At 40.6% G+C, this 288,358-nt stretch overlaps 5 protein-coding genes across 11 annotated transcripts in view; 3 read left to right on the top strand and 2 right to left on the bottom strand.

The window, feature by feature from the left end:
* Positions 1–89,212, bottom strand: part of DYRK1A (dual specificity tyrosine phosphorylation regulated kinase 1A) — a 97,877-nt gene extending 8,665 nt beyond the window's left edge. The window contains exons 1-7 of the mRNA XM_028727162.2: positions 88,317–89,212; positions 50,721–50,802; positions 11,550–11,749; positions 4,097–4,189; positions 3,510–3,698; positions 2,874–3,021; positions 1–108 (exon numbers count right to left, since the gene is read on the bottom strand). The exon at positions 1–108 is cut by the window's left edge and continues 179 nt beyond it. Coding sequence (XP_028582995.1) covers positions 1–108; positions 2,874–3,021; positions 3,510–3,698; positions 4,097–4,189; positions 11,550–11,749; positions 50,721–50,730 — 748 coding nt within the window. The 5' untranslated portion in view covers positions 50,731–50,802; positions 88,317–89,212. The remainder of the gene's footprint in view (positions 109–2,873; positions 3,022–3,509; positions 3,699–4,096; positions 4,190–11,549; positions 11,750–50,720; positions 50,803–88,316) is intronic.
* Positions 89,213–103,646: 14,434 nt separating this feature from the next.
* Positions 103,647–115,604, top strand: VPS26C (VPS26 endosomal protein sorting factor C). Its single transcript, XM_028727151.2, has 8 exons — positions 103,647–103,800; positions 107,585–107,728; positions 108,212–108,361; positions 110,229–110,309; positions 111,633–111,707; positions 112,961–113,111; positions 113,528–113,680; positions 114,255–115,604. The coding sequence occupies exons 1-8, from the start codon at positions 103,744–103,746 to the stop codon at positions 114,335–114,337; spliced, it is 894 nt and encodes a 297-aa protein (XP_028582984.1). The 5' UTR covers positions 103,647–103,743; the 3' UTR covers positions 114,338–115,604.
* Positions 115,605–117,193: 1,589 nt separating this feature from the next.
* Positions 117,194–180,556, bottom strand: TTC3 (tetratricopeptide repeat domain 3). Of its 3 annotated transcripts, none has more exons than XM_077927332.1 (46): positions 180,274–180,556; positions 174,262–174,353; positions 173,325–173,370; positions 172,978–173,113; positions 172,351–172,438; positions 171,373–171,426; positions 170,669–170,792; positions 167,915–168,000; positions 166,960–167,054; positions 165,689–165,751; positions 163,255–163,309; positions 161,867–162,029; positions 161,723–161,771; positions 160,086–160,188; positions 154,744–154,801; positions 154,163–154,220; positions 153,766–153,841; positions 152,564–152,692; positions 151,824–151,904; positions 150,830–150,942; positions 149,008–149,134; positions 147,986–148,105; positions 147,724–147,825; positions 147,549–147,641; positions 147,241–147,302; positions 146,614–146,750; positions 146,160–146,489; positions 144,172–144,423; positions 143,326–143,372; positions 142,333–142,386; positions 140,973–141,049; positions 139,580–139,732; positions 137,889–138,756; positions 136,372–136,437; positions 135,711–135,860; positions 134,321–134,460; positions 132,494–132,562; positions 131,607–131,703; positions 130,419–130,519; positions 126,806–126,893; positions 126,383–126,487; positions 124,819–125,255; positions 123,408–123,525; positions 122,483–122,719; positions 120,734–120,820; positions 117,194–118,921 (listed from the first exon to the last, which is right to left on the bottom strand). In XM_077927332.1, the coding sequence occupies exons 1-46, from the start codon at positions 180,539–180,541 to the stop codon at positions 118,814–118,816; spliced, it is 6,162 nt and encodes a 2,053-aa protein (XP_077783458.1). In that variant the 5' UTR covers positions 180,542–180,556; the 3' UTR covers positions 117,194–118,813. The 3 variants fall into 3 exon arrangements, with proteins under 3 accessions (XP_077783458.1, XP_028582983.2, XP_077783460.1); XM_028727150.2 differs by having other exon boundaries at positions 180,283–180,556; XM_077927334.1 differs by lacking the exon at positions 180,274–180,556 and adding an exon at positions 175,438–175,465.
* A 1,288-nt stretch (positions 180,557–181,844) lies between these two features.
* Positions 181,845–187,533, top strand: PIGP (phosphatidylinositol glycan anchor biosynthesis class P). 5 transcript variants are annotated; one of them, XM_028727157.2, is made up of 5 exons: positions 181,848–182,079; positions 183,345–183,445; positions 184,285–184,357; positions 185,255–185,373; positions 187,218–187,533. In XM_028727157.2, exons 2-5 carry the CDS (start codon positions 183,364–183,366, stop codon positions 187,346–187,348), a joined length of 405 nt encoding a protein of 134 aa, XP_028582990.1. In that variant the 5' UTR covers positions 181,848–182,079; positions 183,345–183,363; the 3' UTR covers positions 187,349–187,533. The 5 variants fall into 5 exon arrangements, with proteins under 5 accessions (XP_028582994.1, XP_028582990.1, XP_028582989.1 ...); XM_028727156.2 differs by having other exon boundaries at positions 181,849–182,237; XM_028727155.2 differs by having other exon boundaries at positions 181,851–182,188.
* Positions 187,534–192,101: 4,568 nt separating this feature from the next.
* On the top strand, positions 192,102–283,215 carry HLCS (holocarboxylase synthetase). Its single transcript, XM_028727146.2, has 11 exons — positions 192,102–192,438; positions 195,209–195,361; positions 195,722–195,884; positions 197,800–198,761; positions 199,280–199,462; positions 218,409–218,680; positions 272,864–272,931; positions 274,167–274,327; positions 276,986–277,100; positions 278,959–279,172; positions 280,068–283,215. Exons 1-11 carry the CDS (start codon positions 192,160–192,162, stop codon positions 280,237–280,239), a joined length of 2,742 nt encoding a protein of 913 aa, XP_028582979.2. The 5' UTR covers positions 192,102–192,159; the 3' UTR covers positions 280,240–283,215.
* The last annotated feature ends 5,143 nt before the right edge of the window (positions 283,216–288,358 follow it).

Raw genomic sequence — 288,358 nt, 5'->3', positions numbered from 1 at the left:
AAACCCCTCTGAAGTTCGTATTCCGCAACAGGTCATAAAGATTGTAGGAGAGCATTTCAAAAACTAGACAAAGATGGTTTCGGAACATAAAATGACGCTTCAAATGCACTAAAAGAAGAAAACAATGTAATTACAAATGTATTCTCATAAGTGAAAATCATAAATACAAAATTGTTAGTTGCTAAGGTAACCAATTCTATAAATTTTCATGCTTTAAAGCTTTATTTGAGCATCCTACATCATGTATGTCGAGATAGATACATATTATTCAATGATCCAGATGATAACAGTATTGATGACAAGTCAACAGAGCACAAAATTTCCTAAGGTGTCCACAAACGTCTGCCCCAACCTGTTTTACATTTCCCTATTCTGGAAGATTTACCAATTTGGCCAAAGGATCATGCTTCACACTTGCTGATAAATTAAAACTACCTGCATCAATGTGATCTAAGGAAAGTGTTAGAAACCCACTTTTCACAAGGAGGTATAAGCAGATATGATTTGTTGTAAGTAAAGACAGAAGGTGATTATTTGGGGAGGGTGGGATCAGTAACCGACATGTTCAACAAATGGAAAGAGGGTGGTTTGTTGTTGTTGTTGTTGTTGTTGTTTTAAAAAAGAATAAACCGACTAGAAGTTCCCCAGACCATTAATTCTACCCTAAAAAATAAAACGAAATTCTTTGCAAAAAACAAAACAAAACCCAATCCAAGGAGGTGGATTGACCCAACAGCTCATTCATAAATATTGTGTTTACTGAGCCACCATTAGCAACTGGTCTACAGAACTGAGGTGGTCATTTAGGACGTAAGTTGCTGAGAAAGCTCTATGCAAAAGGTGATTTGAAATTGTTTCCAGATACACAAGCAACATTGTCCCTTTTGGATTTGACTAGTGAGGAGTTTTAACTGCCAGCCAGCTGAGTTAACAAAGTAGCAATGTAAATGTGTCTGAATTTGGGCAACGTCAAGCTTTGGCTACTAATATCAAGCTGCTGCCAAAATATACCATATTTTTCGCTCTATAACACGCACCTGACCATAACATGCACATCGTTTATAGAGGAGGAAAACAAGGGGAAAAACATTCTGAATGAAACAGTGGATGTATCATTTTTGTGCTTCATGCTGTGGCCACAGACATGTGATCTGATGGTGAATTTGGGCTGGCCCAATGCAAAGATCCTGAGGATCCATGTGGATCCATGTTTTGTAACCACGTTTTTGCACCATTGCAGCCCCAGGCAACAGTGGGTGCGTGATTTGGGGGGGGGGCAGGCTGTAGCCATGGACATGCTATGTGATCTGATGGTGAATTTGGGGTGACCGAATGCAAAGATCCTGAGGATCCATGTAGATCCATGCTTTTTAATCACGTTTTTGCACCATTGTAGCCCCAGGCAACAGTGGGTGTGTGATTTTTGGGGGGCAGGCTGTAGCCATGGACATGCTATGTGATCTGATGGTGAATTTGGGGTGACCGAATGCAAAGATCCTGAGGATCCATGTAGATCCATGCTTTTTAACCACGTTTTTGCACCATTGCAGCCCCAGGCAACAGTGGGTGCATGATTTTGGGGGGGGGCAGGCTGTAGCCATGGACATGCTATGTGATCTGATGGTGAATTTGGGGTGACCCAATGCGAAGATCCTGAGGATCCATGTGGATCCATGCTTTTTAACCACATTTTAAGTGGGGAGGGAAGGAAAAACACAGAACGGACAAGGAGCACGAGAGGGGTGTGCAGAGAAGCAGCTGGCTAAGAATGCAGGAGAGGGATATAACGGGAGGGAGGAAAGGAAGGCAAAAGTTTTCCCTCACCTACCCACCCAAGCCAGCCACCTCGCGCGCGCTTTCTCGCTCTCTCTCTCTCTCCCTCCCTCCTGCATGTTTTCAGCAGCACCGGAGCACAGAGACGACACTCTGCTTTCCCCTCTGCTTGCCTGGAGGGGAGGGGCTTTCCCTGCTCTTTGTTCCGTTTGAGCAAACACAGCAAGGAAACAGAGAAGGGTGGGCAGTAAGACCCTGAGGCAGAATGCAGGAAAGCAGCCGCTTCCTCTTTTCAGGTTTCCCTTCTCCGAGACGCGCGATTTGATTTTTGCCTGATTTTTTTTGCCTCCCCTCGCGCCATTTGGCTCCAGGGACCACACATTCGCTCAATAACACGCACAGACATTTCCCCTTCCTTTTTAGGAGAAAAAATCTGCGTGTTATAGAGCGAAAAATACGGTAATTACTATTAGAGCAACCTAAAATGAGCAATCAACACATATGGACTTGTTTAAATAGCAACAGATTATATAGCTGTCAAAAGTTCCACACTTGGAGCAATAATGAGGAACTATTTGGCAACAACTTTGGATACCTTTTGCAATCTGTTTGCAATTAATTGAGGTGATGCTCTGAACAAGACAACTGCAGTCATCTGAAATGTGCATCTTTGAATGGATTTCTCTTACTATAGGTAATTAGAACTATTCAGAACTTATAGATCAACCATCCCCATCCTAATGCCCTCCACATGTTTTGGACTGTGTTGATGGGCATAGGTGTCAGTCAGTAGTCCAAAACATCTGGAGGGTACCACAACAGGGAAGGATGTTATAGATTGGCCTTCCAAGTGAGGAAACCACACATCTGGACAATGATAAAGATGGAAGGAAGCAAGAGACCAAGAAATTACAAGAAAGATTAAGTAAGAGATCTTCATATAGTTTGTTTCCCAAACATTAGGTACAAAGTGCATATTGGCAAAGATGAACTGATTTCTTCCTATTGAAAAATTTGACTGAACTACTTAAAAATGAAAAAGAAAATGCAATGCTTCATCATTGTGATAAAGATGCAAATATAAAGTTCTCAAATAATACCTATATAATATTTCATTTCCGTGTCATGTTTGTTCATAAGCTCAAGAAGTCGCACTTCAATCTGGGCTTGATTTAGGAAAGCCTTTTTGTTCTTTATAATTTTAATAGCCACAAACTCTTGTTCCACACGGTCATATGCCTTTACAACCTGTAAAATAAAAATACATATCATCTCACACATATATATATATATTAAGATGTCTAACACAAAAATCATTATCTATATAAAATATTTCTTCAAAGCAATAGAATCTCTCAAAGATGCAGTTTGAACAAAGAACCAATGATCCCTCATAGCTTTACTTTGGACAGGGCCTATCAAATGCTGAGTCAACCTGATAAAACTAATAATGGGTAGGATTCACCTAATGACCCCCATCGGTGTAAGCCGTGTGCAAGGACTTCTGCTTGCACAACAGAGCTTTCCCCCGTCATGCAGGGAAAGGAGAGATGGGATCATTCCATCTGGGAAGCATAAATGCTTGTGCAGACAGAGCATTCATCAAAGTGCAGTGCTGAATCCCACCCATATTTTTCCTATTGGTAGCCTGGATTATATATAAATGGTGAAGCAGCTTGTACACACAGTGGCTACAACTTGCCATATCCGAACAATGAGGTACTTAGGTTGCTTACCTGTCCAAATGAACCTTTGCCTATTAAAGAGTCAATTTCATAGCGATCCATCCACTTTTCCCCATTTTTCACAATGTAGTCATAGTTATCATCATCATATCCATCGTTGTAAACCTTTCGCTCCTTTTTGTGACTCGAATCATCACCTTGGCCCTGTTGGTGTCGCCGTTTCTTTTTTGCATAGTAAACCTGAAGTTACAAAACATAATTACAGGAACCAATCACCAGACAATGTTTGTTGTTTTAAAACACTACTGTATTTTCCAAAAAAAAACCCTCAATTCAGGGAAATTGTATTAATGAAGTACAACTTATGCCTTCTAGTGGCCCCATGCCAATCACTCTGAAAGCAAAACAAGGCCACCAAAATGACTACTGGAAAGAAAAGATTACCTTTTGCTGGTAATCTTTAATGCCAACAGGAACCCACCACCTTATTAGAGTAAGACTATACAACTCAATTAGCATCTTAGTATCAGGAAATGCATCATGTACAGAAAACACAAAACCTGTTAAGATGCTACTTATAATAAACAAAACCATTTGTGTGCAAATAAAAGGCAGCTGGGTGAATTATGAAAATTTACCTCATTAATATGTTTGTAAGTTTTGATCAAATCCACAGATAGTTTTCTCAGAGGAGCAGTTGCTGGATCACGGAAGGTTTGGGGCATCCGCCTCTGTAAAATGGCAATATCAAATATTACCTTAAGCAAATTGGAATAGACTAACACAGTATCTAAAATGAATTAATGGATTGCCTTATTCTATCCTCCTCAAAAGAAGAGTACAGTGGTTACAAACGCTTCGGGTTACAAACTCTGCTAACCTGGAAGTAGTACCTCGGGTTAAGAACTTTGCCCCAGGATGAGAACGGAAATCGCGCAGTGGCAGGAGGCCCCAATAGTGAAAGCTCATCTCAGGTTAAGAACAGTTTCGGGTTAAGAACAGACCTCCGGAAAGAATTAAGTTTGTAACCCGAGGTACAACTGTAGCTTTAAAAAAAAATCCAAAATCTAAACACTATTACAGTGTAAATACTAGTATCACATTTCCTTCAAAGATGAAATCACCACAATTAGATAGCTGGATCACTCCCAACAGGATTTGAAGGGGTTTTAAAGGCTATATTAATAGTGGCTGCAATCACACATCATACTACTAAACCACGTTTCAGTACAAGGTACAGCCACAGCGGGCCTTTGGTTTGACATTCTCCCATCAGCCGCATGACTGGGAGGAGGAGTTCGGGAGCTTTGGCTTTTACTTTCTGAGAACTGTGGTTTGTTGTGGTGTCTGGTTTTGTAAGCTGTGGGCAACACTATCAATCCAACTTTAAATTGTGTTTTTTGAAATTGTCATGTTGAAACTGTTTCAAAAAGGAGAGAGGGGCATGCAAAGGTTTGGAACAGGCTAAACCTTGGTCAGTATGTTTTGTTTTTCACATGTTACTTAAATTAGAAGACAGGGTTTGTTCTTTATTAAAGGCTGTGTAACACACACAACTAAGTTGTCCTGAAAATATTAGCCAGTTTATCCATTCAGGAGATCCAAAGGTAAACCATTTCCTGGGTTGCACCACTTCAGATGGGAGAAAGCATTCTGAATACTCCGACCACCCAACAATTAAAAAAAACACCTTAAAAATCTGACATTAAGACATTAAGATAGTGGTTTTCAACCAGTGTGGCATGGCCCCCTGGGGTGCCTTGAATGATGGTCAGGAGTGCCACAGGCAACACTGGCCCCTGTCCCTCTTTCTGTCCTCCCTTTTCTGATGCCCTCTCACGTCTCTGCCTCCCAAAGGCTTGCACAGCTGCTTGTTGCAGCAGCCCTGACTACAGCTCCTTAGGCAAATGCTGCCTCTGGGGCTGGCTAGGGGGTGCTGGTTGCCAGGAGCTGCCTCAGAGTAAGCAAGCAAGTAGGTGGTGGAGCCCAGCCAGTATGCCAGCCCTTGCTGTTGGTAATAGACAGACAAGTGGGAGGCCGGGCAGGCTGGCAGGCACTGCACTGGCCTTTCCTATGCTTGCTGTGTGTGAGGCCTGCCTAGGAGCCGAGAAGCCTTTTCGCCATGCTGGCCCGGCAACGCCCAGTGCTGCCGCTGCTACCTCCCAAGGTAAGGTACTGGCCTCATGTTCACCTTTGGCCAGTCTCCGTTGGGTCACTAAGGCTGGGGGCCTCCTCTTCCAAGGCCCCTGTAGGGCAGTATGACAAAGCACCTCTCTTTGGGCAGGGGGCACAGCTCAGAGACTAGGGGTGACAGCAGTGACTGCCCAGTCCCAAGGAGAGAGGAGAGGAGGCTGAGGGAACCCTCCACAAGGGAGGGTGTTCAAAAAAGTGTGAGAAGCTGCCAGCTCTGCAAGCTAGCGGTGGCATAACTGGCCTCCTGAGCCCCACAGGGGTGCCACAGAAAAAATGTAGTTGGTCAAGGGAGCCGTGGGCTCCAAAAGGTTGTAGACCTCTGCACTAAGAGAATAAGGTTCGATTTTCCTGACATTTTTGTCCCTGCGGTTTTTCTTTGTGCAATGTGGTGATGATAGGGTGCATTCAAACATTTAATGTTCAGAAATGTTGCGTTGAAACTATACCACAAGTATTATTATTATTATTATTATTATTATTATTATTAAAATAATTCTCCAATATACTTCTTAACCAATTAAACACATCACATTTTGGATCTTGCAGCAAACATATAACTCTTTCTTTACTAGACAGACTGACAGACTTCAACATGAGGTCGATCCGTTTTTTTCCTCTCTAATGATGATTGGCTACTCAGGTTATCAAGAACTACATTGTATCACTTCCCAAGCTTCTATTTTAGTTATGTCTATCTAACTTCACTGAGGACCTGGCTTGGATGTTAATAACTACCCACTTACACTATTACCTTACCCAAAAAAGGTAAAAATATTGCTTGGGTCCTCTTACTGACTTTTCACTGGATTTTCTAGTCTGAGTTTAACAACTGAATTTAACTATTTTACTTGAAACTTAAAGAGACTTTGTGAAGTCATATTACAGAGCATATATATTTCTGTATTCTGGTATTTTGAAAAATTCAAAGTATGTTTAGGCGGCTTGGGTTTGTTTTTTCCTTTGAAGGTTTGTGAACAAGGATTGACCAGGTATCTGAAGGAGTGTTGAGCCATTCCAAAAAGATGTACATGGATACCCATCACAAACAGAATACAAAATAGAAGTTGTCATCTGCTCTGGCTATTGCTCATGTTATCACTCATCCCAAATATATCAATGCAAGATTTTTCAATATACTGAATTCAAAATGCTTTGGAATTTCAGAGGTTCATTTTTTTCCAGCTCACATTTTAATAGTTCTATATTTATAGATGCCGATATAAACTGACGTGAGATAGGCAGAAAGACAAAAACTGGTTGCTGTCCACCTTTTTCTGTATCCCAGCCACTTATTGAGCTGTTGTGATGCTATGGGATATTCACAAGTGTTAAAGCTACTTAGGATAAAAGAAGTGGAAATAAAGTTTTGGACACAGAACACAGGCAAACAGGAAAGTGAAAACCTTCTGGCGGGAAAGTGAAAACTTAATTTGATTGAGTAAAATTAGAGGCAAATGGTTGTGGCAGAAACAAGGGATATTGGGTTGAGAGATTTTGTTATTTTAAGTGAATCTTCCCAAGTTTTTAAATCCCCTTTAACAGCAAAATAAATATATTGCTAGCAGTAGCTGTGAACCTGATCTATGTGTTACAATTTTCTCTGGCCAGCAGATGGAGCCTAAAGTCTGTAAAACAAGTTGTCAAATGGTTTTAACATATTCCTTGTGAGTGATAACACAGTTTTCCAACAAGAAATGAAAAAGGGAGAAATTTTCATAGTCTAGCTCACTAAGACACCTTAAAACCAAATGACTCCTGAAGAATCATCCTACAAGCTTTTCAGTTGTAATCATATTTGCAGCATCCACATAGGACTGGAATATAAGAGGAGTGCAACTCCTTTAAAAACAAAAGGCAACAATGCTGACAGAACTGTGATTGATGGTCTAGTGGATGTTGGACAACTAGATAATACAAAGATTGAAAGGATTATTGAAGGAAGATGGGGAGACTGAAGAGTTCAATGCATTCATTGTGTATTATTTTTAACAGCAAAAAATACTGGTCAGAAGATATCCATGCTTGAAGTGATGTGTTTTTGGTTTTTTTTAGCACTGTAGAAGACAAATCAAAGTGATGAAAGGTGAAGTTCCAGAGAAAATGAACTGAACATTAACAGGCCAGCAGATCCAGATGGTATATTGATTTCCTTACACAAATCTGCAATTTGTCACTAAAATTGGCTTCTGTACTGGAAGTTTGACTACCCATTAGTGTAACAACAGTGTTGTTGTTGTTTTTAAGGGGGGGTATTGGAGGGGAGCCAGGAAGTTGCAGGCCACTTAGTCTGTATTAGTTGGGAATATTAGGCACTATAGTCTCATACCTGGTGCTGCTCAGGAATTCTAATAAGCCAAAAAAATCAGTTCAGTTTTGAAAGGTTCAGTCCAATATATTGATTCAAAATGGTGTTTAACTCTATCCAAACACAATTAAGAACCTGGTCCTTGATCTCAGGAACCATCATGCAAAAGATGGTTGTGGTATCTTAAGAGGAGTCAAAATGCACAGCAAACAGGCCCACTTTCCAAAATATATAATGAATACAGAACTAGCCACATTGAAGAAGAATCATGATTTTTTCTGTGAAGGGAAGTTGTGCATCACCAAACGTTTCACATTATTTAAGAGAACTAATGTGTGGATGTAGCTGACATTCTACATATGGATTTCAAAAAAGTTTCTGACAAAGTTCACAACCAACATCTCCTGCACAATCTTAGCAATTAGTGACGGTTAAAAAACAGGAGCAGAACATAGAAGTAAACATAGTTTTTTACAATAGGAAGGTAAGCAATAGGGATAGGTTCCATTTAATTTATTCAAAAATGACATGAAATTGGGGTAAGAAATTGGTTAAACTTTTGATGACTTCAAATTACAGGTGGTGACCATTTTAAGTGCATCCAATTGATGTGTGATTGCCAGCATACAGGTCCTTATTGACTCAGAAGGGGGTGGGGCTCCACCAACATGGGGGGAGGGAGGGAACAGAAGCCCCGTGTGAAATGGTCATCACCTGTATTCAGAATAGCAGAAGCTCAAGAAGACAGTGAAGAGCAAACCAAAATAACTTTTCTAAATAGCAAATTAAGTTGGGCGTAAGGAAGTGGTGCACTTGGGAACAAAACATCCTAAAATCACATATGCAATGATGGGGGCCTGAAATGGTAGTGAATACCTAGGAAAGAGGTCTTACAGACACCGCAGACAGCTCAAGGAAAATGTCATCTCAGTGAGAAGCAACAATATAAAAGGCAAACTCACTGCTGGGAGTTATTAGGGAAGAGACTAAAGTAAAAAGAAAACTAAAATAATGCCCTTGTGGAAATATACAGTCTGGCCTCACCTGAAATACTATGTAATTTGGACAATCCCATCACAAAGAGATAATCATTGAGTTGGATTTGGTGCAGAAAAGGTCAACAAAATTATTAAAGGGTAGAAGGATAAAGAAAAGTGTTTGGAGTAATTTAACTTAGAAAAAAGACAATTGAGGAAGGGCATAATGTAGAACAAGATGGAAATTCTTCTCCCTTTCTAATACAACTAAAATTCTGGGACACCAACAAAACTGATCAGCAATTTTTACGGCTGCAGCAATATGAAGCAATTGCCATGTGCCAAGAAAGCTTTAAAATGAGACTGAACAGATCCACAAAGAACATGTTTATCAATGGGTTAGACATGACAGCCAAAAGAAACCTCCAGTTTCAGATATTGTGTTCCTGAAACAACCTGTCGGGAGGTGGAAGGAAACAGTTGAAGAAGGTTAATGCCTTCCTGTGTGCTTGCAGCCATGCAAAGCATACCAGAAGCATTCAATTCTAGATGGACACTTGGTCTGAATTAGGAGGACTTTCAATGGGGTTTTAAGTAAACTGTATGCTATGGATAAGATTAATTTAAATCCCAATGCAAAGAATTTAGAATTTTATAATGAAGATTTAAAACAGGAGACAAGTGACTAAAAGAATATAAAGAAAAGCCCCACTAAATCAGATTGAGATTTTAGCTAGTCTACAATCTCATTCCAACAGAGGCCAGCCAAATGTTCTAGGAAAACTATGAACAGGATGTGAAGGCCTTAAGAATGAAGACTATAGAAATGATAATAGATAGAAATACTGGGTGATATCTAACATTGTATGAATAGATGTCTAGTAGCACAATGGGTTTTCTTGGTCTCCCCTTCTATTTCCACCCCTCCCCACACACCTCAAATATTCTCCAGAGGGTTGGGAAAACCCACATAGCAGATCTAGGGATGGGTGGATTGGAGGAAAGAAAGTACAAATTCTATTTCACTACTGGAGTTCCTCTTGCACAAGTGGGAAGACATAACTGCATCTCATCCACTGAGACTATATGTTGGAAATCTTATGCAGCAAAGATGTCTAACAAATTATTACCATTTGAAGAGAATTTCTTTCTGAAGTAGTAACTTCAGAACTATGTATTTTAGGCTTGATTTTAAACAGTTAAACAATAAAATGTCAACTAGCATAGAATTAGGATGCATCTTAAATGCACTCTTACCAGTAGAGGCCAGTGGTAGGCTGTAAGACTGCACAATTTACTAGTAGGTGGACTTTCATTCCTGGTTCCTTTGCTTGAATACACCAATTATTAAATATTTTAAACTGCTTAATTCCATACCGTAAATGGGTTGAAAGTATCTTCTACTTTCTACTTTCAAGTATCATCTAGGTGGTGAAGAAAGTGTAATTTGCAGTTATAGATAGGCTAGTTTAACAAACACTTGGCTTTGGGTACCCAAATGAAGACTGAAGATGCAAGAACACCTTGTGGAATAGAGAGATGGAACCACAAAGGACTAGGCAAGGTAACTTTTGGGGTAGACTTGAGTTGATGAAGTAGCTCCTCGGGAATAATATCATGACATATTTTACAGACTACACTACACTTTTAAAAAACACCATGCTACTACTATAATCACAGTGGAGTAATGATTGTGGGAAGAAGAATCTGGTATTAGTTACGCAGAAAATCAGTGAATGCAAAGTCGGGCCTGGAGTTTCCATCCCATGTAAAATTTTAAAACTCTAATTATTGTAAATCTGAATGCAGAATGCAATACATATATCCAGTGGTGTGTTTTTTTATTATTTAAAAAAAGTTTGGGAGTACTCTAATTTTCCTACTCAATTTGAAATACTGCCCCTCAATGAGGCCAAACTTAGATTCACAAAATGTTTAGGGGTATGCATACCCCTGCTTCCCCCCAGAAAAAAGCAATGCATATATTGCTTACTATTAGCATCTTTCTCCCCCTCGATCCATCCCTATCTATATTACGGGTCTATCTATATAAGTTATAGATTATTATAATTATCTCTCTATTGCACATACATGTGGCTTGTCTAAGGCCACTCAGGTTTAGTACAAATGTAGCATTTGCCACATGACCATGGTTAAGAAATCAAGAGAGAGATGGAATCTTTTTTCCCCGCTCGCATACCTCCACCCTCCAAACCCCACAATCCTTCCTGGAATATGACTTGCTACAACCAGTCTAAGCCATGAGTTATTGTCAGCAACACGTTACATGATTAAAGCTAACCCAGCTCCTTGCCTTAACCCAAGAACTAAACAAAGTTCCAAGCACAATTAACAGAAATAGTTAAGCTATCAGCAACATTATGCATACTTTTAGTGAGTTAATGGCTGAGGTGAGATATGAAAAAAGGCATTTCCCCGCTCATATTTTTATACTAGAATCATGTGTTACCATCAAATGCCCAACTGCCACTCTGCAGTGAAGAAGCGGAGTCAGGTGGGAGTGACGTGAACTATTAGCGGGAGGGTCTGGAACTCCAGACTGATGTGCATGAGCACTATCTCAGCTTAAATATTTATTTCCTAAATGTCGCATACCTGGTTGGTGAGAGGCTGTTGAATCTGGTCAGCATATGATAAGGCAGAAACTTGTTGGTCATTTAAGTTTTGCTGCCGACGATCGCTGTACTGCTGATGCGAATGGGACATCTGTCCAGCCATCTGAAGGCCAGCAGCATGGAATGAAAATGACGGTGCAAGCCGAACAGATGAAGGTTTGCATGCTGAAGTCTCTCCTCCTAGAAAGGACAGCACAAGAATTTAGTATAGCTTTCTTAATTCCATTGAGCTTTACCTTCATGTCAAACATATAAAAAGGGGGAGGAATTTTTTAGTATGCATCAGTTTTCATTTAGGGTTTTTTTAATCACACACACACACACACACACACACACACACACACACTCCTGGATGTGGGTGAGTCAAAAAGTTTCTCATTTCTAAAAACTGTTGATGAACCTTGGTGAGGAAATTGCATATGTCTGTATAATATTTATTTTCTCGTTTGTGTGCATGTGTGTGCATTGACTGATTTTATTACAGTGGTGCCTCGCAAGACGAAATTAATTCGTTCCGCAAGTCTCTTCGTCTTGCGGTTTTTTCGTCTTGCGATGCACGGTTTCCCATAGGAATGCATTGAAAATCAATTAATGCGTTCCTAGGGAAACCGCCTTCAGACCAGGTCCGGGGACAGTCTGTCCCCCGACCTCTTCTGAAGGCTGGGGGGGGGGGGGGGAAAGGGCTTTTCTTCCCACTGCCAGCCTTCAGAAGGCTGTTCTGAAGGCTGGCGGTGGGAAGAAAAGCCCTTCTTCCCACCTCCCGCCCCGCAAGCTCCGGGGACAGGAGGGCTTTGCTGCCGACCGCCAGCATTTTAAAAGCCCCTGCTGTCCCGGGGCGATTTTAAAATGCTGGCGGGCGGGAGCGAAGTCTCCGCTGCCCCGAGGAGATTTTAAAATGCTGGGGGTCGGCAGCGAACGCTGTCCCGGGAAGGCAGGTGGGGGGAGCAAAGACTTTTGCCCCCGCCTGCCTTCAGAAGAGGTCCAGGACCTCTTTCCGATGCCCGGCGGCCGGGTGCGAGGTTCCCGCCCCACCGCCCGGCATCGGGGCATCGTTCCGATGCCCGGCGGCGGGGGGAGAGGTTCCCGCCCCACCGCCCGGCATCGGGGCATCGTTCCGATGCCCGGCGGCGGGGGGAGAGGTTCCTGCCCCACCGCCCGGCATCGGGGCATCGTTCCGAAGCGGGGCGGCTGGGGCAGGTGTTCCCGCCCCCCCGCCCTGCTTCGGAGCAGCGTTCCGAAGCGGGGCGGCTGGGGCAGGTGTTCCCGCCCCCCCGCCCCGCTTCGGGGCAGCGTTCCGAAGCGGGGTGGCTGGGGCAGGTGTTCCCGCCCCCCCCGCCCCGCTTCGGGGCAGCGTTCCGAAGCGGGGCGGCTGGGGCAGGTGTTCCCGCCCCCCCGCCCCGCTTCGGAGCAGCGTTCCGAAGCCGGGCGGTGGGGGCAGGTGTTCCCTCCCCCCCGCCCGGCTTCGGAGCACCGGGAGAAGCGATCTCCCCGCAGCCCCTTGCTTCAAAAGAGGTCCGGGGGCAGCGGGGAAGAAGCGCTGCGCTTCCCGCTGCCCCCGGACCTCTTTTGAAGCAAGGGGCTGCGGGGAGATCGCTTTTCCCCGCAAACCCTTGCTTCAAAAGAGGTCCGGGGGCAGCGCGAAGCGCTTCGCGCTGCCCCCGGACCTCTTTTGAAGCAAGGGTTTGCGGGGAAAAGCGATCTCCCCGCAGCCCCTTGCTTCAAAAGAGGTCCGGGGGTAGCGGGAAGCGCTTCCCGCTGTCCCCGGACCTGGGGCTGCGGGGAGAAGATCGCTTCTCCCCGCCGCCCCTTGCTTCAAAAGAGAAGACCCGCTGTCCCCTGGGCAAGCTTCGTTTTGCGAAGCAAGCCCATAGGGAAATTCGTCTTGCGAGGCAACTCGAAAACGAAAAAACCTTTCGTTTTGCGAGTTTTTCGTCTCGCGAGGCGTTCGTCTTGCGGGGTACCACTGTATATGGATACAGCTATATAATTTACAGATACACCTTTCTGCTTACTAGATTTTACATCAACATTTCCTTTCTTCAGCCTCTTCAATAACCGATATGGCCAGTCGAACCAGCGGTGCAGAGTCTACCTGTGGGGAGTTTCTAAGGGCCTCAACAGGGGCCCATTTTCCCTTCCTACCTTGGTCATGTTCAAAAGCTTGTGGGCCATAACAAGGAAAGGAAGACCTGGGGTATCTTGCACCTCCACCCTGGCTCCTGTAGTTACCAGTAGTTACCAGCCCTTGTTGCCTGAAAGTTAGTGTACTTTGCCAGTGCCCTTTTATATATAAAAACTCTGAAATAAAAACTGTTTGTTTGTTATATGTGGTTGACTTCTAATAAGCATTCCAATGTGGTGAGCAGAGAATGCACTATCATATATGCAATTTCCTAAAATAAAATAAATGTTAGTTTAACAGTGCAATACTAACTACAACTACTCCAAGGATGAGACTTTCTCCCTGACTGTGTTCAGAGCGTATTTAGCTGTAAATATTCATTAAACAATGAATATGTATGTTTGTTTAAGAATTGTGTGAAGTATAAAAGGGAAAGTTGATTTAAATTATTTATTAAATATTCTTTCCCACAAAACAAGCAGGGGATGAGGCAGACACCTTTAATGAACACTTAAAAAAATATTTATTTTATGACAATATTTTATGGCTTTGCTTCTGGTTGTTTATATATAGCATAGTTATAGGCTGTTTTTAACTGCTTTTAACTGTTTTTAACTGTTTTTTAGCAACTGATTTATGGAGTTTTGTTATCAGTTTTGACAATACAAAAATTATATAAAGCATCGTGAATTTTCAATGCCCTACTATGATGTGTACCAAAAAGACACTAAGATTAAATCTTTCTGACCTCAGAGTAAGTCCCCTGAACTCAATGATATATATTTGTGAGCAGACATACATAGGATTGCACCTTAATTGTTAATATAACTTTGAAACTCTTAGACAATAAAAGTTATTTGTAATGGTTCTACTTCTGTTTTATTTAGAAAGATGATATCATAGTGTAGATGAGGTCTAAACACTTCTAGAACGAATCTATTCAGATACTAATGTCCATTCCCAGACCAGTGAGATATTGCTATCTGACTGTAGCTCACTTGACACTAAGTATATACATATGAAAAACATCCTTGCTGCAATTTTTCAACAACAACATTATACTGCCACTATGGGAATGAAGATGCAAGATACCAGTACTGTAATCTCATGACCACCATTAAAACTGGAGATGTTTCTACATATGTAAAACTATATAATACAGAATGTTTCTATCTATCTATCTATCTATTGTTGCATGAAAATGGTTTTGGTATCTGATGTAATTCCTAAACCAATTTCTGTTTTTAGATAATAAATGTCCATATTGCAGCAGGCACCATCTTTTTGTAAGGAAGTTTTGTTTGTTTGTTTGTTTGTTTGTTTGTTTGTTTGTTTTACAGATTTATAAATCACTTCACAGCCTGAAGCCATCATACTGCTGTGCAAAAAAAGAGAGATAAACATAAGATACTGCAAGGGTTGTAAATAATAGGAGTATTTTTGACAAAATTGTTTTGTTTGTTTCTGATAAGTAACTTAATGTTTTCTATCAAGCAAAAGTTTGTATCTTACTAGAAGCAAGCTTAGTTGTTTTGCTTGATGGAAAATAGCAATGTAGTATACCCACCTTTACAAAACTCTACAAAATTTCATCTAGGAAACTGCTCTGTAAAATTAATGCACACACTGGAGTTCATTAAAATATTTAGAGAAAACTTACACTTACATGACTCATATATTAACACAAGTAGAAAAGCTAACATGCACATAGGAAAACAGATTTCTCTAGAAGCAGCATGTGGATTGGTATATGTTAACATATATGCTAAAGCAGTATTTCTGTTCGAAAAGATACCAAGAATTCAAAACTACCAATTGCAGTTTGAGTAACTACAATTGAGGGTGCAGCCAGTAGTAACACACAACTCTTCTTAAAATTTATTGATCATTCCTCGGCTGGAAAGATTTGGTACTAAACTCTCCATTCAAGCCTGGTTTCTCCAAGACCCTTTGATAGTAAAACTGGCAGGCACTGTCCAGTTCAGATCTTTGGAACAGCAAAAGATTGTTGGCAAAACGACTCCTATTATAACCCTTGCAGCATAAACCTATACATGCAGAAAAAAAGCTCTTCTGAGTCCAGTAAGAGTTACTCCCAAGTATGCATGCATAGAAATACAGTGCCTTGCTATTTGGAGGGTTTAAAATATTAATGTTCTCTCAATTCATAACTATAATTCCAGGAAAGGGGGTATTCCAGTCCCAATGCATTTTTCCATCTGGGTTGAGATCGAGTAAAAACCTAACACTGATGCAGGCTGGGTGGGACACAGTAACTCCAAGAATAGGACCAGAATTCTGAATTAACCATGCTAAATCTCTTATAGGTAATCAATGAGTGATAGATTAAATGCAGAACTATTACATCAAAACCCTCGGGAGATACAGTCACTAAATTGGAATCAGAACAAAAATGTGCCCCTTAAGAAATGATTAGCCAGGGATGGGGGCTTCTTCAAAGAAGAATCACATGTGAGTGACAACCAATGAAAGCTCCATGCAGGTATTTTAGGAGCACCCAAGCAGCAGCACCATCACCATCTGCTACTTCCTTCAGCATCCTGCTCCTAAAACAGCTGGTAGAATCACTGAATGCCACTTTAACCACTCAATTTGGGAGTTCTTGGACCAAGGGGGTTAAGAGGCAGCAACTATTCTCTGTGCCTGCTCCCGCAAAACCAGAGGGTAGACATAGAAACAGAGCCTTGATTGGTGTTGAACAGGAACAAGTGGCAGGGCACATGTTCCTTTCCAACCTGAGGCAGCAATGTTCAGTCAACAGTGCTGATCTGCATGGAGGCTTAGGAGGAAGAGTAAGCGAGCAGCAGCTGCCTACTCTTATGTTCCCAGCTTAGCCTACACGAACTCCTCCCTTCTTAACTGCATGAGGGTCCCAAAGCTAACATTTGTTTCAGGACCACAGTAGTAACTACCCAACAAAGGAGAAAATTATTTTTCCCATTAAAAGTGATCTGTAATTACTCAAGTTGCTTCTCTCCATATCCTGCAATCAAAAATAGGTGCATTTCCCAAAGTACAATGGTACCTCGGGTTACATACACTTCAGGTTACAGACTCTGCTAACCCAGAAATAGTGCTTCAGGTTAAGAACTTTGATTCAGGATAAGAACAGAAATCGTGCTCCGGCAGCGCGGCAGCAGCAGGAGGCCCCATTAGCCAAAGTGGTGCTTCAGGTTAAGAACAGTTTCAGGTTAAGAACAGACCTCCAGAACGAATTAAGTTCTTAACCCGAGGTACCACTGTAATCATACCAAATGAAGAATTCTAAAACTTGTGCATCCTACAGGCCTGTTTTTATCAGCACTCTAACCCACACTTCTGGGAGAAAAACTGAAAGTAATACTAAATTCAGTGCCAACACTTAAGTTGCAAAATTAAACAGGTTTGACTTTTATGAGTATTATGTTTCCTAGATGAAAGAAGTAAACAGTCACTCATCAACACTCTAGAAAATTTAGCTTCTACTTAGAAGCAATGTGCTACTTAAAAGGAGTGTACTAGCATTCCGCAGTAGGATGGGAAATTATGAGTAATGGAAAATTTCCCGCTACAGGTCAGTCATATCTTACACACGAGTTACGTTCCAGGGATAGCGTGTAAAGCCGAAATTGCATATAGTCAAAACAATCCATTGGAACTGACCCTATGTGAGCAATCTTACCTTCTGAAGCTGACACACTGAACAGATTTTACCCCACCCAAGCAAGGCACAAATCTTTGAAGCTCTTGCTTACCAGCTCTGGGAGGCTCTCACAAGATTTCACAGGGCCATCTAAGATCTTGCAAAAGCCTCCCAGAGCCCAGTAAGCCAACCTAGGAGCTTCAAAGCACCTTCCGCACTGGGAAAATTCTCTGCCTTCCATGTATCTTATTTCAACCAGCCAGCTTTCAACAGTGTAAAGTTGAACTTGAACATGTTAAACACACGTTAAATTGAGAATCAAGTGTACTAAATTTTCCAACAGAACAATTCCCATTTCTAAAACGGAATTATTTCATAAAATTAAAACATAATTAACATTACTAATAACAAATGAAATTGCCAAGTTTCAAAGTTGCAGGTAACTTTTTTTCCAGCATCTCTAAGAAGTCTATATAAGAGAGTCAGTCTGAGCGCAAGACAGAGACCCTAAGACTAAGCAGGTCTAATTGTAAAGGTGGCAAGAAATACACAATCCACATGTGCTACACTAGATCCTATTCTAACTTAGTGTAAAAAAAAAATCCTCCAAAATTTATGAGAAGACATACATGAATGGATTCTGTAAGGATTCCAACTACATGCATACTGAATATTCTTTATCTCTTTGAATGAATGTATAGGTAATAAAATAACCATAATTGCAGAATCAGAAAAAATCACCACCACCTCGTCATGCCCCCATGGGCACACAAACAACACAGCACATTGTCCATTACTTGAAATGCTAGGACTTCCTGCTCCTAGTAATCACCAGTATGCTGTGATGCATGTGCAACAGGGAATATGGAGAAAGGACAGCAGGCTCCATAAGGCCCCATGAGAAGAGCTCTCTATAAGCATATGTGGGGAGAGACTGTACTCAAAATTCGCCCCATATTTTTAGGCATACTTTACTTTTAATATTTGGGATGAATATGAAAGAGCTTTTAAGTCCTAGAATCCCCCTCTACAATAGGGAAGAGACTTCAGAGAACAGCTCTCTGAGAAACATTTTAAATAAAAATTGTACAAGTGTAAAACTATTGTCATACCATGTCAAAATCTAACTTTATTTTATTATTTTTGAGTTGTCACAGCACATTGGTGGTAGCAAATCTATCACAATCTCTCATTCAAATTCTATATCCAAAGGGGGGGGGAGTATAGGTTCCCCCCCCCCGAAAGAAGTCTTGCTCTAGAGCAGGGGCAGAGAACCTGTGACGCTCCAGGAGATGCTGGACGGTAACCTTCATAATCCCTGAACATTTGCTATGCTTGTTTGTGATGCTGGGAGTTGGGAGTCCACTAACAACTAGCGCAGTGGTTCTTGAAGGGTGTGGCATGTCACACTGATGTGACTAGAGAAGATAGCAAGTGTGGCTGGAAGATTCAAGAACTATCAAAGAAACTTGTTTATAATTATATTTTGGGAATTGTTAATGTTCTTATGTAGGTGCATTGTTTTATGCTATCTAGATGTCCCATGATCATATTATAAAGTAATTGTGTTCTATGTTATAAATCAAGTATTTCTAGGATTTGTTTATTTTTGTTTTCCAATCTATTTCTTATCAATAAGATAAGACGCTAGTAAATTTTTATTCTGAAAGTGTGGCCCAGGAAAAAATGTATAAGAACTACTGATCTAGACAGTCACCAGTTCACTCCCCTTACTCCATAGGTAGTCATGATTTAACACAATTCATTAATTAGATTGGAATACAATACAGATTGACCTAGATAAAGGTAAAGGTAAAGGTAAAGGGACCCCTGACCATTAGGTCCAGTCGTGACCGACTCTGGGGTTGCGGTGCTCATCTCGCTTTATTGGCCGAGGGAGCCGGCGTACAGCTTCCGGGTCATGTGGCCAGCATGACTAAGCCGCTTCTGGCGAACCAGAGCAGCACATGGAAACGCCGTTTACCTTCCCGCCAGAGCGGTACCTATTTATCTACTTGCATTTTGGCGTGCTTTCGAACTGCTAGGTTGGCAGGAGCAGGGACCAAGCAATGGGAGCTCACCCCATTGCGGGGATTTGAACCGCCGACCTTCTGATCGGCAAGTCCTAGGCTCTGTGGTTTAACCCACAGCGCCACCCGAATCCCTTAGATAAAGGTTAGGAAAGAAAAAAATGATTTTTAAAAATTCCTACATGTATGTAACTCAAACAAAATTCAAGCATCTGCCAAAGAAACTCAGCCATGTATTACTTGTTGTAGCTGGAATTGGAGATAAAAAAAAATGTGGCATCAGTAATGCATTCCTTTTTTGATATGACTGTACAAACTAAAACCAAATTGCAAGGGTGGGGAACAAAATCCAACCAACTAGCTGGATCCTTAGTTCCCCCAACCCCATGGGCCAAATTCAACAAGCGGCCAGGGTCAGTCACTTGTCATGCACCTTGTGTCAGCTTGACATTATGTGACCCATTTTTGTTTGCCTGCACAGCCTGACATCAAATTCTGCAGGCGGAGAAACAACTGATTGGCAGTGCTTACAAACGCTACTTTCAGAGTAAACAATTATCCTACACCTGGGGTCATACATTGGATAAAGTGGACTTGCGGGTCACATGGAGAGGCTAGGTGGACCTAATTATTTTATTCTATTTTTTATTAAATTTATATCTTGTCCCGACTCTCAAAAGAGCTTAGGGTGCTAAATAGGCCTGTGGGGAAGCAGTTCCCCACTGCAAGCATGTTGAAATTATCTGTAACCATTTCCTCTAAAGATATCATATGTTGCTATATACGAAACATTATCATCTGCATGTATATTCTAGTTTCCTTTCTAATCTGTTGAGTTTTTCATCAGAAAGAAACAATAGAAAAAATGAATAGTTCTGACTAGTACTTCTATTCCAGTTTATAACATGTTTGCCTTACAAAACACCTTGATCCCATTCTCAAAATTAGGACTTATATTATATCTTTCCATAACTGAAAAATACCATCACTCCATGTGTTGAAAGCTTTTTTTCCAAAAGCTAGTAGCTTAAAATTTAAAATGCACAATTATGCAAAAACTGTATAAAGCAATGCACATCAGCTTTTTTTATATAAAGAAAACGTAACTAATTTACTCATTTGTTACCAATTAATTTTGCAAGCAACACTACGTTTAAAGGAAGAGAGCATGGGTAATCACCTGACTTTCTATAATTCCTGAACAATCTAGAATTAGTAGTGAGTAATGAGGGGGCCAAGTTTGCTGTTGACACTAAACTGTTCAGGGTTGTTTTTGCTTTGTTTTTTTCAAAAAGGGAGATTGTGAAGAGCTCCAAAAGGACTTCTCCAGATTGACTGGATGAGTAGCAAAAATGGCAAACGGAATTCAACATAAATAAAAGAAAAGTGATGCATGTTGGAGTAAAATAATACTTCATATGTAAGCTCATGGAGTCTGAACTGGATGTGATTGACCAAGAATGAAACCTTGGGGTCATAATACAAAGCTTAATGAAAATACCAACCTAGTGCATGGCAGCTGAGAAAAATCTAACTTCCAAACTATAGGTCATTAGGAAAAGTACTGAAAGCAAAACTGCTGGTGTGATAATGCCACTATGCAAATCTATGGTGCAACCACACTTGGAATACTATATACAGTTCTGGTAACATCACCTCAAAAATGGTAGAGTTGGAAAAGGTTCAGAAAAGGACAACCAAAGTTATCAAGGGAATGGAGAAACTCCCCTACAAAGAAAGATTGCAGTGTTTGGTACTTTTTAGTTTAGAGAAAATGCACGTAAGAGGTGACATGACTGAAGTTCATAAAATTATGCATACAGAAAAGTTTTCTCTCTCATAACACTAGAACTTGTGGACATCCAGTGAAACTGACTGCTGGAAGATACAGGACACAGTTAAACTATGGAGTTTGCTCCCACAAGAGACAGTGATGGCTACTGACTTGGATGGCTTTAAAAGAGAACTGGACAAATTCATGGAGGAAAAGGCTACCAATGGCTACAAGCTATGATGGTTATGTTCTGCCTCCACAGTTGGAGGCAGTAATGCTCCTGAATATCAGTTGCTGGGAAGTGCCGGAGGGGAGAGAGATCTTGTGCTCAGGTTTTTCATGCAGAAGGTTTCCTACCTTCATCTAGTTGCACACTTTGAGAACAGAATGATGGACTAGATGAGCCATTGGCTGGACAGCAGGCTCTTCTTATGTATTTATCTTATTAAGAATTGTCCAAAAAGAAATGTGCAAAATAGTAATGCAAACTTTAGAAGACTGCACATGACTATAAGACACAGCAGACAGCTGAAGTCTGTTTTCTAGACACATAATTTTGTTTGCTTCTATATGAAGGAGATCAGGATATGTATGCTGACTCTTTGACACTGTGCACAGAGTACCATGCTATTCAATGGCCATTACTTATATATGCTGTTGGTATTTTTATGTTGCCATGTGATCTTCAGATGAAGGGTGTTAATCCAAATTTAATAAATAATTATAACAAAAAGAACTGCCTTGAGTACAAACTTTATTTTACCATAATTTATTACCAGTGACATATAATTTTCAGTATTTCCAGCTGTAAAATACAGGGGAAATGATTATGCACAGTACAAACACAGGCAATGGTGCCCATGAAGAATCCCCTGGTGCCCATGAAGCTTCTGCATATATATACCATGGCTCACTGTCTCATTCTTCTTGAGGTGGTTAGCTTTGTTTCCAATGTTAAATGTTCATAGAGCTTAAGAAGGAAGCTGAAGGAAGATGATGTTCTTTCCTGCTTCCTCTTTCAGCTCTATTTGCTTTCAACAGCTGAACAAAAGCAGTTTGACTGGGGTGGGAGAGAAAAACAGAGTGGACAGGAGAGAGGAAGTAGGGTTCCACAGGAGTCAGGAGACAGAATGTGCATGTTCACATAAGCTGAATCTAGTAAAAAGGGTTCCTCTTGAAATTGTTTCTTTTTTGTTTCTCACCACCACCACCACCACCACCACCGCCCAAAAACTGATATCAAATCACAGATCTGCCATGGATTTTGCATTTAGTCAATGCTACCATGATTTTTTAAAAGGATGTCTTCAGAACTATTATCAAATCATAGGTGTTCTCTGTGTCCATAGACGTGATATGTTGGTGGGCTTTCATCCTATCTAAAGGGGTGTGTTCCATGAGAATCAGTGCCTTCAGTCAATATTTTTGTGGTGCTGGAAACATTAGATTTGTGGATTTTACTGTGTGGTCTACTCTAAGTTTTAATTTGCAGGTGCTCTTAGAGGACCACATGCAGAATTATGTGAACTCAAGAGGTTATGTTTAAATTATACTGGATCCAACTAGCATCTATATACCTTTGAAAAGAGGTCTGTGTGTGTCAACACATTCTCTCTGCCTGTTTGAGAGGGGAAGGGGAAGAATGAAGAGGGAAAACAAGCAACCAGAGGGAATTATTGCACTCTCAAAAGTCTAATGCTCTCACAGGACCAAAATGGTTGGCAACCCATGTTTTAGAACTTGGGATAAAACTTGATGGTACTAAGTACAGTTCACATTGATGTAGACATGATTTTTACCACTGAATAGGTCTGAAACAATTACTAGCACACCTGCCCACATCCACCTATGGGTCAGACATTTGTGGCATATTTTGCCAGTCCAAAAGAAAAGAGCAATTCTCTTCCAACTGACAAAGTCTCCTTCAATGGCTGCCTGGAAGCAATTCATACTCACCATAGGCAACCACCAAGTTATCCTTCCAAGTGAGGATTATTGCATAAAGTATACTTTTGTCAGAGGGCAATATATAATTATCTCATTATGAATGTTCTTGAACCAATGGAATAATAATAATAATAATAATAATAATAATAATAATAATAATTTTAAAATCAAGTCATGAATTAACTTTTTTGTTGGCCTTGTTCCATTAAACACTATATTGTACAAGTGTGCTAAAAATAAATGTGTGATTCTACTCTATTTTACTTCTGTGTTCAAACACAATCAAACTTTAATTCCTTTCCTTCTACTGATATATCCAAATTATTTTTGTAGTGCATCCCTAAATCTATGCAACTCCAATACTACTAATAAGGGTAGAGATGCATAGTCATATTCTGCTTCTTAAATTGCGTGTATGTGTAGAAAATCATTGACACACATTATAGACTGCTCTGTCCTATCTAATCAAATAACTGCAAGCTCATTATGACACAAAGGTAATAAATTTAACATTCTTAGCACAAATTAAGAGCAAATATAAGATAACCACACGATTATTAGTATCATGCAAAAAAGATGACAGTCATTGATCAGCAGATGAGAAAAAAAGGCAGGACAAGTAAAATTTGATAGATGGCTGGATAGTACATATAAGTGGAGATGACAGGAAAGAACAGAGCTTAGGACTTGCATGGGGAAACAACCCATATTTTTCTTAAAGCACAGAACTATGTACAATATATTATGAACCCCTTTAAGAATATCCATGAAATCATATATATTTTTTAAAGAGCCATTTCCCCCAAACATAACCGTCCGTACACAAATATATAACAAATCACATCTATTTCAAACAGAATCCTCAAGCACTTGTTTCTGTCTTTTAAGTATCCCAGGTTTTAATACTGCATTAGAATTCTCAAATACAGTAAAGTCCTTAATCTCATATCCGTAAATAGTAGCAAAGATAAAACTGCAATACTCTTCTCCCTGGAAAGCACCAAACACTGTACTTCTAAACACAAAATCCTATAAAATGCACATTTAATGGTAAATATTTTGTCTGCATAAAAATCTTAGCATAAAGATTTTAAATATCTGTGTTTTTCAATGTAGGTAGGTAAGAGAAATTAAATCCTTATTTCTACTTCTGTTCTAAAATCTGTGTCTGCCTGCAGTGAGTGGAAACTGCTGCAGATCATTAAATACTCATTTATCAATGTCTCTCACCAGGCAACACAATGCAGCAGAACAGCACACAGAAACCACCCTGAACCCCAGCAACAGCAGCTAATTAGCATAGCCTACCACTAAAACGACACCGTATGATTGGAAGAGTTAGTCAGAGAGCTGGCCAATCAAAGCAGGTTATGCAAATAGCAAGCTTTAGTTGCCAGGGTAGAGCTGCTTCCCATTGTCCAATAGGAAAACAAGCAATAAACAAGAAATGAAATTGAGCTTTGTCACATTTTCAAGTTGTTGTTAACACTTTCAAGTTTACAGCAAAATTAGCCACAACCGCACAGGATTAGAATAGCGTTCTAAATTTCACCACCCCAAAGAAAGAGCAGTGCAATGCAATAATGCTACACAAGAATTTGAGCTAATTACTGCATTAGGAGTTAGATTTCTCTTTTCACAATACAGCTGTATTACAGCAGGTTTGCTGGATATTTTAGAGCATTTAATTAGTCTTAGAGGTGTCAAAATATTTCTCAATAATTATTAAGATAAATAAAACACTTAAGTCTAAGGAGAACAGAGGAGAAATAGAGACCATAGCTTGTTCTTGTGAAGAAAAAGAGCAATTAAAAACTCAGAAAATATACAAGACATTATGCTGCTGGCAATCCACTACATTAAGTTGTCTCTCTTCAATTTATATGTAATCCAGAATTACTAAGAAACAACAATATTGGGAATACTCATACATCAACTTCATATAAAAGGAAAACATTCAACATGATTAGGTTTTTATTATGAGGTAGCAAGCACAAATGCATTGCATTTCAAAGTGCAAATGGACAATAAAACATAAGTATAAATATAGGTGTGATACATATAGATGCACAATATGCATAAAACTAAAAAATATTGTGACCAGTATTTCTCATGGGAATTATGAAATATTGATATGTTTCCTAACAGAGTGCCCCAAAAGTCTTATCACAAGACACAAATACTAATTTCTACTTTCAAAGCATAACCTCTTACAAGAACAAGTGCAATGCAGCTGCAGAGCTCCACATCAGGCTGAAAACTAAAGTGATATTCAGGTGTTTTAATGTATTTAAAAGGAGGGAGGATCTGAGAGCAGTCAAACGTATTATTAAATCATTACAAGCAAACTCAACTCACTTCATCTGTGTTTGTTGTTTCATTACTCCCTCACCTAAATACCTGTGAAAAGCATCAGATAAGTCATAGAAAATGTTTAGAATGTTTGGCTATTTTATCTATGTATTTGAAATGCTGTTTGTTTGCTGCCCTTGGTTCCTTCAGGAGAAAGGGTGGGATATACCATATTTTTTGCTCTATAAGACTCACTTTTTCCGTCCTAAAAAGTAAGGGGAATTGTGTGTGCGTCTTATGGAGCGAATGCAGGCTGCGCAGCTATCCCAGAAGCCAGAACAGCAAGAGGGATTGCTGCTTTCACTGTGCAGCGATCCCTCTTGCTGTTCTGGCTTCTGAGATTCAGAATATTTTTTTTTTCTTGTTTTCCTCCTCCAAAAACTAGGTGCGTCTTGTGGTCTGGTGCGTCTTATAGAGTGAAAAATATGGTAAATTTGATTCAAACTATCCAAATGGATATAAACAGATGCTGCTGAATTGTAAGAGAAAGGTACAAATAACAGCTTAAAAGCCTTGATGAAACACCCTATCCACCTCAGAAGTTTGCACATGCTTACAGAAATATCGCTCCATTTCCCACAGAATCATGGAGTTGGAAGGGACCCTGAGGATCATCTGGTCCAACCCCCTGCAATACAGAAATATGCAGCACCACACTCTAACCAACCGAGAAGCATTTAATTCTGTAAGTGAGATGGGTAGGATCTGTACTATGTTACAACCCCAAACTCCTAAATTATGAAATTTGGGAGTATTTTAACTATCAACTACATATATTTATTTCCCAATTTCCTCCTAGGAACTTTGAAATAGTAACAAATTCAGTGGATTAGTGTCAAGAGCAACATAATTAGAACCGATAGCTTGTCACATATATAAAAAAACCCTCACAGAATTTAACATCATGTAACAGCTGACACAGAATCCAAAGACATCCAGCTTTAGTTTTAAAACAAGTTTCTAGCCCTCGCTATTGGAAAGACAAGTGTTTGAAATAATGCAGGCAGTGACTGAAAACAATGCAGTGATAACATCTATAACATCTGTGATCTATGTGGAAAGTTCTATAAAGTATCTTACTATTCAGAACTGGCAAGAAGCTTGAGTATCTGCAACAAGTCATTTGTAAGTCAACAAACTGTACCAGGGCAAGAGACACCATTCTTGTCTCAGCCTCATCACATTTCTGCTACATGCAAAGCACAGCATCTACCAGCTAGCAATAACAGAATGCCCATAGGAGGCTGCAAGTACAGAAGGGGTTGGGGAAAATGGAATGTAGCTGGAATGGTAGCTTCTGCCCTGGTCTATGGGTTCTATCTTCTCTGGTGGTGCTGCATTGTCCTACCCCACACACTATGAACAGGAGAGTGTTCCTATTGCGTGGAAATTAACACCGGGACAACAAAAATGGATTCTACATGCCCTAATGGTGGCCAAGAGCCTGATATTGATGGAAGAATAAAGATATGATACACTTTAATCAATGTACCGACAATATGATAACACTTGCGACTTATGGACAGACTGCTTACAGATGTAGACTTTGTTTGGATAAATATGACAACATTTGGAATGAGTTTATACAGAATATAGAAGGCTATTATCAAAATATGTATTAGGATAATAACACTATATCAATTTATATAAGAATGTATGGGAGTATATTGCCATGCATTTTTGTATATTGCTTTTTTCCCTCTTTCTTATACACATCTTTGTACTTTCCCCCCTCACTTTCCCCGTTTTTCCTTTGTTAAAAAAAGGAGTGTGTGAGCAGAAGAATGCAAATGGTGCTCCTTTCCATAACATGTTTCCCCTCATATTCGTAATACTGTACATCAACGTGAGCACACAAAATTTACACACAAACAAACTATCTAAATGATATAGAAAATCTAGCAACAAGTTCATTTTAAAAAAAGTTTTTTTGGGGGGCAGAGATAGTTGCAATGAGGAGAAAGAGATTGGGGGGGAATCATACCATGATTTTCCTTCATTTTGGTGCAGATATGCTTTTAACTCACCACCTCTTCCCAAAATATAACCTGATGCATGCCAAGAAAATCCTCATTCAAGTCAGAAAAATGCAAATTGTACAGTTTATCATTTAATTGGGAATGTGCACATATGGTCTCAAATGGTATGTTCTAGGGGCAGAGGCAGGGTAGGAAACTATCATTTCATTAGCTGACTCGCCTTACCTCAGCATCCAAGTGCACAACTTTTTTTGTTGTTGAAAATATAAGCTTATAAACTCTAGAGTTCTGTATAACTGTGCAATTAACATTAAACATCCTGATTTATTTTGTTTGGTTGGGTTTAAAGCAGCTCTGCACTTAGGTTTCCATGGGATGGTGAAAGCACATTACCCTTCTCTCCTTGCCACTACAGGACAGCAGCACTAAGTTTCCTTGTACTGGCAGGATAAAAAAACACAAAAGATTTTCAACTGCCACTGCACAGTGCTTTCTTTTCCCAAGTTGGAGAAAGAGTTACAGTTGCTCATTACAGAGTGAATACTCACCTCCCTCACTGGCCTAAACAGTGTGGATTGCGGAGCAGGCAGGAGACTAGCCATAGTGTTCTTATACTTCACTCATAGCAAAGCACTAAGGCAGCTGTTTTTTAAAAGTTGTTTTTTAAAAGTTGAAGGCCAGAGCATACCACAGCTACTGGCATTATAGTGCTGTGCTTCACTTCACTGTTACGTATAGTCATGGGAAAAAGAAAGTGCACCCTCTTTGAATTCTGTGGTTTTACATATGAAGTCATAATAACAATCATTTGTTCCTTAGGTGGTCTTAAAATTAGGTAAATGCAACCTCAGATAAACAACACATGACATATTACACCATGTCATGATTTATTTAACAGAAATAAAGCCAAAATGGAAAAGCCATGTGTGAAAAACTGTACATAGCACAGCACTATAATACCTGTGGCTGTGGTATGCTCTGGCCTTCACAGTGAACTATAACAGTGAACTGAAGCACAGCAATATGGCTGCCACAGGAGGGCAAGTATGTGAAATCTATGACCCAGTCACTTGTTTTGGACAACATCTTCCCAACTTAGGTAAATATCAGTGGCACATTCCCAATTAAAGGATAAGTAAATAGCTAAATCAGAACAGTATTATGTACCATATTATTTATTGTTCAGGATTTTGGGATTTGTTTTATAAAACATTCAAACTACAGATGTGCAGTGGAAAAATTTCCAATGCTATATATATATCTGTGTAGTGGTGGTGGTGGTGGTGATAATTCTATTGCTTGCTTGTTTGTTTGTAGCCCATGTGCATGCTGTTTGCCACTCTGGGTTGCTTTGAGAGGATGGGAAGGTTATAATTTTCAAGACAAATGCAGTAAAACAAATCAGATCCACTAGATTTCCATTTCATAAGTTCATAAGTAGAAGTGAATGGATGCCAATACAATATTAGACCAGTCCTGCAGTTTCAAAGTGTTTAGCTTTGTTTACTAAATACATGGAAAAATAAACATTGTAAATCAGATCGCTCTCTAGGGATCTGATGCAAACTGGAAGATAGGTAAATCTACAGGAAAAAAATTCATTGCAAAAATTTGAGTCCCTAGTTCTAATCAGAACCTACTCTGCCAGTTGTCCATACTTGTAGAAACAGAATGTGCAGATTACTCGTGTGTTTGCCACTCATTTAACATGCAAAGCATCTCAAGTGGTCCATAAGCTTAAAAAAGTTTGGGAACCATTTTTTTAATGTAATATAGCCACAATTCAGAATTCTCATCAATACAGTGGTACCTCGGGTTACATACGCTTCAGGTTACAGACGCTTCAGGTTACACACTCCACTAAGCCAGAAATATTACCTCAGGTTAAGAACTTTGCTTCAGGATAAGAACAGAAATCGGGCTCCAGCGGCGCGGCAGCAGCAGGAGGCCCCATTAGCTAAAGTGGTGCTTCAGGTTAAGAACAGTTTCAGGTTAAGTACGGACCTCCGGAACGAATTAAGTACTTAACCCAAGGTACCACTGTACTGTTTTATTGAAATAGCCTTTATTTATATTGCTTATTTAACTCACAGAAAACTGTCAGTACAAATCCTATGCAGGTCTATTCAGAAGTAAACGCCACTGAGTTCAATAAAACCTATTTCCAGGTGGGTTTGCAATTTCTGCTTATGTTTCTTTATTTTATTCATTTTTAATACCTTTTATTATTAAGACTTTAAAAAGACAACAGCACTAGTAAATCATAACACAATAATGCTAAAGTGGGGGAAACCAAGTCACCGGTCTGTCACAGTTATGTTTCTTTATTGAAGCATGAACTCCAGAAAAACACCCCTATTGTTTTAATAGTGAACAAGAAGCAGGTTAATAAATCTCCACTTTTCCAGAATAGCTAATTCTCAACTAGATGTTTTATTTAATATATTTATCTCAACATCTTTTTAAAAAGTTGTCAAGGCATCTTACAAATAAAAACCTAAACCAATGAAAGATTAAACAAGACTATAAACAGCTAGGCAGTAATTAAACAGTCTAGTTAAAAACAATAAATCAAAAAACAATGGCAATAAAACAATGATAAACCAAATTTAAATACCCAAATAAAACCACATTGTGCCTAGCATTACAAATTCGTGAGAATAAGCATGAAGTACAGAGACCTAGGGAGGGTATTCCACACGTTGGGTGCCACTACAAAAAATACTTGTCTACCAAGTCTGTTAACGTTAGTGACTGGGGAAAACCTCAGATTATTTTAAAGGAATGTTGAAGTTCATTACATCACTGGTTCAGAGCACAAATTTACCTAGGTTGTTACATTTGTCTGTATTACAAATCAAGCATAATTCAATTATTCCTGCACCACCCCAAGTTCTTCTGCAGCTTAGAATATAAAAAGAAAGCCTGCACATAAATGGTCCATGTTCAGCTTAACCAAGCTACTTCGCAGGCGTTAGCCATACTCTGAAGTGAAACTTCTGCTGTGAACTTTGTAACCAGACCACCCAACCAAGCAGCCTTTTATGTAGTAAGGTTGATCAATTTTCTTGAATATTTGCTTGCTAATGTTTTACATGGCTACGGTTCTGCCCCCAAGTCCAAAACCCTCTTGATCTTAGATATATTTGCTTGGAGGGAGGGCGCAGGGAGGCTCCAGAATTCCCAGGAATCTTCCTATCACAGTTGGCGCTATGAGTTGTATGCAGAGTACAGTGGTACCTTGGGCTACAGATGCTTCAGGTTACAGACTCCGCTAACCCCGAAATAGTACCTCGGGTTAAGAACTTTGCTTCAGGATGAGAACAGAAATTGCGTGGCGGCAGCAGGAGGCCCCATTAGCTAAAGTGGTACCTCAGGTTAAGAATAGTTTCAGGTTAAGAACAGACCTCCAGAACAAATTAAGTTCTTAACCCAAGGTATCACTGTATGTGAAACTAAGCTACAATCTCTAGGGAACAATACGGTAGTCTACATAAATATGACACCATTTACACGATTGCACAAATACTCAAGCGATGTGGTGATATCCCTAAATGTGTACCTAAAATAAGTGATGCAGTGGATCAATTGTCAGTAACCTTTTGTAGCCGTGGGCCAGTCCACTGTCCCTCAGACCATGTGGTGGGCCAGACTATTTGGGGGGGGGGGTGAACGAATTCCTATGCCCCACAAATAACCCAGAGATGCATTTTAAATAAAAGGACACATTCTACTCATGTAAAAACACGCTGATTCCCAGACCGTCCACAGGCCAAATTAAGAAGGTGATTGGGCTGCATCCGGCCCCTGGGCCTTAGGTTGCCTACCCCTGCACTGGATGAATAAACTCAAGCTCAATCCACAAAAAAATGTGGGGCTCGAACCCACAACCCTGAGATTTAGAGTCTCGTGCTGTACCAACTGAGACATCTCAGTCCATTATCATATACTGTGCATTCTGACATCTATGTCATCTGCCATTCATTATTGGGATTCTGTTTAAGGTAGTGGTCTGGAACTGTAAAGCCTTAAAAGGCCTTAGTGCTGATAATCTCAGGAAATGTTTCCACCTGCATAACCCTGGTGCTTATTCTCTGATACGACTGCTTCAGATTCTAACTTTCAGAGAGGATACATTTGCCTCTATGAGACACAGAGGTCTTCTCATTGGCAGCCCTGACACTGTGGTGTTCTCTCATGAAAGAGGAATGTATAGCCTCCTCCTTGCTGTCTTTTTTAAAGGCAGACTAAGCATTATCGAATTCAAAAATCCTTTTTTTGCTGACCGGCTGTTTCTGTGCTTGCTTTTTCATTATTATTCTCCTAGTTTTGAAGAAACATTTTATTTTGCTTTAGTATTGTTATTTAACATTTTTATTAAACTTTCTGTAAGCCACTGTGAAGTTTTATTAGTAGCATATTATTTTATTATTTTTAAATACACACACAAGCAAACTTGATAAACCCAAAGAAAACATAGTAGCTTTATCAAATAATTTCCCAACAAACATTTTAAATACCAAGCTGACTCCAAAGCAAGTTGAGGGGAGTTCACCAATCACTAATTTGAAACCACTAAAACTTACAGTTTACCCCTTAAAGCCTTTTTGGCAGCCCTCAGCAACATTTGACACTCCCGCTCCGGCAGTGTTAGAAACTGGGATAGAAAAGCTAGGAACCAAATGACTTCTTGGACATGGGTTGTGGGCACCAAAACAGAATGTGTAGGCCCCACTGGGGGGGGGGGGAGAGAGAGAGTCTTTATAACATACAGAATTAGTTTGTAAAGTAAACATTAGAGTAAAAATAAGTTTTACCTAGTAATTAAATGTAGTGAAACACCAATAAAGAAACACCATCCACATGCATTTTCTGGAGCTAGGAAAGATGCCATTGGGGGGGATCATTCTAAAATATGATCCTAGAGAATAGAAACCAAACTGGATAAACTAAACCTAAATTGATATCATTCACTGGTGGGCATTAGAAAGATCACTTGATAGTGGTAAATATAAAAATCTTTGAAGCTTCTCTTGATGGGCATATGAATGTTGGGAAATTCCATTCCACCTTTAGTTGCAGACATGGAACTGTTGAATGTCACATGTCTGTTTACATACCAGCACAGCTTGCTGGGAACTTCCGTTGTGTGTATAGCTTTTGCTTTTCACTCTCGAACTGAGGAGACGAAAGAGAGACGACATGTTTTCTTTGTCCTGATTTATGCTTAATAAATCTGTAGTTATTAGTACGCTTCCACAAGCCTCACGCCACTTCGGTTTGCGCAGTATGCTCTGCTAGTATAGTATGCTCAGGCTTTGAAGTTGCTGATTTACGTCGCACCAGAGATCGGGGGATCGTCACGGCTGGAAGGGCATGATCCAGCTGGCATCTTGACCCCCGAAGGATCCAACAATGAATACAGGTTACAAAACAACACAAAACTCCTTGTACAAGATTGTACTAAGATCAAAGAAATGGTCCTGTAAGCTTTCTTCTCACTTGTGTGCCTGGCTTTGGGAATTTTAAATGAATATATCTAGGCTTCATAGTAACTTGTTAGTCCACAAAGAGTAGAAATTCACTTACTGTAAAATCTATACTTCAGTAAGACTAGAGTACCACCTTTGTAAAGTGGAAGAATCTACTTTCAACACCACTCCTGAATCCAATGCAAAAGAGAAATGGGGAAATATTCAACTAAGTAACTGCATTAGCACAAGGAATAGCACTAGCACAATGGGCTTTCCCTTTCTCCTCCTCCGACAAGCAACCTGTACCATCCCCAATCTCCTCCTGAGGGTTGAAGGGAATCCCAGAACAGATGGGGGCATAGGAAAAGAGAGGGGGAGATTCCTCAATTGTGCAGGGTGATATCTTTATGCTGACACAACAATCTGCTTAATGCTACCCTGAATGCAACCCATAGTGTTGAGTGCATATTGCATATTGATGATGCCCAAGAGTGAAAGATTCAGGAGAAATTGTAGGGTTGCAGTTCCAAAGGAGCCAGGCCTAAAACATATTGAAACAGATCCAGATAATCAGCTTCATCCAAGACTATAAGATAGGTGGTAATTATCTTCAACATAATTATGTGTCCCTACTTTAATCCAAACTGTGCTGGAAGAAATTGGACCTGTCCCAATTTACTGGACATGAATATTTTTGTGGGGAGGGGGGGTACTCTATTCCTCAACAAAGTTAGAAGAGATCTGACATGCAGAAGATTTTAAGGTGTTTTTTTTTAATCTCAAAAGCTCTTTTTAGAGCTACCATGTTTTTCACCACCACAAATAAAAAATCTCATTCATGTACTCCATCGTTAATAAATCTGAAACAAACAGTGATTCACGTTCTCAGTTCCTTCATGAGCGTGTTAGACATTACCAGTCCTTAAAAATATTGACTATAAGTATCATAATGTGGCTAAAGATTGTTAAGTTATGGATATCCATTAATTGTCTGAAATATGAGCGCTTAATCGCACCTCTCCTGGATTTCACTTATGATTAATAGTCATCATGTATACATGATTTTTTTAAATCACTCCAGGTAATAGAATATGAAATATGCCTGTGACTGGATGAAACCCCATGTAGCAATCACGCTGACAAATCCATTATTTTCAAATTCAGGACAGCTTCCATGGAATTTCCTGACGCAATATAAATTCCACTGGAACTGAATGGCATACCAATGTCCCTAGGCTCTTTGATTAGCTGGGCTTCACTAGGCCTTGAAGAGGCTTCTAGGCAGCAGTGTGCACTGACTATATACAAACTGAAACTTCAGAGGCCTTGAACGCTCCAGTGCATGAGCAGTGTTGGGCAATGGGAATAGGTCTCATGAATCTATACTACCTTGAATTCACTTAACTACTACAGAAGGCGTTTATGGCTTCTGATCAACCATGGTAATCTTCTGGGTCACCTGTTGGAATCAGGCTTAGGAGACATTGTTAGTTAACAGTTCCATTCCTTCCAGGATGATAAAACTTGGAAGGTGACACTATGGGCATTTTGCTCTGCCTCAGAGCCTATGGCTTGCAGAGTCCCTCAAGTCTCTAATTTGCCCTTCATGCTTCTCAACATCTACATGAAACCACTGGGGTAAGTAAGCTGAAGCTCATCAGTATGTTAAGACTCAGCTTTACCTTCCTCTTCCTTTTCAGGTTCCAGGGAGGCTGTTGAAATCCTGAACTAGTGCCTGAAGTCAGTTTTAGAGTGGATGTGAACAAACTAGTTGAAGCAGAATCTGAGCAATACAGAGGTGCTGTGCATAGCCTCAGCTCCAGAAGGCAGTTTACAAGCTGGGCTGGTACTTCCCCCAAAAGTCTTAAATATGCAGTTAGGAATGCCCCTGGATCCAGTGAAGACATCAGTAGCAAGGTATTTTATTTTATTTTATATTTTACCAGTTTGGGCTATTATGCCAATTGGGACCCTATCTGGAGAGGGTTGATCTTGACTCAGTGATCTATGCTCTGGTCATGTCAAGAACAGACTATTGCAATGAGCTCTACATGGGGTTGCCTTTAAAGAAATTTCAGCTAGTCCAGTATGTGGCTGGACAATCAGCATCTGTAACATTTTTTATATATCGGCTGCACAGCATTTCCAGGCTAAAACATTATATTGGACAGTCTGCACCTTCCTACCCACAGTTTAAGATCTGCTTCAGAGCCTCTCTTGGGGTGTTTAACCCTATGTTGGCAAAGTAGGTGACCACAAGGAAGAGGTCCTTCTCTATAGTGGCCCTACAAATTTGGAATTCCTTTCCATCAGACTGATGCCAATTTTGACATTGCTGAGTTTCTGGAAAGCACTGAAGACCTTTCTTTTTCTATTGGTCTCCCGTGTGTGATGTCTTACAGGCTGTGGTTTGGCTTGGTTGAGTTGTTTTTTTATGGCTCTTAATATTTTCATGAGGAGCTTTACTGAGTCACTGTTTTTAAGCTAATGTATTATTGTTTGCCTCTTCTCTTATTGTTTTATGTTTATAAGCCACTTTGGATGAGTATTACCTAAAAAGTAGCCTTAAAGTATTTATATATAAATAAAACAGAGGCCTAGTACTGTCTCTAAAATCTGGAATGCATCACTCAGAACCAGGTACAGCTGTGACATATTTTGGAAACCCCTTCCTTTGCCACCCCACATTTAACCACACCTTCTACTCAGGTAAAGCTCCAATACACTACAACATTAAGTTTTAGGAGAACACTTGAACAACATTTTTTACATTCTTTATTCATCTGTGTTACCGGGTTGGTAAACAATGGGGACATAAGACCTTTTCAGGGGTGATCCTGCTCCATAGGAACTTCCTTCCTAGGGAAATATGTATGTCATTGTTGGTCTTCAAGAGAACTTCAAATGTTATTTTGTTCCAGTCTGTGTTTTGTTAATTATAATGTGATGTGCTTTTAAATTTGTATTGTTGTTACTTACAAATTATTAAGTTGATGGAATATTTCATTTTATGATGGGATTTAAACTCTCACAAACTGCCTTGTGAGGGCAGTGTACCTGTAAGTCAAGTTTAAAATTTTATGAAAAAGTAATTTATTTACTCATATTGCCATTGTCTTGACCAAAGTGGCTAAGCAGATGTTATACTACAAAACAAGCCTGATCCAGAAAAAAGACTGTAGATCAAATCAATGGAAAGCATTTAGACATTTCTTAGTAATTATTAATTTTTTATGACAGCAATGCCTTCTCACAACTCCTAAGTAGTTAAAATCAACTTAAAGAGAGCCAGAGATTTAGTGCGCAGTACACACAGACTTCAGTATTTTCACATGTCACATACTCCGTACAATATTATGGCACCATGCAACAACTTCATAACATATTGATGTAGCACCCTCCTCAATTGTGCACCAATAGCATCAGTTGCAACAGACAAAAAGATGTGAAAGGAAGTTGACAAGCTACAAGGAACTAATCAGGAACAATTAACAGCACATAGTTGGAAAGAAATTTCAAATTCCTAGGTATCACTAAACTATGAGAAGTTTGATGTGACGGGCATCTGGCATGACTCAGCCACAATAGGGGCCAAAGCTAGTCCAATGAACAAAGTCCAAATAAGACCTACATAAACTGGCATTCCCAAATGCATCCCATGCCTTCTGCTCAGTATCCATTGATATCACAGCATTGGAAGGCAAATAGCCTTGGCTTTTATCATCAATTTTCCCCACTGCTTTGCTTTCTATATTCAATCTGTCACCAAATCCTGCTGCTTCTCCCTATAGAGCATTGTCTTATAATACCATTTATGCTCCGATTCATGCTCTATTCTTGTTACCATTTACATTTTCCTTTCTGAGCTTCCATTGTCACACCCGTCTTCTCAAAGCTTATGCAGCCTCAGATTGTTTTAGTGGCTCTCTGTCTTCCACATCCAATGCAAACTCCTTGTCCTGATCACTTAAGAACTCAATCTACTTGTCCAGTTCTATCTTTCTGCTTTTGGTTTTTGATACAAATCTGCTCAAAACCTTCACTCTTCCAGACTGTCAACCATCCAAAGGTCTCTAGCTCTTCTATAAAGCTTTGCTTGTTCTCTCTTGCTGCCTGCTTAAACTTTAAATGATTTGAATTCCCTCTCAAAACTACATACTACCACCTCCCTCTTCCTTCAAGTCCCTCCTAAAATGCACCTTTTCCATAAAGCCTCTTTTGCAGTTCTCATCTACAAACAAAATAAAGTCTACATATGTATAGATACATTTGCTCTCATTCATCGCTCATTAAGTATTACCTCTATCTTGGCTACAGTATTCAAACCAGATAAAAGAAAGTACTTCTTCACGCAACACACAGTTAAACTATGGAACTCGCTTCCACAGGAAGCAATGATGGCCAAAACTTGGATGACTTTAAAAGAGGACTGGACAAATTCATGGAGGGCAAGGCTATCAACGGCTACTAGCCACAAAAAATATTTTCTGCCTCCACTGTCAGAGCCATATGCCTCTGAATACCAGTTGCCGGGAACTGTAGGTGGGCAGAGTGCTGTTGTGCTCCTGTCCAGTTTGCAGTCTTCCCATGGGCATTTGGCTGGGCACTGTGAGAACAAGATGCTGTTCTCATAGCAAACAAGATGCAGCACTCTGAGATTACAGAACAAATATCAGGACATCTTAAGAGAATGAAGTAACCTATATACTTGATGAAAAAATGGGGGGGGGGGGGTTTCAAACCCCAGTTACTAGTCAATGTGCCTGTCAAACATTAGCAAATGTCCTTATCTGGAGCCAAAACATTGATAATACATGCACTGAACTACAAGTCGCTTATTTAAAATATCTAATAGTAACGATATCCTCTTTAATGAAGACACAGAAGTTATTTTTCAAAACAGAGTGTAGTTTTAGAAGAGACACCAATAACTTAGTGATCAATAGATTTGCCTGTCAATTTTTAAATACAGTGGTACCTCGGATTACAGATGCTTCAGGTTACAGACGCTTCAGGTTACAGACTCCGCTAACCCAGAAATAGTACCTTGGGTTAAGAACTTTGCTTCAGGATGAGAACAGAAATCGTGTGGCGGTGGTACAGTGGCAGCAGGAGGCCCCATTAGCTAAAGTGGTACCTCAAGTTAAGAACAGTTTCAGGTTAAGCATGGACCTCCAGAACGAATTAAGTTCTTAACCCAAGGTACCACTGTACGTGTCTGTTTAATCTCTAATTGCCTACTGCTTTCAGTATTAAATACCATATTGGCCTGAATATAAGCTGCACTTTTTTTCCAAATTCCGACCATGTTAAAGTGTGGCTTAAATGTGCGACCTTACACAAATTGGCTTTTACGCTATATCTGCTGAAACAGACATACGGTAAAATGGAACAAAAAAATGTTTTATTGCTGATTTGCGAGCTTTAGACTGTTGTGCAATTAATTCTAATATCATTCATCACTTTCACTTGCAGGTCCTCTCTAGTACCCGTAGGATTTTCTTCTATATTTGCCATTTACGGGTATGAGCATGTGCGAAATTTTAAGGGAGCAACTTATATTCAAGTATTGTCTTTTTTTCTCCCCCCCCCCCCCATTAATTTTAAAAGTGTGACTTCTTTGCGGGTGCAGCTTATATTCAGGCCAATACGGTAATGACTATCCTGTGCTGAGTTGGCAGAAGGCGCTTGGCTGTCATTCCCTATCTTTCACCCTTCTTTTCTCACAGTGTTAGACCGATTAGTGTAGGATTTTATAGTGAGATCTTGAATTAGAAACTTTCAGCAGACATCCTACTACCCTATTTAAAGATATGCACTTATTAAGTCCATAGGAGTCCACCCACCAATAGAGTAAGTATACAAAGATACTGATTCTTGCATGTACTGATCTCTTAGTTTGCCTGCACAGGAGACCCCCAACTTTGCCTCAAGTGGTCCAATCTAGATCATCTGGGCCCTGATATACTCACACGTTTCCTTTCTTTTTCTATCTCATACCAGCTGCTCTTTTCATCACTTTCACTTTCTCAATTCAAATTCAGGAGAGCCTTTTATAACTGGCTCCCTATATCTTGTCTTCCCCTGGTGACAACTTCTTGCCCTGATGTTGCTTTTTCCCAGACAAGAACCCAGTGCATCATGCATTCCCAGTTCCTCCCAATACATATACAATTGCCAGACTGTTATGCTAAAAACCTGTGTTCATCAATTCTTTATTTTTACACTATAACCTAAGCACATTCACTTATAAATATGTGCCAAGCATCTTTTCTGCTAATTTTGTGGCGTTTAAACTGCTTTTAGTTGTGATTTTGTGTAAGCCCTCATATTACCTTCCGTCTATGTATACTTACTCAAAACATTATTTATCAGCCACATATTATATGAATATGCACATGTTATTCTAGTCCTCAGGATATAGTGGTGAAGGAATCCGTCTGGCTTCAGCCTCAGAAAGGGGCTTGTGTGTGCTTGGGGCACAGCTGGGATTTACACATGTAAAGGAAATTAAGGGATAGCTGGATGATTCCATAATATTTTACATTTGGACAAGCATAACAGATTTTGTAGAAGTAAGCAAATGGAATGCAAGATCTGTCTTAAAGCCAATAAAAATTAAAATCAAAAGTATATGTAACTGTGGTTTGTCTGTATTTTTCTAAAAAGGTAATTTGTGCTACACAAAGAACATAAGTTTTAACACCTCAGATATAAATGGAAGATGCTCCTCAATTATCTGACCATGAGCAAAGAGTCTTCTTCAAATATCTACTTCAGTAAGTTGGTGCACCTCAACTAAACCTTGAGATCTCCAACTAAATATAGCTTCCCACTTTGCTTGAATTAGGAAGCAGTGGTTACCAGTTTTACAAAAAGCCAAATCTTAAACCACAGCTTGATGTTAAAGATCCTAGTTTCTTCCAAATGTTGTAACCATAGATTCCTGATTTGGAGGGAAACAGGAAATTATGGTTAGTTGCCATCTCCTAGGTTTAACATTTTAACTAAGTAACAAAAGGGGGGGGGAAATGACCGACGTTGGATGTTAACACTAAACCATAATTTGTTTTAACATTCTTTGCTAAACAAGCCAGGACCAGGCTCATTCAAACAAGCCATGTTTTGTTTTGCTTAATGTTGGCTTGTTTTACTACCATTTCCTATGAACACCTAGTTGCTATACTGAGGACCTTTGCAAAGTCAAGCTATCACCGTATCATCAGTTCTATCACATTAACTAGCCACAGAAACGGGGTGAGAAACACAACATTCTCCTTCTAAGAGATTATCAACCACTATTGGCATGCCCCTAAGCAACATGCCATCCTAAGGGTTTCACCCACTACTAAATACTCCTCACAAAGGCTTGATAGCTCCCTTTGTGAACCCTTTTCTCCAAAACCCCTTGCCCAGAAAACAAATGTATTTTTCACTGAGGTCATTCTTGCAATAAGGACCCTGTTACTTTTCAGTTCTGTACTAAATTTCACTCATAAGTTGCAAAAAAAAGGGGGTGTTAGGTATAACTTGGGTCCTTAAGATATGAAGGTGGGTGGGTGGATTGTTAACAAAGACAGAGTATAACAGGAATAGAGTATGGCTGGTGGACTTTTACAAAAAAACTGTGCAACTGCATTTCCTAAGAACGTAAGAAGAACCTGCTGGATTCCCTTCCAGGTTCTTTTCTCTGCCCCATTGGATGACCCTCTGCCTCTATAGTAGTACCTTGGGTTACAAATGCTTCAGGTTACAGACTCAGCTAACCCAGAAACAGTACCTCGGGTTAAGAACCTTTCTTCAGGATGAGAACAAAAATCACACTGCAGTGGCATGGCGGCAGAGGGAGGCCCCATTAGCAAAGTGGTACCTCAGGTTAAGAACAGTTTCAGGTTAAGAACGGACCTCCAGAATGAATTAAGTTCTTAACACAAGGTACCACTGTAGTCTCCCCTCTCTAGCTCTATAATAGTAACTAGGTATATGAGCCAGGTAGCAGATGTATGGACCAAATGTATGATGCATTATTAGCTCTTTCTAGTCTGTATGTTTCTCTATTTATTATATTTCTTGACTGTCCTTTACCATAAGGTCCCAGGATAGGTTATAAAAATGAAAGATTCAATTATAAAATGCTTACAACCATAGAACAAGAAAATTGTAAAAACAAACAAATCCATATATACAGTGGTACCTTAGGTTAAGTACTTAATTCATCCCGGAGGTCCGTACTTAACCTGAAACTGTTCTTAACCTGAAGCACCACTTTAGCTAATGGGGCCTCCCGCTGCTGCCGCGCCGCTGGAATCTGATTTCTGTTCTCATCCTGAAGCAAAGTTCTTAACCTGAAGCACGATTTCTGGGTTAGCGGAGTCTTTAACCTGAAGCGTATGTAACCTGAAGCGTATGTAACCTGAGGTACCACTGTAAAACAATTAAATACAATTCTATACATAAAAGCAATTTAAAAAGATCCAATACAGATGCAGACTAGGATAAAGATATTCACATAAAAGACTTACTGAGCGTGGAAGTTATTTCATAGGCACCAAGAAGGCAACAGAAATGGTACCTGTCTAATATGTGGTGTTGTTGTTGTTGTTGTTGTTGTTGTTGTTGTTGTTGTTTAGTCATGTCCAACTCTTCATGAGGCAATTCCAAAGGGCAAGTGCCACTTAAGTCCCAATTCCTATAAAATGGTATCCTCTCATGCAGAATGCAGTGAACAATTGGGTATGTAAGGGGTGAGATGATCGTCTGGTTATCCTTGTCCCAAGCTGTACTGGGCTTTTACCCAAGTACTAGCACCTTGAAATTAGCTTGGTAGCTAACTGGCAGCCAGTGCAATCCTTTCAACAGCAGCATAATATGTCAAAGATAACCTGACCCAGTGTAGTCAAGACATCACATTTCACACTACGTGCAGCTTCTGGGCCAACCTCAACAGCAGCCCCACATAAGAGTGCATTGCGATAAACCGATCAGAGCATAGAATACAGTGGACAGGCTCTCCAGGTCTTGAAACAGCCATAGATAACTCTCTTACCAGCCAAAGTTGGTAAAATTCACTCATAGCCACAGAGGTCACCTGGGCCTCTAACAACACATGGATTCAAGAGCACCCCCAGATTATGAACCTGCTCTTTCAGGAAGAGTACAACCCCATTCAAAACAGGCAATTGACCAAATATCCAGACTTGTGAACAAGGGCTGCCATCTTGCCCAGATTCAGACTCTGGTTGTAGGCCCTCATCCAGTCCACTACCAAATCCAGGCACTGGTTGGCTAGCATGTGCATGGCCTCTACAAATTCAGATATTACAAAGAAATATGCTAATGACACTATGACCCAAAACTGCTAAAGACCACTCCCATGGCTGTCATACAGATGTTAAATAGCACTGGAAACAAAATGTTATCCTGCGGCACTCCTCAGCACAACAGCCAGGGGACCAAAATACAATCACTCAATTGCATTACCAAAACAGTTCCTGGAAATAGTGAGATTATTATCTTAGGGTGGTTGGAAAACTAAGTCAGCTCAGGAGGATGTCATGGTCAAGGGTATCAAAAGCCATCAAGAGATAAAGTAAGAATAACAGTCACAATTCTAGTTACAGATGGGTAGCCGTGTTGGTCTGCCATAGTCAAAACAAAAAAAATTCCTTCCAGTAGCACCTTAAAGACCAACTAAGTTAGTTCTTGGTATGAGCTTTCGTGTGCATGCACACTTCTTCAGATACACACAGTGTATCTGAAGAAGTGTGCATGCACACGAAAGCTCATACCAAGAACTAACTTAGTTGGTCTTTAAGGTGCTACTGGAAGGAATTTTTTTTGTAGTCACAATTCTGTCATCCTTCTCCCAATAAAGGTCAGAGTGACCAAGGAAAATTCAGTTCCATATGTAGGCCTGAATTCAAACTGGAATGGGTCAAAATAATCTGTTTCACCCAAGAGTATTTGCAGTTGTTGCACTACAACCCTCTTTACCACCTTACCCCACAAAAGTGGTACAGTAAGTCTGCAACTTATGCAGGGGTTACGTTCCAGGGATTGCACCTAAAGTCAAAATCGCATAAAGTCAAAACACATTGGGATTGCCAATGACTTTTTTCCTGGATGCCTGTCCCCTTTCAGTCCTTTTTTATTTATTTTTTAAAATTAAAATGCCAAGCATGTAAAGCTGAACATCTCTTTCAAGGCAGTTGGGATCCCTCACTTCTGTAAAGACACATTGACCACACCCTGGATCCACATAGCCTTACCAACTGGCAAGAGACGATGGCCTGCTTGTTTGGGCAGTTGTAGGAAGTAGAAAGAGAAAAGAAAGAGTGGGAGAACAACCCAAATGACAGCCAGAGTAACAAAGGAGAGACAAGACCAACCATACACCCACATGGGAGGTGCGGAAGGAGGCCATACCAGACCCCATTCACATACACAGACAGATTAGAGGGGGGCGAATGGAAAAACAAGCCTTAATAGAGGAAAAGCTTGAGAGAAAACAGCAAATCAAGCAGGAAAGACAGACCTGTCTATGTCAAAGCAAGAACATCACAGACTGAAGTGACATGGTGCATCCTGGGAGTCACCTGCTTCCTAAGACATTGTGCCTGCCTTCAATCACTTGGTAGGGCCCTAAAGCCCAACCCGACTGGCTCCCTCCCACTACATACTAGCTTTTCTGTGAGCACATGTGCATGCATATGTGCCTACAGAAACACTAGCAGACCTGGAATCAGTAGTTAGTTAGCCTGGTTGGGTTCAGATGTCTAAACAATCCAGTGTTGAGCTAAACCATTAGGTCTTCAATTTTTGGATCAGAACTCTTTTTCAGGTCCCAGCCTGTTTCAAGACCAAGCAGCACTACCATCACTGCAAATATATAGTGAAAAATTAAGAAATTGGTACCCAACTGGTTGTTTGGATAAAAATTGGGCCCTGGATCTGAAACGGTTGGAGACTATTGAGCTAACAAAGCATGGTTTGGTATTACATCTGAATGTGGGCAAGTGAAGTAGCTTGGTTGGTTTTCATGGAACGGGCACTTCAATGAAAGGCATTTTAAAGACAAGTAAAACATGTCTTGGTACTGTAGAATGCCCAGCACATTTTAATATACTGTCAGAAATAATGGCTGCTATAGCTTCTCTTTCTCATGTTGGCAATAATACTTTGGTCAACAATTTCAAAATAACGAACTATTATTATGCTGTCTGAGTTTTAAAATAGAAATAACTTTAAAAAGTCACACAGCTGCTCAGAAATTTCCAATCTCAACATTCCAGACATCTATCATTCCACAGTTTGTCATCTCCAGCTATAATCAAAATATTGTCACGCACATTGAATGAAGGGCAATTTTTAAATACTCATATACTTTGATTTCTTTGTTAGCCACATGCATCTCAGAAAGGAAAACTTCACTCCTGGAAGTACCCTAATGGAAACAAGTTTCACCTCAGTCCCACCTACACCTTCCACAAGAGCTAGCATAGTTTTTATTACTTGTTTTCCAATAGCTTTTTCACTTTCAGTAAAGCATACTTATACATAAGACCTCGACTTTCAGTATTTAAATAAAAATATTTTGAAGCTCATAATCCACCTTGGGCACCTAGAGCTATTTTATTTATTACATTTTGAGACTGCTTTTATATATACATGGCACTCAAATGTTTTACAAGGGGGGGGGGGAATGAAACAAAAAAGCTTTAAGTATAAAAAACAATCTATTACACAATTCAGTTAACATAGTTTTCAACCCACAGTTTTTTATCATAATTATTATAACTTGTTAAACACAGTAGAAAGTAAATACAATTAGACAATAAGGAGAAATATTTATCCATCAAAACCCTAAAAAACAATATAGGTTTAACTAGTTTTCTGAACAAAATAAGTGAGTGGGATGGCAAGCAACCCTAGAAAGCAAGCACTGTTTTTAAAATCCTTACTTCTACTAGGCTAGCCTCTATGGAATACAGTGGTACCTCAGGTTAAGTATTTAATTCGTTCCGGAGGTCCGTACTTAACCTGAAACTGTTCTTAACCTGAAGCACCACTTTAGCTAATGGGGCCTCCCGCTGCTGCCGCGCCGCTGGAATCCGATTTCTGTTCTCATCCTGAAGCAAAGTTCTTAACCTGAAGCACTATTTCTGGGTTAGTGGAGTCTGTAACCTGAAGCGTATGTAACCTGAAGCACATGTAACCCGAGGTACCACTGTATAGAGCTGGCTAATTAGAGGCATCATATTGTTAGTAGTGGGACATGGGTGGCGCTGTCGGTAAAAGCCTCAGCGCCTAGGGCTTGCCGATCAAAAGGTCGGCGGTTCGAATCCCTGCTGCAGGGTGCGCTCCCGCTTCTCGGTCCCAGCGCCTGCCAAGCTAGCAGTTCGAAAGCACTCCCGGGTGCAAGTAGATAAATAGGGACCGCTTACTAGCGGGAAGGTAAACAGCGTTTCCGTGTGCGGCTTGCCAGAGCAGCGATGTCACGCTGGCCACGTGACCCGGAAGTGTCTCCGGACAGCGCTGGCCCCCGGCCTCTTGAGTGAGATGGGCACACAACCCTAGAGTCTGTCAAGACTGGCCCCTCCGGGCAGGAGTACCTTTACCTTTACCTTTTTATTGTTAGTAGTTCAGATATGAAATGTCCAAGCTAAATGGTACGTGCTTGCTACACGGAATACCATGATGTGCAGTGGTTCCTGCATTTTGGTTGGTCTTTGCAACCAAATTTATGGTCTTTGGGATATCCCTGTAAGAACATAAGAAGACTCTGCTGGATCAGGCCAATGGCCCATCTCCTCCAACATCCTGGTTTCACAGTGGCCAAACAGATGCCTGTGGGAAACCTGCAAATAGGATTCGAGCACAAGAGCACTCTCTCTTCCTGTGGTTTCCAACAACTGTATTCAGAAGCACTGCTGTCTCCAACTATGGAAGCAGAGTACAGCTAATAGCCATTAATAACCGTCTTCTCCATGAATTTGTATAATCCTCTTTTAAAGCCATCTAGGTTGGTGGCCATCACTGACTCCCGTGAGAGCGGGTGCCATAGTTTAACTATGCACTACATGAAGAAGTGATTTCTTTTATCTGTTGTGAATCTTCCAACATTCAGCTGCATTGGGTATCCACGGGTTCTTTTCTCTAAACTAAAAAGTCCCAAATACTGTTATCTTTTCCCATCCCCTTGATCATTCTGGTTGTCCTTTTCTACAACCTTTTCCTCCTCTATCTGCAAAACCATTTTTGAGATGAGACGACCAAAGCTATACACAGTTTTCTGAATGTGGTTGCATCATAGATTTGTATAACAACAATATATCAGCAGTTTGATTTCACTGGTTGATGCTGGGAAATAAGCACGGATGAACAGTGTGCAATTCAATGGATGTGTGGTGACTTGTAATGTGTTGTCAAGAGGGTAAAGGATTCTCCACCTAGATTCATGAGCTGAGTGGATTTATTAACTCTTAATGATGAAGAGGCATTTTTTGCTGGCATTATATAGATGCCAAAATATTTCAACCATCTCTAAAGGTCTGCAACTAGCCTTCTGTAGAAACAGGAAGCTTGGCTAGCTAGAGACTTGTCTCACACAACAAGGCTTTGTTTTATTATCTAATATGTATAGATATTACAATTATTATTTGCAATATTTATTATCAGCATGTGGAAAGAGACAGTATTTTTCTTCTACATTTTCAGCTAGGTATTTTGAATTTGAGCTTTTACCAAATAAAGGATAAAGCATGATGCTTTAACAGTAGCCTATTCTCTTATTGCTGCAAGCATGGCCCTATATTCTATGGGAGTGCACTGATTTACAATAACCAATGAAAAATTCAGTCCTGAAAACGAAGCCTAAATGATAGTTCTGCCAATAAGCTAAGCGGCTAAGGGCTGCAATCCTATATATGTGTACCCATTAGGCCTTACTCTAAGGTTAAGTAGGTACAGGTTCACAGCCTAAATCATAATCTAGAGATAAATTTAGATTTTATAATTTAGATCAGGAATTGTCTAACTATATGTTTCTCAAACAGTCAAAATAAAACAAAAAGTATGTACTGGGGAGAAAAATAATAATTTCTTGTGTTGCTTGTTTCATTTAAATATAACCTGTAAAGCTGTTTCTGCATGAAGGACTAGTGCAACCAAGAATTGTCAATCAGGAGATCATTGGCATGCATGCATAAATCCCTCTATCTTCCTCTTTTCCCTCAATTAAATATGCATAGGTTTTAAACAGAAGCAAACAAATCTGAAGACCTGCCATGGGATGTGAGACACTGGTATTTACAGCTTTGACAGATTCATATTCTTCTGAATTTCATATTATATTTAAGTAAAGCCTTAATATAAAGTATCAAAATGAATTATATTAAGATAAAGCTTACTGTCAGTACAATCTGTCATAACTGAAGTCATAAATGCTCAGATTTAGGATTTTATATATTAAGTTTATTAGGTAACCAATGTCTTATTGTGCATTAGTCAAGACTTACACTTAATAAACTGTTAGTTTTCTTAACTCTCAATGAGCACAAATCCCAAACACCTCACAGTAGGAAGTTTCCTCTCCATTAAAGATAGCAAATGTATGAAGCCAAAACAATCAAGTACAGTCATTACTTTTGATACTTGACTTAAAGTACTACTGCCACTATTGCCAGCTGCTGAGTTTCTCTCACCAACAACACTTGGAAATAAATAAATTCTGAATAAAACAATATTTCTGAAGTGTCTAACAGCCAAAGCATTCTTATTTTTTTGAATTGAGTATATTTCACTCTAACCTGCTCTCTCCAAAGGAGTAATGATTACCCTTTCTCTAAGAGTCCACCCACTAGGTAAATGAACCTCTGGTCTTGGCGAGCCTCCTTACAGAAAAGAAGCAAACACAGAACATGCAGCCATATCTTTAGATGAGTAGTTTTGGTTTATAGGAGACTCTATTTTCATTAATTTCTTTCTTGGGACACACTAAGTTCTCCAAGGACACAGTGTTTGGAGCTGACTGTCCCAAACCTTAAACAGCAAAAGCAAGCTCTATACCTTTTTTTTAAATCACAAAATGCTTCACCTACCTGAGGATTATAAACACAGCAACAGACCTATAGCCTATAGCCCAAAAATATGTAGTGGAAAAATGGAACAAGGAAATTAGGTCTCCTGTGGAAGTAGTAGGGCTGCAAGCACTAATTAATGTATGATCAGCTAATTAAAGCATTAAACAAAGACTATTTTTCTATGTAAAAGGAAAAATGGTAGGAAATATCTGGCTTTTGAGGACGAGTATTTATAAATGTAAAATATGGATACACACACAAAATATGAAGGCAGAGATATGTAAAATATGAATAAAATATGTAGTGTTTATAGCTATCATACTGGCTTTCTACTGGACCCAGTCAATAAATCCCAAACTTTCTGTCCTGTATCTCATTAGGATTATCCAACAAATTCACCTGAGCAATTCTCTATTACCTGCCCTCTACTTGGGTTCTTAAAATAAGTTCAGTTTGAAAGTTCTGGCCAATCTTACACCTAACTCCATCCATGACTGACTTGAAAATATGCACTACTGAGTTAAATGGTTCATGTTTCCAAGTAAATGCACATAGGATTACAGCACTAGACTTCAAATGAGTGATCTTGCAAGTATACAGAAAAAGCGAAACAGAAATCCATTAATTTCATGATTGCCCTCACTTAGATACAATTCTGAAATCATGTGGAAAAGGGAGATGGACTGAGTGATAAAATATTTTCAATTATCAATCTAGTTAGAGCCTTTATTCCATTTATTTGAAAACCAATTTCAAAACGGGAAACATGATTTCTCTCTCTCTTAATGATAGCCTTTTAAAATTAAAATTACTTTAAAATTCATTCACCCTGTTTGCAAGGTACTCAAATTCTTCATTGCTGCTCTTCCTTTTTAGGGATGGCCTTTCCTTCCACCTTGAAAAATAGCCAGCAAGCAAACCTCTGTTATGACTAGTAGTTCTAGCCGACAGCTCCAAAGGCAAGAAGGATCTCCCCAAGAATCAGCTATAGTTTCAACAAGAGGTTAGACCAGGTGTGCCTAACAGGTGGCTGATAGGCCACATCTGGCCCCCAAGAGCTTTTTTGTGGCCAACAGCTCAATGAACTTGTCATTTTAAAAAATTAAAGGAAATACTTTTTTAAAAAAAATGTTGATTGCTCCACCGTGATGATGCCAATAGGCTTTGTGCCGCCCCTCAAAAAATGTGTGTCTGTGTATACATATGCACATACCACTCTACTTTAGATAAATACAAAAGAAAAAGCATTATAAAGAGAATATATTTACAATCATTCTGTGAAAGAGCTAAAAAGATACAATGTGACACGTTATTATGGAACTTTAGGATTCAGCACATGAAAAATGATACCCATCTTTCAAAAAATTTATCTGATTGTAAACAAAAGTCCTTCTATAGCAAATTAGCTGTGTCATGCGGGAAGGGGGTGGGGCAAGCTGCTGTGCTAAATTCTCCCAACACTGGAGGAAAAAATGTATCCATCAGGGTTCATGGCCACTGTTAGCCTGTAATCCTTTTTTAAAACCATTCAATTTGCTGGCCATCACTGCCTTGTGTGTTCAAGTTCACTTTTGTCCATCTGATGCGTCAAGAAGTGTGAACACTTTTTAAACACACTTTTAAGCAAAAGAAAAAGGTGGAGAAGAGGTAAGTGGAAAAGATGTGAGAAAAACCATCTTGCTAATTTAAAAAATATATATCCAATATTCCAGGTGATGGTTAAAGGTAAATCTTAGGACAGCAAAGACAGAAGACTCCACTGTAAACTACATATACAAAAACACAAGATAATCAATGAACCACAAACTTTTCCAGTTCTGCACTATTCACCAAAAACACACTTCATTTGTCTTCTCATTATGAATTGTTTTATAAAATAGAACTTTAGCCAAAGAAATAAAAGCTTTATAATATTCAGAACTCTTCGGGGGGGGGGGGGGTTGTGATGGTTGAAACCATTTTTTGTACAATATATAGTTTATACATAAACAGTAGAGGTAGGTAACCTTTTGCCTTCCACATGCAGTTGATCTACAGCTGCCATCATCCTTGACCAATGGCCATGCTGGTTGCAGTTGATGGGAATGCCCTTTACTTTCAGTATAAAAATGCAATACAAAACTATCTGAAAAGTAATAATCTTTGCCAACATTATTCTATAAGCCATGTTACTGGGGATAAAACTATTGTGGTTCACAAGCTGATTAAACTCTGAATAACTTGAAACCATTTTTCCATTCTTTTACAAGATGCCAAACTTGCTATTTTAATACATTTTTATCTAAGTTATGCCTCTCAAGCAAGAGTTTCTGATTTCCCTGCCCACAACATGTAGCAGAATGAAATGGTAGCACAAAGATACAATATAACAGAACATACCACTTCAGTCCAGACAATCAATCAATCAATCCCCTAATTAAAAATGTTTTATGTAAATGGAACAGAACAGCAAATGGTTGAGCTAGAACTTTTCAACCTCATGTGCTAGTTTACTGAAACATGTTTTCTGCAATGGCTTCCATGGTGGGTGGAAGATAAAGCTAACTAAATACATTAAAATATTCTACCACCTCATTATGCTTCGTGTACAACCAGCTGATGTTAACCGACAAGCTTTCTTGTTTGGTGACTTACTTGCCACAGGTTACCAAGATAGTGCCTATTTACACGTCTGACTTAATAAAATCAAAGTATACAGTGATTAATATAAATCAGGAAACTTATAGGTACTTTGAAACTTAAAGAGTTACCTGTATGCATCGTCTTCTTTCAAATATCATACCATCCTGTGGGGTGGGGGGTGGGGACGTGGGGAGAGGCCAGCAGCAAACACTGTGAACACAAAAAACATTAGTTACCTATGTGGATTCAGACACAATCTAATAGGGACACAGGAACCTGCCTTATCCCAGGTCAGAGTATCTAGACCAGTAATGATTAGAGCTGTTCAAAACCTTCAATTGCCTTTCTTTTAACAATTTGAGAAGGGGAGGACACAGAACATGCTTTCAAAAAGGGTAGAGTGGGAGCAAAATTCAGAGAAATTTATTCCTGTTTTCAAAGGAGGGGGCTGTGCTTACCTCATTTTACTGTTTTTTCTTCAAGCATTGTGTAAAGTAAAAGCAGAATGAAGCTCTTGTGCCAGCTACATTGCATAGTCAGGTGGGAAACTCAGGAAGTGCTGCCACACTGGAAGCCCTGCATGGCTGAGAGTGTGCATGATGATTTTAAAAAGCTTTAAGAGAACCTTAAGAGCTTAGCAGCACTTCCTGGGACACCCACATGACTACACGTCATGTTGTCGCCCCAAGAAGTGTTGCCAAGCTGAAAGGCCAGAATGAGAGTTTCATGCTGCCAGAATGGGCAAAGTGGTTTTACTTACACAACATTTAAAAAAAGGCTTCCTAGGCCACATTGTACAATAAAATAAGTTATGTATGCATCTCTAAAAATGTTATGAGAAATTTGCATTGCACCTATGAAAGGTGCAAAAAATAGCTCCCAAATTCTCCAGGAGTGAATGGCCATGTGAAATTGGGGAACAAGTTTTGGCCTAGCACTAGTGAAGGCTACTCTGACTGGTAATAGTTGTCCAGGATCTTTAACAAAAGTCTTTGACAATGCCTGGAATCACACCCTTACATCCCTATATAGGGGTTATATATGGCAGGTATACAGTGGGTAGGAGGCAAAACAGGATGACAAACTCCTCCTCACATTCTTAGGCAATGACAAAGAAAATTCAAAAGAGAGAGGAGATGAGACAGGGGCAGGTTTTAAGCCTCCCTGACAAGACTGGAGTAGCCCTAGGAAACTACACATCACCTGCTCTCTGATCCTATTTAATATGAGATGCCAGGGATTGAAGCTGGTGTCTTTGGCAGGCAAAGCATGTGCTCTACAACTGAAACATGGTCCCTACTTTAGAAATGTTCATCCAGACTGTGTCTGTGCTAACCATCCTTCCAGAATGGTCATTCTCTATTACAGTCAGCTGACTTAGTACAGTGTGGCCAATGACCAGCACATTGATATAGCTGGAAACAATTCTGTGTGCAATGGTTCCAAATCCTGGTCAGAGCATTTGAAATCCACACATCAAGAAAACTGTCTAAATCATATAGAGAGTTTCAATGCCAGCAACATGCATTCTTCTCCACAATAAGCGCAATACACATAGTGAGAGTGGCTTTCAGAAATTATGGTTTTCACATGGAGCTGCTGTCATATTGAAATACTTCAGCCATCTCCAAGTGGTAACAATGTTATAGTCACCCTATGCAGGATTCTTTCTATTATCAATATCTATATAATTTCCTGAATCAACTTACGTACCTTAATCCATAGTTTCAGATGGGTCATTTATGCTGCTCTGTACAATGTAACTTATTTTTCCACACTCTGCTTCTTTGTCTACTTCCTATGTCTGCTTACCAGACTGTAGACCAAGCACATTCCTTTGTCATGAGTAGGGCTGGGCAATATCTGGTTTTCAACATCATGATATACCACCAGCTAAATATCATTATATACCAATATATCACGGTGTCTGAAATAAGGATGGAGTTATGTAGAGGCACTGGCTGGCTTCCCACATTGTGATTTTTGCATAGGGCATGCACACACACACACACACACACACACACACACACACACCATGATTCGCAATATCTTGCCACATCAAAAATTATGATATTGATATCACCATATGGATTTCAAACAGGTTTTGGATGATACATCAATATATCACCCAGCCCTTGTCATGAGAAAGATCCTGGCTGAACTCTATCATCTTATGAATTCAAGCTCACCTTGATCACACTTCAGTTAATAAAGTCACTAGCTTACAGACTAGAAGAATGGAGCAAAAATATAAAGGCACAACACAATGAAACAAATTCTTCATTAGAAATGGACTAACAAATATCTATTATATTATACTCACTTTCTCCTGAAAGTGTTTGTCATACACTGAGATCTCAGTCACAGGGACTTTAAAAATAAATAAATTCAAGTATATATAGTGCCTACTAAAATGAAATCCTCATTGATCTGCTACAACTCTTATAGACTACTATCATAGTACTTAGGTATTTAACAAGAACTTAGGTAACTGCTTAGTTAAGCAAGTGAAGCTTCCTTCTTATTTATGGCATTTCTAAGAAAATTACATTTTATCACTCTCCTGTATCGGTCTCTACACTCACAGCACGCACCATAACCTTCCAACAGTTTGACCTCACCCCCCAAGGTGCATTCCTCCATTGTCTCCCAAGACAGACAGATGCCAACAACATTTTATCACACATGCATGCTAATATACTCTACTAAACTCTAGGGTTTGAATCTGATTTTCCTCTTAAGTTATAATTTATTGTCTAGAACTGTCACTTTTACTAGAATGAGGCTTGGGGACCTGTGGCCCTCCAGATTTTGTTCAGCTCCCATAAGCTCCACAATGGTATGTGGAGTAGTATGAGTTGCTTAAACACACTACAAAGCATTCCCGGTAAACTCCAAAATATTAGTTATCACTATGAATAGGAAAATTAATTGAGAAAAATGTGGATGCTAGATAAACAAACCAAATTAAGCTTATCTCATAGTTAATTACTCATTAGACCTATTTTGCATAGAAAGGGATGGATATCCACCTAACTTGTTCCATCAGTGCAAGAATCTACACTTGTGCAACAGAACTTCCCCCTCTCCTCTCTTCATACATGTCTTGTGTCCTCCCCACATCTGTTGCAGAGGTCTGGGGAGGGGGGAATCCAGGACAGATTTAGGAGGCACACAGGGGGATAAGAGAAGGAAGATCCATTGTGCAAGTGTAAACCTTTCCACTGATTAGACAAGTTAACTGGATACTGACCAAAATGCTTTAAGTCATTTCACACAGTCTACAGAAGACACCTTTTCTGTTGGATAAAATATTTAAAATAAATTACAAACCTACAAACATGATGGTACTGAGCAACAAAGGATATGTAGCATCTTATCACTATATTATAACAACAGTAGATTGGTGGTAGAAGAAGCTGAAGAGCTGAACATATCCAGTGGATTTCTTTTTTAACCTTTGGATGGCAAACCCTATGGCATGTAGTGAACATAGTGTATGTGTGTGTGTGTGTGTGTGTGTGTGTGTGTGTGTGTTAAAAACCCTTCAATTTTGAAATACATTCACAGTGTGGAATACAGGAGGGGAAAGTGGGGGCTGCTGTTCAAGAAAAACTAGTTGTATACTTCTTTGGATTCAGGGCAGTCTGGTCCCAGTCCTTCCTAACAAACTTACTTTTAGTAAGAAGTCCATGCAGCATGCTACAAACAACAGCATGCTTAATTCTTTTGACATTAAAAGCCAAGGTGTTTATAATTGCAAGATTTATTTTACTGGCATTTTCAGTAGTGTATGTTTTGCCAGAAAACAGCCTTTATATTATGATAAACTTTTCTAAGAGCTATAGATGAAAGATAATAGCATATGTAACATCAGTGAAATAGTACTACAACTTCTAAAAAGCTTTACCTACAAGCCAAGACAAAGAAATTTAGAAAAAGTTGAGAAACCTAGTGAATTTTTAAACAGATCCAATTCAAAGATACAGTCCATAACACTAAACCTTTTACACCAGGAATGGGGAGCCTTTGGGACTCCAGATGTTGCTGAACTACAGCTGCCATCAGCCCCACTAAATATGGCCAATGGCAAAAGATTATGGGAGCTGTAATTCAGCATTATCTGTAGTGCCAAAGGTTCCTCACAACTGTTTCACACTGTTGAAAACAATTATAAAAACAAACTCACAAATACGATATTGCCCAGAAAAAATACTTGTCCATCTTCCCACTCATACCTATCAATTTTTTTACTCAAAATGGAGAACTGAACAACTTGTACAAAGTTTCACTTCCTGGATACATGGAAAGCATTCTTACCACAGGTGATCAGAAAGATTGTTATTTAAATGTTTGTACAAAATAAGATATTAAACAGTTTTCTGCTTTTACTATACATTAAATCCTTGATTGAAAAGTGATTGAAAAGCAACACCAGCTCTGTAATGAAGGATGTTTCCTTTAAGGCAAGTGAAAATACTTCAACCAACCACAGCTTATCACAAGCCAGAAGGGTATCATGAATGCAGAATTAAATTCCCATGACAGAAAAATCACACATTCACAGGAACTAAAGTGGGAGAAAGTACTCAATAATAGTAACAAAAATGAGGAAATAAAAATTTAAAATAATGGTTGAAATCAAACACCAAGGCTACTACAACATAGACTTTCTTCAATATTAAACACAATTTAACTATGCATGGGATTAAGGTTTCTTGCAAAAAGTCTAATCCAAGTAAGGCTATTTGCACACTTACACAGAGGAAGTAGCAATTACTGAAACACAATGGATGTTGTTCTTCTGTCACTTTTTAAATTGTACAATGCAAGCACATGCAAGCGTAATAGCACCAATGCTATTTTTAGATTTTCAGCGCTATTGAGCTTGTATACACTGCTGTTTCAGCCCTCAAGTGCTGTGAGAATACTGTTCACAACTGTGAAAGTGTGTTGTTTCCACTCTGAGGCTCCTTAATTTAAGCAGCCAAGTTCCATGCAACCTGAAAGCCTCTTTGCGCTGCTCTCAACTTAAACAGGAAAACGGTGATAAGCAACAAGACCACAAAATGCCCCCAGTAAAGATCAGTAGATAAGAAATACCAAGGCTCCACTATTGTGGTCATGATCTGTACACATGCACTTCCCTCATGCCACTGGGAAATATATCTGGCAAGAGGACAGCATACATGCACTAACCCAGAAGGGGTGGGGGACTTGTGAGGGTTGAGAAAATTTGATTTCTATTATGCCACCACAAAGAGTCATCAGGATATTTTGTATTATCCCATCTACCAATTTCATGAAAAAGGGTTGACAGGAAGGAAAAGTGGGCTACTTCTAAACCCAAACTTCTCTCCTTCAGCACCAAAGGACAGCAGAGACCACCTTCACTACTGTAAAAATCAGAGGGTTTTGTGTCTGAGGACATATGCTACAGGGCTTCTCCAATCAAAGCATAACACACCCGTGCTCACCACCCAGATCCTTTTGGTAGCAAAGGCTGTCTCTCCTCACTGTATATTTGAACAGGGGGTAATATGCCTCTCAGCCTCCACCCCAGTCCTGCCCAGCAATGCTTTTAGGAGCAAGTGTGATATGAGGCCATCTTCACTATCAGAGGGGTCATTGTGAGGTGGGAGAAAGCTGGACTAGACTGAAATCTAAATCTGATTTACTCCTCAGGTATGCCTGATGCACCAAGTGTGATTCATGGGTCAAAGAACATCCATGTGCAAATCCAAAGGGCACAAACCATGCAAAAGTAAATGCTGTGAAAGTGAAAAATCCATATACAAAACCTAATGTTTCTGTGCTTGAGTTCATGGCACTTCAGATTTTTTTGTCACTGCTAAGTTTATCAAACTTATTAAATACTGAAGGGCCAAACAACTAGTAAAGTCAAAGGTGCAGTCTGGCATGATATTTAAAATCATATGTAGCATCCATTGCACTCCTCACCAGGATTGTGGCAGTAGGAAGAGTAATTCTTTCTACCCACACCATTGTCCCAAAATCCCCTATCCTGAGATTGCTATTTGACACAAGAGGAAAGTTACTAGGGCACAGATAAGTGTGATTAGACTACCCTGTCCAGGAGCAGATGCAGTAAGTGAACCAGCCATAGCTGGTGAAAGACACTCCATGGGGCAGAGATAACTGAGGATCTAGGGTAGCCTACAAATCTCAAACCTGCTCATTTAGAAGGAAAGCAACTAACTGAAAGTGGGATCCACCTGCTCACAGCAACTTAATTTTGTCATTATTCAGGTTGTGTTTACTGATGAGAACAACCAAAAATATCCTTGATCAAGTAACACAGAGACCTAGTTCAGAAACCATTGTTTCCTGTTCTGAGAATATGCCGAAATGAGCCTTGGCTCACATTCTACCCTCCTTCATACAGGAGGGGAGGATATTTGTAACACTTCCTTTTGCAGTTTGGAATAACCCAGTTTCCCACTGCTTTCAAAACAGGAAAGGGATTTGTTCAAACCACAGTTAGCTAGAAAGAATAATATTCAGATGGAGTCCATGGGGAGAATCAGCGGAGAACAAAAGTTCAGCAAGGAAACAGTACCACGGACAGCTCTGAGTGAAGCTGGGAGTGATTCAAGGTGGAGACTATCCAGCTACAGGCAGAATCTACAAGCCTGTATTTGCAAAGAAGGGCAAGAGTTCAGGCAGGGAAGCAGAGTCACAGATAGCTCCAAGTGAGACTGGGCAAAGCTCAAGCTGGATGCAAAGCATCCCAAAGCAACCAACTGGAAGTACAGTGGTACCTCGGGTTAAGAACTTAATTCATTCTGGAGGTCCGCTCTTAACCTGAAACTGTTCTTAACCTGAGCTACCACTTTAGCTAATGGGGCTTCCCGCTGCCGCAGAATTTCTGTTCTCATCCTGAAGCAAAGTTCTTAACCCGAGGTACTATTGTTGAGTTAGCTGAAGCATCTGTAACCTGAGGTGTCTGTAACCTGAGGTACCACTGTATTACTCAAGCAGAGATCTGGAATCAACTGAGTTTAGGCACCCTGTAAGGCTTGTTGCCCCTAACTCCACCATTCTCTGAGAAAATGGCTGGTGTTGAGGATGTACTCCTCAAATGCTAACTTCAGCTGGACTAGAAATAATCTTTGTAAAAGATCTGGAAGTAAAATACTGATAATCAAAATGGAGGCAGGACCAGCTCCTGGGGCTCTTCTCACATAGGACTGTCTGGCATAGTAATTTCTTCTGAGGCCTGTTGTGAAGATACATTGGCACTTAACCGCTGCCCTCCTCAGTCCCTTTAATTCAGGGGTCTCCAAACTTTTTGGGCCTGGGGCACATCTGAAAATCTAAAAAGCTGCTGTGGACACAACAAAATACCCATTTCACAGAAGAAAAACTGTTGCAAAACATCTACACCCCACCCCGAAATAAGCAGGCAACAAGCACGTGTCGCACTCATCACATAAAAGCAAAAGGCAGGAAGCAAAAAAATACCTCAATTTCTAAAAAACGGAGAAGGAAGCGTGACAAGGACCAAGTGGGATGTCTGAGAGCTTTGTGTTGTCGACGGGCATCATGTTACTCACTTAGGAATCTCAGAGGCCACCTTGGCATAATGGTCTTAACGCTGCCTATCCTTATGGACAAACATACTTCTTTGATTTAACATAATCATGGATATTGAAAAGTTACAAAATTCTTGAAGATTAACTTTATAATCAAGATTATTCAACATTAGGTTTTTGGTTTTTTGTTTACAAACTCCAAAGAGACTTGAACAGTGGTACCTTGGGTTACAGACACTTTGGGTTACGCATTTTCAGGTTGCAGACTGCAGGAAACCTGGAAGTACTGGAAAGGGTTACTTCCGGGTTTCACCGCTTGTGCATGCACAGAAGTGCCAAATCGTGTCATGTGCGTGCGCAGACGCGGCACTGCAGGTTACGAACGTTGCGGACGTGCCTCCGTCACGGATTATGTTCGCAACCCAAGCTTCCACTGTACTAGGCAAAACTAAGGACCCATCTAACTAATATTGTTGTATGCCCTCAGGTGATATATAAATACAATAAATAAATTCAGTACATTTACTTTTTTATCATTCATACTGTTAAACTGCCAGAATCTGGAAGTGACAAGCTGCCACTTAGGGACAACCACAGCCAAAGATCTGTCCTGGTCACTGAACTAAATGATTTCTGCATCTATCGTCTATGTGTCTAAATTAAACTTCTCAAACTGTCCACAAAAAGAACTATTTGGGTGGTCTGCAGAAAGATTGCAAAACAGTCAATATCTGTACTTGGCTGTGGATTTGGTTCATTTTTTTCTGACAACAGAAACAGAGGCCACATTTATCTTGGTTTATCAAGCAAGCTAAGAAGACCTTGGTGTAGGGCTCACAATTTTCATAGCACGGAGCTAGAGCAGTCTGCTTAATTTTCCCCTAAAGGTTTACAAAGTAAAGGTACCCTTCTCAGCAGCCTGACTAGGGCCTGCAATTTTCATAATGTGGTGTTGGCTTTGATAATGCAAGTGCTAAATGAAAAAAAGTAAATTTTAATACACACAATGTACAAAACATGTATGAATTTATGAGAAATACATAATATAACAGATAAGAATTTTGCTTAATAAAATGATATCATCAATGAGTACTACCCATTTAACCGTGTGTGAGACGGAGGGAGGGAGGGAGGGAGGGAGGGAGGGACAGAAAGACAGACAGGGAGAGAGAGAATGACTGATTAATATACTAATATGATCTAGTTGCTAGGGTAAGAAAAATGCTCTATATTCACTTTAAGATCCAGATTGTATTGCTATTTAATATAAAAAATAGTTCATTTATTTTGTCTAACTTCTTAGAAATGATTAAGTGTTAACTTAATCACTGAGGTTATATACCATTCCTTTAAAGCTGAAGTGTGATATAGTCTCTATTTAGAAGCTCTAACTAATTTTGCTGCTGTTAAAAGGCTACTATTAACTCCAAATGTTTCCATTACGACACCTAGTACTGTATTTTTCGCCCCATAGGACGCACCGCCCCATAGGACGCACCTAGTTTTTTAGGGGGGGAAATAAAGAAAAAAAATTATTCCCCCCCCCAGGTGTGGGGCAAGAACGGGGGAAGCCCAAGCTTCCCCCGACCCCAGCCCCCCAGAACAGGCTGCCGCCCCAAGCCTTGCGCGCCCAGCGGGACCTCCCGCCGGGCGTGCTAGGCTTGCGGACATCTGCCCGAAGCAGGGGGGGCTCCGCAGCTTGCCCCCTGCTTCAGGATTCAGGCTGCCACCCCAAGCCTTGCGGGCGAGGCTTGCCAACATCTGCCCGAAGCAGGGGGTGGGCTCCGCAGCTCGCCCCATGCTTCGGGCTGCAGGCTGCCGCCCCAAGCCTTGCGCGCAGGTGGGACCTCCCGCCGGGCACGCGAGGCTTGCCGACATCTGCCCGAAGCAAGGGGCAGGCTCCGCAGCTCACCCCCTGCTTCGGGATGCAGGCTGCCACCCCAAGCCTTGCGGGCGTGGCTTGCCGACATCTGCCCGAAGCAGGGGGCGGGCTCCGCAGCTCACCCCCTGCTTCGGGATGCAGGCTGCCGCCCCAAGCTTTGCGGGCGAGGCTTGCCGACATCTCCCCGAAGCAGGGGACGAACTCCGCAGCTCACCCCCTGCTTCGGGATGCAGGCTGCCCGCGCAAGGCTTGCCGACATCTGACCAAAGCAGACCTCCCGCCGGGTGCGCAAGGCTTGCCGACATCTGCCCAAAGCAGGGGGCGGGCTCCGCAGCTCGCCCCATGCTTCGGGCTGCGGGCTGCCGCCCGCAAGCCTAGCGCGCCCGGCAGGGCCTCCCGCCGGACGCGTGAGGCTTGCGGATAGCTTCCTGAAGCCTGGAGAGCGAGAGGGGTCGGTGCGCACCAACGCCTCTCGCTCTCCAGGCTTCAGCGAAAGCCTGCATTCACCCATAGGACGCACACACATTTCCCCTTCATTTTTGGAGGGGAAAAAGTGTGTCCTATAGGGCGAAAAATACGGTAGTTTTGTTTAGCTGAGTTATAACCTTTTCCCGGAAACTGTTTTGGGGTTTGTTATTTGTTTACAAGTCCATAATGGGTGAGTGAAATTGAGATCATTTCCTCAACATTTCCAACAAATATTGCTAACTACAAGGTATACAGTTGCTATTTTTGTGCTGCCATGTATATGCAATATAAAATATTTGGGAGAAATTATTTTAGATTAATACAAACGGAGTTGCTGGATCCATTACAAAAAAATCTATTTCCACTGATCATATGAAAAAGTTTATATAGCTCCCAAGGTCTCCAGCAATTTTCAAGTGGTGTACACCAGAAGTTTTCAACCTTTTTGAGTCCACAGCTCCCTTGATCAATTGCATTCTTTTTGTGGCACCCTTGTGGAGCACAGGAGCTCAGTTATGTCACCCCTTGCCTGCAGAGCTGGCTGCCTCTCACTCTTTTTTGAACACCCTCCCTTGCAGAGTGTTCCCCCAGCCTCCTCTCCTCTCACCTTGGGAGTCCCCTGGGCAGCTGCTGCTGCTGCCTCTGGTCTCTGAGCTGCCCCAAAGAGAGGTGCTTTGTCACACTGCCCCACAGGGGCTTGGGAAGGGGATGCCCCTAACCTTAGTGGCCCAACGGAGACTGGCCAAAGGTGAACGTGAGGTCAGAACCTTAACTTGGGAGGCAGCAGCAGGCACTGCCAGGCCTGCATAACAGAAAGGCTCCCCTTTGGCACCAGGCACTCAGCTCCCAGGCAGGCCTTGCACACAGCAAGCACAAGAAAGGCCAGAGCGGCACTTGCCTGCCTGCCCGGCCTCCAACTTGTCCATCCAGTCCCAACAGCAAGCGCTGGTGGACTGGCAGGCTGGGCTCCCTTGCCCACTTGCTTGCTTACTCTGAAGCCGCTTCAGCTCCTGGCAACCAGCATCCCTTGGCCAGCCCCTGAGGCAGCATTTGCCTGGGGAGCTTGTAGCCAGGGCTACTGCAACAAACAGCTGTGCAAGCCTTTGGGAAGCTGAGAGGGCATCAGAGGAGGGAGGAAAGGAAAGAGGTATGGAGGCCAGTGTTGCCCACAGCATGCCTGACCATTATTCAATGCACCCCAGGGTGCCATGGCACACTGAAAACCACTGGTGTGTGCATGCACACTGATTTAGATCACTTTCTTACATTGAAAGCACCCCTACATTAGAGAAGTTAGTTAAAACAGTTACTGTACTGTACTGCATAGAGGGTGAGGCACTTGTATTAAAAGACTACAGCCAGCAACCCACAATGATTCAGTCATCGTTTCCAGCAAATGAGCATTTTGCACCTTCCTCTTACTACCTTACAACTGAGTTAGAAGAATATTTTTTTCTAGTTCTAATTTTAAATAAGAAAATATATAATTCACCAATTGTTAAGCAATATATTTACACAGCTCCAAAATAAAAACTGCTTAGCAGTCATTTTAGATTTTAGGGATTTTAATGTTCTATTGTTCTCTTCCAAATAATATTTTCCAATCTCCCAATTATTTTATTATTGTCCTTCTCCATACTTTAAAATGTACTTTATGAAGAAGCATGATTGATTTTTATAGCTGCATTATATTTCTTTTGCCCACTTCCTAATCATGTGTAATGTCTTCCTTGCTTTGTACAGAGTCTGCAATAAAGTTTCTAGGGAGCTGTCCACAACAGTCTCTTGCCCAAGTTAGTAGAAGCAAAATGATAAGAGCACAGCAAGCTTCTTTATGCCAGGTAAGATAATCATTGGTCCATCTAGCTCCACATCTACAAGTGTGGCAACTCCACAGATTGTTAGACAGGGGTCTTCACAGGCCTGCTTGGAGATCACAGCAACTTGCTTGGAGATTTCCAGCAAGACTTTATGATGCAGCTTTCTCCATGCAACGATTGCAACATGCAACAACCAATCAACACATGAATTGCCTGGATTGCAGTGACAGTCCCTTCATGGCACTACGAACACTGTCACACAGATGTGAAGTGTACACACACCCAGCAGAATCTGTCTCCTACCTAACAGGTATTCATCTTTCCCTTCATCCCATGTTTCCATTCTTCTCACTTGAGTACATAAAACAACAGAAATTGAGAACCTCCAGCCAGCAGGGGTGCTGATTTGACCTTCAGGGAAGTTTTCCCCAAGCCATGCCTACATCACATATGATGTGTGGAACAGGTAACACAGCTGAAAAGGAAAAATTGGGAGCCTTGACATGAGCTCCTGATTGTTCCTTTGCAAGTGAGGCTTTCATCTGGCACCTTTGAAACTTGATGCTAAATGCAAGTCACACTGGGATTGGTTCCGCTTGGGAGTTCTAATTGGAAGCTCCAAAGTTGAACTGATCCCTGCCGAAAGTGAGGTTTGCAGTCAGCGCTATCAGCTGATCTGAGTGCATCCGATCTCAGCAGGGTTTGCAGTGAGAGCTGATTAGCACTGACTGCAAACCCCTTTTGGCACAGATCTTCCTTTTCAACTCAGCTGGAGTTCAAGTCAGGCTGCAAAGATTCAGAAGCACACTTAGACTGCCCTTCCAATTCCAAAACCATACAAGATACAACCACATCCAAAACACAACCTCATTCTATATTGTTTAGGCTGTATGTTCTGTTATGTTCCATCATATTATTGTTCTTTATTGTTTGTAAACCACTTTGGGATTCATTTGAATGAAAATGGCATAGAAATATAATAAATCAAATCAAATTCTTTCATTTAAAGTTGGGCCACAGTGATGTCAGGTGATTGACAGGTGGATATCCCCACCCACCTGTCAAAGTGATCCATTCAGGGTGGTGGAGAAGCCACTCATGCCATACAGCTATACTGGAGTTAAGAGTGGTGATTTTTAATCTAGAAGCGTTTCAAGTGGTAGTGGTCAAAAGTTAACAAACACACAGCATGCAAACCATAAATGTTGAGATTAATAGTGTAGGTTTCTATCAGAGATGGGAAACTGTCAGCAATCAATTCAGATCTGGCCTGTGGAACCTCTCAATCCACACTACAGCCTCCCCTCTATCAGCCCCACCCACTCCTCAGCCCCTGCCACAATTTGATCAGATTCACCAATGTTCTGGTGCCCATCAGAGGTTCCTTTTGACTGTTCTAACTCCACTCTCCTTTTTCATCATTGGAGCTACATAATCCTTCCTTCACCAGCACTACAATGACCACCATGGGACAATCAATACAATGCTAAAGAAAGAATGATAAACAGGAGTCTCCCTTTCCACATTCCCCTGTCTTTCACCCTGGTTCATATTCTTCAGAGGGAGAAGGGCTTCAGTTTCTCTCCAAAGCTGGTTAAAAAGGTTTCTCTCCTAGATTACGAGTCTCCTTCCTCCCTTGCCTGTGGCTGCATTTCTCACACTGTCTTTCCATTTTTGCTTCTCCAGCAAAAGTCCTCTGGAGTTGAGCTCTCAGATACCTTCCTTTCTAGAAACTGGGCTCACAACATATATGAGAGAGAGAAAGTTGATGCCAACTACATAGTGAGCCCCTATCATTTTTCAAAAACTGCTTTGCATTGTGCCAGAAAAAGAGAAACCCATTTGCACTGAGTCATCAATGGGGGGGGGGGTGAGAAAGGAGGTGAAGGGTGGATAAAGTAGAGTCAACAGAAGCAGAAGGGAAAGCAGAGAAAGCAGCCCAGAGTGGACAGATAGAAGGATAGTTAAATCAGAGGACGCAAACACTATGAACAGCTTACTTTAGTTTCAATATCTCTGAATGAAGCAGGGATTCACCAGCCATTATTCCCATCCTCCCGTTCCACCAGATGTCTCTCTTTCACTTGATCTTAGCCAAAAGGCCGAGAAGCGACCTTTTTCTGCTCCTTCTCCTGAGCTTGACTTGGCACTGAATGTGGAGTCCCTATTTCACCCACAAATTCTACAAAAGGAGTCAGCTCAGCTTTCTGCTGCTGATTCTCAGGCTCTGTAGCCACAATGAAAGTGAGTCTGTTGGTTTGGAGATTCTCTAGGTATGATATTGATTTGGGGAATAGTAACCAAAGGGAGTACGAAATATGGTCTAAGACGTGGGAAAGGAAGTAGTACAGAAGAATGGGATGAAGTCCAGAAGGAGGAGTTTGAGAAGAGTGGGAAATGGGCAGAGAAGCATTGCCCATTACCAAGAGGCTACACAGGTAGAGAAGATATTGATTTGAAGTTGTTAGCCAAATCTTATGCTGCAGGTCTTTCTCTGAAATGCCTAATATTCCATACAATGGGAAAATACAGCAGCCAATAGACACCAGAAACTTGAACTTGAAAACAGCCTGACCAAGGAAAAAGACATTCCCTGAGGGAGGAAAAACTGGGCATCATCAGAGACCCCTTTGAATAGCAGTATCAGATAAACTGATGTTACAGATTATTGTGGATTTTGTTTGTTCTCATCTAAGCCTTTGGCTCAAATTAAATTATACCCTGTAAAACAGCAGAGGCAATGAACCCAATATGAAGGCTGAACACAATACAATGCCTTCGTCCAGTCAGAGAAGTATGGTGAAATGATGTGAAAGGAGCACCTACCAGGAAAAAGTCATGAGAAGAACTAAAAACAAATGGAACTTTTACCTAGGAAATTAAGAGTGCTTATTCTGGGGGAAGCTGAAAATAAGTTGCTCTCAAAAATTATTTCACAGCAACCCAACTTCATTCCTTTTCACCCAAGCTCCTGCTTACCTATGCTATATGACCTGCTGTTTTCCTTAACTGTTAATGAGCTCCCTTTCCCTGCTTTATATTTCTGCTATTGATACTAATAAGAAAATGAACACAATGATACAGCAGCAGAGTCAGTTGCAATGGTCAACGTAACAAAAGCCAGTTGTGCACAGGAATTAAAGACAGAAAGAACTCCAGCTGGAAATTATGCCATTCCAAAAAAGGAAGAAAAGGCTTCCAGTTTTGTAGCTTTCAGACACCCAAAATCAAAATTAATATTCTATATAGAAATAAATCTAGTTTAAACTATATATGACTTAAAGCTTGCTTTCATGTGGAAATATAGACAAATATACAGAGGAATCCTAGAGCAGAGTTCTTCAAAACCACTGGCTATGAAGCATCCCAAATAAGGAACAATTTTATTTAGAATATTTATATTCTACCTTTTGAATATAAGATCCCTCAAGGCAGCTAGTCATGAGAACATTCAGAATACAATCCTATGCACATTTACATGGAAGCAGTTTACACTAAAAGCTTCTCTTCTGACTACATACTATTTGATATTGCTAGTAGGTAGGGATCTCAGAATGTGAATGAGTGCATGATGGAAAGGAAGTCAACGTAATAAAATACACAAGATTTTCTTAGTTTGCACATTTTATTTGCCTTGATATGAATTTGCAGGACTTTTCTAGGTATAGAACTTTGCATTTTCACTTGAAAAAGCACATGTACTATTGTCTGCAAGATTGAATGATTAAATTGCCATTACAAACTATGCCAGTACCAGCAGGGAAGTATCATATCAGAGCTAATGCAGCCTTTAACTGCTTTGACCATTTTTATCAATAACTGGAATCCCACAATTAACCATTCCTTGTAGTGCTACAGTAATTTACACTACATACTCTGTTCCACTACTATTTTTACAAGCACAGTATTTTACAAATTAGTTTTTAGTAAGTTGTAAATTACAAAACACACATTCTTCAGGGTGGATAAAAGTTGGGGCTATTTACAAAATAAAAATTGGATTAAAACAAAGTTTAAGTCAGAGTTTTAAAAGTTCTTAAATAACCATCTGTTGGCAGGTGAGGTGGATGACCATCTGTCATGTATAATCTAGTTGAGATCCCTGCATTGCAGGGGGTTGGACTTCCAACTCTACAATTCTAGGATTCTGTGAGGTCAAATGCAATCTGAGAGGAATGGGACAAATAATAAAACTTTTGTGCCAGTCCTCTACCATTCAGTCCTCCAAGTATCCCTCAACCATCACAAGGTGCAAATTTCCATATACATTTTTCATAAATCTAGTTAAAAATTGAGGTTTTTACTCTTTTAACTTTTGAAGCTATTTCTACCCCATAGGAAAACTGAGAAAACTGAAAAACAATGAACATAAAGTGCTAGGAATCAAAGTGACCTTGCAAAGCGCCCTTTAAATGCTTTAGTTACTCTTCATGTATATACATTCTTAGCATAAAACCTGTTTTTAATGCTTTTTCTCACAAGAAACAGACAAGGTGAAAAAGCAAAATAGACAAATTACTTACCATATACATTACCTGGTATTATGGGTCAATAGCACCCCGAGGGTTTACAAAATCCCTGTACAAACCTGAATTTATAAAATGTTTCTCTAGTGCGAATGCCTCCTTTGGCCCCACCCCCGATCCTAGCTATCTTTTTGCTTACTGCTTACTAATTCAGCTTTTGGGTTCAGTGCATTTGATTGCAAACATCCTGCATCCTCAGCCCTGCAGGTAACCAGACACAGAAAACTGCCTTATACAAGTCATACCAATTGGTCCACCTTGCGCAGTACTGTCTACAGCACACTGGATGGTATACAATTACGTGTTGTTGAGAGTAGACCCACTGAAATTAATGAACATAACTTGCTATCACGGACCAATGTGCAATGCACAAGGAAGATAACTGTGCAGAAGTGAAGGGGTACAGACCTATCTCCCTGGAATTCATTGAGTGGCCAAAGCACTTGAAAACAATTGGTTATTGCGGGGGGGGGGCCTTCCTTGTGGTGCTCACCCTGCACAGCAGCTCTTTCCAAATAATTTAATTATCTTTTAATTTGAGATAAAACCATATCTCATACATTTAGCAAAATTGTTTTGTGTATGTGAACTTTTCTTCTGCTACTTGTGTTACATACAAATGCAGGACAGGGTGAAGAAGAAGAAGAAGAAGAAGAGGAGGAGTTTGGATTTGATACCCTGCTTTATCATTACCCTAAGGAGTCTCAAAGCAGCTAACAATCCCCTTTCCCTTCCTCCCCCACAACAAACACTCTGTGAGGTGAGTGGGGCTGAAAGACTTCAGAGAAGTGTGACTAGCCCAAGATCACCCAGCAGCTGCAGGTGGAGGAGTGGAGACGCGAACCCGGTTCACCAGATTACAAGTCTACCGCTCTTAACCACAACACCACACTGGTGTGGATGAAATGAAACAAATTAGGTCAGCTACTTAAGAGAGTAATGATACCCCGCCTACCTTTAACTTTCAAAAATGCCTAACAAATCTATACACTTCAACAGCATACAAGGAAGAAGGGAGGAAAACAATATAATTGAATTAATATTAAAAGTAAACATATACACAAAACGCAAATTTGGGTCGTTTTGTTCACAATCCCTGGAAATTATTAGTAGTAGTATTGGAAGTGGGGGTAGTTAACATTCCCCCCCCCCCAGCTTATTTTATTACAAATAATAATACAAATCCCCTTTGAAATAACATTTATTATTTATTTATTTACTTAACAAATAATTTATACTGCTTGTAAACATCTAAATGGTTTACAAGAAATATTAAAATTAACACAAAAACAGTTAATAAAAATTAATAGTTAGAAATATTAAAAGATGTAAGTGTTTTATTATAATAATGGCAGTTAGCATTGCTAATAGAAGCAGTTGCATATCTGTATTCCTTTTTTATTCCTTTTGTCAATCAGGACATTTACAACTGCATTACCCTCAAATAGTGACGCTAACTTGGACAACTGAGGTTTTGTGTGCCCTGGCCTTGAGAAATAGGAACTGGAAAAAATAGGGAATAAGAAACAAAATATCACCTATCTCTGTGGTCCTTCCCTTGCCAGCATGTGATACAATTGTTGCACAATGTAGATTTGTTGCATCTGGAGGGCACCACATTTGATACCTCTGATATATAGCCAGTATTATAACTTGCCAAAACACCTCTCCAAAATGAATTTTGGGATACCAAGGGTTTAAAAGAATAGTTGTTATTTACATATAACAATAAGAATCATTTTGCTAACAATCAGCCCTACTGGGCAATTAAAAAAACTGATCTAATGAAACAGATTTAAGCGCCTGTAAGGGCACATGTACTGCCACAACTCTGCACTGTGCTCATGAGCCCCTTAACTAATTAATAACCAAAAGTCCATGAAATTAAAATGTCAATATGTTTCCAAGATTAGTACTTGAAAAACTACCAATAACTTCCAAGCCATAGTTCCAGGTTCTTATATAACAAATACCATTGCTTAATTGATTATGTCAACGTAATTTTTGAGGTTACTGGCTGGGATTGATTATTTATTATTTTTAAGGCCCACATTGGACAAAAGATTTCTGCATTGCAGGGAGTTGGACTATATGACCCACATGATCCCTTCCAACTCAAAATTCTATGAAAAAGACACTTTACACACTTATTTAGGCATCCACAAATCTATTCACCAACTCTCCAAGGATGAGTGCTCCTTGCCCTCTAGTGTGGACACTCAGAAGCCCCTAACAGACTCAAATTTGTGCTACAGTTTGGGAAAAGCTAAGACTCGTGCTGTTTCTTAGCTGTTTATAATCTAACACAAGAAAGAAATATGATTGGTTTTCTCTAAGGCCATCTGCACATGCCAGAGGACTTTGCATGTGTAGAGAGGAGATTAAGTAGTGAGGGCTGAAAGAGCCTGGCTAGTAACTGAAGCAAATACTTCTGGAACACAGAACCCGTTGTTAGGACATCAAAACTGGACCATATGAATCTGCCATTTGCATTGCACAAAAGTGAAATCCTATATGTCTACTGAGAAGTAAATACCATTAAGTTCAATATGGTATGCGACTGTAGTCTTAAAGATTAATTCATTAATTTTAAAACTAACTTAATTACCACTGAATTTAACTTGGGATTTCAATTTTACTATTAGAATACAATAAAGAGGGGTGATCAGTGTATCAGTTATTTTGCAGTGCTTATCAGCAGGTTTCACAAACTGTTTTTGTGGGAGAGCAGGTATCAGAGAAGGAGGAGCAAGGATTATCTAGTACATGTTTCTTTACCAAGACCTCTGTCAATCCCAAACTACTTTTGAAGCTTTGCACATGTTTAAGTATGAACCGACTTGGACCCTACAATCATCATCTGAGACCCTTCTTCATGTGTCTCCTCTGCAAGACGTCCGGAGGGCAACAACACAAGAATTGGCCTTTTCTACAGTGGCTCCCTGCTTAGGTGATGCTCTCCCCAGGAGGCTCACCTGACACCTTCATTGCATACCTTTAGGCACCAAACAAAAACATTCCTCTTCTACCAAGCCTCTGGCTAATTAAACAATCTTAAAGTCTTTTAAACTGCGTGTGGGGTGCTTTTGTTTCGTATTATTATAAGTGTTGTTACTGTTGTTATTTTTATATTGTAAACCACCCTGTGATCTTCAGATGAAGAGTGGTATAGAAATTTAATGAACAATAATAATAAGCAGTAGTAGTAGCTGGTTTTTTGTGATCTACCAATAGAAAAGGAAAATCACTAAATTAGGTAAGCAGTACCACACAAGTACTTTGATATTCTGCACATAGTCATTAACATACAATTAGAATATATATTTTAAAAGATAGTGTAATAGAGATCATCTCCTTATTCACTGGACTACTTTTTTCTAATGAATACCAATTAAAAATAACTGCTCCTTGTATTTAAAATGTCCAAATGTCTACTTCTGTTTCCATTTATGTGTTTATTTAATCTTAGAAAACTAAAGCTTGGCTAATACTGTCAAACTAACAGCAATAAATTTTGCTAAGGGTACTGAGCAGACATTCTTCAGAACCGAAATCATTTTTGCAGTTTTCTGAAACCAATCCACCCTTATCACTTCCACTGTTCTGGTCAAACACATTCTTTCACTTTCACTTTCTCTAGCACATATTGCAAAGACATTTAACAAGTTTTTTTAGTGTTGCAATCACCATTGAACCCGACCCTTTTAGTTTATGCTAGATTTCCAATGCCTGTTGTCTTTGTCCATGGAGTTTTCTAGGCAGGGATACTGGAGTGGCTTGCCAGTTCCTGCTCCAGGTGGATCACGTTTGGTCAAAACTCTCCACTATGACCTGTCCATCTTGGGTGGCCCTGCACGGCATAGCTCATAGCTTCTCTGAGTTATTCAAGCCCCTTTGCCATGGCAAGGCAGTGATCCATGAAGGAGACAGGAATGCCTGGCGTGCTCTGGTCCATGGGGTCACAAAGAGTCGGACACGATTAAATGACTAAACAGCAAACAGAGTTCCAATGGTATCTCTAAGCACTACACTGGCACCAGAATTTAAATGGTACCAAGAACTCCTTTCATGAGCCAAAATTACTTCTATGCCCCAACTACTGTATTTTTTGCTCCATAACACTCACTTTTTTCCTCCTAGAAAGTAAGGGGAAATGTCTGTGCGTGTTATGGAGCGAATGCCTACGGATGCAGGGGGATCTGCTACAGTCGTGAGCAGAGGATCCATGGTTCCCCTTCCTTCCCTCCTCCGTGGCTCGCTTTGCTCGCTTTGAAACAGCAAAGCGGGAGAAGAGCCGCTTAGTGGGGAGAAGAGAGGGACAGAGAGCCTGCTTACAAAGCACGGATCCACATGGATCCTCAGGATTTTTGCACTGGGTCACCCCAAACTCACCATCAGATCACATAGCATGTCCATGGCTACAGCTTGCACCAAAAAAATCACGCACCCACTGTTGCCTGGGGCCGCAGTGGTGCAAAAACATGGTTACAAAGCATGGATCCACATGGATCCTCAGGGTTTTTGCATTGGGCTACCCCAAACTCACCATCAGATCACATGTCTGTGGCCACAGCATGAACCACAAAAATCATACATCCACTGTTTCGTTTAGAATTTTTTTTCTCTTGTTTTCCTCCTCTAAAAACTATGTGCATGTTATGGTCGGGTGCGTGTTATACAGTGAAAAATACAGTAATTTCTCATTCTCCAGTGCTGCAATCTGCACACGTACTCAGTACATGCAGAAGGAAAGTGAAGACAGTACAGAAGAGGAATCATTACAAGACACAGAAGCAAAGTAAAAAAAACCACCTCATGAATAGAATCAGATGTCACTTCAAGGGAAAAACATGTGAATTCAATCATGACTAGAGTGAAGAATACAGCAGCAAAAAAGGAGGAACTTAACTATTCACATCATGAAAATCTATTATCAGAAATGAAGACAATTCATCAAAGGCTGCAATCCTACACACTTACTTGGAAGTAATCCCCCATGAAAATGGGATACTCCAAGTAAACCTAAATCATATCAGGCTTCAACACATGGTCAGCCGATAAGTGAAAGACAGTAGAACTAGACTTTTTGAAGCAGATTTTAATTTTTTTAAAATTCACCACTGAGGTACTTTTAAGCAATACATTCTCTTAGCCAGCACACTTCTGGATAGCATAATATACAGATCAGCCTTAATAGCTAGGCAAATAAGAGATTGCTTTTTGCTTGGCATGCACACTATGCAAAATATGTTATTTCAATATTTCACTGGAATGTGAAGAGAAATTATAACAATGAAGCAGTTTCCCACCATTATTAGTTTTTGGTTTTTTATGAGCAAAATATATATTATACTGTGCTGTTGCGACATGTTATCTTTAAAAGTGAATGCATGAGTTTGGACAGATACAAAAAGAAAATTTGCTCCTTCCTCTCTAAGCACTGACTTGACCTAAGTGGTGAGGTTATTGTAGAAAACTACTTCAGTGTTTTATAAAACAATTTTAAAATGCAGTATAATGGTACTTGGAATGTAGGAACAACTGAATATCATGATATTGATAGCAGTGCTATAACTCTACTCCTCTTGTGTCGAAAGCTGAAAAGGGCAGTAAAAAAAGTCTGTGAGGACAGTGGGTTGCCCCTCCCTAAATAATGGAACTTGCAAGGGTCAGAAGCAGCAATGGGATGGACTTCCAGGGGAGAAACATGGCAGACTCAATGTCTTCTGTCGGCAGGTTGCCGCTGAAATAATTACATGGTGATTGATTATATCCAAGACATAAATATATAGAATTCACTCTGGAGATAAGAGTGAACAGGGGATTAACATCTGATGCTCAGAAAAAAGCTGTTTTCTATGTCTGGAGCCCGAGAAGCTGTCTAGGATCTCGGATGGAGGTAAATGACTTAGAGAGGAGGAATCAACATGCTGCCCAAAAGCCACGTAAGAGCCCTGAAAAAAGGTATTTTTAAAAAATGTTTCTCTGTTTGCCAGTTGAAATTTACATCAGGTGTGTTGAGCTACTTGCCGGCTTTAAGAAGAGTCTATCATTAAAGAGCTGAAGGCAGAAAAAAGCATGGTCTAATTATTTGAACCAAGAAAGTTTTAAACAATCATGAGAGTTCTGAGGACTAAGAAACTTTATTTTTAATTCTGTTTTTCCAACAAAAGTGTTGCCTCAAAATTGAAAGTAATTTTGCTACTTCATATTTCCTCTGTGGGAAAGGAAGGTGTTTTGTTAAGAAAGAATGCTGTGAAGATCTTAAGGTGGAAACTAAATTGTTAAGATCAAGAACATTTAACATACATTGTTTGACATTCCATTGACTGTTGGCATCCTTCAGCAATTGTTTGATGAGCAAATAAAAGTGATTAGAGCTGAGATTGATGAAATGAATGAAAGTGGACAAAAGGATGAAACCAAAACTGGAATTAAAGATGACACAGGGATTTCAGAAAACAATATGGATGAAGGATTGCCAGAGCAGGAGGATATAGTGGTAGAACTAGAGGCAACATGGTGAAATGGAGAATTTTTTCACGCAGGTGTTTAGAAAAATGAAACAGCCAAGTGGCAGAGTTGTGGTGTTGCAGGAGTGGAATCAGGCCATGTATGGAAAAATGAAGAGACATCCTGAGCTGAGAGAGAAAGGACTCTGTGTACAACTGAAGAGTAAATTCAGAAGGGAAAAACCTATCAAACCTCTGGTGCTATTCTTGAAAAAAGAATGGAAGAATCCTTTACTAACTCCTTTGTCATGGACAGATTGCCCTGATTAAGGATTTCCAGTTCCTGCTAACCTCTGTAGGGTGGAATATCAGCCAATCCTGCTCTATATGTTCTGCCTCTTCCCTGCTCCACTGTATTAAGTACACCAAGGGAAGTGTTGATTTGGGTACCACCACTAACAGTGCTATGGAATTCCCTTCCAACAGAAATCCATTAGGCCAACTCTATTAAAATGTTTGGATGTCTGATTAAAACTTTTTTTTTTCTGCCAAGCATCTGTCACTGCAAAGGGTGTTGACATTAAAATTTTGCAGCTGTTTTAAATTTTGCTGCTGGCTTTAATTATTAGGATTTTGCTGTTTAGCTTTTGATATGATTTTATATTATTACTTTGTAAGTTGCTCTGAAGGCCTTAGCAGAGGTTATGAGAAAGAGTTGTTTAAAAAAGGTATGCTGGTTTCTATCAAACCATGGTTTCAGATATCAGCAAGGAAAACAGAAACATTAAGGTGTGCCACACCATAACTGCTTATTTCAGTCATTAATTGGCACAGATAAATTAGCCAATGTTTTTGATAGTGGGAAAGCAGACATGTAGAAGACACACCAAATAAATTCACTTTACCATAGAATACAATCTAGTTTATGACAAAAATTCAATTTCCTTCATATCAAAACCATTTCCTTTATATTAGTGTAAAACTGAAATGTACAAAGTAACTAATCTTTACTTGGCATATAAACCTATGTTATAGTATGTAACAACTGTGGCTGTTTGCTAACTGTTTCAGTTATATAGTCAGAATACCCTACCCTGCTTTCCTTGTAAGATGTTGCAATCCTGTTTAAAACAAAACTATAATAAAAGTCCTTGTGCAAACCGGAATCATGCCAAATCCATTTGGTGAATCGATATACTTCCCTGCAGTCTAGCCAGGCATAGAAATTAAACAGGAACATACATGGGGCACAGGTTTTTAACACAGTAACCTTATTTTACCCTATCTTACATGGATAAAAATAGTTACCACGAGGTATACATTTTATTAAATATTGATAATCCCAGATTAATGCTGTGGATGTCTGAAAACAGGTATATTTACACAACAGTGAATCTCAAAAGTTTTGGAAGATTCAAATGCACTGAGACTTACTCCAAAGTAAGCACACACAGGAATCCTAATACAGTGGTACCTTGGTTCTCGAACGTAATCTGTTCCGGAAGTCCATTCGACTTCCGAAACGTTCGAAAACCAATGCGTGGCTTCCAATTGGTGCAGGCGCCCTGGAAACAATAACCGACAGCTGCATCGGACGTTCAGCTTCCGAAAAATGTTCAAAAATCAGAACACTTACTTCCGGGTTTTCGCTGCTCAGGAGCCAATTTGTTCGTCAACTAAGCCGTTCGAGAACCAAGGTTCCACTGTACATGAGATCAGAATGTAGGAGAAGTTAATATTACAGCTGTTCACAAGGATATAGACCAGCTTCTATGAAAACGCAGTGCCACTGGAAGACTATATACCAGGGGTCTGCAACCCGCGGCTCCGGAGCCGCATGTGGCTCTTTTACACCTTTGCCGCGGCTCCGGGGTGGATACTAGCGAGGGGAGGAGGCGCATTGTGCGCCCCAACACTCCCCACTGTGGCGGGCGCTGTACTGGCTGTGACATCGCATGGGGCGGTGCATGGGTTAGTCACGCACCGTCCCGACGTCACCTTCCCGGTTTTGCGGCTCCCAGTTTTTTTTTCTTCGGAAACGGGTCCAAGTGGCTCTTTTTGTCTTAAAGGTTGCAGCCCCCTGCTATATACCATATTTTTCGCTCTATAGGCCGCACCCGACCATAGGACGCACCTAGTTTTAGAGGGGGAGAACAAGAAAGAAAAATTCTCTCCCTCTCTGCGCAGCGCCCCTTCAGCGAAGCGGCAGGAGAAACGGAGCCCCTTCCATTTCTCCTCCCGCTTCGCTGAAGGGGTGCTGCACAGAGAGGGAAAGTTGCACAGCGCCTCTCCAGCGAAGCGAAGCCAGGAGAGCAAGAGGGATCAGTGCGCACCGATCCCTCTCGCTCTCCTGGCTTCAGCGAAAGCAACGCGAAGCCTCCGGAGCGCAGCAGGAGCTCTGGAGGCTTTTGGCGGCTATCCCTGAAGCCATGGACCCTGCATTCGCTCCATAAGACGCACACACATTTCCCCTTAATTTTTGGAGGGGGAAAGTGTGTCTTATAGAGAGAAAAATACGGTATATAGCAATTATAAGAATATATTTCTTGTACCCTATCCATCTGACTAGGTTGCCCCAGCCATTCTGGCAGTTTCCAATGAAGTATAAAGGAAAACATTAAAGGATCAAACATTAAAAGCTTTCTGAAACACGGTTGCCTCTATATGAAAGGAGATCTGAAAATATTACATACAACTATTGTGTCAAGTAACATTATCTGATATTAATCACCAGTTCAGAACATCACCTAAAATCTAGATTAGATTTAGGTCCTATAGATTTAGGTTTAGGTGATAGGGAACAAGTTGCAGCAAAAACTTATGGGCTTCCCTTCCCTGCTTTTTTTATGTGCAAGAAGAGTGAAAGCTTCCACTTTTACTCTAGAACTAACCACAATTCCATGTCACATTCAAATCTAGGGAACTGTGGCTTGTTCTAACCAAAGTTACTGAACAAACCAGGATATGAAATCACAATGTGTTCTTAGTTTATTTAAACTTTGGTTTAAACAAGGCATAATAACCCAAGCCCATACATAATTTGGAACAGTGGTTTGATCTAAAATTGAAGCAGGAGCTTTCACTCTCTTTCTTGCATACAGACAAGGAGGAGTGGTGAATGTATAAGCCCAGAGCTCATTACAGCTTACTTTCAATCACCCAAACATTGATTGCAGAACATCTGAACCAGCATTAGAAACTCAGATATGTAAGCTATTCGCCAAATGGCACCTTAAATCTAGGTTTCAGTCGCCACAACAGAATGTCTAGACACCTGGGGCGGGGGGGGGGGCGTCAAGATTGCAAAGCAATACAGTAAATACACTGTCAACGTTGATATATTTAACAATTCAGTTGCACATTTTACAAATTATAGGTTCCACACCACCACATGAACTAATACTGCAACCGTCGGGGGGGGGGCGGAGGGAGGGAGAGAGAGATGCCTCTCGGGGAGGCCTGGCTGGTCCAGCGTGGCTGCTCCAAGGTGCCAAGCAACTGCCTCATGAAAGACAGGGCTGGGCAAGCTTGGCAGTGTAGGCACAAAGGCGAATGTGCTTCCCCTTCTTTCTCCTTAGGTGCATTTGCTTGGAAGTATGCCCCATACTTCAAGTCCAGAGGGACATTTTTACCCTCTAGAAAGTGTGCCTAGGATCGCAGCTTGTCCGGCAGCACAGAAGCAAAGTTTGCTGCCCGCACAGCAATGCAAAAGCACAAGACGTGTGTCTTTTGCTGCACGCGAGTCTCCTGGCTCATGTGGGAGCCTCACCCAGCCAGATTGAGATGTCAGTCACCAACCTGGCATCCAGAAATCTCCACTTTGTCGCAATTGGACCCATGCCAGTCACAAAACATGCCTGGGGAATTCTGAACACTTGTCTGAGCCAGACCATATATCGGTATCATCAGCCATAGAAAGATTCCCACAAAGAGCTTAAGTCTTGCTCTTTCCATGGGAAACTATAAGCCTCATAGAATCTTAAGAGTTGGAAGGGAACCAAGGGTCATCTACTCCAACCCCCTGCAATGCAGGAATCTCAGCTAAAGCATCCATGACAGATGGCCACCCAACCTCTGCTTAAAAACCTAGAAGGCGAGTCCACCACCTCTCATGGGAGTCTGTTGCAATGCCAAACAGCTCTTATTGTCAGAAAGTTTTTTCACATGATTAGTCAGAATATCCCTTCCTGTAACTTGAAGCTATTGCCTTGAGTCCTACCCTCAAGAGCAGAAGATAATAAGCATGCTCCCTCTTCCATGTGACAGTCCTTAAGATATTTGAACATGGCTATCATATCTCCTCTCAATCTCCTCTTTTCCAGGCTAAACATACCCAGCTCCTTCAATCGTTCCTCATAAAGCTTTGTTTCCAGACCCTTGATCATCTTGGTTGCCCTCCTTTGAACATGTTCCAGCTTGTCAAGATCCTTCTTAAATTGTGGTGTCCAGAATTGGACACATTATTCCAGGCGTCCTTATGCCAAAGTAGTTTTACTGGCTCTGCATCTTACTCCTATCCACTGTGCGTGACCGTGGCCCGATATAAACTTTATCCTCTGGTTAACAGACTCTGGCCTAATTCTCACCTAGGGAGTGTCCAGGGGTCAGCAAACTTTTTCAGCAGGGGGCCGGTCCACTGTCCCTCAGACCTTGTGGGGGGCAGGACTATATTTGGGGGGGGGGGGAATTGAACAAATTCCTATGCCCCACAAATAACCCAGCATTTTAAATAAAAGCACACATTCTACTCATGTAAAAACTCCAGGCAAGCCCCACAAATAACCCAGAGAGGCATTCTAAATAAAAGGGCACTTTCTATTTATGTAAAAACACACCGATTCCCAGACTGTCCGCGGGCCGGATTTAGAAGGCAATTGGGCCGGATCCGGCCCCCAGGCCTTAGTTTGCCTACCCATGATCTAGGCCATACTACTTCACTTAACGGAATGCTCCTCAATACTAAAGATTCCTTTCACAGAAAAACTGAACTCTCAACACGTTACTCATGTGAAGGGCTCTCATGTATCAATGGAGGAGGAGGGTCATGTTGGTAGCTGCACCCTTAATATTTCATGACCAATATCTCTCCACCCCAAGCAGTGTTTGAAATTAGTCAGGCACCAGACAAGTTTTGCGGCTGGCACAGGTCCAATTGTGACCACGTAAAAATCTCTGGGTGACAGGATGGCAACTAGGGAAAGCAAAATGTCACTTAGAGAAGGATCTGAAATATTTTCCTTGAAGCCTGGGCTTGTTTTATTCTACATTGTTTGATATTTTAATGTGTTGTAAACTGCTTTGAGATTTGTTCTTCAAAATATAAATCAGTGTAGAAATGAAATTAACAATACTGTAATGACAATAACAACACCCCACTGGGGAAAAATGGTGCCTAGATATTCTATTGTGGTGACCATAACCCAGGTTTGAGGTGCCATTTAGCAATCAGATTATATATCTGAATGTCTAACACTGACCCCAAGCGTCCATGCACTGAACACTTAAAGAGCAATACCTACACATGTGCTCACACTTAAAGATAAACAGATGCCACACATGGATGCTGGGAGGCAGAACTAGTTCAGCTGCAAAACAGCTACACTTTTCTAGTTCACAAGAGAATTATCCATAACAGTAATTGTGAACAAGAATTACACACCAGAGCAGAAGACTCTACTAGTCTTTTCTTGCATCTATATTCTGCAGTGTATAGTCCAGATACAGGTTCTATCTCAGAAAGAAAAAGCACTGTGTGCCACCTACAACCACCTACTGCAGACAGCTCATATATTTTCCAACTCATTCTACTCAGGCCCATTCCTGCTTTGCTTCTTGACTCTGCAAACATTTTCCCAGTACAATACCTACTCCTCCCGCCTTATGAGTTGGAACTGCCTTTTGAAAAGTGATTTCAGCTTTTCTCTATAGCCAGCAACTTTGTCCTAAAGATCAACCACTTCACCCCAATCAGCTAACTAAAACAGACGCAACTTTCAGAAGTTCCAGATACTCCTCCCCTCATGAACCTACAGGTAGTGCATGAAATCCCTGCATGCATGACCCTGTATATTTTTTTGTTCACTAAAGCAGTCAGTTCTAAATTTGAATATTCAATAATAAGCAAGAAAAGTCGCACAAGTCAAAGAGCAGTCAAGTTCATAAATAGAATTTAAAAACATTTTAGGAGCTATTTCTGCTCATAATGAAGTTGTAAATATATTTTCACAAAAATTATCAGTTACTGTTACTTTTGTCAAAATAAATTAAAACAATTCTTTAAAAAGACTCTTAAAAAACTAAAAACTCCCTTAAAAGAATCAAGTCTTCAAAAAAGTTATATGAGCCAAGAAAGTCTTTAAAAGAATCCTTCCAAAAGAATTTAAAAATTATAAGGTAGCACCTTAGAGACCAACTGAGTAGTTTTAGGTATAAGCTTTTGTGTGCATGCACACTTCTTCAGATACTTTTGTTACTTTTGTGTAGCTTACATAATATATAAAGCATGGTTGATCATAACTACATTCTATGTTTAGACAGAGCAACTACGGAAGTATTTAATTCTTGCATTTGCCTGCCAGGGAACAAAGTTTCATTCATACTAAAGGGATGGACTGTCCTATGTCACTGGCCTTTCTCCAATTAACTAACTACAACTTGACATTCCCCCTTTTTCATGTTGTCCCCAGGCAAAATGGGACTGAGAACTGGGATGGGGAGTCAGAAAAATAGCAACACAGTTTGCAAATGTGGAAGATAGGGGGTCCCTGATGGTTAGAGTGAAGGAGATTAAGAGAAGTGGAGCTGATGCAGGGATAGAAAAATTAATAATTGTGAAGGGACAGAAACCAGGTAAAGGGACTTTGAATGATTAGCGAGCATTTGTGTAAAGGAAAAGGAAAAGATAGACCACAAGTTGACTGGCAGGGTTTTAAAATGAACTGTTCTCTTCTAAAAATTAAAGTTTCAGTTTAATTCACTCATACTCAGATTTTAAACTTAATTCAAAGACAATTCCTTTAAAAAAACTGCTTACAGCCTGATCATAAGAGCAGTACTGCTAAATCAGATCAACAGTCCATATAAGACAGCATTCCTTTTCCACAGTGATCAGTCACATGCTTCCAGTAAGCTCATCAGCATAGAACAACTTGGAGGTTCCATTTTACTATCATGGCCAATTGCTACGGATAGTGTTTTGAATCTTCTTTTTAAACCAACTAAGGCAGTGGCCATAACTTAATACAGAGTCATAGAATTGTAGAGTTGGGAGGGACCAAATGGTCATCTAGTTCACCCCAGCAATGCAGAAATCACAGCTATATACAGAATCACATCCAAAAACACAATTCCAATTAAGTACACTTGGACCTTGGTTCTCAAACAGAATGCGTTCCGGGAGTCCGTTCGACTCTCAGAACTGCTCAAAAACCAAGACACGGCTTCCGATAGGCTGCAGGAGCATCCTGCAGCCAATCGGAATCCACAGAAGCCACACCAGATGTTTGGCTTCTGAATTTTTTTTCAAAACCGGAACACTCACTTCCAAGGCATTCAGCAACCAAGGTACGACTGTATACTTAAGGTCTTTAAGGCCTATCATATATATATTCAATCCCCTTTTCCAACCCATGCATTTTACTGAAGTTCTACAATGGCTAAGTTCACATGTCATGTTCAACAACAATTCAAAACAAAACATGGTTTAAAGCATGCTAGTAGTGCACGTTGCTCAAGAGTTTTTCATTCTGCTGCTGTTCCACTCTTGCTACTCTGCACTGTTGAGAACAAGCCAGAGTGTGGCTTTGTGATTATGTCTGAACTCAGGCTTTCGGTTTCTCCCCGAACAAGCCACAAGCAATAATCAAGGTCTATTCCTGACTTACTGATCACTGTTCATTTAGAGAAAGAAACTGAAAGCCTGGGTTCAGACATCACATATTTGTTTTCCAATGATGCAGTGTGATTGGGATAGGAGCAGAGCAAGAGCTTTATTGGAGCATATGCAAGTACACTGCCCATTAACTACACCATGGTTTGTTGTTAGCTACAGATTAATATGCCATGCATACTGGACCACTGTATATTAACAAAAAATACTCGTAAATAACTTGTGAACCTAAGTTGAACTCTACCATCTGAGATTAAAGGTCCACATAGTCCAGCTTCCCATGTCCCACAGTGCACTGAGATGCCTCTTGGAATTCCAGAGCCAGGCTTGAAGGCAACAGCACTATCCCATTGATGCTCCTCAGCAACGAATACTTAAACACATACTACCACTAATACTGGAAATTCCATATAGCCATCAATGATTAGTGGCCATTGACAGGCTTCTACTCTATGAATTTGTCTAATCCCCTTTTATAGCTATGTAAGATAGTGGCCAACCACATCTTGTGACAGCAAATTCTATAAATTAATTATGCGTTTTATGAAGTAAAATTCGTCTCATTCGTCTAGCTTGAATCTTTTGCAAACCCCTAGAATTAGGAGGGGAGAGAAGATTTCTCTCTATCCAGTACTCCAAAATATGCATGCTTTTATATAGATCCCTCTTGTCGCCCCTTGGCCACCTTTTTTTCCTCAACTGAGAAGTCTGAAACATTGTAGCCTTTTCTCATAGTCAGTTTTAGAAATTCAGATAAGTAAGCAAATCGCCAAATGGCACCTTCAACCTGGGTTATGACTGCCACAACAGAATGTCTAGACACCATCCCCCCTTAGTGACGTTTATTATGAATAATATCATTATTCATTTTATTTATATATTGCTTTATATTTTAAAGAAAAATGTCAAAGTGGTTTAGGTAAAGGTAAAGGGACCCCTGACCATTAGGTCCAGTCGTGACCGACTCTGGGGTTACGATGCTCATCTTGCTTTATTGCCCGAGGGAGCTGGCGTACAGCTTCCAAGTCATGTGGCCAGCATGACTAAGCCACTTCTGGCGAACCAGAGCAGCGCATGGAAATGCGGTTTACCTTCCCGCTGGAGCGGTACCTATTTATCTACTTGCAGTTTGACGTGCTTTCAAACTGCTAGGTTGGCAGGAGCAGGTACTGAGCAACGGGAGCTTACCCCATTGCGGGGATTTGAACCACCGACCTTCTGATCAGCAAGTCCTAGGCTCTGTGGTTTAACCCACAGTGCCACCCGCGTCAAAGTGGTTTACAACACATTAAAACATCAAATATAACAATCCAGAATAAAACAAAACCGAACTTCAAAAAAAAAATTCAGATCCTTCTCTAATTGACATTTTGCTTTCCCCATGTTTATTTACCTACTTGACTTATATAGCTGCCCATAACAGAAGTACCCTAGGAAGCCAGTGTGGTGTAGTGGTTAGAGTGTCAGATTAGGACTTTGGAGATCAGGATTCAAATCCCCACTCAGTCATGACGCTCACTGAGCGACCTTGGAGTCAATCACAGCCTCTTAACACAGGGTGACTGTAGGGATTAACTGAGGAGCAGGATGAACCATGTACTCCATGGAGGAAAAAGGTGGAATATAAATGTAATAAATAAGCTATTCTGCTTACCTGCTTAAGCAAGCTGGAGAGGCCAGCCAGGTGGAGATGTCTCTATGTGGTCGCAATTGGACCTGCACCAGTTGCAAAACATACCTGGCACCTGGCTAATTTCTAACACTGCTCATAGTAAATGAGTTCCAACCCTCTGATCATTCTGGATGGCCTTTTTTGTACCTTTTCCAGCTTTACAGTATAGGTTTTGAAATGTGGTGGCCAGAACTGTACACAGTAATCCAAGTTTGGCCATAGCATACATAGTATAACTGCATTACAATAGTAGTTATCTTATTTTCAATCCCTTTCCTAACAACGAATAGCATGTAATTCACCCTTTTCATAGCTGCCGCACACTGGGTTGACATTTTCATTGAGCTATCTACCAGGACCCCACATTCCCTTTCCTGTTTAGTCACTACTACCAGTTTGAACATCCATCAGCATACAACTGAGAGATAGCCAATTAAATCATAATCAGAGCAGACCCACTGAAAACAATGGAGTCAAGTAATTTTTCCACTGTATGTCTAACTTTGATTATCACTCATAATGTGAAGATTTTATGTGCTAACATGCATCATTTTACACTTAACTGAAAACTTTAGTTTGCTTCAAAATAGGGAAGGGTTGGGGCTCAGCGATAGAGCACCTGATTTCACACAGAAGGTCCTACTTTCAAACCCCGGATGTCTCCAGATAGGGTTGGGAGAGAACCCTGCTTAAAACCCTGGAGAGCCACTGCCAGTCAGAGTACATAATACTGAGCTAGATGACCAATGGCCAGACTTTGCCTTCCTTTGTATAATCCTATTAAACGTCCGTCTGCAGTGCAAGTAAGACTTTACGACCACTGACTTTAAAGACCAACGATAAATTCCAGAATTCTGACTACTTAAGTTTAGCATTAATAAGGTTGTTAAGCTCTTCTGAACACCTAGCTGACAGCTAGAACTAGACCGTGCTTCAAGAAACTTTGGTTCACTTTCCTAAACTACTGAACATAGCTCCTATTGAGACACATGTCTATGTGTTCCAGATTTAATAATACCAGACTTGACTTTTAAACCTCCATGAGCAATGTTTGTTCCCAAAGATCTGCAGGTAAATTTTTCCTGAAGCCAACATACACTGTCTTCAAAAGAAAATACTATTAGTTGTATACACTGAGGCTACAATACTATACTAACCCTACCAAGGAGTAAGTACTATTGAATGCAATGTAGCTGTCTTCTAAGTCAGTGTTTCCCAACCGGTGTTCCGCGGCACACTACTGTGCCGTGAGACATCGGGTGGTGTGCCGTGGGAGGGAGGCGGGCGAGAGGCGGCGGCGGCGAGTATCCGGCGGGGGTGGGGGGAGCGGGGGCCGTCGTGCGCAACCGAACTCACTTGGCGCGCTGCCGGCTTGTCCTCCTTCAACCCGGGTCGGGCCAGGCCTGCTCACGTCCCCGGATCCCCTAGCAGCAGCCGCACGCTCTCCAAAAGCGCAACGCTGCGCGCAACCGCTCGGCCAGCTGGTGCTCTGCGACTCCGCCCTTTCCCCTCCCAGCGCCGGAGGGTTCGCGCGACCGCAGCTGTTCCCTTTCGCAGCGCGCGGGAAACAATTCCAGGCCGATTGCCTTGTGCCGAAAAGCACCGCCTCTCCTTCCAGCTCAGGCCCGGGCCGCCGGCTCCCCGAATGACGTCACGGGGGCGGGGCTTTAATGGTGGTGTGCCGCGAGATTTTTTTCCGGTAAACAGGTGTGCCGTTGCCCAAAAACGTTTGGGAAACACTGTTCTAAGTAGACATGTACAGGACTGAGTTCAGTAGAATTCACTGATTTCAACAGAATTCTACTTTAACTTGTCAGTGAATACTGTATTTTTCCCCGTCTATAAGACACCCCCATATATAAGACGCCCCCTATTTTGGGGGACTTGGATTTAAGAAAATGGGGGGGGGCAGATGGCCCCATGTATAAGATGCCCCCTAATTTTTGACATTATTTTTTAGGAATAAACCTAGTCTTATACATGGAAAAATACAGTATACTGTGCACCTTCTACATAATTAGTAAGAGAAATATTAATTTTATTTATTACTCACCCTTTACCCTAAGGCCCCAGGGTGGGTCACAACAATTTAAAATGCAACATTAAAAAGTTTACAACCATTCAAAACTTTATAGCCACAGACGTATGGTGATTCCTAAATACAATCATTTCAGATATCAAATGTCAGGGTAAAAACGTGTTTTCAGCATTGTCTGAAAACTGTATAGTAAAGGTACCAGACATACCTCTGTGGGACAGGAGTTTCACAACTTAGGGGCTTCCACAGAGAATGCCCTCTCTTATATCACCTCCTGCCCCCTCCCCCAAGCTTCCGAGGGCAACCAAACTACCAAGATGGCCCCCACTGCTGAGCTTAACACCCAAGAAGGTCTGTAGGGAAGGAAATCATCTCTCAGATACTTACTTTCATTAAGTTTTTAGAAAACAAAAAACAGTAAGGCAAAATAAAACTGTTCAAAATTCTTGTATAAAACTATGATACCTGTACAATTAATCAATTTCATTCAATATCATATATCTCTTTTGTGTCACTATTACAAAAGTTAAAACTCATTTTCCCAAGTTTCAATACCAAAATTACCAATACATAATGCTATGTATTACGAATATCTACTAAGGATTAAGGCAAGGAAATTCCCAGTCATTAGAAAAACCATAGCCAGATTAAACCTGACAAAATCTCTTTGAAAGTAAACTAAGGACAAGAGTAGCAGCCAGTTATAAGAAATTTCAAACTTTACCTTGTGCAACTGTTCTTAAAAAGGATATTGAGGCTGCAATCCTAAACATGCTTACCAGGGAGTAAGCCCCTCTGATCTCAGTGGGGCTTATTTCTGAATAAACATGCACAGCATAGGACTGTAAATATAACTTTTCTTTATTCCATATTTTTATCAATTTCATAATACTTTGACTTTTTGAACAGAACTTACTTTGAAATAACTTAGTTTGAATACTACCACTCATGAAATGAAACTATCCCTTCCTCTCCTTCCGCCATAATAAACCCTCCCCCAGTCTTCTCTGTGGGTTCCAGAGAATTGCACTGAAAATGTATTTTAGAAGATGGGAGGTCTAAATTACTGTATGGCATCACAATGCCAATCTACTTTCTAACTTTCTTCTAACTGTCCTGTTCTGTGCAGTGAAACAACAACCATGACAATTTAACTCAGACTTAGAAGAGTTTAGAAGAGTTGTCTAAACAGACATGTTAACTTTGGTTCAAAAGTTTGCACACAGTAAAACTGGGTTATACCATACATTTTACTATGATATGCATTAGTTTTATAATTCTTGAAACAATACCATAGTCTGGCAAGTAGAATGGTATTCCTACCAAGACTCCAAAAGAAGACAGCTCCAAGTTAGGGTGCTATCCAACTAAGTTACACTCAGAGTCAACCCACTGAAATCAATGAAGTCCATTTACTTCAATGGGGCTACTTTGAATATGACTAACTGGAACTTTCACGTGCAATTTTAAACATACTTACTGGGAAATAAACCAATGAAACTAATGAAAACAGCTCAACTTGCTTCTAAGTAAATATGAACAAGAATGCACTGTAATTCATTGATTTTAGACTCCAGTTACTGAAGCATCTAAGGCTTGCAACCATGCTTTCACAAAATAAAAAAATTAAATGGAAATGAAAGAATTCAACTATAATTTAATATATGAATATATAAATTGAATGAGTTTATATGAACAGTCTATGTGCTGTTCTTTATCTACTCAGAAGCAAGTCTTTACTCCCAGTAAGCATGGTTAGAATTGAAGCATTAATACTTTATCTGGAATTTAAGGCTATGCAAAGTGAACTATTCTCCTAACTGATAGTACTGATACAGTACTGAAGGCTGTAGTTTTCAATACAGCTTCCTGGCTAAGAGTACACCCTTGACAACACAGTAAACATTCAAATACAAAATCTGCAATGCATTATGTTTTGTAGAATAAATTCTTCTCTATTTAAATACAAAAATGAAACATTTCTCTATCAGAATAGTTCAGAACAATTTCTTGACATGTATAGCCTTCATTACCTGTGAAAACCACCTAACAGATTTTTTAAACGTGCAAAGCAGACAGTGCACCCCATCTGAAAAGTTGCTTTGCCAGCAAAGATTACAGGATGGGGCAAACTGAGTGCTCACAGCAACATGTCCTTAGGTCAACACAACAAGCAAATGTACTAGAGCAAGTATTTAGGCTTAAGGTGCCAACCTTTCTGGCAAGGAATGAGCTCTCTCTCTCTCTTAATAGTTTCAGGCAAGTTCTATGAAGAATCAGGTTCATATTAAACTAATTTTCCCCAGTGAGGAGATTATCATCATAACATCTGTATGTCAGCAATACAATCCTATGCATATTTACTCAGAAGTTCCATTCAATTTAATGGGAGGTGTCCCACTTAATTCAATGGGACTTCCACCTTTGCATCCTGAGAGTTCAACTTCTTGTCTATGTGAAATCCAGAAATAGCATTCACTCAAAAATTGCTTTAGTACATGTACATACATAAGATTAAGATAACAAGTGAACTATATTAGTTAATCTGTTGGTTAACTTAATAGATTGTTTTTTGATAACTGAACAGTGACAGGACAGCTAATCAAAGAGTCTTGATGGGAAAACCCTTTACCCATTTAGTTGAGTATAGACTCAACTAAAATGTGCAGCATACTCATTTGGAAGCAAGTCCCTTTGCAATAAAATCTACTTCCTAGTGAAAGCAGTTTGGGATTGGCATAAAATGCAATTAAAGAATGAGAAACGAATCATTTGGGAGATGCTTATTCTAGTTGGGATAACTGATTTCACCCCACCACATGACAGAAGCATCCAATTCAGATGAATAATTTTTGCTTCTGGCGTCTTTGGCAAGGGAATGAAACCCTCCCTGAGTGACAGAGTACATGGGTACAAGTGACCCTGGCGTGACGGGAAACACCAGATTTCCCATGGCCAAACCCGACTTCCATACCAGTCAACCAGATACCTACTGAGGAGCACCTAAAAATCACCCGTATCCCTACAACAGGTGCTATCTGAGAGCTGCTGACTTTCCGCCACTTGCCCAGGGGGTTACGAAGGAAACTTCTTCCTTCCTCCCCTCTGCCATCCTGGCCCAGGTACGGGCGACGCCGGGCTCTCAGGACCAATCCCATAGCCAGGTGGGAAGGGTCTCCCAGGCCTCAGCCTTCACCTTCACGATTTAGAGCACGGACGGAGTTTGCCCTCGCCTTTCCAGGCCTAGCCGGAGAGTAACGGCGGGTGGAGGGACAGCCGGCACCTGCCTTTCCTCCCGCTGGGTCGGCCACCTCCTTCTCCTCCCCACCGGGGCGGCCAAGATTCCCTCTTCAAAATGGCAGCGGCCCCTCTCCCTGTGCCGTTGAGCCGGCGGCCCCGCTGCCAGAGGCCCTGCCGCTTACCCGTGTGTGGGGCGGTGGCCGCCTCTAGTCCGCGTCCGGGGGCCGCAGTCGTCGTCCTGCTCCTGGCCGAGGCCTCCTTTCTCGGGATGCAAGGAGGAAGGGGGTGGCCGGGGGCGGCGGCGGCGGCAGCAAGCAGGAGCGGCGGGTGGTGGTGGTGGGTTCACTTCATTCCCCGCCTCAGCCAGCGGCCCAGCCCAGCCAACGTCTCCGCAGTCCTCCTCCTCCTCCTCAGCCGGCTTGCCTCGCTTAGTCCGCCACGCTCGGGCCCTGTGCAGAAAGGGAGCAGAGCAGGGCCTCGGCCCCGGAGCGGAGCCCACAACCCACCTCCCTCTTGCGGGAGGAGGGCAGCCCGGCCCGGCGGGCGGATCCGCGGCGTTTCCTGGCCGGGCAGATTTTCTATCGCTCACAAAATGGCGCGCGTTCCAAACCTGCGCAGCGATCGGCAGCGGGGCCCGGACACGGCGCGGCGGCACCTCAGCTCCGGCTGCTGCCCGAGCCCAGGCCAAGCAGAGCGGAGAGCGCAAGAGCGGCGCGGGCGAGAAGGGGAGCGCAGCGCTGAACCGAGCCCCCGGGAACTCCTCGCTCTCCCTCTCTCTCTCTCTCGCTCGCTCGCTCCCTCTCCCTCGCGCCCCCTCCCTGCCTGCCAGCCAGTCAGTCAGTCAGCCCCCCGCTCTCCTCCCCCTCCCGAGCGCTGCTGCCGCTGCTGCTGATGCCGCCGAGCCGGCTTCTCTGGAACTGCGCTTCGGAGCACTCCTGTCTACACGCACGCTCACCCCGCTTCGCCTCGCTACCGCGGACCAAAGCGGGGTAATTCTTCCGCTTCCTCCCCGAAAAAAATCCGAAGGGAGATGAACCAATGTAAAGTTATAATTCGGGCGGGAAGGAATTTTTTTTTTCAAAAAAAAAAAAGTCCAACTGACAAAATGGCGACGAGAAGAGCCTGTTACTATGGCAACTGTCAATCACGCCGAAAGAGCCCCGCCTCTCCCAGGCGGGAATCCGCGCTGATGGAGAGGAGAGGAACGGCCGAAGGCGGGGCTTGGTCGCCTTGGCGACTGCTGCTTCATTCCCTTCCCCGCCGTCCGGTGATATTATAAATTCCGAGGCACGCACCGTTCTTGCTGTCATTAGCGCCTTCTCGGAGAGGGCTCTGGCTCGCTGCGGTCTTTCTGGGGGAGTCCATTCCGGAAAGGAGCCGGGGAGAGGCCCGATTCATTCTCGGAGACTGCTCCAAGGTTATAGGGAGGTCCGCGGGCCTCAGCGCTACCAAATCTGTGTTGCGAGGACCCAATACGGTTTGTGTTCGTCTGCTTTCGCATTTGGACCTGGCTCGGTGGGAAGCGGCCTCGGGAAGCATACACAGAACCACAAGGCAGGAGGGTGCAGCGTATTCGGGATGTACGAGTCAATTGGCGAAGCGACCTACAAGCTGGAGAGGAGGATGCCTAATTTCTATACACACACGACGCTCGGGGCGCTTAAACAGATCTGCATTGCTGTTCTGGGCCAAATTAATGTTTAGTATAAGTTTCCGTGAGTTTCCAGACCTAATTGCGGAAGCTAATCTGAGCCTAGTGAAATATTTTGGAGTGGCCTACCTATGGATTGGCAAAACAGGAATGCCATACCTTCTCACACATACACCTGCATTGTCAGATATTAGGGACAACCGGAAAGCATGTGGCCAACTAATTTAACTTTTGATCAGTCTTCTTTCTCCAAGTCCAAAAGGCTCCCTCCAATTTCTTAGATTTTTTTTAATTTTATTTTTTACAGAATGGCATTCATGGTATAAATCATTTGAATGATTCAGCCTTTGACTTTCTGCTCATAGGCCAATCTGCAATGCCTTCCTCCGATTAACTATTTTTTTATTTGCTTGCCAATTTTTGGTTGTGTAAATCTCTTATGAACACAGTTGATCCCTAATAAGACAGGCCATCAAATAAGTGCATGATGCATTAGACATCAGTTTCGCTCACGCAACCTGCAGCCAACCCATTTTAGACTGGATGTGAAGAAGTACTTATGAACTTTAACTACAGTGAAGCAGAGCAACATATTGCTTCATGGTGTTTTAGAATCACTACCCCTAAAAACTTAATAATTTAGTTGTTTAGTCTTAGCTAGATCTGCGATAACTAAGGTAATGTTTAAAGAAGAGAATGATAGTGCAAGTTGAAGAATACATCTATTTAGGACAAAAAGTATATATATTGGGGAGAGAAAATTAAACGGTGGAAATGAAAACAATCAAGGGCAGCCTTTGAAAAACTCAGCTTCATAAAGAAACAAAAATATCTTGTTAGATTTTAAGGCTAAAGAGTTAAATATGGGCATATTACCTGTAATGTTACAGTGTGGAGAACCGTGACACAAAGAAACATGAACAGCTTAAGAACAACACCTAAGTCAAAAGATAACATATATATAAGTGGAGTAGATAAGGCAGGAATGGGGAATCGGAGGTATTTCAAATGTTGCCATGTAACTCCTAGCTGGTATGACTAATTGTCAAGGATGATGAATATTTTGGTCCCACAATGTCTAGTAGCCTGTAGAGTTCCCAGTGTGGTGTAGTGGTTAAGAGCGGTAGTCTCGTAATCTGGGGAACCGGGTTCGTGTCTCCGCTCCTCCATATGCAGCTGCTGGGTGACCTTGGGCCAGTCACACTTCTCTGAAGTCTCTCAGCCCCACTCACCTCACAGAGTGTTTGTTGTGGGGGAGGAAGGGAAAGGAGAATGTTAGCCGCTTTGAGACTCCCTAAAGGGAGTGAAAGGCGGGATATCAAATCCAAACTCCTCTTCTTCCTCTTAAGGGCTTTTGGTCAGAACCCAACAGGACTCTACTTCTTAAATGCACAAGAATATGTTTGTCAAATATTTTAGTGGAATTCATACTTCTGGGAGAGCTTGGACTAGATGACCCACAAATCTCCTTTGAGTTCTCTGGCTATTCTTCCTTTTTATTTGCACACATGGCACAAATATTGCCTTATAAATGGACTACCAATATGTTCATCTGCTAAAGTTCTGAAGTATATTAAACCCTATTAAAATATATTATCAGATTAATCTGCTGCTAGTGCTAAGCAAGCCTACTGGTGTGTTCAAAATCTTTTGAAGACTCAAGTGCCATTAACAACACAGTATACCACTTTATACCCACCATGAAATTCATGAAAAGAACATTCCATATGCAAAATAAACTGCATGGGTACTCTTCGAAGTGTTCCAGTTCTTCAAGACTGGTACTCGAAATACTCAATGCTTTCTTTGGAAGAGTTGAATGGTATAACTTAAATGGATAAAAACCATATAAATTGCGCTTTGCTACTATTTAGCAAAGAAATTAGTAATGGTAGAACAAATAACTTGTTGTTTCATAAAGTTAATGGGGTTGAAGTGTAGCAGAAGTCTCCGATAAGTATTTTTAAAGTTAACATGTTAACTTTCAAGTGCATGCTTACTGGAAACAAGTCCCATTGGATTCAGTGGGACTTTTCCAAATCTGATTAAGATCTGACTGCTATTCTTACATCAAGACAATGGTCCAACCCAAAGATTTATAACACCAAAAGTTAAGTACCTACAACAAAGTTTACCAACAATGTGCAAAATCACTATCCTGGCATTGCTGTATTGTATGATTCGGATCAAACTTGTATTTACTCAGAAGTAAGTCCATTTGAATTTAATAAGGTTGCTAAATCATGTTTATGTTCAGTTAGATGTAAGTATCATTGAGTTTAATGACTTCACATAGATTGCAGCCTAACTCCAAAGTAGATGTCCATAGGACTGTAGCCATGCACTCAATCCTATTGATGTGTAGAAATATTCCACTAAGGTTCAAATTTACCCCTTATCCTAAATTACTAGGGTTCTAGATTAAATGTAATAATGATCAGCAGTGAGAAATAATGTAGGAATTTAATGTTACAGGGTTAACTTCAACATAGTTTGTAACATTTACATTCCCCCCCCCCTTAATTCTTAGATTAACATTGATACAACTGTATCAGGTGCAAAATGCTTTATTGCAATTGCTATCAAGCACACTCCACTGATTCGTAATAATGAAATTCATAATACTATAAAATGCTTTTAGCAACCTTATGTTAAATTATTGTACCCAACATGCAAAGGATTTGTTATTAAACGGCACTGAAAGATTCAAACATGAAACAACCAATAGTCTTCCATTTGAAAAATACTAAATATGGAAATTTATGAGTCTTCAACAGATGTTATTTCAAAACCTATGGGAATCCAAGTAGTTTTGCAGCAGATATGGCACTCCACTAATAAGCCTGTTAAATGAAAGTGATTCCCATTTTAAAACATGGTTTTGTCCCAAGCAAACCATTTTCAAATACAATTAATAATTCCTTCAATTTTGTTTGTGAAAGTATACAAAGAATCTCATGGCCTTAGTCGCATAATAGCTCACCTGAGTCAAGTCACTAAGATGACAAAATGTTCCAAGAGAAGAATGCTCCTTTCAGGGTGCAATCTGGCCATGCCCTCTTCCAGAATATTCCATTTCATCCTTCTTCACTGATTCTCCACCCCTCAACAAATACTCAGCATTCTGTGGGCACTGAATATGCTCAATCATTGGGATGGCTTATTTTAGTCTCTACCCCTTCAAATCTAGTTCTTTGGAACCTTATGAGTTTCCCTTACGCCTGCTGAATCCTCAATTACAGGCATCTCACCACTTACACAGGGGTTATGATCTGGGGCCCCACACGCATAAACAAAAATCGCATAAGTGAGGAGCACCCTATAAACACCCCTTAAATGCCCTCTCTGCTGCTCTCGCCCCAATCCAGACCAAAAATATTGTATCCAAAAATATCCACAACTAGAATTGAAGTGCTGGGGCCAGCTGGAGATGCACAGAAAAGAGGCTGTTGTGCTACTGTGTGCACCAGCTATTAGGCTGGGAAGCTGAGCAGCCTAAACAAAGCCTCCCTGTGCCTGTGGTCACATCAGGGCTTCCTCCGCCCTCACTTATGGGGAGGGTCTCCTTGAGTGCCACAATGGCCCTCCAGCTCTCTCCCACTGTTTGCAGGTTTGAATTGAATTATTTATTTATTTCCTAGCACTGCACATAGGTGGGGTCATGTCCATACTCCATGTGTTTGCCAAACAACATATCAGATAAGTCTGATATGAAAAAAGGAGGTTCTTAAAAGTTTCATTTACGAACACATTTTTCTCCTTTTACAATACAGTGGTACTTCGGGTTAAGTACTTAATTCGTTCCGGAGGTCTGTCCTTAACCTGAAACTGTTCTTAACCTGAAGCACCACTTTAGCTAATGGGGCCTCCCGCTGCTGCCGCACCGCCGGAGCACGATTTCTGTTCTCATCCTGAAAGTTCTTAACCCGAGGTACTATTTCTGGGTTAGCGAAGTCTGTAACTTGAAGTGTATGTAACTTGAAGCATATGTAACACGAGGTATCGCTGTATTAAACCGAGCTATTGTTTCAGTCAAGTATTTGTATCTTGATTAATATTGTTAATTTTGTTACAAAAACATCCTCCTGTGACCTTATTCAAAATCTTTATTGGAGAAGCCAGGATTTGAACCAAGAGCCTCATGCCATTGCCCGAGGGTTGGAATAGGTTTAGCCAAGTCATTGATCTTGGACCAGATCTCCAGATCACAGAGCCCTCTTCAGGTACAGAAAAGGATACACAACGTCCTCTGGTTGGGAATGAAGCCTTTGAACAGTGCACTAATTTCCAGACCTAGATCCAGCTCAGATCCTAGCCCCTGATTTAAGTGTCAGTCTTCAGCTTCAATTCCTAGGTTGGAGACAAGTATATAGTCCTGGTTTATCAACTTGCATAGCACCTAAGGCTCAAACACAGCCTTGTGGTTATCACTACAGCAATAGATATCATAATCTAGCTAAAGTTAGTTGTGTGACTTATTCCCAGTGCTTTTTTCAGAGGGTGCTCAATGGTACGCAGTGCCGGTACCTCTTTTTTGTTGTTAAAAACTGTGGCACTTACAACTTCATGTTGACTACCGATACCTATTTTTCTAGGGGGAAAAGCACTGAGTGTGACAAATTTCAAGAATGGTTGGTCACTGAATATTTTGGTTGGGGTTTGAACCAAATTACATATAACAACAGGACTTGAACTAATTTCAACTAATTTGTTCAACTGCTTTCAATGGGATAAAGCCATTGTTACCTTTTTAGCAAGAGGAAGGAGCCAGTATCTTTAGATCTGCTGTAGTTTATTAGTTCCCATGAGTGATATTTTGGTGGAGCTGTGTGCATTCCATATTTTGATATTCCACAAGAAAAATAGGTTCCCAGCTGCCACAATGTTTCCAGTCCAAAGCACTGAACAACTTGGTGCATAAAGGTGATTCCGGCTAAATATCTAGAAGAACTTTCTGACAGTATGAGCTGTTAGACAGTGGAATGGACTCCCTCAGAAAGTGATGGACTCTCCTTCCTTGGGGGGTTTTTAAGCAGAGGTTGGATGGCCATTTGTCATGGATGCTTTTTTTTTTTTTGCTTTTTTTTGAGATTCCTGCATTGCAGGGGATTGGACTAGATGACCTTTGGAGTCTCTGCCAATTCTACAATTCTATTATTCTAAATACTTTAAGAACACTTCTTTCTGTAGAGTCCTGCCCCGGAGTTAAGACTGCTGGAAAGGCTCTCCCTAGCATCCATTCAATAGGTGTTATACATCAGAAGACTACATGCCTTCTCCATTGCAGCACCCTGGCTTTGTAATCCTTGAAACTTGAAATTCATACAACATTCACACTGTTAATATTTAGACATGACTATTGATGTAAGTATTTTGAGGTTCCCACTGATGTTCAGTGGAACTTGGTTTGATATTTTCACTAAGTTTTTGTTATTTGATTATGTTAACATTGTTATTTTATTGTTACCTGTCTCAAGATCTTTGGATTCAATGCAGGATACAAATCATCAAATAAATAAATAAAATTTATGCAAACTTGCTAAATAAATAAGAGATTAAAATGTCAACCTTGCCCAGAAAATAAATAAATAAAATTCACCAGTATGGCAGTTAATAACCAGGAAGGAGATTTTGGGGTTGTGGTGAATAAATTCAGTGTGCCATCATGGGTGTGAAAAAGTAAAATTACATATTAGGAATGGAATTGAAAATAAGACCACAATATAAATAGCACATTTATATAAGGGTACAGATACTTCCATATATAAGTTTATTATGGATAATGTGTTATTTGTTTATGTAAGCTTTTGTTTTGGTTTGGGCAGCAACAATATCACCATCAAAATGCCAGCCCATACTTTATATTTATTTTAAAAAATACTTAAATACTGCAATTTCATTAAAAAGATCAAAACAACATACAGCAAATACACACACATATACATATACAATAAAACCTACATAAAAACTAAAGCACAGTTCACCGGCTGACTAAAACAGAAAAAACCCTTTAAATTTCAGTGTAAGCCTGACGTCATAGAAAGGTTTTTAACAGATGTTTAAAAGTTAATCCTGAAGATGCTTGTTGTTTTACTATGACAAATAACCCTATATACATTTGCACTCACTGCTGTTATGGAAGATTATCATCGTGTTCTATACGTAGCTTACTACATGTATAAGGAAATTTTGGTCCATTTATTTATTTAGAGCATCTGTGTACCCCACTCTTCAGCCAAAAAGGGTCCCAAAGTGACTTACGTACAACCAAAACAAGTCCCCATCCACAGGCTTACAATCGAAACACACACACACACACACACTCACACTCACACACAAACACACTGTCAAAGGGGAAAGGGACAGAGAGCAAACCTAGCTATTGTGCCTCTGGTGCTTCCAAACAATACACGTATTCCTATTTCCACCAACTGCCATATGCCAGGGGCACATTTGAATATCAACAACCTGGTTAGAAGGAACTGTTCTCTCAATATTTTCATACAGTGCACATAGGGGTCACCTTGGAGAGCATACTAACAGTACATACATCAGGCAATAATAATAATTAATAATACAGAAGTATTGCACAATAACTCTTTATCATGCTTCTGCGAGTCTTAGGTAAATGTAACTCTTCTACAAGACCTTAATATTATTTTTTATTTAAAAAACACAAATTGATTCCAAAGATACAAGCCCCGCTTTCACACATTGTGAAATATAGTTACTAAGGTTAGTAACATTTCCTCTGGCATGGATCTCAAGTATGGGACAGCAGAGTGTTTCTTATTATCTTTACTTATTAACTATCCCCTACAGGCCAAATTCTAACTTTATATTGTGCATGTGATTGCTATTCCCTTATACTATGTAGTATATATACTATATAGTATATTCCTTCCCTGCAATCTTTTCTAAGGACTATTCATGTTGACACAACCAAAATAAACTTGATGGGAAATGAGACAATGGCATCTATCTGGCTGAAGGTAACTCACCCAAATTCAAAAGTGGGAATAGAAAGAGCAACAAGGAGAACAGCAAATTGTTCTTTGTTTTTCAAAGCATGGTTAAATTTGCTCTTCTTTGACTAACACCGTTTCACACCAAATGTTGTCTTAAATACTGAATACAACTATTCACATTTTTCAAAAATAACATTCACAACACTTTTATCACTACTAGATCTAGCTGGGAACTCAAGTCTTACATTTGCTGAAGCAGCAAGAAAGTAACAATCTAATACATTAACCATCTCTAAAATATATACTATAATCACTCTAGGAATGAAAGCATTAATTTTGATGCAACTGTATCGGTCAAGAATGGTCTCAACACCTCCCCTCTGTTTTTAAATGTAACCATTCCAGCCTTAAGATGTTTGAGTTATTCAAATATTCATGTATCAATATATCTTTTTCTGGTGGTAGCTTACCTACCCGCTTCCATATTTGGATAACAAACTAAGTCAGAAAGTTATTTGAGGGGGTCAAGTTGTTTAGTTTTATTTTTGTCTATCACTAATAACGCTAAAAAAATGTGGTTGCTATTACTTCCATCTCTATAACCAGCCAATCAGAAAAGGAGGACTGTAAATAACTGGTCGGTCACATACCTTGAATTACAGAGACATTTATGTATGCTTAAACATAGCAGAACAGCACAACTGTGAATGAAGCCATGCAGCAAAATGTTAAAGTTGTTAAAATAATGATATATTATCGTCAACACTCATTTATTTCCCTGGATTATTATTTTTTGCCTATCACATTTGGACAAATTCCTTGTGCATTTTATTTCAATTTTACTGTCATATTTGAGATTCTTCTGTTGCTATCCACAAATCATGCTATTTATAGGGAATCAGTTTAAGACAAGCATATAACAGAATAATCAGTAACGTAATTCAGTAACGATTTATGCAGACTTTCAATGCAATGTTCCATAACATTTTGAGAATGTTTATGCAATGCTTAAGTCAGAAAGAACAACTGAAATTATAGAGTAAATTGGTATACTGCTCTCTTACATGTAAATAATACCTAATAAATAGTATTAGTCTGTAATACTAAACACTAATTTAGTATGTAAACAGTAATAATATTCTGTGCTGGGACCTTCAGCAAAAGTCTAGAAAAAGCCATGATATTATTTAAAGATATACCTGATGATATCCAATGTTAGAGTAAATCCATGGAAATAACTGAGCTGATATCACTCATTATTTCCCAGTTTTACAACACAAAGTAGGCATATATGAGCATATCACGGCCTAGGACCCTTCTACCTATGGGACCACCTCTCCTGGTATGCCCCACGGAGGACCTTAAGGTCCATAAATAGCAACACCCTAGAGGGCCTTAAGGAAGTTAGATTAGCCTCAACCAGAGCCAGGGCCTTTTCAACACTGGCTCCGGCCTGGAACACTCTGTCTCATGAGACCAGGGCTCTGCAGGATCTGATTTCTTTCCGCAGGGCCTGTAAGACAGAGTTGTTCCGCTGGCCTTTGGCTTAGAATCAGTTTGATTCCCTCCCCCTCTTTCTCTTTCTTTTTCCTTTCTCCTCCTGTGAAGAGGCTGCATCCTAATGTGTTAATGTTGTATTTTAATCTTGTTTTTTAAATTGTATTTTAATCAACTTGTTTTATTATTGGTTGTTAGTCGCCCTGAGCCAGGTCTTGGCTGGGGAGAGCGGGGTATAAATAAAATTTATTATTATTATTATTATATGCTTTGAAATCTCTTGACCTCAGAATCACAAGGTTGGATCCAGAGATACTTGAGTTATAGGGGAGTTCCCACGAGGCAAGACACAGAGATAACAGCAAGAACCTTTATTGAACTACATAACTAGGAAACGGGCAAAGCAACTGCTTACATACATTCCTGAAAGCCAGGGCCACTCCAACGTGATTGGTGATTGGCTGTCTAAACTTCCAAGCTGCGAATCACGACTCAGAGTTCAAGGGCCAATGGCAGAGGTCCAAATCCTGAAATGTTCTGTGATTGGACATCATGTATTGAATCAGAACACAGGAGCTCAGAATCCTTTGTCCACACTCAAGCTCAGGCAAACACAGACCACTGAATACAAAACAGTACTCATGCAATGGGATGCGGGTGGCACTGTGAGTTAAACCACAGAGCCTAGGGCTTGCCAATCAGAAGGTCGGCGGTTCAAATCCCCACGACAGGGTGAGCTCCCATTGCTTGGTCCCTGCTCCTGCCAACCTAGCAGTTCAAAAGCACCTCAAAGTCCAAGTAGAGAAATAGGTACCGCTCTGGCGGGAAAGTAAATGCCGTTTCCGTGCACTGCTCTGGTTTCGCCAGAAGCAGCTTAGTCATGCTGGCCACATGACCCGGAAGCTGTAATCCGGCTGCCTCGGCCAATAAAGCGAAATGAGCGCCACAACCCCAGAGTCGTCTGCGACTGGACCTAATGGTCAGGGGTCCCTTTACCTTTACTCATGCAACAGGTCTTTCCTGGCTCCTCCCACACGAGTCACCTGCATCCCAGTCAAAGCCACTCCTCAGGGTCAAGGACCCTCTGAAACTGTGTGGATGGGGCACGAGGGACTGTAGTGAGACAGGAAACTGGGAGAATTTGGTGGGACTGCCTTGCATAAGTGCATCCCTTTGTGGAAGGCATCTCTGGATCCAAGCCATACAGTCAGATCCTAGGCAATGCTACACAAAATAGATAAGGTGCTAAGCTCCCAGCTCCAAGACAAGGAAATGCTATTTAAACTTTAACCTAATGTGGTTTCTAAGAGTCAGAAGCCACATTATGTTAAAGAGAATGGTGGGGTTGACAGCAGTATTTTACACCACATTGTAAGGGTTGGTAGAGTAATCACATCCCTCTAACACTATTACAGCGATGAGGTGCTGATGGTGAGGAAATATCAGATACACATTGCTAGAAAGCTGTCTGTGGACAAATGCAGGCTTTCTTGGTCTGAAAAGCAAGATAAGCACTGCAACCCATAGTTGACTTTGACTGGACTTAACTGTCCAGGGGTCCTTTACCTTTTTATATTGCAAGAATTCAACAGCCTTCATCTTGCCCACTTAAACCCGAGGAAAAGTAGAATAAATTGTAATGGACTCACATTGCTTACGTGGCTGGCAACAATATGTAATCTTTCCCTTCATCACTATCTGTTTCCTGGTAGTGTGTAAGTCCACCTCTTCTTGTTACCTACCCACCCCTCCACCAATATTTATTCTACAATTACTTATTATATAAGCCCCCAAATCTGCCCATTTGTTGCATGCACTCTGCTTTGCGCATGCAGTGTTGGGGAGGTAAATTTTCCTTCCTGCCACAGAACATCAGCAGAAACAATGGCAACAGAAACTTTTATGTGGAACATGATGGAGGGATGAGTTCTCCCAATAATGTAGATACAAGCTTTTCTATATGGAAAGAGGGTGGTATTTCTCCAAAACAGAAAGAAATTATTATTATTAATGAAACACATACTGTGTATTCTTTAAATTTATATTCCATGCAGTATACTTCTGAAACAGAAAATTCTCTTTTACTAAAGCAGTAACAGAACTTGATGGGGAAGGGGGTGGGCAGGTGAGCAGCAGCAGCAACAGCAGAAAGTTGTTCATTGAAAGAGGACTAAATAGTGAATAACTGGCACTGAATAGAGTTAGCACTAGAATAGTGTTCACATAAAACTCTTTGTTGTAAAATTAACCTGGTTAATTTTTCCTAGTCATTTGATGGCACTTGACACAATAGGAAATTAGATTCTTCTGGATTAGCAGTAAGAATTGGCAACACTAGTTTGCAGTAGTTCTCCTGACAGGTTTGGGAAGGTGATGTTCATGGGACTATTGCCCCATTCTACCCCATGGGAATTCTCCTGTGGAGTGCCACTAGGGAGAATGTAGGTGTCACTCAATAAATCATCCAGAGCTTTGGGGTGAAGTGTGATGATTAATAGCCAGCTCTATCTTTCAATGTAAAGAAGTGTAAAGTGATGCATGTTGCCAAGTCAGCCAGGCACTCCATGACAGGAGAAAGAGGAGAGAGACTGAGGAGCATTTGTGGGGTCATCAACCTTGATAGACATTAAGAGGGCAGCTTGCAGCATTGGAAACTTTAACAATAGATTTAGGAGCTGAGGATTTAGCCCGCATCCTACATTGACATTGACACTTAGACAGTGCTTTTTCTATTAAAAAAAAAGTTTGGGGTAATCTCATTTTGACTCAAGAAAATCACCATTTTATAGTTCAAATCGGGGGAAATAAATACAGTCAATGGAGAAAAGTACAAAGATTCACAAAATGTTTAGGGGTATATGTACCCCTGTGTTCCCCCAGAACAAAGCACTGCACTTATCAACACGAATGGGTCTGAGCTAGCAGTGACTGAATGAGGACTTTGGGTCTTATATTCTTACCTTTAATAGTTGTGTAAAAGAGGGCATTTCAGCAAGGACAGTTTGGAAGATGGTTCAGAGGGGAGAGGAAATCATTCTCTTCTCTTCTTCCAGCAGGAGCCTCTGCTGGTTCTCTCCTTTCTGCAAACAGAGAATAGCCATTATGGCTAGTAACCACAGATAGCCCTCTCCTCTATGAATTTGTCTAATCCTCTACTATACAGCCCTCTACTAAGCCCTCTACTATACAGCTGAGGCAGTGGAAGACAGGAGTGCCTGGCGTGCTCTGGTCCGGACACGACTGAACAACTAAACAACAACAACTATACAGCTGCAAATAAAATGTTTAAAGTGTGTTTTAAGTGCAATATGACACTAGGTGGGCCTTATGGAAAATTCAATGTATTTTTAAAAACACTTTTTTAAAAAGCATTTTCAGAACGTTTTTTATACGTGTGTAGAGTCCACCTAGGTTGGTGGATATCACTGCCTCCTGAGCAAATTCCATAGTTTAACAATTTGCTGTGTGAGAAGTACTTTCTTATATCTGTCCTATATCCTCCAACATCTTAATTGGATGTCCCCAAGTTCTAGTTCTTTTTGGGACGCGGGAGGCGCTGTGGGTAAAAGCCTCAGCGCTGTGGGCTTGCCGATCGAAAGGTCGGCGGTTCGAATCCCCGTGGCGGGGTGCACTCCCGCTGCTCAGTCCCAGCGCCTGCCAACCTAGCAGTTCGAAAGCACCCCCGGGTGCAAGTAGATAAATAGGGACCGTTTACCAGCGGGAAGGTAAACGGCGTTCCGTGTGCTGCACTGGCTTGCCAGATGCAGCTTTGTCACGCTGGCCACGTGACCCGGAAGTGTCTCCGGACAGTGCTGGCCCCGGGCCTCTTGAGTGAGATGGGCGCCCAACCCCCGAGTCTGTCAAGACTGGCCCGTACGGGCAGGGGTACCTTTACCTTTACCTTTAAGTTCTAGTCTTATGAGACGATAAAAACTTTTCTCTATTCTCTATCCACTTTTTCCATGACATGCATACTTTTATACACATCTATCATGTCACTTTCCCCCCCCTTTTTTTTTTTTGCTTCTTCTCTGAACTAAAAAGCCTCAAATGCTGTGACCTATAAGGGAGTAACCATTTCATCTGGCTCCAGTGTGCTTTCTTTTCAATCTGTGTACACATGACATTACACACAATGCAGACTTTTCTGTAGTTTCTTGAGAAATACTGCTGTTAAACCAGCTTCAATCCGAAAGGAAAGCATTCACGTTGTAGTTGAGGTGTGCACAAGACACCAATAGTGCATGTGCAGATGACAACGCATGTGCAGATGACAGCTTCACAAATAAGGTTGGAAGGGATTGCATGGGCAGGGAAACCATAGACCAGGGGTGCCCAAACTTTTTTTCAAAGTGGGCCAGATTTGCTGAAGTGAACATGTGTGATGTGAGGGCTGACCAAAGTTGTCGAGCTTCTTTTTAGGATTGTCGAGCTTTTTTTACAAATTTACCCCAAAGTTGCTGAGCTTTTTAAAGGGTTTTACCCTAGGACATATACTGCCACGGGAGCCGGGTTAGACTCCGAAACGGACTTTGGACATGCCTGCCACAGACTGTGAACATTGGGTGACTACATCGCCTAAAACCAATCTCTAGTTCAGGGATGTGCAGATGGGACTTGAAACACAGCTTGGGAAGAAAGACATCACTGCCGCTAATTTTAAGCCGCTAATGTGTACATAGCCTTAATAACAAGCCCCGGGAAGTCATCAATTTCCACATATTTTTCCATAGACGGCAATGAAAGAGATCTCCCTCATCTGATTTCTGCCTAGCGCACTCTAAACAGTTTTTTAAACGGGGCTTCTTCCCGAGTCAAGGTGCATATGGTTGAAACCCCTATCATATAATCCTTACTGGAGCTTAATGGCGTTGCAAGGCCGGAGGAAAAGCCCTAATACAATCCCACTTTTCTTTTTTTTTCTTTTTTAAACATCTCCCGGCATACAGTGAGGCACAGACGTCATTTAGACGTCTTGCGTGATATAACGATATTTAATCTCTCTGGAACTGCAGCCTGGGAAATGTAGTTCGTTTCCAAAGCTGGCTTTCGGTGCCCCATTTGTTTCCCGTTTTCTCCCTGCCTGATCTTTTGCCCGCAATTCCCCGGTTTTTAGTTACGCTGAAATAGAAATAGGAACGGAGACGCGCAGCGTCCCCCCCTCTTCCCGCCTTGCACTGTTGCTAGGCAGCAGACGGGGGGGAAAAGGGCGGAGACTCGGAGGAGCGGCCATTGCAATGACGCAAGCGACGCGTCTAGTTTTAAAAATAAACGGCGCCTAAGGTGTAACGTTACTGGGCCGGATATGACCGTTACAGCCCCCCCCCGAGCGAAAGAGGGAGGGGCGGAAGTGGGAGCGAATCGAAAAGCGGAAATGAGGACTCAACTCTTCCCTCCTCCCGCTCAGAAAAAGAACGGGGGCGGAGTCACGTGGTCAGAGTCGCAGCTCAGGGAGGCGGAGTCACGTGATCCGGGGACCGGGGTGGGGTCGCCATGGGCACCGCGCTGGATATCAAGATCAAGCGGGCGAACAAGCTGTACCATTGTGGGGTGAGTAGCCTTTGGCAGCGGAGTTGGAGCGGAAGGAGACGGCAGGGTCTGCGTTGCTCGTTCTCCGCCCCCATTAATAGGTTTTTTTTCCTGGGGGAGAGGAAGGCTGCAATTCTGTGCCCCCTTCCCATTGGACTTGAATGGGCTTCCTCTGAGGGATCCCGCTGCACGCCGGGCTTCCCTCAACCGGGCTTGTTTCCGCCCTTAGCCTTCGTAGGATTGCAAGGGTGCCAGCTGGGATGAGTATTCGGCGAGCCTGGCTTCGTTTCCCAGGCAGCAGAAGAAGGGGGCCAGCCATTCCTGCCCTCGCTGCTCCAATTGAGGGAATAATAATAATAATAATAATAATAATAATAATAATAATAATAATAATAATTATTTATCTCCCGCAGATCTGGCTGGGTTTCCCCAGCACTCTGGGCGGCTTCCAACAAAGATTAAAAATACATTAAAACCCCAGTCATTAAAAACTTCCCTAAACAGGGCTGCCTTCAGATGTCTTCTAAATGTCAGATATTTATCTCTTTGACATCTGATGGGAGGGCGTTCCACAGGGCGGGAGCCGCTACCGAGAAAGCCCTCTACCTGGTTCCCACAGGTGGTGGAGAGGAAAGGAGGGTCCTCTCCGCACCAGCAGAGGAGAGAACATGGAGCCCTGAAGTTGCGCTGCTGAACTCCCAACAGCCCCAGATGGCAGGACAGGGCTCAGGAGTTATCTACAGGGAGTAAAGATCCCGTGGCAGCTGCTTAGTGTACTGTAGGCAGTGCTCACTGGGCATAAGACAATATCCCTGTATGTGCTTTCTCCTTAACCCAGCCTGTGTTGAGATGTGGTGGCATGAAGATCAAAATAAAGCAGATTAACAAGCAGAATACGAGACCAAGATGACCAGAAATTTCAAAAAAATTGGAGTAAATTTTGGAAATATATTGGAACGGATATATAGGAGGAACTGGCGGTATTAGAAAAACTCTATCAGCTAATAACTATAAACTTTAATAAACTAATTACGCTACCTGGGATTTATTTGATACTTACCAAAAGGGTGAAGGGAAGTCAAAGGCTAAGTAGAGCCCAAGGTTTATACTATTTGTTGGTATGATTGTACGTTTTTCTTTTTGTATAGCATGAAAATAGGATGAATAAGTCATGTTAAAATGTTTATTTTTGTATGTGTTTGTACTTTTTTCTTTTTTTTTCTCTACAAATTTTGAATAAAAATTTACTTGCAAAAAAAAAAAAAGAAGATCAAAATAAAGCAATTTCCCATTCACAAAGAAATGGAGACTATTGCAAAATTTAAGGCCAGAGATCAGGGTTGGAGATGTTGTAGGACTATCAACTCCAACTGGCATGGCCAGTAGTTGTTGGTGATGCCCCTTAGAGAGGGTCACAGATTATGCATCCCTGATCTACAGTTAGAATACTAGCAAGTCTGGAGGAAGGGAAATCTGCTATAAAATCAGTGCTTTTTAATCAGGGGTACTCAAGGGTACGCAGTACTGACACATATTTTTCTAGAAAAAAAGCACTGTATAGAATACTAACCTGTTGAGAAGATAGCATGTCTGTTGTCCTGTCCCCAACCTCCGGCTCCTGTGTATTATTATTATTATTATTATTATTATAGCTATAGTGTTGGTAGGGGTGTTTATTTTTTCATGTGACCCAAACCTACAGTTTGAATATAACCATCTGGGCATGGTTTTACTGGCTCATCCGCTGATAAACTGCAATCTGTAAAAAGTTTTCCTTTGCTATGGGTGTAGTCATTGGATAGGACCTATTCAACCTAGAGTGTCCCAAATAAAAAATTGAATTGATTATAAGAAATGGGTTGCTGTACTGTACATGCAACAAAACAGAGGACAAGTCTGCATGGCTGAACAGAGACAATTGAGTATTATAAGAGCATTTGAACTGGTGGTGCAGTTGGTGAAAACAAGTGAAAGAGCAGGCTTTTTCAATATTTTTACATTTTCTCTATCCCTATCTGTTAGGGAAACAAACCGTTAATCATCATAATTGAGTGATAGCAGTGTGATTAGAGTGGCAAGGTATGTGCGGAAATTCTAGAGGTTGAGACTTGTTTGGTCCAAAAGTGGAATTGGAGAGACTTAAGTACATGGGATCCAATTATTATTATAATTAAATTAATAGAGTCCAAAGATTGTGCTTCAGAGCATGGTTTATCGCCTCCAGGATTTTGTTTCTGACAGAGGCCTCTGGAAATGTATTCGGTGCATAAAGGGCCTTCTCTTCTTCTTTGGTTTCTGATATTCAGAAGTTTAGTGCCTGTGCTCAGAAAGTCCCCATTTAGCTGTTGCAACTTGCACTTACTCAAGCCCTGTGAAGTTTCTGTGCCCAGAGCTCAGAAACTGCTCACAGTAATGAAATTCCCCATCACAAAATGTGCCTAGAACAAGGGGAGTCTCAAACACTGTGCTTAAGATTTCAGATTAAAACTGCAGAGTGGAAGGGAAGGAGGACCTTTTTCTGCCTCCCCACTTTCAGCTACTCTCTGAAGACTGGAGAAGTGACCCTCTTAAGAATATCAGGGGTGTGGGCAGGGGAAGGACTAGACTATGTGAAAAATGAACATAATATTTTAGCTACAGTTCATTCATTTTCAGCTTTGAATTCTTGTTATAAAGTAGCACACCTGGACATTCCGTTGTTGCACCCATAACCTAGGTTTAAGGTGCCTTTTAGCTCCTAGCTTTCATATCGGTTTCTAACACTGCACATACAGTCAGTAAGTGATCCTGAGGAGAGGATGAGACGCAACACACTTCCTAGAGAAGTTCTGTTTTAGAGCTACTTTTAGATGAGCGATTTGGAAACAGAATGTCAAAAATAACTGTTTTGTTTACTCGGTGCCATTGTCAAAATGCTTTATAATTTTTTTTACTGGGAGTCCCTAAGCTCAGCTAAAGATGTTACAAACTCATCTCTTTAATTATGAATCACAATCTCACTAATACATGGGCTTGCCTTCCTTAGGAAGTCATCTGCCACTACTGTGACACAAACCAGAGCTAGTCATGTTTCATTTATAACCTCTTTCATTTTGGAGAATTCCACAGCGTGTTGCAACAAAGTGGCACACAGGAAAAAGCTCCTGAATGGAGTGGAGCTGCATTTGTCAATGACTCTGTTAACGGTATAGCAGTGATGTGAGTTTTCCATTTCATATGGTCATTAGTAACAACGAATGGGTATCAACTGCAGACCCCGCATTAGGCAAACTCAACAGTTTCAAAGTTTTTGGTTCTGTTTACTAAATACAAGTAAATTAAATAGGCTAAGTTAGATCACTCTAGAGCAGGGGTTGTCAACCTGGTTCTGCAGCACAAGCTGAATCCTCCTTCCATCAAGCACTGGTGGGCGGTAAGGACATTTTACCATCAAGAAAGATGCATTAGTGGGCAGTAGGTATAAAAAGGTTGACTACCCCTGCTCTAGAGCATCAGAAAACTTTCCAGTGCAAATTGCTCCAAGCTGCAGAAGAAAAATTTCTAGAAAAACTTCCAGTTAATTTTTCTTCTTATTAAAAATCCAAATCACTGCTATTTAGCAGTGTCACATAATAGTTGGAGCTAGAACAGAAGAGTTCCAGACAAATTATGTACTCTTCTCCCATGTCATCCTCCCCACCCCTGGTGAATCATGCTTTTTGATAATGACAGCACATTGCCACGGAAATATATATATATAAATAACATGAGCAATGGATTGGTGGTTCTTGATTTTTCTCTCTCCTCCCCATTTCCACCCACTTAGGAAGTTCTCACTGGAGTGGTGGTCATAACAAGTAAGGATGCAGTCCAGCACCAGGGTATCTCCTTAACAATGGAAGGATCTGTCAACCTGCAACTGAGTGCCAAAAGTGTTGGTGTGTTTGAAGCCTTCTGCAATTCTGTTAAGGTACAAATATGGTTATGGAAAGTTTTCCTAAAACTCTTCTTTATTTATGTGAAGCTGGCGTATCAAAGGTCATGGTTGGATAATCAACAAAATATGGAGTGTTAAAATACCCCAAAACTTAGCTTGGCTTTCATAGAGTCACCGTATGTGCATAGAGATAAGCAACTTCTTCAGTTTCTAATAGTGAATTTTGAGCTTAGAGCTCTCTGCAAAGAAAGCTTACATTGAATAAGCAATATCATTGTTCTATCTATATGCCTGCAGTAGTCATGCATTTTGAGGTATCCTGAGGGGCTGATCCCTGCATTGGAACTGGTAAGGGCTAAACTACACAGTGATATATGGCTTTTTATCTTTCCTTTTTCTGTAAATAAGATTTTTTTTATATACATTTCGAAAATAAACAGTTAAATAATAAAACTGATGATGGGCCACTTAAATTCTTAACCACACTTTCCATGTTTCTTTCCTCCCCTTTTGCAGCCTATTCAGCTTATTAACAGTACTGTAGAAATGGTAAAACCTGGAAAACTGCCCAGTGGTAAAACAGAAATTCCTTTTGAGTTTCCACTGCAAGTGAAGGGGAACAAAGTTCTCTATGAAACCTACCATGGAGTTTTTGTCAACATCCAGGTAAGAGAGGCTTTCGGTTTGGCAGACATAAGCTACTTGTGGGGAATGTGCAACCATAGCTATTAATATTTGTTATTTGCATTTGTATTTTTCTGCTAAGCCAGTTTAAAATACTGAAACACACAATAATTATGATACATATGGTAAAAAGAAGAGTTGTCTTAATTTTGGCTCCTTGGGAACAGATGGCATGAGCTCCTTGGCCAAAGTTTATCCTCTGCTACATATTGCAAAGCAGACTCCATAAATCTAATTTGTTTTCCTGATAGTTTAATCTGCTTCTTTTCAGAAATGCCTGTAATAGAGAGAGCACAATAAAGAGTACCTAGTACAAGATTGTTAGAGTGCTCTTCTGTAGATTCACCTTTTCATTTCCACTTAAATCACATGGGTGATAGTTCTATACATCTGCACGGTGTTTCCAAACTTCTCTCTTTGTGCCAGCTGTCTTTCTTATTTAATGAATTTCCTCTTACCTAGTTTTGGCTCAGGCTTCTTCCAGATAGAACATCTGCTGTGAGCAACAACATGACAGAAGCTGTGCCAATGCATATGCTGAGTTACTTCATACAAAGTTTTAACTGAGAACTGATACGTTCACTGATGCTTAAGCCATTTTTATTAAACTGGAGCAAAGGGAGCAATTTCACTGAGGTCAGCGGGAGCTTCGATGGAGGCCTCCGTAGGGCTACTCACTCTTTTTCCCTTGTGTAGGGGGGCCAATAAGATATCTAGCTTGTGAAAAGTTTTTTGTTCCTCACTCTTGCAGAACATTTTGTTATTTTGGATAAACTGGCTTTATCATTACTGCATAGGCATGTGAGTTCATGTAGCTTGGTTCAATGATATAAGAAAATATAGTTTAACAGTTGTTAAGATAGATATTATTTTAAAAAAATTAGTCTGTCACTTGTAAAAAAGAAAAACGACATTTAGGTGTGTTTCCAGTTGATCTTTAATTGAAACCTCCCCCCCACACAAATACATTAAATGCTTAAAAAGCACAAAGTTAAGCACTTAATAAGTCATACTTTATGAGTTTAACTCTCCCATTAAAATTAATGATATATATAGGTGTTTAAATTTGGAACACTTTCCCTGTTATAGTTGTTACAAATGAAGCAAAATAAACAGCAAGGGCCCTGTGATAAAAAATTTACCATTGGTAATCAAGAGTGCTCTCTGCAGAAATGCTTTCCCTCAAACTACAAGCAGTTCAGATATTTTTTCTTAGAACTTGCCCTATTCCTGTACTGTAGGGTTTTGATGATGTAAATGAACTTGCTCACCATGGAATTCTTTTTGAGATGAACCATAGAGTCACAGAATTGTAGAGTTGGTGGGGACCACAACTAGAGCTGCATTGTAGTACAGTGGTACCTCGGTTTTTGAGCGTCTCAGAAGCCAAATGTTTCAGTTTTCAAACGCCAAAAACCCGGAAGTAATTGCTTCCATTTCCGCTGCGTGTTTTTCCATTTTTCCAATTGAACTTGCAGCCACGGTTTTCCAACGTTTTGGAAGTTGAACAGTCTTCCGGAACGGATTACGTTTGAGAACCGAGGTACCACTGTAAGTGGGTATTGCAGCGCTTCCTGTGACAAGATAATTTTGCAGAAGATATAAACTGTTTTCAACACAGGTTGTGCATAAAAGTCTAATGGTGAGTTGGAACAAATGTGAAGTCCATTTTTCAGATATTGGGGGGGTTGGTTGTTTAAAAGAGGTATTAATTTGTTTTATTTAAACCTAGATTAATCATCAGAAAGACATGGCTCTCAAATTACTAATCAACAAAATAACTCGTTAGTAGGTTGCATTCTTTTTCCAGTTCCACAATGGAATAAATGACTGCTTTTCCTTTGCATAGTATACCCTTCGATGTGACATGCGGCGCTCTCTCCTGGCTAAGGATTTGACTAAGACTTGTGAATTTATTGTCCATTCGCCAGTAAGTACTTGCCAAAACATGCACTGGTGATTTATAGCAGGAAGAATGTGGACCTGAAGTTGGGGGAAATGACAGAAGACGTTGTGCGAATTCTGATTCCGAAAAGGCAGGGGTTTTGGTCTGTTACAGAACAGTTAGATCATGACGTGGTTTACACATCAGTGAGCCAAACTATGGCTTATTGGGGTCACATGACCATCCTGTCTCCTGGAGAGGAACTTGCACCTGCGTTGCTCTTCCTGATATTTATAGTGCAGTCTGAATGTTGTCCAAACTTAGGATCATGGTTCAGGTTTTTTCTCCTTAGCCATAACCAGTAGCAAAGGTTTGGCTTACCATGTGCACACCATGTCATTATCGTTTATGTTCCACTCTCCTTTTAATTCTGTACTGAAATGGCATCTTGTTGCTATGCCTGAGGGCAACACTATCTTAGACTGCCCCGTTACTATAATGAGACTTTTCTTCATAGCCACTAGAGATTATGGGAAGGAGACCTATTCCCTCTAGGCTGATGAGAGCATGTATCAAAGGACTGCCCCACAGATGGCTAGTTGGGATTGCTGGCACATCTTCCACCAAGCAAGAACGACCTTTCCTATAGTCATCCATTCTTGTTCTTGTAATAAAAAGGTAAAGGTACCCCTGCCCGTACGGGCCAGTCTTGCCAGACTCTAGGGTTGTGCGCCCATCTCACTCAAGAGGCCGGGGGCCAGCGCTGTCCAGAGACACTTCCGGGTCACGTGGCCAACGTGACATCGCTGCTCTGGCGAGCCAGAGCCGCACACGGAAACACCGTTTACCTTCCCACTAGAAAGCGTTCCCTATTTATCTACTTGCACCCGGGGGTGCTTTCGAACTGCTAGGTTGGCAGGCGCTGGGACCGAGCAACGGGAGCGCACCCCGCCGCGGGGATTCAAACCACCAACCTTTCGATCGGCAAGCCCTAGGCGCTGAGGCTTTTACCCACAGCGCTACCCGCGTCCCAGTTCTTGTAATACGTGACTTGAAAATACCTTGGTTCTCAAACAGCTTAGTTGTCAAACATATTGGCTTCCAAATACCGCAAACCTGGAAGTGTTCCGGTTTGTGATCGTTTTTCAGAAGCCGAAAGTCCAACGCTGCTTCTGCTTGAGTACAGGAAGCTCCTGCAGCCAATTGGAAGCTGCGCCGTGGTTTTCGAATGGTTTCGGGAGTCGAAAGGTCTCCCGGAATGGATTAAGTTTGAGAACTGAGGTACCACTGTAAATATAACGCCTCAGGCGTCATAAATTGACAAATAGTAGACTTACCACTTTGACCCTTCTTTTCATTCTGTTGCAGCCTCAGAAAGGTAAACCAACCCCAAGCCCAGTGGACTTTACTATTACTCCTGAAACTCTACAGAACGTGAAAGAGGTAAGACCCATATTCCTGTAAGGGATATAGTACTAGTGTGCTTACTGAAAATTTGGTTGTTTAGATGCTGTGTCAAACCGTGCATAGGAGCCCTGTTTTTGTGTGTTCCTGTCCACCCCCCACCCCCATATGTACACTCTGGTTTCTTCCTTCTCACTTCCAATCTAGTGGCAATCCATAGCTGGCCATCACACCTGGCTTGGGTAAACCATTGCACAACAGGCTGTGCAAACCAGCATTGCAATCCCAGTTCTTATTGTGGTTTATCATCTAATGACCATTTGGCCAGTTGAGATGTAACGGCCTGTGGAGAAATCACCATTTAAAATGTGTTTTTCCTAGAGCAGGGTTTGGTTTATTATTTTTAGATGCAGTGTATTTGTATGTGGGGTTATGAATGAGAGCATATGCTTGCTGGCTACATAATCCAGTTCCTGTCTTTCACAACAAAGCAAATTTGATCGGTCAAGGGTTTTAGAATGTGCACTGGTTCTGTAATTTTCCCTAAAATACCTTTTTTTCTGCACAACTACTCCAGTCCCATCTTCTGCCATCACACTTTCCCCCTTTTTAGATAAGAGCTTAAACTACAACATATAAAGGGTTTTCAGTTTAGATGGTAACAATCTCATAGAGCAGTTATTAACGGCAGTCCTTTTATCGAGGGTCCTTTTAATTTCTTGGTTGCTTGTATTTATTTTTATTTATTAGATTTGAATTCTGCCCTTCATCAAAAGAGATCAGGGTAGTTCACAAGATAAAAAAGGCAATATAAAAGCACAAATAAATATTTAAAACAGAGGCAACAAAACAATAATTGTATGGAATGAAACACTAGCTTTAATAAACTTAAGTTTCAATGGAAACAGAATTTTTTCTTTCAGTATTGTCTGTGTTTGATGGACACTGGTCACAGGAAAAAGCAGAATTGTGTGGTGTGGTTTAGGATTTTAATCCTTGTTTTGCTAAATTAGGAGACTTCTAGTATGAACTTGGATTAAAAGGCAATCATACAGATTTGGCTGGGCAAGTCTACCTTCCTTTGTAACAGACTTAGAGTGACCTAGAGAATATTTCCAGGTTATTTCTTATTTGTAATGTACCTAAAGTGTTGTACAGAGTTTTTGGAAACCGACACAGATCCTGCTTGCAGGCTTAGTTTAATACAAAGGGGAAATCGCAGAACAGAATGGGGGAAATGGCATTCTTGATTAGATTACCTGCCTTCTCCTTTAACTTCACTTTGCATTTAGAGGGCATTGCTCCCAAAGTTTCTCATAAGAGGCCATCTCAACTCTACAAACTGCATCATAACACAACCCCTCACAGGGGAGCTTGTGGTGGTCAACTCAGATGCTGCGGTTAAGAGTATTGAACTCCAGTTGGTACGAGTGGAAACCTGTGGTACGTCTTTATACGTCTATCTATAAATGTTCCAGAGAGTTTGGTTTTACATTTTAAAAGCACGACAAAGTGTTTTCAACTTAGCCATTAAATTGAAATGGCCCTAGAATATAACTGAAAGCTTTGCCAGTAAGCAAGATGAAATACCAGCCATAGTAAAGGTCACACCACATGCTGGAAAATTCCCAAAGTATTTGTAGTGCACATCTGTGTCGGTCATAACATGGGTGTGCATACAACAATTTACATGTGTATTCAAATCTCTGAATTTGTAGGACATTGGTTCTTAATTGGAAGCCCCCCATCCCTGGCCAACTGTAGGAATGTTCTAGTACTTGAAGCAGCAAGCATGGTAATATGTTATTTAGCAAAGTTTGGTTTCCTTTTAATGCCACTTTTGTCCCACTTTTGCAAAGGCTGTGCTGAAGGTTATGCTAGAGATGCCACTGAGATTCAGAATATTCAGATTGCTGACGGAGATGTCTGCAGAAATCTTCCTATTCCAATCTACATGGTATTCCCCAGACTCTTCACCTGCCCCACCTTGGAAACCACAAACTTCAAAGTTGGTAAGGAATAGATAGTTTGACTTATTCCTATTTATTGGTTGCATTATATAGATACAGGTCTATCAGCAACTTACAAAAATTAATTTTAGAAGCAAGTAGTCCCAATGGTTTTTGTGTAGGTCCATTCTGAGTGACTAAGGTTGGATATCACCATAAAAAATTACCTGAAATTGACACATATTATTTTCTGAGGTCAAGAATCTAGCAAGGCAACTTGCCACTAGCATTAAGTTGAAGCAATAGTTTGACTTGATTTTTCAGTGCTGGCTGTCTGGAACTCCCTGGAAAATGTTGTTTTGATTAAGATAGACATACACATAGAGAGACATACGCAGCACCTAGAAATGCTTGAATATTTTTATGCTGCCTTTCAAGGAACCCAGTTGGAGCTGAATTTTTGAGGTATTACTTGGCACCCAAGGATGTACTGATCTACTTGTCTCTAATGAGATGCTAATCCAATCTCTACCTAATCATTATTTCAAACCATTTTGCAAGCTACAAATGTACTACTAAGATTACAGGAGCCTGGGTGACAATGCTAATTCTAAGACTGTGTTGTTTGTTCCTCTAGAATTTGAAGTTAATGTCGTTGTCCTCTTGCATGACGATCACCTCATCACGGAGAACTTTCCACTGAAGCTCTGCAGGCTCTGATTAATTAGAACAGTTTCAGGAATACCATTGGGACCCCAGAAGCCTCCTATGAGTTTGGAATCCTGTGCGTTGGCACTGCGAGAACCAAGCAATGTGATTGCTGCTGTGTATTCTCAAATCCTATGGCAATAGAAGAATGACATTTAGGTGTTCTGATGAGCCGGAATTGCACACTTGCAGCTATAAAAGTGCTCTCTCCAGGTCGTTGCCCAACATGGACCAGCTGAGTTTTGCTGTGGAGTCAGATGTTGAAGAGTTGCCTCTGCTTATGGTGAAACTGTATCGCATACAAGACCACTCTCTAGCTGAACTTAGCCCTTCATCTGCTTGATCCTTCTTGGTATTGGTTCTGCTAGCAAGAGATCATAACACGAAGGAGTTTTGTTTGCCAATATGTCATTCCAGTTGAAGCCATTTCCCGTCCATGTCAGAGTATGCTCACTGTGCTTACATATAGTAATACTATACAAATTTTGAAGAAAATCTACTGAAATCTGAGTAAAAGCAGTGTGGTAGGAATTACATTTACCTAAGCAGTGGACTTGAAGTTTTCAAAAACTACTATATAGAAATTCCTGTTTTCACCATCGGCATTATAAATAAAAACTTTGAGTGAATGCTCCTGGCCATCAACTGCCTGTGAGGGATATTTTGGCTTGGGTGCAATGGTTTAACATAAATAGCATAGGATTCATCAGTATTGGAGCACCAACTATAACACTGGGCAACCATTTTTTACTTTTTGAATGTTGTCTAGATTTCTACAACTGCTTTAGGGTATTTTTGCACTGCTGAATCAGGAAATGGCATCCGTTTCTCTCCATCAGGTCAGGTTTTTGTGCTATGTTAATTTGAAAAAAGCTAGATCTTGTGACAAAATCGATTACATTTTTGTGGCATTATCAGCTGATTTTTGTCATTATAATGATTAGCTCTCGTTTGCCTGCAAGCAGAATGGTATTACCCTGCCATCTTCGGACAAGTTTGCCTTTAGAATGAGACGAAATCCACTTGAGTTGAACTAAGGGGAAATTGGGACATAGAAGAGATGGTAGAATAAATACCGTGCTACCTATCCTTGAGAGGTGTCAGCCTACAAGCTTACTAAAGGAACGGAGCCACCTGGTGATGTGCATTTTTGCCTAGACCTGATCCCATGTCTTTGCTGCATTGCCTTACCAGCTTCTAAATGTTGTACACCAACCAAATACAGCCCATTCCTGAGTTGTGTCTACTTGCATAAAGTAATGGAATCTGTAGTTCATTATCCAAAAGTGCCTGTTTGATTTCTTCCTCCGAATAGGTCTGTTGCTAAAATGGATGAAGTCCTCACACATATGCAATGTATGTTAGAAAGCTAACTAAAATTCTGTGGCTTGCTCAGTGTGTCGTCTTATGTAACAACTTGTGTCTCTACCCAAGTTAGGAGTGCACTGGTCTTCCTGGGAAGTGGTTTCTATAACCTTATTTTGGAATTGACAGGGAAAACATGCTACGAGGTGCTGATATGTGCCCATCTACTTTTACATACAATTAGCCTACGTTTTACAGACATACATTACATGTAGATCTTGTTAGCTCAGCCTTTACAGGAGGTGATATTATGGTCCTGTCTCACAACAACTTTTTTTCCCCTTTGAGCCTAATAAACGTGGCACTGGTGGTCTGTTTACAGTTGTACTGCTAGCAGCACACCTGCCAGAAGTGGTGATGATAGCCCTGCTCAGTCATTTTGCCCATTACTGCAGCTATTAGGCAGAGTAGGTGGAAATGAGCAATACATTGAAAAATAGGAAGGGCAAAAAACTGATACGGGCAACAATAAAAGGATCTTCCTTCCTTTTTTAGAAAAAGAACTGTAGAAAGGGACAGTAACGCTGTGTAGAGAATAGGGCAACTTAAACAGGGCCATGTACACACCAAGGAAAACATTACTCTGAAACCAACAGCTAAGCTAATGGGGGATTCAGAAGAAAAGCTATGTGATAGAACTCTGTCCAAGGGCAAAAAAGGCAGTCAAACTGCAGGCAGTGTAACAGAGCTGAGCATGAGACACAGGTCAAGTGTGTGACCCAATTCCTCGTAAGTGAAGGCAGGACTGAACCCAGGCTTCAGAAGTGGCAAGCAGGAGCTGTTGGTCTTACCTGAAATGCATTTCTGAGAGATGTTTCAATGGACTCAGGTGGGCTTAGCTCCCCCTAGTGCTCAAAGACAGGAATGCAGACACCACGCAAGAAAAGTTTCAACTCTCATTTCCTTGAAGCTACCTCAAGTTATTGGATAAGGAGCAAAGAAATGCAGGCCACACAAAAAACAGAACAATTATATGCAGTGCAGACAACAAATAGCTGCACATCTGAATGCAGCAAGGAACCACTGGCCTATGCACGTGAAACAAAGTGTAGGATTACAAAACAAGGTGACAAAACTAATTAAAGGTAAGGTAAAGGTACCCCTGCCCGTACGGGCCAGTCTTGACAGACTCTAGGGTTGTGCGCTCATCTCACTCTATAGGCCGGGAGCCAGCGCTGTCTGCAGACACTTCTGGGTCACGTGGCCAGCGTGACGAAGCTGCATCTGGTGAGCCAGTGCAACACACGGAACGCCGTTTACCTTCCTGCTGGTAAGCAGTCCCTATTTATCTACCTGCACCCGGGGGTGCTTTCAAACTGCTAGGTTGGCAGGAGCTGGGACCGAATGACGGGAGCGCACTCCGCCGCGGGGATTCGAACCGCCGACCATGCGATCGGCAAGTCCTAGGCACTGAGGTTTTACCCACAGCGCCACCCGCGTCCCACGACAAAACTTATGAGTTATGAAAATCCATTTTCTTAAAAGAGGTTTGTCAGACAACTACACAGTTGATATTGTTCATTTTTATTGGTTCAGAGGCTGTAATAAATGTGATTACAAAGTTTTGCTTTGAAAGTATGCGGCTATTTCAGTACTGTATTCTGAATGCAGGTAAAATGAGCAAATACTCAGCATCTAGACAATGTATAGAAGGTCTTCAATTATGAATCCAACATTTAAATGCAACATTTTGAATCAGAAGGAGTGACACAAAAGAGATCCATGGTTTAGGGTTGGAATTCCCAAACAGCCTTTTTGTTAAATTACAGGGCATTTTCAGCAATCAACTTACAAGCATCTTGTCAGTACAAATCCCTCTTAATATTTGATTATCAGTAAAGGCAGCCTATTATTCATCTAAATAACCCAAAACTATGGCCAAGGGCTTGCATTCCTTGACAAGAGTTGCTTTTCTGCAACAATTTGGTGTTTATTTGCCAAGAGGGGGGAGAGGAAAATGGTGCATTCCTGCTTCATGAGGAGCTTTCTCCACGGTTGAGTAGAGCAAAGTCATTGTTTTATATTTCGTACCCAGACATTCAATTTGGAAATGTGGGAAGACAGTTCCTGATGTAATTTAAAATAGTTACTACACAACTTTAATTTTAAAAGCGTTGATATTCACATGAATTTATTTGTGGCTAATTAAGAACAGTGAGGCTATACCAATATAAAATAAGTGTGGCTATTTATTTTTTTAAAAAAATTAAAGCTAATTCCTAACAACATAACAAGCTAGTTTATTTGCTCACTTTGAAGGAAACTATTATGGACTTTGTATGCAAATTTTAAGGAAACCTACTCACAGGTGGTTTGCAAATGCTAGAATGTAGTATGAGAAAATAAACTAAATTCAGAGCTGATCTTTCTTTTTCACAAGCAGGAAGATGAGGACTGTTACAGGGTCAGCCTCTCTCACAAAGCGTTACACAAGTTTGCTTTCTCTTCCACAAGCATGTCTAGGCATCTTTCAAACATGGTTCTCTGGATTCAGTATTCCAAATTTTAGTTTATCTTTGAAGCCAAATATTAGTCAAGAATTATTTTTGAAGGGCAGATTACTAACTTGTTTTTGAAAGCACTGAATACTAAAAAAAACCCCAAGGTGCTTATGAGTCTACACCTGGAATTTTCAGGCTGTTCTACTGCTCTCATCTGGAAATTAAAAAAACCTCTCTTAGAACCAGTACCAAGCTTTTAATTCGCTGAACAGTACTGCCCACTCTTAACCAGCCTCCTGAATTCACAAGCGTCACAACATTTGGAGCCACAGAAGCTAGAAACAGAAACAGATACTTCCTCCTTAAATATACATATTCATGTGTTAAGGGCATAAACATTTGTTAGGCAAATTTTGAAGGCTGCTAACTTTCCGTTTTGCTGCAATGCAACCAAGGTATTCATTGCTTATGTCTATGAACCAGATTACTAATGCCAATACAATAGAAACAATTGAATAAAATAGCAGAATTTCTCACTGCGTCATTGCTTAAAAGTATTTCAGAGGAATTGTTTATTGAATGTAACATACGATACTCTATAAACTGATGATGACTCCACACCTTTATCATCATGATTCTGTATGATGTGAATCACATATTCTTGCTAATCTGTATGCAGCATCTAAGTGGTTCTGTTTCGGCCAGGAAGCTCAGGATAATCTTCAGGTAACAAAACATGACGACGACAGGTTGGGCATGTGCTGTGCTCCTTAATCCATGGACCAATACACTGTATGTAAAAAAGCAAGAATTCAGAAACCTTTCATTTAAAAAGTAGGGCTATGGGAGGTGGGCAACATTTTCTTAAAATGACATTTTTCTACAGTTCTGAGCACTCTAGAATCATGCTATGAAAGGAAGACAAGTGGTAGCACCTTAAGCGTAACTTTGAAACATTATGGTGCATATAAAAAAGACCTGACTTCAGTTAAATCCAAACTTCTGCAACTAGGCTTTGAATTCAAACATTTTCTAATAATCGCTAGTGAACGACCTATGCTAAAAGGCTGACAATTTAATTAGAAGGGCTGTCAACTAATTAAAGAATTCAATACTGATCATTGGCTTTTCGGCAGATTACATCAATGTATGACATTTACATATTAGTCTTTCTGGAAATGTTGGAAGCGAAAGGCAACTCCCACTTATTGTCAGACAATATTAAAGACGGCTCTATTTTTCTAAACAAAAAAAATTCCTTCCAGTAGCACCTTAAAGACCAACTAAGTTAGTTCTTGGTATGAGCTTTCGTGTGCATGCACACTTCTTCAGATACGAAAGCTCATACCAAGAACTAACTTAGTTGGTCTTTAAGGTGCTACTGGAAGGAATTTTTTTTGTTTTGACTATGGCAGACCAACACGGCTACCCATCTGTAACTGGATCTATTTTTCTACTACAGGTATACACCAAAGCCCACCAACTGCAACAGCAAATTAAAAAAATTGGAACATGCAATTTCAACTAAAATGTTTACCTTCACTATTGCTGATATTTAAGAATGTTGCAATCAAACCACTCAAAGTGCTTGCAAATCAGCATAACAATTGCTATTAATACTAGTAATAATGTTACTAGTAGTTGTAGACAGTCTTAATGTACTGAATAGGCAACCTGGGCAATTCTTAATTTCTAAAGCATTTTGTCCTAAGCCATATTGTGGTGCTTCACGGACATGTTCACGTGATTGTAAGTTTCTGTATGTTGAGATACAGATACATAAAGTAGCAAAAAGTTACATGAGTGGCCCATTTCAGTCCCCTGAAAGTATGGTGTTTTGAACACATGCCACTACAACCACAAGTGTATGTTATAGAGGTGTTGCTTCTCTAGCATATCCAGGACTGAGGATGGCTTGAGCTTCACTGCCTCAATGTGAACTTGGTACTCCTATTTACATGCTCTAGGACTGGGATTTTCAGTCACTGAAAAGTAAATTCCAAAGTAAAACCTTATCTTTCTGTTTAGCCTTTTTGTTTTCTGAAATGTAATCCCAGAATTTTGGCCAACTAAGAGCCAATGCCCATAATACAATCCTTCCAATAGCAAGCAGCAGCCATAGACATCCATAAAAAGGTAAAGGACCCCTGACAGTCAAGTCCAGTCACAAATGACTCTGGGGTTGCGGTGCTCATCTCGCTTTATTGGCCGAGGGAGCCAGTGTACAGCTTCCAGGTCATGTGGCCAGCATGACTAAGCCGCTTCTGGCGAAACCAGAGCAGCGCACGGGAATGCCGTTTACCTTCCTGCTGGAGTGGTACCTATTTATCTACTTACACTTTGACGTGCTTTCGAACTGCTAGGTGGGCAGGAGCAGGGGCCAAGCAATGGGAGCTCACCCTGTTGCAAGGGAATCGAACCGCCGACCTTCTGATCGGCAAGCCCTAGGCTCAGTGGTTTACACCACAGCAAACACACTTATTTAGACAAAATGTTAGGAGTGCCTGCGTGCGCAACCTTTGGAGCGCAATCTACAAATTTACAAAGACACAAGCAACAGAACTAAAACAAGTTAACTTGCTGAATTTATGGTTCCACTTACCACTTTGTGAAATCTGTGTCCACAGTCTAGCACATGCAACATTTCGGTAGTTAGTTCATCGTGACATATTACACAGGGATCATTATCCTATAGAAACAAATGCATTTATAATAATTTCAAAACTAGTTACAAAGCTACTGTTTTCCTACTGCACAGAGAATGACTAATTCCCATAGCCGGAACATGTGCCTTGCAAGTCCCAAGGATCTCCTCTTAAAGGTGGAAGAATGAAGGTTTCTGTCCCAGACCCCAAAGAGCTGCTGTCAGAAAGAGCACCAAGTACTGGGGGATAGACAGAACAATTATCTGACTCAGCATATGATAGGTTCCAAACTGGCCAGTTTAGCAGCTTACATTTACTATTCAGATATAATCATTTTGAACCACTTTACAGACACAGGCTGTCTCCAACCTTAATTTGGGAAGAGAACACAAAAAAACCAGCCTGTTTTAGAGTCGAGAAGTTGGATGTATAACTAGATCCCAAGTTCTGTGAGCAAATTCCTGTTTAGCAACAGGGAGCACTTGACTCCCCAGCAACTACCTGAAAATCTGCTCCAGAGTTAGAAATTCTCTGGTGAGAAGCTTCTACTGGATCCAAGCGCCTTTCAATAAAAAAATTATCCTTTTGTTCACAGAAGGGCACCTTTGGATCCAATTCATGGGTAGGCAAACTAAGGCTCGGGGGCCGGATCCGGCCCAATTGCCTTCTAAATCCGGCCTGCAGATGGTCCAGGAATCAGCGTGTTTTTACACGAGTAGAATGTGTCCTTTTATTTAAAATGCATCTCTGGGTTATTTGTGGGGCAGAGGAATTCGTCCGTCCCCCCCAAAAAAAATAGTCCGGCCCCCCACAAGGTCTGAGGGACAGTGGACCGGCCCCCTGCTGAAAAGGTTTGCTGACCCCTGACAATTCATTGCTGACATTTCAAAATGAACTTCCATTTGTGAAGCAAGTCATTTGGGATAATGATAATCTTTGAGGGTTGATTCCAATGCTGTGTCAGTGGACTTAAGCTGGCACAATGAAACTTCCATTTCCTCTCCCTGAGTGCCCCCCCCAAAAAAAAATCTGCTCTTGTGGGTCCTCCCAACCCTCCAGAACTGCTTCTGAGGGCATGCAGGGTAAAGTCCCTTACACCAGCAGAACTGCAGCGTTGTATTCAGCCGCCAAACAGGAAATTTACAAAATAATTTAAGATTGACGAGGAGCTAACATGCCAAAAGTTTCCCCTGAGAGCTCAGGACAGGAGAAGATTTCTATGTACCTTTTGAGGAAGGTTTAATTTCAGTATTCTAAAAGCCAAGGGTACCATATTTGGGAGAGAAGAAAAGTTTTTGGATTTTCAAGAAAATAGATCTTTTTACCAACTCACTCTCTCTGGCACTTCTCAAGTGTCTTCTACAAAGTTAAAGGCTAAATGCTTGCTTTTAAACATATGCTATGCTAGAGATGGGGGGGACGGGACCAGAGGGTTCTATTCAATGCTACATGAACAGAGTTCCACTCCAGGCAGCAGAACTTCCCCTTCATCTCCTTTCCCATCTTGCTCCCAAAAACTGAATCCCCCAGATTTTGAAGATCTGTAGGTGGAAAGGAGAACATTCTGTTGCACAAGAAGAAGTCTGCTGCACAAGGAGAACAGCAGCAATGGATACAACCTAGTTAAAAGCAAATGTTGCCTAACTACGCATATAAAATTATTCATTGTTTTTACGGTTAACATTGACAATGATACAAAGACCTACAGTGGCATCACTTGATTTCTTCCACTTTGATTTTGATGTTTCTCCAACAGTTTTCCAAGGCGTGTGACTTGATGGAGGTGGGAGAGTCGTCTTCTTTGTTTTTTCATTAGCAAGTTTTGACTTGGAGAGGTTAGACACGCTTCGTCCTGGTGCCTTCAGCAATTTTTGAGTCTGATTTCTGCTCCCTCCAGAAGTGGTGGAAGATGCCGCTTCTATTTTCCCCGAAGAAGGGAGAACCTAAAGAGAGATAATGAAATCTCAGTTGGTTAGAATGCAGTGCTGATAACACCAAGGTTGCAGGTTTGATCCCCGTATGGGATAGCTACATATTCCTGCATTGCAGGGGGTTGGACTAGATGATCCTCAGGGTCCCTTTCAACTCTACAATTCTATGATTCTATGATTCTATGATTCTATGAAATCTGGTAATATCTTAAGAAAATACCAGGGTTGTAGCTCAGTGATTGAGCTCATGCTTCACATGCAAAAAGTCCCAGCATCTCCAGGTAGTTGGTGGAGAGGCCTTGGATGAAATCCTAGGCAGCAGCTGCCAATCAGTGTTTTCAATACTGAGCTAGACTGAGCAACTATATAAGGCAGCTTCCTATAGCCCTATACTCAGTTCTCCCATCCTAGCAGACCATTTGCAACTCACACCCCTGGTCTCCACCCTCGAACTGCTACTGATCCGATGTCTGGCTGTGGTCGCTTTGGCCAAAACTGGTTCTCCAATCTGACCTAGCTGTGGATCAGTCCAAGGCAAGGACTTCCATAGATGCAGCTCCTCTATTTCGTAACCTAGACAAAGAGCAGGAACCTGAACTTCCTTGTACCACAGAGATCCCATGCCCTGACACACACATTATATATATATATTTTACCATAATTTGTGTTTTCAGCATTTCAAACATTTCTGGCAACTTACCTTTTTCTTGCTTGGATGATCCAAAATAGATTCTGTTACCCTGTTTAGGAGTTCAGCTGTGCTCCATTTGTTTCTATTCTTGACTTGGACTTCTTCGATGAAATTTCCAATATCTGATCTGCAGCAGGAGGAAGAAAAGTTATACATTTGTTAGCAGTGTGAATACACAGCGATGTCACAAAGAGCCTTCCCCCCCCCCCCCGATATCTATAAAGGTAAAGGGACCCCTGACCATTAAGTCCAGTCGTGGCCGACTCTGGGGTTGTGGTGCTCATCTCGCTTTATTGGCCGAGGGAACCAGCGTAAGCTTCCGGGTCATGTGGCCAGCATGACTAAGCCGCTTCTGGCGAACCAGAGCAGCGCACGGAAACGCCGTTTACCTTCCCGCTGGAGCGGTACCTATTTATCTACTTGCACTTTGAGGTGCTTTCGAACTGCTACGTTGGCAGGAGCAGGGACCCAGCAACGGGAGCTCACCCCTTTACGGGGATTCAAACCGCCAACCTTCTGATCGGCAAGTCCTAGGCTCTGTGGTTTAACCCACAGCGCCACCCGCGTCCCTTCCTGATATCTATATTGGCAGCTAACAACATAGATCTCTGGATGGCTTGCAGAAAGCTTAGGTACATGTTAGCCCCCTGGAATATCTGACTCGAATATCTGTCTTTTACAAATATGGAGCCAATATCCAGCTATCAATTCATCTCTACCCAAAAGCAACCTGGCAATTTTGCTTCCGACAGTGTTTAGGAAATAGACGGTCAGGGTTCCACTACAAGTTCAAAAGGTTACTATACAGTCAAATGGCATTTTTGGAAGAACACTTAATTTCCTTAAAACTGCTTCAGGAAAATCTATGCAGGCGAAACACTCAACACAACAAATGGTCAGCATCAAGCCCTATAGGACTGAAAATATTTGAGCAATAGGGTCATTGAGAAACTGAATCTTATCAGTATCCTGAAGCAAGACTCTGCTCAACTTACACCAACCAGTGGAAAGCAAAGTAAAAATAACTGGGGACTACTCTTCTGTTGATGCCAATGCATAGCTATATGGATGATAAGGCACTGCTGCCAAGTCTGGAGTTTGCCTGTATCAAGACAAAGACCATGATGAAGGACCACAAAGAACAGGTGTGTCTGCTGTTGTCAGATAGTGCTCATGCTAATGGCAAGAAGGGCAGCTGCCATTTTTCTACAAGCTCTTGTTTAACCTAGAAAAAGTGCAGTCAGAAGCAAGCAAATGTGCATTGCTCTGCCACGTTATCTTTTTAGATGGTTATGTGCCAGGGTTACGACATTGAAAATCAGGGACAAGGTAGCAGCTTGAACTAGGAAGGGGAAAAACATACACCAAGAGGTAGTCTCCAGCAGAACTGTGAGGAATCAGTTTAACCAATGGGAAATACCTTGTAAGGTGAGGAAATATAATTATGAGTTGATCAATGACGTCTTCATATAGTTGTGGCGGCGCTGGCCTACTTATAGCATTAGCATGGTCCAGTCCTGCAGCTGCTGCTGCTGGTTCTTCTTGGCTGCTGTCTTGCAGCTGGGTGTCCTGGATAGATCTTCTAGAGTTTCCTGGTGACTGGGGTAGGCATATGTAATCAGAAAGTGACATATCTCTGCAATCAGGAGACACTTCTTCCAAGCCTTTATTTGCAAGGGAGTACTTAGAATCTTTCTTGGTTATTTTATTTCCCATATGCTTGTTAACTATGGAGTGCAGAGGATTACCATCGTCAGAACTTGAAAAGGTAGCAAACAAATTAGAGGGCAGGTGCGGAGCTGCAGCTGAATACATTACAATGGCTGGATCATTAATAGGAGGCCTCTCATGTGTTACCTGAGGAAAAAAAGAACAGCCCAAATAAGGCGAGGAATATTTTCAAGCATTCTAAAGAATTCAAGCTTCTGATACTTCCAGGGTGGCTTTATTATTATTATTATTATTATTATTATTATTATTATTATTATTACAGTGGTACTTTGGTTTTCGAATGTAATCCGTTCTGGAAGACCGTTCCGACTTCCAAAACGTTCGAAAACCAAGGCGCAAAGGGCAGTCTGCAATTTTAATTGAGAAAATTGAGACACTCAGCAGAAGCCGTTTGACTTCCGAGGTGCATTCGAAAATGGAAGCATTCACTTCCGGGTTTTTGGCGTTAGAAAACCAAAACGTTCGACTTCTGAGACGTTCAAAAACCAAGGTACCACTGTATTATTTTTGCCCCAGCCATTCTGGGCAGCTTCCAACAGATATAAAAACATAATAAAAAATCAAACGTTAAAAATTTCCCTATAAAGTCTTCACAATCAAATTGCCCACTAAAAATTAAGACAAAAAGATACAGTTTCAGCTTCATCTGCTTTACCCAGGTGGGCACTGAAACACCATTGGGTTTTTGGAAAAGTAAGATTTTAAAGGTGCAATCTGCTCTTGTCACGTTATCCCATAGGCACCAAAATTATAAGCAGAAGACTGCCTTGAGATTTTCTGTCAGAGTGCCTTTCACTCCCTTCAGAATGAATCACCACCATAACCCTTTTCCTACTTCAACATCCCCGGGCTCTTCAGTGAAGGTGCTGCTGAACTGTGGCAGGTGGGCTGAAGATCTGAAAGAAGGAAGATGGGAAGGGGCTTCTCGACTCTCTTCACCACCCTCTGCTCTTCCAAATAGTGTTGGGGTCTCAAGAAACCGGATCTTTGAGGCTGCACCTCACCCCAGGAAATGCAACTTCGGGAAGCCACTGGGATGTGGCACTGTGTCTCCTCCACCCCTCGCCACATGAATTGTTTTGGTACACATCAATGCACTGGAAAGCTCGCATGAGCAAGATGGAGGTGCTACAACGTATTTTTCAATATGTGAGTTAGATATAATGTTACTTCATATTTTAGATGCATCCAATCTATAATGTGAATTTCACGGTGCACTGGCTTTCGACACAAAACAGTTAACAAAGACTTACGGGTGAGAGGACACTCGGAGCTTGAAGTTCTGGAATTTCCACTTTGGAGATACTATCCAGAAAGGCACCATTTTTCACCATGTAAATTCTCTCGTCAAACTGCCTCTGCAAAAAGAACAGAGGGGAGATATTCGAAGTGAGCAGTAATGTTTCCCTAGCTAAGCAACTCTTCTTACCGTTCAGCTAAACTTCCAGTGGCTTCAGATAGGATTCTACAGAAACACTAGTTTGACCTCTTCTATATTCTTATGTAAATAGGACACATTTTTAAAAAGGAAAAAAAGTTATAAAGTCCTTCCTAGGGAGAAATCGATACATATTATTCTGTATACAGAAATCTGCAAAAGAAGTTAATTCACTTCTATTGAAAAGAGAAAGCTATTAAAACCTGTATCTTTACAATAGTTAATATAATAGACATACCTCTGCTTTCCTAATTTCGTCTTTGGTATTAGAAATAAAGGACTCCCAAGAATTAATTTGTAACTTCAACTGGGGTACTGAAGAGTGGCTGGGGGGAGACACAAAATTTTAGTTAGTTCTATGCCATGGTGATAGTTTGAGATTAAGAAGGACTTTCAAGAAAAATAATGCTACCCCAAAATGACATTCTAATATTTTAATCCAGAGAAACGATTTGATTTTTACTGTCTAGCCTGGACAGCAGTAGTCAATATTCCAGATATATATTCCAGCACCTGGAGTGAACACTGTAACCTAGACTCATCTGAAGTACTAGAGTTTGTAACATTTTAAAGTATGTGTCCTCCAGTTTTTCTCCAGTCTTTTAACCAGAGGCTTCAAAGAATGGCTTTCTCTAGACGATAGCAAAACACAGAGGGGGTCTTCAAATATAAGTACTGAAAGACAAAGTCACACGGTCCCAAGTGGGAATGAAATTATTATTATTTAAACATTAACTGTCCATAAAATTGTATAGTGTACACACACACACACCGTATTTTTCGCTCCATAACACGCGTTTTTTTCCTCCTAGAAAGTAAGGGGAAATGTCTGTGCGTGTTATGGAGCGAATGCTTCCCTCCTCCGTGGTTTCCAGCGGGAGAAGAGCCGCTGAATGGGGAGGAGAGAGGGACAGAGTGCCTGCTTCTTTAAAGGAGCAAAGCGAAAGGGGAGAGGGGAGAGGAGCTGCTTACACAAGTGTAAGCGGCTCCTGTCCGGTTGGCTCCTTTAAAGCAAGAAGGTTCTGCTTCTCTCCCTCCTCCCCACTCAGCGGCTCTTCTCCCGCTTTGCTGGAAATAGCAGGAAAGATTTTCAGCTTGCTAAGGGGGGGGGAGGGAGAGAAGCAGAACCTGCTTGCTTTAAAGGAGCAAAGCGGGAGAGGAGCCGCTTACATGAGTGTAAGCGGCTCCTGTCCAGTTGGCTCCTTTAAAGCAAGAAGGTTCTGCTTCTCTTCCTCCTCCCCACTCAGCGGCTCTTCTCCCGCTTTGCTGGAAATAGCAGGAAAGATTTTCAGCTTGCTAAGGGGGGGGGGGAGGGAGAGAAGCAGAGCCTGCTTGCTTTAAAGGAGCAAAGCGGGAGAGGAGCCGCTTACACGAGTGTAAGCGGCTCCTGTCCGGTTGGCTCCTTTAAAGCAAGCTGGCTCTCTGTATCTCTCTCCTCCCGCTTTGCTGGAAATAGCAGGAAAGATTTTCAGTCTCCTCCCGCTTTGCTTTTCAGCTCGCTAAGGGCGGGGGGGGGGGAGGGGAGGAGGGAGAGAAGCAGAACCTGCTTGCTTTAAAGGAGCCTACCGGACAGGAGCCGCTTACACGAGTGCTCTCTGTCCCTCCATCTGGAGGCTCTCTGTCCCTCCAGCAAAGTTTTTCAGCTCGCTAAGGAGGGAGAGAAGCAGAACCTGCTTGCTTTAAAGGAGCCTACCGGTAGGCTCCTTTAAAGCAAGCAGGCTCTCTGTCTCTCCAGCAAAGTTTTTCAGCTCGCTTAAGGGGGGGGGGGAGGGAGAGAAGCAGCACCTGCTCCACGCGTGCTCCTTGTCCCTTGAGTCCTTTTCCTTCCCTCCCCACTTAAAACGTGGTTACAAAGCACAGATCCACATGGATCCTCAGGATTTTTGCACTGGGTCACCCCAAATTCACCATCAGATCACATAGCATGTCCATGGCTACAGTTTGCACCAAAAAAATCACACACCCACTGTTACCTGGGGCTGCAGTGGTGCAAAAACATGGTTACAAACATGGATCCACATGGATCCTCAGGATTTTTGCATTGGGCTACTCCAAACTCACTGTCAGATCACATTTCTGTGGCCACAGCATGAACCACAAAAATCATACATCCACTGTTTCGTTTAGAATATTTTTTTTCTTGTTTTCCTCCTCTAAAAACTACATGCGTGTTATGGTCGGGTGCGTGTTATCGAGCGAAAAATACGGTGTATATATATATATATATATATATATGCTTTCGTAGATTTTCACGGGTATAGGAATGCAGGTTTTGGTGTCCTCGGGTGTCTTCCCGTGTAAAAGTTGGGGTGTCTAGGCGACGTTTCGACGAGGTCTCACTCGTCATCTTCAGGCTGGTGCTTTCGGCTTCTTGTTACTGGAACAGTAACAAGAGATCCTGAGATCCTGCTCTGTTCCAGTAACAAGAAGCCGAAAGCACCAGCCTGAAGATGACGAGTGAGACCTCGTCGAAACGTCGCCTAGACACCCCAACTTTTACACGGGAAGACACCCGAGGACACCAAAACCTGCATATATATATATATATATATATATATGCAGGTTTTGGTGTCCTCGGGTATCTTCCCGTGTAAAAGTTGGGGTGTCTAGGCGACGTTTCGACGAGGTCTCACTCATCATCTTCAGGCTGGTGCTTTCGGCTTCTTGTTGCTGGAACAGAGCAGGATCTCAGTGTTTGAGTTCCTATAAATACTGTTGAGGAGGTGTGGCCTCCAATGTTCTAGGCAGAGAGGAAGTTCCCAGGCTAGTGTGCCTTTTCTTCTTTTGTTCCTTAATTGCTTGAGGGATATAATTAAGGAACAAAAGAAGAAAAGGCACACTAGCCTGGGAACTTCCTCTCTGCCTAGAACATTGGAGGCCACACCTCCTCAACAGTATTTATAGGAACTCAAACACTGAGATCCTGCTCTGTTCCAGCAACAAGAAGCCGAAAGCACCAGCCTGAAGATGATGAGTGAGACCTCGTCGAAACGTCGCCTAGACACCCCAACTTTTACACGGGAAGATACCCGAGGACACCAAAACCTGCATTCCTGTACCCGTGAAAATCTACGAAAGCATATATATATATATATATATATATATATATATATATATATATATATATATGAATCCAATTTGATTCTGAAGAAGCACAAAGCAATATATAATCCTGGAGATCATATCAATTATTTTATCTCTATTGTTTGGAGAACTTAGTTATTTTTATTCAATGGCTGGTGCTTGGAGAATTTATTTGTAATTTTCCAAAAATACATAAGATTACATGTATAGCCTGTATTTAAAGAATCTTTATTTTTATATCATTTCCTTGTAACTTGGGTACTGCAACTTTGTCTTTCTTCTCCAGAAACTCCCATTATCATATGTAGGATTGGGTGAACTAATATAATATGTACCAATATAGTGGATCAAAGTCAAATATGGTCCCAACATAGAACCCAAAAAGTTCAATACGTTACTTTTTTACGCAATACATGGTACCTTGGGTTACAGGCGCTTCAGATTAACCGATTTCGGGTTGCGCACTGCGCCAAACCCAGAAGTACCGCAATGGGTTACTTTCAGGTTTCAGCGCTCGCGCATGCACAAAACGGCTAAATTGTGCTTTGCGCATGCACAGAAGCGCCAAATCGCGACCTGCGCATGCACAGACGTAGCGCTGTGGGTTGCAAACGTGCCTCCCACACAGATCATGTTCACAACCCGAGGTTTCACTGTACTCGTTTTAGTGAAAGAAAAGATGAAGTACTGATGGTACTTCTGAGAGAACTTTCAAGCAATCTTATTTAAATGCTTCATTTGTGGCATGCTCATATTCAAAGCCATACCTTGTCATGAACTTCAGATACTTAAGATAAGTTTCCGCATCTGTTGCTATTTTGCCTAATTTATATAATTCTGTGTCCTTCCAGTTTTCAAGCACAGAAACCTAAAAAATAAAATTAACTGAGTTTAGATTTAAAAAATCTAATGGGACATTACTTCTGGTATAACTAATTCTAAACATTTCCATTCATTCACCTGCCTGAAATACTGTCATGTTTAATGGGGTAGCTTCACTGTCCCAGCTACTGGCTGTGTCCTTCCTACTAGGTTATTGTTTTGTTCCTCAACATTAAAAACAATCTTATGCTCTGAGTTTAAAATTCATTTATTTGACTGCAAAGGCATCCTATTCATCTGGCAGCCTAATACGATTAGCAATGATACGAATGAATCCAGATAATATTGAGGTCATGGAATTTATTGCGGCAAGCCAATAAAACAGCAAAAAGGAGGAAATTAAAAATCATAAAAGGGACACGAAATATTTGAAGGCAATTATATCGTTATCCTTAAAAAAAACAAAAACCAGTCACTTCTAGGTACGTGGCAGAAACACTACAGTGGGGAATACAAAACACTATTGTCCACGTGCAAAATTCTGAGCACCACTGGTTATACAGCAAAACTGGAGTCTATCAGAACAGTCACAGTATTACCGTACTTTTACATCTATAAGACGCCTCCATGTATAAGACACCCCCCCTATTTTGGGGGACTGAATTTTAAGAAAATGAGGGGAGATGGCCCAAAGTTGTTGAGCCTGCCCCCCCTTCCCATGCAGCTGCAGCCAGGAAACACTGCCTAGATCGTTTCCTGTGCACAGAGGCATCAGGGGAAATTGTGCTCCCACAGCCAGCCAGTTGGCGGGAGGGCAACTTTCCCCAATGCCGCTGCACGCGGGAAACGATCCAGGGAGTGTTTCCCTTGCGCAGCAGCATCAGGAGAAGCTGCACTCCCGCCAACCACCAATGCCACTATCCGTGTATTGGACGACCCCAGTTTTTTTACATGTTATTTTAGTAAACAAAAAAAAAACCTCGTCCAATACACGGAATAATACGGTAGTTCTTTAAGTGGCAAATTTCTAGGCAAGGATGAAGCGTTACAGCAATCTTCTAATGGTAATTGAAAGTGGGCAGGAATTTGTGGGAAGTAGAAGAAAGCAAGGTTGCAACCCAGGACGTTTTTACCTCAGCTGCGATAGCTCGTGCAACACACTCCTGGTGGTCCTCCCGTCTTTTCTTTATAAGCTCCTCCCTTTTTACTTTTTCATTTTCAAATTTATTACTAGGGAGTAAATTCAGAAGGTTACTTATTTATTTTTATACAGAGATTTCAACTAAACACAATGCACTATATTCAACTAACTTTTAACTCACTGAACTGAAGTTAGTCATATGGCAGGTCCATTGAAATTGATGGACTTAAGTCTATCGATTTCAGTGGGTTGACTGATGGGTTAGTCAGACATCATCCATAAACCAGAAAACAAGGGCAATAAAAATTACAGCCATTATCAATCTGAAAACTACACAGAAGCACCTACAAAACTTCAAAGCTCAATATACACTTTAACCATTTCCAAATGTTTGGGTAAATAACAGAGTTTTAAGCTGGCACCAAAACAAAAAGAGAGTCAACACCAGCCATGCCTCAGAGGAGGGTGTTCCACAACCAGAGTGCCGCTATGGTGAAGGTTGTTAATACAGGCTTACATTTCAGTTCAATCAAACAAGCACATTTTCTTTAAAAATATTACTGCTACATATTTCAATGGTTTTTCTAAGTCCTAAAACTTCATTTTTCAACCCTCTAAGGCAGCCTTTCTCAACCTGTTTAATTGTGACTATTCAAACATAATAGCTTAATATGATTCTTATGCTTTATTATTTCCTTGTGCAATATTTAACAGGGACACACCTTGGGCCCACAGTCGTCCCACTTGGCTTGCCTTTCACAGCTTGAATAAATTCTGAGCATTCGGACAGAGCAACATACTCCTAAACCTACCATAGCCTTTTGAGAGAACTTCTAGTGTCCAATTAAAAACTGCTTAGCAAAGCAAATTTAAGCTTACCTGATCTCAAGGAATTCATCCAAATGTAGTTTGTACTGCTTATCCTTCTCATCAATGTTTCTCATGTACCTGTTTCGTTATACAGGCAGGTTATAGGAAAAAGAAGGCTCACGTCAAAATAAGTAAATAAATACTCATTCAAAACAAAATTAGCTAACTACATTAACCGTACTCAAACCTTCATTTTGTTAGAAGCCCGTTTTCCTTTTCACCCCAAACTCCTATTTAAAAGATGGAATATGGTTGTATCCAATGCTGTGCAAACAAACTTTCCCTCACACTGAAAGACTTTCCTTCCTCCACTGTCTCTGCAGCTGGCTGTGCACTCCCAAAAAACTACTCTGAAGTGTAGTAGTACTTCAAACCTTTTGGAGCTGGTTTTGATGGCATGCAGGAGGGAGGAGAGGAAGTGAAAGTCGCATTGTGCACGTGGAAGTCTGTTCTGCTCCTGCAATGGCAGAACTAGATACAACCCAATGTTTTCTGCATCAAGAGCTGTAATATAAATCTTATAATAGAAGGGAAGACAGAGACCAGGGCAGAGTCTCAAAGAGAAAGCAATTCATGGGTAGGCAGCCTGAATCACTGCTACGCTTTGCCAAGACAAGTCATAATATAAGGAGCAGGCCTTAAAATGTTCTGACTAGAAAATGAGTTAAAAGCAAGCACTCTAGAACTACAGTATGACAACTCTCACTCAGCTTTCCAAATAATGGCACTGAAATTAGCCAAATTAAAGGTAAAGGTACCCCTGCCCGTACGGGCCAGTCTTGACAGACTCTAGGATTGTGCGCCCATCTCACTCAAGAGGCCAAGGGCCAGCGCTGTCCGGAGACACTTCCGGCTCACGTGGCCAGCGTGACAAAGCTGCATCTGGCGAGCCAGCGCAGCACACGGAAACGCCATTTACCTTCTCGCCAGTAAGCGGTCCCTATTTATCTACTTGCACCCGGGAGTGCTTTCGAACTGCTAGGTTGGCAGGCGCAGGGACCGAGCAACGGGAGCGCACCACGCCGTGGGGATTCGAACCGCCGACCTTTCAATCGGCAAGCCCTAGGCGCTGAGGCTTTTACCCAAATTAATCAATGTCTAATTAAACTTCAGGTACTGATATAAAATACACCGATAGATGAATAGCAGAAAGACCAGACTGATGTAATGTCATGAATCAACAAGCAGCAAGTTCGAGTATTGTGGAGATAGCAGGGTTACACCACATCTTCACAAAGTATCCATATAGTCCCATAATGTTCCAACATCAGTATTCACATGCCTCACTAAACAAGGGTTTGCTGAAGAATACACTGTTTCTGTGCTTCCTCATTCTACTCATGCCAGAGAGAAGGCACTAGGAAGCATTTGCTTCTGCTTTTAGTTACCCACAGCTTCCAGTCTCATCTGAACCTGGATAAACTGTGGTTAACCTTAGTTTAAATCAAGGCAGCTCCAGAAACACGTTTGTAACTGGTCAGTTTTAAAATTGCCACAGCCAATGTTGGCCACAATTTGTCAGTCAAGCCATAGTTAGTCAAAGGCAGAAGGAAAAGCTTCCAAACTCCTTTGCTTTGCCATGCAAGAGTAGAGTTAGGAGTGTGCAAACCGGAGGCTCATTGCAGCTCACCCCTGCTTGTGTATGTTATGGTAAACTGTGGTTTAACACAACATGCAAATGTGGTTAGTTAAGTGCAAGCATTGTAATAAGCAGAATTAAGTGTGAGTAGTATTATTGATACAAGTTTAGATGTGCAAAAATGTAATCACTTGCATAACCTCTTCCCTTCATGACCCTCCCCCGCAAACCAGCTTTCACTTTTAGGAAAAACTTACCCTTCATTGGTTTCTGTTAGCTTCCTTATTTTATTCTTTCCCACTTTTAATCCTTCTTGATTTTCCTTCTTCTCCTGTTGCCATCTTTTCATTTCTGTTTCTGCATCTTGATGTAACCAATCCAGCTCTTTTCTAGCGAGCTATAAAATATGGGAGGTGGTAGTCAAAGACAGAAACTTAGCTCCCAAGTCCAACAATATATTTCTTTTGTCATCTGGTTGTACCATTGCTCCGTCTGTCTGATTAGTGCATTTTTATTATTGTTTCTGTTATGTGAAACTTGTTTAAATGTTAAAAAAAAAACACAAACATATTTTATAGTGAATATATGCAAAGGGAGAGAAGGATGTGGTTGTGAAGTCTAGCCATTATCCTGAACACAAAGGACTGAAGACCCCTCTCTTAAGTGTATTCAGCATTTTGTGTACCTGCAACTTTGACTTTTCCTTCCAAAGCATGTTATTCATTCTGTGTAGCAAAAAGCATTTAGTCACTCCATTTCGAATACAGGGGGAGATTCTACTTTGGGGGGCGGGGAGCAAATGCCACTAAGAATACTAACATAGTATACTGAGCAAGCCACGGGACTGTACAAAGCACAGCCATAACAGGGACACATATCCCATTGTTTTTAGTGGAAGGCACTTCCATGTGATACTTTTGATCCAAAGATAAGTAAGTGGAAGAAAAACAGCCACCAGCACTGTTCTGCAAATGTTTTTATGCGGCTACCATAAGTTGTTTCCTCTGAAATCTTATACTTGTGGATGTGCTGCAGTATACCTGAAGAAGCGTCTCCACCCCCCATCGTTATGCCAGGACACTGAGGTCCAGCTCCGAGGGCCTTCTGCCAGTTCCCTCACTGTGAGAAGGGAGGTTACAGGGAACCAGGCAGAGGGCCTTCTCGGTAGTGGCACCCACCCTGTGGAACACCCTCCCAACAGATGTCAAAGGAAAAAACAACTACCAGACTTTTAGAAGACATTTGAAGGCAGCCCTGTTTAGGGAAGCTTTTAATATCTGAAGGACTATTGTATTTTAATATTTTGTTGGAAGCCGCCCAGAGTGGCTGGGGAAACCCAGCCAGATGGGCGGGGTATAAATAATAATAATAATAATTATTATTAAGTGGGTCATCATCTGCCTTTGTTCAGTGCAGTCCGTATATGTCTATTCAGAAGTACATTCCCTTAAACTCAATGGGATTACTCCCAGGTACACAAGTACAAGATTTGCAGCTTTGCTGCTAGCTGTCCCCAAAATCCTTTAGGGCAGACCTTACATCCACAGAAGGGCGTCTTTGGAGCCAACACACTATGTTTAGGAGTTTAAGTTTCAACTGTACTGATGGTCATTTTTCTTTGATGCTATATTCATGAAGATTTATTACCTTGTTTACTTGAACAAGTTGTAAAATCTCAGCTTCTAATACATTGATTTCTTCAGAGCTTCGATATTTAAGCTGCTCATATTTTTCACCTGCTTCTTTAAGCTGCTCTTGTAGAACCTGGTGTTCTTTTTCCATACGTAACATATCTCCCTGAAAAAAGAAGTATGCAGATCAAATTTTAAATGCTACAACAGTGAAGTTATAGCCCGTATATATAAGGCACAGTATAATCACTGTTCTTGTCACCCAAAAATGTTATTGCCTACAAAGTTCTTCAATTTTTCAAAATGTGTGATATGAGAAAAATCATGCCAAGGGAATACGAAATTTCCAACAGAGCTAGCACAGTTTCTTGAGTTATTTCTACAAAGAAGTGCAGGTACATAACAGCCGCTAAACCAACAGAGATAAAAGTATTTCATGTAATCTTAGCCACGTTGCAGAAGTTAATACTTAACCAAATTGGAAAATCAACTAAAAGAAACAATAAACTAAGTAATTAAAAAGAGAGAGAAAGAGATGGTACTATCTGTGAGCAAGGCTCATGGATATTTCAGCTTAGAGGTTTACATAATAGCATTTTTCATTTGTTAAAACATACTCTGAAGTATGCTTTTGCTTCCTCACTGGGCCATCTGTGGACATCCACTCATGCACTTACTTGTTGGGTTTCATATGGATGAAAAGGCAAAGTATTGATTCCCCCGTCTGCTAGTTCTTGATCTACCTAAAATGCAAAGAGCCAGAAACTGTTTCAATAGAGGTTAGTTATATCCCAACATTTCACAGACAATGTGTTTCCCATAGATCGTTCCTTTGCCCGGTAAATATGTACGTAGTTGTGTTTCCTCAACACCACCACCCAGAAAGCTCAATAAATTGAGTTATTTGATTTTATAACTTCTGAGTGATGCCTAACTGCAAGCCCACCACCTGAAACTGAAGTGGCAAAGGTAATAAAGAAAAGCAGACTCAGCACGTGAAGAAGAGTTTCATAGTCCCTGAATACAAGCAGCTAATTGTCGGCGAGAACAATAATACTTTCCTAACAGTTCTTCAAAAGAAACTTGTGAACTTGTCTTCAACCATCCATTTGACAGGAGGGGAAGGACATTTGTCACGACAAGTCGGTGGAAATGAGCACCTCTCACACACTAGGTCTGTAGGAGTGCACCATAAAGGTAACATACAGTGCCAAGACTAAGGATTATAATGCTGTGTGGGAGAAGGGGGAAGCACAAAAAGCCTATCCTCCGGCCAGGTCTCCTTTGATAGCCTGAGAGTGGCCTAGAAAAGTCTTTCTCCTCTCTGATCAGTCCTTGGTCAGCAGGCCAGGAAAGGAGGGAGAACTAACAAGCCTTAAAGGTCATTAGAGCCAGGTGCCATTCCAGGCACAAAGGGTATCCCTACTGGAAACTGGGAAGCTGCCTTATAGAAACATTGCAGAAATCTGCTCCCTAAATTACATTTGTGTTCTTTAAGCAATATGAGGCTAATAGGGCCAAATGCAAAATGAAAACAAGCAAGTTTGATTCCAGGTCCACTTTTTTCTAGAAGTTCACTAATCTTAACACACTATTTAGCTCCAGTGAAAACCACCTTCCACACATTTTTCATACACAGAATACAGCTGTAGAAAGGGAGAGAGGGTGGACACATGAGTAATGCTATACATGGATATCATGTGCTGTTTTGTCCATTATCATGCAGGAAGCTGGCAACAGCTTTTCACATAGCAAAATAGTCATGTGTGTCATAGTCATAGTCAAAATAGTCATAGTCACAGATGATACAGATGCACAAAGGAAACTTGCGATAATGGCCTTGTATCCACCTAATGAACTTAGTTTTGGGTACCATGTTTGAAAGCTACATCCATGTTGACTCTCAAGTCTAACACAGATATTTAAAAAAATATTAGTAATAGTAATTTATATTGCTTTCCCAATCTCTTTTTAAAAGAAGAAACTTCTTTGCACACTGAGATGAACATAGCAAATGTAGCTAGCATATTACAGACAACATGTCTATAATTAAATTCTTTATCAAGCGAACAGGCACTGAAAGAAGCAAACTGATATTCCACACCAATGAAACTCACTCCAGAGTTTATACATGCAACACAGAAAAACAAAAACAGCTCCACAACGAATACTGTGCACAGCTTATTATTCTCACCTGAATAGCAATCATCCTAGAACGGGGTTTGTTTCTTGCTGCAGACTTATTAGTGGTTTCTATTTTAGTAACAGAGTCACATCCAGCTTCATTACTATTATTCTCAATGTTATCAGGATTATTTTCACAAGAGCAAATGTCAGACAATGCTGACAGTTGCACCTCATCTTTCGCCACAAGAATATCTTCACCATCCTCGCTTGATGTCACTTCTGGGTCACTATCAAGGAAAGCATCTGAATATATATAATTAGATTGCTCCAAAATATCTAGCATTTCAGGAATCGTTGGCAACGTTCTCTCATTCTGATATTCTGATTGAATCTCATTCAGAAATATTGGGTGGCTTTGGGGTAAAGCTGAAGGCAAAGAGGCATCTGGCATAGGCAGTGATGCTGCTATCATGTCAGTTACCGGAGTGGAAAGGGAGTATGTGGGAACGAATGGACTAAAAGTGGAATGGCTGGTAGTCATATATTCCAGAGTATCATGGGCTGGAGTATTAGTAGATACTGACACATAAGGATTGTTAATATATGAGGTGGGCTGGAACTCTTTAGCAGCTGGGTTTAAACGTGGTTTGCTGTTTTCTTGACTATGAAGGCTTGCCGAAGAAGTTTCTTCATTTTTAGTCCTTTCTGCAGCTCCGGTGACATCCGCATTTTCCTTCAGCATCACCGAATGCTTCATCAAGCCAATAAGGTTGCCAATCATAACAAAACGTAGAGATTCCAGAAGGAAAGATTTCAGACCACCAGCATCCTCCACTATTTTACGAGTGTCCGCAGGAAAGTGTTCATACTCTCCAACTAACAGTGGATTATCAATTTCCATGGGGCCATGTTCTTCCAAGATTTGAGAAAAATAGCTGTGAAAGCAATCAAAGTCATATCTAAGTTCGAGAGGAAGCTGTGCGATCACAACTCATTTAACGTTTGAGGTTTGAAAACACCTTCCGATCTCACGTCAACATTTTATTTTATGTAAGTTGATAGAATAATGTTGTCACCCTAAGCACCAAACCGTGACTTATGATGCCCAAGACCATCATGCCAACTTGTCTCCCCCTCACCAGGGACCAACAGGCATTTTTAAACACCTTTGCCAACTTGAACAAGCAGGAGTCAATGCTTTGGGTGGCAATGATTAAAACTGCATGAGTTTCAGGTGCAAATATGTCAAGGAAAAAGGAACTAGAGATGCACACAAAAGAGAGGAACGCCTCAGAGAAGAAACACATGGGAAAGGAAGTGCCCCATCGTATTTCCAATGCCTGTCCCCTAAAACGTTCACTTCCCACGTTTCTTGCTTTCTTTGGCAGCAAGAAGATAGAAGTAAATGTCAGGAAACAAGAGAATTCTGTTAGTGCTGAGTAATCAGTACCCAAGTATAACCATTAGTAATCATAGGAAGATTTCAACGTCAGGAAAGTCTGAAACACAAGCTCTTGTTCCTATGCCTTACTGCTAGCACCTATGTGCTCAATCCTTAAACTGCTTTTGAAACCCAGGGGAGTTAAAGATTCCATTTGGGAGCTCGGGTGGGAGCAGACTCGAGAGAAAACTCTAAATCCCAGTCCTCCTCCTCCTCTAGGAATGGGGATGATGCCTATATCCAAGGGACCCCAGCTCTACCTTCGTTATTTTTTTGTTTGTTGGAAAGTAAAGAAGGAAAAGGAAATGGAAACATACTCATATAAGCTTTCACACGTTGGGTCTGGGTAATTGTCCAAAATTCTCTGGTAACTGCTACCGGAGGAAAAATTATTATACAAAGCTTCAAATATTGCCACATGCTCATTAAGACCATCTGGGATTCTGAAAGGGTCACGTGGATTCATAAAACTGTTGGGAAGACAAAGAACAGACTTTAAGAAGAGCAAGCTCCTTCTGAATGGAAAGCTCCCAACCCACAGTGAACAATAAAAAGCTCAACAGCCGTTTTATTTGTTTTAGGCATAGGCCGTAACAATAACAAAGAGACATGCTTTCAAGCGTAAGATGAAGATTAGAATAAAAATAAACTAAGACAATAAAAAAACAACCTCAGCTGTACAATTTATAGTAAATAATAGGAGCACTGACATAGTCTGGATATTTTGCAGCTGTTAAGGGCAACAGTATGTACTTTCCGGGTTACCTCATTAATATCTGCAAATAAATGCTCTATTTGCTATCTGTCTGACCATTAAATTCAATTCATCCCACCAGGAATTACAATAGGAACATCCTTGTTATGTCATCAGAGATGGAACATTGAGATATATTAATGTGGGATATTCTCTGTAATGGCTTCTCAAAAATACAACGGCAGAGATTAACAGGAATATTATAACAATGCGTCTCTGGAACTGCCAGCAGCATTTGAATCTGGAGTAAAGGATTTCCTCGGGGGGGGGGGGGGGAGGACAGAGGTTCAATAAATAGAATTCGTCATGTTTAAATATTATCATGGCACATCTTAAACTTGGTTACAAGGCACATTGCACTTGCAAGTTGTCATGGATTCTGTTCTTAAACTATTTGCAGGGACATAAGGCTTAATTAATTAGTCCACAGAAAAACCCATATTGCACCTCTCTTATTCTCAGTCACTCATTTAATCAATAGATGAAGAAAGAATACAAGGGCTTCATTTCTCAAAAGTAACATTTTTCAGGTATCTCTGTCTCCCAAGACACTGGAAAAACATTAAGTTTTAACAATGAGGAATTAAGATGTTCACATCTAATACCCCCAAACTAAGAGGGTAAAATTCAAGCTGCCTGGTTAACAATTTTATTGTCTGATTAGTAAATTTTATTTTTCAGTTTTCTTTATTTAAATACACTGTGACAATTGCAGTTCAAAGGCTTAAATCTCCTTTCTATAAAACGTCACTGTGTGGTTCAGGTGCCATAAAAAAAAGAGGCACATGCGTAACACTCTCATTGGAGTCAAAGGAATTTAACAGTGCACTAGTGTTCTCAAAGGTAAGTCCCATTGAGTTCAACCAGACATACTTCCAGGTAGGTTAGTTTAGGATTGCAGCCTAAAGGTGTTTTGGCAAGAGCGTGCTCCATGCATTTTTTGTGCCAGAACTTACAAGGTGCTTTCTTCTGAAAATATATTGTCTTCCTCTCGAGTTACTGTACCAACTCCACCAGACAGGACTAAAATAGACTAAATCAACAAGGAAAGAATTGAAACTTGTTACATAATGACACGTAAAATTTTAAAACGAAGTAATCCATCTTCAGGATTCAACAGACTTGTTTATATAATCTTTTTTCTCTAGTTCACATTTATTCAATGCCCCCCCACCAAAAAAATGAGGTTTGGCAGTGTGATTGTAAGAAAAGTAGATTGCTCCACAATATTCAACTGTGCCCTCCACTCACAGAAGGTTCTTTGTTACAGTGAAGCTTCTCTTCAAGGAAGGAGGGAGGCCATTTTCACTGCTTCCCTCTTAAACCCCCTCCTCCCACCCACTCCAAATCTGTTCTACGGATAGGAAGACCACTTGGAACAACATGGGAGGTGGCACTGGCATTGGAGGTGCAGGAGAAAGGGGGAATTAGAGAAAACCAGCTCCTCCTCCTCCTTTCTATCCCCAGGAGCCACCTCTGGAGCAGAGAGCCTTTTAGCAGCAGTGGGATGCAGCTGGATACACACCCAATTCTATTATTCAAAACTAGAAATACAAAGCAGGAAAATACTACTCAATCCACAGTGACTCTTTAAACCTGCAGCATACATTTTCCTCCAAATCTACTGTTCTGCTTGTATGCAAAATTATGTTGATAATGGACAGGAACACAAGAAGCCGCCTTAAATCACAACAGACTATTAGGATGAACAAGATCACTACTATCCACATGGACCAGCAGCAGGTCTCCATGATTTTTGAGAGGCAACATGACCAGTCCCACCTCCTCCTACTGAGCTATGGCCTTTCCCCCAACTGATTAAAAACTAAGGAGCTGGTGCATGCTGCTCAGGAGTCTCACTCTACCCCCACTTCTGGCCATGCCAGGAGCAACATGCCACAATACCTGCCTTGTTGTTTCGCCTGAACCTGGGCCCAAGGTTTGCTTCCTTCACATCAAACCACAAGGGGTAAACCAAGCTCTGTTCTTGGCTTGCTGGTCATGGCCTGGTTGGAGAGAGGCAAATCACATGCCCAGCTTTAGAGGATGTGACGAAGCCAAGGCTTGTGGTTTGCTGCTCCTGGCATGGCCAGGGACATGGGAGGGGCAAAGTAGGGACATCTACGCAGCATGCACTACTAGCACACTGCTCATTCGCATTTCAGTTAGCTAAACATCAGCTATGGTCTAACTTGGCATGTGAACCAGGCCTGAGGAAGTCTAGAAAGAGAGAAGAAATTGAATAGGCATTTACTAGCTTTGCTTCTTTTGCTGCATTCTACCAGCATGGACTCCTTTAAAGAAATAAAGATATACCTTTGGTTCCTTTGCCTTCTTTCGGTTTCTGTTTTTAACTTTGATAGTATTATTCTAGGCAGAAAAAGAGATGGTTTAGTAGTGACTACCACCAGGAAAAAATATTACCATAACACTGCTTATTTTATTTGCACATTCTACTTCCATTCTTCACCTTCACTAGCAAGGAAACAAAATCCCTACGTCTGTTTCCTCATTTCTTTTCTATTTTTCCCCTTCAGAGCAACATGACGCCATGTATAACTATTTCAATAAGAGCTCATCATGATGACAAACACCAAAACTAAATGATCGCCGTGTGGTGGTACCTCCCCCTTTGAAATGCTCCTCCCTCAGACATGAGATTGGTGCTATCGCTTTACTTATTTTGGTGCTAAGTGGAAAAAGATATTGGTTTGCCCAGGTTTTTGCAGGAGTCTGTTGAGCCTACGACGACGTTGCATGCCCTGCTGTGTACGTACGAAGGGTCCCTTAACGGATGCAAGAAGAAGGGTCTGCAGGACAAGCCATGTCAGCAAAGACACAGTGTCTCTAACAAGCTAATAAGCAACATGATAAACACCAGAAATTTGGTGAATACTCAAGATTCCAATACCCCGTGACTGGGCTGAAAGAGGTTTGGAACAGGTTTAAGTCTTTCCATGCCATGTTATCATCCCCACTGCACCTCAGAACACCCCTTTTGGGGGTCTTTCACTAGCGTGAAGTCCCACTGGCTGAGCTGTGGTGAGGGGCACTCGGGCAAATCTCTGGCTCAGCTACGGTGAGACTTGTGCCCTGGCCCAGCTGGCAAAGCCAAAAATCTCCTGAATGAAAAGTTCTCTCATCCCAGTGGACCGTGGGCTTGGACTGCGCTATAACTCTGCAATAAATGTATGTTATAAAAGCAGCAGTGCAATATAAGGGGAATGCTCTACCTAAGTATATTAGAAAGGGTTCTGGTTGCAATGTATTTGCTTCAATTTCAAGAAAGGGATAAACATAAAAACTTACTGAGGCAGTTGCATTCTCTTCCTTCCTTATTACAGTATACCGATTATCTATTTTTAAAATAAATTTTATTTAAAAAACAAAACAAAAATCTAAGACAAAAGCACAAAGCTCTAAACAGTTTTGAACAATTTCGCCATAACTTTAGTAAATAGCCCTGTCCTCTCGTGGTTGTGCATATGCTTTAAATCATTATACTATATAGAGATATCTAACCATGTTGGCCAAATAATTACAGTACTTTGATAAGAGGCCTGAGTTCTTACAACACAGTATATTTTTAGCTGCTTAAAGCCAATGGTTCTGAATCAGAAGAAACTTGTCTATGTCCTGCTGAAATCAGTACAGTCGTACCTTGGTTTTCAAATGCCTTGTGACTCGAACATATTGGCTCCCAAAGGCCGCAAACCCCAAAGTGAGTGTTCCAGTTTGCAAACTTTTTTGGGAAGCTGAACGTCCAACGCGGCTTCTGACTGGCTGGTTTCTGAACTTTTTCGGAAGTTGAAAGGACTTCCAGAACGGATTCTGTTTGAGAACCAAGGTACGACTGTACATGTTTATGACTAAAGTGATATTGAATACATAAACCACCATACACAGCAACAAACTCAGAACCCGCCCCATCAAGAAAGCAGCATATCCCCACGACTGAAATTAGAAGGGTAATGGAACATGGGGTTTTGCATTTCCCTCCTCATGTGGGCTGAACCACCTGCACAGAACCTACAATTCACCTGGTCTGAATCCTTTCATTGCTGCCCACCACTGTTCCCCTCACAAAAATCTATAGAAGTTATTGATAAAGTTAAAGAGATAATGAACTCCCTTTGGTCATCCTAGTATACTTACCCATGTTATCAAAATAGTCATCTAAGTATTGAAGGAGAGATGGAAAATTCTCTCTGTTCTCTTCTAAGAGCCATAAAAAACACCGAAGTTCTATCAACGACAGCTCATCTATCATATCTGGAGATGTGCAGGTGAACTCCCTGCCTAGTTTAATGCCATATTTCTCATTCCACAGCACTGCTATGAAGTCAAGATCAAGCTGTAAGATGCATGTTCCATACTTGGCAAAAAACTGTTTTGTAGCTTTTAAACCTGCAAAAATAAATATAAATTATAACACCCAAAAGTGGATTCACATCACAGAATATATTTTGCCCTCTAGGGCAGACATACACAAGGATTTGACCTGCTTACATTTCAAAGAAGCATTTTTTGGGGTAGATCTCCAAGAATTAGACCAACTAGATGGGGGATAGTATAGTGAAAAACTCATTATCTGGAACTTGTTAAAATTACCAGCGCCCACCCCAAAGCTGGGGCAGGGACAACGACACTAGGAGCCATTGCTCTTTGCAATATGTGGGGAGGGAAGCTGTGAATACTATTGTTGGGTTGTATCCAACAATACCCTTCTGTTCACAGAAAGGTTTCTGATCAAGTGAAGGCATTTGCTAATGGAAAGGAGGAAGCCATTTTCACCAATTCCCCTCCTCTCTGAAAATCTGCTCTGGAGGGTTGTGGGACCATCTGGAAGAGCACAGAATGTAGTGTGTGTGCAGGGAAACTCAGAGAAAATCACCTCCTTCTCCTCCCACCAAGTCATCCATAAAGGCCTCTGCCAGATGAAAAGTCCATCTAGATTGAGCCCACTGAGAGCTGGCTATGGATACAAGTATCCTATCACAAAGTAACCACAAACAAAACTGATCCACACACCTGTCATAAAGTTGTCTGCCTGAACAGTATGAGAAACTGCAAAGATGCAAAAGCAAAACTAGCGGTGTGCTAAAAGCAGGCATAGGCAAACTTTGTGGAGTTTGGAGTTTACAGGGTTAAAACTCCTTGGTGTCCTGTATCTGGGGAGTGGCCGTATGTCACAGGCTTTGTCTGTGTTGCCTGTGAGAGTTGGTTTCAGTTTAGACTGAAAGACACTGCAAAGAAGCTGCGTGTGCTCTAAGCACCGGAGAGATGCCGGAAAGTTCTGATGGATTTATTGCTGTGTAAATAAACACTTTTAGAGATAGCAACGAACTGTCTCTGGACTTGATTTATCCCTCTATCTCACACGGACGGCAGGACTGCTGTGACTCTGTTTTCCTGCCCAGGACAGCCCCAAGCAGAACTACGCAGGGAAGCGCTGACTGGACGGCAGGATTTAATGGCCAAAAACTTGGCCCTCCCGATGTTTTGGGACTACAACTCCCATCAACCCTGACCGCTGGTCCTGTTAGCTAGGGATGATAGGAGTTGTAGTCCCAAAACATCTGGAGGACCAAGTTTGCCTATGCCTGGCTAAGAGTGAAGAACGAATGAGCATCTTGCTCTTCTCAGCAAACAATTCTAAGCAGGACATGTGCAGTCTAATATATTGAGACTATTTTGAGAATATTAAAGGAGCATAATAAAGCTTGGAAATTAGTACAAAAAATAAAAATAAGGAACAAGAAGCGCATTGGAAATGTAATGATTGCTACCCAAATCTTGCTTGTAAAAAACTGAAAACAGCAATGATCAAAATCAATATTGTAGGAAATTACAGTGCTGGCCAGCAAGGGCATAAATTTTCCAATTACCTATATCCTTGCTTTTGATACTTAAAGCACAACCTTATGCTTTAACTATAAATATAAACAGAGAGGGATTTGTTGATCAGAATTATTTACAAATCCAGTTCCTAACTTTTATTTTCCAGATCAGCTGCAATTGCAGCCAGCTCTCATATGTAATGTGAACAAGCCTAATAGATAAATGCTCAAGAGTTAAAACCCTGTTATGGAACTAAGCCTCAGTTTTATGTTACAGTATAACCACAAATAACTTACTCTTACCATTACTATCAAGATGTTTCATTAAGTCGTGTAGTCTAGGATCCACTTCTTCAAGCTCACTTAAAACATGAACAAAAATTCTTGTCGCCACTCTATTATTTTTGTCAATTACGGAGCTTACAATCTGATCCATTACTTCAACTGAGGTTACACAGTTTGTTGAAAACCGTGTGTGATCCGCTTCGCCAATTACCCACCACGAAAACAGTTCATTAAGAAGTTTGAAGCCATCATGTACGCCTCTCCGTATTTTCTCAAAATTCTGCATAATAAGCTGCAGGACTCTATCCCCAGCAAAATAATTCTTGTGAACAAGACCACCACCGCTCCCTAAGATTAAAAAGCAAAAACAAAACCGTGAATGCCCAGATACATAACAGAAACGCAGGACCCCACGGGGGGGGGGGGGGGGGGAATCAAGGTATTCTCAATACAGGTATTTACTGTCACATACCTTTATCACTGTCATCATTTGATATAGAGTCTGCTGTGTGAAGCACTTCTGCAAAGTTCCCTAGTGACAGTAAAGTGTCTTCTTTCATTAATTTCCTCTTCAATTTCCTCTCCTGTTTTTTCTGTAGGGTCCTAGAACTGACACCGTCAACTTAAAGTGAAGCCTTTTATTTTTAAAAGCAATTGGACATTTTTCAGTTGAAATGTAAATATTCAAGACTACTGCTCTTTCAGGAAAAATAAGTCTCCTTATTTTTAATATATGACAGAAGCTCCCGAAAGAGAGCTGCCTGACTGTATCAATCATAGCAGACACATGAAGACGTAATCCAGCAGCAATCCTTATGTGAAGGCCATCACAACACTAAATGCGAACAGGCCTTCAAGTATCCAAATATATATTCAGGATTGTATCCAGTAAGGTCTTTCCAGCAAACAAAAGTCTCCCTTAACCAGAAAACAAGATAGAGACCATTTTGGCCAATTTCCCTTACCCTACTCTGAATATTTCCTGCCTTGGACAACAGGTGGCGATACAAACCCCCATGTTCTTCAATGAGACTACCATCTTGTGTCAGCCGCTCTGAAAACGAACTGCTAGTATTATATGACTAGCTAGGAAACTTACCTTGTGCATTCCTGTTTAACAATGGGCCTTGGAGGATTCTTGCTTTTTATTTTATCTTCATACTAAGAGGAGAAAAGAAAAATGGGAGCTTCAAAGATTTATTTTCCGTAACAGTGCTTTATTATAATTGTGGAAAATAAAATACTGTTTTGACATTAGGTCAAAGCAAAGAAACGAAAATGAAATTTATATAGTATGACAACAAATTTGGAAATGTTCAATGCAGGTAATAATAAAGGTTTCTTTTCATCTAATTCCATTTCTAGTATTTATATTATAAAAAATACCAGCCAGAAATCAATTCTTACCTCACATTTGATTAAACCAGAGGAGCTGAAGACAGCAATATTAGAAATGAGACCGCTACAATCTGGAGTGAAACATAGCTCTCGAAGGAAGTCCTGTGGGTGTGAGAAAAAGGACTTGTGGGTAGGATTTCGCTACAGAGGCTACAGAAGTAAAGCATTAAACATTTGGTGTTACCTTTTCAGTTTTATCTGTATATCTTGCTGCTTTCAACTTCTTCCAACAGCTTACATGAAACTCCACTTTACATTGTTCACAGCAGGTAACACGTATAAAACCCTAAAGTTTGGAGATCACAGATAAGTGAGCACTGTGAGTTCAACAGTAAGGCACCATTTATATTAGGAATATTCAAAACATATTTCGCATAAGCCTCTTAAGAGAAAGTGCACCTAAATTAAAAGTATCTGAAGATCCTTTTCAACAACCTTCATATTACCTTGAAATCTGGGTCGCTAAAATAGATTTTTATTTTCTGCGCTTGGCACTGCTGGTAGCGACAAACTGCATGTGGAGCTGGAGGAAATCTGCATTCTTCAATGTGATCTTGCAATATAACCTATGAAGCAGCAAAGCAAGTTAAATATTGTAGCATCTTCCCTGGAAATTCTGTACTACCAAGTGTGCATGTTTATAAATGCAGTCTCATCGAGCAGAATACTGAATATTCATCATTTCCTCGACTTTCAATTTCTTCCACTATCTATTGTTTGCCACCCCACAGAATATTAGGCTGCCTGTTAGGTAGGAAAGAATTCAACCCATCTGTATGAGGCCAGGCTTTCAAAGTTGACTACAGTGATGCGAGATGAAGTCACACAGTACTGCTCATAGATTCACAGAATCATAGAGTTGGAAGGGATCCCATGGGGCATCAACTCCAACCCCCTGCAATGCAGGAATCACAGCTAAAACATCTCTGGCAGATGGCCACCCAAGCTCTGTAGATAAACCTCTAATGAAGGTTTCCAAAGTAGTCTATTCCGCTGTCAAACTACAAACAAAGCAAATGGGTTTATTGCTCTTTAATTTTGTTCTGTGAGGAAGGGGCAATCTCAGTGATGAAGGTGCAAATAAGTGAATGGTAATTGACCTAAATACAACATCTGATGCCAGTACAATTCAGCTGATTAACCGAGGTATTCTACAAAGATCCCATATTCAGTGCAGCGGGCAAGTCATTCAAAAGACTTCCTTGCCATTCAGGGACCCTTAGCAGGTATTTAGATCCCCAATTGCTAAGGGCAATCTTTATACCGGAAAGGATGGACAGAGTCACACATTCAAACACGCTCACCTCCACTGAAGATGAATGCAAGATTCTCTGCTTTACCAATTTGTTCCTTGATGTAGTCCTCAGATTATAGACAGAACTTATCCTGGACAGCCACCACACAAATGATATACAAACTGGGTTTGGTTTGGTTTTGTTTAGCTTTACAGGGTAACAATCTTACTTACCTGAAATTTTTCTGTTCTTGTCTCTTCAATAACTATGGAAGTTGTAGGCCACGTCAATACACCAGGCACAATCTTATGACTAACCATGGTCTTTGATTTCAAAAACTGGTCCAGAGCTTCTGAAAACCTATCGTGTACGCCAAAAGACTCAATGTCACATGCTATATCCAAGCATCCCTAGTGTCAGCATGTTTCGTGTTTAGGAATCCAATGAAATATGAGTGTCGTTCCTCTCCCCAGAACCCCAAACACAATTTGAAAATGGGAAGTAATTGTGGCTGGTTTAATTTTTAGTTCTGGTTATTTATTTATTTATTTATTTATTTTATATACCGCCCTATACCCAGAGGTCTCAGGGCGGTTCACAGAAAAGATTGCCATATATAAAATCAAAATAAGAACAATAACCCAATTAACACCCCCCTCAAAAAAGAGCCACATTTTAAAAGGGTATAGGATGTCAATCAGGTCAACTTGATTGGTTAAAAAGGAACATTTTTGCCTGGCGCCTAAAGGTGTATAATGAAGGCGCCAGGCGAACTTCCCTGGGGAGAGCATTCCACAGATGGGGAGCCACTGCAGAGAAGGCCTGTTCTCGTGTTGCCACCCTCTGGACCTCTTGAGGAGGAGGAAAACAAAGAAGGGCCTCAGAAGATGATCTCAGGGGCCAGGTAGGTTCATATGCCTTTCTAACAGGAGGTAAACATCAACTCTGGATTCCATAGTCCTTTTCAAAATGAAGAGGCAGCTCAAGTTAAGCATGCTCACTCTCCCCTCACCTTGACATAGTAGTGCAGCGGTGAGGGCTGCTGCGATTGTTTACTCATCTTGCTTGCTTCCTGATCTGTTTTGGCAACGGCTGCTTTCCCTAGAGCAGGGGTGGCCAACTCCCAAGAGACTGCGATCTACTCTCAGTGTTAAAAACTGGCAGTGATCTACCCCCTCTTGGGGGCTTCAGGTCAAAGTTGTTGAGCTTTTTTTTTTTTAGGGAACAGGAAGGCCCATTTTTTTAGGGGTTCAGGTCTAAATTGTGTAGCTTTTTTTAGGGAGGAGGAAAGTCAGTGATCTACCACAGATGTCCAGTGATCTACCAGTAGATCACAATCTACCTGTTGGACGTGCCCTAGACCAAAAAATCCAGGCAGCTTCTCACAAGTTATCAGAGGGACTAGAAATCCATTTGCTAGGGGGGGGAAACAGCCACTGAGGGGAAGCGGAAAGCAAAAGCAGCCTGCACAACAGGACTGGCTTAGAATCCCTCTTTGTCAGAAGACTCCATGGGGGAGTCTTCTCCACCCCATGTTACTTGAACTGCATGCTGTAAGTCAAACTCCTCGACCAGGGGTCAATACAGAGGGAGGTTTGCATGCTGTAAGTCAAACTCCTCGACCAGGGGTCAATACAGAGGGAGGTTTGATTATGAGTGACCCCTACAGCTTAAACAGCAGCAAGCCATCAAGCAAAACTGTTGACTATCACATTTCTTTCCAATTTGATCAAAGGCCACAGGCATATTTTTAACTCTCTCACTAAACATATATTTCATCTCAAATAAGCCTGCCTTCCTGGAGAGCGGTATTAGTGGACAACTGAATAGGTAAATGAAATTTCTGAATTCCTCCCTAAGAGTTCACACATATGATAGAAAAGTTTTGTCCTCTTTGGTCCTCCACTCTGACTATTCTTCTCTAGTGCGATCAGAGTAAATGTGAAATGGACAAATTCAAGAGGTGCAAGAAGTGTCCTCAGACAAGGTATTTAAGTGATCAGGTTTTTAAAGAACAAATGAGCTCAATTTCTAAAATCAACATATTATACTCACCTATTTTGTCTCAAATATACTTTTCCAATTCCATAATGTGCTAAGCAATCAAATCTCACTTTCTCATACTTCTCAATTATGTTATTGAAATGGTCTTTGGCTTTGGTTAGTTCCTTTGAAAACAAATGAAACGGTTTGATAATAATTTCAAACACAATCAAAACAGCAAAAGGCAAAAGAAATATAAAGCAAAAATAGTTACAGCACACGATGGAGATTTCAAGACTTCTTGGGATAGCATGTTAAATGCTTACCATAAAGGTAAAGTCATTTTGAAATAACTGAGGTTGAGAATTTTGAGAATGACATCTGATGCCTTCGTAGATACGGTAAATCAGACCCATTTTTGTTTTCAATACGTACAGTATACCACAAAGGCTACTAATACCACAAGGATACAAAAGGCTTCCGGAGTAAAATAAACTAATACATTTGCCTTCTATGACTGCATTTCAGCAAAAAATATAGGCACCTATGGGACAGAACTATGCATGATTGAAAGTTTTTCTTGGAAATTTCCACCATAGTGACGTGAACTGCAGAAGTAGGCTACTTTTAGATTTTGAAATTTAAATGTGGACTTCCCTAGTGCATGATAAAAATGTTACATAATCTCTGTCTCATGTCATGTCATGTCATGTCATGTCATTAAGTTTCCCGACTCCTTGCCTACAGGTCCTTGGATTCTTGAGTTTCGTACTCTGTTTTAAATAAAACAATATCCCCATGACTGCACACAACTCACTGAACATATGGATGAAATATTTGTTCAAACTGAAGAAGATTATTTATACAATACATTTGCATATGGGTTCAACTTCATGATTTCAAGTTTTGAAATTTGTTACAAATAAAAAAGATGGCATTTCCCTGCAAACAGTTTAGATGGGAACAAGTTATTAGTTCCTGTGCTAGCTAAGTCAGCAGCCACCCACTGTTCTAGTAAGACACTGGCAGGAGGGCCCTGGCCAACACGTAATAGCTTGAATCTTACCTCAGGCTGCCCTATTCCAAGGAGAGCAGTAGCATAGCCATAGAGGATGATGACATAATCAACAAGAGCAAACTTCAATGGCTGCATCAAGTTTAAAAAATAATAATAAAGAGAAGACAAGAAAAAATGGGTTGTCATTAAAAATCACATCCTCAAGTTAACAAAACTTGACAGAAAGAATTGTATACATTGGAACCTGTACTTTATATACATTCAGTTTCTGTCTGCTCAACTGCATCTGATCCCTATCCTAGACAAGATTACTTTGTTCATAAATCTTTAACCCAACATTTTGCAAACACCTAGGGTGATATTCAACCAGGTCGTACTAAAGAGTAGACTGAAATCAATGGAGTTAAGTAACTGCCCACTGATTTCAATTAGTTTATGCTGATTATTTCTAATGTTGGATGCCACCCTTAGCCTTACAGAGAACTGAATTGTAGAAATAAGTTACTTTGCCTTTATAATTTACTATGACACAGAAATTAGAAAGACAGTTTCCCTTTGTCTACACAAAATGCACAAAACCTGGAAGATGGATTTCAGAGTCACTGAAAAACCATTTTGCATATTTCCGGTTCTGTTTTCCAGAAATTTCAATTACTTAGCACAATATAATAGTGGATGTACTTAATAAAACTAACCTTTACCCTTTTCTTAGGAATGCTTAAAAGAACCGTAAACATATACAGAAGGTAAAACTTATCTTGAGCAGACCATGGCATTCTCCCTATTACCTGTAGGTTGGATGGATCTAGAACATTTAACAATCGTGCAAAGGATTGTTCAGCATTGTGAAAGCGCTGATCCATCAATGATGTACATCCATCTTCTACAGTACTCTTCAAGGACAGTGTTATACTCCCCTGCAGAAATCAACAAGGGACAAATGTTGTCTTTGTTTCCTTTATCAAAACATTATGCTTATCAGACCAGTAATACATGTTGTTTGAATTTAGTATTTCACATTTTATTTCTTACTCAAATGTTAATTCTGTAGCAATCTTAGGGAGCTAAAATGGCACACAAACTGTAACACAAACAAACCCAGGAGACCTTGAGACTATTCAAATAATCCCTACAAAAAATGTACTATGCCAAGCTGGCAACACAGATAAAAGTCAAGGGGGCGGAGACAGAAACAGGTCACTCCCATGATCTGATTATTCTCTTTATAAGGTCCCACTTGCCCCTTTCCTCCAGGAATAAGAGCAGGGCCAGGGTGCCACTGTACACGAAGAAGGAAGAACTTTCATGACAAATTCAATGTTTCATACCCCTGCTCCCATTTCAGACAAACCCACCCTGTTCCTTACAGAAAGAACTGTACAATCGTTAGGATATAGCTCTCTATCATCTCAATTTGGACTGCAGTCTGGTCTGAAGACTACTACGAACATAACATGCAATTAAGAGTGGGTAAAGACTTATGCAGCTGGCATAATGTATTGTGGTCTTCACCTGGACTTCAGGCTAGGAAGAGATCCCAGCTGAGACTAGGAAACCTGCCAACAAGGACTTGTGTCCAATGCTGCACCCGTGGAGTTCTGCTGGCACAAAAGGACTTCCTCTCCTTCCTCCACGTGCCCCCAAAATATATTCCAGTGTCCCTGAACCCCCCAGAGCTGATTTTGAGCACACCCAGGGGGCAGAAGAAAGCTCCACTGCAGGCATGGATGTATAGCACACCGGTGGAGCTGCAGTGTTAGATACAGCCCACAATTTTAAAAAAGTACTTGGTGCTGTGTTTCACTTGTACATGTGAAGGCAACACTATGAACAGAATCCCATAACGAAAAACTGCCTGGTTTTAAATATTCAGTGGAGGCTGCTGCTGTATAATGTTCTACATGCCTTTCACCAACCATATGTAAACAGCATTCCTGACATTCAGTAAATTCTTAAATTTGCAATGCCACGCTTTTTACATATCTGTTACCTGTCGCACAGTACTACAGGGAGCTTTCTGTTTGTCCAGACATTTCTGAGAATCAGTTTTTGAATTCAGCTCATCTCTGGAATTAAAAAATACAGTTACTTTTGTCAATAACTCAAATGCACACACATTTCATGCTCTAAAAAAACAACAACCCACAACCTGGGAAACTTGTCCCTGGGAAGCAGGGATTGTCCCCAACCTCTCATGTGCACCAGGGACCAGTGTCCTGGTGACGTCCCCCGTCCCCCCCAGCTATCACGGCCAATTAAAAAAAGTGGACACCCAGGTATGAAAGCTACAATAAATAAAGGTGTTAAGGTGAAACCCCAAAAACATTTCAAAGGGAAGTTTTGAATCTGAAAGTATTTCCACTATTATAATGCAAGAGAAACTATACCTTGTCTTTTCAAAGTCACTCATTTTGCTCCTGGATTTTCCTGGATTTTCCCTCAGCCCTGTCATGAGGGGGAGGGGGAAAAATCATTTTGAACCTGGTTATTTTCCTTAAAAAGAACCACACACTCTGCATCAAAAATTTCAAGGAACTGTACAAAGAAGCTGAAAATTTGACAGGGCTGAAAAAAGCAACATGCTAACGCTTAGAAACTGATTGTTATGTGCCAACACTGTACAAAGCTGACTGAGAATTCTGATGTCTTTACCCTGGTCTATGCAATAAAATTTTCAAGCTTCACTCAGAGAAAAAAAGATGCAAGGATTGCTGAACAGAAATGGAATAAATTGTGTGTGGAGGCACCAGATACGGAGGGCAGCAGGGAACAGTGTGCGGAGGCCCTGATCCAGTCGCTGTAGCGACACCAGAGCCACTCCAACATGATGGAGCAACATTACGGCACGGTGCGTGCTGACGTTCAACACCCACATTGGGGGACCCAAGTCGGCGCCTCTGCCTGACACACTAATGTTTTGGGGTATCCATACCATGGACCACATATGGTCTAACTTATTTTAACTTACCTGACGAAATATCTGAAAGACGATCTTTGTTTTCTTTAGTTAAGGTATTAGCTGCTACCTGTAAAAAGATTTTAAAATGAGTATTTCCTCCCACTGAACCAGAAAGGGGCATGTTGCTAAAACCACCCACCTGAATAGATTTCCTTGATATGAAGTGTTGTGCGTGTTCACCCATGGGAATGGAAGAACTCAAATGCTTCTACCAGGAAGGCATCTTAGACCGTGAGTTCCAAATCTCCTTAACTGTCTAACTGCGCTCAGAGCAGGCTGGCAATGTTATAATACTTGCTAAATCAGATGCGCAGTTACAAATGGCAAAGATTTCTGGGGAAGAATGCAAAGCATCTCTGTGTACTCTTAACTGAAGCCCAACACACCCAACTGGCATAATACAACTTAGGAGGAAGCTACACCGCCTAACCTAAGGACTGGAAGGCAGGTTTAGCCACCACTGCCTATGTGTGTGCAACAGGAATGCTTCACTTTTCCCCAGCAAGAGCGAATTCCCAACCAACCCACTTACATGAAGTTAAGTAAATGGATGCATTCAGGAAGCTGCTAGGGTAGGGCTAAACATGCTCACAACCCCTGGTGATCCTTGTGCTCAAGATAGAGAGGGGGTAGATTTTGCTGCCTCTTAACCTGGCTCTATAGAAAAGGATGGGAACTTCAAAGCTTCAACTCTGTTCATGTATATCCCCATTTTTGGACTATTTTTCCTGATCACACAGTGAAAAAGGGTGTGATATATCAGCACCTATGCTTCAATCTACCTATTGCTATTTACCAAATTTTATGCGGGTGGCGCTGTGGGTTAAACCACAGAGCCTAGGACTTGCCGATCAGAAGGTCGCAGTTCGAATCCCTGTGACAGGGTGAGCTCCTGTTGCTCGGTCCCTGCTCCTGCCAACCTAGCAGTTCGAAAGCACGTCAAAGTGCAAGTAGATAAATAGGTACCGCTCTGGCGGGAAGGTAAACGGCGTTTCAGTGCGCTGCTCTGGTTCGCCAGAAGCGGCTTAGTCATGCTGGCCACATGACCCGGAAGCTGTACGCCAGGTCCCTCGGCCAATAAAGCGAGATGAGCGCAGCAACCCCAGAGTCGGTCACGACTGGACCTAATGGTCAGGGGTCCTTTTACCCTTTACCTTGATACAGGGTATTAATTATTCCTACACAGTGGTACCTCGGAAGTCAAACTGAATCCATTCCGGAAGTCCGTTCAACTTCCAAAACGTTCGGAAATCAAGGCGCAGATTCCAATTGGCTACACAGGAAGCTCCTGCAGCCAATCGGAAGCTGTGGAAGTCGCGTCAGATGTTTGGGTTCCAAAGAACGTCCGCAAACCAGAACACTCACTTCCGGGTTTGCGGCGTTTGGGAGCCAAAACGTTCGACTCACAAGGTGTTCGGGATCCAAGGTATGCTAAGAATCTTGGGTTAAGCAGGGCAGAGAGATTGGAATCAATGACCTTCCCAGTTACAGTATCATCTGCTGTCTGCCAATCAATTGCGATTAGGCCCAGTTCATCCTGTTCCATGCCCCACTCCGGGTACTAGCAAAAAAAACTGCATTTCAAATGCAGAATGTGATTGCTTTTATGAAATTTCACAACAGAATGAATCCATCCATTCCTCCTTTCCTGACCCGACTGAGATTAAGAAGGCATTTGAAAAGGTTCTTTCTGTGCAGCCTGGTTCATAAAAACCTTAATATAAGAGCTGCTGTAGAATAGTAAACAAGAGAAAGAGCTAAAATGCAATGGCCCACTTGACTCTCACCCATGGGATCTCAGGCAATCCATTCTCCCTCAGCCCACCCACCATCCCCATCTGTGTAACAAGGATAATAAATACCAACCACTATAACAAAGTTGTAACAATTACAAAATAATGTACATGGAGTGCTCTGAACATCTGAAAGCACTATATAAATGGCTTATATGCTCCTTTTTTTTCAGCAGCTAGCAGGAAGGTGACTAGCTGCAGCTCCACTACTCTTAAGATGTTCTTGGTGAACAAAACAGAACCTGCCTCAACTCTTGCCCCAAACAGAGAGCTGAGGGGCTCAGATATTATCAGCTCCGGCTGCAGTTTATGCGGAACCAAGCTTCCCTTTTTCTGATTGGCAGGAAGCAGCCATGTCTACTGTTCTTAAAGAAGAAGCCTCTCAATTTGAACGGGAAGTAAGTTTTCGAGTTATTATTTGCTCAAAGCCCAGTTAGCATCCTAAAGACTGCCAAATAAAAACCCAACGTAATTGTTTAATACCTGTTTTTTCTTGCTTTTGCCAAAATTTCCTCCCATTGAAAAGGAGCACCGCTGTAATTTAACTCTGCATGTGCACTTGGCAATCTTCAAGTCTACAGCCTTCCCTTTCGTTTCGTTTCTCTAAACGGCTAAATGACTCACTTTCTCCTCCCAGGTCCACCCTTAACTTCTTTTGTATGCGTTGTCACAGGTTCAGCTAACTGTGCTGAGCCAACAGTCTCTCATCTAGAACAGTCGTCATCACTCTACTACTTATTTGCACAATGGCAGGTAAAGAGGACGGGCAGGTTAAGCACTCTCAAAGTAACGTGAAGGGCCTGCAACCCCATCCTCCTGATGTCAAGGGACTAAGTAAATTCATGAGTCCCATCCACAGAATTACAGCTAGGTAAAATGGTATCAACTAGATAAGATGCACTGGAAGTTTATGAATCACCAAGACCAAAAGCCCTACGTCAGGGGTCAGCAAACTTTTTCAGCAGGGGGCCGGTCCACTGTCCCTTAGACCTTGTGGGGGGCTGGACTATATTGGGAAGGGGGGAATGAACGAATTCCTATGTCCCACAAATAACCCAGAGGTGCGTTTTAAATAAAAGCACACATTCTACTCATGTAAAAACACGCTGATTCCTGGACCGTCCGCGGGCCGGACTGAGAAGGCGAATGAGCCGGATCCGGCCCCCGGACCTTAGTTTGCCTACCCATGCCCTACGTGAACCTTCTCCAAAGATGCTCAGCTAGAGCGAATTCTGTTGGACTTTCAGCACCAGATGAAGACAATTCTAATCTCCCAGGATTTTTATATATTTTATTTTCAGATGTTTTTACTACTGCCTTGCTGTTCTTATGGCTGCTTTTACTGGTACCTTGTTGCTTTTATTTTTGTCTTACTGCTATTTTCACTGGGGACGGGAATTAAGCCTGGTTTTAAATTTGTTTTTATTATACCATGAGCCACGTTGGAAGCTGCTGAAAGAGAGCCAAAAAAACTTAATAATGGGGAAGGTCACTTAACAGAAACAAAAAGGACCGCAAGGCAGATAAGGAAAAAGATACAAAAATAGCAGGTTGTTGTTTTTGTTGTTATTCCCTACTCACCCTTTACCATAAGGTCCCAAGGCAGGGTTGAACAACGTTAAAATGCAACATTAAACCGTTTATGACTTTGCTAAGCCAGGACAAAATTATTAAGAATAACAGGAAATCTTAATTAGAAATGTGGGTAGAAAATTACTCTTGAAGAGCAAGACACAAAACTCCCCTTCAAACAATGACTACATTTAATTGTAGGAGGAAAACATAGTTTGGCATTAAGAGTAAGCAGGTATTAAAAGTAAGCCTGAAATTTGCCTAAGCCTTCCTCCCCTTCTCCTGCAAGCGAAGGGAAGGATTTCTGTCACTGGCTAGCAGGAAACATTATTTACTGCACTTGGACAAAATTGCAAACTCTCTCGTATCCAACAGCATGTCAAATAAATAACAAAAATGGAATTTGTATTATACAGTGGTACCCCGCAAGACGAACGCCTCGCAAGACGGAAAACCCGCTAGACGAAAGGGTTTTCCGTTTTGGAGGCGCTTCGCAAAACGAATTTCCCTATGGGCTTGCTTCGCAAGACGAAAGCCCATAGGGAAATCTCCGGGGACCTCTTTTAAATGCTAGCGGTGGGGAGCAAAGCCTTTCCCCCCCTCCGGCCTTCAGAAGAGGTCCAGGAAGGCTGGTGGGGGCCGAAAGGCTTTGCTCCCCACCGCCAGCATTTTAAAAGCAGTCCGGGATAGCAGGGAAGTGCTTCCCGCTATCCCGGACGGCTTTTGAAGGCAGGAGAGGTCTGCGAAGCCTGGGCGCGCTGATCTCAGCGCGCGCAGGCTTCGGCATGCCGGCAACTCTCCGCAAGCAGCGGCAGCGCTGCCGCTGCTTGTGGAGAGGTCCGCGAAGCCTTGGCCGGACAGCTTTTGAAGGCAGGCGGGGGGCAGCAAAGACTTTCGCCCCCGCCAGCCTTCAGAAGAGGTCCTGGACCTCTTCTGAAGGAGGGTGGGGGGCAAATGTCTTTGTCCCCCCTGCCTGACTTCCCAGGGGCTTTTAAATCGCCCCGGACAGCGGAGAAGTCCTCCGCTGTCCCGGGGCGATTTTAAAATGCCGCCCGCCAGCATTTTAAGATTGCCCCGGACAGCGGAGAAGTCCTCCGCTGTCCCGGGGTTTTTTAAAATGCTGGGGGTGGGAAGAAAAGCCCTTGTCCCCCCCCCCCCAGCCTTCAGAAGAGGTCGGGGGACAGACTGTCCCCGGACCTGGTCTGAAGTCGGTTTCCCTAGGAACGCATTAATTGATTTTCAATGCATTCCTATGGGAAACCGTGCATCGCAAGACGAAAAACTCGCAAGAAGAAAAAACTTGCGGAACGAATTAATTTCGTCTTGCGAGGCACCACTGTATTTGCTATTGTGACTTCTAACTGGTGCTAGAATCCAGGAGATATCGCTCTATGTATTGCTTCACAATCAACCAATATGGATGAGCCTGTGCTATTACATTATGCTCTTCAGCTATTTGAGCTTTGAAATGTTTCAAATTTCCAGATTAAGAATATATATGGCTACCAACGAAGCAGCACAGACACTTGCTTTCTATCTCATAGAGAAATACTATTTTCGCCCAGTAGCAACCACTCTTGCTTCTAAAAAAATCCTAGTTAAAGCTGATCCTATGCATATTTATTTGGAAGCAAGACTGGCTTTGTTCAATGGAACTATTTTCATGATTTAAAAAGTGCTATGTTTAAAAGGTTTGTTGCTTTTTTCAGTCACATTCACAGATCTTCTTATAACAGGCCAAGTAGCTAGTTGCTTGCCAAGTTCAAATAACTTTAAAGTGAGATAAATTAATACAAAGCCAGGCTATATCACTGCCAACAAAAAGTTAAAGCGACAGCAGAGTCAGGGTTGGCAAGGTAAGGAGCAGGAACCTAAGAACCCTGAAAAATATATTCATGTTTAAGGAAATTTCTGACAGCACTGTCTTCCAGACAGCAGCTCTCAGTAGCATTTGCATTTAAAAACAAGCAAACGAAAACAACTTACCTTTGTATGCTTCTGTTTACCAAGATTGTTGTCAGGCTGCGTTTTCTTTTCATTGTCAGACTTCTTTGATTCCTGGGCACTGACTGAAGGAGATTCTGTAGAACTAAACCAATAATTCAAAATAAAACACACATTGCTTGTGGGGGAGGGGGGTGCCAGAAGATTATGAATTGTTTTAGGATCCAGAAACGTTCTTTTGCCATCGTTCTTTGGTAATAAAATAAAGCAACACCCTATCATAAGATGTGAAGAGTTGTTTTCTGCAACATTTACATTAAGAATAACTGTATCTACAAATGCAACCTTTTTCGTTCAGGATCCACTTCCTTCTTTACAGCAGGAAGAGAGCAGCTGGGCTCTTAAGAGAGGCACACAGGGCTGTTTTCCTTTTCTAGGGAGTGAAGGACAGTTCTGAAGGCAGCTTTCAGAACAATTGACACTGCTCCAACATTGGAAGCAGAGAATGTAAAAAAAGATACAGGACCCCTGTACAGTTAAGTCCATTCAAAGGTGACTATGGGGTTGCAGCGCTCATCTCGCTTTCAGGCCGAGGGAGCCAGTGTTTGTCCAGACAGCTTTCTGGCTCATGTGGCCAGCATGACTAAACCGTTTCTAGCACAACGGGACACCGTGACGAGTGCCAGAGCACACGGAAATGCTACTTACCTTTCTGGCACAGTGATACCTATTTATCTACTTGCACTGGTGTGCTTTTGAGCTGCTAGGTTGGCAGCAGCAGGGACAGAGCAATGGGAGCTCACTCCGTCATGGGGATTCGAACTGCCAACCTTCTGATCGGCAAGTCCAAGAGGCTCAGTGGTTTAGACCACAGTGCCACCCGTGTCCCTAAGCAGAGAAGACACCAGGGCAACAAACATGTGGGTGAATGGTCACTTTTAACAAGGTAATTATCACTGCCTGCACTTTTCTGCATTCCATTGCCTTCTGACCTCACTGTTTACAATTCCTCCCTCTCTATAGCCATGCATATATGCATCCACAACTCCGGATAACACTTCAACACATCTGAGCATAAAGCTTCTGCCAGAATGAATTTGTTAGTCTTCCACAAGACCCTTTATATTGTTCTTTATTATATTTTACTGTATTTTTACCTTATTTTTGAAAGCCACTCTGGAAGTGCTGAAGGATATTTTAAATAAAGAAATAAAAACTGGGGGGGGGGGGGAATCAATGGGCTATTTCCCTCTTTGAACACCCATGTTAATTAAGAGCATGACTTCATGTGGATTAACACTTTCAATTGCTTTAAAAATCTTTTTGCCCATGCAATCCATAGGTGTGGAAAGCAGTAAAGATATGCCCTTCTAAGGAATATTTATGTGCAGCCAACTGTTTTAAAGCTTCTTAGTGTTTGTTTAAATTGAACCATAAGGCAGTGTTGTTGTTTAATTCATCTTAAATTTAAAAGAGGGATAATCTTTGAGAGCCTGACACTTACAGAAATTAAGTGCTAATGAAGCATTCTTACTAATAGGAAATAGTGTTTCTATACCTCATGAATTTGTCAAAATCTGTAGTGGTACCAAATCTGTGCTGGTAAAATATTAATTTAGCCCGTTGTTACTTGACTTTTATTTACTTTCACATATAAAGTAAAATAGAATTAAACTTACTTTTTCTGAACTACTGCCTTCTTTATTCTGTGTTTATTTTGTTTCACACCTAAATACATGATAAAAAAATTGATTCACTAAATAAAATTTATTATACAAAGTATTTTACTGTATTTAAAGACAATCCGAAAGAGGAAAGGTTACCTCTCATTTCATCAATTTGCTTTTTAAATTTCTCATGTTGCTGTATAAGATCCTTAATTCCTTCAGGATTATTTCTGCACAGCTCTTGGCCTTTCTCATTTGCTTCTAGTGCTTTTTTGTGCTCCCCCAAGAGATAGAGTGAATCACAGAATCGATAGTGTCCCTACAAAAAAAAAGAACAAAGAATTTACCACTCCCCTAAATAGAGCACATTTTGCCAAATAAAAACATTTTCACTCCTATTTTCATCATATGAGTCTAAAAGCCCAACCCTACATTGGCTCCCAGTATGTTTCCGAGCACAATTCAAAGTGTTGGTGCTGACCTTTAAAGCCCTAAATGGCCTCGGTCCTGTATACCTGAAGGAGCGGCTCCACCTCCATCATTCTGCCTGGACACCGAGGTCCAGCTCCGAGGGCCTTCTGGCGGTTCCCTCACTGTGAGATGTGAGGTTACAGGGAACCAGGCAGAGGGCCTTCTCGGTGGTGGCACCCACCCCGGGGAATGCCCTCCCATCAGATGTCAAGGAAATAAACAACTATCTGACTTTTCGAAGACATCTGAAGGCAGCCCTGTTTAGGGAAGTTTTTAATGTTTGATGTTTTATTGTTTTTAATATTCTGTTGGGAGCCGCCCAGAGTGGTTGGGAAAACCCAGCCAGATGGGTGGGGTATAAATAATAAATAATTGGAGGGATTTTCATCTAGTAGAAACTTAAGTGTTGGTAGCCCCTCCTTTACTGAGCTCCACCTCTCCCTCCTGTTCAAACTTTAACCCCTGAAGAACCAATAGTGTATCACACTACAATCTGTACCACTTCTCATTAAGTGGCACCAAACCCCAAGGAGAACATTTCTGGGGAATGAATGGGAAATGGGCAAAAATCAAATTTCCCCACTCTCTCTAAGTGGGCACTGGGAGTGCCTCTTCTGTGAGCAAAACTCTGGCGACAGGATCTCTGGATCCAATCCTATGCCGGCACATGGTAGAAAGCCAGAATCAACATGAATCAACATTAGATCACTAGAACACTAGATGCAGAAAGTGAATCTAATACGTACTTCTTAAAATTGGGTAAAGGAGCCCAAAGAGACCATGCCCTAAAAATAACTGGTATGGGTTCTTTCAATTAAGAAGCTGCCAAGGACATAATTTCTACCTACTCACAAATATATTACATTTAGAGATTTTTTTTCTATATTAACCAGTTTAGAAATGCTTTTTAAATAAATAGAACTATTGCATACAGGGTATCTATCCCCCCAGTGATTTATAACTAGTCAAATTAACTCAAAAAGGGAAGCTTCCTGTTTATATAATGGTTAATGTTCAATGTTTTCTGACTTGAGTTCCAGCAAAGACAGATCTGTGAAAGAAATGCAGCTAACCTTTGGCCAGTTGGGCTTCAAAATTATGGCTCTCTTCCCATCACACAGGGCCTTTCTGAAAACAGGAAGAAGATACGATACTAATGAATGAGGAAAATGTTCTCATTCAAATACAGTACATTTTTAAGCTTTTCAAATTGCAAGACTAAATCCAAAAACTTGAGAAAGTTCTGTCTTTAAAAGATAAGAAATTTCACTCACCATAAATTCCCATTCTGGAGAGCAGACAGAGGATTCTTCAACTTACATCTCCTCCTGGGGGGAGCCAGGTTCAAATTCTGACTTCCCCAGGGGGAGGGGGTATTTTTGTCTTCACAGACCTAGCCTTGCAGAACCAAAGCCTTTCACGTTTACCTCCCTGAATGATGCTGACTACTGAGTAAGACAGTCAATAGTCTTTCCTTCTATCTGAAGGCTTGTTCCTGCCAGGTTTTCCTTCCGAGTACTCTCAGAGGATACGAAGAAAGATATTGACCCAAACAGTTCAATGCTAACAGGCTTCGTCAACAGAAAAGGACATCTCTGAAAGGTCCAATATACCATCCAGCATTCCTACAAGTCTAACCAAAACACTAAGCCGGGCAGACTGTCCACTCTGTAAAGTTGGAATCTATGCTAATTTACAAAAAAAATATTCACCTCCAAGATACAGAAAAGCAATACAGAAAATACAGGACAGGTTGGGATCCAAAGAGGTGGCTTGGGTCATACCTGGTGGAATTTATCATATTTATTTTTGCTCTAAGCACCTGATCTCCTTACCATCCAATAAACTACTTTTTTGAAACTATCTGCAGTTTCAAAGTACTTCACTGAACTAGTTCTATGCACTAAACATCAGGAAGAGCTTTCAGACGCTAAGAGCTGTTTGACAGTGGAGCAGTCTCCCTTCTAGTCTTTTGTTGGAAGTCGCCCAGAGTGGCTGGGGAAACCCAGCCAGATGGGCGGGGTATAAATAATATATTTGTTATATTATTTTCAGCTTTGGCCCCAGCCTGGTGGAACACTCTGTCGCAGGAGACCAGGGCCCTGCGGGACTTAACATCTTTCCACAGGGCCTGCAAGATGGAGTTGTTCTGCCTGGCCTTTGGTCCAGGCCCAGTTTGACCCCCCTCTATGGGACCCTGTAAGTTACCTCTTTGGCCCTTTTATCGGCTCACGTGGAACCAACATGGATAGCTGGCCCTGATGAATACTTGAGGTTCCCAACCCCTATGGTTGTAATTCGTGGGCAATCATCTAATTTTATCCTGATTCTAATTTTTAAGCTGTATTTTAATCAATTGTTTGATTGTGTTTTGATGTATTTGATATTTGATGTTAGCCTCCCTGAGCCCGGTCTTGGCCAGGGAGGCTAACATCAAATATCTTACTTACTTACTATATTATTATTATTATTATTATTATTATTATTATTATTATTATTGACTCTCCTCCATTGGAGGTTTTCAAGCAGTGGTTGGATGGCCATCTTTGATGAATGTTTTCGTTAAGATTCCTGCATTGCAGAGGGTTGGACTAGATGACCCTTGGGATCCCTACAATTCTTTTGTTCATTTGTTCTTTGGTCTCTAACCACTGTGTATTTCTGTCTTTAAGAGATCACTTTTTTTTATTTGACACTAACATGCATTAAATGCAATGCTCACCAGCTTCCCCAAGATTCAAAGTCCCAAAAGAGATCAAAACTAAACCCAAAAGCTCTAAAAACTGAGATTAGCTGAAAACATTTCCAATTTAATGCCCTCCTCCTGAATTCCTTCCTTCCATTAAACTAAAAATTCATTGCTTTTTTGCTCTTGCTCATGCCATTGAGCAAGTGGGTGTGGAAGAGGATGAGACACTATGACAAAATGAAATAAATCCTCTCTAATGTAAAATAATACTAAATTTCGCAGCTGAAAATTTAACTTTATAAATGTGCGGATAAAATGTTTCATAGCCATTTAGTCTCTTAAAGCAACACAGCTTTAAAAAACGGAGCATGACATTTATATTCAGTTTAGATAAATATACTTAGGCAGTGTTTGAACACTCAACTGCAAGCCCTCTCAAGCTTTCACACTCCTCCATTCCCAGTCCCTTCTGGCCAAGGGGTTCGAATGCATAGAATTCCACTTGCCTTTTAAGCAAACTTTTGCCATTTCATCCAAACCAAGAACTGTGATTAACTGTGGTTAGTTTAATAAGCCAGCTTCATAAACCATGATTTGAAGTAGACTTGTTTTAAACTAACCACAGTTATCAATACCCACAGCTGAATAAGAACAAGAGCTTCCAAACTTCTCTTTCCGATCACATGTCATGCAGAGGAAGAGGGGAGCATATGAGCCCAGGAGAAAAGGCTAGAGTCACTTATGTAACACTAAACCATAGTTTAGGGTTCCATTCAAATGTAGTCATTGAATCCCATGGGGGGGGGGAATATACTTACTTATATTGTCCAGTTCGGATAAAACAGAGAGCCCGGTTGCCATAAAGAATGTGATTTTCAGGCCTTTAAAAAATGTTAGATTGCATTCAGTTTATTTACTCTGAACCAAAATAGTCTCCTGAAAGTTGAGCCATACATGTATTTATATGCAATTATCCAATATGACTTTTCTGCCTTAGTTTGCATTTTTGGTAGCAGTTAATACGCAAGGTTTGAAAAGTTGTGGTCTGCATAACAAACTCATTGAGAATACTTTACAGCAGTCTCCCCATGTAGGGTGAATTCAGAAACAGGAACACCTGCAGTCCCAGTGTCAGCCTAACTGAAGCTAAAAGTCACAATTGTTGCAGATAACATAGGTAGTGATTGCTGCAAATAGTAAGTACTACTGATAGGCACAGCACTCAATTTCAGTACTGTAATACTGATTTGTATTAGTGGGGCTACTTACCAGATACATTGCCAAGCTTTGCTATTCTAGTGGTTTCAAATATGACAGGTTTTTTAAAATTCTGCCATCCTGTATCTCTACTGAAAAGCTATAAAATACACAGTTCTCACAAACAGTGCTACTCAGCTGACAGTAAGGCTTCCAGCAGCAGAGCATTTCCCCCCCCCTCCCCCTTGCAGACCCCTCATACTCTCTAAATTGCTCTAGAAAGTTGGGAAACCCCTCAGAGCAGATTTAAGTGGTGCACCGTGAGCTAGTGGAGCGAAGGAAGTGGTTGAAAATTGCTTCTTTCCTCTAGGAAGCCTTACTATCAGCTGAGGGACACTGGTGGACAAAAGCCATGGTGTATTAGGAACGGCTACCAAAAGAAGAAACAGTGGGGGGCGCACTGTTTCTTCTGTCTCAAAAGACCAAATCTTAATCCAGATTGAGGTGATAAATCATCTGGTTTGTTAAACAGTCACTACTCCCTACTGGACCTTTAAAATCCTACTTAAGGGATTCTGCTCTCAGGTCAACATGATCCACTAAAAGATGCTAATTGTTTGGTGACAAGAGCCAAGGACAAAATAAACCCCTCTGAAAGCAAATAGACATTTTCAGGTGAAGTAAAATCTAATTAGAAGGGCACTAAAGAATGCAAAGAAACACTACAGTACCCATAGTGCATTCCATACCCCGTACTCTGTATATGTGCAGCTGTCTTTGGGAACTACTCTTCTCTTCAAATAGAAAATATCTTTCATCTTCTGTCCAAAAAGGTTCTTATCTCAAATGCACGTTTCTACACCTTTGTTCATTAATATAATTTATCCCTTACCATAATTCTATAGCTTTTGTATAGGAAGCGGCAGCAATATCAAATTGCTCTTTAGCAAATGCTTCATTTCCCCAATTTTTCATGAGATCACTTTTCTGTAATGAAACAGGACAAATTCAAATTAACTTCAATTGTAAAGCAATTTCAGATGGTTGCATATATATACAGTTTACTAAATTCATCTTGAACTATGAAACATCTTTAAGTTATTTTTAAGATTGTGTTACACAATGACTGTGTTTGGATGCTAACAAGCCACGATACAAACAAGCAATTTCAACAGTGAGACCATTCTCTGATAAATCCTTGAATCCAGAACACTCGAACAACTATAGGCATGTTGCAAACGTTCCTTTCTCGGGTAAAGTTCTTGAATGGGTGGTTTTGAACCAACTTCAGACCTCTTGGATGAGTGTGATGGCCTTGGTCACCCTTGCAGTATGACGACTTGTGTTGGGACAAGGGGAGTGTGTCCCTGTTAATTCTCCTTGACCTCTCAGTGGCTTTCAATACAAATGACCATGGTATTCTTTTGGGGAGACTGTCGGAGCTGGGAGTTGCGGATACCGTTTGGCAGTGATTCCACTTTAACTTGGATCGCTGCTTGGAAGAACCTCCATTACAGGGTTCATCAGGGTTTGATTTTATCCCCCATGCTATATAACATCTTCATGAAACTTAGTGGGGGTCATCCAAGAGTTCTGGAATTTGCTTTCATCCGTATGCTGATGACACCCGACTCTACATCTCCTTTACAGCTCAAGCAGATGTGGCGGTGAATGTTCTGGACTGGTGCCTGGCCTTGGTAATAAACCAGATGAGAGCCAATAAACTGAAGCTCAATTGAGACAAGATTGAGATACCACTAGAGGGTGGCTTCTCTGACCAAATGAAAGGTGTGGCATTTACAAGCAAACTCTTATTTTTTTAATATAACGTTTTGTTTAAATCTTACCTTCATACAACCGTCACAGTTTTGAGATTCAAATGCTTCTATTAAGTTGTAGTCCTCCAATATAATTTTGCTTATAAGATGCTTGTCTACAAAGTGAAACACAGTACAATGTTTACTGCTACCAACTGTAGTATCGACATGTACTTAAGAGTTACTTTTCCCTGCCCAAAATTATTCCTTTGAGAACTATATAAATATCACACATATGTACACTAGTGTAATCCAAGTGAGTAGTTCAATCTTCCATTTTTATTTTCCAAATCAAAAAAGATTTCAAAGTTGCAGAAACTTTTTTTTTTTACTAACAAAGTCACTTTCTCCCAAATCATGCCACCTGTCCCTGGGCTGATGTCCCTTGAGCAAGGGAGGGAGAGAGGGGTTGAATTCTGTGTTGAATCCTTGTTCCCAGCAGGGAACCTTGTTCCTAACAGATGCTCAAAGTCAAAGCTAGCAAGATTGACACCCCCCCCTTGACTGTTGATGTAAAGTAAAGGTAAAGGTACCCCTGCCCGTACGGGCCAGTCTTGACAGACTCTAGGGTTGTTCGCCCATCTCACTCAAGAGGCCGGGGGCCAGCGCTGTCCGGAGACACTTCCGGGTCACGTGGCCAGCGTGACATCGCTGCTCTGGCGAGCCAGAGCCGCACACGGAAACGCTGTTTACCTTCCCGCTAGTAAGCGGTCCCTATTTATCTACTTGCACCCGGGAGTGCTTTCGAACTGCTAGGTTGGCAGGCACTGGGACTGAACAACGGGAGCGCACCCTGCCGCGGGGATTCGAACCGCCAATACCCACAGCGCCACCCGCGTCCCCCTGACTGTTGATGAGCAGGGGTTAAATCCAGCTCAATTTGGCTGTGCATGCCTGTTCAATGTCAGGAACAGTCAAAGAAAACAAACAAAAGAAAACGCCAGCTAGCTGGGTGAGGGAGAAGTCCCTCCTACAGTCCCTGCTTCCCCCACCCCCGGTCGCTGAAAGAAACTTGCTTTTCTTATGAGACAGACTTTGTTGCAAGATTTACAGTCAAAGGGGGAGGTGAGCCACGTTCTGTTATCTTATTTGAATTCTACGTCTGATTTGGCAAGAACTCCCCTGGAAAGGATGATTTATGGAGCAACTGGTCTGGGAAAGTTAATGAGCACACTCTTAGACTGTATTTTATGGGAAGTGGCAAAATGGCACCTGCCGCTTGAATAGGACTTTTGGATAGCGTGAAAATCAACACAGGACTATAACAATGTTTGCTTCAACTCACTTGTGGAAATAACTCAGAGGTTATTAAGAAAAAAAAGGATAACAACAAGAAGATTGGAAGACGGGACTTGTGAACATCAAAGCAGAAGAAATATGAGAGGATTGGACCCTTCTGAGCTTGAAGCATGGGTACCCCCAACAAAAATTTAAAAAATTCGGCAAAATATTTGGACTTTATGATATGTGTTGGCATAATTCGGATTAATTAATGAGACACAATTGGATTGTTAAATGGAAATTTAATAAAAATTATTTTTAAAAAAATAAAGAAAGAAACCTGCTTTTCTGAAGACATTAATCATGATGCGGATTTTTCACATGTGAAGCAATGCCTGTAAATTGTAGGAAAGGGATGGGAGAAAGAAGCGCTTTGCCAGACCAATGCTCAGCACCAGAGATTCTGGCATGTAGGCAGGACTACCTATTTCTCAACCTTGTAATGTTATAATGATGTGTGACTGGCAGGTGCCCCCACCCACCTGTCAAATTTGGCCTGCAAGGTTGATCCTATGGAGCCAAAAAGCTTCCCCATCCATGATATTTCAAAGAACAGGTTCACTTAAGTGTGGCCTGGGCCCCAAGAATCATGCAGCCCCTCTTGCTACCCAAGAAGCTACTCCAAGAAGCAACATGGCATGCAACTGGCACTGTATCTGGGAGGTGGTAGAAATCTATGATCCCCCATGCATGAGAATTAATGTCTCACTGATGCACAGAGTACTTTGGATCCAGGCCGATAAATTTACCAGCAAACAACCTTAAGGCACATGGCAAGCACAAAGTTGCCAACTGGTATATATTGGGAGGATGCGGTATTTCTGGTCTTCAACTGCAGAAATAACAAGTTAACTTGGTATCCCTCCTGACCTTGACTTCCTATCTCGAAGTAAAACTGGTAGTGATATGTTAACTTCAGCTTGGTCTAAAGGAAAAGAACACAGGCTAAGTAGTAGGCAGGATATGAGTCATCATACCAGTGAAGAATAAGCTGTTTCCTCAAAAAAAAAACAAAAAAAAAACACCACAAACTACATAAAAATCACTTTCTGTTAGGACTAGAGAAACAAAACAAAAAAGACAGTTGCCTTTATAGAGCTAGTATTATGGAACAAAGGTAACTGTGTTGATCCACACAAAAAACAACGTTTGGGCCATACGTTTTTGGGGGGAGAAACCAAAAAGACACAAAAACATGGCAAGCCTTTGATTTCTCAGAGCTCTTCACGAGGAATGATGTTCCATAAAAGTTTTATCCTGGAACTGAATCTAGAGCCTTTAAAAACCCCAATTATAATCATCTCACCGCTTCCTGCTTTGTGTAACATCTCACCTGTTGAAGAGTTCCGCAAAACTCAAAAGCTTGCCACCATTTCTGTGACTTTTTGGTTGGTCTTAGTCAAAGTATTACCCAACTGCGAGCCACAGAGTTTAAGATTAAGCAGGCACAGGAACACAACATTTTTCCATACACCACTCATTGTAACATTGTGTATAACTTACATTCAGCAAAGAAAACTTCTAGGAAAGGCCAACAATAGTTTCCAAGCTTTTCTAATTTCTGTAAAATACCGATGTCATCAGCATATTTTATCCAGTCAAGAGCATCATAAATATTGAAGATTCTCTATTTCAGATGAAGGAGAAATATAGAAGATACTATTATTTGAAGTACTTTTAAAAAACAACAAGTTAAAATTAAATACAAATATAGCCATTCAGGCATGAGGGTGTTAAATAGTATAAAGACTGCAGAATCAAGCCAGTGACCTGCAGTTATACTCTTGCCTCCATGAAAAGAATTAATTTCTGCAGACACCAAGAACTCTGCTGTTTATGCTGGATGGATTGTTATCCAATACATCCATTAGATCATTCTGATTGGGTTTTACAAACAGCAGTTTTTAGCTTGCTCCCAATGATCCACAAGTCACATTATCATTCTGACCCCATTGCATTTCAGATCATGAATGATCCACAACAAGCTTGCAGCTCCTATAAATCTGCTAACTCTAAGGAGGTCTAGGAGGGCCAGCGGCTGGATGGGAGATCACCTGGGAACCACTGGTCCGATGCCTTCCATGATGGATGAAAGGCAGGATATAAATGTTAGTAAACATTGTGTTCATTCAAAAAAAGTGGTGTGGAATTCAGACAAGGCAAAAAGGCTTCTAGTATTTGAACCCGGGAGTTGAAAACAAACTTACATTGTCTATTTCAGCTCCAATTTTCAATATGCCATTGATGAAACGTGGAACATCCTGGGGGTGGAGAGAAGAAAAAGAGCAAAGGCTTATCAACAACCCCAACCTGCACTCATTTAACACCATGTCAGTGATCTGAAGGGGTTTTCTAACTTCAGCTGAGATTCAAGAGTAAGACTACACAATCCTACCTATACTTACCAGGAAGGAACCCCCACTGAATCCAATGGGCCTTATTTCTGATTAGGCATGGGCTAGGATTGCTCCCAGACTTTGGCCCTCCCTCCCTCCCTAGAGAAACTAGACTGGCTGCCTCCTTATTGTCCTTCCGCCAGCAGATGAAGACTTTCTTATTCTAGCAGGCTTTCACAAACTGATTGTTTTTCATGAAAGGGCTGCCGCCATGCTGATTTCATTATAACTACTTGTATGGCTTCAATGTGGGACGCGGGTGGCGCTGTGGGTTAAAGCCTCAGCGCCTAGGACTTGCCGATCGAAAGGTCGGCGGTTCGAATCCCTGCGGCGGGGTGCGCTCCCGTCGCTCGGTCCCAGTGCCTGCCAACCTAGCAGTTCGAAAGCACCTTCGGGTGCAAGTAGATAAATAGGGACCGCTTACTAGCGGGAAGGTAAACGGCATTTCCGTGTGCAGCTCTGGCTCGCCAGAGCAGTGATGTCACGCTAGCCACGTGTCCCGGAAGTGTCTCCGGACAGCGCTGGCCCCCGGCCTCTTGAGTGAGATGGGCGCACAACCCTAGAGTCTGGCAAGACTGGCCCGTACGGGCAGGGGTACCTTTACCTTTACCTTTATGGCTTCAATATGTATATAGTTTTACTTCTATCAATGTTTAATTGGTTTTTAATTATCTTTTTTCTATATTTTTAGTGGTTCTTATTCTTATCTGTAAGCTGCCTTGAGTCCCTGTCAGGGGGAAAAGGCAGGGTATAAATAAATATAGAATAATAATCTTCTTAATGACTTACCGCAAACTTTTTGGCTATATCAGTAACATCTTCTAATGTCTCAATTTCATATAGTCTCTCCAGATTGAGCTCACCCACTTCACAATCACTTAAATATAAACAGATTCACATTAAATGACATTTTCTACTACTATATGAGAAAGATCAAAATAAAAAAGGTACTTAGAACTATGTACACATATTAAAACAGATTTTGAGACACTCACAATTTATTTAAACATCAATAGTCAAACAAGCATGTCTATTCAGTAGTAAGTCCAACTGAGTGTTTACTCTGAATAATTTACAAAGCAAAGATAGGAATGCTGGTCCATTAAGAAAAGATTCAAAAAATTCAGTTGGGTCATGCCTTTAACGGAACCAACCAAAATGTCACAGAATTGTGATAGAGATTCAAGTTCTCCAGTACTCTTAGTAAGACAGGATGTTATAAAAAGTAGAGAGTAAGGTGAAGGACTAGGAAAAAAATGTTCTAGTTAATTTATTGTTATTTTCCCATGTTAGCATTCTATTTTTAGAACCTCTCTCTGTCCTGATGCTGCAAAATATACACTGATTTTCCATATTTCAGTTTTCAAACAAGAGTGCAAAGTAAACATTTAATGAACAAGAAAAACGCCTGCTTACCTGGAATCAAGACATTTCTTTGTGTGTTTACATCCAGGCGCAAATAAAAATGGCCAAAAGGTATATATTTTGATCATGTCACAATATTTGTGCAGCTCAGAAACTGGTTTACTACACCATATTTTACAAATTTCACCTATGGAACAAAAAGAAAGGAAAAATAAAACTAAGCTCTAATAAGCCTTACACATCTGAAGATCTGCACCAGTGCTTGACTGCTACATCAGATTTAGTCTATTCTTCTGCAGCACAGCAAAATGCAAGATAGGACCATTAAAACAACCATAGACAGTAAAAAATATTTTTTCCTCTTTAGTTTGTCTAATTTGCATTGTTAGTTTATGTACCTGGTCTATATTTCACTGAAGAACAGCTTCCAAATTTTGCACGAACCTACAAAACAACATAGATATTGACAGTTAAAGCACTGAAGGCAAACAATGTGAACCAAAAGTTAAAAATGGCTCATGTGTAAGCAATAGTGAGTCATCTGATCCAGGAACAGCTTTTGAATGCAACTCAAAGGATTACCAACAAGTTATCAAGAACCAAACCCGCTCCCTTTTGCAGAGCATGCTCCTACCAAGCAGTTTCTCAATGCAGGCTGAGAAGAGGATGTTTGCTTCGAAAAGCCTGCTGTATGTTATACAGACTAGCTGAGTGTTGTTTTCACTGCTGAAACAGAAGGACTTTGTTTGCTACAGAAGGACAGAAAAGAACTTCTAATCCAGCAGCATGGCGATGACTTGCAATGGACCGACATAAAACAGTTTGTGGCAGAACAGTGCCACAGAGCTGGTGTATGAAATACCCTTTGAAATGTATAGCAGGGGACAGAAGGAGAGAACTTCAGAAACAAAAACTAGTTTACCATGGTGAAATGTTGCACCTCAAAGCATTTAATAGAGAGTGATGTTACCTTGTGACTGGCCTTCAGAAGGGGACCTTCTACCCCCAAAGCCCAAGTCTACAGCATATTTTTTTAAAAAACTGTTTCCTAGTACCGACTATGATCCTCTCCTGTTTCTACGGTGACAGAACAGGACACCTGACAGACCATTACCAATAGCTCTTTGCTGCAGTGTTAACCCACGGTCATCCATGTTAAAAATGAACAAATACGTTAATAAAAAAAACCCTTTCATCAGTGGTGCCAAACGTGTTTCTTTTTCTGATATATGAACAAAAGATGTGCACATATGGGAAATAAAAAATTAAGCTGATTCTCTCTCTCTCCTCTACAGCTAGTATCAGGGGGCAGCAAGAAAATCAAGCACAGCTTACCAGTTCACAACACGGTCTGACATAAGCTCCATATAACGTGATGTGATTGAAAATATCTGGATCAAGTTCAGGATTTGCCATTTTGCATGATCCTGAAAAAGAAATAAATAAATGAGGAAACAATGAAAAGGGGGGAAATAAATAAATTAGCCTAAACACTTTGAAATATTGGTTATCCCTAAGGATTTTAATACAGGTTTAAAGCACAAAGAACCAACTTTCCCTGCAAGAACAAAAAAGATCTTAATGAAAGAGGGAATAAAACATTTGAAACCATTTGATTCAGCTCTTGGGGACACAGCTCTAAGTATAAGTATTTTATTTATTTATTGCATTTATATCCCACAATTTTCTCCAAGAAGCTCAAGTTAGCATCTCCACAACAACCCTGTGGGGTAGGCTTCTGATAAAGCACACCTCTAATCACCAGGCAAAACTACTGAATCAGAGTGCCAAACATGCCTCTAGTTCTGCTAACATAATTATTAGTACTATAGGCTTAATCTACTCTTTATAAACGTTCTATTCATTCACTAGTACCAGATGGAAAGACTTGTTTGCATTGGATTTCCTTACTGCAGAGACGGATAACTCGAGACACTCCAGATGTGGCTGGACTTCAGCTCCCATTAGCCCCAGGCAGTCTGGCCATGGGATGGTGGAAACTACAGTAGAACAACATCTGGAAGGACACATGCTCCCCCGCCTAACTCGAACTGATTTCATAAAACTTTACTTAAAGCCAAGTGACACTGTGTTTGCTAACTTGTTCATATGGGAGGCATAACAGGCCCCAACAGCAAGTCCAAAGTTTGCAATCCAAAGAATAGTCAACTATAGCAGGATTAGATCAACTGTAATTAGACTGTAACATCCTCGGGGAATTGACCTGACTTTTTTCTTATGTAGACGAGATGAATGTTGGCTCAGACGAGATTGATGTCCCTACATACAATCATAACAGTATCAGGAAAACTTTATCAATGTTAACTTTTGCCTTTGAAAAGGGTGTCGTAACTTTACTACTCACAGCTTTTGTTTTTTAAAAGAGCACTGGTCCTGTTATTTATTTTTATCTCACCTGTTAACCCTCTGTTATAGGAATTCTAAGATGTGTGTGTGTGTGTGTGTGTGTGTGTGTGTGTGTGTAAACGTACAAGGCAAACACATACGTACGTATATAAACCATGTGTCTGAAATAGTACAGGAGAACAATCCTGAAGCCATTCTGACTCTCCCAAATTGACCTCAAATGTTTCTCTGCAAGGAGGAAGGAAATGGGAAAAGCTGTCCAATTCTCTTTGGACTGTAGGGCCTTACACTTCCCTGTAAATAGAGTCTGGCAAGTATCTGTTAAGCTGAGCACACTATCAATATGCATAACAGATTCAGAAACTAAGTATTTACCATCTCAAAGCCAGGCTACCCAGAAACGGCAATCAGATAAGGCATTATCAGGTATCCTGGCAGACAGGATAGAAGCAACACTTCCAAATTACTGGTGGGGACCACCTCTTTCTGTGATGTATTTATGATGTTTTGGGGGGTGGTCTTGAGCTACAGGATAGTAGGCGATTTCAAAAGCCTATACGTACAGTATAAGAGCTTGAAACCAATGTCCTGGGTTCCTCTCCTCCCTCCCTGCATAGGGTGAGCAGGAGACCCTGTTGCAACAGTTTAATAAAGATCATGCTTACTAGCTGCTTTGCTTCTCAATATTCTCTGGTTTGCCTCTGTTATTTTCTCCTACCGATAGAAAACCTACGTAAGGACACTCTACGGGCTTTTAGATACCCCATAAGGGAAAGGGAGCAGTTTTTTTCTTACAACACTTCCCAAAACTGATTAAAGTTTAGGTGTTCAGTCTATGCTAGTAGGGTGCACACTTTCTCTCTCAAAGTAGATATGAACCTTGAGGGAACCCAGGTAGCCGGACAGCCAATAGCATCATCTGCCAGCTCACCGTGTGAATGTACATTGGCCACAATCATTGGAAACATGCCGGTCAGCCCACTGCAACATGTTCTGAAAAGGACTCTAAAGCTTCAATTGGTTCAAAATGCAACAACAAAGGTGCTACCTGGAGCCTGCCAGAGAGCGCATAGCACCAATAATGCATCAATCACACTGGCTCCTCATTTGCCTCCAGGCACAGTTCCAGACCTGATACCAGTCTTTGATGCTTTGAACTCCGATAGCTCAAGAAGCATCTTTTCTCGTGGGGAAATGCTGGCTCTCTTAGGTCATAAACTGAGGCCCTGCCAGATATTAGCAACTCCTGTTGCTAGAAATAGGACAGGAGCCCCCAACTCCTCTAGCAAACATCTTCCTCCACCTGAATTCTTAATTTCCTTTTTAAATTGTTTTTATTAAAGATGTTCTCAATCCCAAAGAATTAAGGGGAGGTGGCTGTGTCACTTCAAGAGGCAGGCATGTTCAGAACAGCTCACCTGGAATCCTACAGGCAAATACGTGAGAACTCTGAGGGTTGCCTAATTAGAGGAGCACAAAAAAGGTTTTGATTGTTTGTATGGGACGCGGGTGGCACTGTGGGTAAAAGCCTCAGCGCCTAGGGCTTGCCGATCGAAAGGTCGGCGGTTCGAATCCCCGCGGCGGGGTGCGCTCCCGTTGCTCGGTCCCAGCGCCTGCCAACCTAGCAGCTCGAAAGCACCCCCGGGTGCAAGTAGATAAATAGGGACCGCTTACTAGCGGGAAGGTAAACAGTGTTTCCGTGTGCTGCGCTGGCTCGCCAGATGCAGCTTGTCACGCTGGCCACGTGACCCGGAAGTGTCTCCGGACAGCGCTGGCCCCCGGCCTCTTAAGTGAGATGGGCGCACAACCCCAGAGTCTGGCAAGACTGGCCCGTATGGGCAGGGGTACCTTTACCTTTATGTATGGGGGATTAGCTCAGAAGGTGAAGGAGCCGGGTGGGGAAGAGTGTCAGATCCAGTTCCTGTAGTCTGGCAATAAAAGCAGAGAGAAGAGGCAATCCGTGCAAAAATCCTGAAAGCAGTTCTCACTCTGGACTTTGCTGCCCCATTGTTGCTATGCAAATATTTTAGGCTGCAGAACACTCCAAAGTCAGTATGGTGCAGAGTTTACATAACAAGTATGGAGTACGATAAGCCCTGGGACCTTATAGCGAAGGGAGGGTAAAAAATCTAAACTGAAATAATAAAAAAGAGGTAAAACTGTTCTGCAAGCCTTTTAAAACACTAATATTTATTTAGCTTCCTGATAAGACTAACCATATATTTAAGGTAGAATTCTAAGCATCTGCCCACAGAGCCAAGGCCTACTGAAACTGTGACAGGTCAAGGCTTTACAGCTGGCTGCTAGATAACAAAGCTATGAATCTAATCAAGGCTAAATTCAGCCACAATTTATAGACTCCCCCTCCCCCACAGCCAGGGGTGGGGAGCCTTTTTCAGATTAAGAGCCACATTCCCTTCTGGGGAAGCGTCCTGGGACCACAGGCCAGTGGATGAAGCAAAGAAGGCAAATTTTGCCTCTGTATATTGAGTGGGCTGGAAGATTCTCCAGGCACCCCTCTCTGTCTCTCATCAGCAAGGCCAGTGAAGGGTATGGCCTACAGAGAGCAGGGGTGGCCTATGTCAGATAGAGATGCCAGGAGGGCCACATTGGGCTCCCAGGCAAGAGGTTTCCCATTCCTGCCCATGGTGCAACTCTACACCGCCATGCCTGGTGAGGTCAGGCTGGTGGGCATGTGGAGCAGGATGTTTTTGACCAGTCCCTCCAGGCTTTGGGGCTCCCTCCTCTGGGATAGCCATATGGCCCCTTGCTTTTAGCCTCCTGGCGCAGGCATAGCATTAAGAGTTTGGTGTTTCACTGAGCATTTAGGGGAGAGGCCTAAGTTTTAATTGGATGCAGTGTTTCTGCTCTTAACATTTCAATCTCCATTGTTTGGTTGTTTTAGTACTATTGGTAGACTGGTTTATTCCAGTTGCCGCCAACCTCTTGAGGCCTGTAGTCACATTTGCAAATCAGGGAAACGGTATGGGCACTACACAGACCCTGCAACACACCGCTATCTATTCTGCTGGAAACAACAGAATGCTTCATTCAAGCTGAACTTTAGAGGGGAAGGGGAAGAGACCACTGAACAGGACATGTGCTTCTATGGTCACCTGAGATCTGTGGGTGAGGGGTGGTATACAAATTTAATAAATAATAATAATGTTGGTGACCCCCTAGTTTATTCTATCAGTTCCTTTTTAAATGTATATTTTGGTTACCTTTCTTTAACCAGAAAAGCTAAACTCCAGTCTCCTTTTCTGATCTCTGGTTGTATCTGTCATTTTCTCCTTCCTTCAAGCTAACATGTATTGCACTGGCAGAGCACACAAGTTTTTCATTCTCCAGCAATTCACAGATTACAGGCTTTCTTGCATATTCATTGACAGAAAACCCAGGTATTCAACTGAGGGTACACTTGACAGGAAGCTGCCAATATTGGTTCTCAGCAGCACGGGCTGTATATGTTTTTCCAAACATGTTTTTCTATACTGTATATGTTTTTCCAAACATGCATTTGTCTAATTCACACAGAGTGGTTTGGTGCACAGCAGAAAACCTAGTGCATGAACTGATCATGAAGAAGTCTCAGTCTACGTTATCTTCACTGAACTCAATGAGGCATACTCTGAGTAGTCATGTTTGTGGAAGTCTGACTTCCTGGCTGCAACAGAACCCTCTGAATCACCAACACAAAACAATGCATATTGTTTCTACCTCCACTTGATTGGGCCACAAATGCTTTTTAAAAAGATAAAGAAAATTATCAAAAGAGGAAACATCAATCAGCCCACAGGCCTTATGTTGTAAATTTGAATTTTCTCAAATTTAAAATGGAAGAAAATGTACTTTTAACTGTATACTGTACTTCTTTTATAGTAATATATTGTTCATTGTTTGGGGGCTTTAGGGGAAAAAGTAATAAATCCATTAAAACTAAGAGAAATTACATGGGGTTTGGGGGAATTTTACACATGCAAATAACTCACTCCAATATAAAGTTGCACAAAACTGCCCAAACAAAACTAGGAAGCTCATAACCAAAATATCTGCACATCAAAGGGATTTATTTTAAGAAGTTGGCCCTGGACACACAAATATAATTAGTATTAGGAACTTCCTGTAATGTTTATTTAAGAAAAAACACACTTAAAATTCACAACTTGGGAGTGTGGATTGCCTTTCTTCTGATATGGAGACAATGATCCAATTCAAAAATTTCCTGGAAACTTGCATCACTGCAAGATTCTGCATCCATCACTCCATAGGGCCACCCTATGCACAAAGGCACAGATCCAAAAGAAGAGAAGGTTTTTAAACAAGGCCTACCACAAACCATAATCAAATCGTGCATCACCCCAGAAACACATCGCAAAAAATCACCACCATGGGCACAAAGGCGTGGATCTAAAGCACAAATACGTACATGCGATTGTTACACAGAATGCCTCCAACTCTCCCAGACCCTGTGCAGTCATGCAACTGTTTAAAAAGTGCCACTCTCAACTTGGGGGTGGGGGCTGGGGTCCGAATCTGCACTTAGGCATTCGACGGGGGGCGAGTGTTTATTAGTCCACTTCCAGGTCATCCGAGGAGGAGACTGGAAAGTGTTTGGCGCCTTCGGAGCGGAAAGCCTGCAGCGCCTCTCCAACAGAAGGCCTACTGCTACAAGCCTAATGTTCCCGATTCCGGAGCGGGCGTGGCTGGAAGGAAGCGATCGCCTGGCAGCATTCAGACGTGCACTTCAAAATCACGTTCTCCGGCCACAACAGCCACAGGCTTAGTCGTAATCAATCTGGACAAAAGGGCCTTTCGCGCACACACTGTTTGAATGCCAGGCTCCAGCTTGGGAGAAAAGTGAACCGCCCAAGAGACTGTGGAGCAGCGGCCAGGCAGGCAGGCCAGGAGGCTGGGCCACGCGGATTCCCCAGCAAAACCCCCACGCCTCCACCCACTCTCCGCGCGCACCGGCCGTACCTCTCTCACCGGGCAGACGGGCGAGTCTTTGCGCAGCTTCCGCGCCGCCTCCGCCGCTTTGCTTCTGCTCCGAGCAGCCACCTCCACTCGCTCCGCCCGCTCGCAAGCGCTGACGTGCTGCTCTGCTCTTCCCTCTCCAAGCAATACGCAGGAAAACCCACAGGCGACGCTTCGGTTTCGTTTCCGCTGCTCTCCTGCCATAGAGCGAGAAACAGGCCGGAATTGCAACCCCGCGTAGACTTGCGGGGAAATGGAGGGAAGATCCCATTCCCTCGGGGTGGAATGCCTTGGTTCCTTTTAACGATTTGCGGGAGGGTTAGCCATGTTGCAGCAAAAAAGGCTTGCATCTTTATTATGGCATAAGCTTTCGTGGACTGCGGGCCACTTCATCAGAAGCGTGACATGGCATTTTTAATAACTATCCTAAGCTTGTGTGTCTATGCAATCAGCGAGATTTGAGCTGTATGCATTTAATTTCCTGTAACCCAGGTTTCAACCCCATCAGTGCTAGGTGTATAAATATTACTCAAGAGAATGCTTCCTGTATCTGATGGAATTGGCTGTAGTTCCTGAAATCTTGTGTTTCGGTTCCTTCTGAAACATACTTTTCTCTGCTCGGGCCCACAGAAAACCAGAATTATAGCTCAGTCTACAGGGTACCCACAGCAACAAAACACAGGGAAGATGCACTTAATGAACTCAGATATAATTTTGCGTGTATTGTTTTGTGTGCAAAATGTTTATGTTTGTGTTTAAATGTTTCAAAAATAACACTGCCAACGACAATGTTCTCCATACTGAATGTATGAGAAGTGGCTATGCTGAAGAGTGGCTCACAACAGCCACGCAAAAGGGGATCCAACCTCAACTTAAAATCCAGTTGGGACCAACGCAAATATCACAAAAAGGTGACAAGCCTCCAAACACTCCAGAATTCGTCTTCAGGCAAGATGTTGCACAAAGCAAGGGATAAGAGGGACAAGTAAAAATGCAAAAAGAACCAAAGAATGGGCTAATGTTGTAGACATGTAATTAGTTTATACTCCTAAAAATATGGAGGATCCATCTCGACACACTTAGATGACATTTTTATTGAGCCCATTTTAAATATTGTCCAACTGTGGATTCTGAATGCTTTTTGTATGGAGCAACACGACTACCTTTGCAATGCATGTGCCTCGAACTACAAAGGGTATTGTGGCATATTAAAGACTAACACTTTTATGGTATGAACTTTTGAAGGCTTCATCTGATGCAAATAGGGCGTGTGTGTGTGTGTGTGTGTGTGTGTATGTAAAAGCAGCGAGGTTGGGAAACGAAGTGCCAAAAGTACAGACAGTGAGAATTCAGTTAGAGCCGACTTGTGGGCAAAAATAAGCGTAGAGACCTTTTTTAAAAAAACAACAACACAGTAGTGCTAGATGCCCAAACAAACAGCTTGCTAATTCGGAGGTGACTTAACATCCTCAACGGGGCCATCAACGAGTCTATTATTCGAAGCATAGAGATAGAAAGGGTTAGCATCGCACAGCTTCCATTTCCGGTTAAAAAAAAATGAAAACCGCCATTAGCTGTGATTCCCTAAACGGGCTCAGAATGGCGCCGCTGCCTCCCTTTGGCATATCTATAGGGAGCCCGCACCCCTTTACATCGGAAGGGAGAGCCGAAAGATGGTTCAAATTGCGGACCAGGAAGGCTAAGAGGGGCTGCGGCGCAGTTGTGCGAAGGGTTGTGGAGCATCTCTAATGTCTCCTGGCTGAAGTTGTGGGCTGACTCACACGCTCGCCCAACTTCCGGCTGAATTTGGCGAGTTTCCATCTGACGGGTTCGCTAAGGGGGGGAAGCAGCAAGCCGGGACTGCGCCGGAGTCAATGGGACCATCGACGCCTGCAGTCGGTTGAAATGATGGATTTGGGTGGGTGGATTTCTGCGAGGGCAGTTTAACGAGACAGTTGCAATCCTAGGTGTGTTTTGAAGGGGGCTTTTTGGAAATCCAATCCAGGCTTCGATAGAGATTGATGAGATCAGGGCGGATTTTTAACTGGGATGGGGAATATTTTACAGCAGTATTTTTAAAACAACACCATGCCTGCTTTTGAGTGTAGTGCGGTGGTTAGAGAGTTAGGACTTGGTTTGGGGACCAGGTCCAAATTCGGGAGTGCCCATAGCTCGCTTGCTTTGCATGAGGAAGGTTCCAGGTTCCGTTCCCCAGCATCTGTATGTAGGGGTGGGAATAATCCTGCTCGAAACCCTGGGAATCCTCTGCAAGGCAATGGTGACTGCGATTAGCTCGATGATCCAAGAGTTTGACTCGTGTCTAAGGCAGCTTCCTGCCTCTGTTCAGACATGAAGACCTGGGCACAGTCATTCTCTCTTAGCCTAACCTGCCTTACAGGATTGCTGTGAAAATATTTTTCAAGAGAAGAAAAGGAGGGGTGAGAAACCCATATATGCTGCCCCGAGCTCCTTGAAGGACAGGGACGATATAAATTTAAAAATAGTAACTTCCAGTTGCCTTTATAGGGAGATGCAGGTACTGTAGTCTCTATTCACTACAGGTCTGCCTTATATTCTCCCACCCCCCACCCCCAAAAAAGAAACCCACTTTGTGGTTGTAGAAAATACTTCTCATAATTAGCTTAGAAAGTTGTTGGTTTTTAATACAAAGTTTAATGAATGATAAGAGAACATGAAGCTGTTAAACCTGTTCATAGCCCCCTTTTGGTGGGGACTATTAGGTGTTTGGAAGTGCTAAATGATTTGTAATTGCACATTAGCATAAATTGAAGTATTTGAATTTGTAACCAACATTGCCCTGGATGCAGCTGAGAGTAAGCTAACTTTTCATATTTCTGATGAAGTGTTTTTTGTAACTTGCCATCTTGCATCCAACCAAAGCAGGAGTGATGCCTAGTTTGTATCTCTTGTATACTTACAAGTTTTACTGTGTTTTCCACAGTTTCACTTCTTCAGTTGGTGGGGAAATTTATTTGAGAGCAGTGCCTTGTTGTTGATGGAGGTAGAATGCTAACACAACAAAACACTAATGGTCTTTCCCCCCTCCTAAATAGATAAATAGAAGACAGCAACATGGTTGAAAACTCACCGGCCCCATTGCCAGAAAGAGCTATATATGGCTTTGTTCTGTATTTAGGATCCCAGTTCCTATTTAGTAAGTATATTTCTGTGTTCAGTAACTCATTTTAGCCCAATCCTCCTTCCACAGTTGTGACTGCAATCCCAGAAGACACCTTGGGCAACCTGGTTATTTCACTATTAACCTATTATTTCACCTTATAATCAACCACTTACACCCTTTCATAGTTCCAAGACTTTAAAGTGTGATGGTAAGGAGGATGTCAATACTGAAAGCAAAAGTGCTTAGGGATCATGACCAATTAGGCATGCTGGGTTGAGCCTCTGCAAGGGTTGCTAGACCTCTTGAGGAGCCACATATAAGATTGTACTGTAAAGGTAAAGCTCATTGATTTCATTATGACTTATTCCCAGATAAGTGAGCATAGGATTGCATTCAAATCTGTGGGAATTGCTTCCAGGTAGTCATGCACAAAATCTAAATGAACAGGTTACAGGGAAGCCTTCTTCTGAATCCTCAGTTTTATGTGTTGTACTTTGCCTTCATTTGAAAGCACTTGACCAATATTCTTATTGTTCTAAAACATGCAATCCTTTGGACTTGTCTTGTCATTCAGCCATTTGAATAACTTTAGCTCTTCACTGTTGGAAGCTGCTAAGTGGCCAGTGATGTCTGATAGACTTCCCCCTTCTCTGCACAAGAACCTAACCCTATTCATTTTCACTTGAAGTAAGTCTATAGCAGCACTGTAGTGGTATTTCATCCAGATAGATATTAGCCAGATCAGAATCTCATAACCGGCAATAACAGGCTTTCCAGTGACAGCCAGGCCATAGATGCAAGCTTGGCTACTTTGTTGTAGGAGATCATATCACATCTGCCATTGCACTTTTCTTCCTTCTTGTTTTATGCAGTGCTGTACCTTGTCTGGGCCTATATACCTGAATCCTGGCTGTTCTCCTGGGGGTTAACATACTGGCCTCAAAAGTAGGTTTGAATAATTTTTCACACTAAATGTCTTTCATGTCTGTAGCCTCAGCTAAATAGAGAATAATGGTTTCTGTACATTTTGCCTTATAGCTCAAGTTCTACAAATACTGGAAACATGCTTTTTTTAAAAAAAAATGAAAGCTGAGAATTCAAGGAAGGGGGGAGGTTGCTACTGCTCCCTTTTGCAGCACTAGCCTCTGGCAGGGGACACATCCATGGCTAGTCAGAGGCTTCTGGAAAGCCTGTCATAGCAGAGCATGAAGGCATGCATTCCACCCTTCCCCAAAAATAGACCGTCCCAAGCACCTGATATTCAGAGGCAGTTATGTTTTTGAAATGATTTCTACAAGAAAGGCTAAGAGCTATTGATGTCCTTGTTCTCATTATATTTGTCTAACCTTTTTTTTTAAAAAAAAAAGCCTTCCAAGAAAGTGACAATTGCCACATCCTGTGCCAGCAAACTCCATAGATTAACCATTCTTAATCAAGTCGCTCTTGTGTGATGAGAGATGGAGAATCATTTTGGGAACTCTTGCTCTACTGTTTGGGTAGACTTATCTAACTAAGTCATGCTCTGAACAGAACCACCGAAATCAGTAGACCTACTCAAGAGTATGATTGCCATTAGATACCAACACTTGTTAATTTTTAAAATTTCTATCCTGTCCTCTGCCCCTTTTGACTTGTTTCCAAAATTAAAAGGCACCAAACTTGCCCCACAGGGAAGCTGCTCCAGCCTCAGTCATGCTCTTTGCTGTACCATTTTCTCCAGCACTACACCATTGTCTTTGAAATGTGGCCTTACTTCATTTAGTGCTTGAAATGATTTCTGCTGTGTGTTTCCTTGTGTATACAACTCTACTTAAGGTAACTGTTTTTACCTCCATTTCATAGGTTCTGGGCTGTCGCTTTGCCTGTCTACCTTTTAGTTAGCGTGGGAATAGCCTATGTACTCCTCTTTGGTATTAACATGATCAGTACTGCTCCACTGAATTCCACACACACCATTACAGGTAAGGATGCTGACAAGGACTGCAAGTAATAAACTCATAATACTATTTTTAGCTACTCACAATACAGTCGTGTCTTGGTTTTCGAACAGCTTAGTTCTCAAACATTTTGGCTCCCAAATGTCGCAAACCTGGAAGTGACTGTGCAAACTATTTTTGGAAGCCAAACGTCTGACGGGGGTTCTGCAGCTTCTGATTGGCTGCAGGAGCTTACTGCAGCAAATCAAAAGCCGTGCTTTGGTTTCTGAACATTTTGGAAGTTGAAAGAGTTCCGTTTGACTTCCAAGGTACGAGTACTTGTTTTTATTGTGGGACTTGTGAGCGCTGGGGCTGAATAGGTATTGTATGGTTGACCATGCCTTCTCCTGCTCCCCCACAACAGTTTTCAAAGGACAGTGTAAAAACATACACCTAAAAAAACAGAAAGGAGATCAGAATATTATAAAAAAGAGAAAACTTTGGTCAAAATGGTATTACCCTACAATAGATATGCAAAAGAGTTAATAAAAGCATCAAGATTGCCATGGGCATACAAACATCTTGTGGGCAATACTGAAATCGATGTGATCCTGCAACTTGTAGCCCCCTCTTCAAACAACCTGCACCTATACTTTATTATAGTTTAAAATATCTACTCATGGGTCTGGTTCCTACATGCATGTACTTGTAGAGTAAGTTTTATCATCAGTATGGTTTTTGTCATTTGAATTTGTAAGAAATTACTTCATCAACACATGCTGCTTGACACATAGGTAAAAGGCTTTCCACTGAATTAACTCAAGAGTTTCTGCATTCCATCAATAGATTACGACATATCACATGATACCTTTCCTACTTTGCCCATCATAGAGTTGATCTATATACTGAGGGAAATGGCACATTACTGGCCTACTTGAAAATGCGAGTGGGGAATCATTTCTGGTATTAAACATTTTATGTCCTGCCTTTCCACAGTTCTTCAAGGCAGCTCAAAGCACCAGCGTATAACAATTTCATATAAGAAAACAAATTTAAACATGAATAGTAGAACTGTGGATGTTAAAACCTAAAACAGCAAAACCAAATCACAATCTTAGTTTAATTTAGATGATAGATAAATAGATGATAGATAGATAGATAGATTCCACCCTTCAGGAGAGCATCCAGGCTTGTTTAAAAAATAAATAAAATTAAATACTGTGTTAAGAGGGTGAGATTTAAAAGCCAGGGAGAATAAAAGCAAAAAGATTGTAGTGTTGGTTCCAGGTACACCTCTGTGGGATAGAAATTTCACAAATGAGGTGTTTCTACTGAGAAGGTTTTAATCATCCACCTTACCTCTGATGGTGGGGACACTTGGAGGTGAACTTCCAAAGGTGACTTCAATACAGTATAGTTGCATCTTGTATCTCCACACAAGATCCGGGAAGCCCACATGAGAGTATCCCAGAGTTTGGTAAGCAAGTCAGAGAGATGAAAAGCTCTTTCTATGCCAGGAAAACCCGGCACAAAAGGAGCTTTTAAGTTTTCTGCCTTGCATGCAATTAATTTGTGGGATTTCAACCAGCCTTTTGGAAGGTATGGTTTAAATGGCAAGTGGGTTCTTACGGAAAGAAGTGTTGAATGGTTTCCCTTTTCACTTTTTCTGAATATATAGGTCATTTCTTAGTCTCTGGGACTCACATGGTAAAGCTGTATGCTGATTTTGTATGGTGGACTGCAAGGTTTTCGAAATTTGGAGTAGATGTGCTAGCTTATTAGAGGAATCATTAATATATCTTGCTGTAAAACTACTTCCTTGTGAAAAAGTATTTTCTTTAGTATGACTAAAGCATGATGTATCTTATTTTTCCTTACATTTTCTACAGACCACTACGCAAAAAATCAGAAATGGAAAAAACCACAAGAAGACGCTATCCCTGCATTAAGAGATATTCCTATCAGTGAAGTAAACAAAATGTTTTTCTTGTCTGACACAGAAGACTGCCCTAGACACTAACTGAAGAAAACGTATTTTTTTTATATAAAAAAAATAACCAAACTTATTCATATGGGAAAGATTTATAAATTCCTTAGTTGAGGAGGCTGGTTGGTAATGAAGTGCTAAAATGCTTGACTTCAGTGAGATTATGTGAAAGTGCCTCAAAAATATGGATGCAGTACTAATAAAGCATCTTTCAAGGACTGAGTGTCTTGCTCCACCTGGTCCCCACACAAGCCAAATGCCATTTGTCCTCAGCCTGTGCTCTTTACATCCCAAAAAACCACACACACCACAAATATATCTGAGCAAAGGGCGTGTCATTTTTACCTTAACAGAAGCTGTGTGTCTCTCAGTTCTCCCATGCTGTGACAAACCTTTTTTAAAAAGAAACTGCCCAGAGTGGCTGGGCCAACCCAGTCAGATAGGTATGGTACAAATAAATTAAATTAAAATAACAACAACCATTATTATTATTATTATTACTTTCCCTCATGCTTCTGTAAAAGCAGTGAACCAAGTACGCAAAGCAATTTTGTGTTATTGTCCTCTCGCTGGAAAGTAAAATCTGCAGAATCTGGTAAGGCCTAAAAATCAGAACTTGTTTTCTAATCAGCCTGCTCCCCAAATTCTCAATAAGCGGCTATCCTGCATCAACTCTACAGTTATCTCTGTAAACTAGATCCTTTGAATTTATGTGAAACACCTGTGTACTATAGTGTTGAAAAAGCTGAAGATAATCTCTCAGCTCTAAAGCTATCAATTAGTGCTGCTTTAGGGGGAAACTGCACAAGATCCTACTCTGATTTCCTGTGTCACATCAATGGATACCCACGTTGATAGTGATTTATATATATATATATATGTACACAACCCTAATCTTATTTTGTTTGGCAAAACTGCAATACTTGTGCCAATGTAAACCACTTAAGAACAAGAAAAATCCTTGATCCCTTTGCTTCCTAAATTATGCCCTTATCCAAGCAACCCTAACTTATCCACTGTTTCGTTCCATAAACAATTCTGCAAAATCATTCCTGTGAAACATACACCTTGTCCAAAATGCACTTTCTTCAGCTGCCACTCCTTTTAAACTGACTTTGATGCATTTACTGATGATAGAGAAATACTGCTCCCTTTCCCTTATGGCATATCTAAAAGCCCCTATAGAGTCCTTAAGTACCGTAGGTTCTCTGTCAGTAGGAGAAAATAACACAGGCCAATCAGAGAATATTGAGAAGCAAAGCAGCTAGTAAGCATGATCTTTATTAAACTCTTGCAACAGGGTCCCCCACGCAGGGAGGGAGGAGGAGAACCCAGAACATTGGTGTGCAAGCTCTTATACTGACTTTTGAAATTGCCTACCCTGTAGCTCTAAGGGACGCGGGTGGCGCTGTGGGTAAAATCTCAGTGCCTAGGACTTGCTGATCGTAAGGTCGGCGGTTCGAATCCCCGCGACGGGGTGAGCTCCCGTCGTTCGGTCCCAGCTCCTGCCCACCTAGCAGTTCGAAAGCACCCCTAAGTGCAAGTAGATAAATAGGTACTGCTTTATAGCGGGAAGGTAAACGGCGTTTCCGTGTGCGGCGCTGGTGCTGGCTCGCCAGCTGCAGCTTCGTCACGCTGGCCACGTGACCCAGAAGTGTCTTCGGATGGCGACGGCTCCCGGCCTCTTGAGCGAGATGAGCACGCAACCCTAGAGTCGGTCACGACTGGCCCGTATGGGCAGGGGTACCTTTACCCTCTAGCTCTAGACCACCCCCCAAGAGATCATACATACATCACAGAAAGAGGTGGTCCCCAGCAGATATTTGAAAGTGTTGCTTCTATCCTGTCTGCCAGAATACCTGATAATGCCTTATCTGATTGCCTTTTCTGGGTAGCCTGGCCATTCCTTTGAGATGGTAAATACTTAGTTCCTGAATCTCTTACACGGGGGAAGGCAATCGCCTTCTCAATCCAGCCTGCAGACAGTCCAGGAATCAGTGTGTTTTTACATGAGTAGAACGTGTCCTTTTATTTAAACTGCATCTCTGGGTTATTTGTGGGGCATAGAAATTCGTTCCTTAAAAAAAAAAAAGTCCGGCTCACCATATGGTCTGAGGGACGCCTGAAAAAGGTTGCTGACCCCTGCTCTTATACATGTTGATAGTGTGCTCAGCTTAACAGATAACTTGCTAGACTGTATTTACAGGGAGGTGTAAGCCTCTACAGTCCAAAGACAATTGGAAAGCTTTCCCCCTTCCTCCTTGCAGAGAAATATTTGAGGACAATTTGGGAGAGTACAATTCAAAATTGTTCTCCTGTACTATTTCAGACAGGGACGCGGGTGGCGCTGTGGGTTAAACCACAGAGCCTAGGACTTGTCAATCAGAAGGTTGGCGGTTCGAATCCCGCAATGGGGTGAGCTCCCGTTGCGCAGTCCCTGCTCCTGCCAACCTAGCAGTTCGAAAGCATGTAAAGTGCAAGTAGATAAATAGGTACCACTCCGACGGGAAGATAAACGGTGTTTCCGTGAGCTGCTCTGGTTCGCCAGAAGTGGCTTAGTCATGCTGGCCACATGACCTGGAAGCTGTCTGCAGACAAACGCCGGCTCCCTCGGCCAATAAAGCGAGATGAGCACCGCAACCCCAGAGTCGTCCGCAACTGGACCTAATGGTCAGGGGTACCTTTACCTTTACTATTTCAGACACATGGTTTATATATACTTATATATGTGTGTGCCTTGTACATTTATGAACATTTATTATATATATATAAGACCTTAAAATTCCTATAACAGATTCAAGTTACAAAAAAGATTCTGACTAAACATCAGGAAGAATTTTTTGACAGAAAGAGTTGTGCAACAGTGGAACAACTTTCCATCCTTGGAGGTTTTTAAGCAGAGGTTGTATGCACTGGCGAAGGAAGGGGGGGGAGCGCACTGCCCCCGGCAGCGCGATCCTGGTGGGGTACCATCACGGCTGCCCCCCCCACTCGGTGCTACGCCCCCGCAGGCGGTGTGTCAGGCCCCCAGGACTTGCACCAAGCCCCTGTGGGTGGCATGCCAGCCCCTCCCCCGCCTGCCCCCCCCCCCCGCCAGAGCATGAAGCTCCGCCACTGGTTGGATGGCCATCTGTCATGGATGCTTTAGTTGTGATTCCTGCATTGCAGTGGGTTGGGCTAGATTACATTTGGGATCCCTTCCAAAACTATGATTCTTTCTGCGTTTACTTGGAAATAAGTTAAACTGAATTCATTTGGGCTCTCAGATATTGGACATTTCCCAGGGATAAGTCAACCTATTAATTGCAAGCAAGTGTTTGTGTGTGTATAGTTGTAGGCACTGCTTCCAGCAATGCAATGCTATCTGTGCTTGTAGATAGGTAATCTATCTTGCTTGCTTAAAGCTTAGTTGGATTGCCACCTAAGAACTTTGTGCAGATAAAAAGACAGTGTGATAAATAGACATGCGCAAAAAGCTTCTGTGCTTTCAGTTTCCCTTGCTTTAAATAGATTTACAGAAAGTGGTTCAGTTTATTGGAAGCAGAGTAGTTAGGTTTCGAATTATGAGCATGAACGGATGCTGTTTTCCCCCAGCACCAAAAACCCTCCCAAAAAACCACCCCAGAAATCCTTTTTTGGCAGCTTTCCTGTCCAATGAGGAGCAGGAAAAGCCAAGAGAGGATTTATAATTTGTCCTAATCTTAGATAGACGGGCAGCATTGAGGAGGCAGGAGGGAAGCGAACACTTCACCAAAGGTAAGCTCTGGAATTCTCACAAGCAGGCAGAAATCCTCCCGCGGTCGGTCCCCCATCCCACCCCCAATATTGAATGTTAATTTTCAAAATATTGAAAAACCAAAATGGTTTTCAGCTGGGAATAGCAATAACTTAATGCTGCAATGTTTTAATTTTTAAAATGTTGCTCCAGAACATCCCTCCAGTGTTATCTGTTCCAATAAATTCTACACAATAAGGGGGTCTGCATAACCTGCAACGATTATAGAATTGTTTGCGAGTCAAGCCTCTTTTTTATCAGTGGAATTTACTTCTTCCAAGCGATGTACACTTAGAAATTGTCACAAGGAAGAGGCTAGTGTCTCATTCCAAGGAACTGGGTCGAGATTTTATACATCTCTTTATGGGACATTTCCATCCTCCTTCAAAAAGGTTTTGTTTGTGCAACCACGGATTGACTGCCTCCCCTACGGCCCGATCCGATGCGGATTGGCGCGCTCAGAAGCCAATTTTTTCACAGGACCGATCGGAGACAGAATCGTGGGCAGCGCGCACGTGTACGAGAAAAAAACAGAGGAAGCGCAATACATGATTCTAGATACATGATAACAGAGCAGGGAGTAACATCAAATGTGGATGCGGAACCCGGAAATGAAGGACGAAAATGCAAACTTTTATAGAAAATAACGTATGTATGTATGTATGTATGTATGTGTGTATGTATGTATAAATAAATAAATAAATAAAAAGCATCCGTCCCTCCCCATCCAAAGACAGTCTAGGCTTTTCTGAATTCTGCTACAGACATAGCGCAAAGAAGTAGCAAGAGGATAGAGAAGCTACAGCGCGGCTATATGGCGCTTCCGGGTCTTTTACGCCTGTTCGTGCCTGGAACCAACAGCAAGAGAAGGGAGGGGGTGGAGACCACCGGACCAATCAGCAGTCCTGTTATCTTCGCGTGAGGAGGGCGGGACAGCCAATCACGGCGGCGTCGGCGTTGGCTGCTTCCCCCGCCACTCCCCGCACCCTCTCCGCAGCCGCTGAGGTACGGATGGGGGCGGGCGCGTCGGTTGGCGGTTGGAGCCCCTCAGGCGCGTCGCCCGCGCGCCATGCTGATCACGCTCTGCTACTTGTACTTGTGGGCGCGCTGGGGGGCCTCTTCGGCGGGGCTCATCCGCCGCACGGTGCGCAGGCTGTACAGGACCCGCTGCTCCTTCACCTTCTCTACCTCCTCCTCTTCCTCCAGCCCCGGCTGCCCTCGCCAAACTCCGCAGCACCGGCAAGCTGCCCACCATCCGCTTCGCAAGCCGGGGCCCCGGCGCCCCCCGGAGGAGGAGAGAGTCTGCCTGAGGGTGGGGGACAAGGTCTTCTTCACTGACGAGACCCAGGTGTGAGGCGGGAAGGGAGGAGAAGGAGGCGCGGCCCGTGGCGCGCCCGTTTCGCCAGGTGTACATAAAATGGATGGGCAGCGGGTGGTCCTCCAGTTGTAGGACACCTCAGCCCCGACCAGTTTGGCCAGTAGTCGGGGATGGTGGGAATTGGGGTCCAGTCAGGTATGGAGGACCACAGGCTTCCCACCCACCCCTGGTGTATAGGATAGGAGTAGGGAGATAATATATCTCAACACAAGTGTAGGTTATTTGGACGGGGGAGGGAGTTATTATTACCATGTTTATGTCCCACCTTTTTTTCCAAGCCAGTGGCTCCAGGTGGCTTACAGATGAAATAGAAACTGCTTTTTTTTATAAAAAAAAGTACATTTTAATACTCTGGGGTTTCTGGCCCTTCAACCGCTGGAGGATAGGCAGAAATTAATAGGTGCAGCTGTCCTTAGATTGGGGAGGGTGCAACAATATGGTGACACATATTGTTTGTTTTATTTATTTAGTTTTGTTTATATGTTATGTTTATATGTTTATAGCCTGCCTTTCACTTGAAAGGCCCCAAACTTGCAAACAAGAATGTTGCAGTTTAAAAGCGACTCCTTATAAAGCAGTTGTTTCTAAAGAGAAAAAGCAGGTACCGGTAACTAAGATTAGATATAGCAGCAGCAAGTTAATTGAAGATTACAGGTGATAATACGTGAAAGCTCTGGAAAGCCTATTTTCACCCGATGTCTAAATAGTAAGAATAATCAAAAGCACATTTGAGAAAGGAAAAGCATGCTTTTAAAATTTCTAACCTGTAAAAAGTACAGGGATGCTTCGTATGTTAAGTAGTGTTATTTCTTTATATATACAGTACACCCACCCACCCCGCAGCCACATTTAATGGAGATGTGATTACTCCCAATTGTTTGGTGCATGTACCAGTGAAATGCATGCAGTGGCAAAATCATGCTTGTATGTGCTTGTGTGTGTTAATTATGTATTAATACTGGCTGCTTTGTGTATATAATTTAAAAAGTGTAATGTGTGACATGACCCTAAATATTTTGGTAGGATAAAAGATGGAAACCCTATGACAATGTTAACTACAACACTGAGGGAGCAATTCAGCATTGCAGTGTTTCAAATATTTTGGTGTAAGCATTTCTGTTTGCCTGACATAATTATTTCCCCTCTTCTCCCCTTGCCTGTCACTCTAGGTGTTCTCCTAACCCCACAAGCTAGTTGGTGAGGGAAGCCCTGTTGTGCTAGTGGAAGACCTGAATATAGCTAAAAACGTGTACAAATAAAAATATGCATTACAAATCATTAAAACACAGATACATATATTCTGAAGCTTAAACCTTCTGTTACCAGATTGCAAAGTTTGGGTAATTAAAATTGTATTCAACTGACATCTGAAAGCTGCAGGTAGAGCTCCACCCATATTAAGGATTGAGTGGCTGGTATTGGAAGATTAGCTTCTGTAGATGTTTGTTTCCTTAAGTCATTTAGCACTGACTCATTGAATCAATGTCACAGTGCACAAGTTGCCAGTGCAAAACTTCAGTGTTACATGAGATCCCATATTCCTGTCCAAGTTAGTAACCTGGCAGCCTTATTCTGCACAAGCTGCAGCTTTTGGACTGTTTTCAAGGACAGTCCCATGTGATGGTATTATGCTTCATCAACAAAGTTTGCTCTACATTGTTATGCTGGCATAAAACAGTGGTTTTTCTTCTGGAGCAGAAGTCATTGTGCCTCATGTTGGAACAGTTTGCTCTACATTGTTATGCTGGCATAAAACAGTGGTTTTTCTTCTGGAGCAGAAGTCATTGTGCCTCATGTTGGAACAGTGGCTGATAGGATTGCACATTTAACTGTACATTGTGAAATTAAGCAAAACATCCCTTGCGGTCAGCACTCGTGTCCTTCAAAAATGTGAAATATTTTAAAAATAAACATATAATAAGATGAAATCTGTTAGCCTGATGTTTGGATACAATTGATTTATTGCGTATGATCAATCTGAGAGTTAAAATCAAACAAGCAGAAATTTAGTGTATGTAAAAGCGGATGTAAAATTGAAGAGTTAAGTAAAACATTTAGGTTGCTATCTTAAGTATATTTAGAAAGGCAAAAAGCTGCATACAGTATACGCGAACTACCACTGCAACTCAATTTGTGGACTATTTTGTTTGACGTATTTTTTGTAATCTTGTTAATTCTTTAAAACATTATTTTAGTTTCGTAACACGTAAAGCGGCCCCTTGGTGGCTATTATGTCACACTCTGATCTTTAGACAGTCATAAAGTACAAGAGAGTGCAGTCCCAACACTCCTTATTGGAATTGCTAGTGTTAAGATATGACTAATTTCCACTCTCAGTTGCCAGTGGCATGCATATAGGGTTTTCATGATAGAGACTAACACTTTAACTAACAAAGAAGTAGATTACCTTCCTATACATGTTGGACCTTAAGGTGTTGTAAGATGCCATCAAAGGTGTGGGATTCCAAAAATGTATATGGTATGACACACCAAGTATAGGAGAGGATTCTCTTTAGCCGCTGGTTGGCTACAGTGAGAACACGTTGCTGGACTAGATGGGCCTTTGGTCTGACGAAGCAGGTCTCTTTTGTTTCAGTTGGATCCAGATAGAGCAAAGTGTAGTGAAGTTAGTCTTAACTGTTGTGTTTTCCTGAAATTACATATCAGAGCTCAATTTGGGGAGGAAGAGGTAAGCTTCCCAAAATGTTGTTAAGCATCTCTTTTTCCCTCTCTTTTCCAGTCTGTTGATGATTTAAACAAATGGACGTTGCTTATTGTATCGCCTTTTCATTATTTGGATAAAATATTGGAAACAGAACGTATCACATTTCTAACTGAAAGTATTTCCATTCAAGCAGGCAGTTCTCAGGCTGTAAATTGCTCAGCAGAAGAGGTCAGTATGTTCTGTAATGGTTTTGGTTTTATTTTATTTTTTCATAAGATTTTATTAAAGCTTTTTTATAATACAATAAGATAAATGAACCTAATCTAGATAAAAACACAAATAGAGAAAGAAAAAGAAAACAAAACTCAGTCCTCTCTCTTTGGCTCTGATTGCCTCATAGAGAACTTGAACCTTTGCTAAGCTGAAATCCTTCCAAAGTATCCTGCTTTGCCACAGGATTCAGAATTTGTCAGAAACCAGTGCACGCTCCTAAATTCCTGTATTCCTAGGCAAAATGCACAGCTATGGATATGAATGCTACATAATTAAAAAAAAATCTGGGAAATATGTCGTGATTTTTTTCTTCAGATTGTGAAGTGGTCAGACTATTGTTCACCTTTGGCCTTCAGACCTGGCGAACCTTACATATTATTTGCTGAAACAAGCATAGATAACTTCAGTAGCCTTGGGATAGCATTCATGGAAAATAGACTCCAAATGGATAATGGAATGAAGCCTCAAAAAATTGTGTGTAAGTATCTTTATAATTAATGTGTTCCATTGCAGTGGCCCACAAAGCGACTTAGACCAACATAACTTAATTGATATTCTGTGCAAGAAAACGGGTAGGGTCCATCCTGTTAATTGTAGTTCCATTATTTATATCATTTACTAGGTGCATATTTTGTGAATTTAAGGCCCAGTCTTAATATTGCTAGATCAAGATTATGTGCTGTCAACTTCAACACAACATACTTATGACAAACAACCCATTTCTACACTTTTCACTGAATTCAGTGCTTGGGGTTGGGACTTTTTATACATCCAATACATTACATATTGAAACAATAATCAATCAATAATGACTGGCCACTGTGTAGATGGGTGTCATAAATGGCAGAGATAATAGGACTCATTGATATATCTGGAGAGTAGTAGAGGGCTAGATGTCATAGACAATCATACACCACACCATAAAATGCTTTCCTCAACTTTGATGACATCAACTCCCACTCTCAGTAACTAGAAGTAATTTACTCTAGGGAACAGGGCAGTTATGTATGTACAGTAGTGCTCACTATAAGGGGAGAGCCTGTAACTCTGCATTGGTATAGCCAGTGGTCGGGAATGATGGAAGTTGTAGTTTGACAGTATCTGGAGAGCCACAAGTTCTAATGGTGTTCTTGTTCTAATGGTGCAGTTTTATATTTTGAACTTGACTTGTTGCCCAAAATGTTGGGCCATCATTGAGTTCATTTATTATTATTAGTATTAGCATTATGAATTGTGTGTTAAAATGTGGAACTTTACTTGAGCACCTCTCCTATGAAATAGTTATTTGGTGTTCACACCATTCTTGTAAAGATTTAATTTTTAATCTCTCAATTCAGTTATTTTGTTGATTGGGTAAGCCAATGACTGACAAGCATAAATCTAATTCTTATCCTGGAGTGTCTCTGGAGTGTAAAAAAGTTATAAATACTTAACCATCGCAAAGTATCCTCCAGATACTGGAGAATTTAAAAGTTCAGGTCCTCCTGGTGATGTCTATAATTGTACATTATTTAATAATGCAAAATCTAGTAACTGCTTTGGAATGCAAACCTTTCCTTTAAAAATGTTGTTTTTTAAGCATGCTTAGTTGGAGATGCATTGAAACTAGTGATTTCAATGCACCAGTAGTTGTGCAAGGTCTTCTACATTAATAGTAAGTGAACACAATGGACACAGATAGCAAATGGGAAAGTGCATTGGTATTTTGAGATGGGAAGGGATGACATTGTCATCCAGACTGCCATACTGATGAGAACTGTATCCATAATTTGTGCATCTGCATCCAGTCAGCACCACTTTTTTCTTGTACTTTGTAAGCAAATTTGTTAATTCAGAACCTACACGGATGCATATGAGAGCATAACCACTGTCCATACACAGTTGTGTGCTGAACTGACCTGGTTGCTTATTCCTTCTGAAGGTCAGGTCACTGAAGTGTTCTTAGTTGGATATCCAAATATGAGACTCCAGAATTAACACATGCCAATCTTGACCTTTGCCACATGTTTTGGTTCACTTAATTGCTTAGCCATACTTGTCCTCAGTCTAACTGCTAGGCGTTTTTCTTTTGTGTATGCGTACAATAGCTTATTGGCATAGGGTTTAAGTAAGACAGGCATTTTTTGTTAGGGCAAATGATGACTTCAGTCACCAACAGCTTAATCTGAAGATGTGCTTTGCAAGCACATAATTTTTTACCAACAGCTGCTCCATTGCATCATCATGATAACATAATGTTATATTGCATTGCAAACATGCTGATAGTAAAATGGAGACATGTCATCACAATTATTTAAGATTAGAACACCAGTTTAAGCTTATATTAAAGGCAGCATTATTCAACATTGCCATTATTATGCATTCTGTTTAATAACTTACTTTAAATATGTCAGCTGTTCACTTACAGAAGTCAGCGCTGGAAGAGTTAGAACAACTGGCTCCAAATACCCAAAAAGAGGGAAATACTAATAAGATGCCACTTGGTGAACTGACTCAAGGGTCTACTTTTAAGACTGATGCTAAACCAGAAGAGGAAGCTCTTGATTGTGCAGCAGGTGGCGATCAAGAAATGCAGAGATCAGCATGTAAATTGCAGAAAGTAAATGAACATCCTGAACAACTTGAGCAAATATCTGAAAAGGAAACGGGAACTGGTGAACATCACCACCTTCATCTTTCCAGCTGTCATGAGTGCTTGGAACTGGAGAATAGCACAATTGAGTCAGTTAAGTTTGCCTCTGCAGAAAACATTCCAGATCTTCCTGATGATTATAGTGGCAATTCCGAAGATGTTAGTGATAATCTGGCAGGAAACCTGAAAAGGGTAAACCTTACTGGGAAGCCTCCTAATATTTTAATTTACGTTGGTTCTGACCCTGGAAAAGTGAAGTTTGAGGAAATAAAATCACTCATCATGGAATGTGTAGATGTTAATGCTTATACAGTCTACCAGTTGTTAGAGAATCAAGTTATGAGCGTTCCATGGCTTGACAATGCATTGCTGTTGATTGTTGCTGCATCACACCCCATTTCAGATGATGTGTCCAAACAATTTCTTGCTTTTATGTCAAAAGGTGGGAAGATTTTGGGACTTGCTTCTTCTTTCACTTTTGGTGGAATACAGCTAAAAAGTAAAGATGAACTGATGGGCAAAATACAGGACATCGTGTTTTCAACAGCAAAGAGCAAAGAGGTTAGACTAAATATTCTAGCTAGTGGGAAAGTTTTCGAGAGAGAAACTACAGAAGAATTAAGCCCCATGAAGCTACTAGGTTACTTGGAGAGTCCAGATAAAGATATGGTGATTGTCCATCTGCCCTATGGAAATGGTGGTGGAGAAGCCATTCTTTGTCAGGTATGGTAGACATAAGTTTTGTTTGCAAATGTTTTTCTCAATGTTTTTTTAAAGAATCCTGCTTTCTAGAAAATGACAGATTTGTAGGCAGATAGATTTTCCAAGAACATGTCTGTAAGTCTGCACTATAGCATTTCCACTGTTCCTTCTCTAGTAATAAAATTCCATATTATAGCCTCTTCATAAAATGCAGTATCACCCAGTTCCAACATTCAGATTAAGTGATCTAGCATTTAAATTAATTTAAATTCTAGGCTGTTGGAAAAAATATTTTTGGGCTTTTTTTAAACAAGATCAACAGTGATCTTAGCAAGTAAATATTCATTTTCACTGTAGTACCATTTCTGCTTTATTGTGTTAATGTGTAGTTGCTATTAAAAACAACCCAAGTAGCTGGTGATTGAAGATTATCAAGGTGCATCAGTGTAGTTGATTATGCAGTTAATGTAGTAATCCTGGGTTTTTAAAAGTGACTTTTAATACATTTGAAGGGTAATATTTCTGCCTTGTATTCACAGGCACATTTGGAAGTGAATGTCAAGGGTTTGTCTACTCAAACAAAGGATGACTTCAATTTGCTCAAAATGAGCAATGCCAAAAGATATGATGTTCTTACCGAAATCCTGACACTACTTCATTTGAGCTGTGATTTAAGTGAAGTTCCCCAATTAACTCCTATTTACTTGCTCTCATCTGATAAGGTGAGCCTTATTTAATTGTATTCAATTTAAAGGCAGCATTCAAAATGCCCAGTTGCTCACTTTACTGTGGTTTCTTTCATACAATATTTTATTATTGGACAACAGTATGTCTTTGACTGCGTTAGTAATTGGGCATAATAAAGAACTTAAGTCTTGTGGAATAATTTTGCGAGCTATAGAAACCAGTGTTCCTTTTAACAGGCAGAAGTTAATGAACAAAAATACATAAAAAATAAAAGAGAGAAGGCTTGCAAGTATATTATGACTGAAGTTTTAGTGAACTGGAGCGCTTCCACAGCAGATCTTAAGGTTTAGGGGAAGAAACACAATCGGCATGAGAAACAGGTTGGAGTTCAGCATATTCAAGATCAACTCAAGAGTCCACTTCATCAAATTCAACTTATATCTGAAGTGAATTCTATGTTGTGAACGCTTCATCCCATAATAAATTTGTTAGCCTTTAAAGTGCTACATGACTGCTGTTTTTGTTACAATAGACTAACACAGCTATACCTTTTTTGGAGTGGGGTCCTTGATGCCTTTTACTTCTGTGTGTTGTGGAAGCTTATATCCACAGTTTACAAGTTTTATTTTTCCGTTGACTGAGTTTCTCGCATTTTTATGGAATATGATTTTATATAATCTGAAATGCTTTTCTGATTGCTGAGCTAAGATTGAATCATTACGTCTACACATTTTGAAATGTCTGAATAACATGACAGTAATTTAGATGTGATTATGAAATTTTAGTCCATCATTCACTTGGTTTCAGTAAATCATGAATACAGTAGACAATAACATCAAATATATTAAATATATACTGATAATAGCATTAAAACAATGCTTTAATATGTTGAATATGTGCTTATATATGCCCATACAGTAACCTATACATAACTTATTTCCTATGATCCTTCTTGTGATCAAATCATAAGTATCACAATCTAAAATGAGGGAATGGTACTATCAGACTGACAGTATGCCTTTGCAGTTAGCTTGGTGCAAGAGTAGAGGGGGTGTTCCTTGGGCCAACTTAATGAAATTAATTTGGATTCTGGCAAAACTTGTTCCTTTGCATCTATCTCTTGGAAAGCTTTTTAAAATTATTTATATCCAGCCATACTGTCTTTCTGACTTGTAATTCAATCACATTTTGGAAATTAATGCTTGTTTAATATAGGTATTTATTTTCAATGTAAATAGAGTTTCAGTTGAATTTGAGAAGGTTTTTAATCTTTAAAGGCAGTGTAAAATATTTAAATGACTGAATAAATTATTCAGAACATACTGTGTACAAATCTAAACTAGCTCATTTCAGTGTCTGCTTATACAGTTTTCTAGCACTTTTAACATTTATTATGGGTTTTGGAGGAAGAAACATTATGCCTCTGAATGCCAGTTGCTGGAAGTCACAAGTATGAAGAGTGCTCTTGCACTCATATTCCACTGGTGTGCTCCCCATTGACATCTGGTTGTTACTGGGTTAGATCAGCCTTTGGCCTAAGTCTAATAAGACAACATTTCTTGTCTTGCCACAAGATGGCACTTCTGAGCTGCTTTAGAGCTTAGGTTTGTCCTGTTGAAATAGTGAATTTAATAAAAGTGATTATGTTTGCCTTAGTCAGACACTGGTTTTTAGGACTTAAACCTAAAGATTGGACTTAAAACCAAACTTAAGCAGCTCAGGGAATTCAGAAGATAGGTTTGCAGCAAATTGCACTGAAAATAATATTTACATTTTAAAAATTCTTGATCCTGGGTTCACTTTTCATTGCATAATTTACACAGGAATAGACCTATAGCATAGGTGTTCTAGGAGATTATAACCTGCACAGTAATAAAACAATGTTCCCAAATTTCAGCTATTATTATTATTTACAGTCCACAGTTGGGCAATATATAGGGACCAACCCAAGTGTCATGAAGGCATAGCAAGCTTTCAACTTGTCCATAATTCTTCATCAAGCAAAATTCTACACAAAACAGGGGGTAAGGGGAACAAGGAAAAATAAAGAATGAAAAATTAATTTGATGTTGTAACCGTGGAGTCAGTTTGTAGAGTCAGTTCTAATATGGAAATTAATAGGCCGAATAATTTCCACTCAGTGCTACATAGATCATCTTACACAGTTAGGATTCTGGGATACAGAAGCAATGGCTGCTCCAGATTTCTGAGAAATTAAAGTTTGACTCGTAACAGATCTGTCTAGATTCTTATAGAACACACAGGTTGTTGGGTAGACAGAAGTAAGGATAAACACTAGCAAACTGTTCTATATAAATGGCAATTGCAACCAAATTATACAGTAGCACCTAGTGGTTGAAGGGGATGGTAATCTCCACATGTCAAGGTCCATTGTCAGGTAGTAGAAATTCATCTTTGTCTTGTAGATTTCCCCCTGAATGGCTAGGTTACTATTTACCATCCTCTTTCTGCACACAAAAGTGCCTGGGGAGAAAATATCCCAAGAAATCAACTGATTTTTGTTTAGTGTGCCCCCCCTTTTTTTTTTTTGTTTCCAAGTCAGTGCAATATGTTGAAGTAAAAATGTTCCATGGGTTTTTCAAAATGAAATTTTAACCTGGGAAGCAGACTTCAGTGATGGTTTAGGGATTTTACTACCCCCAATATATGTTAGATTTTTGCTTGAGGAAGTAAACTGTCTCCAAAGCCGCTTGTGTAATTCTTTTCGTTTCAGTTCATAAACACACACTGGTTGCTTCTATTTTGGATGTCTTCCATTAAAAATTGCTCCCTCCTGTCTTTTGCTACCTCTTTGCCCCTGAAGATGTTGTTTACTACAAACACACATTGAGGGGGAAATAGCAGTTAGGTCAATTTCAGGAGAAAAGTGGTGTGAGGTTGCAGTCTGGATCATAGAATTGTAGAGTTGGAAGGAACCACAAGGGTCATCTAGTCCAACCCCCTGCAATGCAGAAATATTTTGCCCAACATGGGTCTTGAAACCACAGTCCTGAGATTAATGTTCCATTAACTGAACTATCACACATTCCAGATCAAGGCTCAGTGGCTGCTTTTTCTTCAAAATAAAAGCAGTTAGGTTAAACAAATGTGCTTAAGCAGATGACTACTGTTACATCTAATTTGGCCCTAATACAATAATGTCACAAACCTGCTATATTTTATTTTTAGTTGAATGGAAAACAAATGCTACATGTATAGCTGTGTCAGCAATATATGCTTGTGCTTGCAAGTATTAAAGGCTGAAGGAGGTGCAATCTATTAACCTCTTACTGTAGCAAGCCAGTAGAAATCATTACAATGAATAATTGATTCTCAAATAGCTTTGTTCTTTTTTCAAGTACGTACATATCAATGTTTTTTCTGTCAAGGGTAGACCTGTAAAGCTCATTGTACTTCATATATTGTTCAACCTTTTTCTTGTATTATCCCATTTTTATTTTACTGTAAATTAAATGCAACAGGATTTTTTTAGTTTAGTTTAATGCATAAAAAGTTTGCACACCAAAAAGAGTAAAGTATGTTTTAAAGGTTTTTTTGGTAAATTATTGAAAATACATCAACTGGACATGTCAGCCACATCATTTTGGCATGTTCAGTCCTCATTGGGATGCTTAATAATGTTCGTACTTCAGGAAATAATTAGGAATTCTCTAACCAGCACTTGAAGAATTGAGATATCTGTACAGTCATACCTCGGTTGAAGTAGCTTCGGGATGAATAATTTTGGGTTGTGCTCCGCGGTGACCTGGAAGTAACGGAGCGTGTTACTTCTGGGTTTCGCCCCATGCGCAGACGCTCAAAATGACGTCATGCGCGGAAGCAGCGATACGCGCAGTCGCATCTTACGTTTACTTCAGGATGTGAATGGGGCTCTGGAACGGATCCCGTTCGTATCCAGAGGTACCACTGTATAATATACAAGTGGGAGCCTGAAACACAATGTTGCAGTATGGAATGCTACTTTTTGTAGTCCCAGTCAATCCGTTCCATTGCCTCATGGTCTAGTTTCCTTAGGTGTCCAATATTTTCATCTTCATTCTTTTTAAAAAATTGTTCCCTCTTAAATTTGGTTTTTTCTAATCTTCATGGACTATCACCTATCTTTTATAATGCTGTCATATTTTCCCAAGTCTCAGAAATAGTTTGCTATTGCTGTTTCTGTCAAAGACCTACCACAGTTGTAAGCCTTAGGTCTGATTTTAAATTTTACATGCCTTTCAAATCCGGTGTCTCTCAACATAGCTGTCAACTTTTCCCCTTGCGAGGAATCCTATTCGGAATAAGGGAATTTCCCTTTAAAAAAGGGAAACGTTGACAGCTATGCTCTCAACATTCTGATATCCCTGCTATCACTTTTCATGTTCAGAAATATTACAACCTTCTCCCCCTACCTCAGACCTAAGTTTGTTTGGAATGTGGTGAAGGGAAGAAGACTCAGGAAAGTCAAATTGCTTTGCTTGCATAATTTTGGATGAATCCATTGTCAAATGCCAACCTGACTTACTGATCATCCTTCCTTTTTACCCACCCCTTTGGGTAAGGAGACTGAGCAGACTGCAGAATCAATATTGTCTCCTTCCTAATTCCCCATATTCGTCTCCTTGGGTCTGTGCAAAACCCTCAGTGGTTGTTGTTCATCCTCAGACTATCCTAATTATTCATGGGTAGTCCAAGTCTCCCCCCCCCCATCCCAGTTTTAGTCTCCCCTCCCCTTCTTTTAGGATATTTTACACATCCCCCTTTAAAAGCCATGTTTACTGTCTGTTCCTGAGCTCCACCTTGTCACAACTAACTTTTGCTCTCACACATCCACTTTATTGATAAGGAGACTGAGGCTTCTGAGTCATTTAACTGATTTATTTTATTTAAAATTAGTTGTCCCTCTTATTCAGTCAGTCAAGGATGCTCTGTAAACTTACACAGTATGGCAATTTTGGTAATGGCTAACTGAAGAAAAGGTCTTGTTAGCAAAAATCATAATACAGCTGAATAGTGGGAGATTCAGGACAGATTAAAAGTACTTCACACGATGCATTGTTAAACTGTGGAATTCCCTGTCACAAACTGTGGTGGTGGCCAGCTTGGTTTTAGGATTAAATACGTCATGATTATGGCTTTAAGTTACTCCCAAGATCAAAGGCAGCATGCCTCTGAATACCAGTTGCTGGGGAACAACAGAGGGAGAGGTCTATTGCCCTCACATCTAGCTTGTGAGCTTCCCATTGGGATCAGATGCGGAGGAAAGATGCTGGACTAGCTAGGCCTTTGCTCTCATTTAGCTACTTTTCTTACGTTCTCGATAGTGTGCTGCTATAGTAGTAATAGCAACATTTTGCTCAAAGTGCTTCATTTACTTGATCTGTATTCTGATTCTGTAAAACAGCTTAATATTAGCGATTTATGCAAGACTTCTAACAAATCTTCATGTCTGAAATATTCTATATCACCTGTTATCAGACATTACATTTTCTTCATTGAAAAGTCTGGCCCATGTTGGTGTCTATTGTTACATTTTTGTGGCAATGCACTGTTGTTCTGCCTCCTGAATTGTGCTTCACTATGTTTAAATTTTTAACTTGAGGTAACTGTGTTAGCTTTCTTTTATGGAAAAAAAGGAAAGGACTGATTATGATAACTCTTTTCTGTAGTAAAGCCCATTCATTGTCTTCATTATGTATGTATTCCTGTAACAAAATCAGCATCAATGCATTCTTTGTGTCTAATTTTTAGAAGGCTTTTTGTTTTGCTGAGAGAGTGCTGTTGTTGAATTGTGTTTTGACCTACTTTTTCATTCATGTTACAAACTAAAGACTGGAAATGTGAAATGTAAGGGTGACAATTTGACCACATTCTGAGACTTGAATATGTTCACAAGTTGCAAAGCCCTTAATTCAGATTTGTCCCTAGCATTGTGGACCATATGTTCACAGAGCGTTCCATAGTTGGCGCTGGAAACATTCTGCATGTTCTCTGTCTCCATGAAAAGTTGTGGGAATCCACTAATGCAAAGTTCTCAGGTTTATTGACTGCAAAGGTTGTGTGGGAAGGGCTATAACTTTGTCTTGAACAAATTTACTTCAAAATAAGCCCTCCTGAGTACAGTTTGACTTAAAGGTAAGTGTGCTCTGAATCTCACTTTAAGCCACATCATTCTATCCCCCACCCCGCACTTACTGACTTACAGTATTCTTATATTGCCATAATGTAGAGACTCAAAACAACATCTGAAGTCTGGCAACAGATTGCTTTTTTAATACATGATACCTGAACCATCTGCACTTAGAGTAATTAAAGAAAGTGACTGTTTTGGATTCAGTTTCAACCTTAGAAAATGTCACAGAAAATATCCTTTTGAGTCTCAGAGTTATAGGGGATTGGTGTGAAGCAGGTGGGTGGTTTTAAATATATAGACTCTGTGTCTTATAAAGTATACTCTGGAGAAACTTTTCAATTTGGCAGTAGTTTACTTAACTATGACATCAGCTGCAAAGATCTGGCAAAAAATGGAGCATTTCCAAACCTGCAAATGTTTTTTTTACCCCTTTAGTGTGGTTTCTAGCTAATGTACATAAGAGACCTGGATGTGTGTGGAAGGTGGCATCTTCCTCAATGTTATGAAATACTGTCACATTAACATTGTTAGTGCATTGTCATATAATCTGATAGTCAAATAAAACCTCTGGATCCTTCTAGCTAAGTACGAGAATGTTTGTATTTTGCTTTAGCAAAGAAAGCAGATGGCAAAATCTTACTATGGTTAACAATATTAGCAAAAATTAAAGTTGGACTTTAAGTGTTAGGCAGAAACTTTCACTTTTGATGGTTTACCTATATTGCTGAATGTATGATGAATTGTTTGACTCAACATTTAAGAAAACAATGGCTACCAGTGCTAAGACACCACTGAAGTCTGAAATAAATGCCATCAATCTTTTGAAGGTGAGCATTAAAAGGGTTTGTATATGTTTCTTCACAAGCTAAGGAAATGGTGGATGTGCAGATAAACTAACATAACATGTTGCTGCTAGGAAGGCATCAGGAATTAAAATGAGTAACACCTAAACAGCAGTTCTAAGATTAAGGCAAACATTGAATTATTTGAATCAGTTTTCTAATTGTGCACAATTAGAAAACCAGAGGTACAAGTAGGTATATCTATTTTAATTGCCAGGTCTTACCATTATGAGCATTCTTGTGATTACTTTCTTTACTTTTCAGTGTCTTATCCCAGAATGGGTATGAAAAATACTAAGATATGTATAAAATACATCAATTAGTACACTAACCTAATCCAAGCAGGGAAAGATTCTGCTTAATGCTTCAGATTGCTTTGTGTCATAGGCTGGTTAGCACTTTACCTTTTTAGTCACTGAAGGTACAATGCAGTGCGGATCCAGAAAGACAGGGGCATCCAACTTACTTATTTCTAAGATTTATATATTGCTTTTTATTACTAACATTTTGTGGGAGGAATTCAAGTGCATACTGGAAATTTAGGTATGTACAATTAAAAATAGGAAAGACACTTAAAAGTGTGGGTTGAACAAATGGTTAATGGGAGGATGTGTGAACACACTGCAAGTAAATCAGGATGAATGCTCACTGTTTTATAACTGCCCAATAAACAAATCAGAACAAATACTCACTAAAGACCAGATGCAGTCTACTCACCATGTAAGCTTTGTGTAAGCAAATGCTGGGCAGATGCTGAATAAACAGGAGGAGACCAGAACAATTAGTAATCTTAATTAAAATAAAGTAGGGTGGCGCTGTGGGTAAAAGCCTCAGCGCCTAGGGCTTGCCGATCGAAAGGTCGGCGGTTCGAATCCCCGCGGCGGGGTGCGCTCCCGCTGCTCGGTCCCAGCGCCTGCCAACCTAGCAGTTCGAAAGCACCCCCGGGTGCAAGTAGATAAATAGGGACCGCTTACTAGCGGGAGGGTAAACAGCGTTTCCGTGTGCGGCTCTGGCTCGCCAGAGCAGCGATGTCACGCTGGCCACGTGACCCGGAAGTGTCTCCGGACAGCGCTGGCCCCCGGCCTTTAGAGTGAGATGGGCGCACAACCCTAGAGTCTGTCAAGACTGGCCCGTACGGGCAGGGGTATCTTTACCTTTACCTTTAATAAATCACAAGTAGACAAGCCTCAAGTTTTCATTTAAAAGGAAAACAGTAGAAGAATAAGCAAGTTTCCAAAAGCACAACAGAGAAGCAAAATCAAACCTTTCTGTTCTTCCCTATCCAGCAGGTGCATCTGTCTTGCCTGCCCATCAACATCCCCCGATATCAGTGTAGGGACAGAATGTTTTAGTAGCTTGTATACAGGTCCATGTCATACAAGGTTTTTCATTACAGAGGGATTCAAAATTCAACTATGATTGAAATAGTTTATAGAGCATGTAATTGTGCCTAGCATGTGGCAGTGGTGGCAGCAAAAAAAGCCTACTGTGTTGCCACCACTGCATCCTGAAGTTGCTATGGAACACTTCTTAGGGTGGTGAAAGCTTTAGGCCCAGGAACATCAGTCCATTCCTACTCACTGAAGTCTATTGTGACACATTTGCCATGTGCTTTAAGAGCAATAGCACTCATTTCTGTTCCAGCCTTGATGCCACAGTTGATGTAGGTCTGGTGTAGGTTTCAATCTCTTGCTGTGGACAGGATTTAACCCCTCCTCATCAGCTGATAGTGCAGGTTGAATGCTGCTTTGGATGGCTTTGTGCTGCTATTCACTTCTGGGCATGCATGCAGCCAATGCGGGAGTTAAACCCTGCCCTTGACCAATCAGCTGACAGTTTGAGTGATGTCAGCTAATGGGTAGGTGAGCATGATTTGGAGGAAACAGCCTTGCAGGCCAACTTGGACTGCCTGGTGAGCCATGATTGACCTGTGAGCCCTGCTTTATAAGAAAACATAACTTCCTAAAAACTGCCTCATTTGTGACCTGAGGTTGGATTTTGATTGTGGTTAGCATATCTGTTCAGGGTTACCAGCAGAAGAAAGATTAACTTTTAAAAGCAGCAAGAGGAAAAAGGAAAGTTAATGGATAAAGTGGATCGTTAGCACATAATTCAAACCTTAAGCATGTACTTCAGAGCTACTTTAAATGTTACATACATTTGTGGAAAATATATTGGATATTGAAATACTGTTTTTATGCTTGTTTATGTTGTTGAAAAAGCATAGCAGCAAGTTTTATTGCTTAGCCATAGTCTTTTACAATTCTTGATGAAAACTTAGCATATGCATCTTGCAAATAAACCATAAATAGCAAAAGGTTAATAAAATCAGAAAATTTCCACTATAAAAAGTAAACAAAAATAAGACCATCAACAAATGAATAAGGTGTAGAATTAAAAAAACACACAAATTTAAACACATATTAAATTTTGATATGTATTTTTTAAAATTCCAACTACTGTATTGAAAGAATCTGCTCTCACGTGTTTGCTGCTACAGTATTTTGTCAGAACCATGATTGATCAAAAGTAAATCAATATAATGAACTATAAGTCTTAAAATGATTAACATCCTAGGAACTAAAGGAACCAAGATGAACTCATTGTTTGACTCCCTGCATATAAATCAAACATTAAAAGTAGAATAAATAATCATGAATAGTTTTTTTAAAAACTACTAAAATAGCTGAATTCAAAACAGTTTCAATTCACACTAACCTTGAACTGGAAACTTATTTGTACAAAAGAGATGCAGAAATCTCCAGCAGGCCAGATTCTCAGACTGGGCAAAAAGAAAACCTCAGTCTTTATCCCCTTCCAAACTGCTAAGCAAACTAAATAAACAGTCAGTCCTTGGCCTCTGTACTTAGAATTGAATTCAAATAATTGTTCTTCCCCTGCCACCTCCACCACAAGCAGCCATATAGCCTTCAGGATGCTCTGCAGCAGATTGCTTATCAAGGTTCTCATAAGGTTGAGGTGGGGTAGGGAGAACAGCTACTGCAGCAGCTCTCTCCTTCCTTGGAAGTTTTTAAACAGAAGTTGTATGACCATCTGTCATGGATGCTTTAGCTGACATTCCTGCATTGCAGGAGGTTGGACTAGATGACCCTTAGGGCCCCTTCCAACTCTTTTAAGATTTATGATTCTATACTCTCATACAAAAAGCCCTGAAAGGCTAAACAAGAACAGTAGGTGACAGATTGCATTATGTGGTATGCACAAAACTGTCACATAATTAAGTGCAGATTGCTTGAACACCTGTCATTCTGCTTACACCCATAGATATGTATGTTTTAAGTACCGTAATCCACTTCATCTTAGAATTTCTTATAAAGAATATTGCTTTATTATTAGTGCTATTTAGACCAATCTACCTTTCATTGTTCATTATTCTGAGGAATTACACTGCTAATTCCTGATATAATGAAATAATGGAATTTATGCTTTAGCTGAAAACATAAGGTAATTTAATTTATGACTTAAGTGAAAATAAATGCTATATATAAATACCTGCTGTTCTTTAAAAGTTGTGGCTGATACCAAACATTAAAACAGTTCTGTTGCATCTTCTGCTTGGCGCATTATTGAAGTTTGTTTTAAGAAAATACCATAAGATGCTTTGCAACCCAAATCCTATAATGGAAACGTTTTTAAAGTGCAAATTTAAAAATATATTGCTATGGTGGAATGTTCCAAGACAACCTATGGGCTATGATGTCATTAAAATTGCTGCAGTAAAGAATTCAGTATACATGGCTTTTGTCAATGACTGATAGCTTTTTCAGTACTGTGAAATGCTATTATATTTTGCTGGAATAGCTGTGGCAAACTTAATCCTATATGGTGGCAAGTCTGCAGTTTTTATGACTGAAAGAGACATCACTAACAGACTAGCAAAATGTTTTAATCTTCTAAAAGGTCTAAAAACATTGGTTACATTCTGTTTATTGTGACTACTTGGTAAAAATAATTTATTTCTGAAATACTGAAAGGAAATCAGCAATTGCTTTCATATTAAACTACTGCTCATTCACATACAGGAGGTTTTTTCCAGTAGACTTTTGGGCATTTCTGACATGAACATGGTACTCTCTTTATGTGAGAGAGTGTTTTCTTATGCATGAACGGTATTAATTTTTTATATTGTATGTTTTCAGCTTAGGATGATGTTTAGCCTTTGACCTAACCACTTTCTTACAATAAACAGTTTGTTGATGAGAGCAGCTGCTAAGAAGATTGCTTCCAGACTGTTCTCACAGCACTGAGTGAGAGAAAAAGTAAAGCAAAGTGCACCTTACAAAGGGCAGGCATTGCAAAATTATATTCACTGTGCTTGCATTATATTATATCAACATTTCTATATTTATGCATTGAAATACTTGGTAGCAGAGTGTACAACAGCATAGTTGTGTGTCTTCAAAAATAAGCTACTGAAAATATACTTCTATTTGCAATGATTCTGGAGTAGAACTTGGATGCAGTGGTAGCTGGGAAGTTGGTAGAGATTTTCTTCTAAATTATGAAATTGTTCCAATTAGTACATGAGGGTGTAGTTGGAGAGATTTCTTGATGCCTGGAATTCTTGGTTTGGAAAAAATGTGAACAAGTGGGACATGATAGAGGTGCATAAAACCATGCATGTATGGAGAATGGCATACTTCCTCTCTCATACTGTACAGTGTAATTTGCTGCAACAGATTTGCTGCAACAGATTATGGTGATTGCTAGGGATGTACAAACTTCCCACCATTTTTTCTCACATAGATGCACATTCTTCTAGTATTTTTTCATTCTGCAATGAGTTTATTTTACCCAAGTCTTTCTTCAGGTGTGTCATGTGGAAATAAATTATTTTCAAATACATTGGAATACATATACCATGGAGTACAATAGACATGCCTCATCCATCAACATATTTGCAAATCAAAACCTTCCACATGTGTTTCCCTTCAAAGCTAATGAGTTTCCAGAGAGGTAGTCTTTTGTAGCAAAACAAGCAGTCTTGTGGCGTGTTAAAGATGAAAGTTAATGAAGTTGCTAATCACCCATCACAAAACTATATGTAGCTGCAATTTTGACCATGTCTACTCAGTATGTCCAATTAAATTTAATGGGCCTTACTCCTAGGTAAGTGAGATTATGTTTGCAGCCTATCTCAGTAAGCTTGAGAGGATTGAAGCTCATGTTACTCACAACATAGAGGTGTTTTTTATTAGAACATTTATTTCTTAATTGTATATTCAATACAGCAAATGGTCATGTATTTGCATGTGCTAAAACAGTGTTGAAGCTAATTTATGTTTTAAACTGTTTATAGTAATTTTTTGTGTGTGCCAATGTATTCCTGCTATGTGAAGAACAATAATGATTTTTTTCAGTTGAGATTTGACTGGGAGTAGGGCAAAAATATTTTAAGATTTGAAAATAATGATTAAGAGGGTGGATGGTAAAAAATGAGCGGTCAAATCCAGATGGTTCTTCCCACATTGACAAAGAAGTTTGGACTTTAACCGAGGGCACAGATAAAGTATACAGCTAATAAAAGAGACCACTTCTTTCCATGTGAAAAGAATAATAATGAATAATGGTCATCAGCCCAATGTCCACAGGTACCATGATGCCCATGAAGGCTTCCAGTGGTACACCAATCAAGCAGACCCAGACTATGAGCTTTAATTTTAAAAATCAAGTCTCTAGCCCAAGTTATGGGGGGAAATGTGCAGGTACCATCTAAGAGATTTATATGAAATGTGAGTGAATACCTTGTATGGTTTCCTGGTGATGCAGGATACTCTGTGTTGTCATTAGATGGCAACAGCACCTGTTGGTTTTTGTGTGTGTGTATGTGAGAGAAAGAGAGTGCGCCAAAGAGCGCACCATATTCAGGAGTAGCAAACTGTAGCTGACTTCTCATGATAAGCATACGGTTGTTGGTGGGGTTATGGTTGTCTGTCTAATTTTGTGTATTGCCATGCCTCTCTATAGCAGCCATTTTCTGACTGACACTCTCAGCAATCTCTCAAAACTTGCTCACAATCCAAAAAAGTTGGCCACCCTTGGAAAAATGTACTCTGTTGCATTTTAAAATCCACAGGAGAACATGGATTAAGACTGCAATCTTAACTCCACTTACCTGAGAGTAAGTTCCATTGAATTCAGTGGGAATTATTTCTGAGTGGGCATGGTTAGGATTGCAGCCTTAGTGCATATAGGCTGTTTCCCAGCAACAAGCAGCAACTTATACAAAGTCTAATAATAATAATAATAATAATAATAATAATAATAATAATAATAATAATTTATTTATTTATACCCCGCCCATCTGGCTGGGCTTCCCCAGCCACTCTGGACGGCTTCCAACAAAATATTAAAATACAGTAATCCATCAAACATTAAAAGCTTCCCTAAACATGGCTGCCTTCAGATGTCTTCTAAAAGTCTGGTAGTTGTTGTTCTCTTTGACATCTGGTGGGAGGGCGTTCCACAGGGCGTGTGCCACCACCAAGAAGGCCCTCTGCCTGGTTCCCTGTAACTTGGCTTCTCGCAGTGAGGGAACCGCCAGAAGGCCCTCAGTGCTGGACCTCAGTGTCAGGGTAGAACGATGGGGGTGGAGACGCTCCTTCAGATATACTGCACTGAGGCCGTTTAGGGCCTAACACTTTGAATTGTGCTCGGAAACGTACTGGGAGCCAATGTAGGTCTTTCAAGTCCCGTGTTATGTGGTCTTGGCAGCCGCTCCTAGTCACCAGTCTAGCTGCCGCATTCTGGATTAGTTGTAGTTTCTGGGTCACCTTCAAAGGTAGCCCCACATAGAGCGCATTGCAGTAGTCCAAGCCGGGAGATAACTAGAGCATGCACCACTCTGGCGAGGCAGTCCACAGGCAGGTAGGGTCTCAGCCTGCATACCAGATGAAGCTGGTAAATAGCTGCCCTGGGCACAGAATTGACCTGCACCTCCATGGACAGCTGTGAGTCCAAAATGACTCCCAGGCTGCGCACCTGGTCCTTCAGGGGCACAGTTACCCCATTCAGGACCATGGAGTCTCCCACACCCGCCCGCCTCCTGTCCCCCAAAAACAGTACTTCTGTCTTGTCAGGATTCAACCTCAATCTGTTAGCCGCCATCCATCCTTCAACCGCGTCCAGACACTCACACAAATTGTGAGGCACCTGTTGGACAAGAGCAAATATACATAAATGAATATCTAAATAGCATATATTGCAAAGCAATTTGAATGGCTATTCGATTTGCATATCTGTTTTTGCATGTTAAAGCATTTGTAGAGAATTAAGGTGGAAAGCTTTCATAGTAGGAGTCGGTTGTGATGGGGCTCAAGTGCGTAGGTGAAAGGAAATCTATTTTATGGTGCATTTTCAGTGGATTCCTCTGACATTCCTAGTTATTGTGTTAGTTTCATTGTAATATTTTTAGTGTTCTTTTAAATGTGTGTGCTTTTTTGTGTTTTTTACTGTTTCTCCTGTTTTTATTGTACATCACTTTGAGATGATAGTTTACAAGGCAGTTAATAAATTAATGATACTAATAGTGATGGTTACCAGCTTAGATGGCTTTAAAGGGAACAGAAGATAAAACTATCAATGGTACTCAACATGATGAATGGGTACTGTCTAATGTCTGTGAACACCAGTTGCTGGATAGCACATTGGAGTGATTGGTTTTGTGCTCATGTCCTGCTTACGGGTTTCCAACAGGCATCCGATTGGTAATTGTGAGAATAGAATGCTGGATGAAATGAGTTTTGGACTAATTCAGCATAGCTCTTTTTATATTCTTAGAAGGGTGTTCAGTTTGCCCTTATGCTCACTTTTGTTCTGCATTAATTTATGACAGCCTACAACAATAATTTTAAACAGGGCATTGTGAGGCCAAAGGCGCATTAATTGTGAAGAGTTTGCTATATGTCATAGTCACAGTTTGATAGGTTCTGTCTGGCAAATCCTTAAAAGTTAAATTTATTGCAATGTAGCTGTATTACCTGTAGAATCTGAATTTCCAAATGAACGAGTACTGAGGTTTGTCCTTATTTGCATTAATGCAAGCATGTCTGCCAACTTTATTAAAAACATAATTTGAGAAAAAAATAAAATATCTTTATCGGCTTTGTATATGATGTTAAACTTGTATTTCTGCAAACTTTAAATTACTATTTCTTATCATTATATGCTAAAACAAAATAGGTGAGAGGCAACCCTCCCACTTTCAGAGTTGCACTACTTAGCGGGGGGGGGGGGGGGCGTCATCCTAGTATAGGAATTCAAACTACTTTTTGAAATTTTTTTTGTGTGGTTCCTGGGATCATAGCAGATGTCACTTCTTTTTATCAGCAGACCACTTTCAAGTATTGACTGTGTTGGCGCTAGTGTTACCATTTCCTTTATTTTGGGTCACACGAGGCTCCTATTGCTACTGTTTTAGATTGTAGTTTGTTTGTGTTGGTATAATGACATGGAAGGTCTCCAAAGGACATTTGACAGTCTCACTTTTATATGTCTGGGTGTAATATAGCAAGTAAAGTATGTGTGCCAGTTCGGTTTCTTCATGGTGTTCAATTAAGACCCAGAGTGTAGTACTTAAAAAATAAAAAAACCAAATACATTATTGATAAATTTTTACCCTTTTCTAAATTTCAAATAAGGGTGATTCTTGAACCAAACTTTTTACAAGTGAAAATAAGCTAGAAAAATAACATTTTAGCTATATGAAGGTGTGATATTTATAAATTCAGTCATGTTAGAAACAGGTTATTCATAGTCTTCAATACACTGCTGCTACTCTGTGTATAAGTTTCAGTTGGCAGCAAATTTTAAATAAATATATGGTCTTATAGAATTTAAGTTCAAGCTATATGTATATTAAGCTTTATAGATTTTTGACAGTGTTCTTGTAAACTTACAAGTTACTATTTCAAGGATCTTTTATCTATACTAGATGTCAGCTATTATGAACTGTGTAAAAAATTTAATTGATTTCATATACCCATCCTCTACATGACCTTTTCCTAAATTTTGTAATATGTACTTCCTTATAATTTGTTTCTTTTTTAAAAGCTGTTTTTGATGTGTACATTACAAACATGTCAGAATCTGAATAGTATCCCTACTTTGGAGAGCTTTCTGTAGTTTTAACATGGCCAGATTTGGCACTTGATTAACAGTTACAGGGTGGGTGAGTACTTAATGCTTTCCTAACTTTCCATTCCTTTACTCCAGATTGTTTCACAATGGCTTTCCCCCCTACATGGTTCCAGTTGCATGTGTGCAAGAGTTACATTATTTTTGTCCTAGATCTTAATTCTTTAGGTTTAGTAATTCTATAGGTTCACTGCCAAAATGATCATGAAACATCCACAAATTGAAACATTGAAGTTGACGCTCATGCATGAGACTTAAAATCTATGCCTACTATAAAGCAACAGCTGAAATAGCATTTGTATTTTGTTTAAAAATATATATTGGACTTTATTCCTAGAAACCAAAAAGCCTCAGAGTTCATTGAAGTGAGTTTATGTAAGTTTATGTAACTATGGTTTGCTCCATGGCAGGGAAGCAGGAGAAAGCATATGGTGTAATGTAAGAACCTTAAGATTTCAGTTTGTTCATGTTTTCTTTGGTGACACAAGAATGAGATAATTTTTACTTTTCCATTTCATGTGATAAATGCCATGTGATGTCAGCTAATATTTACTATGTTAACGAAACAGATACCTTTTCCCTTGCATTGTTGAATGCTTATGGTATTGTTGGTATACAATTGACAAGAAATATATACATATGCAACTACCGAGATGAAATAGTACCTCCTGTCATGTCAAAAAGGAATATTGAATTTGACTCTGAAAGAGCTATCTAGCAGTCTAGTAATATGCAAAAAGTGGGAGCTATTACGTCACATCATCCTTCGGTATAACAAGTGGGGTATTGCAGACAATTGTCCATGTTACTAACAGTAGGCTTAATGGTGCAAAGTGAGTGCCCATGGCTTGCTTCAGATGTAATACAGGCAACCCTCTATTTATGTGGGGGTTACATTCCAAACCACTACACGCGTCAGTGAAATCACATATATTTGAAACACCATTGGGAAAAGCCTGCAAACACCCCATTCCTCTCCTGCCCCACCCCTTTTTGTTACTTTTCTGGTCACTTCCGGGTTTGACACACTGCACATGTGCACGGTCACACACATATTGAGCACGTGTAAATGGGGAAGTTGCCCATACACGTTTTAAAAGGGGAAAGATGGTTTAAATTTGTGAACATAAAGTCATTGTATAACACTTAAGATTATAAACTAAAATTTGTTCTTTTGGTAGGAGCTTAATAACTTACTTAAATTGAGCTGTCATTGATTCTACCAGTTTTAGGGTAGGTTGTTATTGATATAAATGCTTATGTATTTTTAATAGCAAAACTTTAAAGTGTTTGAAGAGTGCCACCTTCCTAATGATGATGATAATTTTATTATTTATACCCTGCCCATGTGGCTGGGTTTCCCCATCCACTCTAGGCAGCTTACAGCATATATTGAAACATAATAAAACATTCAACAGTAAAAACTTCCCGATACAGGGCTGCAAATATAAGGATTTGCTGTGATGGCACATTCAAATGCCAGCAGGTGTCTGTGTAAAACACAGTCCAAGCAAATGCATGCATCCTTAGCTAATTAAGCATGGTTTAATTTTAACACACATGGCTACTGATATATGTTTTGTGTTCTTTCTCATAATTTGATGCTGGCTTCTGTAATCATTACCAGGAACCTCGGTCTCACAATTGTGCTCTTTATGTGGCATTTCTGACAAGGTCTCAAGGGAATATAAGGTCAGATATTTGAACATTAGTACCAACACCTTTCATTTAAGTGGCCACTAGAGGCTGCCACAAAACAGTGCACACCTTGGTCTATAGCTTGTAAATAGTGTTAAGTTCTGAGTTCTGGAATCAAAGCACTTAGGTGTAGGGATTTTCTTTTCGTTCATAGCTTTGAAAAAGTAGTTTACAGACACACATATAGGTTTGTTTCATTTTTATTAATATTTATGTCTTATCAATATCCCTAAAAATAATATTATATTTCTGAGATAATGCTTAATAAAACTGGATATGGATTACTATTGGCAATGGTCTTCCCTTGTTCCATACATTTTCATATGCCAGTATATTTTAAAAGAAGCCTCTTTTTGACGCTAAACAAAAGCTCATGGATCTTGTGGATAAAGTAACAGAGAAGAAGGTAGAATGGGCTTGAACAACTACTTCACATTCTTTAGATAATGCTCTTTCCTTCAACAACTTAAAAAAGAACTACGTGTTAACATATTAAAATAGATTAAGATTAATAAGGGATATATTTGGCTAAAAAAACTAGTTTGAAACAAAAAAATATTTCTTTTTTGATGAAGTAAAGGGAATTTTGGCATGAAATTGTATTCATCATTTTTTCAATTGATTAATTGCTTGACACATACATCTCCAAGTAACATAAAAAATGTGAAAGCATAAAGGATTTGATAAAATCTGAAAAAGAACAATGCACTGCAGTAAAAGTCGTAAAAGAGACTTAACAAGTCAGAACCAACATTTCAGCAGCAAAAATGCTCCATCAGAAGGTGGTTTGACTTTTGTCCATCAAAAAGAGAAGAGATTATAACATGCCAGATTACAACATATAAACTACAATGAAATCCATCTATGACTAGCTATAAAACATCAGTAAAACATCACTAGATACTTGTAGATGCATTCAGACCATCATCAACATCCTTTTGGCTCAGGTAAAAACCTTTTTATGAACAAGCAGGTGATAAATTTTCAAGTAAATAAATAATACAATGGTGCATCAAATAATGGGGCACAAACTGTTTCAAACTGACTTTAAACCTCAATGAGCTGATAAGCATAAACTGTTGTTAGAAAACCTTATCTTCAAATAAATGATTCCTAGCTGATTTTTGTCTAATTTTGTTTTATGCCCAACAGGATGTCCATGGTTTATTTTTGGGGTGGCTTGAAAGAAATGTGAATGCAGAAGGATTAATCAGATCCAACATGGTGTCCCTCAAGTTTGTATCATCTTGCATCAAAGGAACAGAAGTAACACCCTCGCTCATGCCGGTAGTTACTGAGATGGAAGCTTTCTCATCCGAACATTTCAGTTTTGAGAGATACAGGCAAAATCTACATACAAAGAAGCTTGGGAAAGTAGTTCTCTTTGCTGAAGTTACATCAACCACCATGAATCTTCTTGATGGGTAAGCTTAGCTGTGATGGTGATAACTTTTTTTCTATATATTAGTTGGCAAAAACAAACATGTTCTGTTGGACTTCCCATACTCCCAATTTACTGAAAATAATTCTGGCATAGGAATACAGAGACCCTTAACATTTGACCAATTTGCTGAAAGAGGTTAGACAAATGTTAAACATATAAACTGTCATTCATTAATCAATATATATGCTTTACTACAGAGTCTATAGTACAGTTTTCCTGTATTAGGAGCATTAGATCCTCAGTCTTAGAGATGTAACAACACAAGCTTTAATTCATGACACAGCAGCTCAGGGGTGTTCCATGCAAGTATGCAGCTTTTCATGTTGCAGGGTGGCAGTTGTCTTTTGACCATGTGGGGTTGGAATGGTGATAGGGATGAGAAGGTCACTCCTTTTGTCTTTAGGATACTTTGTTAGAGTTAAGCTGTCTCCTAACTTCCAAAAAACTTATTTATGTGTACGTCCCTTCCACTGTGTACTCTTCCACTGGAAGAGGCCCTTTCCCCAGATGATTGCATGGATCTAGAATCTCCTTCTAGTGTTTGAAGGAGGTGGAACGTGTTTCTGCACAAGAAACTCAGAGCACAGAATCAGCCTTTTTCTAGCAGGAATTGAATGAATTTCTAATTTGAACTTGAACAAGTGGAGTTATAAGATTGCAACAGCAAATATATGTTGCACAGTTTCCAAGGTAAGCAGCTCCACATTTTTCCATTGTGATTGTTCTGAAACTGAGCTTGTGAAACAAAACTTTTTTTTTTAGCAAGCAGGCTAACATGCTGAACGTTTCTTGTTGGCAATTTTGGTCTGTATAAATCTTCGTTATTTTAAAATCGTTATTTTAGAATTTTGAATCACACCACCAGCATCACTGCAGTTGTGGTTTTGGAAAAGCTAATGAGCAAAGAGTATCTCATTGATAGCTATAGTTCTTTAATTTATGAACATAACTGTTTCAGGTTTTTAACCTCAGCAACTAATTTCAAGAGCTTATGCCGTAATAAATTAGTTATGCCTTAATGTGCTAATATTTTAGTTACAGGTTAATTAAACTGTACTGAGCAAACTGTCTATATGCATGCAATTTTCCATAAATTGTATAATTTTAGAATATTTCAAGGCAAATGTTGAAATCTTCATTATATTTTGTGCTATTCTGTAGCTAGATGAAAAAACTGACTTTTATTTAATGGAAAGGTGAAGTTAGGTAAAGGGACCCCTGACCATTAGGTCCAGTCGTGACCGACTCTGGGGTTGCGGTGCTCATCTCGCTTTATTGGCCGAGGGAGCCGGCATACAGCTTCTGGGTCATGTGGCCAGCATGACTAAGCCGCTTCTGGTGAACCAGAGCAGCACACGGAATCGCCGTTTACCTTCCCGCCGGAGCGGTACCTATTTATCTACTTGCACTTTGACGTGCTTTCGAACTGCTAGGTTGGCAGGAGCTGGGACCGAGCAACGGGAGCTCAGCCCGGGGATTCGAACCGCCAACCTTCTGATCAGCAAGTCCTAGGCTCTGTGGTTAACCCACAGTGCCAATCACGTCCTCTGCAGTAAATATAATGGTCACATGTCTTAAATAGACATATCCTATAGACGTATCCATATCTGGCTTTCCATCAGCAGAACAGTGCATCTGCCAGATCAGATCATCTGCATCTGCCTTTCAGTCTGTGTCTTTCATGTATAGGATAGCAGCCTCAATTACGTGAATATTCTTTTTCTTTTTCTGATTGTTTTTCTTAGAAACTAGATACACTAATATGATTCCACAGTGGATTTTTCACTAAAGTCGGTGTGGACTGAGTAGTTAAAGATTTTAAAATATTCAGCTCATAAGAAAGCCAGATATGGAATGATTCCCCGCAGAGTCATTTCAGCAACAAAGAAATGCTGGCAGAATGACTGAAGTGAGATTGGGTCACGGGTGGCACAGGGGAGAAGCACACTTCTGTTGTACTATTTCAGTCTACATCCACATTCCTGTTGGTGGTACAACCTTTGCCCCGGACCAGATGCAAAAATAAATAAATAAAGAATGAATCCATGTCATTGACTTGAGTGTGAGGGGGCAGGCGTCTCTGAGTGCACAAGTGGATTTGTGTTTCTTTCGGGGTGTGTAGGGGAGGGATAATAAGAGTGGGAGGGGCATTAATTCCTGGGATGCAGCATAGGGAGGGAATGGTCACATTGTTTGTCAGCAGAAGGGATAAGACAGACTAGAAAGACTAGTTGACCCATGCAAGGGCCAAGCTATCCAACCATGTTGCATTCCTGATCACTGATTCAGGCTTGTTTCACTGGAGGCTGCTTTCCTCTTTCTTAATAAGGGAATTTGTCCTGGATTTATAACATAAGCTCTTTTACTCAGCTGATGCCCCTGTGTCCTAACATCTATGAGTGGGGCTGGGATTAGGAGACAGAAAAATGCCCTGTGGCAGGGTTGGGGAACTTCATGTCCAGGGGCAAAATACAATCCTCCAGGCTTTTTTATCCAGCCTTCATGACTCTACCAAATACCCATTCCTCACTGACCCAGCTCTGCTCCCTCCTCAAGTGATTTAGCCTGGCTGGAATGTGTTCTTTAACTTTCAGTAATGTCTCCTTCCTGCTGGATAGTGGGTGGAAAGGTAGTGAGGGTGGTGATGTAGGTATAGAGAACCTGTGATTTTGTGGAGTTCCAAGTGCCTTGTGTCTTATTAAATCTTGCAGATTGGTATTAATGTAGATTTAAGGTAACTCCAAAAATATCTAAAATAACTTTTTCTATAAAAGAGTACATGTGTCAATTTATGATCTAGTCAAATGAGTCTGTGTAAAGTTAATATTCCCTTTATTGCTTTTTTTCTTTTCTTTTTTTTTTTTTTTGGTCACTGTAGCTAAGGGTATCATGTAGCAGAACCAACTTCCCATTTTTTTCTTTGACAGTCCAGACCATAGTCTATAGAACATTATGCTATTACATTGTTAAAGCTAAGTAGGTCACTTCAAGGCCACTCTACCTTGGTTTGGGATCATGGGGGGGGGTGGCAATATAAATGCTCTAAGTTTCCCAATGAAACAATACATGTGTATAATAAATTTATACTCAGTATTCTCTGTGTGCAGAAGACAGGAAGTCAGCAGAGCAAGAGACAAATTATTGCTGGTTCTGCTGTATTCCTTGCTTTTGTGCTCTTTCTTTTCCATTGTTCAGTCATAATGCCTGACAGGTACGCTACTTCCCATGACCAAGGCCCACACATGGAAGAAATAGTGTCCCTGGAGCTTGTGCAAGGAAACCTATATTGCTCCCTTGCTATAGATAGAATGCACTTTTCAGGTGCCAGGACTAAGTGGCATGAGAAAAGAGAAGGGCTAGGGAAACTAAACTGGGGTGTTACAGATAGGTAGCCGTGTTGGTCTGCCATAGTCAAAACAAAAAAAATTCCTTCCAGTAGCACCTTAAAGACCAACTAAGTTAGTTCTTGGTATGAGCTTTCGTGTGCATGCACACTTCTTCAGATACATAAACTGGGGTGGTTAGTCCCTGCCATCTTTGGTTTGCTAGTTTCCCATACTTCACCACATGACGGAGGCAGGAGAGCAAAGAACTCTGAGAACCAGGCACAGTTCCCTTCAGTTCTCTCCTGCCTAGCGGATCAGGCTTTCTTCTGGCTTTCTCTTATCTTCTCTGTCAGCTAAGTGTTTTTAACATCAACAGCACTTTATTTCTACCGTATTTTTCGCTCCATAAGGCGCACCGGACCATAATTGAAATTGCATTCAAACATTCTCTCAAAAGCAGGGTGTGGGATATTCTTTGGCCCAGGCTGCATTTACTGTTAAGCTATGACTGTGAGGAGGAAACAATAAACTTCTGCTTCCATTTTTAATAATCCTATTTTAGGTCATGTCCCAAACCTAAACTATGGTTAATGAAAACAACCCAGTTTCATAAACTATGGTTTGAAATTGACTTGATTCCACTAACTATAGTTAAGGCTAAACACAGTTTGTCCACATTGGGACATCATAAGAAGCTGCAGTTAGCTTAAAATGAAAGTTGAAGTCTCATCTTGCAGCTGTGCAGGAGGGGGAAGATGGCATTGGTCCAAGACTCACTAGTTTCTTGCTGTAAAGCTAAGCCATGGTATAGTCTTTCATGTGAACAAAGCCTTTGAGAGATGCGAGCACAATGACACCTTTGTGTAGAACTAGTTATATACATTTTGGATTTTTGGCCTAGAGCTACATTAGAACATGCATAGAATTAAGAGCTGATGCTGTGGTGATTAGGCCATTTATTTTATTCTTTTCAAACATGTTTATACATGATACTAGGGTTATTTACCAGGTTAATAAAATGCAAATAAATTATCTTGAATAAGCTTTGATTTCACAGAAATGTATTAATCTAATTTTAGGCTTTTCCTGTTTATGGAATTTTTTTGAGTTTTGAAGGCTTTTTAATATGAAAATGTAATGTGATTTAATAAATGAAATTGTGAGATCTTGAGATTGCAAATGACATCTTATATTCAGACAATGGGTATATAAAGTTTATATTTAATAGGCTTCCAAACCTTTCTGAAGCTGGATACTAAATCTATCCCAGTCCCTCAAATCTACATATCCCCCCCCCACAAAAAAAAATTAAGACAGAGAAGAAAGTGGGCTGGAACTAATTTAATGGCTGAGTGACCTCACAGTAGAGAAACAGCCGGAGTCTAATAGGGGTCTTTGTCTACATTTCCACCCTAGCTGGTAACTTGCCAGTCAAAAGTCAAGCAAGAGAAACAGGTGGGAACTATTAGACCTGTCATAAAGTTTGAAAAATTGATTCTGGAGCCTAAATGAATAGATTGAACTTGACAGTGTTGTCCTAAAGATTCTAAGAAAAATTCTGTAGTTTAATTTTGAGTCCCTTGATTATTCATTAGCTCTCCAGATGGCCTGTATTGATGTATCACATATTATTATACAAGCTGTATTATTGTTGGCATATATTTGCATGTACAACTAACAAGCAATGTGTGAACACCTCTATTAGTATCTTTAAATTAAGGGGTATTACTCAAATTGTAAAATAAAGATTTGTTTAAATATTAAATAATTTGGAATGATCAGTAATACTTGTATTACTCTGACATCAGAAATGTTTAAATCTATTGGGGCTATCATTCTGGAATGATTTGTTCAAGATTGTCATTGTCATGGTGGCTGTGGAAAATAAAGTTAAATTTATCATTTTATAGCATGTCAGTCAGAAGCATTACCAGTAACTAGGACAGGTTAATGCTGTCGTAGTCCTTCTGTAATGTGCATATCTTTGTTCATTATTAAGGATGTACCTGGAAAATTACAAATTTCATGTAGGTTAGGAATAATTCAAGAGTTGATTGAGAAATACATCAAGTGTCAGGCAATTGGTTTGAGTCAAGTTAATTAAAATCATTATTAAAATCAAGAAGAAAGTAGCCAAATTTCAGACAGTGATACAAATCAAATATTCCTTTTTGTAATTTCATAGATTTCCAAAACAAGTGTGCTAGAATTAAAACATACTGGTTTGCAGCTAAACAGAGCCTTTATACTGCCTGGGAGCATATTCCAAAATATTTCTTTGCATAGCCTCATGCAATGCAAGCATCTCTCTCACCCCTCTCCCTCCCCGCAAGGCTTTTCAAGAAGATGGGAAATTTTTATGACAGCACAGACTTCAGTGGGAAAGAGAAACTGCCCAAAATTCAGCTGAAGTACTTTGTGTGAGTTGATATCTACTCATGCAAGTTACTCTGCCTTATTTAGGCAATAGTCTCCAGTGATCCCTGATCCTTGGGAGGTACTTCTTCAGGCATTCAAGGAAGAGGACATTGTGTAAGCAGGACACTTATCAAATTGCATACTTTTAGACTACAGTGAGATTCCAAAGAATCTTGAAATTGGTTCTGTGAACCTAAGGGGTTTGCAGGTTTGTATATTTTGAAACAACCCCCTCTGCTGCCTGGCAAACTGCTTTGGAAACTGAAGAGAGTTTCATAAGCAGGTAGCAATACTTTGCAGGAAAGCAATAATTTAGACCCAGGATTGTGAATTGTGTAATTCTTATTATTACTAGCTGGCCTTAAACCATGGCTTGTTGTTGGCTTACCAATCATGTTCTATTATCATGAACTTGGATTCAAATGTACTGTTAAACTATCATTCCTGATCTGTTTATGTGCTCATACCAGGCAAGGAAGATGAGATACACACTTCTTATAAAGTATATGATTCCTTTCAAAAATATGGAAGTCATGGTACTAAATGTGATTTTATTTTGTAAAGTGATGTTAGTGGCAGGAATGAATGGATAGTATGAATATTTCCAAGTAGCAGAACTTTGTTTGTAAAGAGCTTTGTTCAGGACAGGGTAACTCTTACGATCTTTTATTATTATTATTATTATTATTATTATTATTATTTTCATAGCATTATGAAACAGTGCTCCTTGGGCTTGTGAATTATGTGCTCAACATTGGTTTATTAAAAAAACATTTAAAGTGAATTGCAGTTTTCTGCATGAAAGTATTGTTCAAGAGCTATGTGTTGTTAGCATTATCATTTTTGTGGCACTTTTTTTCCCTGTGACTTTTTCCACAAGTGGTTAGATATTGGGCAGGAGAATGATGTCATGGCTAAAAAAAGTATATTATTCACTTTTTACTGTGCATAAAATGTGGATCGTTAGAACAGAAGACATGATCATTACATGCTGTAGTATATGAACCAGTGAACAGAGAAAGAAGCAGCTAAAATTGCTGGCCACTTCAGGTTCCTGTACTCATTTTTAGAGGAATGTTTCAAAACTGACATCTTTAATTTAGTGGACTGAATGTGCAGCCATAAATGCCAATCCAGCGCATGCAATGTTTTTTTAAATGGAGAATTAGATAGAAAAGAAGTTGAAATACTGGAATTTTACAGTATATGCTATACTGTTAACTCTTCTTATGCAAGTTGATCTATTTTGAGCCTTCTCCCTCTTTTTTTGACAAGTAGCATCAAAGTGAAAGTGTTGCAAACTGCTTCAAGCTATGAACTTGATGTTACTTAATTATAAGGCTCTGATGATAGTTTGTAGCCTTTAAATCAGCGTTTCTCAACTCGTGTAAATGGGGGGGGGGGCATGGCATGAGGCTAGGGGACCACAAAGGGAAGTGACAAATGAAGAAAATGAAGAAAATGAAAGAAAACAGAGAAGTGAAAAAAATAGAAAACAGAGAAGTAAAGTGAACAGAGAAGTGACTGTGCTTCCCAGTGGATGGATCGCCACATGCACTATGCGGCAACATTGCTTCTACTTCCTTCTCCCTCCCACTTCTGCACTCCACTGCTTTTCCTCTTTGGCAGCAGTTAGTGATGAATTGAAAGATGATGACATAATTGTGCGTGTCAATCATTTGAAGCATCTATATAATGATATGGAAGTTCATTTCTGTGATCTGCTGGCCATGGATATTCCACCCTGGGTAGTTGATCCATTTGCTGCCTGTGAATGCTGCTGATGTTTATGTTTCTTTGCAAGAAGTGCTCATACAGCTACAGAGTGGTATAGCAGCCAAAGTAACTTTTAGTCAAGAAAAGCACCATTTTTGGATAAAGAGTACAATATCTAAAAAGGTTCCATGGCTTTGGGATAAAGCAAAAATGTTTTTTATGGCATTTCCTACTTCGTATTTCATAGAATCAAGTTTCAGTCATGTGAATTATTTATTCAGCCTAATGCAGAATCGCCTTGACATAATGGGCAGAGGCGATCTTCTGTTACCGCTCACAGCAGTAGAACCGGATATAAAAAGTCATCAAGCAAAAGTATAAACTTTTATGTAATTGTATTTTGTATAAATTATAACAATTATAAATAAAATATGTTCTCTTTACAAACAAAACATTTAAATAGCTACCGTTCTACCAGTAGGACCAGGAGGGGGGCACAGGAAGGAAACAAGGTTGGATAGATGTTGTTATACCAAGTACTGCTCTTACTTTTTGATTCATACAGTAACTAGTCCCTAAGATAATTGACTTGGGAAATCACCAGACTAAACCATTACATAGTTTAAATTCTCTGCAGTGGTATTACATTGCTGGAGAATTCTAATTTGAGCCGCCCCTCTTTCTCATGTACAGCAATTCATGTTGGGTGGATTTGTACAGCAATTTGTGTGCAGCAATTCATGCTGAATGTGAATTAATGTACAGCAATTCATTGTTCAGTGGACTTGTGACTGGTTGGGTGACTTGAACCAAGATAATAGAATTGTAAAATTGGAAGGGACCACAAGGTCATCTAGTCCAACCCCCTGCAATGTAGGTATCTTTCACCCAATGTGGGATCCAAACCCATGACCCCAAGATTAAGAGTCTCATGCTCTACCAACTGAGCTATCCCAAATCATGGTTCCTTATCATCCAGGAAAAAAATGACAAGTGGGATGTGACAGGATTCTGTGCTGGTTCTAGTTTGTTCAAAATATTTATAAATGACTTGGATGAAAGAATAGAGAGCATGGTGATCAAATTTGCAGACGACACAAAACTTGGAGAGGTACCTAATACCTCAGAATGTTGAATCAGGATTCAAGATGACCATAACAATGAATTTCAATAGGAACAAATGTAAGGTTCTGCACTTAGGCAGGAAAAATCAGATACACATATGTAGGATTGGGGCACCTGGCTTGAGTGCAGTACAATTCTAGTGTCTAGTGTCCAGATCAAGGGAAGTAATAGTACTCTATTCTGTCTTGGTCAGTCCCAGGCTGGAGTACTGTTTCCTCTTGTGGCAGCACGATTTAAGAAGGATATTGACAAGCTGGAACATGTGCAAAGGAGGACAACCAAGATGATCAAGGGTCTGGAAACCAAGCTTTATGAGTAACTGTTGAGGGAATTGAATATATTTAGCTGGAAAAAGAGAAGACTAAAGAGGTGATACGATAGCCATCCTCAAATATCTGAAGGGATGATGGAGCAAGCTTGTTTTCTGCTGCTCTAGTGGGTAGGACCTGAAACAATGGATTCAGATTGCAAGAAAGAAGATTGTCACAGAAGAAGGTAATATTTGCTCAGAGGAAGAGAAGAGCTGGGAGTCTTTTTGAGCTCGAGTCAAATGAGGATTTACTCAGATTATGCCAAAGCATGGTTTGACATTGCATCTACAGGAATTGTTTGCTTCAGGTAGATGTAGAAGGCACTTGTGTGCTTCTTCACAGTTGGAAACAAAAAAAGTACATCGCTTTCCATAGCATTCTCCATTGTCTGTTTAACATAGCTTGAATTTATTTATTTATTTCTACCTGAAGGAGTGTCTCCACCCCCATCATACTGCCTGGACACTGAGGTCTAGTGCCGAGGGCCTTCTGGCAGTTCCCTCGCTGCGAGAAGCCAAGTTACAGGAAACCAGGCAGAGGGCCTTCTTGGTAGTGGCACCCGCCCTGTGTAACGCCCTCCCACCAGATGTCAAAGAGAAAAACAACTGCCAGACTTTTAGAATACATCTGAAGGCAGCCCTGTTTAGGGAAGCTTTTAATGTTTAATAGGTATTGTATTTTAATATTCTGTTGGAAGCCGCCCAGAGTGGCTGGTGAAACCGAACCAGATGGGCGGGGTATAAATAATAATATATCATCATCTTTCTTATTTATTTATTTATTTATTCATTCATTCATTCATTCATTCATTCATTCATTCACTCATTACTATGTGTGTGTATTACTATGTATCTAACAGTTAGTAAATTGACCAGCTTGTTAGAACTGCTTTCTGAGTGTCTGATCCAGTCTAGACTTTTGATTAAAGGAGAGGGTTTTCTCAGTGGCTGCTCCCAGACTTTGGAGCTTCCTCCCTGGAGAAGCTAGACAGGGCCCCTCTTTGCTGTCCTTCTGCTGGCAGGTGAAGACTTTCTTGTTTCAACAGGTTTTGGGGAATTTACTGCTTTTAATTAAATGGCTGGTGCCATACTGTTTTCATTGTAATTATTGGTTTGTTTTAAACAGATTTTACATACGTGTATAGTTTTAATACTATCATTGTTTAACTGTATTTTTATGATCAGTTTTACTGTGTATTTAGTGGTTTTTGTTTTTATCTGTAAGCTCCCTTGAGTCCAATCAGGGAAAAAGGCTGGGTATAAATAAATATATAATAATTTCTAACATTAAAGAGCTTCCAGATTTAGCCAATCTTTTATACGTGTGACAAAAGCAATTCTGAGATACAGTTGAAAAAAGTATATTTTAGAACTATTTTATGAGCTGTTACTGTAGGTCACGTTTATTTAATCCATCACTGACTTTTCAGCATAGCAAGTGCAGCCTCTTTCTAGAAAGCCACTCATTAGAAACAATAGTTTATTTTTTTACTGTGCTACATCATCTTCTTTAATCAGTCATATTGTGAGTGACATGGAAAGGTAATTCACAGCTTGCTTCTAGAAGGCTCAAACGATAAACGGTACAATTCAGTTTGTGGGAATTCATCTTTGGGCACACAAAGATGCTTCAGGAGGAACAATACTGGCCTGCTATGCAGTACAGGGTTTTCACTAAGCGCAGCTCCATGTTTTCATTCCCTGTCTTGCTAGATCTGTTTCATTTTCAGCAAGTGCTACTAGGAACTTCAACAGTTCTGTTGAATAAGATGAGACTGTGGTGACAAACTTTGAGAATGTTTGGGGTTTTTCTGCAGAGCCATGACATCTGCAAGTCTTTGTTATTAATAGATGGGATGGAGAACTGTTGAAAATATTTTGGTCTGTTTTTAGTCTGAAAGAAAATGAGAGTGAAATGAACTTTTATATGTTTACCTATCTGTTTATGCTTAGCTAAAGTGAATGTGAAGAAAATATGAAACCATTTTGTCTCCAGGATTAAAAACCCTATTCAATAATTGAGTGATAATTCATAAGTGGCAAAGTGTTAAAGTAGATAAGTGCTTCCCCACTGTGGCAAAAGCGCTATGCCAAAGTGTAAAGTGCTGAGGTGTTTATTTTAACACTGGGAAACATATTATTGCAAGCATTCCTGGTTTATACTTAGTATCTGTTATGCCAGATGTGCCACGTACAAATTAGACATGGCTCATAAAAGGTAACAATCCCAGGTTTCTGAAAGACATAATAAAAAGTAATTCTGTTTTATCACTAACAATTTTCTCAACCTTCGGAATGAGGGATAAACTGGTTGATGAGGTCTGTTAAATGTGTTAAGGATATTGTGCAGAATTTCTACATTTTAATACTTAAGTCTTCATTTCATCACAGAGAAACATACATTTGGATACATAATACTAAACTATCTTTGTAGGATGGTACGGTATATAGAATGCATTGGAACTTCATCACAGAGATTTGTTCATGTAGCATTTAACCAACAAATGCCATATCGGGGGGAGGGGGGAATGTAATATTGAGTGGTTGCCTAATGCCAAGCTATTTGCCAGATGCTGCTGGAGGACATTCCAGATAGGGATGACCCCTCCTGCTGGAAGGATCAGGCAGGGTCCTCAGGCAGGGAGAAGTCATTGGCAAGAGCTCCAGTTTATTTGAGGGGGGCGGGATGTGATTGTTTGTACTTCCAAAGAAAAAGGTAACCAAGCAGAAAAGAATAATAGAGACTAGTAGGGGTTGGCAGTGTAGCAACCAGAGGCAGAGTTGGCAGACATGACGATGACAGTAGTTTTATAAGATTCTCCTTTCATAGTGTCATCAAGGGGCTGAGCTCCTATGCATATAAGTACTTGACTAGTGCATACTTTTAGTTGTATATATTCTAGTAAACCTTCTTGTTTTGCTTTTATTTTATCCCCCCCCCAAAAAAAAATTATTGATTTTCCACATTTATAACAGATATAACCTATAAAACACACAAAAGAAAACACATTACAATACTAAAAAAAACAAACAAAAAACAAAAATATAAACACTTATTACTTCTAAAACCCAATTTAACTTTCATTGTTGACTTCCTCAAATCCCCCCTAACTGAATTTCCTTGTATCACCTTGTAACAGTTCTCCAAAATCATCTTTCTAATAAAATTAATTCCTTCAATTTACTATCTTCTTCTCTTTCCTTAATAGTCTAAATCCATAATGCTTTACAACTCATTCTTATTCTAAGCCTAAGCCTATTTGATATTTTCAAGTGACTTCTAATTATCTTATGTTACAATATTTAGCTAAATAATCTTTAAATTTCTTCCAATCTTCTTGGTATTCCTCTTCCTTCTGATCGCGGATTCTTCCAGTCAGGTTGGCCAGCTCCAAAAAGTCCAACATCTTCATCTGCCATTCTTCTACAATTGGTATTTCTTGATATTTCCAGTTTTTAGCTAATAGCAGTCTTGCCGCTGTAGTGGCATAAAAAAAACAATCTAACATCTTTTTTGGACAATTCCAATCCTATTATTCCAAGTAGAAAGGGTTCTGGTTTCTTAACAAATGTATTTTTCAATTTTTTTTCAACTCATTATAAATCTTTTCCCAAAAGTCCTTAACCTTGGGACACGTCCACCACATATGATAAAAGGTGCCTTCTTTTTCTTTACACTTCCAACATAAATTATCATTCGTGTGATAAATCTTTGCTAATTTTACCGGGGTTAAGTACCACCTATACATCATTTTCATAATGTTTTCTTTTAATACAGTACATGCAGTAAATTTAACCCCTTTCTTCCACAGCCTTTCCCAATCTTCCAACATTATATTGTGTCCAACATCTCTTGCCCAATCTATCATCACAGATTTGACTTGTTCATCCTTTGTATGCCACTCCAACAGCAAATTGTTGTTGTTTTGCTTTTAAGGCATCAATATGCAGTGAGTACATAACCAACCATCTCATACACTAGCACATGCCCATTTCATTATATAAAAGGGTGGATAGGAACATATTGATGTGAATATTTTATACTAGTACGGTTCTCTAGTTCACTGAGTTGCCTTAGTTTACTGGATGGTTTCTCTAAATTATCTGGATTTTGTGAGTATGTGTGACGCTTTCATAGAATAACTTAGCAATTTTAAATATCAACAGTACAGCTACTATTTTTGCAGAAATGCAACCACTTTTAATGTCTTTGGAACGATCAAGCATTTTTTCAGACATTTTGTTTTGTGTTAAGAATACAGTACAGTGATTATGCCTTACTGAAATTTTCCCTGTCAGCTTCTTAACATTACCGTACCTTTGCTGGTGGTGATGTACTATAATTGGTGAACCATGAAGTAAATATATTGTGAAGGAATAATTTTACCAGCTACCATCTGTCATCCTGTTTCAAATAATTGTCAGCTTGTTCTGCATATCTTTTTTTTTTTTTTTTTTTGGCCTGGGGCTATACTTCTTCACTGTCTGCAGCTTCATCCACCTGTTGAATAACATCCTCATGCCTGTTTCTCTGTACTGCTGCATTTTTCTGGCATTTCCAAGCATATACAGAAATCTCCAACTATGTGTACGCTATTTATTATTATCTGAGTAGGCCTGCTAAAACCAATTTGATGTATTCAGATTTACCTAATTCTTCCTGACGTAGCTGCTTCTTACCCAGTGATGATATGTCTTCACTCTAGACCAAGCTTTCCAAACTGTGTGTTGCAACACGTTAGTGTGTCAGCTGCAGTGTGTAGGTGTTGTGCGAATGCTTCCGGCACTCCTCCCAGGGCTGGAAAGGGGTTAATTTAACCCCTGGTTTACCAGTAAAACTGAATTACTGTGTCATGAAATAATGCCTGTCTAAAAAGTGTGTCACCAACATGAAACGTTTTGAAAGCTGCTCTAGACCATGTAGTTCCCAGTAAACAGCAGCATTATTTCTCACTGTAAAACTTGTTTCAGTCCCTTTGTTCAGGAAGTCAGTCACCCCAGCAAACTCAAAATTCAAGAAGATGAGCTGATACTCTTGCTTTTATTTCTGTCAGGTTACATCTGGGTCTGGGCTCTAAGCATTTAGGTTCCCAGACCTGGCAAAGTGGTGGCAGCAGTTGGCTGTTGATCCAGCAAATCAGAGGTAGGGGATGTGGTGCAAAAGAAGCAGGTGTCAGGTTCCAGTATAGTCAAAGAAGAATCAAAGAAGCCAAGGGCACTTGTGCAGTCAAGGTTCAGAACAGCAAACAGGATGAGGAGGACCTGAACCGCATACCTAATCAAAGGCAGGCAGAAGTCAAGACCAAATGCAAAAAAAAATCTGTAAAATCATTCATTTCTAACAAACTGTAAGCAAAGCGAGTTGCTTCTCACAATCTACTAAAAATCTAAATAAAATATACTGGTAGCCCACAGGATTTTTCTTTCTGCAGGATGGATCCCACAGAAGTTATTTTAGACAGTCAGCATACAGTTTTCCTGATAATTCTGTCTGCGCTTTTGGCACTTGGAGTAGTGTTCCCAGTAGCAAAAGATTTTTTACTGTAGTTTCCTCTTCTGTTGATACTAATGTCTGTGTTTTCTGGCTGGGGGGGCAGATTGCTGCTGTATAAACCTCCAAAAACATGAGAGAAAATGAAATCTCAATAGCACTACAGAGAATGGTGATCATGGCAGATGCAAGACTGGCAGCACAGAAATAATCAGAGCAAGGGACTGAATATTATACTGTACGTAGTCTTTGCTGCAATGAAAGAGGCTTCTTGACAAGGGAAAGTAAGTTGTTAACTTCACCCTGCAGTAATGATGAATGATGAAGTGAGTATATTGTGGAGGCATTCTTGTTTTTGCCAGAGGTACCTGCCAAAGGCAACACCCAACAGTACATATAGAATAAAGTAATTGGCTTGACTCTGTTACCTGACAGTTTTCACTTAAGCAGAGGACAGTGTTAGAAATTCCCCAGACTTCAGGTGTGTTTTGTGACTGATGTGGGCCCATTTGTGACAGAGTGGAGATCTCTGGATGCCAGGTTGGCAATTGACATGTCCATCTGGCTGGCCCTTCCAGTTTTCTTAAGCAGGTAAGCAGAAGAGCTTATTTATTGCATTTATATCCCATCTTTTCCTCCAGTGAGTTCATGGTTCACTCTCCCTCACCCCTTTAGTTAATCCCTCCAATGACCCAGTGAGGTAGGTTAAGAGGCTGTGACTGGGCCAAGGTAACCCAGTGAGCTTCATAAGTGAGTGGGATTTGAACCCTGATTTCCCAGGTTCTAGTCTGACACTCTAGCCACTACACCACACTGGACTAAATACGTGATAAATCTTTAGTTGGGTTGAAACACTGCTTCCCCCTGCCACTTCCTTACTGACCCGCCTCTCTAAAAATAAAGTTGGACCAACTTATTTATTTAGCCAGAGTTCATTCCAAAACAAACTCACTCTGTAGCTACATTTTCCTTCAAACTAAGGAACATATTTGGCATTTACAATGACAATGTTTGCCAAACGCTTCTTTACTGTAGCATTTTGTTCAGTTTGCAGTGGGCATATGAACCCTTAGTAGTCTCTAGCTTCATGTTTTAGTACCTCAGCTTTCAGAGGAAATCCTTTCATATAAGAAAAATCTAATTCTCCCTTTGCACTCCACTGTTGAGACTTGTGAATTTCCTGTGCTTTTCTTTTTGAGAATGGCACATTTATGAATTTGGAAGTTTACACTTTCATAATGAAATGGGTATAAATGACAGAAGATTATCACTGATGACACCGCATAATGCTTTTCTATATCGGCTTATGTTTTGCTTACATGGATTTTGTTTTGATGATTTTCAGGTGTTGGTGAATGTGATGGAAATGTTTAATCTGTTTTTTAAAACTACATATGTCTGTTCTGCCAGTGCCAGGCCTAAGCAGCCTTAGTTTTGGTTGATGTGTAAGTGAATCACTAGTAGCTAAGTGGATCTTTCTGGGACTTTCTGGTGAGATAGTTTAAAATGTCACCCCAGCACCCTTCAGGAATCCTATCACCTTATTTGAGTGTGCATTTCTTGAGTCGGGTGGGGATAGGACCCACCAAAAATGTTGCACCCATAGCACCATCACAGTTTCAAAGAGAAAGGGCAAGACAGAAGCCACACACAAAGGACAGAATACCTATAAAAGTGACATGTAAGAGAGAGAGTATATTGGCAGATACAGCTTTTCTCACTGCTGTGTAATGAAATCTTTATGCTAAAATTTCCTATTTTAATGCTATTAAATAGAAAAGGTTCATTGCAACTTTTATCCTAGACACTAGAAGAGAAAGAACATCTGCAGGAGGAAATAAAACAAAATTGGTGCCTTGTTACAGATTAGGATAGTGGAATGAAGCTTTGTATTTTAGTTGAAATAAATATAAATGTTTCAAGTAAGATGTTTTAAAATGGGATACTATTCAATTCTGTGTTTGGAAAAAATATTTTTCTGGTAATTCAAATTCAACTATCTAATATGAAAGAACATGATCTGGAAACTAAATTATGTCATTGTGGATATCCTTACTGATATGTTACAGGCAAGATGGATGAGATGCTAAGTTTTCAAAGCAAGTGACATTAGGCCAAGCTGAGTAAAGACAACTCCTAATTGATGGGAATGTTGTCTGTGAGTTCTGATGTTTACTTTCAGATTTAACTGTTTAATTAAGGAGGCCTTGTGCTCCTCATTCAGATGCTGGTGGATATAGTTTCAAGGTTATAACATACAAGAACTTACAACCATCTTGTAAGATTGTTGGGCACTATTAGTGCTTGTTCCCCTTAGAGCAGTGTTTCCCAACCGGTGTTCCGCGGCACACTAGTGTGCCGCGAGATGTTGCCTGGTGTGCCGTGAGCGAGTCCAAAAAAGGTTGGGAAACACTGGTTTCTCTTTCAAAAAGGAAACGTGGGTTAAAGCGGCGACGCTGCCTCCCACTCACTTTCCTGCTCTGGCTTCCCTAACAGTTTTCCGAATTGCGTCACTGGATCCAGCCCCCTTTTCCACATGTGACACGGGGCTGGAGGGAGGGAAAGAGTGCTTTATGTCGCGCACAAAGGCAGCCTCCTAGAAGCGCTCTGGGCCGGCGCCGTTTCGCCGAAGGCGCCGGAGGACCCCCACCCTCAGCTCCTTCAGAAAGGAAGCCCCGCCCCTCGGCTCCCTACGCCGCCAGGCAGCTCAGCTGACTGACGAGGACGTTCTGCGGCGGCCGCCGCCGCACAACCACCGCAGTTGCTGGCAGCGTCCGCAGCGCAATAAGTAACAGCGCCTGGTGCTGCCAACTCTTTCTCTCTCTCTCCCGCCCCGCCCCCAAGCTCTCGCGCGCCCCGCGTCAACATCGCCGCGCGCAGCTTCCCGAGCTCGAGGCCAGCCGCTGCACGCACGCGCCGGCTCGTCATCGGCTCCGGTTGTTGCCTTTCTTCGCCGAGGTCGGTGGACCCTGAGCCTAGGCTTCCTTCCTGCACCCCGCTTTCCGAAGACCGCACACCAGTTGGGCCAGTACATATTCCCCTCCCGTGACTGGAGCGGAATAGCCCTTTCTCTTCTTCCCCAACCCTTGTCGTTGGAGGAGTCCCTCAGTCCCTCGCTTTGCTGCCTCCTCCCCCCCCCACCCCCAAAGCTTGGAGGTTCCCCGGCAAGGGGGAGGGGAAAAAATTGAAAGTTACACTTTCGTGCGTCCCTCCCGGCGTGACGCTGCGCGCTGACGTCACGGGGATGTAATGGTGGTGTGCCTCGAGATTTTTTTCATCAAACAAGTGTGCCTTTGCCCAAAAAAGGTTGGGAAACACTGCCTTAGAGGTTCTTTAGATTTAAGGAATGTCATACTAGACCCTCCTAGTTTACTGAATCTATTCAGTCATGGTATTTCACATGTAAAATGTCACTATTATAATCTGAAACACAGTATTTCATGCTTAGAAATACCGTTTGATCTTATATTTTAGTAGTCTGGCAGACATAAAACACAATTACATGTTTGGATAAAAACGAGTGACATGTTTTTTATATGTTTTACTAACACAGTCCTACAAATCACACCAGATGTTTGATAGCATCCTTTTTTACCTGCAGGAGCGCATTCAAGGGACCAAATTGCTTTACCACCCTTGGTATGAAAAGTGTTTCATTGTCTTCTGGTGAGGGTGACAAGAGGAACAAATCCTAAGTTTCTTTCCTAGCATAGTTTTGGAAAAGGGCTTAGGAGTTGTCCCTATCTTCCACTCCAGCTTCAGCCTAGACGAAGTTGGGCAGTGGGCAGCCATGGTACTTGGAGCACCTCAATTACCCACCATGCAATTGACTCCCAGCCTTTTTCTTTATGTAAACAAATTAATAGAATTTTTGTTATCAACATTTCATGTTAAATGGAATGTGTGACTCAAATTAAAAATGTTTTGAACTTCATAGCATTTTGACTTGAGCATTTTTTTTTAAAGGTTCATTATATACCACTGGTATCATACTTTTTCAGACCAATTAAGGCAAAAACAGCCTATCCAATTTCGCTACCCCTGCCAAAGCCTCACTGGGGTTGAATGGCTGTGGCTTCTGGCAAGATCTTGCAAGGCTCTTGTAAGATCTCATTGGAACCCGGAAACCACCGAAGCTGCTTCTCCTTGCTTCAAAGGGGGCACACCCATGTAGGAGCCCCTTGGATTCTGCCACCTGAGGCGGCTGCCTCAGTCTCCCTCATGGATGGGCTGGACCTGAATTGAGTCCTCAGCCACTTGACTTCAGGGTCTCTGCAGCACAATGTTATTTGACAAATCACTAAGTCAGACTAGTGTTTTAAAAGGGAGTTGCTTCTGTTTGTCCAGTATTCTGATGATAGCTTGATGACCATCCAAAATGCTTCTATCTAGTTAAACAGAAAAGTTCTACACAAATGGTAATTGCTATTAATATTAGCCAGTATTATTTGAAGGTTTAAGTTTTTTGTTTGTTTGTTGTTGTTTTTAGGACACTGCAGAGTTTGAAGCAAAAATGTGGCATGGAGCAATAACTCTTTAACCCTGCTGTCCACCCATTTAGTTCTCCCCTCTGCACTGCCATGTAGGGTTCCCAGTGAGTGTTGGTCTCTCTGAATGTACATTTTGGAGCACCTTTCCACTCTTAAATCCTCCACCTGAACCTGAATATTGGACTCTGCTTGTAGAGGTCTGGTTCACATCCTCACTTTAGCTGACTGGGAGACTAGAACGCCATTCAGCCATGACTATTTACCTATAGTTGGATAAAAGAGATAATCCTATATAAATTGAGCTCTTTGGAGGAAAAGCAGGCTATAAAATAGTAATTTCAAAAATATATAAAATTGACATACTAGAATTTATTGTGACCTTGTATCTGTCACTGAAATGTTGTTAAAGCCATATGCTAGGTATACTTGCGGATCACTGTTTTGATTTTACTAGAGAATGTCTAAAGGCTATTTAGCAGAATTTCTGATTTGCTTGTTTAAAACAAAATCAAGCTTTTATGTGTGTCTTGCCACTTTTTGCCACATCTTAGTGAACTTACAGTGTGCTGTAGGTATGGAGGAAATGTAGGAAGGAAAATGAGTTGTTTGGTAAAGCATAGGGCATATGATCAGTGTTTGTTGTTGTATAAAATCACAATCAAAATTGACAAAGTTGCTATTAAATACTATTTCCTGTGCTAAAAGAGAGTCAGCATAAGCTGAAAAGAAACCTGCAGCAGTAGATTTGCACATAGACCTTAATTGGCCCAATTGACCTTCTGTGCTGTATTTACAATTGCCTTCAAATTGTAAGCAGATGTTTGAAAAACCTTCATTAATAGGTCCCTAACATCTGTTTCACCTACAATATTGCTCACCAAAGCAGTTGTGATTATACATTTATTCCATACATATTTTCTTATTGGTCTTGGATATTTATGCTTCTTTCCAGAATTTTAGATAGGGTCTTGCTGGTTGTTTTCTTCTTCTTCTTCTTCTTCTTCTTCTTCTTCTTCTTCTTCTTCTTCTTCTTCTTCTTCTTCTTCTTCTTACCTACATTGTGGATTACTTCTGTCAGTACAGAGCAGTAGCAGCTGAGGTCTACTATTATTTTTAGTTTAAAAAAGCACCAAAAGTTTGCTGTTCTGTACCAGTATTACCTTTTGAGATATGATAGAATTAAACAGACACGAAATATAACTCCCATCTAAAATGGTCAGGTATGTGTTGGAAAATATTATTTTGAACATTCTGACATATTTTGAACATAGCTTACCTATTAGAATGTATATGCTATCCTTTGTATTTATGTATATCTTCAGTTTATGAAATATTTTTACAAAGCTCAGAGTTGAATATTTAACTTCTTATTGCTAGTTATCCTGCCTTCTTGACCAATAAATATAATTTGCAGCTGAACTCTTGTATTGACAAATACAGAATTGTAAAACATAGGGGTTTTTCATATGTACATCTAAGTACATATTAGGATTGTGCCCCCATCCTGTCCCGGATATGTATATTCTCTGGGTAGGACCACCTCTTATTTCAATTTTGGATGTAGCTGGAAACCCCCATTGCAAAAGTAGACTTTTATCATAACCATTATTAATACAGAGGCATTGTAGGTTAATTAACATATATGGCAGTCTGCCCAGAGCAAATGTGTGAAAACGTATTTGGGGATTTTGACATGCCATTTGATAGAAATCTAGTTGGGATATAGCATTTTTTGTTCTGCCAGACTGTTTCTATTTAGCAGGTGTGCTAAGCGGTCTGTCAAAGTTCTGGGAGCGAAATGTTAGCAAAGATGCATTGGAAACAGACAGAGGGGCTTGAGACACAGGAGGCAGGTCCAGCCTGGAAGCTCATAGAGGCCAGGTCCTGTCATGTGCTGTGCTCTAATCAATCAAGAATAAAGTTTCTTATAGGACTGGTTAATCCCCCCTGCCCCAGTTTTTCCTCCTTCTCAGACCTTTGTGTGGCATATCCCTGAGTACCAGTGTCTGATATCCCAACTTTAGGGACTTGCTGCAGGTTTTAGTTCTGATAGGTGCTGACTGATCTACTTGGATCTACTTGCAGTCTCAAGTGTTTCACCAGCAAGTCAATGAGGCAGTAATTACTTTCAAGGAAAACATGTTTAGGTCTCAATGTGAATGTGGTCTGAATCTAGTGCTTCTTTACTTGGGCTGTAAGAGCCTATTTTTCAAAGTAGAAGTAAGAATAAATAGATACTGTTGTGTACATTTAATTAGTTTATCAAAACCCACTGGTATAAAACAAAACTGAAGCTGTTGCAAAAGGGCTTACATGTTATGTTTGATTATAGTTAAATCTATGGTTTTTATGTACATACTTTGTGCCTATTTTTATAGACATGTAAGTTAATGAAATTTAGGTAATCTCTCCCTTTTAACTAATCTAGTCAAGTAGATTTAGAATAATTTTGCATATTACCTAGTCTTTAATATTTGTGGGTTGTGATATATTGAAAGAACTGAGAACCTAATGTCATAAGCAAAACCTGCTACTCGCTGTTAGATATTTCATTCTCTATTACAGTAACATACTAGACAGAACAGCCCCTACAAATTAAAATTTGTGCTTGGTGATTAAAATTTGTGCTTGGTGATAAACATTAGCCATCACAGATTAAACCAGTCAAAAAGGGAGAGACTACTTCAGTAACATGAAAAAAACCACAACATTAGGAGTAGAATAAGAAGAGTGTGTTAAGCTAGCACAGAGAGTGAAACCGTGAGTTGGGAAGGAAGGATTAGCAAGGAACACTTTTAGTCAGGCCCATAGCTCAGTGTTGGAACATATGCTTTGCATTTAGAAGGTCTCAGGTTTAATCAGTAGCCTCCCCAGGTAGGACTGGGAAAGAAACTTGTCTTAAAAACCCTAGACACTCACTGCCAGTTAGTGAACTAGTTAGACCAACAGTCTGACTCCATGTCAGGCCCCTTCTTAGGTTCCTATAATTGTTCATCCTTGAGGAAAGGAGTAGCTGTGGTTCACATGGTTTGTCATTTTCAACACTATTCCTGCACTGTGGGATGCTGGCCATGCAGAAGCTGCAACCATACAGGAATGGCACATAACATAGGAGCCAACCCCTAGGGGCTGAAGTCCCCTTTGTCCCCTCTAAAATGGGCATTGCCATTTAAATGGTGCGTGTGCACCGTGTCTTGTGATCAATGATTCAAGTTGGCAGGCCTGGCACATAAGAACTAGGCTGTAGAACTCTGTGCATTCAGAGGTTTCTCATGCTTTTCTGTAAGAAGAAGAACACCCCCTCCCCCAACAGCAAAAACCCTAGTTTCCATAGATTAACTTTAAAAGTTGTTTTCATTTATATTAGAGGACATGGACATTAACTTCAAAGTGTATGCTCCTTAAAAAGACTACAGCTATAGTGTTAGGAAAAGGTCTGAGTCCATGACTAGAATTTCATGGATTCATATTGTGCAATGCGGAAACAGTAGCAGTCATTATAAGCTTGGCAAAATGTCCATGATTGCAGATGACTTGCAGATTTGTCTAAAATTATTCCTCAGTAAGGAAAACAGTTCCATCAATGTGTAAAATTGCTATTCATTTATCTGGGTTTGACCTTATGCGATCTTTCTAATATTTAGTTACTCTCACATGTTACAGTTTTGCAGGGAAGGAAAAAGAGGATTTTAAAGCTGACATTCTTGTGAGCCATGTTGAGAGCTTTTATTTTTAGAGTTGTAGCACTGCCCATTGCCTATTGTGCAAGTCTCTCTTCTATTAGAAACCGTGTAGAAGACATTTTATTACTCTAACATTTTAATTCTCACTGGAATAAATTAGTTTTTGAAAACTGTCAGTGCAAACTTTCTTGTACTGTAAAATCATCAGAATTAGGCAAAGTCTTGATATCATGCATTATTTTATATCTAATATAATTTTAATTAATGCATGTAAAACAAGTAAAAAGGTCTGTAGCTTATATCTCCTTTTCTTTAAGAAAAAGTGGCTGATAGCAGGGATTAATAGATTGTTTTTAAAAGTCACTTTTGAAAACTGTGAACATTTATTTCATTCTCTTGACTTAGGTAATTTACATAGTAACCTAGTGTTGTCATTTTGGTTTGTTTAATTTTGAATTCATAGAAAAGTGTGGTAAAAAGAGTGAAAATCTTTGGCACATAATTTTTAACAGGGTTCATTTTTTAAAAAATAAGCAAAAGCTTGAAGGTATACCATTGCTTTATCCACTAATTCACTGCCATATAGCCTGAGGTGCATGCTGTTATTCCCTCCCCAACTTCTTAGTTTGAGTAAACAGTAGTTTATCATTAGTATTAAAATTGGCAACCTGTGCTTTTCCAGTTTGAATGTCAAGGGCAGAGTAAACTTTACATGAACCAGGAAGTCAAGGACAGAATATGCAAGCCTAAGGCTTAGACCCATGGCCAAATCAGCACCATTATTATTATTATTATTATTATTATTATTATTATTATTATTATTTATTGCTTATACCCTCCCATCTGGCTGGGCTTCCCCAGCCACTCTGGGCAGCTTCCAACAGGAGATTAAAAATACATCAAAACATCAGTCACTAAAAAACTTCCCCAAACAGGGCTACCTTCAGATTTCTTCTAAACTTCAGGTAGTTGTTTATTCCTTTGACATCTGATGGGAGGGCGTTCCACAGGGCAGGAGCCACTACCAAGAAGGCTTTCTGCCTGGTTCCCTGTAACTTGGCTTCTCACAGTGAGGGAACCACCAGAAGGCCCTCAGCGCTGGACCTCAGTGTCTGGGCCATACGATGGGGGTGGAGACGCTCCTTCAGGTATACTGGGCTAAGCCTGTTTAGGGCTTTAAAGGTCAGCACCAACACTTTGAATTGTGGTGGGAAACGTACTGGGAGCCAAGACCGGTGGTATGTGGTCTCGGCAGCTGCTCCCAGTCACCAGCCTAGCTGCCACATTCTGCATTAATTGTAGTTTCTGGGTCACGTTCAAAGGTAGCCATCCATCCTCGAACCGCTTCTAGGCACTCTCACAGGATCTTGACCATCTTCACTGGTTCCAATTTGAAAGAGAGGTAGAGCTGGGTATCATCTGCATACTGATGAACACCCAGCCCAAACCCCCTGATGATCTCTCCCAGAGGCTTCATATAGATGTTAAAAAAGCATGGGGGAGAGGACAGAACCCTGAGGCACCCCACAAGTGAGGGCCCAAGGGTCTGAACACTCATCCCCCCCCCCACCACTTTCTGGACATGGCCCAGGAGGAAGGAGTGGAACCACTGTATAACAGTGCCCCCAGCTCCCAGCTCCTCTAGATGTCCAGAAGGATGTTATGGTCGATGGTGTCAAAGGCCACTGAGAGAACTAGGAAACAGCTTTCACCTTTGTCCCTACTCTGCCGGAGATCATCGACCAGCGCGACCAAGGCAGTTTCAGTTCCATGAAGGGATCCAAATGGTCCGCATCCTCCAGGCATGCTTGGAGTTGTTCAGCAATCTCCCGCTCAATCACCTGGCCCAAGAATGGAAGATTTGAGATTGGGAGATAGTTGGCCATATTGGCCAGATCTAAAGATGGTTTTTTTAAAGAAGCGGTTTAATGACTGCCTCTTTTAGCGCGTCTGGGAATGCTCCCTCAAAGAGGGAAACATTCACCACCCCACAGAGCCCATCGCCCAGCCCTTCCTGGCTCGCTTTTATTTTCAAGGAGACAGGTGGTTGGTTTCACTCATCCAAGCAGCCTGTCCACATCCTCGGAGGTAACAGATTGGAGGTGATTCTGTGCAACTTGACTAGACAGGACTCTAGCACTCTCCCTTCCCAGCCCTGTTCCCATGGTGGAGTCTACCTCCTTCTGAATCTGAGGGACTTTATCTGCAAAAAACTTAGTAAAATCGTTGCAGGAGATCTTGGGGACTTTACAAGGCCCTGATGGCAAAGGTGGTTCCGTTAAATTGCGAACCACCTGAAAGAGCCTCCTGCTGCTATTTTCTGCAGATGCAATAGAGGCGGTGAAGAAGGTCCTCTTCGCCGTCGCTATCACCACTTGGTAGACTCGATGTTGAGCTCTAACCTGTGTCCGGTCTGATTCAGAATGAGTTTTCTGCCACCAGTGCTCTAGCCGTCTCAGCGATTGTTTCCTCGCCCTCATCTCCGGGGAAAACCACAGGGCTTTCCGGGCTTCATGCAATTGGAGAGGGCACTTCGGAGCCAGACACTCTGCTTTGCAGCGGGCCACCAGGGAATCAGCTGAAAGGCCATCAAGATGGGATAAAGCATCCCCTACCACTATCTAGAAACCATTTGGATCCATTAAGTGGCAGGGGCGGACCATCCAAATTGGTCCCACCTCCCTGCAGAGGGGAAGGGTCACGGAGAAGTCCAGTTGGACCAGGTATTTACATGCATGTTCTATCTAATACTGTACTGAAAATGAATGTTGGTCTAAATAACTTGGTATTGTCTACTCTAAGGAGAAAATAAATCATGGACAAGCTATTGAAAAGTGGCTAGAATGTTTGACATTTTGAGTGTAGAAGCACCTACTGGAGTGGGTGCTGAACACACTAGGGTTCAAGATGCATACTTTACTCTTATAAATATACACCAGCTGTGTGAGTGTGGGCATACTTTTTCTTTCTTTATTTTTTGGTGTGTGAGCCACTCCCTAAAATTGTAGTTGGGGGCAGCCTTTTTCAAATGATTTGTCAGTTCTTAATTATCTTCATAACGTAAGCACTTTGTAAAATATCCACATAATTCCAGTCACTTATTAGACTTGTCAGTTATTAACTAGTTGTAAAAAAGGAAATCTAATACATGTACCATTATTCCTTAAGTCATCAGCTAAGGTGAAATGTGTGCAAATTGCCTGTTTGAAATGTTGTGAGTTCTAGAAAGCTTTGTGTGATTTGCAGTGTGAATATTCAGAATTCAGATTGAAAGAAAAACATTTAGAATCTTTAGTTAATTCCACAGATGCTGATCTAATACTTTAAACCATAAGATAGAGTGGGTTATTCTTATATTTTTTGTAAAGTATGCTTATACGGTGCTATAGTAAATAGGATTTACTCAATTAATCAAATTTACAGATTAGCTCCTTATTGATCACAACTATTTTATGCTGAAGATCAATGGTAATGTATTTTAAATCTTTAATTGTTAATCCTTTTTAAAAATGTAACATTGATTGGTATAATCCTTGCTAATTCTTTTGGTGCTGTGAAGTACTTTCTGAGCTCACTAAATGCATTTAGGCAAGTGAAATTTCATGTTTCCAGTTTCATGTTTCCAAGCAGTATTCAGTTGTCTTATCTGTTAAATATATTTATTTGCTATAGCTATGAATGAAAAGGCTGGAAGATGAAAGGCTTTCTCAGTTTAATTGTTCATTACTATGTACAGAGTTTTATAATTTCCCACACAGATTTTTCTCTCCAGAATATCTTACCACGAGGAATGTAGTAGCATTGTGGAGAGTCTCCAATGATTGGTTCAATCCAAATGGTGAATGGCAGTCATGTATGTTAAGTTGCCATTGCTGTATACAGTGGTACCTCTAGTTACAAACTTAATTCATTCTGGAGGCCCGCTCTTAACTTGAAACTGTTCTTAACTAGAGGCATGCTTTCGCTAATGGGGCCTCTTGCTGCCACTATGCTGCCGGCACACGATTTCCATTCTCATCCTGGGGCAAATTTCTCAACTCGAGGTAACTCTTCCAGGTTAGCAGAGTTTGTAACCTGAAGCATTTGTAACCTGAGGCATTTGTAATTCGAGGTACCACTGTATGAAGGTGTTTTCCATAGCATTCAGTGAACCAGTTCCGAAAGGTTTGTGTGAGGATAAAATCACAATACTCCATTTTAGTATTGTACTGGCAAGCAGGAGCTCCCCTTCCCCCAATTCTGAGAGTGGTGGGTGTTGTTTTTAACTTCCTTGAGGGCTTCTCAGAAGCATCTCACCAGCCACTGTTATAAATAGGTTGTTGGAATACATGGAATTCTGGCCTGGTCAAATAGAGCTTTTCTTAAATACTTAATCTTCTAACTCCAGAGGCTTGCTGTCTCTTGAGGCACTACAGCCTATCCTGGTCATTCAGAGACCCATTTGGAAACAATATTTGCAAAAAATGTTTTGTTGGTTTGTTTGCCACCCATCTGACTAGTTGCGCCAGTCTCTCTAGGTGGCTTCCAACAAATTAAAACACAGTAAGACATCAATCATTAAAAACTTCCCTATACAGGGTTGCCTTCAGAAGTCTTCTAAAAATCAGATGGTTGACATCTGATGGGAGGGCATTTCACAGGGCGGGTGAGACTACTAAAAAGGCCCTAACTGAAGAATCATTTAAACCAGGGGTCGGCAACCTAAGGCCGATGGGCCACAAGCGGCCCACGGGGGTCGTTTAACCGGCCTACGAGCTGCCCCCAAACCGAGCCACCCACTTGGCAAGTCCCTGCGCGCTGCACTAAACCAGTGTGGGGACTCGCTTCCGCGGCACTGGAAATCGCATCTCCGCAAACGCTGGAAATCGCGGGCGGGCGCACGATCAGGCCTACGGAAGGATCTCTGCTGGAGTGAACTGGCCCAGGCGAGATAAACCTTGCCGACCCCTGATTTAAACACTCTGCTCAGGATAGCTGGTTCTCTTAAGAGAAAATGAGAAAATGCTCTTTTTAGTATATAGACATTACTTGGTTCAAGACAGATGACAAATACTGCACAATATAAAAAAAGGCAAGAATACTTTGTCAAGAACACTCTGAAAGAAGATGTAAAGTAACAAATCTAGCTTTTCCATTCATGTTTCTTCCCTTGCTCCTGCTTCCATCATTATTTTATACTTACATTAGTCCAATACTCTCTAACTGTACACATGTATGTAGTACAATACATTGGTTAAATATGAACATAATCTGTCACCAAATATTTTCCCACCTTAGTTCTCACAACTGCCCTTAGTTGCACCTACTTTTGAACCACAGGTCCTCTGCTGTTAATGCAGATTCATTTGGATGTTGAAATAATGAACTATTCATGCTTCAAATTCAAATTGACTGTACAGTGGTGCCTTGCAAGACGAAAATAATCCGTTCCGCGAGTCTCTTCGTCTAGCGGTTTTTTCCTCTTGCAAAGCAACCCTATTAGCGCTATTAGCGGTTTAGCGGCTTAGCGGCTATTAAAGACTTGGCAGCTAAAAGGCTATTAGTGGCTTAGCGGCTTAGAAAAGGGGGGGGGGGAGCGAAAAGACTCGCAAGACGTTTTCATCTTGCAAAGCAAGCCCATAGGGAAATTCGTCTTGCGAAGCACATCGAAAAACGGAAAACCCTTTCGTCTAGCGGGTTTTTCATCTTGCGAGGCATTCGTCTTGTGGGGCACCACTGTAGATAAATTGGGGAAAACAGAAACCCTGGTTTTAGCAATCCTCCTGTTGCTTGAGCATAGTTTGAATCATATGGTCTCTGGTGTGAATGAAATAAGGAATGATCAATTATTTCTGCTGTCTCTCATTTTCATCTGCTATAAGTTCATACCATTCCCTCTCATCCCCCAACCCCTAAGACTAACTTTTTAGGGGATGCAGAGGTTGTAAGAGAAGGAGAGAGAAGGTAAGTACCATTTGGTGAAAAGAACTGAGCTCACAGTTGTTACAGATTCAACCAAATTATATTAACAAGAGTATACAGCTAAGTTTTACATTAAGGTTATGTTTTCATTACATAATAGAATAAAACTGAGAAAACTTGCCCTGTTAAAATATTTCATTTATAAATTTATGTTTTGAGTACAGTTTTATCTAACGTAATACTCTGAAGAGCTTCATAAACAATAAAAATGTCTAATCAGCACATATGACCAATCTGATTCCTGTGATATGTGACCATTTTTATAAAGCAGTTCGATAACACTTAACTTTGTAGGTTATGATGACCCCCTTTTTAGTCACTTTGAATGTAGTGTTGTTCTCTAATTGGCTTACCTTGGCAATCTGATAGTAATTGATATTCTGCTGTGGAAAATTAAGTGCAAACTTAGCTACCACTCAGGGGGAAAGACCCATTCCTGTATATAAGTGTTTGAATAGGAAAACACACTTTTTCAACTTTGATCTCAGTATTTTCTAATATTTAACACAACTTCTGGCCAAATTGTTTTGTTTTCCCCCTTAAATTAATTTGTTTTAGGATTAAGGAAATTGCCGCATTTCTGTCTCATCTGATGTATCAGAATAACAGCTCAACAAAATACTAGTATAGCTATTCTTGCTCCAAGATATATGCAACCTTCTTGATGAGTGTAGATCTGCATGGGGCTTGCTACCATGACTATTCCAGGGCACAAAACAATGACCAGAGGCAGACATCTACAACCTAATGCAGGGGTGGGGGGCCCCTTTTCAACCCAGGGGTTGCATTTCCTTCCAGTGGCCACATGCTGGGTTTGGCAGGGGCAGAGGCAGAAGTGGGCAGTGCAGTGAATCTTAACTTTGTACAGATGGCTACATTTCAGCCACATATAGTTCACACGCACACACACAAACTCAGACACATTTCCATCCAGGCACTCAAGGGGCAATATTATAGTTCCAGAACATGTTCTAGTCAGACAAAAGCATTCAAGGAAGGCATGGAGCAGTGCCCGTGAGAGATGTGGTTGTGGGAGAGGTACATGACCTAAGGAGGAGTTATGGTATGAGGACACTCCCATGGGTCAGATAAAAAGGGTGAGAAGAGTGGCTTTATCAATTGCCTTTCTCTTTTCCCCCCACATGGTTGGTGTTTCTAACATATATCCAATGTGACTGATTGATACTTGCTGATCTTGTTATTTTATATTATTATTATTATTTTATTTTATTAAATATGTTCCTTATGTTATCTTGCCCAAGGCATTCCAAAGTGATGTACAACCAAACAATTATTTTGGTTGATATACTGCATTTTTATTAATTATTTCTATCGTATTACTTGCAGTTCATTGCTTCGGGGACCTTAAAGCAACATATAAATACAACATAACAACAATAATTTTAAAATCCACACATTGCAAAGCGCTAAATTAAGTAAAACTTAAGAACTGTGAATATCTTACATCTTTTGAAAATTGTATACGGAATGAAACATATCCTAGGGAAGTTAGAGTAGATTTCATTACACTGTTATGATACATTTCCATCCAAAGTAGTTAGTTGGTTACAGAATCTATTTAGCTGCCCATAAAGTAAGTTCTGGGTGATTCATAAAACAATTTAAAAACTTTAAAGTCCATGCTTTCTATTCTTTTTCTATTCTTTTCATAATTTTGTGTGATATTGTCTCATTAATGGTCAGTATTCAAGATGAAACTGTTTAGTGTTTCTAAATGTGCCTGTATTTTCCTGCCAAATATATGTAAAAATGAACCTTTTTAAGACCTTGTACTTTAATGAACCATCTTATTGTCGACATTCAAAATCCAATAGTGTGCCTTTTGGTGACGTCGTTTAGAATTTTAATGCATTTTAGTTCTCATTCGGCACGGCCTATGTGCTCCTCTCGGGAGGGCCTTTAGAAATAGGATTAACTTCTAGAGGAATGCATTAGCTATGCCACAGAAGTAGGCAAAGCTCTAACTAGCCTGATAGATTGCTCCATGCTTCAAATCCTCCTTGGTCCCCCCTCCCTTTTTATTGACAGCTTCTCATTGAGCTTCTAGAAGCATTAGTGTATTTAGGAGTTAGATGTTTTGTATGATCCTAGGCTGATCTCATATTCGCTTTCTGAAATTAATTCGACACTACTTTACATGTTAATCCGCAAAGGATTGATTTTGAGAAGGTCAGAGTAGAGCAGTTTCAGAAAATGGAAGAAAAGCTCTACTTAAAACAGCTCATTTCAGTTCCCAGAATTACGTATAGCTGCCTTTTCATTGTGGCACTTAGCCAGCTGTAGGAGAATTGGTCCTCTTGCAGGATATATCAAACAGCATTGTTTGATGTGAGCTGCAGAAAGTTGAACTAATTAAGTTTAGCTTCATTAACCAATTGCAGTTTGCAAATTGCACAACTATACTTGAAAGCCTACAAGATAATAGACTTCTTTTGACCATAAACCATAGTAATTGAATGGTACTTTAATGACAACATGAATAAGAGTTCTTTTAAAAATTAAAACAACTTACCCTAGGTTTTCTCTTGTGTGCCTTGACTTTCCTTTCGTGTATTTTGAGTTGCATAGTTGCTAAAGTTGCAAAAGCAGAAAGTAGACATATAAGAAGTTCACAGTATGCTGTAAGGTGAGATTGGTTGATTAGAAATAAACAATGTCTTTAGTATGTAACTAAACTGTCAAACAGAGTTGTTAACAGCAGTGCCACAAAGAGTTTGTGCTGATAAGAAACTAATAAACCTGAAACAATATACTATAAATATGGAAGTAATTAAACATGTGCATTGTATTGGTTGCTAGTCGGATACATGTTATGTGCAGTGGCAGCTCAGTCACACAGATTTCATGTGAATAGATGAATAGACACTGTTGCCACTAACACTTATCTAACCCCAAGGTAGATCTGAAGCTGGAACAGGATAATATTACGTACCTAAATATTGTGTCTGTTAAAAGTGTGGCTCTTAACAACTGTAATTTCCTGACATTCAGTGAATATGGAAAGCCCGTAACATGGCATGTTAAACTGAAAGTTTTTTTTTTTAAATGAATAAATTTTAAGAAGGCTATGGTTACAACTCCTTCATGAGGCAAACTTAAAAATGAAAAATACTATGCAAGGTGGGAGAGAAATATCCTCATTAATTAAAAAAACACCATTTAGAAGAACAAGAATTCACATGCAGCTTATCATAAGTCTATTAAGTGAAATAAGAATAGATGTTAGCGTTGCCACCTTTTTCATAACTGGGCTCCTGTGTCTTTAATGGAGTTTCCAACTTTTACTGACCCCCACTACTTCTATGTCGGTAGCAACTGTTTCATTGAACAATGTTAGCAGGGGTCATGTTTGTTTTCATGTGCTGGAATCTCCCTGACTTATTTCTGCATGTTGTATAGATGATACAGATGCAGGAGGAGGCCCAGCTGGGGCTTTAAAGTTCTATCAGCAAACCTAGCCTTTCAAAGTTGCAGTAGAAAAAGAGGAAATTCAGCAGATAAAGTACACACAGAGAGAGACACACACTCACAGTTGCCTTCTGTATCTCCCTCCTTTTTTCTAAAGGTTCTCCTGTGCCTTCAAAAGCTGACCATCAGAGTCCAGCCAGTGTACACCTCAGATATAGTTCTCCCTTTTCCTCATGTTTCTTAAACTAGTTTTACTCATCATTTTTTTCCAGTGGTCCCGGAAATTTTTCACATTTCTACAGCTGTTGCACACTGGGTCAGCATCTTCATTGAGCTAGCCACCATGATCTTGCCTCTAATAGCTTACTTGACTTTTCTTGTTAAGGACACTGGAATCCTCTTGGCCTTGTCAGTACCTTTCCTAATCTGCAGTATACATTCCAGAAGGGCTTTTATTATGGTGACTTTGAATAGCCCTCAAGCATTCTAGGGAAATTTGACCCTCTTAACCCTTTCCCTTTCAATTCCCTTTTTACCAATTTTTGAGAAATTTCTGCTTTTGAAGTCAAATGTGACCATGTTGCACTAACTTGGCAATTGCCCACCTACATATATGTTGAATTTCGAAGCAAGTTTGTCATTGTTTGCATCTCGCACTAGGTCCCACATGCCACTTAAGATAAAGTCTAGGGCCACATCTTCTTTGCTTGGTCCTATGACACACTCTTTTAGGGTATGTAAGAAACTTACTAAGAAGTCTTTGGTAAGAGACACAGGAGCCATGGTGTGGGACTTCTGAAACTCCAAGTGTATACTCTGTAATGCAGAACTTGTGGCCCTCCAGATGTTGCTGGACTCGCATCACCCCTATCCAGCATAACTAATGGAAAGAATGACAGATGTAGTCCAGCAACATCTGGAGGACAACACATTCCCTCCTGCTCAAGTGTCTCACAATCATTGATGCAATCACTGATACCGAATCTCTCTTTACGTCTCCATACTTAGTTATAGAAACCTCTTGGAAACCTAATGATAGGACTCTTTAGGAAACAATGAAACTAAAACGAAGACATATCATGGATATGACTTTTGTACATGAAAAAAGCATTTGACAGATTATAATCACCTTTCATATTACATCGTTCCAAATTTTCCACGTTTAGGAATACATTTGTAAAATGATTGGATTTATTATGTGTAAACTCCTATGCAAATATTTAAATAAATGAAGTATTTCTGAATCTGTGTCCTAACTTTATTTTTACTCGCTTCAAAACAACGAATATAAATTGGTTGCACAATATGTATTCTCCTAAGCAGGCAAATACAAAATTGGTTGGTTGTGTAGCTAAGGAAGGAATATGGTGTGGAGGTGGTAGAGCTGTGATAGAACTTATTTATTTAGCATATTTGTGATGCAGCACCTCAACAGCATCAGGGTGTTTGCTCCTTCTTCCAACAAGTTATGTATGCCAATTGCAATTGTTAAGGAGTTTGTTTTTTTATTTAGTCCCTCTTCCTTCTCTCCACGCCCCCAATACGAGTGATGTAATAACCAATGAAGGAAACAGTAATCTGGATTGATTAAAGTGTCAGCAGGTGAATATGCAAAAGACTCAGGACTCTTCTAGATATACTTACACAGCCTGCATAGTCTGAACTTTGTACATCTGCTTCTCGTAAAAATCCCCATTGGATATTACAATGGAAGTATAAATATTGGAAGCAGAAGCATCCATAGTTCTTAAACCATTTGTTACTACCCTTCATCTTTCATGTCTCTTGCATTCTTTTCTTTTGGGCTTGAGATTGGTAGGCCTGCAGGTCTGGACTTCATGAAGCAGACTCTGTTCAACTTCCTTGCCTCTAGTTTTCTGATCCTGCAGCAGCATGCAGTTTACTGCTACAGACAGACTACAATAATACTTTTTGCCATGGTTGGTCTATGTTGGTCCATAAAAACAAACTTCAAAGCATGCTAAAATAGCATTCATGGAATATCCATCAAAAGGCACATGAGGTACTCGACATCAATACAAAGGTGATCCTAGAAGCACAACAGGATGCAGGTCCAGAAGTGAGGCTTCTGGTCAGTGATACAAGTTCTGTGAAACATCAGGAATTTTTGCCTTTCAGAATTTTTAAAGCATTCCTTAGCATTCTGTTTTCCTCAGACTTTTCAGCACTTATTTCAAAAATACATCATGAGTAATCACCTAATGTACATCTTCCGTACTTAAATGTACTGCCTGTAGACTTTGTTTCCCAGGTCAACCACTTCCCAGATAGAAATAGATTATTATTTTACATTTATTAATTGCATTATCCAAAGTTATCCAACCTTCCCCCTTCTAGCCTTGAGCCGTATTTTTTAACATTCAGCATCATAGGAAAGTTATGAAGTTTCTCTCATAACAGTTCCCAATTCTTTATGGCTAAATATATTTAGCCTTCTGTAAACCTAGCTCAGTTATGAAACACATCATCCTGTAGCTTGGTGGAACTGTTTTTGCCATGAAAAGAAGTGAATTTGGAGCATTGGAACTCCTCTTTCCAAAGTTTTCTCCCAGATTATGTTTGCATCCTCCTAAAATGTAAGATATAGTAGTTTTTGCTTTAAAGAGTGGTAATTTTTTTATTGAGTGCCTATACAAGAAGAGTTGTGATGTGAGTGAACAACTAGTTTTATCTTGCCAGCAGACTGCTTATCTTATTTAAAATAGCCTGACACAGAGTGTGCCTGTGTTTAAATGTGAAGTCAGTAAACATACAAGGGAAACATTTCTATTTATTTATCTATCTAAACATTTATACCCCACTTCTCTCTATAAAATAAAGTCAAAGCAGCTCAGCAAAAATTTTCATATACATACAGTAAAAACACCCCAACTACTAATGTCCCTTTTGTTCAATAAATCCTATAATGAGATTAAACAAGCTTTATGAAGACAAAACTTTAACCCACACTAAAAGATCAGCAAAATAAAGCTTAAAAAGAGAAGGCACCAGTTGAAACCTGCTAGGGAGGGAGTTCCACATCCTGGGTGCCACAATAGAAAGGGGTAACAAGGCTATATAAAGATAACAAGTTATGATTGTGTGCAGTTGCATGAAATCTTACTACCGTATTTTTCGCTCTATAACACGCACCCGACCATAACACGCATGTAGTTTTTAGAGGAGGAAAATCCGTAGGCATGCCATCCGTAGGCATTCCCTCCATAACACGCACAGACATTTCCCCTTACTTTTTAGGAGGAAAAAAGTGAGTGTTATGGTGCAAAAAATACGGTAATTGAGATTTGTAAGTGTTCTTATGTCAGTTTTTATGTTCAGCTCCTTCTGTTCACAGAGTGGTTGATGGAGAGGGGCAGCACCATGCACCTGGCCTCCTGTTAGCTGTGTTGATGTGCTCCCAGGAGGCAGTGGGGAATTTCAGAACATGTATGTGCATAATGCTATTTTACTGACATAAGTTATGTTTTACTGACATAGTAGGTAACATGACTTAACTGTTTTATTCTGCAGTGTTTATCGACAGTTGGGACTTCAGACACTGCCAAAGTATGGCTGTGTCTAGCCCCGTACAAAATATGTGTGAGTTGGACATCGGCATCACCCCAAAGGTTGATTGTGCATTAGCAATTCAACGCTCAACCAATCTTAAGAAATATGTTAGTAATTTGGTATGGTCAGTAGTGTAATTACATTGTTGGGATTTGTTTGAGATACAGCGGGATTCTAGGACCAGGTTCCCTAAGCCCATACAGTATCTGCTTTCAGGGTTAAAACATATTTAATGATCTCTGTTCATACAAAGACATATGTAGGAATTCCATGCAAGTAAAAAAGCTAACACGGTGGCTTCTGATGCAACATTTTCCTTCTTCTGTTTCCTGAAAGCTTATTTTTTTAATGCAGAGAAATAATCTACCTCAGAAATTTGCCACTTCATTCCCAACTCATTCTGCTGTATACATAGCCTGGACCACTTCCTTAAGACAAATTGAGGGCAAGACGCAAAGTGGTACAAAAATAAGAACTAGTAAAAGAATACAAAGTCTGCTTTATAACTATCTGCTAGCTGAAATCTTGGGAACATTGCCTCTCCCCCCCCCTCCCCGGATGGTTGTGCTATATACACAGATGCACATATATGTTTGTTTATATGTGGCTTGCTCACAATGAATTTATATGCTACTGCTCAGAATCACAGGTGTCAGTAGAATATTTTAGTCATTTTGATTTGAAAAAGAAACCCGTATGTAAATGCTTCTCCCTTATGAAACATATATTTCCCCCTGTAATTTTTCTTCATGTGCAATTGATATTAGAAAAAGAATAATGTTTTAGGTTTAATAATAAAGCCAAATATTTGGTACGAGAATAACTTGGTGCTGCCTCCTGTTATTTGGCTCTATTTGTACAGTCCCCAGCTGCATTATCTAACACCAGTGAAGAAAATTAAGTCAATGTAAAAGTATACTCTGTTTTTTTACAAAGAGGTCACGAATAGTCTTTCTTCCCTTGGTAGTCACCAGTGTTCTTATTACACTTCATTTATATAGTTGAAGGACTCAGGAGAACCAGCTGGGTTCCCTGTCTGTACTCATCAAGTGTTAATTTCTGAAAGAGGTACTGCTGTCATGAACAAGTGCCGAAGGTACTCTGGTGGTCCTGCCAAACAACAAGAGCTCTTAATTAGCACCAATGTTCAATCAGACTGCTTAACCTGCCACAGAGCGGAGGAGGTCATGTTCCTTCCTGCAGCATTGCCAACAGAAAATACCCAAGAACAGACCCTGAATGTTTCTTTTACTGTAAGAATAGTTACTAAAGGCAACTGATCCATGAGAGTAATGTGGCGCTCCTTTTGAGGGCTATGTATGTGCTTTGAAAAACAAATTTTCTCTACTGTAAATCTTCAAGAAATTTTCTTAAGCATATTTTTATCAGTCCAGGGAAAATATAGTAGTTTGATTCTGACTTTGGGCTCCTTCTGAAGACTTAGCTAAGCACATACAGTTTAACTATTGGGTATATGCAATGCACTAGGCCCGTTACGCTTGGCAAAATTGTAGAAGAAAAAAGTCATCCATTTTTTAAAGTGTAATTTGTGTGCTTCATAAGCTGTTTATGTATTTAAATAACTGTTCTTACAGAAGATAATGAAGGGGAACCTAAAATAGCTAGGAAGACAACTTTAGTTGAGGTGTGAAACACCAGGGGTTACTTAGTTTGAGGGTGCAAATACCCTTGGCAATAAAATAATGCTCTTCAACAGATGTCTAACAAATTTAATTCTAGAGGTATTTCAAGCTCAGCTGTCAAAATGGAAAGGGAGTAGTTTAAGACACTCCACCAACAGTCGCTTAGCGGAATATTATTCATGACTGCGAGAGAATCTTTATATGACATTCAATATCCTGTGTTACAAACGGTCAGACTCTTTGGATTTGTTTACAGTTGAATACACTTGCTGCACCCTTATTGCAGGATTCTCTGAGCCTAATTTGGGAAGCAAATTATTGTTTCTATTTTTAACTTTTTTGTAGATACTTTGAAATCTGAAAAGTGAGAAATCCTGTGTGTGTTTCTGGAGACTAATAAAGAGCTGCATAGCTGCTAAGACAGTTCTGTTGACACAACCTCTGTGCATTATAAAAAGGGTACCTTACCCTTTTCAGGGTGAAAATACATTGGAATGCTTTCTCGTCTTATTGTGTAAGTGGGAAGATGGCATGCTAATCCTTTTGTACATATATACTTATCATGGCAGCCACATTGTTTAGGTGGTTTTGCACAAGCCAGAAAGAATTTAATGCATGTGTTAAAGAAGGATTTTAGTAAAGATTGTTTGCTGTCTGTCTTACAAAAGTGAATGTAGGGTATTTGCAGAGTTCCTCTCGTTGTCTTCACTTATTTTCAGTTGCTATTTTAAATAATAGTTTAGTTTCATGTAAAGTCATTCTAAGGAGGATAGCATTTCTGAGCCTTTTCAAAAGTAGCAGTATCATAGTTACTGGTGGTGGGATTCTCCCAAGTTGAAGTATGCGTCTCTCCTATAGTGAATATATCATGTTACTCTTGAGTTTGTAATATTTCTGCAGTGAAGAAGTACATGTGAAAATGTCACAGTTTTCATTCTAAATTGCATTACACTCTGTCGTTATGACTTCAAGTATTGTGGTAGAAGTGTGGATACACTTTAGGTTTATCAGCTCAGACAGTATAGAGTGCTCCTTGTGTCATCCATCAGGCAACATTGTACTGTAATGTGTATGTTGAGCAGTAACCTGAACTGTCATGGTTACACTGATTGGAAGATCTGTGGGGAGGTGTGTTTTGTAGCAAGAGATTCAGAAAAACAGCACTGGAGGTTTCAAGACTTTCAAACCTTGTCAATAGAGTTACACAGAGACAGGGCAATTATCTATGTGTAAATGTTGCAAAAATATAAGAGCTGTAATCTGGCAGGATCACTAGTTTGTGTGTTCTTATTTAGTGAGCTATAGCAGTTTTGTGCTAATAGAAACTTAATCCCAGTTTATATGAGAAATGCCTTTTCTGCCTTTTCCTTTTCCTAGATTGGCTAGCCCCATTTACCCCCACTTACCTCTACAGCATGTGCAGAAGCCGCCTTCTTGACCGTTGGACCATTTATCTTGTCCGCTCATTTTGCCAGAGCCTATCTTTTCATGCAGGGAAAGTTCACACCAAGAATTATCTCAGTTAAATCCATTTAATTCAATGATTTAGCCAAAATTGTGGTCCTATATTTGGTACAGTATTAGATTTAAACATCTCTGCCCAGGACATAGGCTTTCTCTGGAGTTTTATTGACTGGCTGAGTATTGATGAAAGTTTCAGTTGTCTTAACTTTATGGTTTAACACTATATTTTTGACACTGTATGTACCATATCATCAGAGCATTTTTAAAAGTATAGATTCCACAGTGTAGAGCTTTTATTCTCTTTTGCTACCATTTCCTTCAAGCATCATGTGTAATCCTTCCAAAATTAATTTAAAACACCTAGAATAAAAAACATCTAGTAATTATTTCAGAAAGGCATTTTAAAAAAGAGAATGGTCTTACAGATAAGCAAAGTTGGATGTCTGTGTTCTAAGCAATTCTGTTTAATGAAGTTCTAAAAATAATTTGAAAAATTACAAGCGATATATTGGTAACATGATACAAAGTTTTTTACTTAGATCATTAGCTTGAATCCAGCTCAGATTTGTAGTAAGTAATGAGAAATTGTTAGCAGGTGAAGATCTCTTGGTGGGCTGTGTGGAAAGAATTGACCATCTGATCTTATTCCTAGTAGACAGATGTTTTCATAATAGAAGGAGCCACTAGGGCACCTTTTGTTGCTGGTCTGAGCAAGGAAATTAACAGTTAAGTGAGGATGAAGTGATTGAACTCAGTTTTATTGGTGATAATTCCACTTGTCAAATACTGAGCAATCTATTGAAATACTGTTTTACTAGTCTGTAGGACAGCAAATCATGCACATTTTATATGTTTCTTTTTGGTTCATTCTTAAAGCTTTTTTTTAATTGACGTAAAAAAATAATATTTCCTGCTGGTAGTCAGAGTTTAAGCTCAGAATTTACAGTAATTTTGTAAGCCATGGGGCAAAGGAAAGCTTTTTCACGGACAAGACTGGGTTAAACCAAGTGTGCAAGCTTTGCTTTGTCTGCTGCAGATATAGAGAGGTAAGGGGAAATGGTTGCGGGCCTCCTTTTAATCCCTGGGAGCAGACCCAAGATGGGAAGTCTTCTCCCAGGTCCAAAGCACCAGTCCCAATTGGCTCCCAGGGTGGAAGCCCCACAGCTGGGTAAAGCATGCCAAATGTGCCCCATTGCAGGGTGATGTCTGCTATCCCTCCCCAACTGCTGCTGTAAATCAGGGCTCCCAGTGAATTGGGAGGAACCAGGACTTTCTGGGAAGCACTAGTGGTAAGAGTTCCATGGCACTCATATCCTGCTTGCGGGCTTCCCAAGGGCATCTGGTTGACCACTGGCAACAGAATGCAGTACTAGATGGGCCTTTGGTGTGATCCAGCAATGCTCTTCTAATGTAGTTTTGCTTATAAGGAATCTTAGTTTAGCATTATGTTTGAACCAAGAATCCTGGTTTTAAACAAACTCTGCTGAGGTTTAGAACAAACCCTAGTTTATGAAGCTGTCTTGCTAAATTTACCAGAGGTAATTTTAAACCAGGGTGTCTAGTCTGAACCTAAAACTAAGCTGAAATTTCTTATAGATGAAACTAAACTCTGCTTGAAGTACCCGTCAGCCATGTAGGGGGGGTGATTCCTGCATTGCAGGGGGTTGGACTAGATGACCCTTGGGGTCTCCTCCGACTCTACAATTCTCTGATTCTATGAGCCCTATGCTTTCGTTGAGCTCATTTGAGGCTTGTTCAAATAATAATGAACCATGATTTAGCATTATATTGCAGGCACAACTACTGTTTGATATTTTCTGTTGGTCGACTATTTCACAAAACTGTTATCCGATTTATTTATCTTTGTTTGTCTCTATTAAATCTTAAATTGAAACCATTTTTTCATTTCTATGTACTTTCCATTATTATTTAAGTGAAGAAGATTTGTGACTGAGAAGATAGTATATTAAAGAGGGGACTGAGAATTATTTTTAAAGAATTTAAAGTGAATATGATCTGAAGTCCTCACCATCTCTGACAGCTCTGTTGGAAACTCCATTTTTGCTGTAATTTTGTGGTCTTTATGATATTAACAGAAAAATGATTTGCTGAATAAAGAGGTCCTTCTAAACTTGGAGTTTTGGAATTTTACCAGTGAGTCTGAACCAACATTTCAAATTTTACTGGCATTTTGTTGGCATAATAGAGCCTGTTTTCTAATTTGAATATATTCTCTGGCACCTTGGGTTGCCTAACTCAAACTTGTTCTATTCATTTGCTTCATGCAACAATACATTTCCCTTTGTTAAAATGCCTTCTTAGATGTTAAGTTGTTAGAAGGCCTTTACCCACTTATGAATTATAAAAAACCCATTCATTTCACACACACCCCTGACTCCCAAAAATAACTCTGGGTTATATTCAGTGTAGCGCTAAGTAAAGCAGTCCATCAACACAAGAATTTACACTTGCACAACAGAGCTTCTCCCTCTATTCCCACTGCGTACGCCTTAAAACTATTCTAGGGGTTGCCCTAATGCTCTGGAGCAGATTTGGGGAGAGTGTGGGGTACACATAAGGAACGGAATCTTCCATTGTGCAAGTGCAAATTATTGGGCTGATGGAACAAATTAGTTGTGGGATTGACCACACAAAAAAATAGGATTTGCATTTCAGATATAGCCAGTAAACTCCCAACTGGGTTTAAAATCTAACTCTTTTTGAATAACCTATTCCATTAGTGGGGGGCCATATCATGTGGACTTGGAAATAGATTTGAGTGCCGGTGGTTGTGAAAAGATTGTTGAGATTCAAAAGCCTGTTGGTGAATATACTCAAAAGTTGCTGTCAGGGAACTGCCATCGGAAGGACAGGAGGTGCAAAGGCTCCCTCAGGTTGAAAGAGACGGAGCAGCTGAAGAGGGAACCAGTAGGGGGCGAGCAGGAACTTCCAGGGAAAGTGAGTCGGAGGGGTGGCTCAGAGACGTTTCCAGCGAAAACAGTGGAGAGGTCTCAGGACCTCCTATAGGGACACCCACGCCTCGCCGGAAACTGTCACGCAGAGAGTCCAGAAGACGTGTTTCCGTGAAAGAGCTTTTATGTTGGAAACGTTTCCGAAAGCAACCACTTTCGGATACTACTAGCGATTGACGCAGCCATGCCGGAGGGGCTCCGTCACAGGCAGAGGTTTGAAAACCTGATCAAACTCTGAGGGACTTGCATTTTACGCACAAGCAGCTCATCATCCCACCACAGCAATCCGAAAGTCACTGAAAGCCAGCTTGTGCAAGCAGCGGCATCATGAGCGACCCAGCCGGAACCGGAGGAGCAGGAGCAGCTGGAGGAGGTCCAAGCCTGGAAGAAAGGTACAGGGCGTTGGAGATCCAGCTGGCCATGCAAACGGCGAGGCTTGAGGAGAGGAGGGCTCAGGATGCAGAAAAGGGAAAGGAGAAAACCACCTCGATAGCCAGAAAGGTGCCAGGATTGGTGCAGAAATTCGGGGGAGATCCCAGAAACTATCATGCCTTTAGAACTGAGATGCAATACGCTCTCAACCTGCAGTATGATGACTTCCCCGACGAGGAATCGCGAGTGGCTTTTGTAATTGGCCATCTCGAAGGGGGGGCGAAGGATTGGGTTCGACCCCTGATGGCAGTGAATAATGAGATACTAAAGGACACGAGGAAGTTTTTTCGTGCCATGGACCTGATGTTTTCCAGTGACATTGAGCAGGGGGTGGTACGAAGGCAGTTAATGGCTTGCAAACAGGGGAGCCGATCTGTTCGTGAGTACTGGACTGAGTTTACTATGCTGATTCATAAATTGGGGTGGGACCTATCGGCGGAACCCATCCAAATGCTTTTTGAAGAGGGGCTTTCTTCGGCCGTTAAAGATGAACTTTCCCGGGGGCCAAGGGCGGAGTCTATGGACCAGCTGACCAAATCCGCGCTGGCCATAGGAGCGCGCCAGGAAGCGAGAGCTTTGGAAAGGCGGGAAGGGAAAGGAGAACGTTGGAGGGAACTGCGCATTCCGGACATTCCAGAGCCACCTTTCCCGCCGGCAGAGCCGATGGAAGTTGGAACAGCGCGGGCGCGCGCAGTTTCAAATCCCAGTGAAGGGCGGAAGAAGGAGGGAAAGAGCGCCAAGAAATGTTATCTCTGCCAACAGCCAGGGCACTTTGCCAGAGTCTGCCCACAAAGAAAGGAATGGCAAGGGATGGCAGGAGCTGTGGGGGAAAGGGAGGAGGAAAACAAGGAGCAAGTAAAAGCCAACGCCTGGCTGCCACCGTCGGGGCACAGCAGCCAGGCCAAAGAGCAGTGAAAGTGCCCACGCCAGAACCACCCAGACCTGCTTTAGTGATAGAAGTGTCACTAGAGCTGCCAAATGGACACCCCCTACAGGTCAAGGCGCTTTTGGATTCAGGCAGCTCCTGTAATTTTATGAGTAAGGAGTTTGCAGCTGAGCACCAGATACAGACCATCCCTTTAAGTAATCCCTTGCAGGTGACCACGATTGATGGCAGAGAGCTGTTGGGAGGAGAAGTTAGCCAACAGACTGTCCCGATGATAATGAGGGTGGCAAGGCACACCGAACGGATAGCGTTTAATGTGGCCACCTTGGGAGGAGCTCCCATCATCTTGGGGATGAGCTGGCTGGCGCTACACGATCCGCTAGTGGGCTGGCATCAGAGGGTGGTCTCCTTTGGGTCAGCGCATTGCCTAGAACACTGCAAGCAGGGGAAGGTTCAGGGCGGAGACAAAGTCACCCTAGCCGGGATGGAAGTAATGGGCAGAGGGAAGGTGCCCCCGCAATACGCAGATCTGAGCAACGTATTCAGCGAAAGGGAAGCAGACAAACTGCCGCCGCATAGACCCTTTGACTGTCAAATCAACCTACTCCCTGGGGCCCAACTCCCAGTGGGCAAGCTGTACGCCATGTCCGACAGGGAGATGCAGGAGCTGAGGGAGTTCATTGACAAAAACCTGAAGCGAGGTTTCATCAGAGAGTCCCGAGCGGTGGGGGGCAGCCCAGTGTTTTTTGTGGACAAAAAAAACACAGATAAGCCGAGACTTGTGTGTGACTTCAGGGCCTTGAATGCAGTGTCGGAACCCCTGGCTTTCCCTATGCCCCGAATTGATGACATTTTGACCAGGGTAAGGAAGGGAAAGATTTTTACAAAGCTGGACCTGCGGGGGGCGTACAATCTGATACGCATAAGGAAGGGAGATGAATGGAAGACCACCATGTTCACCCCTTTGGGAGCCTTTGAATACCTCGTTATGCCCTTCGGTCTACAAGGAGGCTCCGCGTGCTTTCAAGCGTTTATTAACCACGTTCTGGGGCCTTTGCTCTACAAGAACTGTGTGGCCTTTTTAGACGACGTGTTGGTGTATTCGGAGGATGAGGAGCAGCATGTGAGGGACGTTCGAGAAGTGTTGGGCAGGCTGCAAGCCAACCAGCTGTGGGTGAAACTGGAGAAGTGCCAGTTTCATACCAAGGAGGTGGAATTCCTGGGGTACCGCTTGTCAGACAAGGGATTGGCCATGGATCCAGGCAAGGTCCAAGCGGTACTGGAATGGAAGACACCGAAGACCAAGAAGGATGTGCAAAGATTCTTGGGGTTTGGGAACTTTTATCGGAAGTTCATCAAGAACTTTGCCCACTTGACGGCGCCCATCACCGACTGCCTCAGCAGCAAGAAGAAATTTGTTTGGACGGCGGAGGCGGAGCGAGCATTTGAAGAACTGAAAAGGGCTTTCGCCTCGGAAGAACAACTTCTGCATGTGGATTTACGAAAACCCATGAGAGTGGAAACCGATGCGTCCGACCGGGCGGTAGGGGCGGTACTTCTTCAACCGGGGAGGAGTATGTCAGAGTGGAGACCGTGTGCCTTCTTCTCGCGGAAGCTGAATAAATCCGAGAGGAACTACACGGTGTATGACAGGGAACTACTTGCCATTCACGAAGCGTTCCGGAGGTGGAGACATTTATTAATTGGGGCACAACAAAAGGTGCAAGTGTGCACCGACCACAAGAATTTAGAGTATTGGAGAACAGCTCGAGTGCTCAACCAACGACAAGTGAGATGGGCACAGGAATTCTCTAAATTCAACTTTGAAATTTGTTATGTGCCAGGTCCAGAAAACGTCAGGGCGGACGCTCTCTCACGCAAACCAGAGTATTGGGAGGGGGAGGGGGCGATTGAAGAGAGACATGTCATCCCTGAGGACCGCTGGGTGTGTGGGGCGGCGCTGGTGGGGCAACGAGAACTGGTAGAGGAAACGGAAAATGATGAATATGCCCAGGATAAGCTCAGAGGACTCAGGGGGGAGGGCGAGAGCCCCGAAGGTTTTGAGGAAAGAAATGGGGCATTGTATTACAAAGGGGCACTGTATATACCCGAAGGTGAATTGAGGGGGAGAGTACTCAAGCAGTTGCACGATAGCCCCACGGCGGGACATTTTGGGCAACACAAGACCATGTGGTTGGTTACCAGGGAATTCTGGTGGCCCAAGGTGAGGGAAGATGTAAGGGAGTATGTAAGAGGGTGTGACCAATGTCAGCGAGCCAAAGGGGAAAGACGGGCGCCGGCAGGGTTATTAGAACCATTACCCACACCAGAACGGCCTTGGGAAGCGGTATCAATAGATTTTATGACGGATCTGCCGAAGTCCAAGGGGAAAACAGCCATCATGGTAGTAGTAGACCTGTTAACAAAGATGTGCCACTTTGTAGCATGCTCACATGCAGTCACAGCGGAAGAAACAGCGAAGTTGTTTGTAGAACACATCTTTAGGTTGCACGGGGCTCCCTTGAGGGTGATCTCGGACCGCGGCAAACAATTTACTTCCAGGTTCTGGAGGAAGCTCATGAGCTTGCTGCACGTGGAAGTCAATTTTTCAACGGCCCGGCACCCTGAAACCAACGGGCAGGCGGAAAGAGCAAATGGCATTCTTCAACAATATCTGAGGTGTTATGTCAATGACAGAGAGAACGATTGGGTCGAAAAGTTGGCGCTGGCAGAATTTGCCTACAATAATGCGGAGAATGTGTCCACAGGGATGAGCCCCTTTTTGGCTAATTACGGGTGTCACCCCAGGGCATTTCCAGGGGAGGGAGGGGAGAGATGGAGCGTTCCAGCGGCTGAACATTTTGTAGAAGAGATGGAAGCGATCCATCATCAGCTCCAGCTCAACTTAGAAAGGGCCAAGGCACAATATAAGAAGCAGGCAGACAAGAACAGAAGGGAAGGTGAAACCATAAGGGTGGGGGATCAAGTGTGGCTGTCAACCCAAGGGTTGCCGTTCAAAGGGGGTTGTAAGAAATTGAGGCCCAGAAGATTGGGACCCTTTGAGGTCATTCAGCAGGTCAACCCGGTGGCTTTCAAACTCCGGTTACCCAACCACATGAAATTGCACCCAGTGTTCCACAGGTCGTTACTGTCACCATACAGGGGGGGACGTGAAGGGGAGCACGTCAGGGGACCAGCCTTGGAAGAGAGGGAACGCAGCAACCATGTAGCGGAAATCCTCGATTCCAGGTGGAAGGGAAATCAGGTAGAGTATTTGGTGGCGTGGGAAGGGGAACCGGAGTCAGAAAACACCTGGGTGACTGCAGGGGAGGTCAATGACGAGGTTTTAACAGAAACGTTCCACCAAAGATTCCCTAGGAAACCACAGCCGGTAGAAAGGTTTAGGAGGGAGTACTTCGGCACCACCGACGAGGAACAGGAAATGGAAGGATTCACGGAGTCGGAGTTGGAAGAGGGAATAGACTCCGAAGACGAGGAGTATCGAGAGACGAGGGACAGTAGCAGGTGGAGGGAAGTGTTCGAAACTTCGGACGATGAGGAAGGTTCTTTCAGGGGTTTTACTTCCTCCCAGCCCGGAGGGGAGGAGACGGGAGGGGGTGAAGGGGGCCCTGGAGGGGAGGTGGATGTCAGGGAACTGCCATCGGAAGGACAGGAGGTGCAAAGGCTCCCTCAGGTTGAAAGAGACGGAGCAGCTGAAGAGGGAACCAGTAGGGGGCGAGCAGGAACTTCCAGGGAAAGTGAGTCGGAGGGGTGGCTCAGAGACGTTTCCAGCGAAAACAGTGGAGAGGTCTCAGGACCTCCTATAGGGACACCCACGCCTCGCCGGAAACTGTCACGCAGAGAGTCCAGAAGACGTGTTTCCGTGAAAGAGCTTTTATGTTGGAAACGTTTCCGAAAGCAACCACTTTCGGATACTACTAGCGATTGACGCAGCCATGCCGGAGGGGCTCCGTCACAGGCAGAGGTTTGAAAACCTGATCAAACTCTGAGGGACTTGCATTTTACGCACAAGCAGCTCATCATCCCACCACAGTTGCAGTAACTTTTGAGAGCATTTGTTGTCTTTTTCTTTTACATATAGGTTTAAGAACTACAGAAATGTTATGAACATTGGGGGGGGGGAGCACTTTTTATTAAAACAGGTGGAAGGGGAGTTCTGTGCTAGCAGAGTGACACTAGCATCACTCTGCAGGCAAAGGCCACAAGGAGACTGGCAGGGCTGGGCAGAGGGACCCTCAAGTGGCTTGGATTGATCTTTTAAAGTGTGGTCCTGTACATGATTACTTAGAAATAAGTTTAATTGTATTCAACAGTACTTACTTCCTAATATGTATGTATTCTTTACGATTGCAGTATTAGAGTAACAGTTACGCCAGGTCTATTTATAGAACTGGAATGACTTCTCTTTTTTTAACTTGAATAAAAGATACAATAAAAATACAATGTATTTGGTGCAATTGCTTCCAATTCTGAAGCATATATTGTAAATGGAATCACAGAGTCTTGTACACAAGTCATGTGAAGACAATAATTAACAAACAGCTCAAAAGAAAGATGGTAAAAGTTACTTTTGACCCTCAGGTTTTTCAACATCTGGAATGTAATGTTGCTTTTTGTAATACTTCTGCAATACCATAAAACAGCAGGGTGCATTAATGAGAGTTTCAGTCTGAAAACCACAACATCAATGAAATTTATAGATGTCAGATCATTAACATTAGTCAAACATAGTTTCTGTGGTTTTAGTTCCAATTTTAAGTAGGTATAATAAAAGTCATTTACTGACTATGAGCACTGAGCGTCTTTGGACTTGATGAAATTTCAGTTAACTATGCTGAATTAAACTAATACCATTTTCAATCTATGCTATAAGCATTTTTTGTGAAAAATGTTTAATGGGCTGATGTAGGAGCATTTAAAAAGTTCTGCCTGGTTTTACTATTTTACCTGGCCTATAGAAGTTTAAATTAAACTTTAATGCTTCAACATTTTTATGTTAAATGGCAACTGGAGATTAAGCTGAAATTCATTTTGGGTATCAAAGATTTCAGTCTCCTATTTGGTCTGGTGCTGCTGCTTCTGTTTTACTAAAATATACTATCCTTCAGTATAAATTTGCAGGTTGTTTTTCATAAAGTCTAGTACACCATTATGCTTTTCAAACAATTTCTTGTGCACAGATCTTCAAAAAATGCAACAGTTTCTGAAAGCAGAAACTTTGAAAATATAAGTTAAATACCAGGACCACACCCTCCAACATTTCTCAGATGAAAATAGGGACATTCTATTCTCCTGCTTTTGATCTCACCATACAAATATACATCATATACATCTGTCACCTTGAGCCAATTACAACCTTTCTACTGAACCTACCTAACAGGATTCTTGTAAAGAAAAAATGTGCAAGGGAAAGGATTGTGTATAACACCTTCCGCAGATAAATGAAATGGAAAAATTTTTTAGCTGTAAGCTGCCTTGAATCCCTGTCAGGGGAAAAGGCAGGATATAACAACAGCAATGAGAACGTTCAGGAACTATTGAACTCAATGGAACTTAGTTCTGAATAAAAATGCTTAGGATTGCAGTGTAAGGTTGCACAGTCTTTACCCAACTACCTGGGAGTAAGCTTCATTGAATACATTGGGACTTACATCTGAGTAGATAGTGTAGGGCTTAATTTACAATAAAGGAATAAACAGTCCATGTGTTTCCTAAAAAACAGCTGGCTTCTGAAGCATTGCTATTAAAGAATTTTCCTTCAAAATTATAGAGAGAGCTTTGTATGTGTATAAACATACCCAGAAAGAGAGAGATAGAAAAGGCTTCTGTTTCCCAGAAGGACAGTAGGGTGCCTGATCTCTCCACCACTCTTAATCAAGCCAAGGAGGGTAGAAAAAAGGAAAACCAGGACATACCGCGATCATATCAGAAACCAGGATGGCTTCTGTAATTCCAGGACTGCCTGGGAAAACAGAACACTTGGAGGGTATGCAAGATGCCATATTATTTTCCAGCATCCTGACAGATAGGCTTCTACCTTCTTCCAACCTTGGTGAACAAACTGGTTATGAGTGATCAAGGCATATTATTGATCCCACTCAGCATATGTTTAATTCAATTTATTATGGCAAACAGATGCCAGCCCCTTGTGCTTGCTTCACTAGACACTAAACAAAGTACACTAAACCTATCTTTATGCTCTCCTCTCAAATTTGTGAAGGCTCTTCATAACCTTTGCGAAGGCCATTTGGCTATACGTTGTGTTAATGCCAGGCCTCACTCAGCTTTCCGATCCAACGTGCTACCCAAATCTGTTTGTGGACAATATTGTCCATATAGTAGCCAAGCCTGAATGATCTCTTGCAGTGGCCCTTCAGGAAATATCTATATATGAAACATTGTGAAGCTCACAATAAACAATTCAAAATCTCAACTTCTATGCTTCAATATTCCCTCAGACTCTCAACTATGACTACAACACCTTACAAGGTCTTAAATATGTTTGAAGTTTTTCAATGTTTCATATGTAGATGCTTAAGGGTACAAGTGCCAAGATAATGGTCTAACTTTAAGAAATTGAATTTCACCCCCTTCTGGCAGAAGTCAAAGAATCCTTCTTTGATTGTCCAAAACAAATTTATCATGTCTTTGGAGGGTAGCAGCTGTCAAGATGATTCTACTCCCCAAATTGACTCTCTTATTCCAAGTGCTCCCAATAAAAATTCCTTGAAAAATGCTGTTGCAATGGCAGAAATGCTGGGACTCTGTTCTACACCAGGGCAAGAGACCTAGATTAGGCCTGGCAACCATTTGTTAAAAATCAAAACAAAGAGGGTCTAGGATTACCTCAAGTTAAATGGTACTAAGAGGCAGTTCATTTTAGAATCCTTCTCACTACGCTACAGGACCCTAAGGATTGTTCATGATTAAGGACGGAGTATAATCAGGAAGTTCACAATAAAATATGTGCTATTACGTTTTCATCCCATAATAATAATAAAGTTGGAACACATTTTGGACTACAAACTTAGGGGCTGCCGCCACCGCCAGGACTTTCAGGACAGGACTTTCATTTTTCAAAAGTGGAATGAAGAACGACTGAATCATTCATGTGACATTTACAAAAACCAGCAGCATTTTACAGCTGCTCAGATACTAAGCTGGAAATAGTTGGCATAAGCTGGCACCAAGACCATTTCAGCATGAAAAAATTGATTCACCAGCAAGCAATCAGGCCCTTCATTCCTTTTGAAAAAAATATAATAAATATATCTGTATCATCCAAAGGAGTACTTTCAGTCATTTACAAATCTTTCCATCTCAAATCGTTGAAAAGCTTATAGGAATCAAGCTTAGGGAAGGAATTGGAACGGGCCAACAGTTGTAATGTGTGGGCCAAAAACCTCCATTATCAGTATTAGTGAAAAATAGAGAAACAACATCTAATATCTTATATAAATGTTATCTGACACCCCAGAGGTGCTGTGGTAGCAGCTTCCAAGTTTCAAGAAGATAGTATTTATTTATATTTTATTACCCATCCTACAGTCTAAAGTCCTGGGATTAGAAGTTTCTACCACATGTGATCGTTATGCGAAGGTATAAACATCTTTTGCAAGACTGTCTTTAAGGAGATTGGCACAATTACCCACCCAACATTCAGTTAGTTGTGTTCCACAATTAGCTCTGTTAATTATTTTTGACAGAGAGAACTTACTACCTAAAGAGCTTGTTACATTTATACCAGTGACATCAAGGCAACTGGTTTGCACACACCTGGAAGAGCTTGGAAAATTTGTTGGTAGACTGTTGGCACCAATAAATCTGGTCCATAGCTCTTATGGAGAAACTTACCAAACAAGTACAGGACATGATGATAATGCTTTTATTGAGATTTGGTATGCATTTATTGCTTATGTAAATAAGGATGACGATGGTTTACAACAGCCAACACACATGACAATCTTTGGCAAAATGTTATTGGTTAACTCTTGCATTTTTAATTCAGGAGTGGGGAACAAGGACCAGGGATGTTACTTCTATTTGTGTGATATCACACACACACACACACACACACACACACACACACAGTTACAACAAAAATAATTAAAAAACAGAAAATAACAGTTAAAGAAAATAAGCAAATGAATTATATGCTGATATAAAATAAGTCACTACCTACTGTAACATGTCTTTATAGAATATCTGGACATAGTTGGTATGGGTTTTTTCCTGTAAGGCTCTTAGGTATTTATAATAAATACTGTTATTGTTTATTGAACCATCAGCACATATGTAGTTTATAGTTTGAACAATAATAGGTGATTATGCATTATCATATGAAATTATTGCAGTATCAGGTGGTTAAATCTAAGCTTACGTACCAAAGATTCCCCCCCCCAATATCTTCTTTGCTTTTTACTTCTTCCTGAATAAGAGTCCTGTCAGACTCAACAGCTTGCAGTCGAAGGTTAGCTCAAGAAAGTTACATATTTTTCTTCTTTCTTTACCCACATAGATATAGGACTACACTAAGGTAGTTTAGCATGTAGACTGTTTACAATCACTTCTTTCTGTTACAAAACCCTAAAACTTGTATTTTCTGAAAAGGTGGGGGGTTATAAAAATCACAAGCACTTTATTATGGTCTTGGAACTGTGTGGTAATGCCCCTAGAGTTATCTCAGATAGCATAAATAAATCTGTCTGTCTCCAGTAGTCTCAGTCTAGGTATTAGCAACTTCTCTATGTTGTATCCCTTCTTACAGAATTCACCTCCTTACAGAAACTTTGCCTTCAGTAGCACAGGAGCACAGTCTTGTCTTAGTGTGCTCCAGTAACTCTGGCCAAACCACTTAGCAACTGCATGCGTAGGTTTCCTTAATCATATCATTGTTCCACAGCACTGTGTTTGGTGTCATAACTAACTTTTCCCCCTCTCCTGATTTGTCTCCCTCAGATTTGTAACGTATGACTTGCCTGTTATGTGGAGCCTAGACAGTTGCTTCAGCTATATTTATAATCTGTCCATAGCACCATTTCCAGATTTAAGTTACATTTCCTTTTATGTAACATGAATGTGGTATTGAAGCTGAAGCAGTTTTTGACTCTTACATGCAGAGTTTCTAGAAGACAATATTAAACTTAAATGGTTACAAAGAACCTCTCTTAGATTCTTTCTGCCAGCTCCCAGCACAAGTAAAATACGGTTTTAACAGCAACAGTTGATGGTAGACAGTCTCAATAAGCAATTCATGGTGGCCAAGAGAAACAATTATCAGGCTGTACTTTTAATATATAATGGAAGTGGGACTGGCAAAAAGATACTCTGGCCATTGCTTAGAAAAAACGACTATTGCTGATATTTGCATTAAAGGGAGGAGAACATTGCATTACCACTCCTGTGGTTCAAATACTTTTTTGCCTTTTAGGTGAACAACTGATCCATTGTGAAAAGATGTTCAGAAATATTTTGGATCATGTTTTGTGTTCTTTATGCACCCTCTATCTAACCTATTTATAAAACGTTATTCTTGAAACCCCAGCAGGAGTGAATTAGGAAACGCCCTCAGGAACCATTGGCACTAACCAATGTTGTTTCCCAGTAAGGAGCAGAGGGTGTATTTGTGCTTACAATTCTATTTTTCCTGACTGCCATTAGCTCAGTCCCAGAGTTTTTAAGTCTTTGAATCTTCCAAAATTCAGAAAAAGTAATTCTACAATATGTTATAAGCAGAGGCAAACCTAGGGACTGGCAAAACCAACCACTGCCAGAGGTGCCAGCTCTGGGGAGGTGCAAAATTCACCTCTCAGACTATGGAATATATGATGTGTATGTGTGGTGATATGCCGCCACTGTTGCAGCGAGATCAAACACAGGGGAAGCTTCCCATCTTTCTTGCACTGCAGCACAAAGGCGTTTAATTTTTGTTGTCCTTTCTCCTCGCCTCATCCTCATTCCAGACACTTGAGTACTCATAAAATGCAGTAATTTCTAATGTAGATATTGCAGTAAAGTGTTTGGGGGGGGGCACTGACATAGATCTTGCTGGGGGGTGCCAATACAGTCTTTGGTTGTAAGTATCTCTGCGCGGGTGGCGCTGTGGGTAAAAGCCTCAGCGCCTAGGGCTTGCCAATCGAAAGGTCGGCGGTTCGAATCCCCGCGGCGGGGTGCACTCCCGTTGTTCGGTCCCAGCGCCTGCCAACCTAGCAGTTCGAAAGCACCCCCGGGTGCAAGTAGATAAATAGGGACCGCTTACTAGCGGGAAGGTAAACGGTGTTCCGTGTGCGGCTCTGGCTCGCCAGAGCAGCGATGTCACGCTGGCCACGTGACCCGGAAGTGTCTCCGGACAGCACTGGCTCCCGGCCTCTTGAGTGAGATGGGCGCACAACCCTAGAGTCTGTCAAGACTGGCCCGTACGGGCAGGGGTACCTTTACCTTTACCTTTATCTCTGCATTATATTAAATGGAAATTCTCCACATTAAAAGGGTCTATCAAAGTCTTAATAGTTTAAGCCCTGACCAATATGTCATAGCATGCTTTTTTCTGCTAACCTGAAAAGAAAATAAAACCATATCACTATTTAGTGCTACTTATTACCAAGGCAACTTAAACAATATTCTCATAGCAAGATTTATGCAAGTCAACATTGGCTCATTTGGTGGTGTTTGAATATGCTTTAGTTTCTACTTATCCCCTGTAGGAAAACTGTATTCTTTTAAGTGAAACAATTTTAAAAGCAGAGCACAAGCCTAAAATAAGCTAGTGTTCTCTAGAGTTCTCAGAAGGTGTAGATTTATTTACTGTAGTTAAATCATAATTAGTTCTCAAGGGATAGTGTCTCTCTTAAACTGCTTTATTGCCACCATACTGGTTTTCTAAATAATCAGAAACTGCTGCTGTTGCTGTATTCAGGAGTATAGTCATGAATTTGCTATAAGTAGTAACAAATGTTAGAAATTGCTGGTTGTCACATATGGAAGATAGTGAAACACTTTGGTGAGAATAAGCACCTCAAAAAGAAATGTAGGAAATGCAGCTACTTGATTAAAATATATCCTGCCATTATAGATTTGATATTTTCATTTTTCTATATGTTTTGCCTTTCCCATTGTTTTAACATTTTTGACCTGTAGCTGAAATGATAATGTAACAAAAATTATAAATCTAATGTTTATAAGAAAGCCACACATTGTTCTAACAGTTTTCCTTTTTACAATTTGCAGGTTGATGTACAAGGTGCCACAGGAAATAGGTCTGATTGCGATTGCAGTTCAACAAACTCAAGGGAAAGGTATGTTGGTGTAATTCTGATGTCAGCAATAGAAGTTCATGAATTGTAAATAACCATCTGCATTAAAGGTTACAATTTTAAATAGCTAAAATAGCTGCGTGAAAGAGTGTGAAACCATCCTGAGTTGTTAGTAAGCACTTTTCTGACTCTGTATTTTCATCCAGTTGGGGTTTTCATAGATGCTTTTCAGGGAAGCCAAATGCAATCTCACCACACCCCTGTTCCGTAACAAAGAACTACTACAAGCTGTATGCAAAAAGTGACAGTATATCTTGCTTGTGGCACTTTTCCATGCCTAAAACAAGCATCGGATTACCTCCAAAACGTGTAGAAGAACAAATCTGATTACTGTCTGTTCTTCCGTTTGTTTCGGGGGGGGAATGATTTTGATCAGTCTGTGAAACAAAAAAATTGAGTTGTCATATGGCACTAGAGCAAACATCAAACCAATACTGTAAAGTGTGCTCAAGTAGCAAGCTCTGGCTTTAATTTTAATTCAAATTACCCTCCTTGGCTGTGCTTTTCCAAACTGGCTTTTCCAAACTTTGTCATGGTATTTATGACCCTTTGTCTTCAGTTAGTACTCTTCATGAAGTGATCATGACTTAAATAATGGCCTTTATACTCAAATAGTTCATACATGAAAGTTGTGGTTGGGCAAAGCTCCTGCACTGCTTACTTCAGTGTTCCTTATTGGCTGCTGGGGGGGTGTGTTACTTATTTCAGGTAGAATATCTTTTTTTAGTCCCATTGATTCATTTTTTTTCCCTATTCTTTTTTGGCATGACAAATATATACCATAAAGTTGTTCTTTTCAATGTATCATTAAAAAAAACACAACTAGGTGGTATTTAATATGAACAAATATAAAACCTATAAAACCTCTGATAATTATGTATTTAAGCATGGATCTAATCCATTGACTGGATTGTTCCTGTTTTCAATCTTCATTTCTCTTCTCTTTTGGCCAGAGTAGACATATTGTATCAGATTAACAGTAGACATACATACATACATTTCTTATTGCTACAACTTATGGTGTAAGCAAATCACATGTATATGGTTTTTTACTTGTGAATTAAAAACAGAAAGAAACAATGTAAAAACTTTAAACCATCAATATATTAGAACACCTTCAAAATATTTGATTAGATTTTCTCAGTGAACTGGTGAAGCTTGCTTTTTTTATAACAAAATAAAACTTTCACATAAATACTTCTTCCCTTTTTTTTAAGGCCGTGGTGGGAATGCTTGGCTGAGTCCTGTGGGAGCTGCTTTATCAACTCTACATATCACCATTCCTTTATCTTCTGAACTGGGACGAAGAATTCCTTTTATTCAGCATTTGGTTTCTCTAGCAGTTGTAGAGTCTGTTAGATCCATACCTGGATACCAGGTATTGCATTTGCGTGTTTCCTATTCCATTATTTTTACGCTTTTTTGACCTAAAATGACTTGAGTATATAATTGACATCCCCACTTAGCATCATTCAACTATCAGAATTTGCCCCCAGGCAAATTTGATTTTGCCTCCAGGTAATTTTTTTCTCTTCATGTGTATGATTGCTGTTTCCATAATGAACCCCCAAAAAGTAAGTTAAGACTAGCAACCTATTCTGGTTTACTGTATTCTACCTGAGTTTCTGTAATGAAGATTGATTTGCCTCTTGGTCTTACTCCTGGACTTTGTTTTATTTTTGTTATAAAACTGATGAGAGGAACTGAGAAAAGAAAAAATAATAAGATTTGCAATTGCCTCTTAGGTTTTAGTTGGAGCTGTTTCACTAGCCACTTCATTCCTTCTTTCTTTTTCCACTTCTTGTTTAACATTGAAAATGTTTGCCCCAAGCTCGGAAGCAAGAGGCTAACCATATCCTCTCAGGGGGGAATCAAGTGTCCTGTCATCAATGCTCAAATTACAAACCAATCTTCTTTAGCACCTCATCAGTTTCCTTTGAATGTAACCAATTCATAATATTGGCTAACTGTAAAACATTGGTATTTTACAGGACTAGTCAATGAAAACATATGTTTCCTATATTACACAAAATCGGTGACTTGAGCACATTTACACATGAATTTCATTAGAGTGGTACCCAGTAGCCTTTCATATAGTTTAACGGTTGTCTTCTATTAACACTTCCCAACTTCAGGACTTCATAAGTTGACTGTAAAAATGCTTCACAATGGAATGTAAAATAAAATAAAATATAGTGGTTTGGAGCATTAACTGTTTAATGTAGGAGTCCCCAAAAAGAAAAGGAATACTTTACAGGGATAATTCAATCTCGTAAATATATTAGTTGTCTGACACAGTACAACTGAATAGCAAATCATCCCTTTAGAAGTCTGTTGTACTTTTTTGTTGTTTTATCTGATATATTCAGTAACTTTTCATAAATAAATCTCTAGATTAGTGCACTTGGATCTTTGTTCAAATAGTTCAACAACTATTTTTCCAGGTGTGCAGGGGAGAGCAAAGGACATTGGTCCCACTGACTTTGCACAATACTGATACCATCCAGTGTCTTAATATAGCACATTACAGGTTCTTTCAGATTACCTGTTTATTGAACATTCTCCTGAAGAAAGGATCTCCAATCAGACCTTATACTTGATCTGAAGCCAAATACACTGAAATGTCAAGTCTTTTTCTTTGTCATCAGTTCTATCCAGGACAGACTTCTGTGCTCCCATCCAGTATTTAAGAGGTTCCTTCAGGGAGCATCTCTTTGAAGCCCTCTGGTCATCCACAGGTTTCTCTCCTGGAATGGACATGGTCTTCTATGTTCTCCCACAGCCCCTCTGCTTCCTCAGTCTCTCTGCCTCCTGTTCCTTAAGGCAGATTTCTTCATTGCTATCACCCCAACAAGTAGGTTGACTGAACTCAATATACCTTCCATCAGAAGCTAGCCCTACATGTTCCAAAACTTTTTACCCCACTAAATATACCTGTACATGCTAGATGTCAAGACGGGGACTCAAAACCTACATCCAGAACACAGTAACATTCAGATAAATGGGCAGCCTGTACTACCACACTAGGTAGAAAAGTCTCTACTTCATCTCTGGTGAGGTGGATAAAAGTTGTTGGTTATGAGGCCCATCTCAAGGCTTCCTCAACCTTGGCTCTCCAGATGTTTTGAGACTACAATTCCCATCATCCCTGACTACTGGTCCTGCTAGCTAGGGATCATGGGAGTTGTAGGCCAAAAACATCTGGAGGGCCAAGGTTGAGGAAGCCTTCTTTAGCAACTCTGTTTCACATCACAGCTCATTCCACTCGGGCAGCTGCCACTTGTGTTGCTCTGTAAACCAATGCACCCATACCTGAAATATGCCAAACAGCCACATGCCACTCAACAAACATATTGACATGACAGCACAGTTTAGATGGTATGGAGCTTTGGGGGTAGGGTTTTATGCACATTGTCCCTCAAGTGCTGAAGCAGTCATCTACCCACTGCAGGAAAGCAACAGTTTTTATGTATCCCGCCTGCAGGATACCTCCTGCATCCAGCAGGAGAATGGGACATTGGTTTCTTCCACAACATACCTTCTTGCAAAGGCATCCAAGTCAGGTGGCTGCCCACAGCTCCACTCAGTGCATCCAGATCACATTCAGGATCAGGGCTCTTCTCTCTTTTTGTCTTTTCCATATGTCTGTTTATTTTTTAAGTGGTTCTGCTAGTCTGAAAATGAGATGTTAGGGAGAAAAAGCTCCAGGGTCACATGTTTCCCATCAAACAGGAGTTATTATAACTCACCAGGGGCCAAGAACAAACCTTGAAGGTAAGTGACTAGTGTTTTGATCTGTGTCCCAATTCATTGTGGGCTTTTGCTTCTTTGTGGGTAACTTTTAGAGAGAGAGAGAGAGAGAGAGAAGAGAGAGAGAGAGAGAGAGAGAGAGAGAGATGCTGCTAAGTTTTCATTTGTGTATTCAGTGTCAGTATTAAATATTTGGAGAACAGGAAGCGCTAGACAAAGGATTAACACCATGCTGCTTTGGGATGCAGTAATATAGAGCTATAAATATACATGTTGGTTTCCCTAGGATATTGAGCTTCGAGTGAAATGGCCAAACGATATTTACTATAGTGACCTTATGAAGCTGGGTGGCGTTTTAGTGAATTCCACACTAACAGGAGATACATTCCACATTCTTATTGGTAAGAACATAAATGGTTTAAAATATATTTGTTTGTTTGTTTGTTTTTAGGCATTTTTGCTGCTATTGATAATGCAAATACATAGCAAAATAAATGTGACCGTGATTCACCTGGTCCTTAATGGATTGTTATCTGACTCCCTGCTTTCAGCTTGCAGGATAAATTATTGATTTGTTCAGTCATGGGAGGAGAGGCATAATCAAGAATCCTTGATTATTAAATAAATAGTGTCCATGTTGTGTGCTTTAAAGGATAGGTAAATAGGAATAACAGAATCAGGTCTAGACTTAGAGCAATCTGCAGACCTACTCTCAGTATCTCTTGCTTCAAAGTTAGGAAGCTTCAGGAGATGGTGGCAGCAATACTCATTTATAAACAGTATGAAGAATGCATCCCAGTGCAATCTAATTTGGAACAGGGATAATGTTTGAGATGATCCAGCTTGAGATCCATGACTTTCACAGTGTTCGCCCTGCAGTGGATAGTTGCTTAACATTTTGTTAAGCCCATATCCATTAACAGCATTCACAATGTTCTCCACACACACACCAGAAAACGTCTCGGATAAAACTAACATGGAAAATACACTATTGAGAATATTATAGTTTCACTTCAGTGCTTATAGGCGCACTCCTAAAATCCTATTTCAATCTGTGGGTTTTGTTAACAGAGAATGTTCTAAAATTTTATAATATGGTTTTGATTCCTGACTCCACCCTTCTTAAATGTCAAGGTAACTAATCCTTTTCAGATCAATTTATGAATACTACCAAATAATTATTTCCATATTTAATAGGTATATTACTTATAAATTATTATTAAGTAATGGTTTCAAAAATAGGACATTTAAATGTGAGTATACTTGACAAGTCTGGCTCTGGCATCACATGCACAGGGAATGGAAAACCTACATTGCTCAGAAAGGGAGGAAAATAAACAGGTAGTACAAGATTGGTGTGTACATTTCGCAGAGCTATGTTTAGGAGGCCTGATCAAGAAAGCCCTGAGAGCTGCATTTAAACACCCTGGCTTTCTGCCAATAATATTATCCCCTGCTAGAGAGCTGGGTGAGAAATGAGGCTTCAAAGAGAGTCTGGCAAGAGAGCCCTTGAAAGCTGAAAGTTGACTTAAATGTGGAATCCTCTAGGCTTTTCTCAAAGAAGCCAGTTGCTGCCCTGGAGCTGGGGGAAATGCAAGTTTTTAAAATGGTAAAATATAGCATTTTATAGCCGCATCTTTCTTTTTCCGATTAATGCTCTCTTGCCTGTATGCTGAGCCATGTGTGTATGCATGAGATGGCCCATAAATTTCAACCTAAAGAGCACATCTACACATGCACACCAAACAGTGTATGCAGCTCGACTTCCTCCATCAAAATTTAGCAGGGCAGCCCTTGTAGGGGGGGCAGTTTCCATACCCACAAGAACTCACTGTGGTGGGATGGGACATCTGCCGTCTACAGACAGTATTGTTCTGTCACATAAAAACTGACAAAATATATTATTTGGCAATTTTACTGCACAGAATTGTTCTTTGTTTGAAATGAAGATTGTTCCAAAGTTGCATGTCTGGATGTGGATTGTCCTGGACTGAACTAGCTTTCATTGGAGGAAGAAACCATCAAGCACTGTCATGAGGCTGAGCCAGGCTGTCTTGTATTTAGCACATGAGATGGATTTGAGTTTATATGAGCTTCTGTCATCTTTCATCATCATTTAAAGCAAATCTCTTCAGGAAATCTGTAGATGGATTTTTACAGCTGTCTGAAGGAATGGATTTGTCTTATGATACAAAGAGACTTTTTCAGAGAAACAAAACTTTTCCTACACTGCCTTTCTAATATATTTTTCTTCCCCAGGCTGTGGATTTAACGTGAATAACAGCAACCCCACTATATGCATCAATGATCTCATTATGGAGCACAATAAGACAAAGAATACAGAATTAAAGCCCTTAAGTGCAGATTACCTGATTGCAAGAAGTGTGACAGTGCTGGAAAGTCTGATCAACACCTTTCAAGAGAAAGGACCTAATGGAGTTCTTCCCATGTACTATAAGTACTGGGTGCACAGGTAAATAATTTAAAATATATAGTCTATATCTTTTTTTAAAAGAATCTTTATTACTTGTAAAAGAAAAATAAGTAACAACATAAAGACCAACAACATAAAATAAAATTTCCTTCTTAATATTCTTAATCTTAATTGTTTTAGTGATAAATTGAACTAACCCCATCAAGAGGCATTTATCTCAAACCAATAGTGACTGATCAGATATATATATGTATGCATTTAACATGTTTCAATTTTTCAGCATGTGTTAGAAGTATTTGTTTATGCATAGGCAGATTTGTCATTCAGCACCCATGCATTAAAATATATCAGATTGTTTACATTGGAGTTGTTCCTTAAAGCTACATTTACCTAGCATTTTGAGTTAACGTGCTAGACATGGATCATGAAGTCTGAGCTTTGCAGAATATCTGAGAAGAAGCAGATTAATTTTACTATAGTTAAGCAAGTCTACCTATGAATGAATGGGTGCAGGAAATTCCCACTGACATTGTTTATTATGATGGTAGACCATGTCAGTAAAACCCTATTGTGTGTAAGCTATGTAGAATCCATGTGCCTTTCTGAAGAATTATCTCTCGTACAGTGCCATTTATAATTTATATGAATTTCATTAATCCATTTATTTCCTTTTGTCTATTCAAAGTTGGTTAAAACCCTCTGTTTAGATGGGGAAATCATTCATTTCTTAATTTTATTCAAGGATTTCTACATCATTTTTCAAAACTTTCCCGAAGCATCTTCCAATCAGTATAAAAACATTTTAAACTTAATATCAATATCTAAAATACCAAAGTCTTTTACATATTTATGTAACATTTATAACTAGACTGAGGTGAGTTTATGAAACTTGATGGCTTTTTAAAGGGGGTAATTCCTTGTTTTTTATTTGCAGTGGTAAACAAGTACGGCTTGGAAGTGATGAAGGGCCTTTAGCGTGGATCGTTGGAATAGATGATTCCGGATACCTTCAAGTTCATGAGAAAGGCAAAGATGTAGTAACCGTGCACCCAGATGGCAATACTTTTGATATGCTGAGAAACCTGATAATTCCAAAACACCAGTAGTTTTTGAATATGGTGAAACAGCTTCTCTCTCAGACCATTTTCTAGAGTTTGGCTGGAGACTGTCAAACTAGAAGTATCTAATCTGAAGAATTGAAACACTGTATACCAAGGAAAACATTGAATTTTGGGTCATTTAATTTTCCTGGGCTCTTGGCCCAGTGACCTGGGATTTAGTGGCTTTTCATGTTTATTTGTTTGTTTTCCTTTCAGTCTCCATGCAGATGTGAAGGAAACCTTATGGTCAGCATGAAAAGCTCTAGCTTCTAATTTTTGGCATGGAACACTCAAGTAGAATTAGCTCCATAAATCTGTGTTATCCTGTTACTACAGATTCTTCACGCTTGCACTTACAGTATACCTTTACATCCAGTGCTCATATTACTTTGTATCTATAGGAAGGAATGCATTTTGCAGTAGAATATTTCCTCTATTAAAACGATAGGGTATAATAAGTTTGGTTTACCAATGCCCCGGTTTATTATGGTGTTTTGTTTTTAAGTTGTGGATGAACAGCTATATGCAAAATGAAGTTATATTATTCATTTTGAACATCTGTTTTAGAGTATGCCATAAAATTATTAAAAGAATTTTACCCCTCCTGCTGTCTCATACCCACAAAACAATGATCAAAAGGAATTTTAGCCTTTTAGTAAGGTCTCTCCATATGCTGTGTTATATTGGAGTCCAAGTCTTTCAGAAGCTTGATGTTTCCACAACTGACCACTAATTGTTATTTTTTCTAACAATAGATTTCTGGCAGTTGCCCTGATTCCTATAAGACTATACAGAACCTGAATTGCTTGGAAGTATGTTTCAAGTTTGCAGCGCTATTTTGCATTTTCCTTGGATTATGAATCCGACAAGTGTTTCTGCTTTAATGGCTATAGCAGAACCTATTTTCCTGTATTATCTATTGTGCCTTATGCATTAAATATATCATAGTGTATGATACATAATTATGTGTCATCTCGCCTACTCAGTATGGTCCTCTGATCACTCTGACCATTTTTATGATCAGATGCCAAATACTGATGAATAGATGATACGTTCAGCTTCTTGCACTGTTCTCAGAGGCTCCTAGGTGTATGACTGTGTTTCTGGACTAGGCTGCCTAGACTTATGGAACTCACTCTCAACCCAGCCCTCCCAGGCTATAGTTTGAAACCTATTTCTGCATATTGGGGAACTGTTGGTAACATGACCTTCTAATGAGAACTGCCATGGGTTCTAAAGGACTCCCTCATGTTACGTCAAGAAAGTGCCCTGAAATGCATGCCTGACATGTAGCCAGAAGCAGGTTTGTAGGTTAAAGTTCACTTTATAAAGAATCAGGAAATAAGTAGATTGGCTCAAATATAAATCCAAGAAGCCTTAAAGAAAGCAAAGAAGTTGGTCTGTAATGGTGGATTAGCATAATCCCTGCATATTGGAGTCTTGAGTAGTTTGACTATAAATTACTGGAGATTAAGTTTTCATTTCATTTAAAATGAGGATTTTGACTTCTGTTGCATAATGTTGCCCACACTGTGACATCTATGACTGTTTCTTGCTTGATGGCATTGTTATCTAACAAATGAAAAAGTAAAACAATTTAGCTTATTTGAGTGGCTGTATATTGATTATTTGTTCAAACAACTAATGGTGAGAAGTAATGACTTGCAAAACTCTCTGGGACTAGGAATTCAAAGCTCCTATTATTATTGATTTAATAACTCCAGTGATCCTTAAGATTGAGTTAGTATAATAAAATAAATGGAAACTCCAGCAATGTATTTGGTATTCAATTTTTATTTTTATTTGCCTGTGGAATCCTTCTGTCCTATTGTCCTAGCTCATGAGCTTTTAAATGTATGATTCATACTATTTACCTGTTAGCTGCCAAATTAATAAAGCAGAGCTGTGCCACTTCATTGTTCAGTCTGAACCTTCATCCCAAGTCGCACAGCAATCCACTCCCCAGTTTCTACCTGATATCTTGCAAACAAGTTTCTACTGTGAAAAGCTTATGACTTTTCACAGTATACACCATTTTAATAATGTAGGGTAGTTTGATTATACATGACAGCCAAGATAGCTCACAATTATTCAGGAGGGTAAGTTCAAAAAAGAGGTGTTGAATTTGGAGACGGGATCAGTGAAATTTAATTGTTGAAAGGTTCTCTAAAGCTTGTTCTTAATTCCGCCTCTTTCAGTTATTAATTTCTGTCCTAGTTTTTAGTATGTGTTTGAGGAAATGTAGGGTACAACATCACTATTGATGTTATTTGGGGCAGTGAAAGATCAGACAGATGAGGGAAGGGATAACTTCATGCTATCATGTCATCTGGCAGTCCATCAGATTTAATTGTTTTGCTACTGAATACTATACCAGTGAACAGAAAAAAACAGCTACCATATAGAATTTGGTATCTACCTGGCATTCATTATCAAGGTTGGGCTGGGTGAAAGGGACAGGCCTAATCTCTTCCTATGGTGTCCTGATTGGTGCAGCAGCAATATATATTCAATGGCTGGGGAGAAGGGGTCCATCATCCACTTTCCTTTTCATAGCAGCCTGTCCAGCAATCAACTGATGCCAAAGATTTACATCAGGTGCTGGGCTCTTAGGACAGGACAGTGTTCTTGTTGATGCGAGAGGTGGTCTTTGAGACGCTCTTGGAGATCTCCTCACTTGTTGCCATGCATGTCCGGATGGCAATGGCAAAGAGTGTTTTTTACTAGCTTTAGGTGGTGTGCCTGCTGCTCCTTTTCCTAGTGAAGCTTGTTCTGGCCTTTGTCATTCATGCCTTAATTATACAAGGTGACCTTCCATAACAATGTGAAAGATGGACAGTTCTCTGCTGTATTGACTTCTGTTTGCCTGAATGACTGAGCATGTGGTTGGTCTGGATCTTCCCCTTCTTCCGCTCCTCCCTGTTTCATGTATGCACAAAATACATTTTCTTGATTTATTAAACTTGATTTTGTATTGTTTGACTATATTTGTTTCTTTTTGGAAAAATCAGTAAAAATACCTGTTAATCAAAAAATTATATCTAGATTAGATAACAATAATGCAATCTACATAGAGCTACCTTTGAAAATAGTTGGGCCAAGCTCCATCTGCTAGAGTTTTAGTTGGGCTTTATAGCTTAGAACTACCCTACTCATACTGGTTACCAATTTGTTTCCAAGCCAAATTCAAAGTGTTGGTTTCAACCTTTAAAGTACTAAAAAAGCTTGTCCTCTCCCATATGCTTGTAGCTTAAGATCAACAACAGACACCTTGCTCTGTGCCCCATTATAATTAGATGATGGGTGGGCATCAGAGACAAGGCCTTTTCTGTGCTGGTACTTAGACCTGAAATGCCTCCTATGGGAGATCTGCCAAGTTTCATCACTGCTTGCATTTTACAGAGCTGTTTGCTTCTACTGGTATTTGGTACTAGACTAATTGCTTGGCCTATTATTATTATTTTATCTTGCTATATATTTATACTGCTGCTTCTTAATATACATTATTGAATTATTTTGTAGTTTATATATATGGTATGGTTTTTTGTAAGCTGCTTTGAATTCATTGTGTAGAAAATTGGGGTAGAAATTTGAATAAGACATAAGGTTTTCTTACCTGGATAATAAAGAATGTAAACCTTTGTTAAAGTAAAAACAACCTATGCTTTGTTTTATTTCAAACCATATTAGAGTTTTTTGCACTGGGAAAATTCTTTCATTTAATTTCCTTTCTGTAAATGAAAAGTAATGAAGTGTGGACATGTTGAAACACAAGTGGATTAGGTGGGAATATCACTTTTACTTTTGCTTTTGAATGGCCTGCCCTGTACATACAAGACAACGTACTGTCTTGAATGAAAGGGGAGGGGGGGTCAGCATCAATTGTAAACTGTCATATACCTGACTTTATTTTTGTTTGCTTCAGAACAGCTAAATAAGGCCTTTCTGACTCACAGCTGTCAGTCAGAAATGCCTGTGGAAATTTCTATTGGATACACAAGTAAAGGTGTGCATGGGTAGTACAGCTGGTAATCACATTGTTTTCCACATCAAATTTGGCAACTACTCACCATTTCTGTATGAAAACCATTTTATAACAGTCCTTGTGACTTTATAACATAGCAAAATGTGTCTGGACAGAGTCTGGAGGAGCCAGCCAGGCATCCTGGAATCCAGAAGTAGCCTCTGAAAATGTGCAATACTATTAAAATGTCCAGGTTAGTAAAACACCTTTTCCACTGTGTAGCTGATGTTGTCTTTCAGACTGTTCTGTAGATGAAGTGCTTTCAAAAATATTTCATTATGGTGCCCATATTTTTTTGCAATATGCGCTTTTCTTCCGGACCAAAGTTTTAAAACTCCTCATTACATATTAAGAAAATATCTGTACAGATTATTTATTGACAGTAAGGCTTCTTAAGGAACTCTGGTGTGCTAGTATTTGAAAAGAACGAGGTGAATTGCATCCAGACAGAACTGATGACCTTTCCAGAATTACACAATTTCCACCAGGTTAAGTACTCAGAACTAAGAATAAACTGGTATTAGTCATCTATATGCCTCCATAACACCTTGGAATACATGTCCTAGCAAGTTATTATGCCTTGGGTATCTTTTTTAAAGCATGGTGTGTTTATGCTATAGATCATGCTTTCCTTCTGCAGGAATTTTTTTTCTTTTTAAACTGATTTCAGGGTTATAAAGTACAAGTTAATAGTTTTGTTTCGTCATAGTTCAGATTTTTGAAGCTAGTTGGTGGGAATATTTATACATTGCATAGCTCCCAATAGAAGTGCTGTTAATATATCATGTGGAAAGCAGGACATAGCAGGTCTTTGTAGTCTCTGTGCAGTCTTGCCTTTCTGTTCTCCCCAGGTGTAGATTAATATTTGGAACTTCTAAAGCAAGCTGGTAACATTCTGGCACGAAAGACTATCTGCACAGCCGTAGCACACTCCTAAGAACTTCACCTTCTTGATCAAGTCCTTTGTGACTGCTGCAGTAGCGATTACAGGAACGGTAGAAAGGTAGGCACTTCTTTCCTCCTACCTCAGAACTTTGTTCCTCTTCTTTTTTTGCCTTGCCAGATACTTCTTCACCTACCCACAAGCAAACTTGGGACTGTCAAATGTTTGTACTGTTGCAGAGATGCACTGCAGTCTTGTAAAACTAAAGACTGCCATTCTAGCATTTTCAAGGGAAAAGTAAACTTGATCTTTTGTCTGGAAGTCCTTTTGGTGTTAAATCCATATGCAGCAATAGCATTCGGACCAACCTGAATGTTGCAAAATGGTAAGCAAGCCTTCATGATGGTTGTTAAACAAATGGAAATGGAGAAGAGGGGGAAAACTTGTTTGATGCTGAAGTTGTGGAGTCTGCAGTCTTAACATGGACTGTGGAAGGGGTTAGCAAACTTAATTAGATAAGGCTGTACTAGGTACTATGCATGTTAAGTTGCGTCTAGGACTGCTGGGACAAAGAAATGTACAGTGGTTGAACCCCATTTCTGAAAATAATAAGTCCAGTTGTTACCCAGACCTTTCTCCAGCATTAGATTCAACAGATACTTTAGTAAGGTGGAAAGCAGATATACTGAGAAACTAGGCAATTTTTATATTAACTATAAAGCCGGAGATTATTCTTAAGTGGTGCACTCAGATAAACAAAGAAGTCAATGCACAGCAAATTGACTACAACAGTATTAATAGTTGGAGAGAAAGCCCTGTAACAAAGCCCCTTCTTCAAGTGATAGAAGCAAATCTTTCTCCAGTTTTAGGATTCCACTCCTGAATAGGGTATTCTAAAGGTAAAGGACCCCTGACAGTTAAGTCCAGTCACGAATGACTGGGGTTGCGGTGCTCATCTCGCTTTACTGGCCAAGGGAGCCCGCGTTTGTCTGCCGACAGTTTTTCCAGGTCATGTGGCCAGCATGACTAAGCTGCTTCTGGTGAAACCAGAGCAGCGCATGGAAATGCCGTTTACCTTCCCGCCGGAGCGGTACCTATTTATCTACTTGCACTTTGATGTGGTTTCAAACTACTAGGTTGGCAGGAGCAGGGACTGAGCAACAGGAGCTCACCCTCCCCCCCCCCCCGACCTTCTGATGGCAAGTTCTAGGCTCTGGTTTAACCCACAGCGCCACCCACGTCCCTTAATAGGCTCTGTGGTAACACATAAAAAGCAATAGAAGTAGTGTTGGTGTTCTGTCTAAGAATGGAAACTGATTTAGGTTTTCTGTTTTGAAAAAACAGGGACGAACCATTGTGTGCTTAGCTGCAACTTGAAGTCAACTTTGTTTAACATCCAGCCTGATGAGAATTCTGAAGAACCTAAAAGCTTGCTCACTATTTTGACATTTTGGCTAGTCCTAAAGGTATTGCCTAACTCATTTTTTTTTCTCACGGACCAACATGGCTTCATTTTTTATACTTAATACAACTTCGTTCCATCATAGCTTGAGTTGAGGATGGGAATAAGTGCGGTCGTGGGAGCATTTAATTAAGTATCAATAGAATTACATACAAAAGTTCTGAATAAGCCCTAACATTCTGTCTGTTTCTAGAACTGCTATGTAGTGAGGAAAACAAATGACGTATTTCATTTCATTGAATTACCTAAATTGGTCAATGTAATATTAAAAATACAATAAACATTAAACATATTTTATAAATATACATTATTTGTACTGTACTGTACTTCTAAAACAAGCAAATAATAGAAGTCCATTATTCCTTTGTCTACAGTATTTTATTTAACATAGTCTTACGTAATAAATAAGCAAAAGCTTTACAATTTAAGGGAGTAGATATATAATCCTAAGCAATAGTAGGATGTGTATGTATTTCTTTTTCCACATACTTTTGTCAAATAATTTATTTTTGCATCATAAAAAAGCAAAATCTAATGTTCCAGTAGAGGAACAAACAGAAGAGTTTTCTCTCAAGAAACTAGCTCAAAAAACTGTATTGTGATTTTGGACAAGTAAAATTATAGTAGGAATTTTATTAATTCATTCAATGCTGTTCTTTACTTATGAATGTGAAGTTCAAATCCTAAACCTATTTACTAGTGAGCAAGCCCCACTGAACATAGCTAGACTCACTTCTGAGTAAACATGCATAGGGTTATGCATCTTAAAATTATTCACTGGTTTGCTGCTGCAAAGTTGAGCTTTTTAACCGAAGTAGATTGATGCAGGGGAAATCTACACAATTGTACTCAGCAGAGCAGTTTGTACTAGGTGTGTGTGGCATTTCACTCATAAGATACAAAACTGAGACTTACATTTTCCAACTCCATTTTTTACTATTTCTTACGAAGTGTATAGAACCCTGCAAAGTACAGTGATAGTCTTTTTTTCTGGGGGGATGCAGGGGTACACATACCCCTAAACATTTTGTGAATCTTTGTACTTTTGTCCATTTACTGTATTTATTTTCCCCAATTTGAACTATAAAATGGTGATTTTCTTGAGTCAAAATGGGAACATTTTTTTTTGAAAAAAAGCACTGGTGATAGGTAATTATAGTTCATAATCAAGAAGAGAAATGGCAAAGTGAAAAAGGGGGTGTCCCACTCCCTGCACTTCCATTGCATGTAAATGATACATCCAGTTTTCAAGCACTATTCAGGATTTTTAAAGTTCTATCCATCGTGAGAGGGAAGGGCTGCATGTGGCAGCCTCACCCCTCATGACTGGGAAGGTCTGCAGAGGGACTGTAAGTACATTGAGCTGAAAAGGGTTCCGATTCTTAGGAAGCCTGATTGCAGGGAGCACTGTAAGCTCATAAACAAAAATGTGCTTACAAGTCCTCTTCAGGCATTCCCAGGAAGATCAGAAGTGAAGGGCCAGAGCAGGCATGTGCATCCTTGAGTCCCCTCTGTGGATAGGACTTTAAAATGCCTAAGGTAATTTATACATTGTGCTAGTGGCAGGTTGTTAATTATTTGAAACTGCTTATCGTCAACAGCATTACCTAAATGACACTGGGCAATCGAACAGTTTAAAAAGTGTACTTCTCAGAAATATTTTCTTTCTTACAAAGTGAAAGAGGCTTAACATATATACAGTCACTCAGAAGAAAATAAAGTAAGTATGCTACACTGCAGTTGTGTATCAGATTTC

This window comes from Podarcis muralis, chromosome 4 (assembly GCF_964188315.1).
Source record: "Podarcis muralis chromosome 4, rPodMur119.hap1.1, whole genome shotgun sequence".
Lineage (NCBI taxonomy): Eukaryota > Metazoa > Chordata > Lepidosauria > Squamata > Lacertidae > Podarcis > Podarcis muralis.
The sequence above is the reverse complement of the archived record's forward strand: the minus strand, read 5'-3'. Positions and strand labels throughout refer to the sequence as shown.

Bases quoted from the DNA above. Each gene is read 5' to 3' on its own strand.
- VPS26C (XM_028727151.2), top strand. From the start codon at position 103,744: ATGGGCACCGCGCTGGATATCAAGATCAAGCGGGCGAACAAGCTGTAC. The intron at 110,310-111,632 runs GTAAGTACTTGC...ATTCTGTTGCAG, and splicing joins AATTTATTGTCCATTCGCCA to CCTCAGAAAGGTAAACCAAC. The intron at 113,681-114,254 runs GTAAGGAATAGA...TTGTTCCTCTAG, and splicing joins AACCACAAACTTCAAAGTTG to AATTTGAAGTTAATGTCGTT.
- TTC3 (XM_077927332.1), bottom strand. From the start codon at position 180,541: ATGGGATCTTCCCTCCATTTCCCCGCAAGTCTACGCGGGGTTGCAATT. The intron at 135,861-136,371 runs GTAAGTGCATGA...TTCTTTTTTCAG, and splicing joins ATCCATATGAAACCCAACAA to GGAGATATGTTACGTATGGA. The intron at 122,720-123,407 runs GTAAGTTGCCAG...ATCTCTCTTTAG, and splicing joins ATCATCCAAGCAAGAAAAAG to GTTCTCCCTTCTTCGGGGAA.
- HLCS (XM_028727146.2), top strand. From the start codon at position 192,160: ATGCTGATCACGCTCTGCTACTTGTACTTGTGGGCGCGCTGGGGGGCC. The intron at 195,362-195,721 runs GTCAGTATGTTC...TTTTTTCTTCAG, and splicing joins TAAATTGCTCAGCAGAAGAG to ATTGTGAAGTGGTCAGACTA. The intron at 279,173-280,067 runs GTAAATAATTTA...TTTTATTTGCAG, and splicing joins TATAAGTACTGGGTGCACAG to TGGTAAACAAGTACGGCTTG.
- PIGP (XM_028727157.2), top strand. From the start codon at position 183,364: ATGGTTGAAAACTCACCGGCCCCATTGCCAGAAAGAGCTATATATGGC. The intron at 183,446-184,284 runs GTAAGTATATTT...TGTTTTATGCAG, and splicing joins AGGATCCCAGTTCCTATTTA to TGCTGTACCTTGTCTGGGCC. The intron at 185,374-187,217 runs GTAAGGATGCTG...CATTTTCTACAG, and splicing joins TTCCACACACACCATTACAG to ACCACTACGCAAAAAATCAG.